Source organism: Peromyscus leucopus, chromosome 17, assembly GCF_004664715.2.
Source record: "Peromyscus leucopus breed LL Stock chromosome 17, UCI_PerLeu_2.1, whole genome shotgun sequence".
In the NCBI taxonomy this organism is placed as follows: domain Eukaryota; kingdom Metazoa; phylum Chordata; class Mammalia; order Rodentia; family Cricetidae; genus Peromyscus; species Peromyscus leucopus.
The window spans coordinates 54,534,624-54,785,273 of record NC_051077.1 but is presented as its reverse complement, the minus strand read 5'-3'; the positions used below and the strand labels follow the sequence as shown (position 1 = coordinate 54,785,273).

At 57.5% G+C, this 250,650-nt stretch overlaps 13 protein-coding genes and 1 long non-coding RNA gene across 30 annotated transcripts; 6 read left to right on the top strand and 8 right to left on the bottom strand.

Moving 5' to 3' along the window:
- The first annotated feature begins 13,980 nt into the window (after window positions 1-13,980).
- Window positions 13,981-22,162, top strand: LOC114682847 (cartilage oligomeric matrix protein). Its single transcript, XM_028856903.2, is given in 20 exon segments — window positions 13,981-14,226; window positions 14,228-14,294; window positions 14,539-14,624; window positions 14,863-14,914; window positions 15,294-15,463; window positions 16,223-16,360; window positions 16,513-16,587; window positions 16,673-16,831; window positions 16,914-17,018; window positions 17,118-17,225; window positions 17,578-17,737; window positions 18,268-18,386; window positions 18,549-18,601; window positions 18,684-18,865; window positions 18,994-19,172; window positions 19,261-19,309; window positions 19,710-19,906; window positions 20,810-20,982; window positions 21,763-21,902; window positions 21,982-22,162. Coding segments are annotated over 20 exon segments (2,490 nt in total). The 5' UTR covers window positions 13,981-13,995; the 3' UTR covers window positions 22,029-22,162.
- A 264-nt stretch (window positions 22,163-22,426) lies between these two features.
- Window positions 22,427-78,949, bottom strand: Crtc1 (CREB regulated transcription coactivator 1). 5 transcript variants are annotated; one of them, XM_028856902.2, is made up of 15 exons: window positions 78,790-78,949; window positions 49,462-49,578; window positions 46,455-46,592; window positions 45,594-45,655; window positions 43,712-43,806; window positions 42,004-42,089; window positions 39,919-39,959; window positions 39,470-39,678; window positions 33,930-34,063; window positions 32,862-33,005; window positions 32,703-32,753; window positions 30,917-31,018; window positions 28,429-28,515; window positions 27,874-28,054; window positions 22,427-26,600 (listed from the first exon to the last, which is right to left on the bottom strand). In XM_028856902.2, the coding sequence occupies exons 1-15, from the start codon at window positions 78,913-78,915 to the stop codon at window positions 26,389-26,391; spliced, it is 1,785 nt and encodes a 594-aa protein (XP_028712735.1). In that variant the 5' UTR covers window positions 78,916-78,949; the 3' UTR covers window positions 22,427-26,388. The 5 variants fall into 5 exon arrangements, with proteins under 5 accessions (XP_028712735.1, XP_028712733.1, XP_037067754.1 ...); XM_028856900.2 differs by having other exon boundaries at window positions 32,703-33,005; XM_037211859.1 differs by lacking the exon at window positions 32,862-33,005.
- A 14,074-nt stretch (window positions 78,950-93,023) lies between these two features.
- On the bottom strand, window positions 93,024-118,040 carry Klhl26 (kelch like family member 26). Of its 2 annotated transcripts, none has more exons than XM_028856939.2 (3): window positions 117,914-118,040; window positions 97,331-97,513; window positions 93,024-95,326 (listed from the first exon to the last, which is right to left on the bottom strand). In XM_028856939.2, exons 1-3 carry the CDS (start codon window positions 117,967-117,969, stop codon window positions 93,745-93,747), a joined length of 1,821 nt encoding a protein of 606 aa, XP_028712772.1. In that variant the 5' UTR covers window positions 117,970-118,040; the 3' UTR covers window positions 93,024-93,744. The 2 variants fall into 2 exon arrangements, with proteins under 2 accessions (XP_028712772.1, XP_028712771.1); XM_028856938.2 differs by lacking the exon at window positions 117,914-118,040 and adding an exon at window positions 117,688-117,884.
- A 5,446-nt stretch (window positions 118,041-123,486) lies between these two features.
- Window positions 123,487-126,793, bottom strand: Tmem59l (transmembrane protein 59 like). Its single transcript, XM_028856973.2, has 8 exons — window positions 126,561-126,793; window positions 125,692-125,836; window positions 125,514-125,611; window positions 125,219-125,371; window positions 124,689-124,791; window positions 124,345-124,459; window positions 124,146-124,263; window positions 123,487-124,027 (listed from the first exon to the last, which is right to left on the bottom strand). Exons 1-8 carry the CDS (start codon window positions 126,714-126,716, stop codon window positions 123,899-123,901), a joined length of 1,017 nt encoding a protein of 338 aa, XP_028712806.1. The 5' UTR covers window positions 126,717-126,793; the 3' UTR covers window positions 123,487-123,898.
- Window positions 126,751-128,825, bottom strand: LOC119089183 (translation initiation factor IF-2-like). Its single transcript, XM_037211557.1, has 3 exons — window positions 128,535-128,825; window positions 127,368-127,797; window positions 126,751-126,982 (listed from the first exon to the last, which is right to left on the bottom strand). The coding sequence occupies exons 1-3, from the start codon at window positions 128,823-128,825 to the stop codon at window positions 126,777-126,779; spliced, it is 927 nt and encodes a 308-aa protein (XP_037067452.1). The 3' UTR covers window positions 126,751-126,776.
- Window positions 128,826-132,132: 3,307 nt separating this feature from the next.
- Window positions 132,133-144,016, top strand: Crlf1 (cytokine receptor like factor 1). Of its 2 annotated transcripts, none has more exons than XM_028856968.2 (9): window positions 132,133-132,422; window positions 137,707-137,988; window positions 138,224-138,353; window positions 138,490-138,659; window positions 140,870-141,027; window positions 141,096-141,264; window positions 143,210-143,397; window positions 143,495-143,537; window positions 143,745-144,016. In XM_028856968.2, the coding sequence occupies exons 1-9, from the start codon at window positions 132,299-132,301 to the stop codon at window positions 143,756-143,758; spliced, it is 1,278 nt and encodes a 425-aa protein (XP_028712801.1). In that variant the 5' UTR covers window positions 132,133-132,298; the 3' UTR covers window positions 143,759-144,016. The 2 variants fall into 2 exon arrangements, with proteins under 2 accessions (XP_028712801.1, XP_028712800.1); XM_028856967.2 differs by having other exon boundaries at window positions 143,490-143,537.
- A 193-nt stretch (window positions 144,017-144,209) lies between these two features.
- On the bottom strand, window positions 144,210-146,611 carry Rex1bd (required for excision 1-B domain containing). The gene is made up of 5 exons (XM_028856969.2): window positions 146,501-146,611; window positions 146,336-146,418; window positions 145,662-145,866; window positions 144,887-144,966; window positions 144,210-144,429 (listed from the first exon to the last, which is right to left on the bottom strand). The coding sequence occupies exons 1-5, from the start codon at window positions 146,570-146,572 to the stop codon at window positions 144,357-144,359; spliced, it is 513 nt and encodes a 170-aa protein (XP_028712802.1). The 5' UTR covers window positions 146,573-146,611; the 3' UTR covers window positions 144,210-144,356.
- Window positions 146,612-148,084: 1,473 nt separating this feature from the next.
- On the bottom strand, window positions 148,085-150,142 carry Uba52 (ubiquitin A-52 residue ribosomal protein fusion product 1). The gene is made up of 4 exons (XM_028856974.2): window positions 150,038-150,142; window positions 149,404-149,514; window positions 149,169-149,255; window positions 148,085-148,350 (listed from the first exon to the last, which is right to left on the bottom strand). Exons 2-4 carry the CDS (start codon window positions 149,504-149,506, stop codon window positions 148,154-148,156), a joined length of 387 nt encoding a protein of 128 aa, XP_028712807.1. The 5' UTR covers window positions 149,507-149,514; window positions 150,038-150,142; the 3' UTR covers window positions 148,085-148,153.
- A 2,234-nt stretch (window positions 150,143-152,376) lies between these two features.
- On the bottom strand, window positions 152,377-162,987 carry Kxd1 (KxDL motif containing 1). 2 transcript variants are annotated; one of them, XM_028856963.2, is made up of 6 exons: window positions 162,900-162,926; window positions 160,546-160,823; window positions 158,306-158,430; window positions 156,687-156,839; window positions 154,008-154,054; window positions 152,377-153,114 (listed from the first exon to the last, which is right to left on the bottom strand). In XM_028856963.2, exons 3-6 carry the CDS (start codon window positions 158,404-158,406, stop codon window positions 152,882-152,884), a joined length of 534 nt encoding a protein of 177 aa, XP_028712796.1. In that variant the 5' UTR covers window positions 158,407-158,430; window positions 160,546-160,823; window positions 162,900-162,926; the 3' UTR covers window positions 152,377-152,881. The 2 variants fall into 2 exon arrangements, with proteins under 2 accessions (XP_028712796.1, XP_028712795.1); XM_028856962.2 differs by lacking the exon at window positions 160,546-160,823 and having other exon boundaries at window positions 162,900-162,987.
- A 53-nt stretch (window positions 162,988-163,040) lies between these two features.
- Window positions 163,041-163,667, top strand: LOC119089241. The gene is made up of 2 exons (XR_005093121.1): window positions 163,041-163,129; window positions 163,290-163,667. It is a non-coding gene; the product is annotated as an uncharacterized LOC119089241 (long non-coding RNA).
- A 1,597-nt stretch (window positions 163,668-165,264) lies between these two features.
- Window positions 165,265-172,942, top strand: Fkbp8 (FKBP prolyl isomerase 8). Of its 4 annotated transcripts, none has more exons than XM_028856936.2 (9): window positions 165,265-165,363; window positions 166,753-167,066; window positions 168,432-168,601; window positions 168,679-168,767; window positions 169,008-169,225; window positions 170,014-170,186; window positions 171,812-171,889; window positions 172,150-172,281; window positions 172,502-172,942. In XM_028856936.2, exons 2-9 carry the CDS (start codon window positions 166,778-166,780, stop codon window positions 172,586-172,588), a joined length of 1,236 nt encoding a protein of 411 aa, XP_028712769.1. In that variant the 5' UTR covers window positions 165,265-165,363; window positions 166,753-166,777; the 3' UTR covers window positions 172,589-172,942. The 4 variants fall into 4 exon arrangements, with proteins under 4 accessions (XP_028712769.1, XP_028712766.1, XP_028712768.1 ...); XM_028856933.2 differs by having other exon boundaries at window positions 169,005-169,225; XM_028856935.2 differs by lacking the exon at window positions 165,265-165,363 and adding an exon at window positions 165,491-165,559 and having other exon boundaries at window positions 169,005-169,225.
- Window positions 172,943-177,621: 4,679 nt separating this feature from the next.
- Ell (elongation factor for RNA polymerase II) lies at window positions 177,622-224,814 on the top strand. The gene is made up of 12 exons (XM_028856925.2): window positions 177,622-177,777; window positions 208,897-208,944; window positions 215,588-215,709; window positions 215,834-215,997; window positions 217,577-217,842; window positions 219,549-219,673; window positions 220,612-220,699; window positions 220,915-221,410; window positions 222,711-222,771; window positions 222,882-223,053; window positions 223,341-223,385; window positions 223,480-224,814. Exons 1-12 carry the CDS (start codon window positions 177,643-177,645, stop codon window positions 223,594-223,596), a joined length of 1,839 nt encoding a protein of 612 aa, XP_028712758.1. The 5' UTR covers window positions 177,622-177,642; the 3' UTR covers window positions 223,597-224,814.
- A 1,364-nt stretch (window positions 224,815-226,178) lies between these two features.
- Isyna1 (inositol-3-phosphate synthase 1) lies at window positions 226,179-229,023 on the top strand. The gene is made up of 11 exons (XM_028856941.2): window positions 226,179-226,289; window positions 226,366-226,494; window positions 226,569-226,730; window positions 226,914-227,046; window positions 227,139-227,332; window positions 227,471-227,620; window positions 227,697-227,912; window positions 228,020-228,184; window positions 228,258-228,371; window positions 228,457-228,674; window positions 228,756-229,023. Exons 2-11 carry the CDS (start codon window positions 226,375-226,377, stop codon window positions 228,958-228,960), a joined length of 1,677 nt encoding a protein of 558 aa, XP_028712774.1. The 5' UTR covers window positions 226,179-226,289; window positions 226,366-226,374; the 3' UTR covers window positions 228,961-229,023.
- Window positions 229,024-229,239: 216 nt separating this feature from the next.
- Window positions 229,240-239,716, bottom strand: Ssbp4 (single stranded DNA binding protein 4). Of its 7 annotated transcripts, none has more exons than XM_037211854.1 (17): window positions 239,552-239,716; window positions 234,903-234,975; window positions 234,766-234,827; window positions 234,591-234,675; window positions 233,025-233,111; window positions 231,575-231,634; window positions 231,425-231,494; window positions 231,278-231,348; window positions 231,130-231,200; window positions 230,890-230,953; window positions 230,767-230,802; window positions 230,630-230,684; window positions 230,476-230,546; window positions 230,313-230,391; window positions 229,994-230,022; window positions 229,807-229,914; window positions 229,386-229,559 (listed from the first exon to the last, which is right to left on the bottom strand). In XM_037211854.1, exons 1-17 carry the CDS (start codon window positions 239,605-239,607, stop codon window positions 229,530-229,532), a joined length of 1,107 nt encoding a protein of 368 aa, XP_037067749.1. In that variant the 5' UTR covers window positions 239,608-239,716; the 3' UTR covers window positions 229,386-229,529. The 7 variants fall into 7 exon arrangements, with proteins under 7 accessions (XP_037067746.1, XP_037067747.1, XP_037067749.1 ...); XM_028856944.2 differs by having other exon boundaries at window positions 230,890-230,935; window positions 239,552-239,607; XM_037211851.1 differs by having other exon boundaries at window positions 229,240-229,559; window positions 229,691-229,914; window positions 230,313-230,546; window positions 230,890-230,935; window positions 239,552-239,607.
- Window positions 239,717-250,650: the final 10,934 nt, after the last annotated feature.

Sequence of the window (250,650 nt, the reverse complement as noted above, 5' to 3'; positions counted from 1 at the left end):
CCTCAGACTTCCTCAAGTCAGGAAAGATCCGTGATGAAGTGCCGGAAGGCTGGGACTGGGGCTCAGCCTGTAGTGCAGTTGTAGAGTGCTTGTAGCTGAGTAGGAAGAGTACTTGTAGCTCAGTTGTAGAGTGCTTGTAGCTGAGTAGGAAGAGTACTTGTAGCTCAGTTGTAGAGTGCTTGTAGCTGAGTAGGAAGAGTACGGTTTTGCCCGCGGTCCGCTCGGCTGCCACGCTGCCTCAGCCATCACAGACAGTTCCAATGGCCCCACGGGAGTCCCCACGATCCACACGAAGGAAGAGAAGATTTGGCCTCTTTTCTACATGGTTCTGCACCAATGAAGCCCCCTCCCCCAGCAGACAGCTGTGGAGCCAAAGCCCCGCTCTGGGATGCCCTGGAGAACATCTTCGGAGGCTGATCTTCCCGGCTGGCCGGAACTGCCCACACACCTGGTGCTCATTCTGGAGGGAGCCCAGCCAGGTCTGTAATTCCACACTGATTCACGGGCCATGCCTGCAGCTTTGGATGGAGGACCAGGAAACTGGAAGGAACAAGCTTGGAGAATTGGTGAGACAGGAGGAGGGAGCCATATGGACAGATCTGTCCCCTGGTGGGGAACCTCAGCACAGGGGCATGTTTAAAATGACACTTTTTTTATTGTTGAGGTGAGGAGCGCTCGCCACATCACATGTGGGCGTCAGAGACCACTTGCAGGGGTCAGTTCTTCCCTCCCACCATGTGCATCAAACTCGAGTCAGCTGCATGCAGCCAGTCAGCTGCAGCGGTCCTGCTGCGCCTGCCTCCAGAGGCATTGAAGTTGTGTGTGTGTGTGTGTGTGTGTGTGTGTGTGTGTGTGTGTGTGTGACGATGTGCAGCGCAGCTTTCCCTTCCCCCTCTCCTGAGACAGGGTTTCTCTGTAGCTTTGTGCCTTTCCTGGAACCCACTCTGTAGCCAGGCTGGCCTCGAACTCACAGAGTGCTGGGATTAAAGGCATGCACCACCACCACCCGGCCGTATTTGTCTTTCTGAGTCTGGGTTACTTCACTCAGGATGATATTTTCTAGTTCCATCTATTTGCCTGCAAATTTCATGCTGTCATTGTTTTTCTCTGCTGAGTAGTACTCCATTGTGTGTATGTAACACATTTCTTTATCTATTCTTCAGTTGACGGGCATCTAGGTTGTTTCCAGGTTCTGGCTATTACGAATAATATAGCAAGTATTCTTACCCACTCCTCACCTCTGCAGCCTCTGGAATGGATTTTTAATGACACCAGACAGTGGTGGCCTGGAATCTGGAGGCAGGTTCCTCCAGAGCACTCTAAGTCAATGTGTTTTAGTTACTTCAGTGTACGTGCATGTGGAGACCAGGACTCAACCTCAGGAATCGAGCCTCTTAAAGACTTTTTACCTATTTGTGCACGTGAGTGCAGTGCCCTCAGAGTCCAGAAGAGGGCATCAGATCCCCAAGAGCTGGAGTTACGCAGGGGTGACCTGAGCCGCACCTGTGTGGGGAAGTGCTCTGAGATCTCATGGGTCCCACCTTGAGTTTTGAGTCCAGGTCTCTCTGGGAATCTGAGCCACCAATTTACCTAGACTGTTTGGCCAGCCAGGCGATGAGAGCCTCCCCTCCAGCGGCGAGGGCACAGGCATGTGCCACCATGCCCAGCTTTTTATGAGGGTGCTTGGGGACTGAGCTCAGGTCCTCTCCCTATGTGGCAGACACTTTAAGCCCCACATAGTCCAAGCAGCTCCTCCTCCTCCTCCTCCTCCTCCTCCTCCTCCTCCTCCTCCTCGAAGGGACTGGACCACTAACAGAACCACTTAGAGAAGGAAGGTGTGAGGTGTAAATGAGGAGTGTCTCCCATAGGCTTGTGTCTGTGGACAGCTGGTCCCGGTTGGTGGTGCTGTTTGGAGAGGTTATGGAACTTTTTTCTTTTTTTTTTTTTTCAAGACAGGCTGTAACCCTGTGAAGCCCTGGCTGTCCTGGAACTCACTCTGTAGACCAGGCTGGCCTCGAACTCACAGAGACCCACCTGCCTCTGCGTTCTGAGTGCTAGGATTAAAGGTGTGCACCACCACCGCCTGGCTGCCGAGTTCTCTTGTCGTGTGGTGGTGTTAAGGGTTAAACCCAAAGCCTCACAAAGGCAGGCACATGGCCCTGTCCCAAGCCATGCTCCCCCCTCCCCCACACTGCCCGGAGCTCTCTAACTAGGGATGGGGACTGGTCACCAGCCCTCAGGGATCCCTTCTATTTCCTGAGCTCTGGCATTCCTGGGGTTCACCACCAAGCCCTGCTTCTGTGGGTGCTTTGGGATCCAAACTCAGGTCTTCTCCCCAGCCCCCACCTTTTTCTTGTGATCAGGTCTCATTGCACATGAGGCCCAGGTTAGCCTAGAGCTCCGAGTCTGCCTGCCTCATTCTCCAGATGGCCTCTGTGACAGTCAGGGTGTCACCCCCCAGCTCCAGGCTAGTCTCCTCCTTAGAAAACCTAGATAATCCAAAAAAAAAAAAAAAAAAAAAAAAAAAAAAGCCGGGCGGTGGTGGCGCACGCCTTTAATCCCAGCACTCGGGAGGCAGAGCCAGGTGGATCTCTGTGAGTTCGAGGCCAGCCTGGTCTACAGAGTGAGTTCCAGGACAGGCGCAAAGCTACACAGAGAAACCCTGTCTCGAAAAACCAAAAAAAAAAAAAAAAAAAGAAAACCTAGATAATAACCATCTTGGCTGCATAATATTCCAAATGTACCAATGCACTGAACTGTAGCTAAAGTGGCTAGCCTGGCAATTATATGTGTGTGTGTGTGTGTGTGTGTGTGTGTGTGTGTGTGTGTGATATTATATAATATATATATTACAATAGTTTAAAAAAGTTTTAAAACCCTGGTGAACATGAACTAGCATTGGACTAGTGAACAGCAGGCCCAGTGCTCAATTCCAATACCACACTCATACATGCACGCACGCACGCACGCACGCACGCACGCACGCACGCACGAACACACAACTCCACTTACAGATCTATGGCCAGGCATGGTGGCACATACTTGTAATTCCAGCCTACAGCAGCCAGAGCCAAGAGATCCCAATTTCAGACCGGTCCAGGCTTCACATAGAGCCTGTGCAACAGCGAAAACACAGAGAAGACCAGCAAGAGAGTTCAGCGCGGAAGCTGCTTGCTGCCAAGTCCAGCCATCTGAGCTCGGTCACCAGGACGGTGTGTGTGTGTGTGTGTGTGTGTGTGTGTGTGTGTGTGTGTGTGTGTGACTCCTGCACACTGTCCTCTGACCTCCACGCACTCACTGTGACACACGTGCACCCCGAAAAACAAATACATCCATGATGAGAGGAAGGAAAAAGGGGGGCGGCTCGTGTGCCTCCAGTCCTGGCGTGGAACTTGACTCACTGGGCATCCCTGATGGCCAGGCTCCATCTGCTGGCAGTGTGGCCTCTCGGCAATGGCTTGTCTCCGTGTCTTGCTTGTGAATAGGGTTCAAGTGGCCCTGACACCCCACATCACGCAGTGTACTGACCACTCGCTGTACAGAGCAGGGGTCCTTGGGGGCGTGCTTGGGCACACGTGGTTGTGTCTGTTCTAACAGTTCACTTGGTACTCAAATAGGAAAGGGAAGCCCTAAGGGCTGCAGAGAGGGCTCAGCGGTTAAGAGCACGGGCTGCTCTTCCAGAGGACCCAGGTTCAATTCCCAGCACCCACCCAGCCGCTCACGACCACCTGTAGTGGGATCTGATGCCCTCTTCTGGCTGCAGGGACAGCTGCAGACAGAACACTTACACATTTAAAAGAAAGAGAGAGAGAGGGAGGGAGGGGAGGAAGGGGAGGGACGGAGGGAGGGAGGGAGGGAAGGAGGGAGGAAAAAGGAAGGCCTTACTGACCACACTGAGGGCAAGGTCTCATGTCTCCATCTTGGACTCTCTCTGTCTGTCTGTCTGTCTGTCTCTCTATCCCTTTTTGTTTCTTCCTTTTTTATTAATTCTTTTGCTTTTTGTTTGTTTCTTTTGTTTTTCGAGACAGGGTCTCACTAGGTAGCCCTGGCTATCCTGGATCTCACTCTGTAGACCAGGCTGGCCTCGAACTCACAGAGATCTGCCTGGCTCTGCTTATAAGTGCTGGGGTTAAAGGCGTGCGCCGCCGCTGCCGCCGCCGCCGCCACCACCACCACCCCCCAGCCTTTTAAATTAAATTTGAAAGATTTATTTATTTTAATTTACGTGTATGTACATTTTGCCTGCATGTGAGTCTGTACACCATGTGTGTGCAGTGCCAGAAGAGGCCAGAAGAGGGAGTCGGACCCCTAGGAACTGGAGTTACAGGTGGTTGGGAGCCACCATTAGCTGCTCGGAACTGAACCCAAGAGCAGCCAGCTTTTCAGCCCCCTTTGGTTTTTTTTTTCTGTCCCTGCCTCTCTGTCTCTCTCTCTCTCTCTCTGTGTCTTTCTCTCTCAGTCCTGCTGTATTCCAGGTAAACTGAGGTGCGGTCTAGTCTTGGTGATCTAACCCACTCTCCATGCGCAGCTCCAGCCTTGCTCTTCGGGCTGTTCTGGAAGTTCTAGGCATCCTCCTCCTACTCCAATTTCCAAGTCTGGAAAAATAGCACTTTTCTCCTGAACCGAGAGGGCTCCCTGGAGCGCAGATGCAGCCATGGCCAACAGTGCCTCCTCCCAGTCGCTTGTGGCTTCCTCCCAAGAACTTCTGCATCCTAGCCGGGCGGTGGTGGCGCACGCCTATAATCCCAGCACTTGTGAGGCGGATCTCTGTGAGTTCGAGGCCAGCCTGGTCTACAGAATGAGATCCAGGACATGTACCGAAACTACACAGAGAAACCCTGTCTCAAAAAAAAAAAAAAAAAAAAAAAAAAAAAAAAAAAAAAAAAAGAACCTCTGCATCCTCGCGGAGGGAGGTGTCCTCACTGAGTGCAGCCAGGATGCACCTTGGAGACTCTCCCGTCCTAGAAATAGCAGCTGGCTGTGGGTCTCCTTACTCAAAGCAGCCTGTTGTCCGCCGGGTCACACCCAGCTGCCCGAGGGCTTTAAGAACTGCTCTGAGAAGCTTTGAACAGGATGGTAGGCAGCTGGGGGGCCAGCTGCACTTAAAAAGCCACTGTGGCTTTACTGGAGACGTGCTGGGGTGTCGGGAGCTGGCTTTGGGCTCGGCCTCAAAGCCCCACTTTCACAGAGGCTGGAGGCTGCCTTCCAGGGTGGCCAGGGTACACCCTGCAGAAGGAAGGCATGCCCTGGGCTCCTTCTCCTCCAGGCCACCGCTGGCAGGTATCTTTAGACGGAATTTCACTGCAGACGGTGAAAGGGAAGGAAATTATATACCATGTCTCTGCCAGTCTGAGGCGGCCCTCGCTGCTGCCAGTTTGAGTGGAGATGGCTGTGGGCTGTGTGTGTCTGCTGCTTTTGAGACAGGGTCTCGTGTAGCCCGGCTGCATATTTACTGTGTAGCTGAAGTGACCGTGAACTTCCAGAGCCTCTCTTGCCTCTACCTCCCAAGTGCTAGGATGGAAGATGACCAAGGCCATGCTTCCTACTGGGACAGCACACAAGGTGCGTCAGCAGTGGGGGCCGGACCAGTGTTTGTTGAATGAATAAACAATTCCAAACGCATCAGCAGCAGCTTGTCTGTTTCTCTCAGCCGCTTCCCAGTCAGGGCAATTTAGGGGTGGATTGGATGGGATTAGAAAGACAGGCTCTGAGGGCGGGTCAGGTCCCAGTGTTTGGCAGGGAAGGCCAGTGTGACCAGGCCTTTCCACTCTCTGGTCTGACTCCGGGCCCCTGACGGCCATAAAATCACCCTGCTTAGACTGGCAACATTTTCCTTTAATATGTTCCTGAAGGCTCTGGCAGAACCTGGAGGAAAATTCCAAAGTAACAAGGAGAGAACTCTTTTACGTCCTTGGGGATCAGTAGGGGTGGGACCCGGGGGGCACCCCGCAGCCCCGCCAGGAGGCCCTGAGATTCCCGGGACAGTGGCTGTCTGCCCATTGTCTGGTAGAGGGACAGACAGACCTCCCTGATGTCTGTGATGTGGGGATGGCGGGCAGCCTGTCACCTCGCCACAGGAATTCATATAAAACTGCGTCAAGGTGTTTCCACCAGGCACGCAAGGGGGCCTGGACCGTGTTACTTGTCTTCCCACACTCTTCCATCGATCCCTGTTGCCGGAGAAAAAGCTGACTCCACCTTCTCAGCTCCCAATCTCGCCCAGTCCAGAAACACTGCCTTCTCTCTCGCCTCCACATCTCCCCACACTGGACCCGCGCTCAGCATGGCCTGGGGGCCGACTCTTGCTCTTCCTCGTGTCCAGACTCCAGCAGCTGCCTGGGCACCCCCAGCCCATCGCAACTCTAACCTGTCTGGGTTATGATCCTGGAGTGTGGCTGGGGGAAGCGGAAGAGGGTAGATGCTTTTCAAACTGTGTCGTAGGGTCAGGCAAGTCACGTGGTCCCTGAGAAGACACTGACACAGCCCTCCCTGCTCTATTAGGTTGGCACCATCTAAACCACATCTAAGTCAAGACCTGTACAACAGAAGGAACCATGGAAGCAGGGAGGAAGAACTTTCTAGAAAGAGATGGTCAGGAAGTGCCAGTGGGTGGCTGGCAGAGATCAGCTCAGAGGAGGCCTTACAGGAGGCGCTGCCGTGAGGGGGATGTGTGAACAGGGGAGAAACATGGCCTAATTTATCTTTTTCTGGTCTTGAACCCTGGCCATCTTCCTGTGTTTTCCTCCCAGGTGCTGGCGTTATGGTCCCTCGTCTTCCAGCTGGGACCAGGTGGGGCCATGGGGAGAACAAAGAGGAAGGTGTCTCAGGCACCTCCTGGATCTTGGGGCCAGCACTGAGGCTGTCAGGGTTCTCGATTGAAAAGAACACATTGGGGGAGGGAATGCTGAGGGCCCATAAACGCAGCGCCCCCGGGCTGAGCCACAGGCCTGTCTGAGCTGCAGGTCTGAGCTGAGTCAACCCAGCCCTGGATGGCCCAGCGAGCCTCGTGGATGAAGAACAGCTGCTGTGGCTGGGCCGGGATGGGGTCCATTGTGGCGAGGTGGCAGAGGCCTGCCAAGCTGACCTCTGACCTTAGTGCCGAAGGGAAGAGGCCTGTGTTTTCCTCATCCTGGATGCTGTGGCTGGACGCCAGGATCAGGTCCAAAATCCAGATGTGGCACTGGCTGAGCCCCTTGGGGCCATGTGGTAAGGTGGGCCGGGCCAGGAAGGTCAGGCGTCTGTGTGGTGCTGGCAGCGGCCGCGTGAGCATAAGGGGGCAGGACAGTTAAGTCAGCCAAGGTTAGAAACATACCGTTGCTAGGCTACGCTGTGGCACACTGAGGCACCAACCCCAGCACCCAACCAAGGAAAACAGGCCTGCCTGAGTGGAGACTCCCCGTGGGGATGTTCCTAGGCTCTGGGGTGGGAGGGCAGTGGTGAGGAGGGCCAGCGGCTTAGGACCAAGCTTCAGGCACAACATCTTGGGGCTCTGGAAGGGAAGCTGTGTGTTTACCCAGGATCTCACCACGCAGTGTAGGCTGCCCCACACAGTAAATTTTTCTTTAAGATTTATTTGTTTATTATGTACACAGAAGAGGGCACCAGATCTCATTACAGATGGTTGTGAGCCACCATGTGGGTGCTGGGAATTGAACTCAGGACCTCTGGAAGAGCAGTCAGTGCCCTTAACCTCTGAGCCATCTCTCCAGCCCTCACAGTAAATTTTGAAGTTGAATGCACTATAGTTTTTAAAATAATAAGGAAATTATATGGAACTCATAATCAAGCTCATCTCTCTGACTGCTCTGCCCTGGACAAATGTCTTGTCCTCTCTCGGCTTCCATTTGCACACTGCCACCCTGGGCCCTGCGGCATCGTGACGGGCACAGTCTTGATGTCCCCTGTGATCTGATGAGGCTTCACATACCCATTCCAGCCTTTGGGAGCTCCGGGTGAGGGAGAGGAGCATCACTTGAACACTGTTGGAAGCTGTGATGGCGTGAGGAGGACATGGACGCCAGAGCCTGGCGCCCCTGCTGACCGCCGGCGTGAGGAGGACATGGACGCCAGAGCCTGGCGCCCCTGCTGACCGCCGGCGTGAGGAGGACATGGACGCCAGAGCCTGGCGCGCCTGCTGACCGCCGGCGTGAGGAGGACATGGACGCCAGAGCCTGGCACCTCTGCTGACCGCCGGCGTTGGAAACAACATGCTGAGGCCACGCTGAGGCGCCCAGGCAGGATGTTCCCCGGTACTCATTACGGTTGCCTGGTACCCAGTGCGGGTCAAGAAGGGGGGCCCAGGCCAGACCTGGAGCTGTGCCCAGTGAAGCCTTGCTGTGGCCGAGACGGTCACCTCTCCACAGGGCCAGCTGCAGGCGGAGGCAACCAGCCCAGGTTGGTATCTGCCTGGATCACTAGCTAAAATGACTGAGCCCCCAAAGGCCACATCACTGAAGCTGGCCCAGGTGAGGGGTGACGGCATGTGTCTGATCCTCCCCTGCTCTCGCCACACCCCTGCTCTACCCATCCACCCACCACGCATGTGCTCACCACCCCACACACCTTCATCTCCTCCTGGGACCATCGTGATCCTGGTGACGCGTAGGGTTGTGCTGGGCCTTGCCGAGAGTGTAGTGAAGGCCCCCAGATGACAGCGGCAGTGAGAACAAGCCATTTGGAGGTGACTGTGTCCACAGTCACAACCAGGTGATGCCAGGGGGCAGGCTGTGAAGGCCTTCGGAGCCCAAGCCTGGCTCCCATGACCACCCCTCCCCTCCCCTGCCCCACCGCCATCCTTCCATAAATGGGTAGCCACTCACCTGCCTCAGATGCATGGACTAGGCTCACCACAGGGCCTTGGCATCTGCAGTGCCCTGGCTCGGGGCTCTCAGGGTACCTGCTCACCTGTGAGGGTTTGGGCTTTCTCGGCCCTGCGTAGTGTCCTTGGGCCACAACCCCCATGTCCACGGTCTCATGCTCGCACCCTGGGCCGTCCACACGGCGGCTCTGCCAGCTGACATTTATTTGACACCTTGCTGCCCAGCCCCACGGCGGCTTCTCTTCCCCAGGCCTGGGCCTCTGCCCGGCGACGGTGGCAGCGTAAACACAGCGGTCTTCTGCTCCATTCATCACTGGGGGAACAAGGGCCCCACTGTGCAGGCCTTGAGGCCGGCTGTGATGTGCAGCAGGGGCCTGAGGCCTCTCTTCTGACTCCACACCCACTGACGCCAGCTACAAAAACCCGGGTAGACCTTCTCCTGTGTCTTTAGCATGGGGCCGGGTAGCTTCGCTCTCTGAGCATCCAGTGACTACGGGAGGAGGCAAGGTGGGATGCCATCTTGGGGACAGGCCTCGGGGAGCGGTTTGACCTCAAGCTCCTGATCCTCCCCTCTTCCCTGCCCAGGGCTGGGGTGACAGCCCAGGTCACCTGGAAGGTGCCATCCTCCTGCCTCCACCTCCTCAGTGCTGGGAGAGCAGGCAAGCTCCACCACGCCTGGCTTATGTGTGCAGGGGATGGAGCCCAGGGCTTTGTGCATGCTAGGCCAGCACTGCACCAACTGAGCCACAAACACTCTGTCAACTGAGCCACAAGCACTCTGTCAACTGAGCAGCAAGCACTGCACCCACTGAGTCACAAGCACTGCACCAACTGAGCCACAAGCACTGCACCAACTGAGCAACAAGCACTCTGTCAACTGAGCCACAAGCACTCTGTCAACTGAGCCACAAGCACTGCACCCACTGAGTCACAAGCACTGCACCCACTGAGCAACAAGCACTGCACCCACTGAGTCACAAGCACTGCATCCACTGAGCAACAAGCACTGCATCCACTGAGCAACAAGCACTGCATCCACTGAACCACAGACCGAACCATTAGAACTGTATTTTAATTTTTATTTTAGTTTTTCACCCCCTCCTCTCCCAGACGGGGTTTCTCTGTGTAGCCCTGGCTGTCCTGGAACTCACTCTGTAGACCAGGCTGGCCTTGAACTCAGAGATCCGCCTGCCTCTGCCTCCCGAGTGCTGGGATTAAAGGCGTGCGCCACCCCTCGGCTTTATTTTAGTTTTTTTAGGTAAGAGCTCTGGTAGCCAAGGCTGTCCTGGAACTCCATCTGTAACCCAGGCTGGTCTCTTTACGTATCCCAGGATGGTCTTGAGCTCCTGGTCTTCCTCCTTGTACTTCCTGAGCTCTGCAGTGGTCGTGAGCCCCGAGCTTTCTCAGTTTGGTTTTCTGAGGCAGCGACTCCCTCTGTAGCTGGTTTGGCCTGGAGCTGCATCCTCCTGCCTCAGCCTCCCCTGCACGGGGACCACAGACCTGTGCCACCGTTCTGGACCATACAATTTATTTTCTAATATTTTTCTCTGTGAAGTTTGTTTTGTTTTTGTTTGTTTGTTTTCGAGACAGGGTTTCTCTGTGTAGCTTTGCGCCTTTCCTGGAACTTGCTTTGTAGCCCAGGTTGGCCTTGAACTCACAGAGATCCGCCTGCCTCTGCCTCCCGAGTGCTGGGATTAAAGGCGTGCGCCAGCACTGCCCGGCCTCTGTGAAGTTTGTGTGAGTGTGAAACACAGAGAACTACCTGAATGGATGTTTGATTCTCACATTGATCCTAAAATGTGGGGCTCTTTCTTGTACTCATTTGTGTGCACATGTGAATGTTGAGTGTGTGTGCGTGCATGTGCAGTCTGTATATGTGAGTGTGTGCGCGCGTGCGCGCACGCGCACACGCATCTCTGTGTGCGTGTAAGCGTGTTCGTGTGTGTATACATGCGTGTGTATACATGCGTGTGGAGTTCTGCAGATGGACCTGAGACGCTGAGGCGGCACTTGTGGTGAAAGCCCCCAGATCCCTGGCTTCCTGGCCGTACTTCACCCTCATTAGTAAGCGGCCGAGCCTGAGGTGGGAGAGGCCTCACCCCCACCCAAAGGCTCCTTCGCTGTGGGAGGGAGGGACTAAGTGGAGGCTTCACTCACCCTCCCGGAAAGCCGCACAAAGAGGTTGTGGTAGGAGTCTCAGACCTGGGTTCTGACCGAATGTCTCTGGAACATTCCAATCTGTTCCTAGTGAAGTTCAAGCCTCTTGAATCAATTCTTTGAGATGTAAAAATGTAGACTACAATTTGAAATATGGTAAGAAAGAAAGAGAATCCCTGGTGGTGGTGATGCACGCCTTTAGTCCCTGAACTTGGGCGGCAGAGGCAGGCGGATCTCTGTGAGTTCCATGACCAGCCTGGGCTACAGATCGAGTTCCAGGACAGCCAGAGCGACACAGGGAAACCTTGTCTCAAAAAAAATCAAAATCCAGGTGAGGGCCAGTGAGATGGCTCAGAAGGTAAAGACGCTCGCCTGGTGTCCTGGGTTCCACTCTGACCTCTACACACACAGAGCGGTGCACAAAATAATGTAACTGATTGAAAAGTATATATCTGTGTGTGATCAATACTAACGGTGCTTGAGCCTTGTGGCCAACTTCTGGATGTTTGGCTTGCTCAATAAAACTGTAGTTAGTGTTGTCTTTGATCTGAGGGGAGTCTGGGGTGAAAAGGATGGGAAAGGGGTGGAGTCTGCTGAAGGCCCAGGCAGTCACATGCCTCAGACACCAGCTCCTGACCTCTGGTCCTTATTTATGGAGCACAGATCTGGCCGGGCTGTGGGACGGCCAAGTGACCCTCCTCGTTGCCTTGATGGATTCCCCAGACCCAACCTGTGGTTGGGCAGCCGACATACTTCCCCCTTGGGCGGCGGCAGGCAGCTGGCGCCACACGTCTCCTGGCCCAGCAGGCGTCAATCAGAAAGGGCCCCTGGGGCTCCATCAGCAAGCCCCACCTGGCCCTGATCCTGGAACCACTCAGCCTGGATGTCGGGAAGGGCGATTGGCCCGGACTCATGAGTTCCAGAATATCACAGCTATTGCCTGGCTGGGGCTAGAGCCCAGTCTGGATTCATGAGGAAAGGGCTGTGCGTGTGTGTGTGTGTGTGTGTGTGTGTGTGTGTGTATAGGGTTGTGGGTTTGGTTGTTTTTTTTTTTGTGTGTGTGTATGGGATGGTAGTGGGGATTGTGGGGTGTGTGTATCTAGCTCCCCACTCTGGGTGTGGGGCATCAGCTGACTTATCTCTCCTTAAAGGAAAATATACTCTGGCTGGGTACAGCAGAGCCTGCAGGCTACCCCAGCACTTTGGAAGTAGAAGAAGAAGGACCAGAAGTTCAAGGACATCCTTGGGCATAGTAAATTGGAAGCTAGCCTGGGCTACAGGAGACTCTGTCTCAAGAATACAAAACCAACTAAACTAACAAAACATCGAAAGCAGAAACCATTTGAAACATTGTGTAAACTCAAGGTTACAGACCCAGGCTAGCCCACTAAGAATCCCCACAGGCTGATACCCGAGCTAGCCCACTAAGAATCCCCACAGGCTGTCTCTCCCATCCCAACAGTGACTGGAAGGGTGGAGGAGAGACACACGCAGCAGGTATAGGGCCCAGGAAGACACCTACAGAGTGAAGCCGGGTGGTTAGGGTTAGACCAGCTGCCTGGGAGAGGGTCCCTGCCAGACGGAAGCCAGCAGGCAGGAGTGAGCCCAGGCTGCCTTCGGAGCTCTTACCCTTCCCTCAGTCCTGCCTCGTCTCCCCTAAGGGCCTGGCTGTGGCCGTGGCCGCGGCTGTGGCTGTGCCCGTGGCCGTGGCCGCGGCTGTGGCTGTGCCCGTGGCCGTGGCCGCGTGGTCCTGAGCCCCAGCCCCGTGTCTGGTGTCTGGCTTGCTCAGGCTCCCGTTGCAGGGCCGTGTGCGGCTGTGGTGGAGGCCGGAGGCCCCACAGGTCTACCCTGCCCTGGTGGTTTCTTGAGAATTCCGGCGCTGCTCGGCAGGAGCGGCCCCCAGCTGTGCTGGGAGCCAAAGGAAACAGAGGTGGGCCAGCCGGGCAGGGAGCGCTTGGGGATCGGCTTCTCGGAGCGGTCGCCTCCAGACTCCCTCACCCTCTGTGCGTCCTTACTGCCTTCCAAAGACAACTTGGGCCCCAAGACATTGGCACCGCCCTTTGCTGGCCTCGATCTGACACTCCAGCGACTTCTACCCAGCAGCCCACGTGCCTCTGGGTGATGGTGTAGCCTAGGCTGCCTCCGACAGGCTGGGGACTGTTGTCTTCCTGTGTCCCCACGAGCAGTCTAGCAGGGAACTTCACCCATGTGTAACACATGTATATACCCAGAGAGCTAGACACACATCCCCCAATGCCCCGCACTGGAGCCACCTCAAGGTTTCTCCCCCACTGATCTAAGGCCCTTTTCATTCTCTTTGTCCCCGGGCCGCCTTCTCCAGGCAGCCCTCCATCATTTCTTATTGGAACAACAGCTCTTCCTGGGATTCAGCCTTGGCTTACAGTGGCCCCAGGTGGGTCAGTTCCCCTCCCGAGGACCCCAGGTTCTCTGTAACAGATGAGCCGTGAATCCTGGGAGGCCAGGCTAACAGCCCAGAGTGTGGCTGGCCCAGAAAAGGAGATTTTTCAGTTCCCAGCCGTTTTTATTTTTATGACAGGCTGTCTCCCCAGCAGCTGGGGAGCAAAGCTGGGTGCAGCCCACTGAGAACAGAAACCCAGGGAAGCAGAGGTCCCTTCCCCTCCCCCATATCCAGCATCTCCAATGTTTCCTCGACAGTGCAAAGGGGGAAACTGAGGCACGGGCACCCTTTACTGGGGATTCTTTCTCTGGAGGTGCTGGGGCTGGAATCCAGGACTTTTTACCCTCACAGTGCCCTGCAGACCCGAGCTGAGCCCCCCGCCCCCAGCGGATCCGGGCTTAGCCAAACCCACAGCACCTGCTGACCCGGGCGTAGCCACGCCCACAGGCACCTTTGCGGGGTTCTGAAATGTGGAGAGAGTGTGGGAGCCAGAGTGGATGGGTTCGGACCTTCCGAGCACTTGTGACTTTGTTTCTCCAGCGTTATCCGCGAGGGTCCGATACAGGCACCCAATGGGAACGGGAGTGCGACGGGGAGCCCCATGGACTCCCTGCGGCTCACCCCCTCTCTCCTGAGACCCCACCTTGTCCTGAGCAGCCGCGGGTCATCCCGCGGGGCCGTGGGGCGCGGTCCTGAATGCAGAGCCCGGCCTGTTTACCTTGTGGCGGGCTCTGGGCAGGGCCGCGGGGGCCGTCCCCGGCCGGGCGCGCGAATAAATAGGGCGCGGGCTGGAGGGCGCAGACAGCAGCCGCAGCTCCGCCGCCATGGGCCTCGCCGCTTGCGTTCTAGTGCTCGCCCTGGCTGCCATGCGCGCGACCGGACAGGGCCAGATCCCGCTGGGTAAAGCCGCTTAGTAGGGGACGTGGGTGGGCAGGGGGCCCCTCGGTTCCCTCTAGGCTCCCGATTCCCGCTCCTCGGAGCTTGGGGTCCGTTCTCCACACATGCACTGGGCTGAGAAATCAGGCGGCGGGTGGAGCTGGAGCAGCGGGGTGGGCTTGGAGAGCCCCGGAGGCAGTGATGGGTGATGGTTGGCGAAGGGTGATGGGGTGGCTGGGCCGCCCATCAGTGGCCCCTGCGGACGCAGGTGGAGACCTGGCCCCGCAGATGCTGCGAGAACTCCAGGAGACCAACGCGGCGCTGCAGGACGTGAGGGAACTGTTGCGACAGCAGGTAAGGGAACAGAGAGGAGACAGCGCGGGACCGAGAGACAGCGCGACAACAGAGTAGAAACAGGGCGCGGGACAGAGCGCGGGGACCCGACGCACAGGGTCTGGAAGGGGCTCGTGCAAGGGGGGATGGAAAAGGGGTAGTTGTGGGCACCGGCTTCCCAAGGAGAGGGTCGTGGGAGGAGGAGGGGGACAGCGGGGGGGCGCACAGGGGAGCGTCCCGCTGACCTGCTCTCCCGCAGGTCAAGGAGATCACATTCCTGAAGAATACGGTGATGGAGTGTGACGCGTGCGGTGAGCACAGCCGGGACCCGAGGGCCGGAGGAGGGGTGGGAAAACGGCGAAAAGGAGGAAAAAGGGCTGGGGAAGAGGCTGGCGGGGGCGGGAGTGAACGGCGACGGCGCGGACTGGACGCCGGAGAGAAGGCCAGTGAGATGCGAGCCGACCCTGGACAGCGTGGAGCTAGAGGCCCGCGCAGCGGCAGGGCGCACGCGCGACCATGCCCCGCCCCCGTGCACTAAAAAGAGCGCTCTCGAGGGGCGTGGTCATGAACGGCTCCACCCTGGGCGGGGCAAGCCAGTGTCCTGGTGGGCGCGGCCGCGAGGCTCCTCCCCTGGGTGTGGTTCCGAGAGGCTCCTCCCCCGATCTCGGTCTAATTGCTTGGTTTCTAAAGGGATGCAACCCGCTCGCACCCCCGGCCTGAGCGTGCGGCCAGTGCCACTCTGCGCACCAGGCTCCTGCTTCCCCGGCGTGGTCTGCACGGAGACGAGGAACGGCGCGCGCTGCGGCTCCTGCCCTCCTGGCTACACCGGCAACGGCTCGCACTGCACCGACGTTAATGAGGTGCGCGGGCTACCCACACCCCCGCCGTCCTGACGCTACCTGGGCAAACCCCACCACAAGCTCCCTCCTTCCCGACAACTCCCTTATCCACCGAGGGTGCCCTCCCGCCCCTAACCGGAGGCGCAAATCCAGAAGATCTCACATTAACCGGCGGAGCCCCACCCAGGCCAACTCCACCCTTGTCCCAGACGCCCCCCCTGACCACGCCTTCTGCTCCTACTGACGCCCACCCGGACCACCCTTTGGACGCTGAGGGTGGCTCTCCCCAGCCATCTTCCTCACCACTGGGGCCCGACCACTCCTCTACTTTGGAAAGCCGCCCTCCTCGCCGCCGCACCTGCACGTCCCGTCGGCCACTTCCTCCCTCAGCTGGGGATGCCCGTCCCCCAAGTTCATTTCCTCACCCCTAAGGGGTCACAACCCCATGTCCATCAAGGCAAAGTCGTCTGCGACCCTTGGGATCTCCATCCCATGTGACACCCTACTCCCAAGAGCTGCCTGATGGCCCTGGCTGTGAACCGTTCTGGTCTGGTGGCGCACGCCTTTAGTCCCCAGCTCCCAGGAGGCAGAGGCAGGCCGATCTCTTTGAGTTCAAGGCCAGCCTGGTCTACATGGTGTGTTCCAGGGCAGCCAGTACTATACAGTGAGACGCTGTCTCCAATAAAACAAACAAACCCATGTCCAAATCCGGGAAGCCCCAAGGTGTGGCTCTCGAGGTCCAGCTTGGGGCCCCCAATCTTACGTGCTCCTTCCTCACAGTGCACCGCTCACCCCTGTTTCCCGCGCGTGCGGTGCGTCAATACCAGCCCTGGCTTTCGCTGCGAAGCCTGTCCGCCTGGGTACAGCGGCCCCACCCACGAGGGCGTGGGGCTGGCCTTCGCCAAGACCAACAAACAGGTAAGGGGGGCATAAGCCTGACGTTTATGTCAGGAGGGAATGGAAAGCATTTTGTCCAGAAAACTCGGTCATGAAGTCGGGGTGGAGACTCGGGTTGCAAAGAGACGTCGTCCAGGTGAAACCTGTTGTCTGACCGCGTCTCCGTCCGCCAGGCTTGCACGGATATTAACGAGTGTGAGACCGGGCAGCACAATTGCGTTCCAAATTCCTTGTGCGTCAACACCCGGGTAAGGAAGGCAGGGACGGGACGATGAGAACGGCGCGGGTGAGGCGCGGGTGGGTGCCCCGTTGACGGACCGCGCCTGCGCACAGGGATCCTTCCAGTGCGGCCCCTGCCAGCCCGGCTTCGTGGGTGACCAGACGTCAGGCTGCCAGCGGCGAGGGCAGCGCTTCTGCCCGGACGGGTCCCCCAGCCCGTGCCATGAGAAAGCGGACTGTGTCCTGGAGCGCGACGGCTCGAGGTCGTGCGTGGTGAGTGCGGGCGCACAGGTCGTGGAGGAGGGGTCCCGGGGCTCGGGCGTGCGTGGACATTAATGCCGCCTCCCCTGCGCAGTGTGCAGTCGGCTGGGCCGGCAACGGGCTCCTGTGCGGCCGCGATACAGACCTAGACGGCTTCCCGGACGAGAAGCTGCGCTGCTCGGAGCGCCAGTGCCGCAAGGTGGGCGTGACCTGGGGGGCGTGACCTGGGCGGGCGTGACCTGGGGGCGTGGCGGGGCCGGATAGACACGCCTCCTCACCCCGCGTACCTGCTCCCCAGGATAACTGCGTGACGGTGCCCAACTCGGGGCAGGAGGATGTGGACCGCGACGGCATCGGAGATGCTTGCGACCCAGACGCGGATGGAGATGGAATCCCCAACGAGCAAGTAAGGCTATGGGAGGGTTCATGGGTGGCGCGTGGTGGCGGCTCCATCTCCAAGCTCTAGCTGGTTGTCCAGCCTCGGGTGGAGGGGCGGGACCTCCTTGGAGACGCGCTGGTCTGGGAAGTGTTATTTTTAAATTTATTACATTTATCTATTTATTTGTGTGTGTGCTCTCGTCAGTGTGACACCGTGTGTGGGGGTCAAACGGCTGCTGGCAGGAATCGGTTGTCTCCTTACACTGTAGGCTCCGGGGAAAGGGAACAAAAGCTATCAGATCAGCCTTTACTCTGCCAGCCAACAGGGAAGCGATCTGAACCCCCCATCCCGACCCGGCTTCACTTGCCCGGTCTTCTAGGACAACTGTCCGCTGGTTCGAAACCCAGACCAGCGCAACTCAGACAGCGATAAGTGGGGGGACGCCTGTGACAACTGCCGGTCCCAGAAGAACGATGACCAGAAAGATACAGACCGGGATGGCCAGGGCGATGCCTGCGATGACGACATCGATGGCGACCGTGAGCTGGGGAGTGGGGACATCTTCCAGTGGAGGGCTTGAAGGCTTGGAAGATGAATGGTGACCCGTCCAGCTGAGGGCAGGGAGAGAGGAGGGCCCGGTAACGCAAAGATCTCCCTGTCCACTTCAGGGAGATGCGTTGGCTTCTCAGGAACCCAGTTTAGTATCCTCGGCCGGCTTCACAGCGGGGGATGGCCTTGAGCAGAGTCTCACTGTGTAGCCCTGGCTGTCCTAGAACTCACTATATAGACCAGGCCGGCCTTGAACTTTAGAGTGCCAGGGCGAACAGCATCTTTATTACATTTTAATTTGTCCGTTCTGTGTGCACGTGTGTGCGCACGCGTGGGGAGGCCAGAGGGGAACCTGCTCTGCAGGAGTGCGGTCTCTCTCACCACGTGGGGCCCAGGGGCCAAACTCAGGCCAGCAGCCGCTTGGCCGTCTGCTCCGTCCCAGGCCGGATCTGTGCTGTTCCGACACCATCCTAGCCTGACCCTCCTTTGGACCCTGCCTTATTTCCCCGATTTGTCCCAGGAATCAGAAATGTAGCTGACAACTGTCCCCGGGTGCCCAACCCTGACCAGAGGGACAGCGACAGGGACGGTGTTGGGGACGCCTGTGATAACTGCCCCCAGAAGGAAAACCCGGACCAGGTGGGCCATTTCCTGTGTGAGCCACAGCTCGGGGGCCACCATGGATCCTGCCGAGGGCAACCTGGGGGTGGAAGTTCTTGCGGGGAGGACCTGGCTTGTGGACTTGGGGGTGGGGACAGCTTCTGAGTCTCAGCCTTGACTGTGACCCCTGACCCACTCCAGAGGGATGTGGATCACGACTTCGTGGGCGATGCCTGTGACAGCGACCAAGACCAGTAAGGAGCCCGTGCGACGGAGGCGGCCGAGGGGTGCATGACACCCTCTCCCAGGGTCCATCGTCCCACCTCTTCACTCTAGGGACGGGGACGGACACCAGGACTCCCGGGACAACTGCCCCGCAGTGCCCAACAGCGCCCAGCAGGACTCGGACCGCGATGGCAAGGGCGATGCCTGTGATGACGACGATGACAATGACGGAGTCCCCGACAGCCGGGACAACTGCCGCCTGGTGCCCAACCCGGGCCAGGAGGACAAAGACGGTAAGGGTGGTGAGGGCGTGGCCATCACCGGTGTGCGGTCTGGTGTGGGCGTGGCCAGCAGCTGGCCTAGGCTCTTGGGAGGAGCCTGAGCTGAGCCCACAGTGGCAGCGTGTCCCACCTCCTTTCAGGGGATGGCGTGGGTGATGCGTGTCAGGGCGACTTTGACGCCGACAAGGTCGTAGACAAGATCGACGTGTGCCCCGAGAACGCCGAGGTCACGCTCACCGACTTCAGGGCTTTCCAGACGGTGGTGCTGGACCCCGAGGGTGATGCGCAGATCGATCCCAACTGGGTGGTGCTCAATCAGGTGCGGCCAGGACCGGGGTGGCGGTTTAAGGGAGCCCAGGTGCCCCTCGGCCGACTGAGACCCTTCCTTGTTCCTCCGACCTCCCCAGGGAATGGAGATCGTGCAGACCATGAACAGCGACCCTGGCCTAGCTGTGGGTGAGGCGGGGCGGGGCTACAGAGCGGGACCTGTCAGCCTAGTTCGGGAAGGGTGGGGAAGAGGGGGGGCGGAGAGGTGAGGACAAATGGCAGGCTGCTGGTGTGGCGGCCATAGGTGGGTGTGGCCGTGGAGGGGCAGGGGGTGGGTGGTCTGGACCCGAGAAGGGTGGGGTTGTGTGACTGTGGGTAGGGCCTTGGGGCCATGGCCTTGTGAGTGGCCATGGGAGGCGGGGCCCTTGAGAGCTAGTGGGATTTGGGTGTGTTTTGGGATGTGGCCAACGGTATGTTGTTTAGGGAGTGGGGTTGGTAGCGAACGGCCTCTGGAGGGACTGGGTCTGGGTCGGGGTGTCCAGAGCAAGCCGGTTTCGGGAGGGCCCCATCCTTCTCCCCCCTTCTACAGGTTACACAGCCTTCAATGGCGTAGACTTCGAGGGCACATTCCACGTGAACACGGCCACTGATGATGACTATGCTGGCTTCATCTTCGGCTACCAAGACAGCTCGAGTTTCTACGTGGTCATGTGGAAACAGATGGAGCAGACCTACTGGCAGGCCAACCCCTTCCGGGCGGTGGCTGAGCCAGGGATCCAGCTCAAGGTGCTCGGCTGTACCCTCTGTGCACTACACACACCATACTCTCCCAACGTCACCACCAAAGCCGCCATAGCCGTCCAACATTGTCACCAGCCTCTTTCTCCCTCACCCATCCCCATCACCCACCCCACTCCCAACCATTGCCACAGGCTCAAATCTTCCCACCAGCCCATAAATACTCTCCCCCGGGAGGGCTGGGGCCGATGCCTCCTCGTTGAGGTGCCTGCCACACAAGCCTGGGGAATGGAGTTTGGATCCCCCAGAACCCACTTAAATGCTGGGTCTACATGGCGGCCCCTGTAATTCCAGCCTTGAGAGGTAGAGACGGGAACCCTAAGGCAGCCAGAGATAGCTGGCTGGTGAGACTAGCCACACGGGGAGCCCCGGGCTTCATCGACAGACCCTGCCTTATAGAACAGGTGGGAAACTGTTGAGGGTGAATCTGACAGCCAGCAACTTCCAGGCTTCACTTGCAAGTGCATACACACCCACACGCATGCAGAAACATGCATACATGGGGGAGTGAAAAATTAAAGATAGAACCTGTCTCAAAAAAAAAAAAAAAAAAAAAGAAGAAGAAGAAAATGTCCTCCCTTAGGACCACCTCACATCGCATTGGGCTCCCAAACCGGTCACAGAGCCCTAAATTCCCCTGGTCACTGCGCATCCTCCTACAGACACCACAGCAGGCCGCAGTTCTCTAGATCCCAGCTTATCCCAGCAGGCACTGCAGCCTACAGGCCACCAGACCCGTAGATCCCCTAAGGTGGCCCTGCGCATGGCCACCCACGAGTCCTCACTTGGTCTGCCCTCCCACGAGGACCTTCTGTATATTCCACCACCCCTAACCCCCACCGGCTCCATCGGACGGGGCTCTGATCCTCTTCCTCCCCTGGCCTGCGGCAGGCTGTCAAGTCCTCCACGGGTCCTGGGGAACAGCTCCGGAATGCACTGTGGCACACGGGGGACACCACGTCCCAAGTGCGGCTGCTGTGGAAGGATCCTCGCAACGTGGGCTGGAAGGATAAGACATCCTACCGCTGGTTCCTGCAGCACCGACCTCAAGTGGGCTACATCAGGTGGGGATGCCCTGCGGGTGGTGAGCCGCCCTGGGGATGGCCTGCACTGACTGCTGCAGCCGCCCTGGGGATGCCCTGCATTGACTGCTGCAGCCGCCCTGGGGATGGCCTGCATTGCTGCTGCAGCCGCCCTGGGGATGGCCTGCACTGACTGCTGCAGCCGCCCTGGGGATGCCCTGCACTGACTGCTGCAGCCGCCCTGGGGATGGCCTGCATTGCTGCTGCAGCCGCCCTGGGGATGGCCTGCATTGACTGCTGCAGCCGCCCTGGGGATGCCCTGCACTGACTGCTGCAGCCGCCCTGGGGATGGCCTGCATTGACTGCTGCAGCCGCCCTGGGGATGGCCTGCATTGACTGCTGCAGCCGCCCTGGGGATGGCCTGCATTGACTGCTGCAGCCGCCCTGGGGATGGCCTGCATTGACTGCTGCAGCCGCCCTGGGGATGGCCTGCATTGCTGCTGCAGCCGCCCTGGGGATGCCCTGCATTGCTGTTGCAGCCGCCCTGGGGATGCCCTGCATTGCTGCTGCAGCCGCCCTGGGGATGCCCTGCATTGCTGCTGGCTTCATTTACAGAACAGCATGGGCCTCTGGGCAGATGGTCCTGATTAGAAGTGATAGGACCCCAACACCTGTGTACAGGGCACCTGACACACATTCTCACAGAGGGAAACTGAGGCAGGTTCCCCTGCCCCCCTGCTGTGACACTACCCCTATTTCAAGTGTGAACCAGCGATGAAGGGGCTGAGCAGGGGGACCCCACCTCACTGGTCCCACTTACAGGGTGCGGTTCTACGAGGGTCCCGAGCTAGTGGCTGACAGCAACGTGGTGCTGGACACGGCCATGCGTGGTGGCCGCCTGGGCGTCTTCTGCTTCTCCCAAGAGAACATCATCTGGGCTAACCTGCGCTACCGCTGTAATGGTGAGCTAGGTAGGGGCAGTGGGCAGGACCTGGAAGGCTCTAGAAGGCATTCTCTCACCTGTTGCCTCCTAATCTGCAGACACAATCCCTGAGGACTATGAGAGTCACCGGCTGCGGAGGGCCTAGGGACCTCAAGTGTGGCACTGCTGACTGATGGGCTGTGGCAGCCTGAGCTACGGGTGTCTGGGTCTGGCATCCCTCTGGAGGGGTGTCTGGCCTGGAGAGGAGAGGCTAATAAAGTATGAATGTGGGGGACTGGCTGGCTCTGGTCTCTGCTGCAGGGGTCTGTGTGAATGGGCCTCAGGAGGTCCGGCTCTGTGCTGTAGTCATCCAGACCGCAGGGGCATGCAACTCACTACGGATGCTGACACCCCTGGAGCAGTCCAGGCTATGATCAGATGGGAACCCCAAGTTTGAGGAGCCCCACAGTCACTGTGGGGTGTGTGCAGGGGGCTCAGGCCTCTGTGGGGCACAGACAGAGGAGGACAAGGCATCCAGGACGGGAGAGGAAGCGAGGGAGAGACCCAGACGAAAACCTTGGGTTTATTACGTTTCATTACAAAGGGCGCAAAATACAAAGAAGCAACTGCGCCGGGCAGGCGGCCGTGCGCGCCCTGAGCAGCCTGACCCCCACCTGCGGGTCCACGGGAACAGTCCACGGACACCCGCAGCAGCGGAGTGCACATGCTGGGGGCAGAGCCAGCTTGGGCACAGGGAGGGGGTGGGACCAACCATTTGCATATATCAGAGGGGCTGCCCAGCCCATGGCATTCTGCTTCCTGCTAGGGGGTAAGACAGGGCCCGAGGACCAGAGCTGGCCTCTGGATTGAAGGCCACAGCTTCGTCCTCATGTCCCCCATGTGATCAGAACTGTTTGGCCAGCTGGGGTGGATTAGGCTGAACCACGGTCACGCTGGGGCTCTGGAGCCCCAGGGAAAGGCCGTGTGCAGAAGGGGGGCAGCTGGCACCGTCATGGGGCCCTGGCATTGTCCGCACCCTGCCCAGAGGGTTGGGCCCCTGAGCCCAGCAAGGTTGAGAAAGCAATGGAAGGGAAACTGAGGCTCAGGGGACCCCTTGCACCCAGGCTTGAGAGGGTACAGGTCCCTCCATCTTCTGCCCTGATCGGGAGACGTGGCTATGACCAATGGGGTGGTGAAATTTGTGCCACACTGAGGGCCATGCCTGAGACAGGAATGATCAGGGTCTCCAAGTCACCCACCAGGAGATCCCTGAAGGAAGTGGGGACCTCAGGAGCCAAGGAGAAAGAGATATAAAAAGGACAGGTACCACCACACTTGGGCAGGCCTTGGGGTCTGTGAAAGACTACATCTCCCTCCAGCAGTCAAGACCGCACAGGGCAGACTCTGCACCATGGTGTCCTCACCTGGACACCTCTTGAGGGACAAGAGCCAGGCCTAGGGCAGAACTATACCACTGACCTGACCCCAGGCCTGTGCCACATGGCCCTGGCAGGACCCTGATCCCACCAGCCCCCTCCACCTGCGGGTCTCCTGGGCATGGAAATCTTAGGGAAAGTGGAAAACTCAGGATGCAGTGAACCAACTCCAAGCCCACAGTGACAGGGACAGCGGCCGCACCGGCACAGGGTGGCCACCCCACACCTGTCTGCTCTTGTCCTGGTGCCAGGGCTGTGGTTCTGACGCCAGGCTTAGTGGGATGGCTGCCAGCCATCCTTGCATGCTGTGTGGTGGCATGTGGGTCTCGCTAGGGGGCCCCCCTGTATAAGAGTCTTCCAAAGAGCTGAAGTTAGGCTAAGTATGCAATCAACTGTAGAATCCTCCCCGGCACAGAACAGCCACTGGACAGTTGCCGAGAAGAAACAGGACAGAGCCATTTCTTAGGACCCAGCTGGGCTGGGTCCAGCTGCATCCTCGGTCTGGAGGCCTTTGGGTGGGTAACCACTGCCCCAGAGGGCTTAAAAGGGCAAGGTAAACAGACATCTGAGCTCAGTGCTATCAAGATGCCCCGCTCTCGTTTCTGAACTGGGGAAATGGGTCAGAAAGCCGCAGGACTGAGGCTCGGCTGAAGACGGTGGCACATGGGTTAGGTTAGGGGAGGAGGGCCAGGGTTGGCTCACAAATCTGACCTCCCAAGGGCCAGTCGTCCAAACCTGTCCTGAGAAAGCATGGATGTGGGCAGAGGGTCTATGTACATGTGGTTGCTCCCAGCACAGCTCAATGGGTCACAGTATGTGCATGTCACCAGCAGGGGTCCCCATGGTCTTGAGCTGTCATCTTGGGATGTCTTGGCAATACTAGGCAGGTGACTGACATCTAGAAAACAAAGATCACCCCCCAGGAGTGCCCCTGACACCGAGCCTCTAGGCCCAGAGTAGGGAAGAGTGAGCCCTTCCAGATCATGCAGGCACCTGATCACCCCTGGCCCTGGCTGGCCTGTGAGGACTAGTGAGATCCCCACACCTGCCTGAGATGCTGTGGCAAGGACCCCATCACCTCATCAGAGAACTTGGCAAAGAACTGAGTCACATCAACACAGCCACATTGCCCTCCTGGCTGCAGGGCATTGAAAACTGGGCCATAAGCTTGGGGGGGGTGTCATGGGGCCATGTCCCTTCTGCCCCAGCTCACCGAAAACTTGGAAGGCCAGTGACCAGTTACTGGAAGCAGGGGCCTTGCCTGAGAAGCAGGTTCTCTGCCTTGCTAAGGCCAGATGTTCAGGCTTCTACAACTTGGAGAGAACCAGACTCCAAGCATGTGTATTTCTGTCTTGGTTTTTTTAGACAGAGTCTCATGTAGCTCAGGCAAGCCTCCACCTCTCAGGTGCTGGGGTAACAGATGTGTACTACCATGCATGTTTCCTAATGACGATGATGGTGATGGTGGTGGTGGTGATGTCCGCACTATTCCCTCCAAGGCCACAGCACAGTGACAGAAAGGCCTGAGACCTGGACAGAGCACTGCTATGTCCCCAAGTGCAGGGGACAGAGGGCACGGTGATGGAAGGGCAGCAGCGTTCTCATGCAGGCAGCCACACTGGGGCTCGGGAAGGACACACAGCTCCTGCACCCCCCAAGCCCCCAGCACAGGCAGCGGGCAACATCACTGAGAAAGAGTCAAGCAAGAGGGTGGCCCTGGCAGACGGAGGCATGTGACCGTGTCAAGCTGTGGCTTAGGGTGGTGGGGATCAGAGCCTCCAGGCCGAAAGTGGCCCACAAAAGACAAGCCAGGTCCACGGCCCCATCACAGGGAGCCTTAGCATAGAGACATGGCCACCAGCCACCTGCTGAGGCCTGGCTGGCACCTTGGGGATGCCCAGAGGGAGTGGGTTCTCCAGAGGCCCCCAATGAAAGCCAAGGCCTGTTCCTAGAAGTCTGCTCTGCAGCTCTTCCAGACACGTCCAGTCACCAGGACCTCACACCCGGCTCCTCCTTGCCCACCCAGCTCTTTGGAGCTGAGACTGAGTGCAGGTGGGTGACGTCTGGACGTGCAGCCCGGCAGCCCGGCTTGTAAGTGCTTCAGGCTACAGTTCCAGTTAGCTTTCAAAAAAAAAAAAAAAAAAAAGACCACGGTGGGACTGGGGCTAACATGCGTCCGGGCCAGAGAGGGGAGGGTCAGCCACCAAATGCCAACACAAACTCGAGGAAAAGCAGACCCACAGGGCTGCTGCCTCCCGAGCCCCAGATCCTAAGTAGTAGTAGGGACCAATCATGGGGCTGGGAAGGATGAAAATGGGCAGGTGACCTGTGACCCTCCATCTGTCCTGTACCGCCATATTGGGCATTGCCTGGCGGTGGGCCAAGGGTGCTTGAGAGAGGGTTGAGGAGGGGGCACCGGCTGCTTCCCTGGGCTCTGTCCACACCACATTCGGCCATAGGTCGATTGTCACGCTCTGAGAGCGCTCAGGAATATAAAAGGCAGCCATCCAAATAGTGTTTATTCTGCTCCGGGTCTGTCCCTTTGCTCTGCTGTCTTAGCCTGGGCACGGTGGGCATGCGTGACCTGACCAGGGCTGGGGGCGACGGCAGGAGGGACAGGGATAAAGGAAGGCAGTGACAGCTGAGAACAGTCGGACGGACGCGCACCTCAGCCTCTGGGGTGCTCCCACGCTCACGCCCCAGCCCCTCTCCTGCAGTATGTCTGGGGGTGAGCGACACCTTGGGTGTCTTGGAAGTGGACCACCGACGAGGGCTCTCACGTCCCCGGCGAGGGGCCAGGGAGCGAGCGTGGGCAAAGTCCAGGGGGCCAGGCACTCGTGGCCTCTGTGGTCAGCCTGGCCCCAGGTGGACGGATGGACGGACAGATAGCCGGCCTGGGACACAGTGGCCTCGTGCCAGGCTTCATGGGAGGTGAACAACCAGGGTAGCGGCTGGCAGGGGGTGCTGGGCAGCATTGCAAGCTCAGAACCACAAGCTTGGCCGTTGGCAAAGGAGGACGGAACATTACCGTCCCCAGGTTTGGACGGCGCCGTCGGGGACTGACCAGCGGCGGGTGGCAGGCATGGCCACTCACAGGCGGTCCATTCGGAAGGTGTCCTCGGTGGCAGGGTCGGCTAGGACCATGTCAGGGTCATTCAACATATGAAGTCCATCCAGGGTCAGAGGGTCGATCTTCAGCTCGTCCAGTGGGAACTGATGGTCCGAGTCAAAGCTAACGTCACTGACTCCTGCCAGTGTGCTGCTCAGTTCCTTAGAGAGGCTGGGGGGGGACTCTCCTGTCACTGTGGGTGGGGACAAATGACAAGGCTCAGCCTTGGCTCCAGGGAACCAGACCCCAGGCCATTACCCCTCCCACCGATGTGAGGAGCAGTGGGGTGGGGGAGCCCACCCCGGGACAGCTCTGCAGGGGGGCGTCAGGGCATCTAGGGTGCTCTGAGCAATGTGACGAGGTAGCCGCTGGCAGTGGGTACACAGAACACGGGCTCGTCTCGGCCCCGAGTACAGGGTGAGACCAGACACCTACAAAGCCACATGCTCGGTGGCAGATGGCAGTGTGGCCTGAAGGACACACCCTCCTGACGCGGGGTACGAGGTGCATGGGTGGGTCATGAACTCATGGGCACTCCCTATGAGGACCCAGCTCCTTTCATTGTCAGGGAGGTGCCAGGCCGGTTCCCAGGCCTGGAGAGGAGACTCACAGCCATCCTTTGCAGGCTATTGGGTCTATTAGAGGTGTGGGATGCTAACCACAGAGCCACACTACAAGACACAGAGGTCCTGAAAATAAAGCCTCTCCTGTGGGGGTGCCGCACTGTGGGGGTGCCGCACTGTGGGGGGGCCGCACTGTGGGGTGCCGCACTGTGGGGGGGCCGCACTGTGGGGTGCCGCACTGTGGGGGGGCCGCACTGTGGGGTGCTGCAGTGCCCACGGGAGGAGGGGACACTACCCCCAACAGAACTAGATCATACAGAAAGCAACCCCTTCTTCCGGGATTCGAAGAAAAAGGGAGGTGGGCAGGGAGGCTTGAGGGGGGCAGTCATGGGGAAGCCGGGTTCTGGGCTGGATGGAGTGAGGTGTGGCCACACTGCCCTGCAACATAGAAAGGCCTGTCTCCTAGATATGGCTGTGGGCATCTGCCAGCAAAAGACAGAGAGCGCTGGGTTGAAGTGTGAGCAGCTTGGTCCTAACGGAGGGCTCGAGATGCTTATCCCGCGTGTGGCGACTCTCCCTGGCTGAAGATGAGGACAGGAATTCGTGAAAAAAGACTGGATTCCAGAGCCCAGTGTGAGGAGGGCTGGGGAGAGGGGTACAGAGTGGACTGTGGGGAGACGTCTGTGGGCAACAGTCCTGCATGTGGTGAGATGGTTGAGGGGGATAGATTAGCGTGGGGGGGGGTGACTGGAGGTGGGGACAGAGTCCGGTATGAGGAGACCCTGAGGGGTTTGCAGCGGGGTGCAGGGACCCAGCCTCAGCCCTGTCACCTGTCAGGCAGGGTGGTCTGTGAGGATACTCTTCATGCCCCCCAGGCTCCAGGCCTCCTGGAGTCAGCCTCACCCGTGAGGATGATGTTGGGGATTCCGCCATGGCCTGTGTAGCTGAGCTGCTGCGGGTCCTGCAGGCCTCCGTGGCTCCCGCTCAGGCCCATCATGGCAGCCTGGGAGTAGTTGAGTGTGGAGCCCGGGCTGTACAGGCTGCTGGAGCTGATGGCATTCTCCATCATGTTGAACTGCTCCAGCTAGGAAGGGACCCGGAAGGCCATGAGGACAATGAACGGGGACACTTCCTCCCACCCCGGAAGCCATTCCTCACACCCATGGCTGGCCCCGCTGGCAAGATGATGGATGGATGATGGATGGGCAAATGAAACTTGAGGCCACCACCAAATCCTCCCAGGCTTCACCCTCCAGCACAGCCCCACCGTGGCGCGGAGCCCGAGGCCTGCCTTCCTCCTCTGTGCCCTCAAACTCCCATCTGCAGGCTGCACAGAGGTCAAGCCACCCTCGCGGGGCCTCTGCGGTGGGCAGAGCAGTGAAGTCTCGGATTGTACACGGGTCCCCGTGAGGCCTGCTCCTATGGTGGTGTGGCCCACAGGCCTGGGCACCCGCTCACCTGGCGGGACAGAGCATTGGCCTGCCTGGCTGTCATCTGCTGCTCATAGTACGCGTCCCCAAACACGCTGCCCAGGGTGGACGTGTGCTGTGGACAGAAAAGAGGCCTGCTGTGGTTGCAGCCTGAGACCCAGGTTGGGACGGGGGCCTCTGTGCTGGGGCTCATGAAGCCCATGCTTCCCACAGCCCAGCTGGACGGGACGAGACCCCTGGGGCTTCCCAGAGCGCTGGCATTTATCTTGGGATTCTTAGAGGGCACGCCCCAATGCTGGGGCTATTGTTCCTTCCCACACCCACTCCCAGGGGGCCTCTGATGCTTCCCAAAGCACTGCCCTACTCCCCTGCCCCAGCCTGGGTATAGGAAACATCACTTTCTTCACAGGGGAGGTACTGGCTAATCCTGAAGCTGAGGACAGGCAGATGTGCGTGCTCTGTCTGGGATGTAGTATGTTTCTGGGGAGACAGGGCACCAGATACCCTCTAGACGGCACAGTGCACAGGACAGACAAGTCACTGCCTAGGGCTGCCTGCCAGTGAGACCCTGGGCTCTTGGGGGCACACCCCATCACACTTGCCTTTAGCCAAGGCAAGCCAGGCTTTCAGGAACAGGCAGAAGGACAGGGCTCTGTAGGAGCCATGGGAAAGGCAGAGGGAGCTCTGGAGGCTGCACCCAGGACATGCCCTGGAGCGGGTGGGACATGGACAAAACGGCACGGATGGCCACAAAGGTGGCTAAGTCACACCCAAGGCACCCTAATAGTTCCAGCTAGAGTTATAGCTACCACAGGCCCGACAGGTCACTGAAGATGGAGACCCATTTTCTCCTCTGTGACAGAGTGGCCCAAGGCCACCAGACCCCAGGCACCTCCTGAATGGGTGTGCAGTGCAGATGCCCAGTGAGATTCTAGGTGTCCATGGGCTGCCAATGCAGCTTCATTTAGGCTGAGCTCAGGATCCGGTTCCTCTCACATCAGAACCTGCTGCCCGAGACCCCACAGCCTCAGCAGCAGCTGAAGGTTTCATTCAAGGGGGGACAGGGCTGTTTTGGGGTGCTGGGGGTGCTTCTGAGATTGGTGACTGATTCTGTCTCAGAGCCTAAACTCAGGGTTGCTCAGGGATGGGGCGTGAATTCTAGCAGAGGACCAGGTCTGGCTGCAGACACGACACCATTCTCAGAGGGACAGAGCAGGTATGAGAGGAGATGTCTAAGGAAACCCAATAGGAAGCCAGCTGTGGTCTCACCCAGGCACCTCTGGGTTCTGGAAGAATCTTGTGCATCTGCAATCTCCCATTGGGGTAAAATACCCTAAGAGTCCTGTCGTCACCAGCAAGAGATACCTGTTTTTCACATCAGCAAATGACAAATGCCAGACCCACAGGCTGAACGAGACAGGATGAGCTGCCTGCCCAGACTACGACAACCTGCTTCCCTTTGGGACAAACAACATCCCATAATTGTTCAGAGAAGTATGTGATGGGGTGTGGACTCCTACTTGCCTCTGTGTGTCCCCGGAGCTCCAGAGCTCAGTGTGAGTGGACTGAGAGGTGTTGACATTAGGTGGACTCCAGGTGATGAAGCAGGTGGATGGCCACCATCGGGGACCTCATACCTCCTCCCTGTGCCCCAGAAGCAGGCTGCCTGGCACTCCTGCCTGGCACTCCTGCCTGGCACTCCTGGCTCTAGCCTGGAAGGAACCTATCGCCTCTTACTAGGGTTGAGGACAGACTTCAGGACCTGGGGCATTACAAAGGCCCATACAAGTCTCTGCCTGGTGACATTTTAGGGTGGGGTGGTCCCAGGATGGTGAGCCCCTGAAGATCCGCACAGAATGTGGGCCCGGTGAGACTGAGCCCCACTCGACCCCTGAGTTGAGTATGGACACCAGGGCAGGGAGTGAGGGGGGGACACTTTCTGAGGCTGACCTGGGCCAAGCCAGAGGTACACACTGTGCACTGGGAAGGCATTCAGGAAGGACTCAGAGTCTGAGGCCACTTGGGCGCTACAGTGAATGAGGGGACAGCCTGGGCTACGTAAGACCCTGTCTCAAAAGCACAGCCCAAATAAAACAAAGCCCACATCAGCCAAGTGAGGTCACATACAGTCTGCTGTTTCAACAACTGGACTAGGGGTGGAGGCAGAGGCAGGGCAGCCACCACAGACCGTCTGGTCACCTCGGCTGTGCTCTGATAGGCTACCCCTTGACCTTCACGGACCTTGAGGCTTCCGGCTCCAGGGGCTTCTGAGCCACACTGTGGGGCTGTTCTGGCATCCTGAGAAACTTTGACGGGTAGCTCTGGGGCTGGGGTTACCAGTGTGACTAACTTGCGTGCCCATCCTGTCTTGCCCCTAGGCACAGGTGGCCTGCTCAGTGGGCGCCCAGCCCTGGGCTGATGGCGAGGACAGATGGCATGGAGTGGGTGACACCACAGGACAGCACTAGACACATGGGACAAGTGACGCGTGGCAGGGCCCAGGGAGGGGCCCTTACTTGCGGGGAACTTCCAGGGGAGAAGCCTTGATTGGAGACTGGAGAGGTGGGCGACTGGGTGGCCGGTGAACCCGCGCCTGTGCGGTACTGCAGAGCCGGTGCCTGTGAGGACAGACGGGTCAGCGTCCGCCGACTCCTGTGCGGGCCACGAGCCCCAGCCCGACGCCTGGACCCTCCTGAGAATCCTCTGAGGAGGAGCTGGCTGATGCAGCTTCTCAAGGCCACATGGAGGGCTGCATGGCCCCACGGGAGCCCACAGCAGGGACTCCTGCCTGGTGCACAACCCTGACCCTGTCAGAGCCAAAAGCACTGGGCACAGCATTCCTAGACACACTTGCACGCCCGCCTGACACACTTGCACGCCCGCCTGACACACTTGCACGCCCGCCTGACACACTTGCACGCCCGCCTGACACACTTGCACGCCCGCCTGACACACTTGCACGCCCGCCTGACACACTTGCACACCCGCCTGACACACTTGCACGCCCGCCTGACACACTTGCACACCCGCCTGACACACTTGCACACCCGCCTGACACACCTGCCCATTCACACTGTAATCCACTCTCCTATTAAGCACATCACATACAATGCCACTCACCTGACCACCCCACACACAAAACGCCCACAAACACACTTGCACACACCACAGCATGCACCACTTACATGAACATATACATGTGTGCATATCCATGGACACAGCCATCTTCATACGCCCACAGGTTTCAGCATGCACTGACACTATGCTTGCATACCTAGACACACGTGTACAGACACACACTACACGCCTGCTGCACGCACCCTGTGGGTGTGCTGGAATTCACACATGTTCACACTCATTCAACCCCCCACCCCATACACTGGGCAGGACCAGCAGCTTCACAGGCCTCTGCCCCACCCCCTCAGCCCCTGGGTCCGCAGCGAACACACGGCACGGTCCCCTCAGGAGCAGCCTGCACCCTGACACCTGACAGCGACCACCTCCTTGCCTGCTCAGGGCATTACCAAGGCCCAGCTGCTCAGAGGCAGGCTGTGCAGGGCAGGGCCTGAACTCTGACCCCACTCCAGCCCGGAGGCTGCGTGTACCACACGGTATCCCGAGCTGTCACTCTGGCCTCTCGCACAGCCTCCCCAGAGTACTGAGTGGCCCTGTGTGAGCAGGCTGGGGTGGGGTCTAGGGAGGGGCACCCCATCAGCAGCATGTGGGTGAAGGAGGAGTACAGGGAATCCACTGTCCCTGGGGTGGGGGCCAGGCCCTGCTGATTCTCTGTGTGTAGCTGGAGCATGGCGCCACCCCCAGGCCCTGAGCGGGCACTTCCACCGGGGCCCCCTTGGCAGGTTCCCTCTGAGGCTCAGAGCCGCTTGGCGGCATGGCCTCCTAGCTGCTGGCTCGGTCACCTGATCACCACCTTCAGGTCAGCAGCCTAGGCCGAAATGGAAAAACGGGGAAAGCTCAGTGTTCCCAAACGGGTCCTCCCATGTAGCCGAACAGAGATGGGACCTGCCACCCCTGTATTTAGCAAGGCATAGAGGTCAGGGGTTAAAGGGTCCAGCCTAGGCCCTGCCTCCTCAACCTGAATCTGCATCCCACGCGTCTCCCTCCAGCCTGCGCCTCACAGTGCAACCCACTCCCCTGACTTCAGCGAGAGGGCGGCTGCGAGTGGGATATTCTTGAGAGAAGCCTGGGACCAGCGACCCTGTCTGCGCCTCCCTTTCTCCAGTACGCGCTTCGACAGTGCCAGCCGGAGCCCCACGGAGTGCCCCGGGACCCCCTCAGGCTTACCGAGGTGGCGTCGATCCCCATGGGTGGCTGGCCGGGGTTCTCTGCAGAGGACTGGGGAAGAGTGGACGGTACAGTGACGGAGAGAGGTGGCAGCTGGGGCCCCCGCGTCAGGCTGGCACTGGGCAGCAGCGGCCCACCCTGGGGGAGGCCCACAGACACCTGCGGGGGCGGCGGCTGCTGCTGGGACACAGGCGGAGACGGAGGCGGTGGCTGGGGCTGTGGGGGAGGCTGCTGGGAGCCAGCCTGGGTGAAGAAGGCAAAGGGCAGCTGCTGCTCCAGGGACAGAGCATCCATGGCCACGGCCTGCAGCAGAAGAAAAGGATGAGGCGGCGGCGGCGGCGGCGCTGGGCCCTCAGTGCCGGTAGCGGCAGGGGAGGAAGTCTGTGGGTCTGATCCCAGCCTGCTCTCCCTTGATCAGGAGGCCACACTCCGTGAGGACAGACCTTACCCCAGCAGGAAATGACAGAATCTCTAACAGGGCATACAAAATAAATACAGAGAGACCCTGGGCAGAGGTGCACACCTGTCCTCCAGCACTCGGGAGGCTAGGCAGGAGTATGGGGCCGGCCTACGCTGCGGTCTCTGCCTGCTCACCCTGATGCCTGCTGATAGACCACTAATGTAGCCAGGAGGGGATGTGGGAGAGGGGAGCAGAGGGCGGTGAGTTCAAGGTCATTCTCCGCTCCTCAGTGCTGCACAAACCTTGTCTTAAAAACAAAATACTCCAAAATAAGTATAAAACACTGCTTTATGCCTGGTGGTGTCGCACGCCTTTAATCCCAGCACTCGGGAGGCAGAACCAGGTCGATCTCTGTGAGTTCGAGGCCAGCCTGGGCTACAGAGTGAGATCCAGGACAGCCAGAGCTTCCCAGTGAGACCCTGTCTCGAAAAACCCAAAACCAAAACCAACCACCAAACAGACACAGTTTCTGTCTCAATTTGTTGATAAACAATACACACAGGGCCGGCCGGAGAGGTGGCTAGGAGCTGAGAATGCTGGTTGCTCATGCAGAGAACCTGGGTCCGGTTCCCAGAATCAGTTCCCCTCTAACTCCAGTCCAAGGAACCTGACACCTCTGGTCTCCAAGGGAACCTGCACGCACATGGTGCACATCCACTCACTCAAGCGCGCACGCACACACACACAAATAAATACAACAAGGTCCAGATCCCACAGGCCGGGGGAAGGAAGGGCTGGTGGACTTCCCACCCACCTCGCCCTCGCACCTGAGTGATGGGTGACAGCGGGGACAGGGTGGGTGACACCTGCTGGGCCTGCTGCCGCCTGGCCTCTGTGCTCAGGGACAGGGGGCTGATGACTGCTGGCCGGTGCTGCGGAGAAGAGCTGGGGGTGTTCATACCTGAAAAGAAGAGGGGGGCTAAGGAGAGGCGGCCACACGGGCACAGCCCAGCTGCTCAGAGAGAAGCAAACGGGCGCTGCCTGTGGCCAAACCCAGGACGGGGCTCTGAGGACAGCTGTCCCATCAGTGACCGCCCTGGGTCCCCCAGCCCAGCAGTCTACTTTCTTCTGTTGTGTCTCACAGCCCCAGCCAATCAGCACTGCCCCATGTAACCAACCAGAGCCTGTCGTGGGCTTGGACATTACCCCTGGAGGTGCCGCCCATCATTGGTCGAGGGGAGTTATCGGCCACAGAAGCCTAGGCCTGCCGACCTCTGGTGACAGGGACAGTGGAGGTGTGTCCTTACTCAGCCTTTATGATGTCTCCTGGTTTAGAAGATAATGTCCTTCCCTACTGGCACATATATTGATTTATTAAGATTTACTTAATGTGTGTGAATGTTTTGCCCAAATGTATGTCTGTGCACCATGTGTGTGCTCGTTGACAGTGGAGGACAAAGAGGGCATCAGATCCGCTGGACCTGGAGTTACGGATGGCTGTGAGCCACCACGTGGGCCTGGGAACTAAACCTGGTCCATGCGAGAGCAGCCACTGCTCTTAATCACTGAGCCAACGCCATATGTGTGTGTGTGTGTGTGTGTGTGTGTGTGTGTGTGTGTGTGTGTGTGTGTGTGTGTGTATGTATGTATTTGTTTGGTTTTTCAAGACAGGGTTTCTCTGTGTGTGTAGCCTTGGCTATCCTGGAACTCTCTTCATAGACAGGCTGGCCTCAAATTCACAAAGATCCACCTGCTTCTGCCTCTCAAATGCTGGGATTAAAGGTGTGTGCACCACTGCTTGGACCCTTTTTATATTTTTATTTATTCTTTTTTTTTTTTTTTGATTTTTCGAGACAGGGTTTCTCTGTGTAGCTTTGCACCTTTCCTGGAACTCACTCTGTAGCCCAGGCTGGCCTTGAACTCACACTGGCTCTGCCTCCCGAGTGCTGGGATTAAAGACGTGCGCCGCCGCCACCACTGCCCGGCTCTTTATTCTTTCGGACAGGGTTTTGTGTAGCTCAGGCCGGCTGTGTCGTGAGAACGACCTTGAACTCCTGAGCCTCGTGCTAAGGGGACAGGCACGAGCCACCGTGCCCAGTTTTTGCCGTTCTAAGGACTGACCCAGGGACTCTGCACGGTAGGCAGGCAGGCACTCTGTCAGCTGAGCTGCAAGCAGCGCACCAAATGAGCTTCCCGCTGCCAAGGCGTCACTTGTTTCACACAGGGCTATCCTGGAACTCACTAGGTAGCCCAGGCTGACTCCGGCCCCAGCGCAATCATCCTCCCTGTCTCCCAGTGCCAGGATCCCGGGCCTGTGCCGCCATGGTCCTCTCTCTTTTTGCTTGTCTCAGGCAACTCCATCCCGAGGGTTTCTGCAACACCAGGGCCCTCCACAAGCATGTTCTTTCCCGCCAAGGCACCTCTTAACAACCTAGTGACCTTCATCCGCATCCTCCTCTGGCACCTTCAGGATGGCGGAGCTCCTCCCACTCCCCACCAAGGCTGCCTGAACTGAAACCAGACTCCTTCTCACTCCCCAGGCCTGCCCTGACGTGACATGCCCACACCCGCCAGGGCCTCTGCAGGCCCTGCTGCCCCAGCCCTCACCCTCCCCTCCCCTCCCCCTCCCAGGACTCTGATCCCTGAATTCTGAGGCGATGAGGGACCTGGGTGAGATCAAGGGCACAGGGCAGAGAGGGGGCAAGCTGCCTCATCCTGGGCGCCAAGCCAAGCAGGCAACAGGCCCTTCTGATGACAGGGGAGCCCCGAGGGCCCGCACTGACACCTCCCTCTCCCATGTTCCCGCAGACGGCTTCCTCATCAGCAGCCAGCAGATGTTAGCAGCGCCCTCAGGTGGTGCCAGTGAGGTGCCAGGGAGGGTGCCAGCATAGGGAGGACTTGGCACCGTCAGACCATCAGAGCCAGGTGGGAGTGCCCGAGTCACCAGAGGATCTGGGACCTGCCTGCCCCGGCACCGATCCGCCTTATTCCTGGAGTTGGGAATACACCTAGCGTTCCCAGGGAAGATGAAGTGAGAGGCCTCTGTGCCGGGGCAGGCACCTGTGAGGCGGCTGCACTTCTCAGATCCTGCTGGGCTCTGCTCCTACCGAGCACTGGGGTGGGTGGGGTGGCTCTCCTGCTGGGGGCAGAGCTGGGGCGCTGTCTGGGAGGGAGCACTCAGAGCTTCCTCGAGGCCAGGACTCTGGGCTGCAGCCTGGCTTCTGGGTGACAGGCACCTGTCAGGGCTGCTGAGATACAGAGCACATATGGGCCAGTGAGGACACATGCCAGAGGTCGGAGCTCTGTAGGAAGTGGAGGTAGGGACTGGAGAGACGGCTCAATGCTTCAGAGCACTGGCTGCTCTTGTAGAGGACCCAGGTTCTGATCCCAGCACCCACATGGGCTCACAGCCATCTGTAACTCTAGTCCCAGGGGACCCTACAGCCTCTTCTGACCCCAAGGGCACCAGGCACAGACCCGGTGCACAGACACGCAGACACTCACACACATAAATCTAAAAATAATCAAAAAAATAAGTCCATGTGGAAGGCTGGGACTTGGCTGGGGCTCGGTTGGTACAGGCTGGCTTGCCCAGGATGCACAAGAGCCTGTTCTGGTCCCCAATGCCACATACACCGGACAGAGTGGTGCATGCCTGTCACCCCACACTTGGGAGATGGAGGCAGGAGGATTAGAGGTTGGAGATTATGCCTGACTATACAGCAGGTTATAGCCCAGCCTGGGCTGTATGAGACCTTGTCAACAACAAAATGAGCGGGAGTGAGGTGGGGCTGGAGAGATGGCTCAGTGGTTAAGAACACTTGCTGCTCTTGTAGAGAACCCAAGACCTTCTTCCAGCTTCAGCAGGCACCACACACACACACACACACACACACACACACGAGCGGAAGTGGGACATATGGCAATCTTTCTTTTTCTTTCTTTCCTTCTTTCTTTCTTGTTTTTCTTTTTTTCTTTTTCTTTTTTTTTTTTTTTTGGTTTTTCGAGACAGGGTTTCTCTGTGTAGCTTTGCGCCTTTCCTGGAACTCACTTGGTAGCCCAGGCTAGCCTCGAACTCACAGAGATACATCTGGTTTTGTCTCCCAAGTGCTGGGATTAAAGGCATACTTCATCATACCTGGCCTCCCTGGATTAATTTTTAAACATGGATTCAAAGTAAGTAATAAGCATGAGTACACACACACACACACACACACACACACACACACACACACACACACTGTGGGCCGCAGGAATCACTCTGCCAGCTGCTGTGTTTAGCCCTGGCCCTCTGATCATGAACACAAGGGCATTTTTAATCCTTGCCTAAGCACCACCACACCCAGAGAGGCCAGATGGGCAGGCAAATCACCCGGGCACCCTGCTGGTGGGTCCCTCTGCCCAGCCTGGATCACCTATGGAGCAGAGCCAGCTGGAGGGATGTCTGGACAGGGGAGGGCAGGGCAGGCTGGCCAGGTGGCAGTGGCCTGGCCCTGGCATGTAAGCCCTGTTGGAGGGGCCCTGCAGGCCTCTTGAGTTTAGCCAGCCTCCTGTGTACTGGCCTGCAGACAAGGTGGGCGGCGGCGGGGGGGCGGGGGGGGGCACAGTCCCCCAGCCCCTTTCCCTTAACAGGCTCTGCCTATGGTGGGGACTGTCTATGTGCCAGGGTCTGGCTCAACCTAAAAGGTGCCCAGAAAATGAAGTCCCCGGCGAAGGAGAGTGGCTGGCTTGTAACCACACGTGGCACAGATTAATTTCTAGGGTAGGGTGCCTAGGATGACGGCGGGCCATCAACAGTGTCACCCAGCTCTCTCTTGTGCTCGCTTACACTGTAACTACAGCTGGAGGAGAAGGCTAGAGCAGGAGGCAGAGAGAGGAGCAAGGTTCGGACTCGCAGCCTCTGTGCAGGGCTGAGGCCCCCGGCTTCGAGACCCTCCCTGTGCCCGGGGCCTCGTAGCTGAGCACTGACAGGCACGTGACCGGGCTGTGAGGACTCACAGCCTGCACTGATGGTCAGTTCTCGTGTTCTGGCCCCACCTGCTCACCCGGAAGCCTCGGGAAGGGGCTGGGGCGGTGGTGTGTGCGGCACAGTGGTAAAGAGCTGCCTGAGCACGTGTGGACGAGCCCACTTCCGTCTTTAGCATCGATGGAGCAGACACGAGCCCTCGTTTTCAATCCCAGGAAATAACCCCTCAGGCACAGTGGCCCCATCCCACCTGCCACCCCCTCCCTCGCTGTGCTCCCATCAGTGGGAGGCATGGAGGTCTGGTCTCGGCTCCACCGGCCCGGCCCGGTCACGGTGCTCTTCAGCAGCTCTTTACCCCGGGTGATGAGCCCACTGCGACCCGCGCACCCCCATCCTCAGTGTGCCCCACCATCTGTCCTAACCCACGTGGCCACCCACAGCACTAACAGCTTGGGGCTTGCTGTACGCCCTCGGGGACACAGGCCCACACCAAGGGGCTGAAGAAGAGGGGGAGGTGCCAGCTGGGACAGCGTGCGCGAGGGATCAGGACAGGGAGGTGCCGCGCCCAGGCAGCCTGTGCAGAGGCCCTGGAGGGAACAGGTGGACTGCGATGTCAGGGCTGGGAGACGGTCAGAAGAGGGAGCGCGGGACTCCGCTCTCGTGAGCGCGGGACTCCGCTCTCGTGGGGCAGGCACAAGGCTGGGGGAGGAGGAGCTGAGCAGGGTCAGGGCGAGCATCACGGCGGGCTGATGGTCAGGCTTTTAACAAGTAGGGGATAAAAATAAAGAGGACACAGCCACAGTAGCCCCGAAAAGCAGTGTTGGGTCAAACTGGGAGCCAGAGATGGGCAAGGAAGAGCTGGGGCATGGAACAGGCCAAGGGGAGAAATAAGCTTTTCAAAGGTGAGGGTGGCCCGGAGCATGGCCCAGTGGTTAAGGGCACAGGCTGCTCTTATATAGGATCCAGGTTCAGCTCCCAGCATGCACACAATCACCTGTAACTCCAGATCCAAGGAGCCAGCGCCCTCTTCTGTCCTCAGAAAGTACTGTGTACACAAGTGCACACTGACACGTGGGCAAAACATTCATACACATGAAATATTTTTTAATTAAAAAAAAAAGGGAGCTTGGAAGGACCAAGCCAAAGTCTCACTAGCAAACGAAGTCAAAGGCTTTGGGTTCCCTCCTGCTCCCAGACCTTCCCTGAAGCTGGGCGCTACACGGCACAGCCCTAAAGCCACCCTCGACTCATGGAGGCAACGCTAGCTTCCTACCCCAGGACCTTTGCACAGGCTGTGCCCTGTGTGGCTCTGTGGACGGGTGTATCCCCTCAGACACAGTCCCATGAACTCTTCACTCCAGCACATGCTGCTGCGGGGTGTGGGCGGCATGGGAACCTTACCCTGACCTGCGCCGCTGACGCCCAGATGTGCCAGACTGCCGGTGCTGCTAGAGCTGGTGAGAGCGGGGAAGGCGGGCTCCTCGGGGTCCAGCGGCGTCGGGAGTGGGGAGGGAAAGTGGGTGTTGGTGAGGTCAGGCAGGGAGCCCCCTGTGTTGTGGGTAGCGGGGATCAGGGCTGACGTGCTCTCCTGCTCTGCAGATGGGAAGATGCTGGTGGGGGGGGGCAGATGCAGACAGGACGTGAGGTCTGGGACAGTGACTGGCTGGCCAGCCGCGCCACCCTAGGACAACTGCGGTGAGACAGGAGGGGACTGAGGGGATCGGTGGGCACAAAACAACACCCCTGGGTGAGATGTGAACATGACAGGGCCCCAGGTGGGAGGACAGCTGTCCACAGGGACAGGGGCCAGGACATCCTGGGTACAGGAGGTGTGGGGGGCCCAGACTTACTTGATTCCGGGAACCTCGCAGGACTTGGGCCTGGAACCCGTCTGAAAGAGAGCAGAGCAGTTGGTGGGTGGCAGGCGTGGCCGCCTGTGTGCTGAGCTCAGTGCCCTTCTGCTATTCCCGTCTCCTGCCCAGGATCAGCAGCCATACAGGGGTGGCTTGGAGAAGCCCAGGGCAGAGCCAGGAGCTATAAGGAGGGGCCTTCCCAAACCCTCTCCAGATCCTGTAGCTGCCCTGTGGGTAGTCACGGCCAGGGGCTTTGCTGAAGCCCCAAGCCCAGATCTAGGCTGCGGCACTGGGGACTCCTGGTTGCCCATGGGCTCTGAGATCCTGATCCCCTGGGGGTCAGTGCTGCAGGCTGGAGCTCACACCAGAGGATGCAGGGCAGGCAGACAGCAGCTGCGGGCTTCCCTGAGGGTGACTTGTGACCAGCAGATTCGGTGTATTATGGGACTCTGGCTGGGGAAGGTTTGGAAAAGCTTTCTGGGGCAGCAATATGGCTCAGCCAATCAAAGAGCTTGCCACATAGGATGATAGTCTGAGTTGGATCCCTAGGACTCCCAGGGCAGAAGAGACCGGACTCCTGAATTTGTCCTCTTTCCTCCTCACGCATGCCAGATACACATACAAGCGCACACACACACACACACACACACTCACGTACACTATATATTTAAAAAATGTAACTAAAAAAAAAAAAAAAAAAGACAAGCGATCCATGGACTCGGAGGCCCTAAGGTCTCTGAACATGTATCCATCCTTTTAAAAAGTATTTCTATGTTGGCAAACCGTCTTGTAGCCCAGGATGGTTGCAAACCGTCTTGTAGCCCAGGATGGTTGCAAGCCCCTGCTCCTGCTGCCTCAGCCTCGGGTTGCTGAGATGAGGTGAGCATCAGATCACACAGGATCAGCTGTGCACAGGCCGCACCCACCCTGCTTCCAAGCTGAGCCAACAAGAGTTTAGAGCCATTTAGATGGACAGAAATTCTTTTCTTTTTGTTTATTTTGGTTTTGGTTTGAGACAAGGTTTCTCTGTGTAGCTCTGGCTGTTCTAAGACTCTCTATGTAGACCAGGCTGGCCTCGAATTCATAAGAGATCCACCTGATCCTGGAGGCAGTGGTGGCGCTCACCTTTAATCCCAGCACTCGGGAGGCAGAGCCAGGCGGATCTCTGGGAGTTTGAGGCCAGCCTGGTCTACAGAGGGAGATCCAGGACAGGCACCAAAAGTACACAGAGAAACCTTGTCTCGAAAAACCAAAAAAGAGATCCACCTGCCTCTGATTCCTTGCTGGGATTAAAAGTGTGCACCACCAGCCCTTCAGTGTTGGGGGTGGAACCCATATATGCTGGGCAAACCTGCTACCTGAGTCACACCACTGGCCTCCCTTTTATTTTGAAAGGAAAAGACGAATTTACTTTTTATTGTGTATTTTGCCTGCATGTATGAATGTGTACAGGTGTGTGCCTGGTGCTCAGGAAGTCAGAAGAGGGCACTGGTCTCTTGGAGCTCAACACAGATGATTGTAAGTCACCTTGTGGGTGCTGGGAACCAGACCTGGGTCCTCGGCAAGAGTCGCTGAGCCACATGCCCAGCTCTACCTTCCCCTTTTAAACGGCATTTATTCCTTATTTGTGTGTGCATGGGGAGGGGTCTGCGCACGCTTGTGCTATTACAGGCACGCGGAGGTCAGAGGACAACTTGAGAGAGTTGGTCCCCCCCTTCCACCACGTGGCTCCTAGGGCTGGAACCAGGTCCCCAGGCTTGGTGGCTCACCAGGCCTGCTTTTTCTTGGTGTTCTGAAGCAAGGCCTTGCTCTATAGCTCCTGCCTCGGCCTGGGCACAGTGTGCCGGGGTCCCAGCTGAGACGAGTGTCTGTCCTCTTCACCACTGTGACCAGCCATAGACAACACTTCTTTGAGCTGTTTCTAGGCAGTTTGACAGGCCTGCTGTGGATGTCAAAGCTCGGGTTCCGGTCAAGCTGAGCAAGGGTCCCACCCTGGGGGAGATGGAGCCACCTCAACACGCCACCTCGTCATCTGTTTCGGGCTGGCTTTGGGAGAAGCTTGGCCCACCCAGCGGCTCTCACCTTCTTTGAGTCCCATGACTGCTTAGCAAGGGTCTTGTCCGTCTCGGACCTCGTCTCCTCCATGCCTGGGACGGTGAGCAGCAAGACTGGGTGTTGGGGGAGAGAAGAGTCAGGAAGCCGTGACTACACAGCCCAGCGACCCCAGGGCCACGCGGCCTGCACGGCCCTGACAGCAAGCTTGGGAGGTTTACTGAAGCTGTGAGAGAGGCTTCATCACCAGGAAACCCTGCACAAGGGCTCTCAGCTGGCGGCCTGCGCACAAGAGCCAAGATGGCGGCAGGACCCCACCCCAAGCTGGCCGGGGCCCTGGAAGCCCTGACTTGAAGGTCATCGGAGAAGCTGAGACTCACTGAGGCTCACCGCTCCCCGGTCTGCACCCAGCGGCTGGGCCAGGCTCGGGTCCCCCACACTTGACCACAGGTTCTGACCCCATTGCTGATGCTACCTGGGATTTAAGTGGTCTGCCTAGACGGGGTGTGCTTGAGGATGAGCAGAGATGTCAGAAGGGACCTCAGGCTAGACCAATGGGTGCGACTGGAGAGCTTCGAGGGGCCTGGGGGGACGAGGGCCGGGGGACGAGGGGATGGACATGGTTGATGTGCCTGAAGCCTGCCTTAGTCACAGTGAGGGTGTCTTTCTCCAATGCTGGGGACGGACCTGGGCCCCAGCGCTCAGCAAATGCTCCGTGGCCACACTCTGCCCTGTTTTCTGCCTCTTGCTGGGTTCAAGTCTTCCCTTGTGACTTACAGGGCCAGAAGGAGCAAAGGTAGATGGGAAAGAACTTCATGGAAAGCAGGTCAGGGGGTGCCAGGAGGCAGCCAGGGGACCCTGTACTGCCTTGGTCCCTCTCAGAGCACAGGACGTGGGTCCTTCCACGTCACAGAACCCCACCGAGGCTCCTGAGAGGGCATGAGACTGTCATGTGTACCCCATTTAAGGAGACCACAGGTTTCAGAACAGCCTGGACTGTTCTCCCCGCCCCGCCCCTGCAGACAGGGTCTTTAACTTGCAGCCTTGGGTGCCTGCCAGCAACCTTCCCCCAGGGTGAGTCTTAACCAGCAGAGGCTCCCTGGGACCCCGGGACCTGCCCCCCACAGGCCCTCTCAGCACCTGGGCCTCAGATACAAGGGAGGTGATTTCCCTGGCTTTGGTGTCCAAGGCCCTGTCAGGCCTGGCATGGGTTTGCTGCACCTAGCCTCACAGCCCACACTTCTGTCTCTTCAGACAAGAGCTGTCGGGGCCCACGCGGGAGCCCAGGACCGGGGCACAGCCTCAGCTCAGGGCTGTGTGATGGCAGCAGGGGGAGGAGACGGCCCTTTTCTCACACAGGTTACCCAGCTGGGCCCAAGGGAGGGGCGCAGACGGTTCCGGGCAGGAGACCTGGGGGTCCTGGATCAAGCGGTACCTGAAGCTAGCTACAGTCTATCCTCCACTCCTGTGGGGGTTAATAGACCTTCTCTGTATGTGCTTGCCAACTGGCCCAGGATACAGCCAGTGCTCATCGCCCAGCGATGGTTCTACCTACAAAAACGTACGCATCCTTCAACACCCAACTCCAGCACCACCACCCCGCCACCCCGCCCCTGGGGCAAGACTCCCCGAGAACATTTGCCCTACTCTGAGTCTCTAAATATTAGTCCCCCACAGTCTGGTGACCTCACGGACACGGGGGCCACCCGAGGCTGGGTTGCCTGGGTCCCTGACATACCTCTCTTCTGGTGTGCATCCTGGGACCCGCCTGTGAAGGATTCTGCCTGCGTGGGTGCCATTGTGCTCTGGTGCAGGGCGGAGTCAGAGTTGGTCCTGGGGACAGAGAGACGGTAACAGTCAGGCTCAGCCTTGATCTATCCAAGTTAGATACAGCCTTAGTCCCTACAAGGGTCCCGGACCTGCCCCATGGGCAGCCTGTGTGGGTCATTCCATCGCTAGCTGTGTGGGCTCAGCTTAGTGCTCTGACTTCTCTGTGATCAATTTTATTATGGGTAAAATGGAATGAAAATAGCCTAGGCTTTTCTACAGGGTCTCATGTAGCCCAGGCTGGCCTCAACTCACTGTATAGCTGAACTTGGACCTCTGCTGGTTCTGTCTCCACCTCCAGAGCGCTGTGGTAACATGCGCATGGTGTGCCATGCACGTGGAAGTCAGGAGACAGTCTGTGGAAGCTCTCCTTTCCTGCCTTCTGTGGCACAGGGTCTTTCCGTGTTCGCTGACGAGCATGCCAGGCTGCTCCACACCCCATCTCACTGCATTGTGTGCCAGGATTACAGATGTGTGCTGCTGTGTCTGACTCCATGTGGGTTACAGGATGTGAACTCAGGGCCGTGTGTTTGGCACAGTTTCCCAAAGAACCTGCCACTCGGCTTTCCATGCCTTTTTTTTTTTCTTTCTTTCTAAAGAATTGTGATTTTTTTTGTTTTTGTTTTTGGCTTTTCGAGACAGGGTTTCTCTGTGTTGTTTTGGTGCCTGCCCTGGAACTCACTCTGTAGCCCAGGCTGGCCTCGAACTCACAGAGATCCGCCTGGCTCTTCCTCCTGAGTGCTGGGATTAAAGGCGTGCGCCACCATCACCCAGCAAGAATTGTGATATTTTTAAAGATTTATTTATTTATTTATTGTGTACGGGTGTTCTGCCTGCGTGTGCCTATGCACCACGTGAGTGCTGGTGTCCATGGAGGACAGAAGAGGGGTTCAGATCCCCAGGAACTGTAGTTAGAGATGGCTGTGAACCACCATGTAGGTGCTGGAATCAACCTGGGCCCTCTGGAAGAATCGTCTGCGCTCGTACCTACGGAACCATCTCTCCAGCGCAGTTTTATGTGGGGCTGAGGATGGAACCCAGACTCCGTGTGCGCTAAGTGAATACTCTACCAACTGAGCACCAAGCACTCCCTCCGGCCTGGCCCAGCTTCGTCTGTTTTAACTGTGTGTTAGCCAGGGATGGTAATCCATACGCGTGGTCCCAACAACGGTGAAGACAGAAGGATTGCTTGAGCCCAGGAGTGTGAGGCCTGCCTGAGGAGCACAGTGAGAAACCATGTTTGAAAAGCCTGGGCCAGCCAGAGAGCGCGGAAGACAGTAGTGCTTGCTGCCGAGTCTGATGTCCTAAGGTGTCAGCCCAGGACCACGTGGTAGAGGGGAACTGCTCAAAGTGACCTCTGACCTCCACCTGTGGCACACATGCTCTCCCCGCCAAAGCCAGGTGTGATAGCGTACATCTTTAATCCCAGCACTTGGGAGGCTGAGGCAGGTGGATCTCTGTGAGTTCCAGGCCAGTCTGGTCTACAGAGTGAGTTCCAGGACAGCCAGGACGACACAGGGAGACTCTGTCTCAAAAAATCCAACAAACAAAAAGAAATATGGAAAAAGAGAAAGAGAGGGAAGAAAGGAGGAGAGAGGAGCAGCCGGGACGGGAACTGGCTTTGGAGGCTCCTGAAGTCATGCTCTCCATATTTCAGAGACCGTTCACTTCGGGAACCCTTTAGAAGCACCTGGCTCCCTCGGTCACTTTCCAGGCACCGTGCCCTGCGTCTCCACACAACTGTAACAAACATCTCCTGTTTCCTCCCAGAGGCAGGTGGCCCTGGCACTGACCTCCTCCAGCTGGTGTCCGCAGGAGGCGAGAGGTACACGGTGCCGTAGGGGCAGCTGTCGGCGTGTACGGGTTAAGGGAACCTCGATGACATGGCCACAGCACAGGAGGCCACAGCACAGGCTGCTGGGAGCTGCTGGGCGGGGCCTGGGCTCCCTGCTTGTGGCTGGCCTGCAGACAGCTGGCCAGGAGGGCAAGGGGTGTTTCCTGTCTGGCTGGAAGCAGCTGCTGGTGCAAGGGCTCCCGAGGGGGCCAGACCCATTCACCTACAACTCAGCACCACCTCCAAACCATTCCAAGACGAGGCCTGGGCCTCACACGGGGCCCAGATGCCTCAGGGAAGCCAAATTCAAGTGACCTCTTCAACTGAGGCGGCTCCCTGCACCAAAGGCTCAGAAGCAAGGAGCAAGGGGCAGATGACAGCTCCACTGCGCAGTTGGGGGTGGGGACGAGAGCGACCTAAGGCCACTCTGTGATGGGGACCTCGCTGAGGCAGCCAAGTGAGGAGGAGGACCCTGGCAGGTGTCCACCCTCCAAACAACAGTCCGGCAGTATGTGTGGGGTCACTGTTGTGTCCATCTGGGCCTGGCTCTGTCTGTGGCCTCAACTAGAAGTCTCTACTTCCTGCAGCCCTTGAAAGGCTGCACTCCTTTCCCGATCACCCCTTGTGGCCCTGTCCGCTGTGGTCTGGAGTCACACTCTCCTTAACTCTTTCCTTTGTCCCACTGACCCCACCTCTGACTCAGCACACTGGCTCTCTCCAGGCTGCCCCCCAGATTTCCCCGATCTGGTGTCCAGAGGCAACAGTGTGGACCTGTGTCCCTGTCCCCTCCCTGTCCCCACACCCTCCGCAGAAAGGATATCTGTCGTCCGTGCTTGTCAACTGACAAGGGCCGGCGGTGGGGGGAGCCAAGTCTGCCCCGCTCACGATACACTCTGTCCACAAGCCCATGATGTCGTGTAGTCCGACTCGTGTCCAGGCCTGAGGACTGAAATGGTGTCTGGAGAGAAGGATGGGCCAGGAAAGGGAGTTCAGAAAGGATAGGGAAGACACAAACCCAGGTTACTGGCTGAAGCCTGAGGTTCCCCATCTCTACCCTCGGGGACCCTTGAGCTACGGACACACTCAGACTCCACTCCACAGACTGCTCTGGCAGCCCGCGCTCCAGCTGAACCATGGGCTAGGGTGCAAAAGCCGGCAGGGCTGTCCCAGGAAGGGCAGGAGGCACGTAGTACAGCCTGCATGTCAGGGCCAGACAGGGCGGTACGAGCTCTGCCTGGGTGCCAAGGATAGCTCTCCCCAGCTGGCCAGGTGCAGACAGGCCTCCACCCTTTCTCGCAGGCCTGGCCTGCCTCCTGTCCCCACCTACGTCATCTCTGGAGGGGCCTGCCAAGAGAGGCCCCCGGGGCTTCAAGCCCAGAGCTGCTGCGGGGCCCACCTGGCCCAGCACTTGCTCCCAAGAGGATCGAGGCAGAGCCCAGAACTGCTCTGGATTGAGCAGTGGCCCTCTCTCCTACCCCTCCCGCTCCCACCCCCAGCATCTCAGCCAGGCGCCACTAGGAGCCAAGTACAGGCGCCTTCCGGGGCCGTGGCCTGGCTGGCTGGGGCTGCTTACCCACACCTGGGCTGGCACAAGACTCCAGGCGAGCCTTGGAGTCCCCAAGGCTGCCAGGAGCCTGTCACCATGTTAGGGTGAACTCAGATACCTGTGCCAGCCCAGGACATGTCTTGCCCCATGTCTGCCGGGTCACCTGGGCCCTTCTATCCCCAGGCAGAAAGCAAAAGCCATTCTGATATTCAAACAGGCTTCCTGTCGGCAGTGGCTGGAAGGGACTGGCTACTTCCTTCTCTGTGTCTGCCTTCAGGGCACTGCCAACTCTCTTTGTGACTCAGAAAAAGCCCTTGGTGGTTTGAGACTTTTCTATACCTTTCCCCATGAAAAGGCAGTGAGCCCCAAAGATGGCCATGAACCTCACCACCAGGGCCTGGGGAAAGAAGGGGCCAGTCATCTCTCTGAGACATCTATAAGCCCCAAGGGGAAACTGAGGCAGCTGGTGCCCATCTCTCCAGGCCAAGAATGCCCCCACACATCAGGCCCCTCCCAGCTCTCTGCCCCATTAGCAACCAAGACACACAGGCCACTAGCCCTCTGGACCCCACCCAGCCTTCCAACCCCACCCACTTCTCCAGGCCCCTCCTAGCTCTACAGACCCATTTGGTTTTTTGTTTTGTTTTGTTTTGTTTTGTTCTTTTGTTGTTGTTTTTTTCAAGACAGGGTTTCTCTGTGTAGCTTTGTGCCTTTCCTGGAACTCGCTTGGTAGCTCAGGCTGGCCTGGAACTCACAGAGATCTGTCTGGCTCTGCTTCCCGAGTGCTGGAATTAAAGGCGTGCGCCACCACCACCTGGCTACAAACCCATTTGGGATCCAGCACTTGGGCATGTGCATGCTTTGGGGCTTGGACCATGCAGCTTGGGTCACACGCTTGGACTCTGCTGCAACAGAACCCAGGATATGTGCATGTGGCATCTGCCCAAGAAGGACCCCAAGAGTCCTGGGAGACTTTGAGCGGCGTCCATACACACTTCCCAAGATGGAGGCGCTGAGCAGATTCGCTTCGGGTAAAGGGATGGAGGGGGGACCTACCTGAGAGCCACAGAAACAGCTATGGGGCACCCAGTGCCCACATATGGGTCAAGGTCTTTTTTTCTTTTTTTCTGAGACAGGGTTTCTCTGTGTAGCTTTGCGCCTTTCCTGGATCTCACTCTGTAGCCCAGGCTGTCCTCGAACTCACAGAGATCCACCCGCCTCTGCCTTCCGAGTGCTGGGACTAAAGGTGTGCGCCACCGCCGCCTGGCATGGGTCAAGGTCTTACAGACTGGTGCTGGGCAAGGACAGCCTCAGTCTGGGGCTCAGTTACCAGAGACACTGAGCTGTGGCCAGGGCTACCCCCAAAAGTCCACTGCACTGAAAATGCAAAGAATCTGAACTGTCCCGTGGGCACGTGTGCCTCAGGCACATGTGGGCCCAGTACGGTTCCTTGGGCCCTGGGCCTGAGAAGTCCATGGTGGGGACCATGCAGGGCTAAGTGAAGGGTGGAGGGAGGAGGGGCTGGAAGGAAGATAAATGGAGGTCACCGCCCCAGGAAGTGGTGACTTCAGTACACCTAGCCCCAGGACTCCAGTGAGGTCCCTCAGGACCAAGCTCACAGCACACCCAGGCACACAGGCCGCCCACCCCAGCAGCCACACTGCCACGCGGTAAGGGAGGAGCCTGCCAGCTCTTGGGGACATGGTTGTTCTCAGACCCTTGGTAGCACTGTGTCTGAGGACTGGGGGCCCTGTCTGCACCCCGCCTTGCACTTCTGAAGACTGGGGTCTGGGGAGAAGACGCTAGCCCTTATCTACGTTATTCTGACAGCGGCCGTGGCCTGAGGGAGCCACGCGGGGTGTGCAGATCTGCCAAGAACTGTCTGCAGACAAGTGGGGTCAGGCGGCGGGGCTTCCTTCTGAGAGCTGCAGGCCGGGGAGGCGGCGGCCGAGCCAAGCCCCCGAGGCCCTGAGCTCTTCCCGAGGCCTCAGAGGCTGCTGGCAGGTGCAGCGGCTGCTGAGTGCTGTGAGCAGCCGTGTGGGGGCGTGGGGGGGGGCTGCCTCCAGGAGTCTGTGGAGCTCAGGGAACCTGGCTAGGCCGCCCCTCCTCCACCAAGCCCTGGGATATAAGAGAAGTGGGAGGAAAACCGCTCAGCCTGTGGGCCACTCGGCTGTCTCTGGAGTACGTGGCTGACGTGGGGCCCAGAATGGGACAAAGTTGGGACAGGAAGACTTGGGAGTGTCACCTAGGAGAGAGAAGTGCAGGAAGGCAGGAGGCTCACCTGGAAGGAGAAATCCATGCTGCCACTTCCAATCTGGTTCACGTTGGGCAGGGACCCGCCATAGTACTGGCCGCGGCTGGGGCCCAGCTGCAGGTACTGCGACTTCTGCAGTTGAAGCTGGAGAAGCAAAGCCACCGGCTGTCACCATGCAGGAGGGGACACGTTCTCTGAGAGCCCCACAGAGTGTCCAGACACCCACGGGTGGGGTTGCGGGACTAAGATTCTGGAACGGGCAGAGCCTGGCCTGCATGGCCCCCGAGTGGACAGCACACCCTGGAGAGGCTCCCGACCACGGACTTACGGAGCCGGCCGCCGGGTTCACTCTGCGGGAGACCTGGGGAAGCCTGGCCAGAAACCGTAAATATGCTGGCCGCCGAGAAGCCCCTTTCAATAGTGGGAAACTGGCTACTGACGTAATATGTGTCCAATTCCCACAGGACCGGGGGCTGTCTGAGGAAACAGGCACAGCCACTCATCCGAGTGGAATGGCTGCTGGTCCCCAGCCCTGCTTAGGAGTGGGAAGATGTTCTCTGGGAACTGTAGGGACAATGGCCCATCTCCCTCAGTGACCACGGTCCTCAGTGTCTGAACGCAGTGGCCAGGCACACAGGAGAGCGCCATTAGCTCTGGCTGGGCCTGTGGTTGCTAGGGTCCCACACTGTGTACACAACAGGGCCGGTTCTCCCAAATCCCGCCCCTCTCCCACGCCAGCCCTTGCTTCCTGGGGAGGCCTCGGCCATTGGAGGGGAAGCAGAACGCCAACCGGCTGCATGCCAACAGCCAAGCACCTCGCCCAGGTAAACAGCTGTTTCCTGTGGGCCTCAGTGGAGGCCAGAGGAGGATGAAGGGGCCTGGTTCTTAGGTCCTCTGCTGGGTCTGTCCAAGGAGGTCTCCGTGTCCTCAGTGGGGGCCAGCCGGTCCCACCCACAGCTCCCCACTGAGCCCCTCCCAACAGCTCTGCAGTATGGAAAGGGGCAGGCAAGATGGCTAGGCAAGAAAAGGTGTCTGCTGCTAAGCCTGAGGACGTGAGTTCAATCCTTAGTCCCGGGGAGAGCTGACTCCCACAAGTTGCCCCCTGACCTCCATCCACACAAGTGAGAGTAATTCAAAATATGAAACAAGCCAGAACAGGTGTGCCTCCTGGAGAGACGCCAAGGTGGCTCCTATCGCCCACCTTGTCTGGGGCTGTATCTCTCCAGGTCTCCTTAGGTCCTTATCTCTCCATAGGTCCTACCTGTCTCAGCCTCAGTTTCCCACCTCCTAGCATGAACCCCACAGATGGGTCCCCTGTGGTGACAGGAAGAGCACCGCACAGTACACGTGTGTCCACGGATGCTGGACAGGGCTGGACAGAACCACATCAGGACCACTGTGTTTACAGCTATATCTGGGAACAAAGGAAGCCTGGCATTTGGGGAAGAAACTCAGAACTGGGTCTGATGGGTCGGATACTCGGGGCTCCGCCCACCCTGCACAAGCCTTGCTCTCCTGCGACGCCAGAGCTCACCCACAGGCCTTGCAGTCGCTGCTCTATCTAGGCTGGTGTGGTGGGGCTTCACCACCCCTGGGGCGGTTTCTCACACACACACACACACACACACACACACACACACACACACACACACACACACACGCTGCGCAGGAAACAGGTCTAGCCTGTGTCCCTTGTCCCCAGGTGACCTGGAGGCCTCCAGCACATTCTCCCTGACAGAGTACCATTGAGGCAGGGTATGGGGTACGTACCTGTTATTCTAGCACTCAGCAGGCTGAGGCAGGAAGGACAGGAGAGCAAAGCCAGTATCTTAAGGGTTTCTATTGCTGCGATGAAGAATTATGACCAAAAAGCAAGCTGGGAAGGAAAGAGTTTATTTGGCTTATACTTCCACAGCACTGTTCATCACTGAAGGAAGTCAGGACAGGAGCTCACACACACACACACAGGGCAGGCACCTCCAGGCAGGAGCTGATGCAGAGGCCATGGAGGGGTGCGGCTTACTGGCTTGCTCAGCTTCTTTCTTACAGAACCCAGGACCACCAGCCCAGGAACGGCACCTCTCATCAATCACTAATTAAGAAAATGCCCCATAGGCTTACCTACAGCCCAATCTTTTTTTTTTTTTTTTTTTGTTTTGTTTTGTTTTTTCGAGACAGGGTTTCTCTGTGTAGCTTTGCGCCTTTCCTGGAGCTCACTTGGTAGCCCAGGCTGGCCTTGAACTCACAGAGATCCGCCTGGCTCTGCCTCCTGAGTGCTGGGATTAAAGGTGTGCGCCACCACCGCCCGGCACCTCCAGCCCAATCTTAGGGAGGCATTTTATCAGCCGAAGTTCCCGCCTCTCAGGTGACTCTAGGTTGTGTCAAGTTGACGCACACCAGCCAGGACCGCCCATCTCAACTTCATGGGACCCAGCACAGTTATCTGAAGCAGGAAACTCGAAGGCGACTCAACAGAGCAGCGGGGGATTTCTTTGTTGGTTTAAACTCCACGGGGAAAGCCTGGCAGTGTGAATGTGAACAGCGGGCGAAGGCTGAGGCTTGTCCTTGGCAGTGGGAAGCTCCCCCGGCTCCCCTCAGAGCAGCAGCCTGACAGCAATGTGCTGAGCTACCTAGGAGCTGGGGAATGACCACCAATGGGCCAGTCATGCAACAAAGAACTCGAAACACAGGTGTCAGTCACGAGAGACTGCAGATGATGTGCCCTCCAAGTCCTATCAGGATTTGATATCAACAGCTGTTCATCTAATTCTACCACGACACTCATGATTAAGTCTCGGTCTCTGAGACAAGGATGCAAAGGAGTACGCCCCACAGTTAGCCATACGAGCTCTGAATTCCCAGAATGCACTTCTGCTGGAAGGAATTTATGCTAGGTTTTTATGTAGAAGACAAGTACTCAGACACAGTCAGGAGCTGGATTAAGTTTCCATCAGCCACTGGCTATGGAGACCTGTTTAAAAAGCGAAAGAGAGGGGCCGGAGCGGCCATGCCCGCAAGACGGCTTGGCAGGTATGGACGGCTCAGGACCAAGTCTGACCAAGTCTAGCGACCTGAGCTTGATCCCCACAATTCACGTGGTGAAGGAAGGAGCTGGCTCCCCTCATCCTCTGACCTCCACGTGTGTGCCATGGCATGCTCTCACACACAACAGATAGATGGACGGACGGACAGACAGACAGGGGTGTTTTTTTGGGGGGGAGGGGGAGGTGTTTGAGACAGAGTTTCTCTGTGTAGCCTTGGCTGTCCTGGATCTCGCTCTGTAGACCAGGCTGGCCTCGAACTCACAGAAATCTAGCTGCTTCTGCCTCCCGAGTGCTGGGATTAAAGGTGTGCGCCACCGCCCTACATAGTATTTAAGGAGTATCACCATGTCATCAGCCCGACCAGCTGGACACTGGACACTGAAGTCAGCCATGCTGGTGGCCACTCAGTCGGCAAGACTGACCTCCAACAAGAGCCCAGATGCTCTGGCAGCATGGCTGTGCTGGCATGGTGCGGGCAGGATGACCATGCCCGTGGGCTAAGGGGATGTCCTGAAAGGCCTGCCCCATGCCTCCTGGGCCGTCCACCCTGCACTTTCTGGTTGAAATCCTGTCCTTGGGCTAAAATAAGCTACAACTGTAAGTCAGAGAGCTTCCAGAGAGTTCTGAGTCTTTAGTACACTGTCGTGACAAGAGGGCGTGACCCGTAAGGCCCTTCAACTGCTGCTGTGACCTTTTCCTGCGGCCAAACCGCACACCCTACCCCTGTCACACTGCTTCCTGAGGACACAGAGCTTGTCGCCAGAGCCATGCCGGCCCAGTATCTGCTGATGAACCACAAACACAAGGATGATGAGCATGGGAATGAGTGAATGAGTTCATGAATGAATGACCGTGAGTGAGTGAGCAAGTGAGTGGGCACAGGCATGAATGAATGAGAGCGAGGAATGAAAGGGGCACACATGAACAGAAGAACGACTAATGAGTCTGCCGCTCTCCCTGGGGCTGCCCACACAGGACAGTCCCCCCGCCCCTCTGAAGCCACACTGCATCTACAGCAGTGGTTCTCAACCTGTGGGTCACATACCAGGTAGCCTGCTCATCGGTGTTTACAGTTCAGTTCGTAACAGCAGCAAAGTTAGTTATGAAGTAGCGACACAATACTTTTATGGCTGAGGGTCGCGGTATTGAAGGAATGTGGCATTAGGAAGGCTGAGACGCGTCAATCTCAAGTTAAACCCCTTGTCCCTGACCCCAGGCTAAGCTGGTCACCGTGACAAGCAGGTGCATGTGGACACTGGTCCTTGAGGGACCTCCCAGGAGATACAGTAACTCCCACTGCCCTGGGCAGAGCTCAGGGCTCAGGCCTGTCGGATGCCTCGCTTTCCCACCCTCACAGCTGCCCGCAGGGGTCCCACCGCAGCATTCCTACTCAGGGCCTGTGGGTCGGGCCCAGGGCCCAAGTCTACAAACAGCCCTGCCCAAGATTCCGAGAGCCCACCTTGGTGGAGGTAGGCAGGCACCCCCACATGCGCTTGAGCCTCCCGAGTGCTGACATTACAGGTGTGTGAGAAAAACAGGGGGCACAGCTGGAGGCCCAAACGCCACTCTCCGCCGGGCACCATCCAAACCCTCAGCACTGGCCTGGTCACAGCCCCTGTGTGCAGTCGCGTGGCCCCGGCCACCCTTGGCCACGGGCTGGTCTGTACTCCTGGATCCTGAACCTGCCACAGTGAGTTCCTGAGAACTGGTGGCTGCTGTATTCAGAACCAGACTGTGAGCAGAGCCTGCAAGTGGGGTCTCACTTCCTGCCTGCTGGCTGCAGCCTTGGATCCTTCCAGAACGTCAGTCTCTGTCCATGCTGACCCTTCCAAGCAGTGCCTGACCATGGCTGTCGGGTGGAAGGTGTCCTTCCATACCTTTTGCTGCTGTTCTGTGATTAGGGGGACAGGCTGGCCCCACAAAGTTGACGGGTAGAGGAGCACCCTGCCGCACACTGCAGTCATGCTGGACATGTCTCCGCAGACATGGCTTCTGAAGGGGTGATAGCTAGACAGGGCACCTCTGGGTGTTCCCTGAGCCCCTCCACCCCAGGGCAATCCCAGGTGAACATGATAAGGCTGTGTTAGAATTCTGGAGCTGTCCACCAGCCACAAGTTGTGTGGCTGAAAGCCATGGGCATCCCTTGCCTCCACCCCCTGGAGGGTCCTTCCTGCCTCCTACACACTCTAGGCAGCCTGGGACCTGGGCCCATAGCTCCAGTGTCTACACATCCGTCTGTGGCACGCTGTGGCCTTCGATGGCCTAGCCTCAGGCCATGCCTGCCTCTCTTCCACTCACACAGCACAGCTCTCGGTATCTGTGGGTCTCACATTCAAAAGGCCCCAGACAAAAAGATCACTGCATCTTTCCCACAGACTCTTATGATTCCCTAAATGCCACTGTGGCAATTCCCACGACTTGGTGGAGTCAGGTGTTCCAACTCCTGTGGAGAAGTTTCCAGAAAGATTAGCAGAGACTTCAACACCACCTCAGTGACCTGAGTACTCCTGGAATATCTGTGTCCACGGAGCCCCTGGCATCCCCACAGATACCAAGGAGTGATTTGGACTTGACTTTCACCTTAATCAAGGGTGAGCTCACCTTGAGACTCTTTTTAAAAACATGTATTTTAGCTGGGTAGCGGTGTCGCATGCCTATAATGCCAGCACTCGGGAGGCAGAGGCAGGCAGATCTCTGAGTTCGAGGTCAGCCTGGGCTACAGAGTGAGTTCCAGGACAGCCGAGGGTACCCAGAGAAACCCTGTTAACAAGACCAAAACCGAGTATTTATTTTTAATTACATTCACTTGTGCACATGTTCAGACGTCAGAAGGGGACACTGGATCCCGGAGCCTGAAGGACTCTAGTTCTCTGAGAACAGCACTCACACTCCTGACCCCTGAGCCAGCTCTCTGGCTCCAGAGCGTGAGTTGGAGAGACACGCTCTCAGGACAGCGCTCTACTCCTCTGATGGACGAGTCAAGCCTGGGGAAAGATAGGGCCTGCCTAGCTAGGAGGTGGCCAAGCAGGAGAGGGCTGTCCTGTGGACTGGGGTCCAGGCCCCTCCAGGAACCAGGGGCTGACGTCCCTCCCACTGCAGATGGAGCACCTCCCCAGGTGGGTGGCTCAGTGGAGGTCCCTGCTGGTCTCTCCTGGGGTGTGCTGGCCAGGGCATCATAGAAAAGCCACGCTGGACTTGTGTGGGGCGCTATGGGTACCTCCTGGGGATGGGAAAGGACCTGGCAGTTTCCCTGAAAGTCCTGGGCAACCCCCACAGCCATTAGCCCCTCCCAGCCTCACTGTTCAGGAGCGGCCTTGGGCAGGACAGGACTGCCTGCAGTCACCATGGCAACAGGCTGGCCTTGTAAGGAGATTAAGGGGAACAGGCCACCTGACGCTGGGGCTCTGTCCTGTGCAGGGACTATGGTGAAAAGGAACAGGGAGAGGGAGGAGAGGGATGCATGCTCTGTGCGTGCCTCAGTTTCCCCTCACTTGTCTGACCCTCTGCTCTCCCCAACCTCGTAGCCCCTCTACCAGACAAGCCAGTTCCAGCTGCCTCAGGGCCTTTATTTGGCTACCAGCGAGGGAACCGGAACTCCACGGGGTCCTCTCTCCCTTCCTCAGTTCACCATGTGAGCCGCCTCTACCAGGCTGTCTTCTGACATTCTGCCACCTCCACGGTGACCAGGAGCAGAGCCTGGGAGGAGTGGGGCTTGGACATGCTTGAGGACGGACCAGAAGGGCAGCTTCCCTCTACTCATGGCTGAAATGAGGAGAGAGGCTCAGAGACTAACCGTGGCCTTCCCAGTGCTCGGGCAGCAAGCTCCCCGGTGGAGGCCGAGAGCGAGCACAGAGGCCCAGGGGTCCACATGCGGGCCCTGCAGCCTGGTAGCACAGTTACAGAAGGCCAAGGGCGGGGACCCTGGAAGAGGGCCACCGTCCAGTGTTCCCTAAGAGGGAGAGCTGGCCTCCCTGGATTCTGCAAGCACCCCAGAAGCCAGCAAGCTCAGGGAAGGCCTCGAGGAGCTACTAAAGAGCAGGAAGGAAGGACAGGCACAGCGGCCCCGGGCGGGGGCCTCAGAGAGCGCCAGCCACCATGAGGGGAACGGAACCCACACTGCACCGGCAGAGCCCGGGCTCCTCCCTACCACACAGGACACCGCCGCCTCCCTGCCCAGGCTGCCCCAGCCCAGTCAGCCACCCACAGCTCCAAGCTCTCTCTAGGAGCCATCTGCTCCCTGCAGCTTAGTCCTCAGATTCTAACGGGCAGACGGTTGTGCCATCACGGTCCCCCACAGAGATCCCAGCTCACCCCAGCCCCGATGGAGCAGAACCAGGTCCCAGGCAAGGCGCTCAGGCTCAGGCGAGGACCAGCTAGCTCCAAATAAACCTCTAGCAGTGGGAAGGGAGCGCTCCAGGGCAGGAAGAGGGGGACAAGAGCTGTCACCTTTCACAACCCACTCCCCCCAATTCCCCTCCGAGTCCTGTCAGAGGTGGAGAGGAGGCCTGTGCTCCCTAGGTTACAGCAACAAGAATTTGGAACACCTCAGGTGTGTGTGTCCCCCCCCCCCGCCCCCCGCTGGGCTGGGAGCCAGACCTCAAGCATGGCGACTGAACTGAAGCCGGGGCTACCCGTCATGATCAGCTCCACGTGTGCTCTACCCGAGCTGCACCCCGCCTCCCACGAGCTCCACTCCCTCGAGGGTCTAAAGGAAAGTACCCCAGGTTCTCCTTACCTGCCCCCCACTCCCTGACAGACCCTCACCTTAGCACAGTCCAGGGATCTAGGTCTCTAGAGGCTTAGCTGTGGCAGTGATGGAAGACTCTGGGAGCGGGTGCCACACCTGCAGGGACAGCCTGGTGCAATTGGGGGACGATGTGGGGCTCTGGGTGGCCGATCCTGGGTGGGGGCGCTGTGTCTCAGCCCGCCTGCACTGAGGCCGGCCCCTCCCCACCCTGGTATCCCCAACTCTGCTTCCCATCTCTCTAGATGTTCTGGACATTTCTCAGCCCCACAGCTGTGCGAGATGCGGCCTTTCACGTCTGGCTTCTGTCATGTCCCGTCTGTCTGCGATCCATCTGGCCCACGGCATGCCCCTGGATGGGCACACCACATCGCTGTTTATTTATTCCTCAGATGATTGACACTTGGCATATTTTTCCATCTTTCGGTGGTTGGGAATCTGTGAACACAGTGTGCAAGTGTGCAATGGAGCCCTGGCCTTCAAGTCCCAGTGCACACCTGGGGGGTGGGGGGTGGCTGCTGGCAGCGCTGGGCTTCACGGGCTGTGGTGTCTTCCCTGACAGCTGCGAGTGTCACACCCCCACACGCTCGGAGCTTCCAGCCTCACCTCCTCCCCAACACTTGTTCCTTTTTGGGTCTCTTTGTTTTTGCAGCACTGGGGGTGGAACCCAAGGCTAGAAAGCAGCTCACTATGCAAGGGCTCTGCCCCGACAGGGTCTCAGACTCAGAGCAATCCCCCCGCTGCAGCCTTGGACACGGGCTACAAGTGTGCACCACCATGATCAACTTTAATCTTTATGATTTTTATTTAAACATTTTTAAAAATGCGTGGGTGTGGGTTTGTGCACATACACAGAGGAGCCCCCGGGGCAGAGGTTTCGGATACCGAGACAGGGTCTCATGTAGCCCAGACTGGTCCTGAGGGTGGCGTGACAGGAGCGTCACTACCCAGAGCGTCACTACCCAGCTAATGTGTGCTTCTGATTGTAAAGGAACCAAAGGTTCTAACTCTTACATTTGGACTCTTTTTTAATGTTTTTTTAATTTATTTTATTTTTGAGACAGGGTCTCACTATGTAGCCCTGGCTATCCTGGAACTCACTCTGTAGACCAGGCTGGCCTCAAACTCACAGAGCTCCACCTGGCTCTGCCTCCCCGGTGCTGGGATTAAAGGCGTGTACCTTTATGCCCAGCACATTTGGGTTCATGTCTGTCCCTGCTGTGATGTTGCCAGGGTCCTGCTGGGCACCGAGCTGAGCTGGCACGCTGACAGCCTCCTGCCTACAGGAGGGAAGGATGCCCAGGTTGAGGGAATGGCCGGAGGAGGACACGGGCGTGTGTGGAGATTCCAGGCTGAGTCACGTTGGCCCCGGGTGGGCCTCCAGCCTCCCCAGCCCCAGCCCACTGTAAACACAGACTCAGTACACAGCACGGTGGAGCCTCGGAATGCCTTTAATCAGGCTCCGAAGCCGCTGCCAAATTTCCAGACCCGGGAATGAGCGGGTCTGTGGCGGGCGGCGCCAGCTGTCTCTCCAGACGGTGGTGGAGGTTGGACACAGGCACTTGGGCCCAGAGCTGTGACGGGTCCCTTGGGGTCTGCGCAGCACAGCTGGTTCTGGGGGCCTCCTCCTTCCACAGGGGACCCCGTCCTCCCCACTGGCCCAGCGCCCACTCCTGAGTGAGGCCTCACAAAGGGAAGAGACACTGCTGAGTTCCCAGTTTGCAAGTGGGGAAACTGAGGCACCAAGAGGCCACAGGTTGACTGAGGTCAGAAAAGGGCCTCTGTTACAAGCCAGGCTGTCTCATGGGTCAATGGGGGTGTCAATGGGATAGAGTGCTGTTTCTTGGTGATAGAGTGCTGTATCTCAGTGATAGAGTGCTGTATCTCAGTGATAGAGTGCTGTATCTCAGTGACAGAGTGCTGTATCTCGGTGATAGAGTGCTGTATCTCGGTGATAGAGTGCTGTATCTTGGTGATAGAGTGCTGTATCTTGGTGGATAGAGTGCTGTATCTTGGTGGATAGAGTGCTTGCCAAGCATGCATAAAGCCCTGGGTTCTACTCCCAGAGCCACATAAACCAGGTGTGGTGGAACAAGCTTGTAAGTCAGGAGATGGAGGCAGAAGGGCCAGGAAGTTTGAGGTGAGCCAGGGCTCTGTGAGACGCTTCCTCAAAGAACAAACAATTGGGAAGTCTGGAGCATCACACACCTGCATGATCAGGTGGAGCCCTGAGGTGAGCGGCTGGACCAGCTGCCACCTCCTCCCCAGGTGGCTTGGCTGGGACATGCCAGGCTGGTAACTATGGAAGCTTTCTGGGTTTAGGTACCATGCTTGATCACACACCCACCTACTGTGAGAGCCACAGGAGGCCTGTGGTGGGAGGGGTCACATAGGGTGGGCAGCTCACGGTGAGTGGCCTGCACTACACAAGAACTGTGCCCTGCCAAGAAAATCAGCTGCATTAAAAACTAGATTCTCTGCAGAGTCGTTAGAGATCTGAAAAATGAGGCCTTGACTCATTTTTTTTTAGGACAGGGATGTGCCAGAAGCCAAGGGATGGCAGGATGGCCGGAGCCAAAGGAAGCCACAGCAAGAGCAGAAAGAGGACTGAGTCCTGTCCTGCCTGCCCGAGTCCATACTCCTGTGACACTGAACCTCAGCTCTGATGTGGGGCTCAGCAAAGGCTCAGAGCACAGCGGGGGGGAGGGGGCGTCAGCACCCCGAGTCTGGGCCACAGGCAGCAGCGGACTCTCAAAGTGGGTCTTGGAAACGACAGGAGATCACGGCCATAGGGACCAACATGTCAAGCGCAGAGCTAAGTGAGAGGAGGCCAAGCGAGTGAAGAGGCCGTCACAGGACGACAGATCACGGGGACCCTGGGGGATGCACTAGGAAGAGGGGAGGGCAGAGGGGAGCAAGAACAGAGTAGAGAGTGAGGCGTTGTCCGGAGGGAGGGGCGTTGGCCTAGCCGGGCCAGCTCCCATGGGTGGTCAGCACAGAGGGGCCGGGATGGTGGTGCGAGACCCAGACCTTAACAGTACCAGGGGTGGAGAGGGCCTGGAGGCCAAACGGCGGGTTCCCCAGTCTGTGGACCAGGGAGCTGCAACCCACCAGACCTAGGGAACTGAGGCTCCCAACTACAGGTTTCTGTGTGCGTGTGTGTGTCTGTGTGTGTGTGTGTGTGTGTGTGTATGTGTGTGTCTGTGTGTGTGTGTGCGTGTGTATGTGTGTGTCTGTGTGCGTGTGTGTGTCTGTGTGTGTGTCTGTGTGTGTGTCTGTATGTGTGTGTGTCTGTGTGTGTGTCTGTGTGTGTGGTCTGTGTGTGTGTGTCTGTGTGTGTGTGTCTGTGTGTGTCTGTGTGTGTGTGTCTGTGTCTGTGTGTGTGTGTCTGTGTGTATGTGTGTCTGTGTGTGTGTGTGTCTGTATGTGTGTGTGTCTGTGTGTGTGTGTGTGTGTGTGTGTGTGTGTGTGTGTGTGTGGTGTATAGGTTAGAGGTCACCTTGAGTTTAATTCCTCAAGAGACACTCACCTTATTTTGGGGAAGAGCATTTCTCACAGGCCTGGAATGGCCAGAGGTGAGGCTGGCCAGCTGGTAACCCTGGAGAGCCTCGTGTCTCTGCTTCCCGGCTCTGGGACTGCAAGCACGTACCACTACACCCGGCTTTTTTTTTTTTTTTTTTTTTTTTTTTTTGGTTTTTCGAGACAGGGTTTCTCTGTGTAGCTTTGCGCCTTTCCTGGAACTCACTTGGTAGCCCAGGTTGGCCTCGAACTCACAGAGATCCGCCTGCCTCTGCCTCCCGAGTGCTGGGATTAAAGGCGTGCACCACCACCGCCCGTACACCCGGCTTTTTGTGGGATGTTTTCCTTTTTATTTACGTGATATCTATACACACCAACGGAGACTGCCTCGGTGCACACGGGGTGAGGGGATAACCAGCGGGAACCAGTTGTTTCCTTCCCTTCCCCATGCAGTGCTCAGGGACTCAACTCAGGTCGCCAGGCTTTACCAGCCAGCCTCCTCACTGGCAGCACCAGCTCGTCACCTGTTCTGAGCATCACACTCAGGTCCCCATGCTAGTGTGGCAAGCACCTCACTTACTGAGCCCCCCCCCCCCGCCCCGCACACACCCCGCATTTGAGGCAGGGTCTTATGAAGTCCAGGCTGGCCTGGAACCCTCTTAAATCTATATCCATGTGCTGGGATCAGGCATTTGTCATGGTATCTGGCAAGGTGGCTGCTTTGGGAAGCAACTTGGTCCTAGGGCCTGAGACCTTGGATACTTTAAACCCTCAGGGACACTGCACGGCATGGCTGCTAACTGAGCTGTGGAAGAATCAGCTTTCAGGTAAGATTGAAACAGTTCTCTGCCTCAGAGAACAGCAAGTGTAGGGCTCTAGGGTGCCCATGCTAGTATCCGCCCCCCCACCAATGAAAAACTGCAGTCAGGCCTGGTAAGGCACACCTGTCGCCCCAGCACTCAGGAGGTGTAGGCAGGAGAATTAGGAGTTCAAGGTCAGTTTGGGCTACATGAGATTTTGTTTCAAAAATTCCTAAACTACTGTCTCTTGTTAGACATGAGCTTCCGGTAGACCTGGCACCTCCACACCAGTATCACATCCCAGGTCCCCTGCAGCCCTTCTGTGACAATTGTCCCTAAGCGGCAACAGTCAAGATTCATACCACAGCCACACTGCCTGCCACCCAAGGGTCCCTGAGGTAGCCACAACCCTCAGGCCTCAGTCTCCTTACTGTCCCTCTGCCTCAGCACATGGGACATGCTCTGGGTCCTCGGGAAGCCATCCTGGGAACTGGACCCACTGCAGACTCACATGGGGGCCTGCATCACCCCTGGGCACACCCGAAACTCAGGAACACAGAGGACGTGGGTCAGAGGATGTGGCTGAGAGGAAGTGGGCGGGCAGCCAGCCACTCTGGAGATGCAGACTTTTCTAAAAGGTCTCTGTGGAGGTTGAGGGACACGGAGGGCCTAGTTATGGCCAGGCCGAGCAGGAGGCAGCTGGGCATCAGCTGGATATGGGACAACAGACTTGTCTGTGTCCAGGAAAATGGCAGCCTCGTCTTCACGGCTGGGCCTCGTCCCTGATGGGCTTTGCCTCTAGAACCTGCTGCCAAGAGGACCAAGGACAGAGCTGCTGCTGACCCAAACAAGCCTTTCTGTGGACATGTGTGGACTCAGGCCAGCAGAGTGTGGGCACAGGTCTACATTATGTGTAGTTCCTTGTAGTAACTTATCCCCCGGTCAGTTTTGAGCATGAGGCAGAGTCACAGGGTCACACATCTTCCTCTGTCCATTCCCACAGTTTTATACATTATTTTTCATTTATTTATTTGTTTAATGGGGCGCATGTGCCAAGAACCATGTGGAAGCCACAGGAAACCATGGAGGAGTCAGCTCTCTCCCTGTGGGTCCTGGGGACCACACTCAGGCTGCCAGTCTCGGTGGCATGGCCTTCCTGGCTGAGCCCTCTTGATAAAGCCCCTACCCTATTTTTTGAGACAGGGCCCCTCACACCGGCCTGAGGCTCCCTAATTAGACTAAGTGGGCTGGCCAGCAAGCTCCAGGGACCCTGTCGACCCCACCTCCCCAGTGCTAGGACCACACACATGTGCCATCTTGCTTGGCTCTGACCTGGTGCCATGGACTACAGCCAGGTCCTCACGCCTGCACTGTGAGCACTCGCCAGCAGAGCCATGTCCCAGCTCCCCACATACCTTTCTCTTCTTGAAACAGAGCCTCACTGTGCAGCCCAGGTGCCTCGGCCTCCTGAGAGCTGGCAGGGCAGACACACGCATGTCCAGCCTTTACTCTCATTTCCAGGCCTCTGACAATCTGGGGCATAAACGTGAGGCTCTAGTCCCAAACAAATGGTCACTCGGTAGGCAATGCCTCACAGACGCCTGTCTCACCTTCCAGAGTTCCAGCCAAGAACCGGAGCTGCCACAGGACCCAGAGACAGGCTGTACTGCACCCTCCAAGGTCCAGGGCCCTGGAGTTCTGGCACCCAGGCCCTGTGTGTGTGCGCGTGGGAATAATAAGGCTTGCCTGAGAGGGTGTGTGCATGAAGGAGATGGGTGGTATGAGGAAAGACACACATCTCCAACTACAGGGGGCCAGGACTGAAGCCAGGGCTACCGGGGCCTTGGCAGCATGCCTGTGGGTCACTGTGTTCTAGAAATAGCATGTTCCAGTCGGGAGAGGCGGCACATGTCACCTCCGTACTTGGGAGGTGGAGGAAAAGACCTGGAGTTTAAGTTCATATTCTTGGCTGCAGGGTAAGTTCAAGGGCAGCCTGGGCTACATGGGGAAAAAACCAGAATACAAACAAGAGTTAAAACTGTGGGCACAGTCAGGTGTGGTGGCGCTCGCCTTTAATCTCAGCACTCAGGCAGAGGCAGGGGATCTCTGTGAGTTCCCAGCCAGCCTGGTCTACACAGTGAGAGTCTGTCTAACAAAACAAAAACTAAAACTAGCACCCTCACCTGCATGAGCAGAGCAGGACGAGGACAGAGGGACCTCTGAACACGAGAAAAGATGGAGGCGGCAGGCAGTGTCACAGTGCAGACAGAGGAACGCAGCCCTGCCGGCCCAGGGCACTGGTAGCCAGCAGGGGCAGCAAGGAGCCTCCTGGCCTCTGGAGCAAACAAGGCCGCTGGCCCGTGCTAAAGGACTTGCCCCGTGGGTCTCAGTCCCCGGGTTAGCTTCCAAAGCCTCAGCAGGACTGCAAGTCTATTTGAACACATGCCTGTGAGTGTGAGTGTGAGTGTGCATCTGAATGCGCAGAAACATGTGCTTGCATGTGAGAGCACGCACACATGGATGTGTAGGAGTGTGCACACGCGTGTTACACGGAGTGAAGGGAGAACAAATGCCAGCTGCACTGCTCTGTGCTGCAGCTCCTGTGTCCCTGCGCCTCAGGGAGGCACACCTGTTAGCAGCTCAACTTCAAATCCCACCTCAAAAGAACAGCAGGAACCACCAATGGGGTAGGGGCTGCCTCAGGCTGGACCACCTCAGGAAGACCAGGCTGGACCACCTCAGGAAGACCCACAGGCTGGGATGAAGATGTGCACCACCACGCCCAGATGCAGGTGGGGAAGTGATGGCCTTTTCCAACCCTGGCAACACAAGGGATGGCTTTGGAAAGTGGCCCCCACGCTGCCATGCCACCTTGCTGGGGTCATGGCTAAAACTGGCCTGCTGCTCCCCAGGGCCTCCCTGAGGGGCAATGGGGCCACAGGGAGATAAAGCAAAGTTGAGGTGGCCTCATTACCATGGCCCAAAATAACTAGAATGTTCCACATTTCAGGATGCTCAGCCATTACATAAGAACTCACGGTTAAGGGCGGGGCTGCGACCCAGGCCCGCCCAGGCCCATCTAGCACCCCATAGGAACCTCACACTCAGACTTCCACAAGCCCCGGGCATCTGTGTGCTCCAGATGTCAGGACCTGGCTGGGTGGGATCTCACCTGCCTCCCCTCAACAGCACACCCAAGCCAGCAGCCCTGGGGTGCTCATAGGAGGAAGGTGGAACCAGCGTCCACACTGGGCAGAGGCAAGCAAAAGCGCCCACACCCTGAGCCTACCCACACCCGAGCCTACCCACACCCGAGCCTACCCACACCCGAGCCTACCCACACCCGAGCCTACCCACACCCGAGCCTACCCACACCCGAGCCTACCCACACCCGAGCCTACCCACACCTGAGCCTGCCCACACCTGAGCCTACCCACACCTGAGCCTACCCACACCTGAGCCTGCCCACACCTGAGCCTACCCACACCTGAGCCTACCCACACCTGAGCCTACCCACACCTGAGCCTACCCACACCCGAGCTTTCTTTGAGCTCCCAAGATGATTTAAGTATTTGGTCCTAGCCTGTGACATCTTGGCATCCAGCTGTCTACACAACCTTTTTCTAGGCCTGCCCTGGACAGACCATCCCACACTGTCCCCTCTGCAGCGGCCTGCTCCAACCCTGCTGGGCAGACCATCCCACACTGTCCCCTCTGCAGTGGCCTGCTCCATCCCTGCTGGGCAGACAATCCCATACTGTCCCCTCTGCAGTGGCCTGCTCCATCCCTGCTGGGCAGACAATCCCATACTGTCCCCTCTGCAGCGGCCTGCTCCAACCCTGCTGGGCAGACCATCCCACACTGTCCCCTCTGCAGTGGCCTGCTCCAACCCTGCTGGGCAGACCATCCCACACTGTCCCCTCTGCAGTGGCCTGCTCCAACCCTGCTGGGCAGACCATCCCACACTGTCCCCTCTGCAGCGGCCTGCTCCAACCCTGCTGGGCAGACCATCCCACACTGTCCCCTCTGCAGTGGCCTGCTCCAACCCTGCTGGGCAGACCATCCCACACTGTCCCCTCTGCAGTGGCCTGCTCCATCCCTGCTGGGCAGACCGTCCCATACTGTCCCCTCTGCAGTGGCCTGCTCCATCCCTGCTGGGCAGACCGTCCCACACTGTCCCCTCTGCAGCGGCCTGCTCCACTGCATTGCACAGCTCAAACGCCCTTGCTCTCCCCCCCCTTTTTTAACCACACCAGTAGGTTTCTGTTCTATTTAAAATAAAGTCAACTTGCTTAGAACTCCACAAATAAACTACAAAACCACAGTATGACCCAGCACTCCATTCACGGGGACAGGCCCAGTGAGAGGGAGAAGACATGCAAACACATATTCGTGGTACCATGGCAAAAGAGAGAAAACCCAGTTTCCAGCGGCAACGTGTGACTAGGGATAGACTGCGGTGTGGGAATATTGCTCAGCCCTGAAAAGGGATGAGGCTCTAACACACCACAAGGACAGACCTTGAAAACATGCCACTGCGTGTCAGAAGCCAAAGAATAAGACCACATCATGTGTGAGCCCAAGGATGCAAAACATGGACTCAAACCTACTGAGCAGGGCAGCAGGCCAGGGGCTGCCATGGGCGGGAGGGGAACCGGGCGACTGCTAATGGTGAAAAGCTCTCCTTTTAGAGGCATGGACGGTTCTAGAACTAGGTATAAGTTAACAGTTACACTGCAGGATAAACGCATTCAATGCCACAGAAATAGGCTAGGGAGGCTTTATCGAAATTAGTAAATAGGAAAGTGGAATTCAAACCCAGCCCTGCCCTGGGGCTGATGAAACCAAATGTCTACTACAATGAGAGCTGGAGGTACAACTCATACAGAGCCAGCCCCTGCCTAGAATCCCCAGTGAGGGGCTGGGGGCGTGGCTCAGGGGTGGAGCCCCGCCTAGAATCCCCCAATGAGGGGCTGGGGGCGTGGTCAGGGGTGGAGCCCCGCCTAGGATCCCCAGTGAGGGCTGGGGGCGTGGTCAGGGGTGGAGCCCCGCCTAGGATCCCCAGTGAGGGGCTGGGGGCGTGGCTCAGGGGTGGAGCCCCGCCTAGAATCCCCAGTGAGGGGCTGGGGGCGTGGCTCAGGGGTGGAGCCCCGCCTAGAATCCCCCAATGAGGGGCTGGGGGCGTGGTCAGGGGTGGAGCCCCGCCTAGGATCCCCAGTGAGGGCTGGGGGCGTGGTCAGGGGTGGAGCCCCGCCTAGGATCCCCAGTGAGGGGCTGGGGGCGTGGCTCAGGGGTGGAGCCCCGCCTAGAATCCCCAGTGAGGGGCTGGGGGCGTGGTCAGGGGTGGAGCCCCGCCTAGAATCCCCAGTGAGGGGCTGGGGGCGTGGTCAGGGGTGGAGCTCTGCCTAGAATCCCCAGTGAGGACTGGGGATCAAACTCATGTCACGGTCTTCTAGGAATGGAAGCGATGGTCTCCCTGTGCCCTGGGCTGTCACAGCTGAGGTGACCCCGCAGTTGCAGACTCAGATCAGCTCTAGCCAGAGCCAAGGCCCAGAGGGATACGACCCCCACCCAGAGACATCTCTAGCTCTCCCTCACGGGCTGGCCATTTGGGACAGAACGGCAAGAGTGAGGGCTAGCGTGTGGGCCCAGCTCAGGCTCCGGCAGGGGTCGCCCCAGCAGCAAGGGCCAAGCAGATGGATCTGCAGAGGCTCTGGGGAGGGTCCAGAACAGAGCCAGGCCTGGCCAAGGGATTTCTCGGGAGCTGGGGATGCCTGCCACCAAACTGTCACCAACCTCAGGAACCATGCAAAGGTAGGAGAGCCGACTCCACCCGAACACCACAGCACAGTGCCTCCTGCACAGACTGAATTAAGTCAGCGTGTCAGGGCCGGGGGCCTGTCTGGAGCCCCATGGAGGGAGCAGTTTGCATGTCCAGGGTCTCCTGGGCACCCTGCAGCAGCCTCCTTCATTCTTCAGGCCAGGCAGGGAGTGGAGGAACACAGAGCCCCTAGCAGGGAACAGAGCAAGCTGCAGCGGGCAGTGCTGTGCAGCGGGCAGTGCTGTGCAGCGGGCAGTGCTGTGCAGTGGGCAGTGCAGCGGGCAGTGCAGTGGGCAGTGCAGTGGGCAGTGAGCACAGTGCGCAGTGAAGCGCAGTGGGCAGGGCAGTGCTGAGCAGGGCAGGCAGGTGGAAGGAGTGCTACTGAGGAGCTAAAGAGAGACACCCAGCAAACAGCCTGGGCAAATGGCCTGGGGTCACAGGGTCAGTTGCTGGTGGAGGGGCCAGGCCACTGTGAGCAAGGAGTGGGTGGCAGCCTGTGCCGGACCTCCGAGCCAGAGAGGCTCACCAGATGAAACCCTGACCAGGCCTCGGCAGGGACAGAGTCGGTAAAATGTGGACAAATGGAGGTTCCCGGGCACGAGGAGGCCTGCACAGGGTGGAAAGGATATGGGGACCCATCTTTCCCAGTTTTGCAGCCTCCATGTGCCCCAGTATCTCTCAGTCCCTCTCACCCCACACAGGAACTCCCTGTTCTCCAACAGCAATACCTCCCTGTCCACACCCAGGCCCTAAGCTGGTCCCGAAGGGCCTGGACTACCCTATTCTGCCCCTGCCTGTTCTCTGTGACAGCAGATCAGACCTGCTACGGACTAGCCATCCCCACAGCATGATGAATGAGTGTCAACATGGTGGATGGCACATCCTTTATGTTTTAAGTATCACAGACATGTGATCCCAGCTACCCTCTGAATTCTACATGTGTGGCCTGACCCTGTTTGTAGGATATTATTTCAAGGTGTGTTACTTTTGTTTATGCTCTGGAACATTTGTTTAATGATGCAAAGATGTGTTTGATGAAATAAAATCCACCTGCAGTCAGGAGGCTGCGTCAGCAACTAGCTGACAGGAAGTGGTATGGAGGAGCCAGGTGAAGAAGGGTCTTTAAGGAGGGGTGAGAAGTTGGGGGGGGCACACAGCCAGCTACATAGTAAGAGTAAGATTTATAGAAGCAAGAGAACAGGAAAAGCCCAGAGGCCAAAGGTAGACGGGATAAATTAAGTAAAGCTGGCAAGAAACAAGCCAAGCTAAGGCTGGGCACTCATAATTAAGAATAAGCCTCCATGTGCGAGTTATTTGGGAGCTGGGTGGTGGATCCCCCCAAAAGAGCAAAATCAATATGACCCCAGCAAATAAACATTTAAAAAAAGGTTTAAAAAGTTAATAAGAACATGGTGGTGCAAATCTTGGGAGGCAGAGGCCGGCAGATACAGTTTGAGTCTGAGTTTGAGACCAGTATGGTCTACACAGACCAGTGGTTCCCAACCTTCCTGATGCTGCGGCCTTTTAATACAGCTCCTCAAGTTGTGGCGACCCCCAACCATAAAGTTATTTTTGTTGCTACTTCACAACTGTGATTTTGCTACTGTTACGGATCATAATGTAAGTGTCTGTGTTCTGAGTCTTAGGTGACCCCTGTAAAAGGGTTGTTCGACCCCAAAGGGGTCACCACTCACATGCTGAGAACTACTGATGGCGTTCCAGGCCAGCCAAAGTTACACAGGGAGGCCGCGAATTAAGAAAATAAAAAACCACCAGCCAATGTTGAACCAACAGGATAGAATGCTCCAGAAACAAGCCCTCATGGAACGGTCACGTAACTACTGACACCAGCACCAAGACACTGGGTGGGGAAGAGCAGCCTTTGTGCGAAGGGCCCCGGGAAAAGCGCATTTTCACAGAGACAGGAATCGGGACAGCTCAGAATCCACACTCCGAGACCGGAGGTAGAAGCCAGAACCAAGCCCAGCTCTGTCTCAGAAACCGCAGACCTCTGAGGCAGGCAGCCTGGCCAGTGTCTCGGGAACGCGGGAGCCATGCAGGCTTGGCAGCCATTTCTTGGATACGACGCCAAGCTCAAGCCGTGGAAGAAAACAAACAAAACAACAACCAAGAGCTGGACTTGGTCAAAACTAAAAACATTCATGCATCTAAAGGCGCCATGGACGGGGTGAGAGGCATGCTCCTACAGAATGGCTTGCAGCGGTCCTCTGATTAGAATTAACCCACAGGCCATGGGTGCCTTGGGCAAGCACTGGGGAGCAGGGAGGACCTGGGACCCTCTCAAAATCGTGGTGCGAGAGTGGTACAGCAGACCATCTCAGCGCGGGCTGTGCTGGAGCAGGCCAGTGACGTGGACTGAAGCAAGAGGATTGCCCCAAGTTCCGGGCCAGCCTGGGCTACAGAGCTGAGACCCTGTCTCACGGAGCTGACTCCAGCAGCTAAGACACTCCGGGGTCTAAGGTCAGCATTGGCTATACAGACTCTGCCTTGAAACAAACAAAAACCAAACTGAACTGCGGGGCCTGCCCAGTGGACAGGGCCCTAACCTCTGCAAGAAGTGCAGCTTCTGTGTCCATTTCCAGCCCTTCCCAGAGAGGAAACTGGGGCCCAGATGGGAACGAGACCTCCTCCTCCACTAGGGCTGTTGGACTATTTAGTAGGCTATATGCCTGGGGTGGGGTGGTGGCAGAAATCCTGAGTGTGCCCAGGCAGGCACCTTCCCAGGCCATCCCACGGTATGCATCTATTTGCAAGGTTACCACTTGGCCTAGAAGTCATGCAAGTCACCAGGGCTGTGCATCCAACTCTACTGCTTGTCACCACCCACCTGCCACACCCTGAGAACAGCTCAGGGTGTCCCTGAACTACAGACCTCCAACCATGGGTGACAGGACCTCTCTCACTAGAAAAGCCCGAATCTGTACCCAACAGGAAACACTCTTTCAGGGTTACCAGCGGCCCCCAGTCAATACACACTGCATATCCACTGCGTGCCTGCTGAATACACCACACACCTGCTAAGTGCCAACTGAGTATAGATGCCCCTGTTCAAGTACGCCACACACCTGCTGAGTACAGCCTGTGCCTGCTGAATTTCGTCTGGATACCACGCACCTGCTGAGTGTCCCCAGATGCCTGCCAGCAGCACAGTGTGTCACAGCCAGCTGCTGAGATGCACTGGCACTGAACTCTCTGCACGATGGTAGACAGAGGCCATGCAACCCAGTCTTACCTCTCCAAAGAGGGTGCAGAGCTGAAGAGCGCAGGAGGCAGTCCACCACGCCTACAGCTAATGCTGCACACCCTCTTCCTAGGAGGACGAGTCTGGCCCCACCTCGTTTCCTCTTAGCAGTCCTAATGTTGACTCTGCATCTGTGGCCCATAAGGCTCACAGTGGCTTCCTCATTTGTCCAGCAAGGGCCACAGGGCCACACCTGGCTGGCACCCATTCAGCAAGGGATACACAGCCAGAGCTGGCTGGGACAGGCACCCACCTAAACAGGCTGCGCTAGATGGGCAGTACAAGAGGAGTGACCGGCGGCTGTCCCCAGCCACAGCTGTCCATAAGCTCCAGGACAGACCTCCCCCACCCCACACAGCTGCCGGGAACCCACTGACCTGTCACTGCCTTGGCCTTCCTCAAGCTTTGCGCCCTTTCCTGCTACTAGGGAACACCCAGGGAAAGACATCCCCTGAGAAGTGTCCTAGAAGGCTTCACATCCAGTGTGGATGGAGGCAGATGTGAGGACGTGTAGGTTCTAAGCACCATGCCTCACAACAGATGAGTACGTGATGGGGCGATGTCCTGTGTTGGAAGGCCAGGAACACGAGCAAGAGGCTCAGAAGCCACATGACCCCTCACCTGAGCAGCACAGATGTGTGCAGGACTCCTCCCTGGGGATTGCCATCAACACAGGAGCACCTGCAACTCCACGCCAGCCAGCCCACTGCCTTTCCTGTAGTCCTCCGCGGCTCCCAGTCCCGCCCCTGCTCCCTCCCTCCCAGTCACTCTCCCCAGCCTCTACTCGGAAAGCCCTTTCCTCTGGACACTGTTCGGGCAGACTGGCACACCTGCTGCGGCCTGATGGCTGCCATGCTCCCAGACTGCAGGACACGATAGAGATCACTCGGGCACTGACTGCATCAGTCTGGCTTGCCCAACTCATGCTCTGCGGCATGCGTCTGGGTCTCCTGCAGTCATAGCCGCTGCCCACCCTGTACACACAATCCAGATACTCAGGGCCAAACCTCCTCCCTCCAGTTGTGATGCACACCTCTGAGGCAGGCTTAGCTTAGTGAGCTCTCCTGGAGTAGCCAGTGGGGGTCTGCCATGCTGCCAAGGCTAGCCTGGAACCACAACCCCCCTGCCTCAGCCTCAGTAGTGAGCTGGGCAGGGGCGCACTGATGGTTGCTTGGTTAGTCTCAATATGTAACCAAAGCTGAGCTCAGAGTTGCATCAGTCTTCCGGCCTCTGCTCCCTGCACGCTGGGATTGCAGCTCTGAATCACCACACTTGGTGCTGGGCTTGGTCCGTGTGCCGCACACATGTGTGTCCATGGCACACGGAGGCCACAGGTCGACGGCCCGTGTTTCCTCAACTGCTCCCATCTTGTTTCTCTTGAGATGAACTCCCAGTAACCCGGAGCTACTGGCCGGGCAGCACCAGGAGTCCTCCCTTCTCTGCCCCCCTGTGCTGGGGTCACAGACGTCCGGCATGGACCCAGCTTCCTCTGCGGACTCTGTGATCAATCTCGGGTCTTTAATCTTACACGCTAGCACTTCACCAATGAAATCACCTCCCCAGCTCTCGGTCTCAGAGCCTGGGCCGACTCAGACTTCATAAGTAGCCAGGATGGACGTCTTGATCTCCCTGCCTCCCCTTCCCAAGGGCAGGGATGGCAGTGTGCCCACCAAGTGACTGGCGGCTGTGGCACTTCCTCAGCAGGCACCAGGTCCCACTGTCTCCCTGGCTGCACCCCACCTCTATGTCCACATGAGGTCAAGCTGAAACCAGAAAGCCACTGGCACAGATAGTAATTCACCCAGCATAACCCACTTAAGTCCAACGAGCCCCAAACAAGGGATCCGAGGGACCATGATTGGGAACCAGGAGATGCCAAGGCAGGAGTCAAGGTAAGTACTGCACTTTGACCCTGGGGAATTATGACAGGGAAAGACATTACCCCTGTCCCGCAGAGCTTACACAGAATCCCTGCCTGGTGCAGTGCAACTGTCCCAGGGCCACCAGCCAGTTGCTCCCCAGCGGAGGGTTCAACTCCCTTTTCCACTTGGGTGAGCCAGGCCCAGGTCCCTTGTCAGTGCCCACACCACTGCATGCCCCACCTCCAAACACCGACAGCTGGTCACAGTGCCCACACCACTGCATGCCCCACCTCCAAACACAGACAGCTGGTCACAGTGCCCACACCACTGCATGCCCCACCTCCAAACACCGACAGATGGTCACAGTGCCCACACCACTGCATGCCCCACGAAGTGCAGTTTCTGTCACCAAAACAGAAATGCAGGGGTGGTGGTGTGGCTCCATTGCAGAGCCCTGCAGCACACAGGGGGCCCCACGTTCCATCACCAGCACTGCCTGCAGGACCACCCAGTGTCACCTGCTGCCTGCGGCGTGAACAGAGGCACCAGGGTCAGCCCTCTGAGAGCCTCTTGCGCTGGGCCACCTCCTGGACTAACCCAGGCACACATTCTGTGCACCCAAAGGTGGACACGCTCTGTGGAAATAAGAGGTGTAGGCCAAGCTCCATATCATGGTGTCATGGCCAGCACCAGAACTGGGACAAGGAATGACTGGCTGCAAATGCAGCCTCTGCCTCCTGGGGCAGGAGGAACACAGACTTGGATTTAGAAACAAGTCAACATCAGGGGATCCTAGGCAGGGCTCCACCGTGAGCCACGCCCTCAGCCCCTCACTGGGGATTCTAGGCGGGGCTCCACCCTGACCATGCCCCCAGCCCCCTCACTGGGGATTCTAGGCGGGGCTCCACCCTGACCACGCCCCCGCCCCTCACTGGGGATTCTAGGCGGGGCTTCACCCCTGAGCTACACTGCCCTTTTGCTTGTTTGCTTTGACACATGGTCTGGCCACACAGTCCATAACCAGCTTTACTTTTTTCTGTTTCTTTGCGCTGTATGTTTGGGGAGGGGTGTGTGAATGCCTGTGTGTGTGTGTGTGTGTGTGTGTGTGTGTGTGTGTGTGTGTGTGTTTTAAAGGGAAAGACATAAATTGCAGAAGTTGGTGTTTTCTTTCTACCATGTGCTGGCTACAATTTCTATCAACCAACAGAAACCAGAGTTGTTTTGGAAAAGGGAACCTCAGTTGAGAAAATGACCCCACTAGATTGGCCTTGGTGCGTTTTCTTGACTGATGATTGATGTGGCAGAGCCCAGCTTGCTGTGTACAGCGCAACCCCTGGGCTGTGGTCCTGGGTGCTGTAAGAAAGCAGCTGTGCAAGCCATGAGGAGCCAGTGAGCAGCATCCTCCATGGCCTCTGCATCAGCCCCTGCCTCCAGGTTCCTGCCCCCCTCTCCTTTAACTGGAATAATCCCCTGCCTCCCCAAGTTGATTTTGGTTGTGGTGTCTTACTACAGTAGAAACGCTAAGACATGAGCTGGAGAGATGGCTCAGAGGTTAAGAGCACTGACTGTTCTTCCAGAGGACCTGAGTTCAATTCCCAACAACCACATGGTGGCTCACAACCATCTACAAGGAGATCTGGTGCCCTCTTCTGGCCTGCAGGGATACATGATGACAGAACACTGTATACATAATAAGTAAATAAATCTTTAAAAAGAAAAGAAAAAAAGAAACCCTAAGACACAACAGGTCGGTCCCAGTACCAAACTCAGGTCATCAGACTTGGCAGCTCTTTTCCCACTGGAACATATCATATCACCACCCTCACATTGTCTTTAAATTCTGGGGTCTAGGGCTGGAGAGATGGCTCAGTGGTTAAGAGCACTTGCTGTTCTTACAGCACCCACATGGAGGTTCACAACTATCCGTAACTCCAGTTTCAAGTGATCTGATTCTGTCTTCTGTCTACTTGGGAGCTAAGCATTCACATGGCGCATATACACACGTAGGCAAACACTGATATACATAAAATTAAATAAATAATAACTATTTTTTAAGTGACCAAGGGGCCAGGTGTTGTGGCGCACACCTTTAATCCCAGTACCGGGGAGACAGAGGCAGGTGGATCTCTGAGTCTGAGGCCAGCCTGGACTACAGAGCAAGTTCTACACCAGCCAGGGATACATAGTGAGACCCTGTCTCAGAAAAACAAAAACACAAAACACAAGTGAGCACAGTGGCTTGGAAGATGGGTCAGCAGCAACAGCACCGCTGGGCGAGCACAAGGCTGAGGTTGAATCCTTGGAACTCACATAAAAAGCTGGGTACCCCAGCACTTGAGGCAGAGGCAGGCAGATCTCTGTGAGTTCCAGGACAGCCAGGGATACACAGAGAAACCCTGTCTCGGAAAATAAAAACAAACAAACAAACAAAAAAACTAAGAAAGTAACAGAGCTGTAATTGACAGGAGGCCTGTCTTCCAGATCCCCGGGGACAAAGGTCTGCCACCGCAGTGTCACAGAACCAGTGCCTGCTGGATGCTCCAGGCGGGCATTCTCCAGGAGGCTGCTGACGCTGCCCCTCTCCTTGTTTTCACATGGCTGCATCTCCACATCCTGTTTCCTGTAGAGTCTGATCTCTATTTTACTTAGACTTTTTGGAGACAGGGTCTCATGTAGCTGAGGCTGGCTTTGAACTCCTGACCCTTCCACCTCAGCCTCCTGAGTGCTGGATGCAAAGTGCATGCGACCATACCCAGCCACCTCTGTTTTTAGAAGGTGGCAGTGACCCCACGAATCCCATCTACAGAGACCTTTCACCAAGAAAGGTCTCTCTGCCAGGTCCTGGAGCTGAGCAGAGACAGACAGATGGCTTTCACAGGCCACCATCCAGATGCTATGGGGGTGCACCCCACTCCCTGGAGGAGCCTCTAGAGAGGGGGGCAGTAATGAGGGTGTCACTCCCATCCTCCTGACAGCAGTGGGGTATTTCCTCTGCAAAGGTCACAGATGGTAGCCCTGGTAGCCGGCGGCAAAGGAGAAAGTGCCAAAGGGCCAGCGAGATGGCTCAGCGGGTGGAAGGTGATTGCTGCCAAGCCTGACGAACCAGGTTCAATGTTCAGGACTCACATGAGAGAAGGCAGGAACCAACTCCAGCAAGCTGTCCACTGTTCTCTGATCTCCACACATGTGCACGTGCGCGCGCACGCACACACACACACACACACACACACACACACACACAGTGAGTAACAAATGTTCCAGGCCCTATTCTCAGCAAAGCCACCCCTGTCACACATAAAGGCCAGAAAGCCACCCCTCAGCCCAGGCAGGGCCATCCCGTCTTACTGTTTCTGTGGAGACAGGGCCTCGCTGCGGTCCAGCTGGCCTCAATACTGCTCTCTAGGCTCTCATGATTCAGCCTCCACAGCATCTGGGACGACAGACGCGTGCCACCACACCTAGCTGACAAAGGACACTCTGTGGCCCATGGCCTGTGGCCTAAGAGACCCAGTTATACCAGGAAGCCAGTGTCCCAAGCCAATGGCGAGCAAGCAGCCCGAACCCCACCCCACCCCACCCCACCGGCTGCCCGCCTCCCTGCTCGGCCACCAGCCCCTCTCCGCACGTTCCACATTGGCAGTCTCCAGTGGCCCGCCATCTTCCTAAGACACAGAGATCAGGACGCAGCACGGATACCTGTGTCCAGGGTACAGTTCCCAGGGGGCGGAGAGGTGAGGATCCCCACACGTCTAGGACAACAGACAGAGTACTCCAGTGCCACCCCACAGCATGGGGTCGCAAAGGTGCAGGTACAAGCTGGTGGACCCCAGATGTCCAGAAACTATTAAAGGAGCCCGAGAGACAGCTCGGCCGGTGACGGAGCTTGCCGCCAAGCCTAACGACCCGCTGTGACCCTGGGACCCACGTGGTGGACAGAGAAGCAGTCCAAGCTGTAGTCTGACCTCACAGCCCCAACTCTCAAAATAAATCAAAACGTAATTTCTTTTTCAAAAAATGGTAAATTTTGTCTTTTTTTTTTGTGTGTGTGTGGATGTGGTTGTGTGTACACATGTGTGTAGAGACTACAGGCCAGCCTCAGGCACTATTCTTTAGGAGCCTTCACACTGTTCTTTTTTCTTTTCTTTTTTTTTTTTTTTTTTTCAGAGCTGAGAACTGAACCCAGGGCCTTGCGCTTACCACTAAGCTAAGTCCCCAACCCCTTGTTTTTCAAGACAGGGTTTCTCTGTGTAGCTCTGGCTGTCCTGGAACTCTCTGTAGACCAGGCTGGCTGGTGGGCCCTGACATCGCCTGACTGCCTCCACAGGCTGCCAGTGTGGGCACATGCTTCTTACTGGGGGTCAAAATCCAGTCCTCACACTTTTCCAAGACATATCCTTAGCAACCCCTTTTACCTTTTTTTTTTTTTAAGATTTGTTTTGCTGTCTTTGAAAGGTCTCAAATTCACAGCGATCCCCCTGCCTCAACCCCCAGACTGCTGAGAGACAGGCGTGTGCTATCACACCCCACCTGCTATGTATATTTTGAACTTATGAACTTAGGCCACTTTCGGGACGCCGCACGCGCAGAGGTCAGAGGACAAGTCTGCGGGTCGGTTCTCCCTCAGGCTTGGCGGAAAGCGCCTTTCCCTACTGTGTTAGCTCAGGGGGGAACAAAGCACGGACAAGCGCTACGGGATGACTGAGAAAACTCAATCCTGGGCATGGAGGCCGGGCTGCGGATGGGGCGGCCGCCTGCGGCACAGCTGGAGGACGGTGTGTGGCCGCAGGACTCCAGAGGTGAACTACAGTGAGTGCCGCAGGCCACACACACCACACTTCTCCACGCCACTCCAGCCAAGCTCTAAATCCTTTCCCGACAGGCATGGTGGCACGCGGGGAGTGGAGGGAGGCAGGAACACCAAGACTTCACCCTCAGCAACTCAGTGAGTCCAGGGCTAGCCTTTGCTACATAAGACCCTGCCTCAGCAGTCTTTTCCACAATCATTCATTCCCAATTCCTGGAAGAAACCAGACTTTCATCGAAACGTCAGCCATGGAACTCTCTGTTCTGGTTACAGTGCAAACATTTGACACCAACTGTATGCAGACACCTACTATTTGCTGTAAACAAGAAGAGCCTCAGCTGCCCTGAACTGTGACACAGGGTGACACACGGGTGGCACACTTTTTGTTTGTCCATTCATTCACCAACCACGACTTTCTCTATGTGTGAGGGAGAACATGAGTCCCCCTCCATCACACAGGGGACTGGGTCTGCTGAGTCAGAAAATGGCATATCCCAACACACATTTCATCTGTGAGGCCACAGTCTCGGAGAAACAAGACACTGGTTATAAACTCACCAAAGGCTCCAGCTGACCTGTCCCTGGCAGGTCACCTGGGAAGCAGGAAGTGGGTCTCAGAAACCAGGAACATGGGTGTCTGCAACCTAGGCCCAAGAGTGTGCAGAACATGCCATACGGCGAGGTCCCTGCCGCCCACGCTAAGCATCATCATGTCCTTGACCCCGGAGGAACGTCCCACACCACACACTTGACATGGAAGGGTCAGGCACCAGGCACTCCACTGTGGCCAGGAACCCAGCAGGACCAGCCAAGCGGCCCAGCCACCCGGGGCAGTCACACCTTCCATCCAGGCCAGCTGTCCCCTGTCATGAATGTCCCCATCACCTGGTCCCCAGCACAGAGGCCGCACAGGAACCCAGCAGGGGCCTCCATGCTGATTCCAAACCTCTGGGGACCCCATGGAGGGTCACTTAGCTATCCAAGAGGAACAACCTCTGCTTCATGGCAGAAGTAGGAATACCCAAGGCGCCGAGGTGACAAGTTACAGCGCCCCCTCCTCGGGTACACAATGGGTGACAACGACCTCCTCGGGTAGCAACAGTGCCCCTTACTCTCACAAGTAGGCATGAAGGGGAACAACCGTCCCCTCGGGCAGCAAGGATGGAGCCACCTGTCCCCGCAGGTAGCAATGATGGAGACGGACGTCCCCGAGGTAGCAATGATGGAGTCCCTGTCCCATCGGGTGGCAATGGGGGTGACACGTGTCCGTCCTGGTGGCTGCGGAGCGGGCGCAGTCCCCGCGGGCAGCGGTGGTGGGCGACACCCGTCCCCTCGGGCGGCCGCGGCGGGGCCACCTGTCCAGCCCCGGGAGCACCGGCTGTCGGCCGCGCCGCTCCGCACCGGCTGGCGGCGTGGGGACACCTGCGGCGGCCGCAGCCCCGCCCCCGCGCCTCTCCCTCCTCCCCGCCCTCCTCCCGTCCCCTCCCCCGCGCTCTCACCCGTGCGGCCCGCGTCAGGCTCAGGTCCTTCATGACCTCCTCGAAGGCCGCCGTCTCCTCCGCTTGCTTCTGGTTGTGCAGTGCGATCTTCTCGCTAAATTTCCGCGGATTGTTCGAAGTCGCCATCTTCTCGCCGCCGCCTCCTCCTCCTCCTCCTCCACCTCTTCACCCCCCCCCCACTCGCGGGCGCCACTGCGCAGGCGCCGGCCGGGCCCACGGCTGGGGAGCAATGCGCAGATGCAAACGCGGCCCGGAGCATGGCGCAGGCGCACTGGCGCGGCGCGCGGCGCGGGGGTGAGACGCATGCGCGCACCTAGGCAGCGCGTTGGGAAGCCGGGGGAGGGGGGCGTGGCTACGCACGCGCCCTGCGGCGCGCGGTCGGCTGCACGGCGCGGGCCTGCGTGCGGGTCCTGTGCCTTCCCCGGGTGGCGGGAGCGGCGGAGGCGGCGGCACGGACGCAGGCGGCACTGGCGCCCGCATTCACGGGGCTCCAGCTGTCACCGAGCAGTTATGGAGCGCCCGCCGTACCCCGGGGCACCGGCGCGAACCCGCAGCCGTGGTCCCTGGCCACTGGGGCTCACGGCCGGGGACGGGCGCAGGAGGCCCGAGGTGCCGCTTCTGGGCATAGCCTGGCTCGGCACACAGAAGCCGGGGCCGGTCCCCAGCAACACACACACGCAGTTACCATAATAAAGTTTCAGACCTAGAGAAATGTGCCGCGCCGTCTAAGAACAGCGACCCTGCTGGGTGTGATGGCGCAGGATGCTGGAGCCAGGGGATCCGGAGTTCAAGCCATCCTTAGCTGCAGAGTTCAGTCAGCCCGGGACACGGGACGGAGACTCGGCGGTGAAGGGCACCTGCCGCCCTAGTGAGGGACCCGGCTTTGGATCCCAGCACGCAGGTGGAGCAGCTCACGAGCCCGTGCAGCTCCGGTTCTCGGGCATCCAACGCCCTCTTCTGCCTCGGCGGGCGAGCGCGCGCGCACACCGATGCATAAGTGAAGTTTACTTTTAATTTAGAAATATTAGAGCCATGCTCCTCTCTGAACGGAGGAGGTGTGGATGGGGGTGTGTAGACGAGAGGAGGGCAGGGAACAGGAGGAGAGGGGATACTGTTCGGTATCTAAAATAAATGAAAAATGTTAATTTAAAAAAAAAATGAGCTAGGGAGATGGCTCCATGGGTACAAGCATGGGAACCTGAGTCTGAATCCCCAGCATACAAATAAAAGCCAGGCATGGCCATGCATGTCTGTGACCTGGGTGTTAGGGAGGTGAAGTCAAGTCATTGTAGCTGAAAGATGAGCTCCATGTGCAGTGAGAGACCCTGCCTCAAAGGAATAGGTAGACGGGAATGGAGAAAGACACCCAACACCTTCCTCTGGCATACACACAGCAGTAAGTCATGGAAGCTGGGCACAGGGATACACATGTCATCCGAGCACATAGGAGGCTGAGGCAGGAGGATCAGGAGTTCAAAGTCATCCTCGCTACAATAGAGAATTCAAGGCCAGGCTGAGGGACTGTCTCAAGAAGTCAAAAGAAGTAAAAAAAAAAAAAAAAAAAAAAAGAGCCGGGCAGTGGCACGCCTTTAATCCCAGCACTCGGGAGGCAGAGGCAGGTGGATCTCTGTGAGTTCGAGGCCAGTCTGATATACAGAGTGAGTTCCAGGAAAGGCGCAAAGTGACACAGAGAAACCCTGTCTTGAAAAACCAAAAAAAGAAAAGAAAAAAAAAAAGAAGGAAGGAAGAAAAGAGATCAGTGATCAGACAGATCCAAGAGCAGTATCATGGGGAGAGCTTGCTGCAGCACCAGTGCTAGGGAGTTGCAGGCTTTTGTGAGGCTCACTCCATGCCCCAGAGCATGAACCCCAGGGTCATCTTTAACGCCTTTCCAGTCTCACTCCATATTGCAGGTCCCCTCAGCCAGACACTTCACCGGGTGCCTGGAGTCTGCAGCGCCCCTGACTCCTTGCTGTGTGCGTCCAGCCCAGTCTTGTCAAAGCTGTCTGCTTTTCCATGAGAGCTCACAGGAGGGCCAGGAACCCAGCCTTGGTCAGGAATAAAAGGGGGAGCTGAGTCTCCAGGGGCAGAGGTGGCCAGGAAGCAGTCAAGCTGAGAGCAACAGCTAGCTGTCTCCAGTCACACAGAGGGGTCCTCGTGCCCAGTGTGGAGTTCACACCCCAGGGTTGGCGGCAGGATGGATCGGGGAGGCAGAAGGCTAGGACCTCCTCTTTGGCAAGAGTGACACGAGAGGGCAGACCCACGTTTGGCAGACTTTCCAGTGGGCAGCAAGTGCCACATAATACAACAGGTGGTAGATGAAGGCCAGGTGGCTGGAGAGGACGGATGCACAGGAGGTGGGGGAGAGGACAGACTGGGAGGTGTTTTGGTTTTTGAAACAGGGTATGGTGCAGCCCAGGCTGGCCTTGAACCTGTGGAAAACGTCCTGTGTATCTTCTTGAGTGCTTGGAAGCACTAAACCAACACACCCAGCCTTTCTTCTCCCAGATAGGGTCTCATGTAGCCCAGGCTAGCCTCAAACTCCCTATACAGCTGGAAATGACTTTGAACTTCTGATCCTCCTGCCTCAGACTTTCAAGCCCATGGGTCACCACAGTTCTGAGCACTTTCTGAGGTGTGTGTGAGTGTGTGTGTGTGTGTGTGTGTGTGTGTGCATGTGCATGTACAGGCGCCCGTGCATGGGAAGGAAGGCACATGCATCTATAGAGGTCTGAGATTCACTCCTGAAACTTAGTTACTGTAGGAAATGGAACACACACTCCCGTGAACCTCAGCGTCCTCCTTGGTCACTCCCACCTTCATTTTAGCGTCATGGCCTCTCACTGAGCCCAGAGATTGCTTGCTGACTGGGCAGCAAGTCCCAAGAATCCTCCAGTCTCCACCTCCCTTGTGCTGGGATTACTGATGCACCCTACCGTGACAGACATTTCCTGTGAATGCTGGGGATTGGATCTCAGGTCAGGCTTGCAAGGCTGACCCTTCATTCATGGAGAGGCGCCCACATCCCCAACCTGCCTGACTTGTGCCGGCACCTCATTTCAAGGTTGCTGTAAGTCTGCAGTCTTTATACCTGTGATACCAGCACTGAGGAGCCTGAGGCATGATGACGAAAGCCAGCCTGGGCTGCATAGCAAGACCCTCCTCAAAAATGAAAATCAGGGGCTGGAGAGGTGGCTCAGAGGTTAAGAGCACTGACTGTTCTTCCAGAGGACCCGAGTTCAATTCCCAGCACCCACATGGCAGCTCACAACCATCTGTAACTCCAGTTCCAGGGGACCCCAGACATACATGAAGGTAAACAGGAATGCACATAAAATAAGTAAATAAATTATTTTTTAAAAAATTAAAAACAAGGGGCTGGCGAGATGGCTCAGTGTTTACGAGCACTCTCTGCTGTTCCAAAGGTCCTGAGTTCAATTCCCAGCACCCACATGGCAACTCACAACTGCCTGATGCCCTCTTCTGATGTGCAGATATATATGCAAAGTACCCATATAAATGAATGAATAAATAAGTAAATCTTGAAAAAAATTAAAAACAAAGTTTAAAAAAATGAAAATCAAGGGGGTGGAGGAAGGGCTATCTCCAGCAAGTCTTTGCTGGTCTCCCAAATGACTCCAGTTCTGTTCCCAGCTCCCACAGGAGGAACTCGTGACACCTGTATCTCCGTCCCCCTAGGGATCAACTCCTCCTAAGTCACCTGCACTCTCATTCCCACACACAAAAAAGGAGAGAGGAAGGGGGACGTAGAACGGGACAAACATCACACACAGGTCTGCAGTGCAGAGGGTGACTGTGAAAGACACCGCACAGAGGAGGATGGAGCCTTGAGGTGCCTAGACTGTGGGGGTCTATCCTGCATCCAGTGCTCAGGCTAGGGAACCAGGCCTTGCACACGAGGCCACTGTGTACCCCCACACCTTTGCTTAGTCCATCTTTTCCATCTGGCACTGCCTGAGACCACCATTTCTATACACGAGGCCACGGCGGGGGCGGGGTCCTGGCAGACACGGGGCCGCGGCTGGCTAGGACTGGGCCCTGACTACAGTCTCAGCCTCCTTCACACGTGGCTTCAGAAGGCTTTAGCGAACTTTAACACGGGTTGGTTAAATACCAGCTGACTCTAAGCTCAGATCTCAAGGGCGCCCCTCACAGCCACAAGCAAACGGAGGGCAGAGGGCTGGAAGGGCACAGAGGTCAGCAAGTTACAGCTCGGGGCTGCGTTCTGCACACCCCGCTCACCCCACAGCCTCCCTGCAGCTGGATCTTTTCTGACTCCAGGTGGTGGAAGAGCCAGCCTGCTTACCGGGCAGTGGCTTGACCATGACCTAAGCGCTCCTGATCCACTGACCAACCCCTCAGGCCTGACGGAGGTGACGTGGAGAGAATCAACAGAGGGTCCCTCCTCCTTTTCCCCTCAAAGGAAATTGCAGGGTGTGGTGGCACACACCTGTCACCCAGCACTGGGGACACTGAGGTGGGAGGACTAAGACTTCCGGGGCGGGGCCCAGAGAGGTGGCTCAGTAGATGGTGTGTTGGTTTGACTAAGAATGGCCCCCGAATGGCCAGGCGGTGGTGGTGCACGCCTTTAATCCCAGCACTCGGGAGGCAGAGCCAGGTGGATCTCTGTGAGTTCAAGGCCAGCCTGGTATACAGAGTGAGGTCCAGGACAGACACCAAAACTGTCTCGGGAAAAAAAAAAAAAAAAAAAGAATGGCCCCAAAGATGTGGTGGCGCTCACCTTCAATCTTAGCACTCTAGAGGCAGAGGCAGGCGGTCTCTCTGAGTTTGAGGCCAGCAGAGCAAGTGTTCCAGGACAGCCAGGGTTACACAGAGTAATCCCATCTCAAAACAAACAACAACAACAAAAAAGGCCCCACAGCTCATACAGTCAAATGCAAGTGTCACTATTTGATAGAGCAGAAGGTTGGTTAGGCGGAAGTGTGTCGCTGCAGGGAAGGGCTGTGATGGTCTATGCTCAAACTATGCCTAGCTCAGTTCACTTCCTGCAGATAAAGATGCAGGACTCTCAGTTCCTTCTCCAGCACCATGTCTGCCTGCACGCCACCAAGTCCGGTGTGAGGATAATGGACTAAACCTGTGAACTGTAAATATCTTCAGGTAACAGAACGGCAACTAAGGCAGCAGGAAAGGCACAAGGCCCAGGTTCAATTCCCACACAGCCTCTCACAACCATCTGCAGCTCCAGTTCCAGAGGATCCAGCGCCTCCTTCTGGCCTCCTTGTGTATTGCACACACATTCACCAAGGCATACAGAAATAGTAAATTATTAATGACTATTCTTTTTTTTTTTTTTCTAGAGCTAAGGACCGAACCCAGGGCCTTGTGCTTGCTAGGCAAGCACTCTACCACTGAGCTAAATCCCCGACCCCAAATAACTATTCTTTAAAAAAAAAAAAAACAAAAAACAGGAGCTGGGAACTGGCTTGTGGGTAAACATGCTCGCTGTACAAGCATCAGGACTGAGTCTGGATCCCACACACATGTAAAAAGCTGGGTGTGCTGTACCCCAACACTGGGGAGCAGAGACAGGTGGATTCTGGGAGTTCACTGGCCAGTCAGCCTGGCTACATGGTGAAAGATTGTCTCAAGAAAATAAGGATGAGAGGGTGGAATATTCCAGATGTTATATTCTGCCCTGGTCTCTACATGCTCGTAAATAGACGCAAAACACTTGCATGGATGCAACACACACACACTCACAGACATACACTCTCACATACATACATGCTCACACACTCACACACACAACACTCTCAGTCACACAGACTCACACACACAATGCTCTCACTCACACACACAATGCTCTCACTCACACACACACATTCACACACACAGTGCTCTCACTCACACACTCACACACACATTCACACACACAATGCTCTCACTCACACACATTCACACACATAATGCTCTCACTCACACACACAAACGCTCTCACTCACACTCACACACACAATGCTCTCACTCACACACACTCACACACACAATGCTCTCACTCACACACACACACAATGCTCTCACTCACACACTCACACACACAATGCTCTCACTCACACACAATGCTCTCACTCATACAGACTCACACACTCACACACACAATGCTCTCACTCACACACAATGCTCTCACTCACACACACAATGCTCTCACTCATACAGACTCACACACTCACACATACAATGCTCTCACTCACACACACTCACACACACAATGCTCTCACACACACAATGCTCTCACTCATACAGACTCACACACTCACACATACAATGCTCTCACTCACACACACTCACACACACAATGCTCTCACTCACACACACTCACACACACAATGCTCTCACTCACACACTCACACACTCACACACACAATGCTCTCACTCACACACACAATGCTCTCACTCACACACACACTCACACACACAATGCTCTCACTCACACACACATTCACACACACACTCACACACATTCACACACACAATGCTCTCACTCACACACACAATGCTCTCACTCACACACACAATGCTCTCACTCACACACACACAATGCTCTCACTCACACACACAATGCTCTCACTCACACACTCACATACACAATGCTCTCACTCACACACACACAATGCTCTCACTCACACACACAATGCTCTCACTCACACACACAATGCTCTCACTCACACACACAATGCTCTCACTCACACACACACAATGCTCTCACTCACACACACAATGCTCTCACTCACACACACACTCACACACACAATGCTCTCACTCACACACACAATGCTCTCACTCACACACTCACACACACAATGCTCTCACTCACACACACAATGCTCTCACTCACACACACAATGCTCTCACTCACACACACAATGCTCTCACTCACACACACACAATGCTCTCACTCACACACACAATGCTCTCACTCACACACACACTCACACACACAATGCTCTCACTCACACACACAATGCTCTCACTCACACACTCACACACACAATGCTCTCACTCACACACACAATGCTCTCACTCACACACACAATCTTCACACACACACAATGCTCTCACTCACACACACAATGCTCTCACTCACACACACACTCACACACACAATGCTCTCACTCACACACACAATGCTCTCACTCACACACTCACACACACAATGCTCTCACACACACAATGCTCTCACTCACACACACAATGCTCTCACTCACACACACAATGCTCTCACTCACACACACAACACTCTCACTCACACACTCACACACACAATGCTCTCACTCACACACACAATACTCTCACTCACACACACAATGCTCTCACTCACACACACACAATGCTCTCACTCATACAGACTCACACACTCACACACACAATGCTCTCACTCACACACACAATGCTCTCACTCACACACACAATGCTCTCACTCACACACAATGCTCTCACTCACACACTCACACACACAATGCTCTCACACACACAATGCTCTCACTCACACACACAATGCTCTCACTCACACACACACAATGCTCTCACACACACACACTCACACACACAACGCTCTCACTCTCACACACTCACATCACTGTCATCATCATCAATGTACAGCAAAGTAAGCTGACCTTGCGCTGTAAACCAGGGCAGATGGAAGCCGCCATCAAGCCTGAGTCGCCCCCAGCCACGAGGCCTCAAGATCTCAGCCTGGCGGGGTCTTCTATCTGCGATCCTCTCTGGATCTTTCTCTCCTTCAAGGTTTCAGCTCATACATGTCTGCTAGCTAATACAATACATGCTACCTGTAGGCATGAAAACAGGTTTGCTGAGTGACTTTCTGCTTAGGGAACTCCTATTCATCCCCCAAAGCCTACTGCAAAAGGCTCCCTCTTGCAGGCATCTCTTTCTTTCCTTCTTTCTTTCTTTCTTTCTTTCTTTCTTTCTTTCTTTCTTTCTTTCTTTCTTTCTTTCTTTCTTTCTTTCTTTCTTTCTTTGTTTTTGTTTTTGTTTTTGTTTTTTGAGACAGGGTTTCTCTGTGTAGCTTTGGTGCCTGTCCTGAATCTCTCTCTGTAGACCAGGCTGGCCTTGAACTCACAGAGATCCGCCTGGCACTGCCTCCTGAGCGCTGGGACTAAAGGCGAGCGCCACCACCACCGGCTGCAGACATCCCTTTCTGATTCCCAAGCAGAAGTGAGCGTGCCTTGCCACACTGCCTGTCTCCGGACAACTCTCTGGGAGAGAATGGCCAGATGCTAAAGGACACTACCTGAGATGCAGCGCACACCTGAGAAGCCCCTCACCCAAGCTTCTTGGACCCAGCTGCTGTGGGATGTTCTGTATGCTGTGAAGTGTTGCTCTGATGGGTCGACCGGTCAGTAGCCAGGCAGGAAGTATAGGCGGGGTAAACAGATGAGGAGAATTCTGGGAATAGAAAGGCTGAATCAAGATGCTGCCAGCCATCACCATGAGAAGCAAGATGTAAAGATATGGGTAAGCCACGAGCCATGTGGCAAAGTATAGATTTATAGAAATGGGTTAATTTAAGATGTAAGGTCTAGCTAGTGAGAAGCCTGAGCCAATAGGCCATATAGTTTTAATTAATATAAACCTCTGTGTGTTTACTTGGGTCTGAATGGCTGTGGGACCGCGGGGCCACCGGGCGGGAACACAGAAAAGTTGTATGTGTGATGTGTGTGTGTATGTGTTTGTGTGATGTGTGTGTGTGTATGTGTGTGTGCAGCTGGGTAGCCCCAGGTTTCCCCCCAGTACTGCAAATAACCAAAGGGTGGCCCTGGAGTCCATCTGGATGGCACAGTCAGGTGAGGTCCCAGGTCGTGTCTACCCACCCTGCACTTGAGCCAGGAACCAGCAAGATGGCAGGCACAAAAAGGTTTGAAGCCTAGTGCGATCCTGAGTTCAGACCCCAAGACCCACATGGTGGGACCGAGGGAACGCTCCTGCAAGCTGTCCTCTGACCTCATGCATGCGCGCGCATGCACTCACATAATATATAAAAACCTTTAAAGAAGCAAGGGGCTGGGGAGAGAGCGGTTAAGAGCACTGGCTGCTCTTGCAGAGGACCCGAGTTCAATTTCCGGCACACACATGGCAGCTACACTGACCTGGCTTTTCCTGGCTGCCCAGCATCCAGGTCTCTGTTCCCATTTAGGAAGCTCGTCCATGTGAAAAGAAGTCCCTATGTCGATGGTGGGGGTCCTCCTATTGGTTCCCATTCTCCACCTGTGCCTGTACCCACAGCCTTGGCGTTGGGATACTGTGGTTCTTTCTTTTCAGGGAGAAATGTCCACTGGTCATGTTGGCCTTGGCTTTGTGCTGTGCACAGGGAAGATGCAGCTACACAGCAGCCTCCTAGCGAGACCTCAGCAGCTGAACACGGTTCCCCGTGGCCTTGGACACCTGTGCGGCGGGAATGGAGTCTTGGCTTGCTGCTGGCCTCAGAAGTGTGCAAGACAGGAACACAGAGCGCTGCCAGTCAATAGCCTCACAGCCAGAAACAGACTGCAGCCTCATCAGCCTGGATGACACACTCAATGCCCACTCACCCATAGGAGAACCATGTGTTAACAATTCGTGCAGGGCTGTTTCTTAGGTGTTCTGTTTTGTTTTTGAGACAGGGTCTCACTCTGTAACCCCAGTTGTCCTGGAATGCTCTCTTACTACTTTTTTGGGGGAATGGGGGCTACTGAGACAGGTTTCTCTGTGTACCCCTGGCTGTCCTGAACTCACTCTGTAGACCAGGCTGGCCTCAAACTCAGAGATCTGTCTGCTGGGATTAAAGTCATGGGCCACCACGCCCTGCTGGGAATGATCTCTTGAAGTCCAGGCTGGCCTTGAACTCAGAGATCTGCCTGCTTCTGGGGGTTAAAGGGGTGTGCCACCACACCTAGCTATGGGGTTCTTTCTTCCTTTCTTTTCTTTTGGTTTTTCAAGACAGGGTTTCTCTCTGTAGCATTGGAGCCTGTTCTGGATCTCACTATGTAGCCCAGGCTGGCCTCAAACTCACAGAGATCCACCTCCCTCTGCCTCCCAAGTGCTGGGATTAAAGGGGTGGGCTGCCACCACCCAGCTGGGTCTTTTTCTTATGTAGTAGTAGCTGACTAATTCACAGATGCGCTGCCTCTCCTGTAAGCAGAAACATAGGCAGAGGATATGGACTGGGCATGGTGGTCTCAATGAGAATGGCCACCAGTTGGCGGAAGTGGGGAGGATGACGTGGTGCAGACTTGTTGGAGGAGGCATGTCACTGGTTGGCTGTGAGCTTTCAAAAGCCCGCTCCGTTCCCGTGTGCTCTCTACCTGGTGGTGGTTGTCTCACCGTGTGGCTTCTCAGCTGCTGCTCCAGCGCCATGGCTGCTGCGGCAGCGGGGCTGCCGGCCAGGATGCCCACGGACTCACCTCTGGACCTGCAAAGCCCAGTGGACTCTCCCTTAAGGTGCCTTGGTCACGGTGTCAGACACTTCATAACAGACACTGGAGCACCAGTTGAGGGCTCTCCTACTCAACGAGGTGGAACAGGGCTGGCAAGATGGCTCCATGGGTAAAGGCGCTTGCCACCAAGCATTATGACCTAAGTTCGGTCCCTGGGTCCCACGGGTGGAAGAAGACAACCAGCTCCTGACGGTTGTCCTCTGATGTGGTGTGCAGTGACAAGGTAAGTGCCCTCAGCATCCAGGACTATGACGTCCCCTCCGCTCAGCGTCTGGCACCTCACCCCCTTGCTTCTTCTTAGCCCGAACTCAGGCCCCTGGCCACTTCTGGAAGCTGCTGCACATCTCCCTTTGTAGCCCAGGCTGGGTTAGACTTGCAGCCCTCACGTCTCAGCTCTAGGCTGCTGGGATGATAAGTGTGTACCACCACGCCCAGTTTTGTGTGCACGGGTGTTACCTCACAACTGAATGCCGGGCCTCACACATGCTAGGGGAGCACTCTCGTGGAGCTACGTGCCCGTCCGTCACATGCACATTACGTGTACGTGTACAAGTAGAGGCAGGAGAATGAGCGTGCTGCTCTATGATGGACCCTGGAGCTGGGGTCTCCGCCCGCCACAGCACTGGGGTTACAGACGCTCCAGTTTCTTTGTGGGTGCTACGATCTGAACTCATGGCACTCTTAGCTGCTGTGCCATGTTCTGTTTGGTGTGCATGTGCTTGGCGTGTGTGCACACCATGGAACACACACGGAGGTCAAAGGGCAAGCCGCAGGTGTCAGTTCTGCCCCTCACACGTGGGTCTGGGGGGTGAATTCTAGCCATCTTGCTGGCCCCTAATTTTGAATTGTTTGGTTTCAGCTATTCAAAAATCTGTCTGCTGCGTCTTAAGTAGCATTTTGAATAACAAGGAGTCTGAGGTCCAAGGTCCAGGATGGGATGATGGATTGTGACTTTAAGGGTTTAGGAGGCAGGGATGTCTCCATGATCCACTTACCTTGCTCATCACAGCCACAAGATGGCTGCAGAAGCTCCTGGCATCCTGTCCACAGAGGAAGCAGCCAGTGAGGGAGGGGGCAGCAAAGCCTCCCTCTTGTCCAAAGAAACTTCCGACCCCTTGGAGCTTGCTGGCCAGAGCTGGGAGCTGTGCCCGGATTGAAAACAACCGCATCCATCAGCAGTGCCAAGAACGGTGCGGACCGAATCTTAAATCAACCCCTGCGGCTGGGCACATGGCTGCTGGCAGCGTATCAGAGTTCAGCTGGTGAGGAGGGGGCTGTGGCTGCTGGGTCAGCCCCGGGGAACCCTGGAAGGCAAGCTTAGCAGGGGCCCTGCCTGGACGGGAGTGCCACAAACGCTGGGGCTGGAATGCTGATCGGCACTCACCTCTCTTGTGTAGGGGCATCTTCTGGCCAGGTCCCCCTGGGCTAGGTCCCAGGCTGCTGAGACTCGCAGCCAGGTGCTGCCAGCACTGGGAGAGCCCAGGGGAGCTGAGCCGTGAGAACTTTCAAGCTGGAGCTGACTTCTGGAAAGCAGAGCCAGGGGCGGGCTTCCAAGCTGGCCAGGTCCAGGCAGATTCCCACCTCACACGGCTCCCTGGAGGCCCCCTTGGCCTGACTCACTGCGAGGCCCTAGAAGTCACACTTGGCCTGTCTCTCGGGCCTGCAAACCGCCTTCCCCTGAGAGGGCAGTTTCCCACAGCCAGAGCCCAGGTGTGGAGGGAGGCGCCTGAGGACCTTGGCCAGGCCTCTAGAAGAAGCAGGAAGCAGCCCAGTGCCCCTAGGTTCCAGGCGATTCAGATCCCTAAGACTTTAAGATAAAAGGCAGAGAGGCCAGGGCAGGGCTGCTACCGACCTGCAAGAGGGCATCTGCCAGATGCTGGAGCTGGCTTCTGTGTATGGGACGGGATAGAAACCAGGGGCTCACACATACTAGGTCTGCCCTTTGCCACTGAGCCACGCCCCCAGCCCCTCACTGGGGATTCTAGGCGGGGCTCCACCCTGACCACGCCCCCAGCCCCTCACTGGGGATTCTAGGCGGGGCTCCACCCCTGACCACGCCCCCAGCCCCTCACTGGGGATTCTAGGCAGGGGCTCCACCCTGACCACGCCCCCAGCCCCTCACTGGGGATTCTAGGCGGGGCTCCACCCTGACCACGCCCCCAGCCCTTCACTGGGGATCCTAGGCGGGGCTGCACCCTGACCACGCCCCCAGCCCCTCACTGGGGATCCTAGGCGGGGCTGCACCCCCCCCCAGACCTACCTCTGGCCTGGTGGGCTTCCCTTAACCATACATGAAAGCATGTGTGTGTCTGAAGTGGTGCAGACGGAAGCACAGGGGTGGGCATGTCCGGCTTGATTGTGTAAGCTTATGAGTTGCTGTGTGTCCTTGCATTCAGGTGTGTGTGTGTGTGTGTGTGTGTGTGTGTGTGTGTGTGTGTGCATATGCAGTGCAAAGGCGTGTTTCCTTTTCTTGGAAGGACACAGACATCCACTGACTGAACATGCAAGGCAGCTTCTGCTAATTAAAAACAGCCTTTTCATGTTTAAAGTTTACAATACGAAAAATAATTTTCCTTTCTTTAGGGAGGTGGAGTGGGCGCCAAGGAAGGGGCAGGGCCCCCAAGAACATTCCATAAACTGGCTCAGATGGATCTGCACAACCCCCTGGTTAGATACAGCAGTGCCTACCCCCCACCCCCCACCCCCGGCAGGCGTCCCTGCCAGTTCATTGGGGACAAGATGTTGTGAGGTGTTATGTGATCTGGGGAACTGGTGGCTGGCAGACACTTCACCCTGCCCTCTGCAGGGCTGTGCTTCTCAATGGAGGTACTCTCTCTGGGGGAAGCTCAGGTTGTGGGGAGCTAGAATGTCTTGGTGGGTTCCGTTGGGATGCCCTTGCCGGCCTTGGCTCCTCCCTTCCACACATCAGCTCTTGTTTTAGTAGCTACTGCCTGAGCCTTGCTGAGACAATGGTCCAGGCAGTAGGGCAGAGACCTTGGGGTGAGGTGGAGGTGGAGACAGGCCCCGCTGACGCCCCGTCACGGCCTCTGAGGCTTGTCTCCAGTGGGGTGTGCAGCTCAACAGGGAGAGAAGCTTCTGGGGGCTGCAGCTACCTGGAGGTCCCTCGCTACCCGCCCCCATCCTCTTCCAGACTGCTCAGCTCTGGCATCCTGCAGCCCCAAAGCCAGAGGCCAGGCAGGCTGCAGGTATCAGCACAGGTGGGCTCCATCCTCCCACCAGAGTCTTTATTAAAGAAAAGGACTGATCAGCAGAGGCCCACAGCAAAGGAGCGGGCAGTTACTCATGCGGTGAGGGGGTCACACAAAGGTGACATCCCTCTGTCTGTGAGCAGCACAAGACACTTGAAATCGCCAGAGAACAAGTCTTATTGGAAGGCAGTGAGGCTGGCTTCCTTCAGCAATGAAAGTGAAACAAAACACGAAGGTTGAGACTTCAGCGTTTAAACACAAAACAAAACACGGATGACAGCCCAGCGGCCACCCGGGGCTCGTGGCCACAGCATCCCCTCCCACCGCAGGGTCTAGGACCCCTGGGTGGGTCAGACATGGGAGACGGGCCATTCATTCTCCCCCACAGCCTCAGGCTGTACTTGGAGTCAGACAAGGCCACCCCACCTGATAGAGTGGGCTTTTGTGTTTCCTGTTTTGGCTTTTGTGGGTTTTGTTCTGGGACAGGATCTCTCTCTCTCTCTCTCTCTCTCTCTCTCTCTCTCTCTCTCTCTCTCTCTCTCTCTCTCTCTGTGTGTGTGTGTGTGTGTGTGTGTGGCCCTGGCTGGCCTAGAACCTGCAATAATTCTCCCATCTCAGCCTCCCGAGCACTGGAACAAGCCACTACCCTCACTTGGCTGTCTTCTTATAAAGGTGGGTGGGACACAAAGGATGCTGGCTTCCCGATTGGCCGGAGAGCCTCGTGGGGATGCTCCTGGAGTGCGCATGTCAAGCAAGGCCGGGGTGAAGACATGTCTCTGCATCTGCCCACCTGTCAGGGTGCCTCTGGGACGCCCTCTGGCTCTTGCCTCCTGAATGGTTGCCCAGGTACCAGGAGAGTTGATTTACACTCTTGATTGTGTGCTGTGGTGCCATGGTGCCCCATGGATCAGAGAGCAATTTCAAGAAGTCAGTTTCTCTTTCTGCCTGGTGGGTCCCGAGACAGAACTCTGTTGTCAGGCTTGGGGCAGTACCTTTACACACGAGGGAGCTAGAATGTTAACCACCCGGAACACAGGGAGGGCGGTTTCACTGGGACTTGGATATTTTGTGTCCACAAGCTCTTTTCTGAGTGTCTGGTCAGGATGGAGGGAAATGGAGGCTGAGCCACCCCGGACAGCAGAGACGCACATTGGGCAGCCGCTGCCGTGGGGACCAAACCTCTGCGACCAGACATCTCTGCTGGCTCAGGGGTGAGACGTGGGGAGCCCGGGGCTGGGGGTGTCTAACACTGGCGGCCGGGATCAGAGCTACCTCCCGTGGCCAGCGCGGGGCAGCAGGACGGCGGCGCAGGCGATGCCGGCGAAGGACTCCGGGAAGTGCAGGTCTCTCTCCCACTCATCCGTCTCGGTGTTGTACACTTGCACAATGCCGGTGACATTGTTCAGCCTCCAGTTGTAACCGCCCACGATGTAGATCTTCCTCTCCAGCAGGCAGCAGCCGGCCTCCGACTGGCCAGCGCGCATAGGGGCCACGCTGGTCCACTGATCGGCATCAGGCACGTAGTACTCCACCGCCAGGACATCGAAGCAGCGGTCCACATGGTCCATGCGGCCGCCCAGGGCGTAGATGCGCCCAGCGGCGCCCAGCATAGCGTGCAGCACGCGAGGCTCACGCATGGGCGCCCTGGGCTCCCAACGGTCGGCTGCAGGATCGTAGCACTGCAGCGCCTTCTTGTCCTCGGCGGAGACACCATAGCCGCCTGAGATGTAGAGGCGACCAGCGGCCGCGGCGCCCGCGTGGCCCCAGGTGCGGCGCTTGAGCGGGCAGGCGAAGTCCCAGCTGTCCCGGCGCGGGCAGTAGCGCTCCACGGAAGCCAGGCTGCCTGCACGATTGCGGCCACCGGTGGCGTACAGCAGCCCGCCGAGTGCTGTGAGCTGGAACTGCACGCGGCTCTCATGCAGCGCCCTAAGCCGCAGCCAGCGGTTGCGCTGCGGGTCGTACCGGTAGCAGGCATCCACAGCGCCCTCGCCGCTGCGGTGCTGAAGATGCTGGCCACCTGCCACGTACACGAAGTTATCCAGCACAGCCACGCCCGCGTGGCTGCAGCCCAGCTCCATCTCCGTGAGCTCTCGGAAGTGGCGGGCCCCAGGCTCAGGCAGCTGGAACACCTTGCTGCTGACCGCTCGGTCACTGTCGGTATAGGGTGTGCCTCCGAAGGCCACCAGGGATGCTACATCCGAGCGCACAGCTGTGCGTGGCGACTGCATGTCATGCTGGCGACAGGGCAGCACGTGGTAGCTGAAGGCCTCCAGCAGATATTGGCGGCACAGGGCGTCGTCCAGCATGACATCTAGCGTCTGCACACTGTCCACCAGCTCGGCAGGCTGCATGAGCGGGAAGCGCACGTGGCGCAGCACGAGGCTGGCACGGGCACGACGGGAGGGGTCGTGCTGCAGCCAGCGCACGGCAGCGCGGAACAGGTCAATCTCAGCACAGCTCTGCAGACGGTTGCTCTGCAGGAAGAAGACAAGGCGCTCAAGTGGCAGGCGCAGGAAGTCCTCCTCGGCCGCAATCTGCAGGAAGTGGCGGAATGTGAAGGCGTCCACCGACTCACGCAGGGAGGCCAGGCTGAAGGTGGTAGCCATCTGGCCAATGTGCAGGCACGTCTCCACGCTCATGGCGGCTTTCAGAAAGTCCTCACACAGCTCCACCACTGGCAGCATCTGCAGGAACACAGCGGCACCCAACACGTCCTGCACGCAGTCCAGGTCCAGCGTCACCTCGGCGCTGTAGGCAAAGTCAATGATGTGGCGCAGGCCTCGCGCAGACACACCCTGCAGCTGGATGACTGCCTGGCTGGCTTCGCGCATGCCGCCGGTGAACATGGCCCTGGAGGTGGCAACACACCCGTGAGCAGGTCTGTCAGTGCCCAAGCCGTGCTCTGTCCTCACCCCGGCCTCTCTGACCCTGTGCAGCCGCAGGGGCCAGCCATTACTGCTGGCACCTCTGCATGGGGCCCTGCAGACGCCAAGGCTGACCCGTGGGTCTCTTGAAGAGACACAGTTGTGCACAGATGTGCAGGTCCTGCTGCCTTGAGCTCCAGAGACAGGACCAGCCTGTGCTTCCCACCACTAGCAGAATCCAGCACCCACATCCCCAGGCTGCAGCCTGTGAAGAAGAGATCACAGGCCTGCCCTGTCCCCGAGCCTGTTACAAAGGCTCCAAGAGGTGCCTGCCCAGCAGTAAGTGCCCATTACTGCTGTCTTCAGGGACAAGTGCCAGAGACCTCACTCGGGCCCACACATGGCCCAGAATCAGCTCAGTCCTCAGCCTGTGTGCGAGCCCTGCTAGGAGTCTCTGGAGCCGTGTGGCAGCTGGTGAGGGATGCAGACCCACACACGGGGCTCTGGGGAGGCTTGGGGTTAAGTCTCAGCTTCCAGCAGGAAGAAGGAGAGGGCTGGCTTGTGCTCAAAGGGTCTGTGGGACCCCCGGGTGACAGTCCTGTCATCCCAGAGCAGCCCTCACAACTGTGGGCAGGCTTTCCTGACACTGCCAGAGAGGGAGGGCCCCCCCGGGACCCCCCCATCATCAAAGACGATGCCCATGCACAGTGGTACAAGCTTCCTGCAGCCTGGGCTCAGGTCACACCAGGAGGGACACCACGGGTGCCATGCAGGGGCTGCCACCTAATGGCATCGTTCTGGGGTCAGTATCCAGGGCCTCCCTGCCTGTCCCTCAAGAGTCCTCACCAGCCCTTGGACACTTCAGTGAGAAAAGAGGCCAGACCAGTTGACAGGATGGAGTTTTGCCTTTTAAGGCCTCATGGGCTACACTGCCAGAGCGGGGGTGCCTTTAAAAGGCAGTGCTGGCTGGGCCGCCCACCCGCCCCAAATCCAGAGTAAAAATAGCACCGATGCCCCGGTTGGCTTGGCTGCAGCAGCTCCCCAGAATGGCCTCACTGAGCCCCAGGGAGGGCAGCTGGGCCTAGAGGGACATGTGGCCCAATACACACACCTGGGTGGCGGTGGACCTGGAAGACCTGGTCCTCTTAGAATGGGGGTCACAGCTGGGGAGAAGGAGACAGCACAGGTCTGTAAGGGCAGCCATTGCTGCCCCCACCCCTGCTGGAGGGCACCCCTAACCAGCCAGCTCCACTGGCCTTGTTTTGACGCCCATGTGTCAACGCGGGCCGAGGAGTGGGAAACAGGAGGAGAGCTTGGGCTCAAAGAACTCCCAACACCGCAGGCTCCACACTCCCTCAGCTGTGTGCTTTAGTGATGTGGAGGGGCCATCACGGCGGCAAGGGGTCGTTGTTACTTTGTCCTTCGTGGGCACAGTGCCTGCCTGGGCACAGGAGGAGGTAGAAGCAGAGGATCAGGAGTTCACAGACATCCTGGGCTACATTGTGGGTGTGAGGCTAGCCTGGGCTACATGAGATCGTCTCAAGAGAGAAAAGGGGGTGAGGGGCAGGCAAGCCTGCAGGATGGCTCAGTGGTTAAGGCACTTGCTGGTAAACCTGACAACTGAGTTTGGTCCCCAGGATCCACACAGTGACAGGAAAGACCTGGTGCCTACACAACGTCCTCCACCCTCCACGCTCCCCAGGGCTCATGTGTGACTCACTCACCATTGCACACACATACGCACAGACATATGAAGATGAATAAAAATGTAGAAACAGAGGAAGTGCTTACCCAGTACACATGAGGACTGAAAAATAAAAGAAACTTAGAAAGAAATCATGGGCCAGGTGTGCTGGCATGCCTGCCGCCTCAACGCCAGAGGACGGGGGCACTGTGCAGCGGAGGCTGATCCACACTACATAGTAAAACACTGTCTCTAACACAGGGAGGGGGCAGAAGTGTGAACTCAAGTTCCCAGGGCCGGACTTACCTAAAGTAGTCACTGCAGGCCGCCAGGACCACCTTGTGCGCGTGGAAGGCTTCGCTGTTGACAGTGAGGACCACGTCGAGCAGCTGGCCCTGTGCACGGAGGGCAGCCAGGCCCTGCAGGAGGCCAGTGCTGTGGCCAGCCGCAGAGAAGGTGCACTTGAGGGTCCCGTTCCGGTCGGCCAGGCTGCAGGGACAGCAGGGGAGACAGGACTCAGAAACCTCCAAGTGGGGTCACACGCACAGTGACATGGAGGACACTTGGAACTGTAATCCTGAGTGACAGAAGCACACAGCCACAACAGACAACTTCACACAGAGGAGGGTGCAGGGTAGCCAGCACAGGAGGTAGAAGGGGAAGAGGGTCTCCTTGTGGAGGGATGGAGAAGCCTGTGCCACACAGGAACTACAAGACTGTCTACCTGAAAAAGGACTGCCCTGGGGCGTGGCTCAGGGTGGAGCCCTGCTTAGGATCCCGCAATGAGGGGCTGGGGCGTGGCTCAGGGTGGAGCCCCGCCTAGAATCCCCAGTGAGGGGCTGGGGGCGTGGTCAGGGTGGAGCCCCGCCTAGAATCCCCCAGTGAGGGCTGGGGGCGCGGTCAGGGTGGAGCCCCGCCTAGAATCCCCAGTGAGGGGCTGGGGCAGTGGTCAGGGGTGGAGCCCCGCCTAGGATCCCCAGTGAGGGGCTGGGGGCGTGGTCAGGGTGGAGCCCGCCTAGAATCCCCCAGTGAGGGGCTGGGGGCGTGGTCAGGGTGGAGCCCCTGCCTAGAATCCCCAGTGAGGGGCTGGGGGCGTGGTCAGGGGTGGAGCCCCGCCTAGAATCCCCAGTGAGGGGCTGGGGGCGTGGTCAGGGTGGAGCCCCGCCTAGAATCCCCAGTGAGGGGCTGGGGGTGTGGCTCAGGGTGGAGCCCCGGCCTAGAACCCCAGTAAGGGCCTATACACATTTCATCCCAGCACTCTGGAATGGAAATAGGCGGATCAGGACTAAGTTATTTCATAAACACAAATAGGTGGAGTGTGATGGCACACACCTTTAGTCCCAACATTGGGGAAGCAGAGGCAGATGGATCTCTGTGAGTTCAAGGCCAGCCTGGTCTACAGAGCAAGTTCAGGACAGCAAAGGCCACACAGTGAGACTGTCTAAAACAAAGCAAAGAAAGCCAAAAGACGAGCATGCCCTCAAGCCCATCTATAATGCAAATCTTAAAAAGGCCTTTTAATAAAAACCCAGAGCCAGAAATTGGGGTAAACACTGAAAGATTAGAGAGACAAAGGAACAAGCCACCTCTAACCTCTAGCACTCCTCAGTCGAGAGGCTTTGGATCCTGTTTCCTCACGCCTTATGGACCTTTCTCTGCCCTGCCATATTACTTCCTGGGGTTACAGGTGTGTGTGCTTCCTGAGCAAACACATGAGATCTCAATCATGGGATTAAAGGTGTGTGCCACCACTGTCTGGCTCTGCTTCTGTCCTAGACTGAGTCAATCTCATGTGGTCCAGGGTGACTTTGAACTCACAGAAATCCAGACTGATCTCTGCCTCTCGAGTGCTAGGATTAAAGGTGTGTGCCACCACTGCCTGGCATCTATGTTTAATCTAGTGGCTTGTTCTGTTCTCTGATCTTCAGGTAAACTTTATTAGGGTACACGATATATCACCACACTCATCAGTGGTCTGTCCTCATTTCCTTGACTCAGTTTACCCCGTCTAGCCCCCAGCAGCCCCTCTGCTGTTCCCTTCAGACACCCCTTGCTGAAGCTCTGTACATAATACCCGCCCCCAGAACACAGGAGGGGCAGTGCGCTGAGGGCCTCCATCAAGCCTCCCCAGCCCATACCCTCCCTCTTCCCCTCCCCCTGCTGAGTTCTTGTTCGTCCTCCTCCCCCTCTCCACCATCCACCCTTTGGGACCTGCCCTTCCATTCTTGGGCCAGGAATGTGGGGCACTGGACTTTCCAAGAAATGAAGAGGAGGGAAGGTTCTGGGACCCCAACCCACCAGTCCCCAAATATGGAGCTTTCAGAACTGGATCCTGCTCCAGCTGCACAGAGCACCCTGACTCCCGAGACCCCTGGCCAGTTGCCCAATGTGGTGGCCCTTAGAGACCCTTAGGCGGAGGATCGGAGGCACTTCAGGGCAGGCACTGCCAATGTTGATAAGGTGGTGGTGCCCAGACCCAGCATAAGGGTCTGTGGTGTGGTGAGATACAGGCTGCCCTGGAGAGGAAGCCATGAGTCCTTATGGTGGCAGGAAAGCCCAGGATCAGCGCTTAAAGCCAAAGTCTTGGGGACTGGCCAACAATGTAGGGTGCCTGGCTGCTGAGGTTTGCGGGGGAAGGCGTCCAGGTAGACCCAAGACTCTGGCTTGTCATGCGGTCTCTCCTGGACCAGGTGGAGGGTGCCAATCACAGCACCTACCTCTGTCTTCTTTGAGCACAGTGACACTCTGGCTAGGTTACTGTGGCAGTCTGAGCCCCTTCTCTGATTCCCAAACCCCAACAAACCTGGGACTCAGGGCCACCCTCACCAGGCCAGTTCCAGGGCTTTCTGTGGCTTGGTCTCCAGAGTCTTGGGATGCTTAGGCTCCTGACGACATGGTTCATGAGCCTACAAGGGTCTGGGGAAACTGAGGCACTCAGTGGATATATAGTCTGTACAAGGCCAAAGATTGTCAAAGCACACATGCCTAGCCTCCTGTCCCAGCTGCAGATGGGGCCGTGGCATTGAGAGCTGAGGGACAGGAACTAACCTAGAGCTGTGTGGAGGCTGCAGCTGACACACCTGTGCCTGCCCCGAGGGAAACAATGAGGCTTCTGGGGTCGGTGTCTGTGTCCATGGAGCCCTGAGCTCCAGGCTTGCCTGAGCCTGTCTGATCCAGTGCCGTGGAGGCCTGGGTCAGGGCAGAAGCCATAGACCAAACCAGGCTCAGATGTCACTGTGGGGAGGTGACAGCCTGTGTGACCCTGTGTACCCTCCTTCTTGGAAGATAGAGGTGCATCTCCCTCCTGGGGGAGGGGAGCTCACAGGGTTCTGAGGCAGGAGGATTGCTGCAAGTTTAAGGCCATCCTGAGCTGAGTAAGAGCCTGTTTCAATGAAACAAAGCAAGAGGCCAGCACGATGGTTCAACACGGGAAAATGCCAAGCGCCGCAGACATGGAGGTCAGACTCGTGTGAGCTCTCCTCGGACCTCAACACATGGGTAGTCATTCCCCCAAATAAATAAACGTAATAAATAACAAGGCACCGGAGACTCACAGGCTGGCTACCCCTGGAGTAGCAGTGCCCCCCTGCAGGGACCCCCCTCCACATCTTGAGGGCTGGCACGCACACCTTCTTCCACTGTGGTCCCGAGTCAGCCATGGCTGCAGGCTAGCCTGAGCCAGCTTCGAGGGCCACCAACGCCAAGTGACCCCTGAGGCAGGGCAGCGTCAGCCCTGCCAGGGCACCTGGACCTGTGCCAGGGTGGACTGGGCCAGACCCAGGAGCCGGTGGCCCGGGTCCTCTTCTTACCCTGCACCATTCATTTAGTCGTCTGCTCACTCGTGACCCTGCCTTGTGATATCACAGGCTTTAGGAGGAGCAGCGGGACAGGACACCTGTGTCCACCTAGATGAAAGGTCTGGGAGGGGCCACAGTGCAGCTGTTCATCCAGCTGGCGGGGAGCTAGCATTCATAAGGATAGGTGGGACAGGCAACATGGCACAGTAGGTAAAGGTGCTTGTGGCCAAGCCTGGCAACCTGAGTTCAGTCTCTGAGCCTCACATGGTGGAGAGAGAGAACTGACTCCCACGGGCTGTCTTCTGACCTCCAGTCACTGTGGCACAAGCCCACCCTCAAACACAGATAAGTACAATAATAATAATTCCTAAAAGACCAGGGGACATATAAAGTATGTGGCAAGAGACCTCTGACACATCGGATCAGCTTTTCTCAGCTGTCAAGGGAGCAAGGTCCTCTGGAGTCACCATGCAGCGCCACAGCCCACAGATCCTCCTGGGAAGGGACAAAAAGAGAGGAGCAAAGAATTCCACAGTCACCTAGGGACTTCTCCTTAGTTCAGGGAGGTTTGGGACAGGAGAGTTTGTACCAGGTGTAATGCACCAAGGGGAGCATGCATGCTTTGGACACTGAGCTACTATGATTCTCAATATGTAAAAAGTATCATGAAAATAATATAAAGCCTGCATCCTGATGAATGGTGCTTGGGGCTGGAGCAATAGCTCAATGCTCAAGTACTGGCAAGTCTTGCAGACCCAAGTTCAGTTCTCAGCACCCACCCTAAGTGGGTCACAACTAACCACCTGTAACTCCAGCCCAAGGGGATCCTATACTTTCTTTTTGCCTCCACAGGTACCTCTATTCATGTGGCACATGCTCACACAGACCCACACGTATATTATGTACATAAATAAAAACTGAAAGTGCAGGGCTGGAGAGATGGCTCAGGGCTAACAGTGCTCACTGCTCTTGTAGAGGACACAGGTTCAGTTCCCAGCACCACATGGAGGCTCACAACCATCTGTAACTCAGTCCTAGGTGATCTGACGCCCTCTTCTGGACTTCACAGGCGCTGCACACATGTGGTCTACAGACTTTCAAGCATGCAAAATACATATGTCAATAAATAAACGAGTAAGTAAATAAACAAAGGATGATGCAGAGGCTGGAGCTGAGGGTTAACAGGAAGGGAAGCAGAGCCCTGAGACCTGAGAGGACACTCGGTGCTAGCAGGAGCTCGAGCCTCAGCGGCGCCATGCTGAGCCTTCCCCCCTGGAAAGGGCTGTCACTTGGAACCTGAGGAATGGAACCTGCAACCCCATGAACAACAAAACACACAGATCCTTATGTTCCTATATCACGATGCACCTCTGTGGAACCTGTCACCCCAACCCTACACCTAGTGAAATCTACATGCCGTGCATGTGACCGTCATCGTGCATTATGTGAGGAATGACAAGGAAGGGGAGGTCACTGCTGCCTGGCTTCCACAGTGCCCAAGGTGCCAGAGGTCACAGGGAACAAAGCCGTCAACAGCCTCCTCCCCAGGGCTGGACCCTGCACTATACTGACCTGCCAGCAAGAAGCAAGTCACTGGAACACTGGCGGCTGCCGGTCCAGGGCTCAACAACGCTCTGACTGGACGTGTGGCTGGTCTACGGAAGGTAACGAGGCAAGTCCAGTCGGTCTACAGTCAAAGGGGTTTATTCTGGGCTAACTCACAACAAGCAAAGGGGGCCGGTCGCAGGATCCAGGAGGGGTGGGGCGCGGTCTAGTGAGGTTCTCTGACCTCCCCTTCCTCCGCAGCACCAGCATCCAGGACCACAAGGTAGCCAAGAGAGGGAGCATGTACGTATTCCAGGTCTTAAGGGGTCCCCCCTTGGCCATTGTCTGAGGGAGGCAGGTACCTAGCAGTTTCCTGCTGCCTACCAGGGGCGGTGCTTCAGGGGCACGCACAGACAACCTGCCTGCACTGGGCCATCTTTGCTGGTGCCCTGTGCGGCTGAGGGCCCTACCATGGTGGTCTTGGTAAACAGACATGCTGTCAAGCTGCCTGCAGGACACCGCTTCTCTCCACTCTCTGGATTAACACTGTTTAGTCACGGCCACCAAAGCTGGGCAGCAGTTAACGCAGAAGCTTGGTCAAAGTGCAGAGACTAAGTGACTGGGCGCTCGCCTGGAGAGGACATCTACCCCACACTCTCTAGACTCAGAAAACACTGTGGAAGCAGAGCAGAGGGAATGTGAGAGCTGGCGGACTGGGAAGACTGGGAAGCGCTCTCCCCTGCTTACGGCTGCATAAGAGCAAGAGTATGCCAACAGGCTCAGCCAGCATTCCAGCAGGCAGCAGCAACACACACACACACACACACACACACACACCACACACACACCACACATACCTGTACACACACACACACACACACACACCACACACACCTGTACACACACACACACACACACACCACACACACCTGCACACACATACACACACACCACACACACACACACACACACACACACGACACACACCTGCACACACACACACACCACACACACACACACACACAGACACACACACCACACACACCTGCACACACACACACACACACAACACACACACACACACACACACACACACACACACACACGACACAAAGCAGGTAGTGGGTGGAGAAGTTGGGGGCTGCATAGGATCACAAGTATGAAATTACCAAAGATGAAATAAAGGGGTTTTTAAAAAATGAAAGGCCTGTGTGTGTAGTGTGGACCGATTTTCCTTCCAACACTGTCCACCTGTGGTTGCTTGCCTGAGGACAGAAGCAGGAGAGCGGGGAGGCTCTTGGGGTCCTTGTCACAGGTGGCCAGTGCCACATCCTCGGGTGGCAGGGAGGTGCTCAGGGCACAACCAGTATGAGCCAATCCACATTCTCACTGGTGAGGGCAGCCCGAGAGTGCCAAGGAGCCAGACGGTACTGCCCCAGGGAGGAAGAATGACCCAGGGCCTCTGTTTCCCAGAGTCCTCTGCTGTTACCTTCCTTGGGAACAAAAAAAAAAGGTGTGTGGGGGGGGACCCAGAGGTGAGATGGCTGGACAGGTGGGATCTCTTGCCACCAGCCCTGACAAGCTGACAATCCCCAGGACACACAGCACAGAGATGACCCCACAGGCTGTCCTCTGACTTCTAGAAGCAGCCAGTGTCATGTGTGCACACGCACACGCAGAGGCAGGATGAGAAAGTAAATGTGATTAATTGTTTTAAATGGGGACCCAGAGAGGTGACCAGAGTTTAGGTCCCCCAAGGAAATGGGTGGCCTGGGCCTCGAAGGCAGAGGTAGCAGACATGGCCAGTAGTACCTCTGATCTTCTGGTCTCTGCAGCTGGTGGCCTGAGCTGAGCTCCTGTCCCCTGGGCATTAGCAAGTCCCTGACACGACCACTCTGTCCTGGAGAACCTCCCTGTGGTGCACACACATACAGCTCAGCCGGAGCAGGGGTGGACACGAGGGCTGTCTTGCCTGGGCTGACTGAGGTCACCTCGGCCAGCACCAGGACCAGCACTGGGAGGCGGGAGGACCCATTACTCAGAACAATTCTAGACAGTGGGCGGCCACATGGTGGGCCCCCCTGAGCCAGTCTGAATCTCCAGACAGCCACTCTAGTCATGGTGGCCGGCCCATGAGTCATCAGAGCCAGTGCGTCAGCAACCCCGGACCGGACAGTCTCCAGAGGCCACTCACCACCCACCCTGGCTACACCTCAGCCTCACATTCCATCTCAGGCCTGGCCCAGGCCCAGCCACCCTGCCATCCTGCCGCCTCCACGTTCCCCAGCACTGCCCAAGGTCCCCAGGCAGGGTCCAGGCCCGTGCTGGACACAGGCACACACCCAGGCCATCCAAGATGTTTGAAGGCCTGAGTTGGTGCATGGGACCCAGGTGTGGGGCTCTTGCTGGAGGCCCAGCCCCCGCTCTTCGGGGTTCTCGGGACATCCCGTCAGAGCAGGCAGCTACAGGAAGAGCACACAAGCCCTGCCACACCAGCTGTGGGGGGCTACACTAGTGACTGGAGCCTTGAGGGGCACTGGGAGCTGACGAGGGACATGGGCCCCAGACCCTACCCAGCCGATGGCCTTGTCCTCGAGCCCAGCTTTCCAAACCCAGAATCATTCTTCTCAGAACGTCCAAAACCAGGCAAGAACAAGAAGGAATTTCATGGAAACATTTCTTTGGGGTTTAGTAAAATCCGTTCCCACCCCCACGCAGAGTGCAGCCCGCCGCCTCACACACCCTGTTCTGACGCCGCTCCCTGCTCCCCCAGCCTGGCTACTTCTCCTTCCAAAGCAATTTCACTTTTATTGTCCATGTGGCTCGCTGGAGCAGACGCGGCCGGCCGGCTGGCTCGTGCCCCAGCTGCACGCCGCCCCACCCTTGGTCCCCGACATGCAAGTGGGGGACAGAGCTTCAGGACACAGTGTGATGCCAGGCTGGCCACCTCAGATCAGCAACAGGGCCCCGGAACATCTTCAAGACCATTCCCAGAGAGCCTGGACGGGCGGGGATGCGGCAGGAGACAGTGGCCTGTCAATAGATAGGGTTGTCAGAGACCCTGAAAAAGAGGGGAGCTTGGGTACAGGCTATGTGGGAGCATGGTGGCCTAGGGCTTCATCTCCCTAGGTCCTCAGCTCACTGGGACCACCTCTCTGTCCTCTCCGACCATCCTCAGACCCTTGCACAGAGCAGGTACCAGGCTTCCCCAGGGCCCTGTGACTCCCCATGAGCTAGCAAATGTCCTTCCTGTAAAATAAGGAAACTGCCCGGGGATGGGGGTGGCGGGTGTGGAGTGGCGAAGTCTTTAATCCCAGCACTCGGGAGGCAGAGGCAGGCGGATCTCTGTGAGTTCAATGTCAGCCTGGTCTACAGAGTGAGATCCAGGACAGCCAAGGCTACACAGAGAAACCCAGTCTTGAAAAACAAAACTAATAATAATAAATATAATAGGGAAACTGAGGTACAGGGACCTCCCCTAGCTTTGGGTACCTCATCTTCCTATCCACACAGCATTGTCTTCCCACCAGCATCCCAGTGGTTCTGGCCCTGACTACCAAGGCAGAGGGTGTAGGGCTCCGGGGTCCAGCACACCCACCCTGTCCTGTTGCCATGGTTACCCAATGTTGCTCAGCTCTGGGCACACACTCGGGATCAACTCGCTGTGCTCTGGCACTAGGCAGGCGGCCAGCGGCCCCACTCTCACTCACGTCAGCAAGCCCTCCCCTGGGACTCTCCATGGCTCAGGGCCCACAGCCTGCCCCCTCCTCCTGCAGTGGCCGACCTCTTTTCTGGGGCTCACCTCTAATGGGAAGGGGGAGGCAAGGCACCTGCTGTAGGCTTGCTCCAGGCTGGCCTGTGAGAAAAGAAAGCCAAAACTTGGGAGGAGCAAGCAGGAGCCCTTTAAAAGACCAGGCTGGGCTCTCCCTACCACCAGGCTCCCCAACATCTTCTCCACAGAGGCACTGTGTCTGGGCTGCACCTGAAGACTACCCTGGGGGAGCTGGGGGGGTGAGAAAGGGCTGCCTGGGTCTCCCTGGGAAGACAGCCCAAGAAGCAGAGGCTGCCTGTGTCTCTCTGGAGGGGGGGGCACTTCCTGAAGGAACCAGCACCAGATCCCCCAAAGACTCCTGGGAAGTAAGGGTTGCTGTTCCCTAGCAGGCAAAGGTGAGCCCAGCAGCCTTGCCCAGCACCAGCATACAGTCCTCCTGGTCAGGGGGCGCCAGAGCCCCTTGCTCCCTGGGAAATGGGTGGGCGGGGGAAGTTGGAGAGCACTGGCTTGTAAGGTGGGATTCCAGGAAAGGTGTGCTAGAGGGGGAGGAGGCAGGAGAACAGGCTACGCTGCATGTCCATTTCTCGGGGGTCACGACCCACCCCCACCCCCACCGCCGGCCCCCAACCAGACTGGGGCCATCTGAGGTTCTGGCCTCATGGCTCATGCCAAGCCCCACACTGGCCCAACTGTGGGGCTGGAGACCAGCAAGGAGGAGCCACGCTCTAGAAAGAGGTCCCAGGAGGAGAGTAACATGACACCTTCCTGAGCAGTGCCACATCCTCTGTCCACAGTTTATGTTATCTGGACTCACAGCTGGACCACAGTTCTGGGTGTCACCCTGAGAATGCCCTCCACACAGGGCCACACACACTCTACAGGCTGTGAGTGGTAACGTGCAGTCCTGACTCTGGCTTGCTTGCTGCCTGGGAACTTTGGACATGAAACACTTTGTGGCACAGAGACTCACAGTTGCCCAAGACCACACATCAAACACAGGACTCCTTACAGTCGGGCCCTAGCGCCCCACAGCGCCAACAGGCAGGTGAAGGGCATCACGGAGAGGCAGCTGGGAGGTCTCAGGCTCCAGGGCTAGCTGGAGCTAAGCCAAAGCCCAGCTGAGCTAAGGCACAGAGCTCAGGAGCCAGAGGGGGCAGAGCACCCAAGCTGCACCCCAGAGGGGATGCAATGGGCCCCACTACGTACCCCATCGCCTCATGAGGAATGGAGGTCCCCTGCAGATGAGGGGAGAGCCTGCCAGCTGCCATGGGAGACTCCAGGCCCTGCCTGCCCGTCTCCCCTGCTCCCTGCTCCCCTCAGAATTTCCTCTATTTGCTCCTAGCCTGGCCCCCATGGCTAAAATGGGGGCTCTGGGGGGCCGGCCAGAGGAGTCTTTCTCCTGCTAATCCTGGTATTCTCCCACAGAGAAGGAGCTCAGCCATGTGAGCCCCGTGGACAGTGGGCAGCAGGTCAGATGGCTGCAGAGGTGAGGGGGTGGAGGGTGGGTGGGTGAGGGTCAGTGAAGGAGCGCTTAGGTAGTGAGCACTCAGAAATGTGTGTTCCTGTTTCTAAGCACAGCCTCTACACACTCACACATGTGCAGGTGGTCAGCTCCCCTACCATGACCCCCATCACCCTGCGCTCCCAGCAGCTTACAGTGAACCCCACTATCCTACCTCCATATATAGTCTGTCTCTGGTCTCCCTCACAGCCCAGAGAGATGCCTGTGCCAAGGTCCAGGCAAAGGGCAGGTGAGGCGCAGTCTTGGAGCCTCTCCCCCTGACATGAGTGGCCTTAGCCCTCACAAGGTCCCACTTCCGGTGGAAGACAGCGGTGAGCCAGGTGTCGTTGGTAGCACCATGGGGCACATAGGTACACGCTAGGTACACGCGAGGCCACCTAGGCCACCCCAGCCTGCAAAGTCCCAGAGCCTCAGGCCAGAATCATCCTGGCAGCCCAGCCCAGGACCCTGATTACAGTCCAGCAGCAAATCTCTCCATTTTGCAGATGTCTAAACCAGCTCTTTCCCATTCAACTTCCTCTCTTACACATTTTCCTGTGGTGGGGACCCCAGTTCTCTGCCCATGCAGGGGGATCTGGTACACCCACTCCTTGCTTGGCCAACCAGAGCCTCCTGGAGCCCTGGCCACCAAGACTGGTGAGAAGATGAAAGAGTGGCCTGCCTGAGCCAATCAGAACCTTCCCCAGGACTGATGGGTTTCTTTCTTTCTTCCTTTTTTTTTTTTTTTTTTTTTTTTTTGTTGTTGTTGTTGTTTTTGTTTTGTTTTTTGAGACAGGGCTTCTCTGCGTAGCCCTGGCTGTCCCGGAACTTGCTCTGTAGACCAGGCTGGCCTCAAATTCAGAGATCAGCTTGCCTCTGCCTCTTGAGTGCTGGGATTAAAGGCCCATGCCGCCACCACCAGCCGGCATTCCCTGGCCTTCTTAGGCCCCTTCCGGTGGAAGTTCTCTTCCCCTGTGGAGTTACCAGGTTGGAGGGTGTGCAAGCCTAAGCCACCGGCTGGGGAGAGGGAACACAGATTGAGATTCTCCCAGTGTGTGCCTGTGTCTGTTCATATACACGCGCCATGGCATGCATGTGGAAGTCAGTGTCCCCTTCCACCGCCAAGACCCCAGGAGAACACGATGGCAGGGCCACTGAACCTACCCACCGACCAGGCGGCTGTCTTGAGACGGTCCTACTATGTAGTCCAATATGGCCTGGAACTCAGACATCAGGTACCCTGCTCCGCCGCTCCCCGCCAGTTTCCTGAGACAGGGTCTCCTGCTGAACCTAGAGGCAGACTGGCGATTAGCCAGCACCAGGGTCCTCTTGTCATGCCGGGCGGCCAAGCTGATGGCAAGTGGGCAGCGACCACGCCAGGACACCTCCATCCACCCTGGCCCCCGAGAAGCCTCGGAAAGCTCACCAAGCTGCCAACACCACCATGCCTTCCTTCCCAGAGTGTTGAAGGCTGATGGGCAAGGGGTGGAACCCACGCGGCAGGTAGTTCCTGTGTGTGTGTCCCAGGTCACTCTACCACCATTGGCACCTGCTATGGACAGGAGACAGGGTGTGGCCAGCAGCCTTCCCCCAATGCAGCACGCAGCAGATGCTGAGGTGGGTGGAGGGGCTGTGTGTGGCCTCACGGGACACCTGTCACCTGGCAGCTGACCTACCCAGCCCAGTTCTGACCATCCGGGTAGCGGAAGATTCTGGGACATCCCTAGTCTCCGCTCCTGCATTCTGCTTTCAAGCCGGGCTCAAATTCTCCCGTCCCTTAGAGAACAGACTCCGGATATCCAGCCCAGACACCCCGCCCGGTTCCTGGCTTTGACCCCTGTGGAATTTCATGGCTGTGGTGTCAGAAAATATCCCCAGCCTCGATCCTTGAGTGAACCCCCCCCACACACACACTAGGCCCCTTAAAAGCCAGAAAGTCACACCCTGCAGGCTGAGAGAGCTCAATTTCAGAAGCACTCACCCTACAGAAGAAATTAAAGCTCCCGCTGCTCCTGGGCACAGTGGACAATCGTCCCCATCAGGGGACTCCCAGGGTCGGGAAGCCGTGCTGGGAGGGGTGGTGTAGAAAGGGCCAGGCCGGGGTTAACAAGTGTTAAGAGAGCCAGCCCGCCAGTCCGCACAGCTGCAGGCAGCTACTAGGGCAGGAGCCCCGTCTGGGGACCCGGAGGCCCCACCTCCCCTGCAGGCAGCTGGACCGCTCGGCAGGCCGCCTTCACTTCCCTGCGCAAGAGCGCTCTTCCCACTGATCCCCTGAACCCTGTTCCCAAATAAAGAGTGACGGCTCTTGACCCACTGGCATGGAGGGCTGTGTATCTGGCAGGCGGCCCTCAGCATCTATGCTGGATGCCGAGGTCCTGGCCTCACGTCACATGCTCTAGAGGACATAAGATGTGACCGACCGGGCAGATTAGGGATACAGAGGCCGTCATCAGCTAAGGGCAAGGAAGAGGTCCTGTTGTGAGGAGCTGGGAGGCTCAGCAGGGGTCAGGCAGGTGTGTAGTCTTAGGAAGGTTTTCTGGTCCAAGCTGGAGACAATGATTTATAATCAGGCCAAGGGCTTGCGCAGGACAGCCGGTAAGTGAAGACGCACCAGCTGGGGCTCCGCCCGCGGTGGCTACTAACTTCTTTTGCATGGAATGACAGTCTTAGGGCTGGAAAAAGTCACGCTGGCCCCCAGGTCCACTGAGCAGAGAGAGCCCCAGGGGCCTTTCTGGAAGAGACAAGATTGTGAGCCCAGGCCCCATGCCACCTCTGTCTATGAGACCCTTGCAGATGGCACAGCTGTTCCAGGCCACAGCGTCTCAGCCTCCCACACACCCACGGCCCATCTTCATCCTCCAGCCCCCAGCCCTCAGCTGCATGGAAACCCAAGAGCCTAGAGCCCCAACCCTGCTCAGTGCCCTATACCAGTGGCCCCTGAGCCCACTCTGCCCCAGGCCCAGAGGCCTTCAAACACAGGAGGGTCTGAGTGGACCTGCTCTGCTTCCTTTCTCCTCCGCCCACACCTGGTCTCCAGGCACACAGCCGGCCAGGGTCGCCACCACAGGTCGGGCGGGTATCAGCTGACTGAGAAGCCGGGTATGCTGAGAGCAGTTTCCCAATGTCACCCATGCCCAGCCCAGGGCCCCACAGTCCTGAACTGTCTCTCTCCATGGTCACCCCCTCTTCTCAGGTGGAGTTTCCCAATGTCACCCATGCCCAGCCCAGGGCCCCACAGTCCTGAACTGTCTCTCTTCATGGTCACCCCCTCTTCTCAGGTGGAGTTTCCCAATGTCACCCATGCCCAGCCCAGGGCCCCACAGTCCCTGAACTGTCTCTCTCCATGGTCACCCTCTCTTCTCAGGTGCGGAAAAACTGACCAGGGTAAGGAAGGGGCCGCAAACCACCAGGGTTTCCATGCCAACAGGGCACCGGCCTCACTAACAAAACCTTTCTCAGGCCAGGCATGGAGGCCGATGCCTTCAGTCCTGGCACTTAAGAGGCAGGCAGATCTCTGAGTTCAAGGCCAGTCTGGTCTCCTTAGAAGCCCTGGCCTTGGTAGGGATGACTGAGAAAACATTTAGACAAGCCTGGCTCACTGAGCTATGACAAGCCTTCTGGCTACCCCTTCCCATGTCCCTGTCCTCCAAATGAGGCCAGAGGCCAAGTGGCAGGCCTCTCATGGCCACGTGACACCCCTATCTTTACAGCCCTGGTGGCTCAGACCTCAACTCCCTGAGGAGGAGCTGGCGAGGCTCGACCTGGGAGGAGGTCTCTGAACAAGTCCTCTTTGTTCCGGGCCAGGCTCTGGCCTCCTCTCTGCCTGCCACCGACGTGGTGGCCATGCTGTCCACTGCGCTTCAACTCAGACATCATGACAAGCTCCGCCACGCAACAGGGTTTGTTGCTCCCAAGAGACAAGGAAAGAGAAGCCAGGCTCTCCTTCTCCAGTCAAGAGCGAAGTCAGAACAAACAAGTTACATAATGGAGGGGCAGTGTGGGTAGCGTGGTCTTGAGCTGTGTCAACATGACACGGTGGGGAACACAGATGTCACCCCCAACATGGCCAGCTGACACCAGCCTTGCTGGGAAGATGAGGGCATGGCCTGACAGGCTGAGAACTGCTCCGTAGATGGTGGCACAGTCAAGGCCAGTGTCCCTGCTCCTGGGGAGTTCAAACTGTCTCTCCAGAAAGACCTGACTCCATGGAGGGATGTGGCCAGGCTGCAAGTTGGAGACATGAGGTACATCACACTCTGTCCCAGAGCAGACACTGGCCACTCACAAGGCCTTGGAGAGGACAATCACCAAATCACATCAGGTAGCGACTGTCACTAGTTACCACACGAACACCGCCCACCACTGTGCACAGAGCCCCAGCGTACGCACACAGCCCCACTGGTCTACAACACCCATGACGGGCTCCAATCCAGCGACAGACTAAACAGCCTGAAGCCACAGCCGGGAGCAGGACAGGGGCCGTCGTGTGTCCCCCCCCAGCCGAGACCACAGTGTTCTTTCGATGGAGCGTCCACGGCAGGCGGGGCTTCTGAGAAGGAACGCGTGTCAGGCAGAGCCTGGCACGGTGTTCCCGCAGCTCTGCTGCCCTGCCCTTGTCACGGTGCTGGGGGTGACACTGTGAGATGCCCGCCAGGGCCGAGCAGACGGTGTCCACAGCTCTCCTGCCCTGCCCTTGTCACGGTGCTGGGGGCGACACTGTGAGATGGCCACCAGCGCCGAGCAGGCGGTGTCCACAGCCCTTGCACAACAGGCCAAACATCTCTGCTTATGAAGTCCTAGACACAGGGTGCTGGCTTAGTTTAGCTCATTTCTAGTTTTGCTACTGAGTATAGCACCCTCTAGCACTGAGCAGCACTGAGCAGCACCCCAGTCCGTTCTCTGCCCCTTCCCTTTTCTGTCTCACTCTGCGGCTCAGGAACCTGGAACTCACAATGGAGCACAGGCTGACCTCAATCTTCCGAATGCTGAAATTCCAGGTGTCACAACAGTATCGCTCTCAGCTGAGATCCTGTTAGAAACCATGACAACCACCGCAAAACTGTTAGAAACAATGACAACCACCGCAAAACTGTTAGAAACAATGACAACCACCGCAAAACCGAGCAGCCATCCACCAGGTGGCGACAACATAAATAAAACGGTGATTAGCCACAGGCTGGAATATTATTTGATGATGAAAAGGGAAGAAACTCTGATCTGTGCCACAATGTAAATGCACTTGAAATAGGAAGCCAGCTAAAATGAGCCAGACAGAAGAGATGACATTTTAAGATGGATGACGTTTCTAGGTATGGGGGCACACACCCTTGATCTGAGCTACAGTAAGGGTTCTAGTATACAGCCAGGACAACACAGGGAAACCCTGTCCCAAACAAAACAAGCCAGGCAGTGGTGGTGCACTCCTTTAATCTCAGCACTTGGGAGGCAGTGGAAGGTGGATCTCTGAGTTCGAGGCCAGCCTGGTCTGAGAGCAAGTTCCAGGACAGCCAGGGCTACACAAAGAAACCTTGTCTTGAAACAAACAAACAAACAAACAAAAACAAAACAAAACACCAAGACTGGAAACAGAAGCTAACAGATCATGGTTCTATGCCAGCCTGGGCTATATCAGCAGCACCATGTTAAGAGAGATGGAGGAGGAAGGGATGGAGGAAAGGAAAGAGAGGGAAGAGAGGGGAGGAGGGAAAAGGAGGGGAGGAATTTTGCACCTCGCACAATCCCATTGCTGTGTAACGTGCAGACAGGAAGCAGGGCTGCCAGCCTGGAGAGGAGACCAGTGGGGTAGACACCCTTGCAGTCTCTGTGTGGATACGCTACACATCACAGAACTGTCACTGATAAGGGTAGATTTTATGTTACACAAGTTTTACCTCAACCATCACCACCCAGCCAGAAGATAAAAACCTAGCCAGGTTTGGTGGCACACACCTGTAATCCCAAGACCACAGAGATGGAGGCAGGGGAAAAGGAATTTAAGTCCAGCCCCAGCTACATTTCAAGTGTGAGGGCAACCTGAGCTACATGACACTGTCTGAAAAGAAAAAAAGAAACAAACAAACAAAACAAAAACCAGGGGACCGTGAAGATAGATGGCTTGGTCAGAACAATGCCTGCCACACACGCACAAGTTTGGATGGCCAGTGCCCGTACTGAAAGACAAACAAAAGCCAGCCAGGCATAGAGACGCATGCCTGGAACTCCAGCATCGGGAGAGAAGTCAGGTGGATCCCATTACCAGGACAGCAAGCCCAGGCTCAGTGACAGATCCCGTCCAGAACAACACAAAACCCTCTCCAGACAATTGCCAAAGTGGGGAGGGGGACAGAGGAGGACACTTGACACTGACCTCTGACCTGGCATGCACACATATACTACACATTCACAGATAAGCAACTAAATAAAGAAATGCCATGGAGATGGTTCAGTAGGTAAAGGCGCTTGCTGCCAAGCCTGACGGCGTGGGAGAACTGCCATCAGCAGTTCTAGCTGTGACCCCACGTGCAAAGACGGGGGACACGCCCACTGCAGCAGCGGCGGTCTGACTTTCTGCCTTGACCCATCTCGAACCGTCTGGAGAGGTCACAGATGTGTCGGGGAAGCACGCTCGTTTGGTTGGATGGACTGCCTGCCACAGGACCCTTGCTGTGGCTGCAGAGGACTGCTGTCCGCTCTGCCCACAGGAGCTCCTCTCCGAGTGACTGCAGACTCATGACTTGCCAAAGCACTGAGAACAAGAGATGCTGAGTTCTCAGCCCTAAGTGGGACATCTATATCACCCTCCCAAGGCTTGGGGAACATCATGGCAAGGTGGAAGAATCCAAGAGCCGGAGCTGGAGAGATGGCTCAGTGGTTAACAACCCCGGCTGCTCTTCCAGAGGACCTGACACCTCTTATGATCTCTAAGGCACTTCGCACATGGCGGGTGGAGCGCGCAGACATGCGTGCAGGCAAAGCACCCGTCGGCAGGTCAGCCCTGTGCACTCCTGAAATCACAGCAGCTGTCATCATAGACAAGCCTGGCCTGTCAACTTCCAGGCTCACCAGGCCCACCCCTCCCTGAGCACACAGACCCAGTGCAGGTTCTGAGGGAGGAGGGAGGGACGTTTTCATCAGAGGTATAGATACAAGCAAGGGGCCCATGGTCCTGTAAACAACCTAGTGAAGCGCAAGGATGGGAGGGGGCAGGGTGCAAGGACAGGTGAACGGGACGAATCCCACACACAACGAAAACACCATAGTGAAGTCCATGACTCACAATTAACAAGCACTAATTAAAGCATTTTTTTCAAATAGAAAAGAGGGGCAGTGAGCTGGCCCAAGGGAGAAGGTGCTCATCCTGCGGGCCTGACCAGCCTGCGTTTGAGCCCATGATAAACACACAAATAAGATTTAAAGTTAGCATAGGCGGTGGTGGCGCACGCCTTTAGTTCCAGCACTCAGGAGGCAGAGGCAGGAGGATCTCTGTGAGTTCCAAGGCCAGCCTAGTCTACAAAGCAAGTTCCAGAACAGCCAGACTTTTACACAGAGAAACCCTGTCTCAAAAAACAAAAAACAATTAAAAAAGATTACTAAAGTTACTAAAAATAATAAAAAACATAGATTTGGGGGTTGGATGCATACATTAATAAATTAAAGTAAATAAACTGCTCACTTTGAAAAATATAAACTGCTCATTTAAAAAGAGTAAAATAGGGGGCTGGAGAGAAGCTCAGTGAGGCACCAGCTGCTCGTGCAGAGGACCCGGGTTCAATTCCCAGCCGCCACATGGTGGCTCACAGCCATCCTTACCTCCAGTTACAGAGGGTCCAGCTCCCTCTTCTGGCTTCCAAGGACACCAGGCATGCGCACGGTGCACAGGCATAAAGGCAGGCAAGACACTCACATAAATAAATCTCAAAATCACAACTAATGAACAATAACTGGAAGAAGTGACGTAGGCTAGGTGAGGTGTGCACGTTATCCCAGTGCTCTTGAAGGCAAGAGATCAGTGGTTCAAAGCCAGCCTGTGCTAAATAGCAAATGTCAGGCCAGTGAGGACTACAAAATGAAACCCTGACTCAAACAATAACAAAATAAAAGCCAAAGCTGGAGCCAGCTCAGGAGTTTAGATCACACACTGTTCTTCTAAAAGACCCAAGTTCAGTTCCCAGCACCCACAATGGGTAGTTCACAACAACAGTTCCTCCTCAGGCTCCCTCTTCTGGCCTCCACAGGCACCCACACACACATGGCATCTCTCTCTCTCTCTCTCTCTCTCTCTCTCTCTCTCTCTCTCTCTCTCTCTCACACACACACACACACACACACACACACACACACACACAGATACACATGAATGAATTATAAAAACACATCTTTAAAAAATCTTCACCCCAGGGATCTTTTCTGGTCCCTAAATCCCCGCATCATTCCCCAGTGTCTCCACGCTTCCCACGACAGGTCTCCAGTCCCCACCGATCTCTCACTCCCCAGAGGCTGACACTCTCCTGGTTGCAGATGTCCTCTGACCTCACACTGAAGCTTCCCGGTGCCGATCAGCACCTCTGGGAACAGGCAGGGTCTACGCCTTCTCTTGGTGGCAGGGCTTCCCCAGTCAGCACTAATGCCCAACTCATGTCCACAGGCCACCAGGCCTTTCCCTGCCCAGAGCCTCCACGTGAGGACCAACTTTATCCATTGTCACACAGAGCAGCACTCTTGACACCTTCACACTCACAAGCTGGCGAGAGCCTGAATTTCCTCCTTGGCCTTCCAAGGGTGGTGGCTGTCCTTAGGCAGGGGTGCCTGGCTCTGGGTCAGTGTGAGAATGTTAGGTGTGAGCACTCCCTAAGTCAGGCGCTCTTTCCCCTCAGACCCAGATCAGTTCACAAATGTGTATAAACACCTGCTGTGTACTGCAGCAGCAGGTTTGCAAGTTCAAGGCCGGTGGGCGTCACACAGTGAAACACTGTCTCAAAAAAATGGGGGTGAGATGGCCGGGCGGTGGTGGCGCACGCCTTTAATCCCAGCACTCGGGAGGCAGAGTCAGGTGGATCTCTGTGAGTTCGAGGCCAGCCTGGGCTACCAAGTGAGTTCCAGGAAAGGCGCAAAGCTACACAGAGAAACCCTGTCTCCAAAAAACAAAAAAAACAAACAAACAAACAAAAAAATGGGGGTGAGAGAGGACTTAGTGGTAGACCGCAGCTAGCATGCACCACAGGACAGGGATGTTGATGAACTGTCACCTGGTGGAGTCCCCACCTAGCATGCACTGACACTTTGGGTTGAAGCAGTATGGTCAACAATTTGAGGTTATCCTCAGCTACACAGCAACTTTGAAACCCAGCCTGGGCTACATGACTCCTTGTCTTGGAAAACCAAATAAAGTAAATATTTAAAAACATCTGTCACCGGGCGGTGGTGGCCCAAGCCTTTAATCCCAGCACTTGGGAGGCAGAGCCAGGTTCGAGGCCAGCCTGGGCTACAGAGCGAGATCCAGGACAGCCACAAGACTACACAGAGAAACCCTGTCTAGAAAAAAAACAAAAACAAAAACAAATCTGTCCTCTTTATGAAAATTCCAGGGTTCAAAGAACCCACCTCAGGAGCTGACCAGGGAAAAGGGTGACCCCATTTGACCAAAGGGGTGAATGTGGCCCCAGTATCTGAGGGCAAGATCTCCCATCCAATCCTTTAGCCTGAGGGGACGGGATCTAAAAAGACTTTATGCCCTCAAGACCCTCTCTCACAGTGCTCCAACTCCCCAAACACACCCCATTTCTCACAACCCTGCGACTCCCTGGCCATCAGGACAGGTGGCCTCACTGTCCCCTCCAGACACGCCCGAGACCCTTATGCACCTACCAGGCCCCTAGACAGTTTTCTGCTAACCAGGACCTGTTGAGGTCTCCTAGTGGCTGCATGTCTCCCCAGGCATCCCCAGGCCCCAGGTGACTGGCCAATTGTCCCCCTCCAGACATGCCCGGGCCTCTCACTCCCTGCCAGGCCCCTAGACAGCTTCCTGTCCATCAAGGCCTGCGGAGGTCACCTGCCGGTCCCCGGAGTCCTCGCACAGCCTCCCACGTCATCTTCCCAGGCCCCCTTCAGCCTCCGGCTCCACATCTCCCAGGAAGCCCGGCCTCAGCCGCTTTCAGGCCCGCGCGCTTGCTCAGGACGGTGGCAGCCGGGGTCCTGGAACGCTCACGTCCCGGCGGTCCCAGGTCGGCGCCCCGCCCCCGCCGAGACGTGCGCGCCCACGGAGGCGCGAGGCTCACCTGCTCGGGCGCTCGGGACTCTGGCCAGAGCCACTGCCGCCACCGGACTCCGCCATCTTCCGCCGCGCGCCCGAGCGACAGGGCCGCGCGCCGACCCAGAGACCGAGGCCGGGGCAGCGGGCGGGGCCTGCTGAGGACGAGGGAGGGGCTGGGCGAGTGGGCGGGTCTCGGGGCGGGGCTTCGGGTGGGGCGGGCCTGCGGAGAGTAGGGGCGGAGTCAGGGAGAGCCACGGGCAGGGTCTAAGGAAGGTATGGGGGGAAGGGTATGAGGGGCGGGCCTGAAGAGAACGGGGCGGGACCTGAGGCGGTGGGCGGGATTGGGAGGCGGAGCCTGTGGGAGAGGTGGAGTTTAGGAACTGGGAGAGGTGCAGGTGGAGCCGTGGCAAGGCCTAGAGGGTGGACCTGGAGAGGGCGGGGCCCGGCGGGAAGAGGCCGGTAGAGGACAGGACCTGTGCGAGGAAGGGGCGGGGTCTTGGGGGCGGGGCCTGAGGTGGGCTGGGGCGGGGCTTGGTCTGGGGAAGGAAAGGTTGGATGGCCTATGCCGCAAATGGAGCCCCGTTACCTCCCAACATAGCCAAGGTGAGGGCGGCCTGGGGGGCGTGCCTGGGGAGGTAGAGCTGTGCTGGACCAGGAGAGTGAAGGTGTGGCTCCGGCCCTGGGCGAGAGAAGGAGCCCAAGATGATGACGGGAAGGGTCTGGTCTGAGGAGGCCGTGGTCATCGGATGGGTGGGGCTTAGGTCGTGCCCGGCAAGGCAAAAGGAAAGATGGGGTCTTTTCCTTCTTTCTTCCTTCCTTTTTTTCTTTCCTTTTTATCTATTTATTTATTTACTTTGGTTTTTGAGATAGGGTTTCTCTGTGTAGCTTTGTGCCTTTCCTGGATCTCGCTCTGTAGCCCAGGCTGGCCTCGAACTCACAGAGATCCGCCTGCTTCTGCCTCCCGAGTGCTGGGATTAAAGGCGTGCACCACCGCCGCCCGGGGAAGATTGGGTAATAAGAACTGTAATAAGAGCTGTAATAAGAACGGGGGTGTGTCTGGCTCGGGAGGAAGGCGGGGTCGACGATAAGAGGGATCGGGACTTGGTCGGGTGGCAGGGGGCGTGGCTAATAATAATGAGGGGGAGGGTCTGGAGCTTGCAAGGAGGGGCGGGGTTGGGGAGGGGCTTTGGTGTGAGGGGCGGACCCTAGCCTAAGAGGTGTGTATCCAGGCATGAAGGGCGGGGCACGCAAGGTGTGAGCAAGGCAATTCACAGATGTGGGCGTTGCTGAGGACAGGTAGGGGCATGTTGGTTCAGACTGCACACCCTGATGAGAGAGGGTACCAAAGCCCTGAGTTTACAGAACCTTTCTCCAGCACCTTGCCCTGAGCCGTATCCCTTTGCCAGCCTGAACACATCCCTCTGACTTCCAATCCTATGCTCCAACTCTCTCAGTACACGGCACACTCAGAACCTCCACCCTCAGGCCCCAACATCACTCTCAATCCCCATCCCTTCTCCTGTGTCTGCCGCATTCCCCAGCTCCCACTGCCCCAAACCCCTGCCACAGAGATGCGTTCCGGCCTGTGTCTCCCAGGCTGGCCTGCAACTGAACCCTCGGGTCTCACCCTGCTGAGGACTAGACTGACAGCTGTGCATCACACCTGGCTGGCTTTCCTTTTTATTGTTGTTCTGTCTTCCTTTCTGCTTCTCTCCCTTCCGTGTCCTGTTTCGGGCTCTGTGGAGCACGTAACTGTCTCAGAAAGACTGGACTACAAGACCAGCCTGCCCTGGAAGGATATAGACTGCCAGGACCTCAAGCCTTTCGCTCATTTATTCTTTAGTCTTCTGGCGACCCATTATGAAACCCCAGGCAGAGGCCAGGCAGAGGCCTTTAATCACGGCACCAAGCAGGCGGGGCACAGGCCATCCGTTATTATGAAGCCAGCCTTGTCAACACAGTGAGTTCCAGCCAGTCATCGAGGAAGGGCAACTCCTTCGGGTAAAAGCAAACACTACCAACACAGGGTTCACACCTGCCACCCCAGCACTCAGGAGTTCAGGTCAACCTACCTACACAGCCACTCAAGGCCAGCCTGGGCTACCTACACAGCCACTCAAGGCCAGCCTGGGCTACCTATGGTTCAAGCAAACGAAACAAAGTGTGATCAAACAGAATGGCACATGGTAGGTGCTCAGACACTGGGTGAACTGACGGCAGCCATTGCTGTGTAAACAATGAATGTGTTCACGTAGCAGCCTCTGCAGTCCCCTGCTCTGGGGATGCACCCTTGTCCACTGAAGATCAGCTTTGAGAATTTTGCTTCTAGCTGTGCGGTGTGCGAGCTCAACCCCACTGGCAAAGAGGCCCATAGCTTGCACACGCTCCACACATGCTGCCCCAGACAATGGTGTCCATATGTGCGCACACTTCACACTCATCCAGATTCAACCCACATGTCAGACACACAGCCACAGCCTAGAGGCAAGCAAGACAGCCTGGGGACAGTGCCTGTGTCACTCCCAGGCAGTAGGCTCTGGGTGCCTCAGTGGCTTCAGGGTCACAAGGTAGAGGACCAGCCAGTGCAAAGGTCACAGATGGGTGTGAGCCACCATGTGGGTGCTGGGAACGAGCATGGACCCTCTGCAAGAGCAGCCAGCACTCTTGACCTCGGAGCACTGAGCCATTGAAGTCTCTGCCCTTCGTTTTCTTCCTTCCTTTTTGTTTTGTTTTACGGAAGCTCTGGGCTGCTTTGGTGGCGCACACCTACCATTCCAGCATTGGAGTCTGAGGCACCAGTTCAACCTCGAGGCCAGCCTGGGTTACGCAGCTTCTCTCCAAGAAAGATAAAAGGGTGAGTGGGACAGGAAGACCGCGCCGCTGCAGGTGAGCGTGCCTTCTACCAAGCCCAACAACCCGAGTTTGATCTTTGGGACACACATGGCAGGAAAGGACTCCTGAAAATCGTCCTCTGCCCTCTACACACACTGTGACATGTGCCCCCATTCCTCAACATGGATGGATGGATGGGTGGATGGATGGATGGATGGATGGATGGATGGATGGGTGGGTGGGTGGGTGGGTGGGTGGGTGGGTGGGTGGATGGATGGATGGATGGATGGATGAATGGATGGGTGGGTGGGTGGATGGGTGGATGGGTGGATGGATGGATGGGTGGGTGGATGGATGGGTGGATGGGTGGATGGGTGGATGGATGGGTGGATGGGTGGATGGGTGGATGGAGGCAAAAGAGTGCACTTTGGGGGGTGGGCCCATCCTGGTCCACTTTGACATTATCTGGATCTGGATATTTACACTGACAAACCCACTTCCAAGTGAAGCCACACTCTGAGCTTCCACTGGGAAGGTAATCAAGGACACCATTCCACTCGTTCTAAGGAATTAGCTGGTGGCGGTCATAGTTTTATTTATTTGTGTGTGTGCACGCAGGTGTGGGTGCCTGCCACAACGGACATGTGGAAGTCAGTCAGCTCTCCTTTTCTACCACGTGGGCTCCAGGGACCAGTCAGATTTAGGCTTGGTGACAAGTGCGTTTATCCACTGAGAAATCTTCGCAGGCCCTTAAGTGTTTTTTGTTTTTGTACCAAAAGATACAAATGCCACAAATTGAAAACTTCTCAAAGGCCCATCAACAGATGAACTGGTAAGCACGGAATCATACAACAGCACCAGACATGATGAAGTTCCAAAGCATTGTGGAAGAGTCCAGAATGTTCCGGGGGGGACATGAGGTGGAAGGGCACAGTCTGGTGTCAGGAAGGGCTCAAGGGATAGGAATGCAACGAGGGAAAAAATGAAGAGAGCCCCTCTTCACCCAGCAGACCTCCAGGGACGCAGCCAGGCGCACAGGGGTTTGAGGACAGGCTGTGCGTCCATCCGCGTGACACTGAAAACAGCCCTCTGCTGATCCATGGAGGCAGCCAGGGGAGGAGCTGCCTGGGGAATTGGTGGGAGCTGAATTGCAAAGATCTCTAGGAATTTTCTGGACGACATGGCAAGACTATTTACAAAAACTCATCTGCTGGGTGGCTGCAAGGACGCAAGTCCTGTCACGGGGACTGACTCCTTTGCTGGGGTAGTTGTGTGAGCAGCCCTGGCCCATGTGCCCAAGCCATCTCAACACCGCAGAAAGGGGAAGCAAGCTCATCTATTTTGTATTGTTTCACTTCCTTCCTTTATTGTGTGTGCTCGTGGGGAATGTTCATGTGTGTTCACATGTGTGTGCGCGTGTGCACATGTGTGTGGAAGGCAGGGATCAGCCTGAGTGTCACTCCTCAGACATCCACTATTTTGTTTGTTTGTTTTTAAGAAGGGGGCTAACAGCTACTGTTTTGAATTTAAATACCCTCACCTCCGACTAAAACCCTGTCCTTGAGTTCCGGAATGTTTGTGAAATATATTATAATGGAAAATATAAATCCATGGCGTGCATACTGGTCAGTGACAAAGGCCACTCCCAATGGTAAGAACCGCACAAAGGCAGCAGGTGCTTTAGCTGGGTCAAGGACAGCCCAAAGACACGCCGCCATCCCTGCTGTATCGAGAGTAGAAGATATTCTAGAATGTTCCAGAACATTCGAATATTTTGGGAACATTGTAGAAAAGCCCAGAATGTTCCAGTAATTCCAGGTGGACATGATGTAGAAGGTCACAAAAGGTGCCAGAAAAAGCTCAGGGAAAGCAAGGGGGCCGCGGTGGCTTCAGTGGGAAGTGGGCGAGGCGGAGCAGAGAGCGTGTCGACAAAGATGTATGGTGAGCGGCTTCCTCAGTGTGTGGGACACAGCTGCGCTCGACGCCCAGTGTGTCGCATCTGGCAGGGGGACCATTTATTATACCAGTCATCACACAGTGAACAGCAACTGCTTAATTGTCAACAAGATAAAAACTGTAGTTGAGACATTTTGACACAGGTTGTGGGCCAGAGCTGGGAGGCTCGGGAGAGTCCTTCAGGCCAGGGGTGCACAGGGAGCAGCCCTTGTGGGGGCCAGGAGGCAGCTTTGGTGGGAACCTGACCTTGGCCATGTGTTTCCTCCAGGAGGAGGCCACGAGTCCCTGTGTTTCCCTTACAGTGTCCAGGGTGTCCACGTTGCGGGTCTGCTGTGCCCCAAAGCTCCCTTCTTACCTAGCCCTGGCAACACAGCTACACCCCCACCTCCCCGCCGGCCGCTCTGTCCCCAGGAAACTAGGATGCTGGTTCCCATGGCAACCCCCTGCTACCCGGACACATGGGTGTTCCTGCAGCTTGCCATGAGCCAGCCAGACACCTATTACCACTTGATCTGCATGCCACACCAGATGACGAAGAACAGAACCTTGGGGACAACTAGGGAAACTGAGGCCTCAAGGACTGCATCAGGGTTGGATGTCAGCCATGTAGTCAAACGGCCTTTTCTCTCCTGACATTCTGGTAGAACCAGTGGCTAGACACCGGCAAGGAAACCGAGTTCTTCATGGGGTGGAGCCCCTGCTTAGGATGCCCCCAGTGAGGGGCTGGGGGCGTGGCTGGAGCTTCCTCTAGTCTCCCTGCTCAACCCACTTCCCTAGGGCGGGCACAGACTGAAGCAGGCTCAACCACCCTATCTTTTTTATTCACTTTATTTAAAGATTTACTCCTCCTCATCCCCTCCCAGCAGGGAGTCCCCATCCCTCCCTTTTGTAGGGCTGGGTCACCAGAGATAAAGGGAAAGAGCCTGAGCAGAGGGGAACCCGAGTCCTCAGACCCCAAGTGAGGACACACAGAAAGAAAAAGGCGACAGACCATGTTCATAGCCAGAGCGTGTGAGAAAAGCCAAAAAGCCAGCCCCAGAGAAAGCAGACAGTGGAGCGGAGAGGCCAGTCAGGCCCCTCTGTCTCAAGGGGGCGGAAAGATGTGCGGCAAGCGAGGGAAGCAGGACTGGGGGGGAGACAGGGCCAAGGCTGGTCCCCACCCTGACCTTGAACTTCAGGGTGCAGAGTGAACGAGTATGGAGGGGCCCCTGCAGGCCAAAGATTACAGCGTGGTCAAATCTAGCTTCAACTTGTAGGGCGGGGGGCTGTCCTCATAGGCAGGTGGCGGCGTCGGGTACAAAGGCCAGGCTGACTCCATCAGGAGACCCTTATGCTGCTCTGCAGTCAGAGGCTGTAGGAATCGGGGCAAAAGACCCTCATTTGGCTCACCAGGGCAAGCAGGAGCCCCCGGCCGGCAGCCCTGGACTTCCTGCCCCACCCCAAGACTCTAGCCACAAGGTGCTACTCACCTGGAACCTGAGGTGCTGGCCCGGTGTGCTGACCAGGGTACAGCAACCCAGCCACAGCATGACCAGGACGGAGAGGAAGAGACAGGAGAACAAGACCCACCGCGGCAGCCCGGAACGCCTGTCTCAAGGGCAGGCAGGGCTCAGCGGTCTGCAGCCTCATCCAGCAGCACCCAGCCCAGCCCAGCCCACGGGCACCCACCGGGACATGCAGCTGAAGAAGTCATTCTCTTCTTGGTCCTCAGACTCCACCTTGGCCTTGCTGGGCTTCACTCGGGTCTTAGCTCTCCTCACTTTGTCCAAGGGGCCTAGGGGATCTGGAAGGTGGGGGGGCAACTTAGCCCCCCCCCACCTCAGCTAAGAGGGCAACCTGGTGAGAAGTGGGAACGAAGGCCAGGACGTGGGCAGGAGGAGAGGAGGAGATGTAGGGCCAGAGTGGAGGTGCAAGGGATCCTGGGAGATGAACTACAGAACATGGAGATTGCCCATGAATCCTGGGAGACCGTGGAGCCCAGGATACTGGTCATGGAATTGTAGCAATCTTACCCATGTGCAATTCCAGGCCCTCCGGGTGGGACCCCCTCCAGGTCACCTCTACTCGCTGAAGACGACTCCCTTGGACGGCAAAGTTCTCTACCACAGGTTGGGTCTGAGCAGGGAATGAGATGTCACAGAAAGACCCAACTGGGTTAGAGTTCCTTGTTTGGGTGTCCAGGTAGCCCTAGGTCTCCTAGGGGTCAAGCTGGAGAACAATGCCCCACAGACTAAAGCCCTCTGATAACCCAGGAATAGGAAGATACCCAGGCCAAGGACACAATTACAGATGGGCTAAAATGGTCACGGGACACAACCAATGTGAACCCCTATTCAGATAAAACCCCAAATGGAGAGCAGGTAAGATGTCTCAATGAAGAAGGGTGCTGGCTGCCACGCCCATGACAGAGTTCTGTCACTGGGGTCTACGTGAATGAACCGGTGAGAACAGGGTCCCAGATGTCACCTTGCCTGAAGCTTCTCACCAGGACTTCACATGCCACGAGGAGACCACTGGGTGGTTCATCTTTCCCAGCTCTCACCTGGAAGACCACCACCTTCCGGTTGTCTGTCTGAAGGGAGTATGTCCAGGTGGAGGACACGAAGCCCTGGGCGGAACTCATGAGGCCGTTGCACAGGGTGGAGAGTAAGCTCAGCAGAGACAGAGGCCCCCGGGGCAGCTCCGGGGCTGTTCTCTGGGAAGGGGAGGCCCAGGGCAGAAATATCAACAAACCCATGCTGGGACACTGGGCCCCGGGGAGTTAGACTAACAGTCTAACCAAGACCCTGCCCTCCCTCGAGGGGTTAGCTGGGCGCTCTGAGCCCCTCCAGGGTTACCTTCTGCTCCGGCCGGGTCTCGGGTTCGGGGGTCTGGCCCCAGCACCCCTCACTGCAGGACCGCTGCTCCGCTGCCTTCCCGTAGGCCTCGGTGCAGGCTGTGGCCAAATGATGGAGTCACTGGGGCTGCTTCCCGGGCACCGCTGCCGCAGCCCCAGGTGCCCGGCCCCAGACTCACCTGCTTCACATTCCATCTCCGTGGCATTGGTCCCTGAGCTCCTGGCCACGAAGCGGCAGATGGAGAAAAGCCGACAGCCACGCTCACAAGCACTGGTGAGGACCGCCTTGTTCTTCAGGGACTCTGGGGGGCCCTCCTGCTCACGCTGGGAAGGGAGACAGGGACTCAGGCCAAGGACCTCGGGGAAGAAGACTGGGGTCCCCTAAGAGTCCAGGAGACTGAAGTGAAGTTGTGGGGAGGTAGGATCATCATGGGGAGGGCTTTCTAAGCAGACTGGAGAGTGAAGGCCCCGGTAGAAGGAGGAGTGGACCCCAGAAATCCCCAAAGTGGAGGCTGGCAGGGAGGGCTTCTTAGAGAAAGGCAGAGAGCGTGTACTTCCCCACGACGAGGGGGGGGGAGCTACAAGGCTTCTTAGGAGCAGGTCTCAGCCTCCCTTTGGCATGTCCCCCCCCACACACACACACGCACGCACACACACACACTGCGTCCATCCCAGGTGTCAATTCAGCCCTCCCTGGAAGGAAGGACATTCTGAGACACCCCTCCCCCCTTCAAGTCACCCCCATTGCAGGCACCCCGCTCCTCCCCGTCCTGAAGAGCCTCCATCCACAATCCTCGACACTTCTAGGGCTCTCGCCTATCCAAGGGTCCCGCATCCCTTCCCTACTTAAGGGACCCCCACCCCAGGTGTCCTAGCAAGGACCTCCCCCACGCCCGCGGTTCCCCCATCCAGACCCTTCCCCCTTCCAGGGACCCTACTCTCCAGCACCAGCATCCTAAGGATTCGCATCCCCTCCCCCACCCGAGGGCCCGCCACTCAGGCCCCTCCCCGTTCCCAGGAACCGCTCTCCCGGGCACCCGTCTCTTACCTGAACGGGTGGCGAGACAGAGTGGCTCTGGCGACACCGCTGCTGGCACCTCTGCGTGTCCCCGAGCTGCGGGGCAAAGGGGTCGCGCGCGGGCGCTGGGGCGGCCTGCGACGCCAGCAGCAGCAGCAGCAGCAGCGGCAACGCTACCGCAGCCATGGCCGAGCGTGCGCAGCGCGGCCCGAGTGCGGGCGTCGGGATGCGGGACCGGGGTTGACGTCACTGAGCGAGGCAGCCTGGGAAGGGGGGGGCTGCGGCGAGCGGGGCTGGCAGGTGAATCCCCGGCCCGGCCCGGGACACCTTGATGCTCATGGCTGTGCGCCTCTGCCCGGACTTGGACCTGCCGACCGTGGATACCAAGGAGGGCCTGGTCAGATGCCGTAACACGGCCACTCGGGGATGGAGGCAGAGAACAGACAGGATCCCTAATCAAGGAATTAAAAAGCAAAACAAAATAAAACAAAAGAAAGAAAGAGGGAAACAGAGCGAGGAGGAGGAGGAAGGGGAGCAGGAGGATGGATGGGCTGAAGGCCCAGGAAGATGATGGAGGAGGGACAGAAAGAGAAGGGGACCAGGACTGAAAGATGGGGGAGGAGGGGCAACATGAGGTGGTGGAGGACCAGGAGGAGGAGGGGTAGGACAAAGACTCTGGAATGGAGGGAAAGGAGGCTGGAAGGAGAAGGGAGGCCAGGAGGACGACAGGGCTGGAGCCAGAGTGGATCTGGAGCTTCAGAGGGCGCGGGACCCCCCTCCCCACGACCACCAGCCACAGTCTGCGGCTTCTGGGACACAAGACTCTTGGAGAGATACCTTCCCGGCAGCGGCCTCTTCCAGGAAGTCCTCGGGGACCTTCAAGGCGCAGCACTAGGGTGGCCTCCGTCCATTCCAGCGCAGAAAAAGGCCTGAGGGAACCCAGTGTCTCCCTGGGACTAGGGGACCCCCACCACCCCAGTAAGCAAGGCCTCTGGGCCGCTCGCTTTTCCAATTTGATGGGAAAACCTGAGGCAAACAGGGATACTGTTCCGTCTGGGGTTCGGAGGTCTCCCCAGCTTTCTCCAGGAGCCGAGGCGGGGGCTCTGAGCCCCACTGGCCTGCTTGGCACAGGTGCCAGCGTCCCGGGAGCCCCGTCGCCCCGCCCCAGCAGACAAGGAGGCCGCTTGAAGGGTCGCCGGGTCACAGGGAGCCGCAGGTTCCGGCCGGGAGGAGGGGCTGGCGCGCCCCGGTCCCCGCCGGCCGCTCGCTTTCATCTCGGCGGCCCCGGCCGGCCCCCACGTGGCTTAATCAGGCGCGGCTGTGCCTGGCGGACCTGAACATCTGGATCCCGGCGCGGCCCCTCCCCCGCCCCTCCCCCGCCGGGCCTCCCTCCCATCGGCGCCCCCCTGGCAGTCCCTGCGCACTGGGACCCCAACTGGCTCTCTAAGTCGTACGCCCTGGCGCATGCCCATCATCCCAGCTCCAGGAAAGGCTGAGGCAGGAGGATCGCCGCGAGGTCAAGGCCAGTCTGGGCTACGAAGTGAATTATAAGTCAGCCTGGCCCACAGAGTGAGACCCTGGCTCAATAAACCAAACACGAAGCCTGTTTCCCCAATTTACAGGTGGGAAACCTGGCATGCGGACGCCTGGGCAGAGCCGGAATTCAAGTTCACACTTGTCATTTGCAGAGTCCCGGGCACTTAACCCTTCCGCAATTACGGTCCTTCCTTCATTTCAAACAAACACTGCTTTCAACAAAGATTTTCTTGCCACGACTATTTTCTCTCCTTGCAAAAGCCCTATAGGGTAGGGCTGCCCCCTTCCAAATTAGGTCATTGGAACTCGGGAAGGCACGGGGGACGGGCCTCGGTGACAGGATTCAGGGGAGGAGAGGCTGCCAAGGTGGACAGGATGGGGGCTCAAGAGAAGCCGGGCCTGAAAATTTCAACAAGGAAGGCTGAGGCAGGAGGATGGCCAAACATCTGAAGCCAGCTTGGGCTTTACGGGGGGTGGGGGGCGTCGATAAACGTGCAAAAGAGCATCCGTACTTTTTGCAAAAGGAGAAACTGAGGCATGAGGGGTTGGGTCGCAGTCTGGAGCGCCCCAGGGCTGTTGGTTCCAGCTCCCTCCCCCTTTCCGCTCCTCGAAGCCGCAGGGGGAAGCGGAAGAGGACTTGACCCCGGCCCCCCAGGTGAGCCCGGGCGCCCCTCCCGGCGTTCCCGGGGGAGCTGGTCCAGGTGAGGGGCGGGCGGCCGGCGGGCGGCCGGGGTCGGATTTCAGGAAATCCGCCGACATTCCTCCGGGGCTTAAGAGGGAAAGTTGACTCGCCGCCGCCCCGCGTCTACCCCCCCACTTCCTACCCCCCGGGGCGGCGCGGCCGGGGGCGGGGGGCGCTGTCCGCGTGAATCAGCGTACTCCCAGCGTCCGGGAAGCAGCTACCCGGGTCAGGGCGGGCCGCAGACAAGCGCCCTTTGTCCCTGGCCGCCCTCAGCACGACCCTACTGACCCCCACCCCCAAGCCGAGTCCAGCCCGGCAAGGCTGGGTGGCGCCGCGCTTTGCTGACGTGGAGGAAGCTGTGAGAAGAGGGTGCGATTCCCCCCCAAACAGCCGATCATCTGGGACGCAGCACCAGTCTCTTGAGGGTGCAGAGAAACAGGGAGCCCAGGCTTGGTGGCCCCAGAGCACACAAGCCCGGGCCGGGACCTCCCACATCCATCTCCAGTACTTAAGTTGCGGCACACTATAAGATTGAGGTGTGGCATCTCCACTGTCTAGGCTGAGGCACCAGGGTGGGGAGAGGGCCTGGGGCACCCACAGGCCCCAACCAGGCAATCAGACCTTCACTACCCCATTACCCAGAGGGGTGGCGACCCTGGAGGAATGGTCGGGTCACAGGGAAGGTCGTGGCTCTGTCCTGCGCAGACAGGCTTCGGTTTCCACTGGTCCTGTCGCTGTACCTCAAGTCGTGAGTGGTTTTCATCTGGTAACCCAAGGCTGCTGGGATCTGCCTGATTTAAACCTGCTCTACTCTCTCCAGGGGACCCCTGGGCAAAGAGTTCAGGAGCAGTAAAGAGCCCTTCCGGCCACCCCTTCTCACATTCCCAGCCACATTCAACGACTTAGGTCAATATTTGTCAGAAGGTACACCAAGAGTACCCTCCTTTCCTGAGCAAAGAGAGGGCTGAACCAGGGAGGACAGAGTTAATTCCATGGGAGCATGAGGACAGGGAATGAGTGGTGCACCTTATGGTCAATTCCCTTGGCCCAAAGGACAGAGGTCAAAGACCAGAAAGGGATGTCTGCCAGCTTGGGTCACACAGCAAAATGGGGTGTGCTTGGCCTACTCCAAACCCTGGGAAACATCACTTGCTGGGTCTGTTTCCTGGCTCCTTGGAGGGTCAGGATTCCTTCATGACTTTTTTCTTTTTGTGAGTATTTTTTGAACTTTTCAGGCCCTCAATGGCCCAGCATGGAGTCTAGGGCCCTCAGGTATTGAGGACGTACACAGTTAGGTGCTGTGGGGCAGGCGCTCTGATGCGAAGACAGTGAAAGTGAAGAGGTCTCGGGGACCCAGAAAAGCCACTCACGGTGGCAGCCTTTGAGAGGTCCTCCCAGAATCACAGCCAAAGGGCTAGGGCCCCTAAAGCAACGAGCCGGACATTTGCCCAAACAGCCAGCAGGCTGGACTGTGGGATGGCAGGGCAGAGCTGGCTCGGCTTCTTTCAAAGCCCCCTCTGCCTGTGGTTAAAACAAAGGAAGGGGCCCTGGAGGAGGACGAAAGGCCCGGACCAAGCCTGGGGAGGGGGCTCCATCTCAGAATGGGGGTGTGTTTTGGAACCAGGGCCAACAGGATTGCTGATGGATTGTCCGTGTGGGAAGAGGGGGAAGCATTCATTCACGCAACTCCCAGGTCGCTGCCTGCAGCACCTGGGTACATGGGGGAAGCTAGCCCTTTCCACCGGGGACTGGGGGAGGAGGAGCATTGAGGAAAAAATGAAATAAAGATCTTTGCTGCAGAAGCCTCCCAGGAGCCGGGGTCCCCACCTCCCTACCTATGGAGTGGAGCAGGCGCTGGGGGGGAGGGGCAGCGATGACCCTGGAAATGTGGCCAAGACCCACCACCTCCACGTGACCCTCTAGGCCACCTGGCCACATTTCTGGGCGAGGACCTGCAGGCCAGTGGGCCACTTCTGCGCTCTTCTATTCTCGCCAGAGATAAGGTTGGTTGGTTGGTTTTGGACATTTCTTCCCATGTAAATTTTATAATTGTCCCCAAATTATCCACTGTGTAAAAGAAGAAACTGAGGTACAAGAGGCCTGGTTTGCCACCAGCAAAATGGCAGTGGCTTCTTCGGTTTGTATTTCCCTCCTTTGTCGTTTGAGGCTGTCTGGGGGGCCTCTAAGGCAGTCGCCACTGGGTGGGAAGAAGAGTGGAGCCCTTCACTTTCGGGGGGCTGTGGCTGGGCGCGGTTACCCAGTCTGGGGGTGAGACCACCCGGGAACTCTATTTCAAGAGCCCCCTCGCCACAGAGACCTTGCAGGCCAGAGACCTCCTTTCCCTTCGTGGGCATCCGGATAGGGTGGAGACGAAGAGATTCAGGAGATGAGGTGCCAGGGCTGGGCTGGCCCGGGAGGGTTCCCTAAAACCCCAAACTGTGGCCAACAAAAATAACCCAGAGAAAGAATTAGGCGCTCAAACGGAGATAACTATGCGTCGCTCGAGGCTGCCCGCGTTACCTGAAGTTGGCGGGCGGCGGCTGTTGCAGCGATTACTCACCGCGTGGCGCACCCCACCCGCGGGCCGCTGAGTGGATTTTTCCGTGGGGGGATGTGAAGAAGTCTAGGAAGAACTCCTTTGCACCGATGCCCTCCTGGGAACTAGGAATGCGGGGTTCAGTCCCGTTCCCCAAGGGACACACCTCTCCCAAGTGCCCACACATAGGGGTTCCCTACGCACGCTACCGGACATCCCCAAACCTAGCACACACAGGACAGACGAGGAGTGGGACGGGAGGCTGGGGACTTGGTGCCTTCTGACTTTTATTTTCTCCTGCGCGGGCAGAGGCTGAGCACCGAGGATGAAAGAGAGAACGGAATGAATACAGGGTGGGGACCGGTAGGACCCGCGCGCCCAGGGCTTGGGATTCAGGGACAACTTTCAAAGCCTGTGCGAAAGAAGAGGGACTGAAAGGGAGGATGGATGGGTTCAGGGACTGCTGGGTGTGTAGAGGGCACACGAATCCTACAGGGTATAGGCCCCCCCCATAAGAGGGGCAGCGCGGGGAAGGCGGATAGGAAGGATTGGGGTAGACAGGGGGTGGGGGGACACTGGAAAGGCACCAGGGCTGCGAGCTAGGGACCGCTGCGGAGTTAGGGGCACACGGTCCCAGCCTGGAACGGGCGGGGCCGGAGAGGGAGGTCCCATGAGCGGGTGGGGAAGGAGTGGGGGGCTTCACGCAGGAGGATGGGGTGCTCTAGGATGGTGGCGGGGCGGAGGCCGGCCGGGTGGGGCGCGCGGTGCCCGCGGGCGGTGGGAAGGCCGGTGCGGGGCCCGCGATTCCCCCCCCCAGGGGCCGGGCCGGGGGCGGGGCCGGGCGGGGCGAGCGGCGCATTAGCGCCTTGTCAATTTCGGCTGCTCAGACTTGCTCCGGCCTTCGTAGTCCGCGCCCAGCGACCTGCGGACAGCCCCGAACCCTAATCTGCACCCCGCAGAGCCTCCCCTGCCCCATCCCGGCGTTGCAGTCACCGCCCGCTGCGCGCCACCCCCATGCCCGCCGGTCGCCCGGGCCCCGCCGCCCAATCTGCGCGGCGGCCGCCGAGGCCGCTGTCCTCGCTGTGGTCGCCTCTGTTGCTCTGTGTCCTCGGGGTGCCTCGGGGCGGATCGGGAGCCCGTGAGTACCATGCGCCCTGCTCCCCACCTCCCCTGGGAAGCCAGGATCGGGCGCCCCGGGGGGCAGCCGCGGGGGAGGGAAGAGGGGGCGCGAGCGCCACCTGGACAGCCCGGGAACAAAGGAAGGCGGCCCTCGGGGCGCCCTCACCTGCGGGGCGCACGGTGCCACCACCCAGTGGCCCAAGAATACCCGGTATGTGCCCGAGGCCTTCTTACCTGGGTCGCCTTTGCGAGGCCGTCCCGCCAGGCTCGTTTTGAGGGACATCGTAGTGTCCCGGAACCCTCTTCAGGGTGCTGGGACGGCTCGGGGAGCACACGTCTGCGTCCTGGATCACAGAGCTTAAGGGACGCCTCACGGGCCGGGGGCGCACGCTTGGGTGCTTTGGGTTGGGTGCTGGCACGGAGTGGGGTCCCCTCCCCCATGAAGTGATGAGCCCCGCAGGGAGGGTGGGGCTGTATCGGGGCCCCCCTGCTCTGACCGCCTGGCGTGCGGCCCAGGGGGGTCCCCCGGGACGTGCCTCTCCGCGGGGCCGACGCCGCCCCCTCCCCCCCTGCAGCGGACCCCACGCTTTGGGATCCTCGAAGTCCCCTCCACCGGTGGGGCTCCCAACCAGCCTCATTCAGGCTGCGCTGGGTTGGAAGCCTCCAGCAACTGAAATCTCGATGAGAAGGAGCGAGAGCCAGCGTGTCGGGGCACCGCGGGCCCAGACTTCATTGTGTAAGGGGCACCCAATGGGGTTCAGCTGCCGAGAGAACCCCACTGTCCCTGGAGGAACTCCTGGCCTTGGGCCCCATCACCCAACGCTTACCCTCCTCCCCCCTCCCCGCCAGGATACGGTCTCTACATCCAGACCCTCTCTGGGACACACCCAAAGACACACACAAAAGAGTCCCACTGGCTTGTGTCCCGTCACCCTGCCCTCCGACGCGCGCTGCAGCCCAGATGCGTATTCGCACACCATCGCGGCGCTCGCATTCCATCCTCGACACACACACACACACACACACACACACACACACACACGCACGCACGCACGCACGCACTCGTGGTCCCACATTCATTCCACAGGGGAGGCAACACTTGGGGCATGCGTTTGGCCGAGCGCGCTGGACCACTTTCTTCCTCTCTGGACTCTGAGGACACAGGCCACCCCTCTGGGGCACCCCGCTGCGCTGCTGCTGCTCCGGGGCTGGTAGCCTGGGATGTTTGGCTGTGGACACCCCCCCCCCCCAATAACGGATCCACACTGTAGCTTGCCCAAGGCTTCTGGGCAGGTGATGGGGTGACAACCCGGGACCTTCCTAGGGAGCTGGTGTCCCTGCCAGGTCGTGGGTAGTCTTTGAATGCCACCAATAGCGCTAAGCTTTGTTTCTGGGCGGGCTGCAGAGCAACAGGCGAAGGTGGCGGGGTGGGGGTGGGGGTGGCGCGCGTGTTTTTTCCTTTAAGGGGGAGAGAAATTAAATAAGAACTTCTCACACCTCTGCAATCTGTTTGTACTTACGGTGTGCCTTAACACCTGACCGGCCGGCCGGTGGGTCGTAAAAGTGTGTGCAGGTACCAGCGGGACAGGACATGGAGACCCCTGGGGGCCGGCTGGGATGGAGGCCACCTTCCCGCTGGCCTTTCAGGGAATCTCACACTTTTCCCTTTTAAAACACATGGTGTTCTTTTTAATAACGGCAGCAACTCCGTCCGCATTGGGAAAGGGGAAAGACGCTTGTTTAGGCCCCAGCTTTGTGAGGGAAAGGAGGGGAAGAGGGGAGGAAGGAGGGTGTCTCCCTCTCCAGGGTTAGGGGGCTGCAGCCGGCTGTGCCTCCGCCAAGCTTGGCATGTGTGCGCCCCAGTCCCCGATGGCCTTGGCCCATTGTTCGTGGAAGCCAAGGAGTAGGCTGGAGTCCTCTTGCCCCAGTGCTCCAGGGTGCCAGGCCCATGCTTCACCCCTGTGCTCAGACTGGAGACGTCCTCCCTGCTTTATGGAGGATCTGGGAAGGGGATGCCAGGTGTCCCGAGTACTGCTGGGGGGCTGCACCCAGTTGTCCTGAGGAGAAACTTGGGCAGTCCTGTCCAGGCTGGCTTGGCCTTGGTCTTCGTCCCCCCCCCCGTCCCCCCCCCCCCGCCCCGAAGGGCAGCTGCAGCTGCCGGCGAATCCAGGCCAGCGGGTGTGGTAAAAGGGCAGTACCCCCGCCAGGACCCCCCAGAGAGTCCCCTTCCTGGCCAGACAAAGGCCAGGGAGGAACAGAGGGGTGTGAGCATCGCCCCGGAGTGCAGACCGTGGGGTCCCGGGTCGGGGCAGTGCCTCCCACCCTGCAGAGGGGGGCGCCCGGGCAGGAAGCAGTGGGTGGGCCAGGGTAGAGACGCTGGCACGTCCCAGTTCATGCCGAAGGAATTCTGAATTAGCGGGCGGCTGGCTGCCTGGGACCTCCGGGGCGGCCCCCTGGCCCCCGCCTCCTCCGCTCTGGCCTGCTCCATCGGCTCCTTCGCACGGACGCCGAGACCTCCGCCGAGCCCTGGGCCAAGCCCCAAACGCAACTGTGATCACAGCAAGACCCGCCTCCTCCCAAGGCCAAGTTTGCCCGGGAGAAATCCTGCACAGCCGGGCCGTGTCACCCATGTGGGGCATGAGGGACCGTCCAGGGCTTCAGTTTGGCTTGCCAGGAGCCTGGGGGTGGGGGGGGGTAGTGATGGTGGTCAGGGCAGCCCCTCTTCTCCCAGCCACTTGGGGAACCCTTTTTAAAAACCCAAGTCTCCTCCCCTCTGCCACCCCCTCTGCTAACCCTTGCCCTCACTTCTGCCCCAGGGCCTTTGCACACACAGGCCTCCTTGCCAACTGTGGCTACTGACTCACCTGCCTTTGCCTCTTGCTTACTTCACTCTGGTCCCAGGGCCTCAAGCACACAAGGCTACAGTCCCAACTGTATTTTTTTCTTCTTTTCCTCCTTCCTCCCCTCTCTCTTTTCTATTTCTGTGACTTATTTTTTTTTTTTGGGGGGGGTCTTTCGAGACAGGGTTTCTCTGTGTAGCCCTGGCTGTCTCAGAACTCGCTCTGTAGACCAGGCTGGCCTTGAACTCAGAGATCCTCCTGCCTCTGCCTCTCCAGTGTTGGGATTAAAGGCGTGCGCCACCACATCCAGCAAGGAAAAGCATTTTGTTGTATCTTCATTCCCATGGTGACCTCGGTACCTGGCACACTGTAGGCTCTGAATGAGTGAATGAATGAATGAATGAGTCTTCCTACCCTGGGTGAAGAAAGTCTCGGAGAAGTGAATGGAGTTGGGATTCCAGACAAGTTGGGAACATCTGAGGCCCGGGACCGCCTGGCTTATCAGCCTTAGGGGGCTCCCTGTGAAACTTCCCTCCCACCTCCAACCATCCTGTGTGGCTGATATCGGGATGGCCACTGGCCAGGAGGGGAAACTGAGTCAGAAGGGCTTGGAATATGCTCCCCTTCCCATCCCTGAGGCTTTGGTGTCCCCCTGAAGTCCCAGCCTGTGAGTAGGATAGCTATGGGCCACCTTAATGGAGGGCGGGCAGGCAGAGAGACTGGTGTTCCCAGGGTTGGTCACAGCATGGTTGAGGTCGCTTCCTTAGTGGCATCACGGTGGCCCTGGGGAGTCAGTCCTCTCTCTACCCCGTGGATGGGGAAGAGGGAAGATGGAGTCAGAGGGTACTTGGGGGTGGGGTTGGGCCAGCTCTGGTGACAGCGAGAGTGAGACCCGAGTCAGGTACAGAGACACGTGCCCGGCTAGGGCTTTCCTGTCTAGATGCGCCCACGTTCTCGTGGCACAAATGTGAGAGTTAGAGTGTCAGAGAAAGGAGGAGGAGGAAGCTGGAAAGCCAGGCCAAGTCTGGGTGTTCATGTGTGATCCCAGGACTCTGGAGACTGAGGCAGGGGGATGAGGAGGGTGGCAAGTTTCAAGACAGCCTACTGTGCCTAGTGAGACCTTGTCTCCAAAAGAAAGGAGAAAAAAAAGTCTTCCGGGCTGGTGAGATGGCTCACAGGGTAAAGGCTTTGCCTCCTGCCGTGAGTTCCATCAGTGGGGCCATGGTGGGGGGGAGGACCAACCCCAGCCAGCTGACTTCCACAGTGCGTTATGGTACACACAGGGGGTTGCAATAAATTAACAGAAAAGACTTACTTAGATCTGAGTAGGCATTTATGACTAACTTTTTAAAAATTTATTTATTTTTTGTGTTTTCATGTGGCATGGAGGTTCTTCCTCTTCTTCTTCCTCTTCTTCTTCTTCTTCTTCTTCTTCTTCTTCTTCTCCTTCTTCTTCTTCTTCTTCTTTTTTTTGTCTTTCAAGACAGAGTCTCTCTGTGTAGCCTTGGCTATCCTGGAACTCAGTCTGTAGATCAGGCTAGCCTCAAACTCAGAGATCTGTCTGCCACCTCCCAAGTGCTGGGATTAAAGGTGTGCACCACCACTGCCCTGCAGAAGCGCACACCTTTAACCCCAGCACTCGGAGGCAGAGGCAGACGGATGGCCTGTGAGTTCAAGTCCAGTTTGCTCTACATAGTGAGTTCCAGTGTCAGGCCAGCCAAGGATATATAGTGAGACCCAGTTCTCCTTACCTTCCCTGCAAAAAATCACAAAATGTATTTTGTGCTTGTGTATATACATGTATATCACAGCATGTAAAAGCCAGAGGACCACTTGTGGGAGTCGGTTCTCTTTCCTCTACAATGTAAGTCCTAGACTCAGGTCCTCAGGCTTAGCAGCAATCACCTCTACCCACTGAGCCATCCACTGGCCACTGATTAGTTCCTGGTTGTTGTTTTTTCGAGACAGGGTTTCTCTGTGTAGCTTTGGCACCTTTCCTGGAACTCACTCTGTAGTCCAGGCTGGCCTCGAACTCACAGAGATCCGCCTGGCTCTGCCTCCCAAGTGCTGGGATTAAAGGCATGAGCCACCACCGCCCGGCTCTTGGTTGATTCTTGAGATAGGGTGTCCTGTAGCTCTCATGGGCACAAACTCACTGTGCACCCAAAGTTATCTTGAACTTCTGACTCCCCTGCCTCCACCTCCAAGAGCTGCAGTGATGGACAATCGGTGCCTCTCCTGGCTGGGACTGGGAAGGTGCTGGGCTGTGGCATCTCGCTGGCTTTGGCCTTGACTCCATTGCCTTGGCTGCAATGGGTACTTAAGCCTCATTGGTTCTGTTTATCTGTAAAATGGGTGGCAGTTAGCACCTCCTCAAGACTTCCCGATCCCTGGATGTCCTAGAGGCTTAGGGGATTGTGGGGTTCCATCCCATACCTGACAAGCCTCTCTCTTTGACCCTAGACACAGCTGTGATCAGCCCCCAGGACCCCACGCTTCTCATAGGCTCCTCTCTGCAAGCTACCTGCTCCATACACGGAGACACGCCCGGGACCACCGCCGAGGGCCTCTACTGGACCCTCAATGGGCGCCGCCTGCCCTCAGAGTTATCCCACTTACTCAACACCTCCACCCTGGCCCTGGCCCTGGCCAACCTCAACGGATCCAGGCAGCAGTCGGGGGACAACCTGGTGTGTCATGCCCGGGATGGCAGCATTCTGGCTGGCTCCTGCCTCTACGTTGGCCGTAAGTGGGGCCCCAGGACACCCAGGGCCAGGACTTTGGGAGAAATGGCAAGTTTGGAGAGGAGAGTATGGGCCCTCTGTTACGGGGCAGAGCCACAGGCAGGCTGGGTTGGAAGTCAGCGTGCATGCTGCATGGTCACACCCTGGACAGGCACTGTAGCTCTGGGGACAGCTGGGACTCCGCTCTTCCGTGTGTACCCAGCTGCTTCTGAAAAGCTGTAACCTTTCCCTCACAGTTCCCCCTGAGAAGCCTTTCAACATTAGCTGCTGGTCCCGGAACATGAAGGACCTCACTTGCCGCTGGACCCCGGGTGCACATGGGGAGACATTCTTACACACCAACTACTCCCTCAAGTACAAGCTGAGGTTGGTGCCCAGCCCAGTCTTGCTGTGTGACTTCAGGCAGATACTTGCCCTCTCTGGTCAAATGTGTTCCAGTGGAAGCCCTGAGGCTGCAGAAACTAGGTCTAAGGACTAAAAGGGGACTCTCCTGCCTCCACAGGTGGTATGGTCAGGACAATACATGTGAGGAGTACCACACTGTGGGCCCTCACTCCTGCCACATACCCAAAGACCTGGCCCTCTTCACTCCCTATGAGATCTGGGTGGAAGCCACCAATCGTCTGGGCTCAGCTCGATCTGATGTGCTCACATTGGATGTCCTGGACGTGGGTGAGCCCCCAGTGTCCACCCGGTTTTCTGCCCCAGACCCAAGAAGGTCCTTCCCCTGGAGCTTGTTGATTCTTCTAGGGATCTGACCCCAGCCATGGTAGTTGCAAGACGGCGGGTGTCCACAACTTCCCCCCAAGACAGTCACGATCCCCCCACTCTTCAGAAAACACCTGGCCTTATTACTCTCCCCTCAGCAGCCCAGGTGTTCAGGAGGGGGTCCTGGGGGATCCAGGAGAGGGCGCCCAGGTCGGGAGGCGCCCCAGGAAGCCGAGGCCTGGAGCTGGGGGGTGAGGGTGGGAGGCAGGAAGTGGATGATCCCTGAGCAGAATTGGGCCTAATCTAATTAGGGTGTTCCCAGCCCAGAGCAGCCTGGGCCACTTAACCCTTTCAGAGCCTCGCTGAGGACTCCGGGAGAGATCAGCTTGTACTCTCTCCACGGTCCCGCGGAAGGTCCTGGGTGCTCCTGGCTTGTTCCCACACCCCTAGTCCACTTGTCTCTTCTTGGCATCCTGATGAGCCATCTGACCCTCAACTGTGCCCCGTGGCTGGCAGAGCTGCCCCGTGCAAGCTCTTGGCAATGTGCAGGGCAACAGAAGTGGACGTGAGGTGGGGTACCTATGGATGGAGCCGGACTGCAGCCTGGGGTGGGCTGAAATACGGTAACCCTTGTCATCCTGGTGCTCAGGAGCCCAGGCAGGAAGGTCACAATTGCCGAGGTCAGCCTGGGCTACGTAGTGAGACCCTGGCTCAAAACATAGACAATAGCTTTAGCCGTCAGCCCGCGACTTGATATTTGGAGTGGGACTCAGGGCCTCACAGGTGCAGGGTGATGCTCACAGGTGCAGGGTGATGCTCACAGGTGCAGGGTGATGCTCACAGGTGCAGGGTGATGCTCACAGGTGCTGGGTGATGCTCACAGGTGCTGGGTGATGCTCACAGGTGCAGGGTGATGCTCACAGGTGCAGGGTGATGCTCACAGGTGCAGGGTGATGCTCACAGGTGCAGGGTGATGCTCACAGGTGCAGGGTGATGCTCACAGGTGCAGGGTGATGCTCACAGGTGCTGGGTGATGCTCACAGGTGCAGGGTGATGCTCACAGGTGCAGGGTGATGCTCACAGGTGCTGGGTGATGCTCACAGGTGCTGGGTGATGCTCACAGGTGCAGGGTGATGCTCACAGGTGCTGGGTGATACAGGTGCAGGGTGATGCTCACAGGTGCAGGGTGATGCTCACAGGTGCAGGGTGATGCTCACAGGTGCAGGGTGATACAGGTGCAGGGTGATGCTCACAGGTGCTGGGTGATGCTCACAGGTGCAGGGTGATGCTCACAGGTGCTGGGTGATGCTCACAGGTGCTGGGTGATGCTCACAGGTGCAGGGTGATGCTCACAGGTGCAGGGTGATGCTCACAGGTGCAGGGTGATGCTCACAGGTGCAGGGTGATGCTCACAGGTGCAGGGTGATGCTCACAGGTGCAGGGTGATGCTCACAGGTGCTGGGTGATGCTCACAGGTGCAGGGTGATGCTCACAGGTGCAGGGTGATGCTCACAGGTGCAGGGTGATGCTCACAGGTGCAGGGTGATGCTCACAGGTGCTGGGTGATACAGGTGCAGGGTGATGCTCACAGGTGCTGGGTGATGCTCACAGGTGCAGGGTGATGCTCACAGGTGCAGGGTGATGCTCACAGGTGCAGGGTGATGCTCACAGGTGCTGGGTGATGCACACTTCTGTTTAGTGAGACCTCTGCTGGACAGGTTGCTGCTCTGTGCCCCTGAGGATAGGATTGTGTGTCTTCCATCAGAGATGGCAACGGTGTTATCAGCTCACTTTAACCGCTGCTGACTGTTTCTGGAATATTAAGTGACAGTGGTCTACCAGGCCTGGGTGAATAGACAGCAGGTCCGGGGGCGGGGGCGGGGGCGGTCTGGCAAATGCAGGCAGGCGTCCCAGGAGCCACTGCAGCCTGGATCACACCACTGGGAGGATCTGTCTCCACACAGTTCTCACCAAGCCTTGTCCTCAGGGCTGGGCGTGGTGGCCCACGCTTTAATCCCAGTATTTGGGGAGGCAGAGGCAGAAGGATCTCTGTGAGTTCGAGGCCAGCCTGATCCGCATAGCCAGCTCCAGGCCAGCCAGGACTACACAGTGAGGCCTTTTCTCAAAAACAACAAAAGAGACATCTCCAGTGACCAGGCCTGCTCCACCCTCAGTGACCACGGACCCCCCACCCGACGTGCACGTGAGCCGTGTTGGGGGCCTGGAGGACCAGCTGAGCGTCCGCTGGGTCTCACCACCTGCTCTCAAGGACTTCCTCTTCCAAGCCAAGTACCAGATCCGCTACCGAGTGGAGGACAGCGTGGACTGGAAGGTGCCCGTCCCGCCCCGGACCCGCCCCTGGCCCCGCCCCCCGCATCTGACCCCTCCCTCACCGTGCAGGTGGTGGATGACGTCAGCAACCAGACCTCCTGCCGCCTAGCGGGCCTGAAGCCCGGCACTGTGTATTTTGTCCAAGTGCGTTGTAACCCATTCGGGATCTACGGATCGAAAAAGGCGGGAATCTGGAGCGAGTGGAGCCACCCCACCGCTGCCTCCACCCCTCGAAGTGGTGAGCACCTCTCCAGGGCCGGCTGGCCCCATGGGAACCCCATTCCAGCCTGTCTCTCTCTCTTTTTCTTTTTGAGACAGGATCTCAGGTAGCCCAGGTGGCCTTGAACTCACTATGTAGCCAAGGATGACCTCGAACTCCTGTTCTCCTGTCTCTGCTTCCAGACAGGGTGCTGGGCGGACAGGCAACCGCCACCACAGTCGTGAGGCTAGCCATGCCACACGTGTGGCTCCGGACTCATTTAGCCTGTCATTTGGATTGGCGAGGGGTGGGAAGCAACAATGTGACCTATTGTAAGAAAACTGAGAACAGGCTGTTTTCACCCAGATCTAGAGTCTCCAGAAAAGCTAGCTTTATATAAACTAGAACATCACAGACAGTTATTGCATGGTGCCCGGCAGAGGGTCCCACACTGAGACCGTCGCCTTGTGTCTTCCACGTGGGCTCTGCTGCTAGCCACCCCCCCCCCCCGCCTTGATCTAAGGTAGCCTCGGCTGCCTTAACATTTGGGATCTCCTCGCCTCAGCTTCCTGAGTGCTCAGAAACCAGGCAGGAGCCCCCACTTTTGAGTCCCTTTCTCAAGATGGGAGGGCTCGAGGTTCCTTCTGAGCTCCCCGACATGCATTCCCGCCCATGAAACATGTTGCCTGAAATGCCTGACCTCAGTTTCCCTATCTGTCCAAGGCTAGTGCCCCCCTTTGGTATTTGCAGGCAGTTGAGGAGGCCCCCATTCCCTAGCCCCTTCCATCGGCCCCCCAAGAGGGAAAGAATGCTTTTTCTCTCATGAGGACACGGAAACTGAACTCACACAGACACACACGCTCAGTTTGGTGATGATGAGATAATGGGGAAACTGAGTCCCGGAGGGAGTCCTAGAGGAAGAGAGGGTCAGAACCAGCTCTTGCAAGCTCTCCAGCCCCCATCCGGGCCCCTCCAGGTTCTGGGCTGGGCGGGAGGGAACGCAGTCGGGAGGGGCCGGAGCCTTGGAGCCTTGGCCCTCGCTCGTGCCCAGCACCTGCGATTCTTGCACGGGAGCCAGGAGGCGGCTGCGTCCGCCCGGGAGACTGGGGAGGCCGGGGGTAGGGTGCGGGGGAGGCAGGCAGGGGCTGTGGGGGCCGAGGCCGTGCCAGGGCCTGTCAGCGAGTCCCCAGTTTTATTTATGACGTGAAGCCGATGTCCTTATCCGCTGGCCTGCTGGGGGACGGCTGCGCCTGGGGGTTGGACCCGGGGCCGGCCTCCACCTGGCCCTCCCAGCCCACTCCGCGTCACACCCGATCGGTTTCTCAGGCTTATCTTGGGGACCTGCCCCCTGAGCTGTGCTTGCCGCCTCCCTCGGTGTCTGTCACCCGCTTTCCCAGAGCCTTTCCTTTTTTACACTTTCGTAAAATTAACTCCTGAGATGACTCGTTTTGGTCTGGCGTGTGTGCTTCGTGAGCCTGCGTGCCACAGCACACACGTGGAGGTCAGAGGAGCACTTCTGTGAGCAGGCTTCTCCCACCGTGTGGGGCCAGCGCCCCCGCCCCGTCTCCCTCTCTGGCTCTCCCTCTCCCTGGAAAGTCGCAGGTAACCCAGACTGGCTTTGACCTCGCAGCGATCCTGCCTCAGACTGCCAGTGCTGGGTGACAAGCTTGTGCCACCGTGCCGGGGGAGGGACCCTCTCTCCCGGGGACTGGGGGCGCAGCCCGGGCTCGGCCTTCCCGCTCTGTCTGGTCCCGCCTAGTTCCCATTGTTTCCTTCCTTTCCGACCGAATACCCGGTTTTGCCCCCCACTAACTTGGTCCTCCTTGCCCGTCTCCATCGCCATCCCGCTGGGTGACGCCCGGGTCCACACCTGACACCCTCTCCAACCTCCCCGCCGCCGCAGGTCTGGGGTGGGAGGCCGCGGTTCCGCCCGCGTGCGCCCCCTGCCGGCCGCGCCCCGACCCTGCTGCTCCACTCTCTTTAGAGCGCCCGGGCCCGGGCGGCGGGGTGTGCGAGCCGCGGGGCGGCGAGCCCAGCTCGGGCCCGGTGCGGCGCGAGCTCAAGCAGTTCCTCGGCTGGCTCAAGAAGCACGCGTACTGCTCGAACCTCAGCTTCCGCCTGTACGACCAGTGGCGTGCCTGGATGCAGAAGTCACACAAGACTCGAAACCAGGTAGGAACGTGGGGGAGGCTCGCGCGGGGGTGCGGGGGTGGAGGAGGGGCACCGGGGGGCAGCCTCCACGACACTGCACTCTTCTTTCCAAGCACAGGACGAGGGCATCCTGCCCTCGGGCAGACGGGGCGCGGCGAGAGGTAAGAGGGTCCTGGTGCGCGTGGCCTGGGGCAGTCTGCAAGACCCCTTCCCACCCTCAGGCTGCCCAAATGGGAGTCTCCTCTCATCCCTTCTTAGCATGTATGAGCACCTACTGCATACCAGCCTCAGGCCAAGCACTTGACTGCATGATCAACCAAGGTGCGGAGAGGGACCCAGGCTTAGTGTGGTCCCTTTTCTGCTCTCAGGCCCTGCCGGATAAACTCTAAGAACAAGCCATCCTCCTGCCCCTTGCAGACCCGGAGGCTCGGCCCAGCTCCTCCGTACTCGCTCCGTGGGGACCGGAGAAGCGTCACCAGGGGCTGGGGCGAGCACAGTGAGCTCCCGCAGCCACAGATCTGGTCCGCACGAGGGTCAGCCTTGGGTGTACCCCAGTGTGGATACGGCTGCAGTCATGACTTTGGTGACCCAGGGTCCTCCAGGAGTCTCCTTAAATAAAAGGGTTGTTCGGGTCCTCTGATGGCGTGTTGGAGGCCTGTGTGGTCTGGGGGATCGGAACATCCTCCACCCCAAAAACCAGTCCTGTTTTCCAGGACACTAGACTACCTGTCCTCAGCTCCTCAGGGGGAAGCAAGTCTTCCACCTGCGGACTGTCCCCCGGGGAGAGCCCCCCAATCGCCGGACTCCACACCCCAAGAGACAGAGCTGATGGGAACGCTGCAGAGGGAGAATTCTTTATTTTGTGAGGCGCGCTGGAGGGCAGCCCGGCGGGGCACGACCTCAGCCAGCTGGCGGTCAGGGCTGGGCTGGACGCCATGGGCCTCTTTTCCCATCTTCCTCTGGTCCCTTGGGAGCCGCCCTCACTCTGCAGATTCGGCATCAAACCTGAGTTCCTGCAGAACCTCGCTGATCGCCTCCATGGTTTTAATTACCCTACAAGAGCGGATGGAAACTATAAATAAAACCCAGATGGGGTGAATTAGCTGAGCCGCACGGCTAGCAGGGAGGGGGACCATGGCAAGCCCTGGGCCCTCCCGCCTGCCGCCAAACCTCAGGCGCGGCCTGGGAGCATGCCTGGGAGGCAGGGTGGCTTGGGGGGTCACAGGGGGCTCCTGGGAAAGGCCGCGGTGGGGGGAGGGGCGCTTGGAGACCCGCGATAGAACTGCAGGGGCTCACACAGGGGAGCAAGCGTGCCTCTGGCCATGTCCACACTCCTGAGAGCAGCGGAAACTGCAGGCGACATGATGATGCACATCCTGGGAAGCATGCAGCTAAGAACGCCAGTGTGCAAATCAGAGCGCCCTCTTCCACGGGGCGGGTCAGCGCTGTGCTAACCATGGCCACGTGGTGCCAATCTGAGGTGTTGGGCTCAGGGGCCCACAGGGCTCACTTTATTTTCAGCTGGCGCAACTTTTCAGGGTCCTCCTGTCCTGACACTCCTGGTGTCCCCATCACCTGCAGCAGCGCCACCTGGAGGAGCAAATGGGCGTCACAAGGCAAAAGCCACATTGCCCTTTCTCAGCGGATCAAGACAGAGAAGGCAGACCAGGAGTAGAACCTCGGGGAGTGGAGCTTGAGTGTGTGTGTGTGTGTGGGGGGTCGCTTTTAGGGCTCTCCTGTGGAAGGGCAGTAGAGAATATGGACACAGCTCGGAAAAGCCAGGGATGGGTGGCAGGCGTGGCCCCCAGCCCAGAGTCAGAGCAGGGCGTTATAATCCCAGGATGGTAATAAATCTGGAACTCAAGGCAGGGTTTGGGGTTCTGTACTATGAATTCTAGACCGAAGAGCGATGTGGGCGTGGCTGCCGGTGGGCGAACCCTTCCCTAGGATTGGCTGTAGGGGAAGGGGAGGTGGAGTCTTGGGATCTGGGTCAAGGGACCTAGGAAGCTGCGCGTCTGTTTCAGGATGTTTGTGGAGGATGTAGCTTGTGGGTCCCAACAGTGATAACCCAGGGGTAGAGAGAGCCACAGTGTTGAGGCCACGGGGCTCTTGGGAGGGCTCTCCAGAGGGACTGGAATAATGAAGCAGAACCTGGGAGGGAACTGGAGGCAGACAGCGGGACAGGGCCCAAACGCACCGAGGTGGAGCAGAAAGTAGTGGTCGGGGTGGCCGGGAATGGGCTGTGGCCCACGCCCCACCCTGAAGAGGAGAGGCGGCAGTCTTACTGTGGCCAGGCGCGTCTGTTCCAGCTCCTGCAGACTGCGCACGTGGCGAGCGAGCATCAGCTGCGCGCGAGGCCCCGCGAGTTCCGCTTCCACCGCCAGTACCTCCCGCGAGGCGGCGGCGAAGACCTGGGTCACCTCGTGCACGACGCTCCGATAGCGCGGGAAGCCGTGGTGCTGGCCACTGCGCAGGTACTGGCGGTGAGCTCTGCGGTGGGGGGGAGGAAGCTGAGCCCGTGCCCTGGCTCACAGACCTCGCTCCCTGCTCCAGCCCTGGAGACCCACCAGCTTGACCGACCGGAGAGGGGCCAGGGCGGCCCCACCTCTGCGCTCGGAGAAGACCGGGGCTCCGGCCGCGGGTCACGCCCCTCGGGGCCACACCCCCGTCTCCGGCCACAGCCCCAGCTCCACCCAGCTCCTCCAGGTGGACGGTTTCTTCCGAGTTTTCAGAGCCGCCACCCACGGCTCTGCCCTGCCCGTCCGAGACCACGCCTCAGAGTACCCGGGACCAGGTCTCCGCGGCCTCCCGGCTCCTCCAACCACGCCCACAACCGGGTCCTTTTAGCCCCGCCCCTAGCCCTGCCAGCTCCGTCGCCGCAGGCCCCAGCCGAGCGGCGACCCGGGCCCCACCCGGGCCAGCTCCCCCAGGCCCCGCCCCGTGCAGCCCGCCGGCTCACTGGTCCAGGCGGCGGAAGGCCTGCGCGCGTTCATTCTGCAGCTGCTGGATCCTCCGTACCAACGTGGCGATCGGGGCGTCTCTCTGTGGGGGTGTGGGGCCATGAAGCCGGACCCCTGAGCCCACCCCGCCGCCCCACGCCCGTCCTGCCCACGCCAGGGCTCACCCAGGCCCACGGCGGCTCCGCAGATCCGGGGGCGTCCGCAGTAGTCGGCACCTCTGCCGTGGCGGTGAGCATGACTGCGCAATGCGGCGGCGCTTGGGAATGGCCGCAGCGCTCCCTGCCGGCCGGGAGGCCCACGCCCGTCGCGTGCACCTGGCTGCCTTTGAATTCTACTCTAGTTGGTTCCAGGACTCTGCATCTGCCGATGCTCGCGACACTCGTAGGTCAAATAGGGTCACAATCGTAGTATAAGGTCACAGGAGTTCCCCAATGTATCTCGGCACGAGTGATGGTAACGCAGTATAGCTGGGGGCTAGACCGATGTCTCAGCGCCTGAGCACGGGGTGCTTTTGCAGGACGGGACGAATGCCAGCACCCACACACGAATAACTAAAATCCCAGGGGATCCAGTGCCCTCTTGATTTCATGGGGTATCAAGCAATCACGCAGTGCACACAAAACATTCAGATAATCCTTCAGAATATAGCTGGACCTTCTGTGAACTGGATCTGTGCGAAGGCTCCGGGGCAGAGGCGGCACCAGCTCTGGCTGATGGTGGACACACTGACTGCAGGTTCTCCTGGCACACCACGTTCAAACTGCACAACCCTTCAAATGCAGAGTTGAGCTGCATACCTGACTTCACATCAATGAAGATGTGGAAGATGGAAACCCTTGCCCCCTTACGACTACAAAGTCAGGCTGGAGATGGCTGAGGTTGAGAGCACTGACTGTCCTTCCAGAGTCCTGAGTTCAATTCCCAGCAACCACATGGTGGCTCACAACCATCTGTAATGAGATCTGGTGCCCTCTTCTGGCCTGCATAATAATTTATTTTTTCCCCTTGAGACAGGGTTTCTCTGTGTAGCTTTGCGCCTTTCCTGGAACTCACTTGGTAGCCTAGGCTGGCCTCAAACTGGGATTAAAGGTGTGCGCCACCATCACCCAGCAATAAATACATCTTAAGAAAAAAAAAAAAAGACTACAAAGTCAGTGATTCTCACATGTTCATGTGCAACAAAAACTCAAAGATGGATCAACTAGCTTCAGGACCATATAACCATGGTGTGCACTGCAGCATGGGCCTGTGATCCCGAAGTCCAGGAGGGGAAGCCCCAGGGCTGTGTGTGTGTGTCTGACATAAGGCTGATCTCTGGATCAGCAGCCAAAACCTGCACCTGGAACTGGCCTATGGACACTGGGTTGCGTGAGCTGCCTCCACACAAACCACCGACCCACCCCGACTGTGTGAGTGCAAGGTCACTTGGACATGACGGGGACAGTGGGGCCCAGGCGTGTCTCCTTTGCTGCTTCCACACACTAGTGGCAAAACAGAACCTCCCCGTGGCAGCACTGTGGGCCCCACCTTTAACCCACTGGTCCACCTTCCTAGCACCTTCCTTCCAGATCTGAGCAGCCGTTCAGATGTGCAGATGGGAACCACGTGCTACCAGCGGGGTGCGGTAGTGGCACATGCCTGTGGCTGGCAGGTTGCAGGGCAGCCTGGTCTACATGGTAAGATCCCCTTCCCACTGGGAACATGCCTCCCAGCCCATCCCCGAACAGAAGAGCCACTGAAGACACCAGTTACTGCTCCAGTCGATGGAAGGGGACTTTATTTGGTCCCGGGGTCATGGGCCAGGTACGGCCCCAGCTTTATTTGACCTTCTTCTTGGGGCGCAGGTTGTTGGTGTGGCCGCACTTCTTCTTGCGGCAGTTGACCGCACGGGGGTGCAGGCGTGCATAGCACTTGCGGCAGATCATCTTGTCACAGTTGTACTTCTGGGCGAGCTGACGAAGGGACGGCTCGATGATGCCACCACGCAGGCGCAGCACCAGGTGCAAGGTGGACTCTGGGAGGAGGACAGAAACTGAGCCCCTGCCCCAGCATCTCGGGGAAGACCCCAGGGAGAAACTCAAGAGGCTTCCCTTAAAGGACTGAAACCAAGTTCATCTACTTTTGCAATGTACTGAGGCCTGAAGAGGGAGCTAAACACCAATGCGGGAGGCAGCTGGGGGCCACCGCACAGTGCTGGGAGCATTCAGGTCCTGTGGGAACACAGGTCAAAAACAAAACAAAAAAACCAAACACGAAAAGTGTCTAGCTGTGGCCAGCCTGATCCGGCGAGGTCCTGCCCCACGGACAGACCCTGAAAGCATCCAAGTACTGTGACATCTCCGCAGTCCCACAGGGCCTTTTCCTTCCAGGCTGCGTCCTGCTGACACACCCCAGTGCTAGGCAGGCAGAGGCTCAACAGGGGCAAGGGAAAAACGAAAAGCTGCCATGTGACCCAGCACTCAGGGGGATCTGGAGTTCAAGGCTGGGACTCTGCAGAGAAACCCTGCCTCAAACAAACGGGGGGGGGGGGCTGGCGGTGGCACGCAAACACCCAAACCCAAAGATCTGACCACCTCAAAAGTGAACAGGCATTACGGCTCACACCTGCAACCCCAGCTCTTGGCGCAACACTGCGGGGCCAGCCTGGGCTAAAGCTGATATAGCTCAAAAGGAGTAAAGGCCTGGCAAGTAAAGACACTCCACACACGGGTGGAAGGTAACTGACTCCTCACGTCCACCCACGGCGGCCACACACACCCGTGGCAAATGAAGAGGGACAGGCCATACCACTGCCAGGCGACTGGAGCACCACTTCCGGGGCCCACCCCTTACCTTTCTGGATGTTGTAGTCCGACAGGGTACGGCCGTCCTCCAGCTGCTTGCCGGCAAATATCAGCCTCTGCTGGTCTGGTGGGATGCCTGCGCACAGGAGAAACCAGGCTGGCGGCAGCTCCTCCCTGCGGGAGCTGGGACCCCCCCAATCACTCAGAGGAAACCAAACTTCGGACGCTGACCCCCGCAGAGCCGGGCCAGCCCCCGTCAACGCCGCCCCCGCAGCCCAGCCCACCTTCCTTGTCTTGGATCTTGGCCTTGACATTCTCGATGGTGTCACTGGGCTCGACCTCAAGAGTGATGGTCTTGCCCGTCAGGGTCTTCACAAAGATCTGCATGGCGGCGTCTGCTCGGCAGAGGAGGAGGCCCACGCGTTAGATGCGCTCTGCGTGGGTCTCTGCCCGAGCGCGCCCAGTGCCCGCCTCCCACTCCCGGGGGCTGGTGTTTCCCGTGCCCTCCGGAAGACCCCGCGCCACCGTGGGCTCGGTACCCCGCGCGAGCACCCCGCTCCGGAAGCGCCGCCCGTCCTGCACCTCCGGGACCGCGCACACACACTGTCTGCTCGACGCGGCCGGCGGGGCCCGGTGTGCGCGACCGGACCCGGTGTGCGCGGCCGCCCGGCCCCGCCGGGACCCAGGCAGCCCCGCCGGGACCCAGGCAGCCCCGCGGCGCAGGCCGGCCGAGCCCCGCCGCCACCCGGAACCAATCACGCAGCCGCGCGGACGGGCCGGGCGCCGGTCCTGAGCCTGGGGCCCCCGGGCTGCGCCGCCCGCGAGCCAGCACACGCCCGCGCCGGCCCCCGCCGGCCCCCGCCGGCCCCCGCCGGCCCCCGCCGCCACCAGCCCGCCAGCGACGCGGCCGCCACCAACCTGCTCGGCCGCCTCGTTGAAGAGAAAGAGGACGGCGGAACCGGAAACCCCCGAGTCTCCTCTCAGAGCGCCTGCGCACTGAGCACGCTGCGCGTCGACGTCACAATCCACGCCGCACGTCGTTCCCGCCCCAGGCTTCGTCCGGCGCCATGTTGGGTGCTGGCAAGAGAAGCCGAACAGCGGCTGGGACTGTCGGGAGCCGCACCCGGGTGGAGCTGCGCCTGCAGGCGTGAGTGACGGGCGCCCCTGCGCCTCCCGAGGCCGCCTTCCCCGTTCCTTAGCCGGTCCGGACACGTTTCTGTTTCTTTTAGGAGGCGTGGCTGCCGTGGTGGCGCTCGCCTTTAGTTCTGGCAGATGGGAGTTCGAGGCCAGCCAGTGCTCCATTGGGAGCGTCTGTCTCAAAAACCAAACAAAAACAATACAACCACCAGACCCTGGAGAGAGGGGACTTAAATTTCCCGTGAGCTTGGGGGTGTGGATCATCTTGTTTCTCGATGTTCCCCAGGGCATCAGGCCGACAGCAAACGGAAGCGGAACTATCTGGGAAGATACCCCCCCCCCTTTAAATCTATCTCCCCCATACAATATCTTCTGATCAGGACTTCGCCTCCCCCGGGTCCTCCCAGATTCTCCCCACCTCCCTACCACACAAACCGACACCCTTCTTCTCTCCCAGAAAGCAGACATATAGAATAAAATAAAAACCAGAACAGGACAAAACAAACATTAAGAAATAAAACAGTTCGAGGCAGCCTGGTCTACAGAACAAATTCCAAGACAAGCTCCAAAGCTACACAGAGAAACCCTGTCTCTAAAAAACAAAAAGCACAAGAAACAGAGACACACGTTCATACACAGAGATCCCATAAAAACACAGAGTTGGAAACCATAATATACAACTAAAAGGCAAAAATTCCCAGACAAAATGTAAAACAAAAGCCTCCAAAATCACCATTGAGTTCACTGAGGTGACCGGCCCTTGGAGTATGGTTTGCATGCCTAGAAAGACTCCGTTAAGAGGAGACAAAGTTTTCACTTGTGAGTGGTTATCAACTGGAGGTGGCGTCTGGCCTAGGGATGGGGGGCAAGTGTCCACGCCCCGTCGTCACTGAGACCCGGCCGGACAGCCCTGCGCAGGCCCATGTGCTGGGCCAGTCTGAGTTCATGTGCGCCGGCCACGCTGTGTTTGGAGACCTTGGTCCCTTGGTGTCCTCCATCCCCTCGGATTTTTACCCTGCTCCTGCCTCCTCTCCTGAAGGGTTCCCTGAGCTCTAAGGGGCGGATTTGATGGAGACAGCCCATTTGGGACTGAGAGTCCCAAGGTCTCTCACTTTGCGCTCTGTCCAGCTGTGGGTGTGTCTTCCCATCTGCTGCAGGAGGGAGCGTCTCTGATGGTGGCTGAGCAGACACTGACCTGATTCCCAGTCTGGTAGAGTAGCTCCTGGGAAGATTTTTTTTTTTTTTGGGGGGGGGGTTGAGACAGGGTTTCTCTGTGTAGTTTTGGTGCCTGTCCTAGACCTCACTCTGTAGACCAGGCTGTCCTCGAACTCACAGAGATCCTGTAAGTGTTGGGATTAAAGGTGTGCGCCCCCACCGCCCGGCGGGAAGATAATTTTAATGACTCAGAAGTATCTATGGTAATTTGTTTTTCCTACTAGTAAGTGCACCCCGTGTGCATGCAGTGTCTGCAGGGGCCAGAAGAGGGCGCTGGAACCAACTGCGGTTCAGGGCGGCCAGCCTGGCGGTTTTTCTGTCTTCAGTGCTGGAGCTGCCCCTAGCAGGGACCTGGTGCCTGCTTGTCAGGGGCTCTGCAACCAGGGTATTATGTTCTGGAAGACTATCATTTAAAAGTGCTCCAGGGAGCTGGGTGGTGGTGATGCACACCTTTAATCCCAGCACTCGGGAGGCGGAGGCAGGCGGATCTCTGTGAGTTCAAGGCCAGCCTGGGCTACAGAGTGAGATCCAGGACAGGACCAAAGCTACACAGAGGAACCCTGTCTGGAAAAACAAACAAAGAACCGCATGGCACGTGGTGGCATCTGCAATGCTACTCGCTGTGTCGAAATAGCCATCCATCGGAACCAGCTTTCCAGAGGCCGCCAGGCCAGCAGCTGTCCTAGCCAGGGACAGTGATGTCTCAGAGGTGGTCTCAGAAAGGCTTGGCCCCGGCTTGCCCTCCGACCTCATGGGGGCGGGGTGCCTCTGGCACAGCCCTGTTTTGGTAGTTCACAGGGTTGGGTGTTGGGGCAGCCCCCTCCAGCAGGGCCCCCTGGTGACACCAGAATCTGCCCATGCTCTGGGGTGTGAGCCCCAAACAGACGCAAGCCACAGCAGCAGAGTTCCCTTTCAATAAGTCTTTACTGGTAACTTCCCAACAACATCTGTAAACATCGATACAAAAATATTCCATTCAGCTCCCAGAGACGCCTGCTGGACCTGTGAGAAACAGCTCCCCACAGTCAAGGCTGCCTCTGTCTTGAACCTTCTACCTCTCCCAGAATTCAACACGACAGGAAAAAAGTACTCCACAGAGGGCAGGGAGACCGGAGTTAAGTCAGCAGCTGCCAGCAAGTTGAGACAAGCTCAGACCTGCAGGCACCTTCTTCCTCCAGGGGTCTGGGGGCTTTAGACGTACTGTTCAAAGCTGGCCCAGGCTGAGCTCAAGGACACCCGTAGCCAGCTCCACTGCCCCAGCTGGGGTGCATGTCCTGGCATGGGGAAGTCCTGCTCTTAGGAGGGGCAGGAATTAGGGACCCTGCCTATGACAGAATGCAGCAGCAAAGCTGACTGACCCCAGGAGGACCAATGCTGCCCTGAGCCTTTCTGGGACGGCGGGAAGGGGGGCTATTCTCCATGTGTCTCTTCCTCGTCGTCTGTCTGGCTGTGGCCATTGATGGCAGGGGAACCGGGTCGAATATGTGACAGGTCCTCAAAGCCAGGACTGAGAGATGGCGAGACAGTGTCAGGGCTGGTATCACAGGAGCCTGTGCTCTGCTCCGAGGTGGCGATGGTCGTGGTGATACTGGGTGGAATGGGGTCTTCATCTTCGTCCTCTAGGAATGAACCCTCCGGGATGTCTGGGGAAGGAACCCCCATGCTGGTCAAGTCACGGATCCAGGCTTTCCTGTAAGGGTGGCCCTGAAAACTCTTTCTCACCCATGGGGGCATGACTCAGCCCATTTTACAGAGGAGGAAACTGAGGCCTGGGCAGGTGAGTGAGGCTGACTCAGAATGAGCATGCCCATTTGTCATTCAGTATGGGAGACTGAGGCAGGAGGAATACAAAGAATTTGAGGCCAGCCAGGACTACACAGTGAGAGCCTACCTGAAAACTTAAAAATTGAGACAAAAACAACAAATGGCCAAGTCAGGCTGGGTTTGGCTCCATGTGCAGCAGCAAGGCATCCCCGGGCCGGGTACCACACCTGCCCTGCTTCATCTTAGCGCTCTCTGGTGGAGGCAGGAGGGTCAGGAGCTCAGGGTCATCTCTAGCTACATGAAGAATCTGAGGCCAGCTTGGGCTACATGAGACCATGTCTCAAAAACACAAAGCAAACAAAAGAAACCCCAGGAATCCACCTATCACTGGGGTGGAGACAGGCCCACTCAGCAGATGAGGTGACCTCAGAAACCCTTTGCCTTGCTGGGGTCCCAGTGATGTGACAGCCACAGACGTGAGAACTTGGTTCTTCTAGCCCTTCTGGCCCCAGCTCACTCACACCCCAGACAGTATCGCGTCCCTCCGGTGCGAGTCTGTTTCCCCTTTGTGAAATGGGATGTTCGGTCCCCACCTCACAGGTGCCTGGGGTGAGAGCCCGGCTGACAGGGCCCTGGGTTGAAGACGAGAGAGCTGTCACCATCTACCTCCCACTGCCGAGGTATCTCCACCCACCACCCATGGGAGCCAGTGCTCGAGGAAGGTGCTGGCAGCAGCGGGGGTGGGGTGGGGGGTGGAGGGGGGCACACTTACGACTGAAGGCCTCCGGGTGCTGCCGGGCCAGCTTTCCCTTCAGTGTCCTGTGGGGAGGGGACAGAGAGGGATGAGCACAGCGGGACCTGGCTGGACCCTGGGCACTGCCTGCCTCTTACAGCCTGGGAACTTGTCTCCTGCTGTGCCGTGCCCACCATGCCTGTCTGTAGGCTTGGTTTTAGCACCATCCTGGGGGGGGGTGCTGGGATCATGACAGGAGGTGGCCACCACCTTGCTGCTTTTTGTACCTCATTCTTTCTCCTCTGGCTCCCAGGTGTTGGGGTCAGAGTTCTACATTGGGCCTTCCTCAGTCCACCCTGTCTGTTCAGACAGTGCCTCCGTGGACAAGGAGCTGGGTATCAGCTGGGCTGCCCGGCCAGCAAGCCCCAGCCCTCACCTGCCTCACCTCCCCAGCACGAGGGTGACAGACGTCAGCCACTGTGCTGACGTTTCTCCGCAACTCAGTTTATCTTTAACTCGTGTGTGTGTGTGTGTGTGTGTGTGTGTGTGTGCGCGCGTGCGCGCGCGCGCGCGCATGTACATGCGTGTGTGCGTGTAGGTGTGCATGCGCGTGTGTGCATGTGCGTGCGTGTGCGTGTGCGTGTGTGTGTGTGTGTGTAGGGTATGCACACGAGCAGATCCCCAAGGCTGACTCCAGTTCTCTGGAGCCACCTGACATGGCAGGAGAACCAACCCCAGTCCTCTACAAGAACAACGCACACTCTTCACCACTGTGCCAGCCCCCAGCCTCTGCGCCTGACTTTTTCATGTGTTCTGAGGATTTGAACTCAGGTCCTCACAATTGCTCAGCAAGTACAAAGTCTGGCTGTGTAGCTCAGGCTGGCCCTGAACTCACCATGTAGCCCCAGGACCCTCCTGTCTCCCCCTCCTGTGTGCCGTCACCCCAGCTGGCTTTATTACCTTAGGAACTGAACTGGCTGCTGGCTGTCCTGCCCTGACGCCCTGCACTTTACACAGCCTCCACCCTGACCGCAGCCACAAGCACACAGCCGAGTCACAGCCCATGACGCGCTGGACCCTGTCTCCTTTCTGCGGGGCTACAACACATGCTGCTGACCAGCAACTCCTGGGGCTCACAGGGTTCTTGCCTACTCCCCAAACTACCCGCAGAGTCAGCTGGCATTATGAGCCAGATGTGTGCTCAGAGGAGAGCTTAGGAGCCGAGAGTGGCAGGGCATCTCAGCACTAGGGAGGTGGGGAGGCTGGAGGACAAGGAGTCCAGGGTCATCCTTGTCTATATGGCAAATCTGAAGTCAGCCTGAGCTACAAGAGACCCTGTCTCAAACAATATCAAGACTATAATAAAATAATAAAAAGAGGCCAGGCATGGTCGCGCACACCTTTAATCCCAGCACCTGATTGGCAGAGGCAGGCGGATCTCTGTGAGTTCTAAGACAGCCTGGTCTATAGAGTGAACCCCAGGACAGCCAGAGCTATCTCGTAAGACACTGCCTCAAAAGCAAAAAACAATATTAAAGAATACTAATAAAAAGAATTAAAGCCGGGCAGTGGTGGCGCACGCCTTTAATCCCAACACTTGGGAGGCAGAGGCAGGTGGATCTCTGAGTTCAAAGCTAGCCTGGGGAGCTGGAGAGATGGCTCAGAGGTTAAGAACACTGGCTTCTCTTCCAGAGGTCATGAGTTCAATTCCCAGCAACCACATGGTGGCTCACAACCATCTGTAATGAGATCTTGTGTGTAAGCAGAACACTGTATACATAATAAATCTTAAAAAAAAAAAAAAAAAAAAAAGCTAGCCTGGTCTACAGAGGGAGTTTCAGAATTTGAAAACACTGATCTAGAACACCTAGATCTAGACTTCGAGGGAGATCTTATTTTGTCCCCTTGGCTCCAACGAGGCTCCCCAGGCTTGAGCTGATGGGAAGGTGCATCTGTGGTCTAGATCCCCGTGGCTCTAGCTGTCCTGGGTCTGGCACCACAGCAGTGATGGGTGAGGTACGCCTGGAGACCTGAGAGTCACGGACATGGACGTCATGATCCGGGAGCCTGCGCCACTGTGGGAAGAAGCAAACTGACCCTGACTGGCCTCTCTCCAGGGCAGACCCAGGGCCTCGTGCTCTGCTGGCCGCTCAGCCCGCCTTCAGAACCGGAGGACCTGGCCTAAGCACCCGACTGTCACCCTCCTGCCTCTACTGTCAGGTCCCGCGTGTGGCAGACGCCAAATAAAAGGGAGATCCACTGCTTCCAGTTCACTCCCTCAGAGGTCAGACCGCCCCGTCAAACACCGGGAATAGCCAGGGCTGGAGAGGGCAGAGGGCAGGCTCCTGGAGGGGAGAACGGGAAGAGGAGGGGCGGGGGGAGGAGGAGAGGGAAGGGAAGGGGCCTTGGAAAAGAGGGACCCAGACACGGGCTTCGGAGAAGCGAGAACCCTGAAGGAAGGGGGGCTGCAGAAGGAGGGGTGTTAGAGGGCCTGGGGGGGGCGTGGGTCCAGCAGGCCTCAAGGGAGAGGGTGTGGCTTCAGAAGGGACTGACAGTCCCCGGGTCAGGCATCTCAAGAACGGGGTGGCAGACCAGGGGAGGGGTTTGGAGAAGATGCGCTGTAAGACAGGGCGTGGTCTCAGGACAGAGGAAGAAGAGGCCAAGAAGATGCTGGGGCCGCTGGCTGGGGGCCACAGGGGAGCTGGGGGGTGGGGCCACCTGATCCTGCGGAAGATGCTGTCCAGGTCCCTCTTCATGTCCACCAGGGTGCGAGTGTGGTGCATGAAGCGCTCGCTCATCTGCTGCAGCCGCACGCTGGACAGGTTGTTGAAGTTCAGAAGCATCTCGTTGGTTTTCTCAAAGCGGTCCAGCCTAGGTGGGGAGAGGGTGAGGGCCCTGCGTGAGGCCTGGAGCCTTAGCCCGAGCAGAGCCCTGGGAGGAGGGTCACAGCCTCTTCGTTCGTTACAGAGATGCGGCCTGAGGGTTCCGTCTGCTGCACTGGTCACCAACTCCTACTCACTTCTGTCGCAGCCTGAATCTGGCACGGAGTTTGTGTGTGCAGGAGTTGCTTCTGACAGGCTCCTGCCACACCCGGCAGTGGCCCACTCTACGTCTCTGTGTTTGTTTGCTTTGTTGTTGCTGTTGTTTTTTGAAACACGGTTTCTCTGTAGCCCTGGCTATCCTGGAACCCACTATATAGTTCAGGCTGGCCTCAAAAGATCTGCTGCCTGCCTCTGAGTGCTGGGATTAAAGGCGTGGGCCACCACCGCCCGGCCCACTCCATGTTCTAAGCTGACCTCAAACAAACTGCCTCTACAGAAGTCCTGGGAGTACAAGCGTGTGCCATACATCCAGCTAAAAGACTGACATGTTTATTATTATTATTATTATTATTATTATTATTATTATTATTTATTATTATTATTATTATTGCAAGCATGTGCCACTACATCCAGCTAAAAGACTGACATGTTTATTATTATTATTTGCTGCCCTTTTCTTAAGTTTTGGGGTTTTCTCTTTGTTTTGGTTTTTGAGAGAGTCTCACTATGCAGCCTTGGCTGCCCTGGAACTGAGAGTGTAGGGGTTTAAAGGTGTGTATCACACGCTAGGCCCATACTATTTTTTTATTATATGTATGGGTGTTTTGCCTTTGGGCATGTCTGTGCACCATGTGCACACAGCGCCGTGGAGACCAGAAGAGCGCCCAGGCCCCGGGACCTGAATCTCAGCTGTGAGCTGCTGGGACAGAGCCTTGGCCCTCCTCCAGAGTGCAGGCCAGCATGGTGTCGCACACCTTTAATCCCAGCACTCGGGAGGCAGAGGCGGGAGGATCTCTGTGAGTTCAAGGCCAGCCTGGTCTACAGAATGAGTTCCAGGACATATTGAGACCCTGTCTCAAAAAATAACTAAGCAAATAATACGAGGTGGAGAGCCCCAGGGGCAGACAGCAGCCACCAGCCTCTGGCCTCCACTGGGAGGGCCACCCGCTAGAAGGGACCTGAGGCCTCTGCGTGACTGGCAAAGCAAGCCACCAAGTGGCACCGCAGCCCTGTACCTGCCTCTCTCCCCGAGCCTAGGGGAGACCAGGGTGAGGTTGTTCAAGCGAGAGAGGAAAGCGCCCTAGGCAGGCACCCTGCACACCGCACAGGACCGGGCTCCTTTGCCTGGGGACAGGAGCTCCCTGGCCGCCGCCGAGCCACGCAAAGCTACAGGACCCAGTGCCAAAGCCTGGTCTTCAGGCCAGGAAGGAACTGGCTCTGGAGCCAGGAACTAATTTTCTTTAATTTATCACAACTTGGGGGGGGTCCTTCCCACGCTGCCCACGGCCTGCTCACATGTTCTTCTGGGCCAGGATGATGGCGTTGACATCATCGGCATTCACCATGCTGAGGAAGCGGCCACAGAAGACCCTCGAGGCCGAGTCCGGGGGGTCCATCTCTTTCTCCTCCACCTCTGATGCCTGAAACGACCAGACCAGGACATGAAGTCAGCGCTCGGCTTGGCGAGAATGTCAAGAGCAAATCATGGCCAAAAATAGGCACCACCCCAGCCTCAGAATACTTAGGCTGGGAACTCGGGGTGTTTAGGGGCCTAACAGATCCATCCTTAGAAACACATGAGCCAGAAGAGCTGAGCATGGCAGCACACCTGTGACTCCAGGAAGCTGAGGCAGGAGGATGGAGAGTCATGAGCTACCCAGGGCACGAGTGAGTCACTCTCTGCCGTGCATAGCTCGTGCTGGCCTAAGAACCTGAACTTGTCACATGCACAGGCTGGGCAACGCCATTTCTCCCTTCAGTGTCCTTGCTAGACTCCACACGGCTGTCACCCCACCTCCTGTCAAGATCTGCTCCTGTGTGGCTTTAGGTTAGGGTTTTGTATCTGGTTTCTGTGGGACATGCATGGGTGCCACAGCACTCATGTGACGGTACGGGACAAACTGCAGACGCTGCTCCTCCCCCGGACATAGAAGCCAGAGGTGACGGATGCCCTGGAGCTGAGCTACAGGCAGCCACGGACAACGGTCAGAACTCAGGTCCTCTTCAGTGCAGCAAGTGTTCTGAGCCGCCTCTCCGGTCCCCGTCTCCCATTGTTTGACAGGGTCTCTCACTGGCCCAGAACTTTTTTTTTTTTAAGATTTATTTATTTCTTTATTATGTATACAGCATATATGACTGCAGGCCAGAAGAGGGCGCCAGATCTCATTACGGATGGTTGTGAGCCACCATGTGGTTGCTGGGAATTGAACTCAGGTCCTCTGGAAGAGCAGTCAGTGCTCTTAACCTCTGAGCCATCTCTCCAGCCCCTGGCCCAGAACTTTACCATAGAGGCTAGGGCAGCAAGCTTACATGCTTCCAGGGATCTGCCTATACCTGATTCCATCTCACCATCACTGAGCCCCAGCTTTGTGTTTGGTTTCTGGGTATGAACCTGGGTCCTTAAGTCTATTATCACCTGCATTATTGCAGAGTGCACCACCTTCCTTGAAGACAGGGTCTCACTATGTAGCCTTGGGTGTCCTGGAATGCCCTAAGTAGACCAGGCTGTTCTCAGACTCACAGAGATCTGCCTGCCTCTGCTTCCTCAGTGCTGGGATCAAGACTGTGTGCCACCAAGACCCATCTCTTGGGCTTCTGAGGCAGCTTCTCTCGTGGCTGTGGGGGCTTCTGATTACTGAAGAGCTGAAGACAACCTTCAATTCCTGAGTGCTGGGACGGCATCTCAAGGGCCAGCTGGTCTCCATGGTGAGGGACAACAAACATGAAAAAGACCTGCGAAGTCCTGAGGCTGACCTCTGTGTGTGCACTGTGGGACATGCACACCCATATTCCAAACCAAAGTTTCCAAATTCAGCTCTAAACTTGGTTTGGGGGCCAGCAAGATGACTCAGGGGTAAGCACGATGCCTTGAGTTTAAACCCAGTGACCATCATGGTGGAAACAACTCCCAAAAGTTGCCCTCTGACCTCCACATGCATGCCAGCACATACATGTACTCATGCACACACAAGCTCATGAAATGCACACATAAAATGTATAAAAACCAGGCTGAGCGGGGCACAGCAACAGAGCACACCTTCGACCCCAGCACTCGGGTCGGAGAGGCAGGTGGATCTCTGAGTTCAAGGACAGCCAGGGAAACTGTGGCTCAAACAAGCAAGTAAGCAAACACCACACCACACACACAGGCCTGGTGGCTTGCACTGGCCACCCCAGCACTCAGATGACTGAGGCAGGGTTACTTCAAGCTCTAGGCCATCCTAGACAACAGCAAAGTGAGCTCCAAGCCAGCCTGGGCTACTCTGTGAGACCTGTCCTCAAAAATGAAACAAAATATTCAGCTCTGAAGCTACTACAATTTTTTTTTCCAGCAACTTAAAGCCAAGGATTCTAGGCACAAGCAATCTGCCAGCCTGGCACCTGCATGGCTTGGGGTCCTCAGCATCTGGCAGGCAGGTGATGGTCCCTGCTGTGCCCGGGTGAGCAGAGCTCCCCAGACCAGCTCAAAAAGGGAAATCACAGCACCACCCCGTCTCTGATGTTCAGGAAAAACCCAGGAACCTGACAAGACAGACCTGACTGAGAGAAGCCAACTCCGCACTGGGCAAGTTTCACACACGGGAGCCCGGCCGGGCTTGGTGACGCAGGCAGGAGGATCAGGAATTCAAGGCCAATCTCAGCTACCTGGATGAAGGCCGAGAGGGGCTACAGAGCGAGGCCCTGACCAAATTGGTTCTGTGTGGTGATATCTTCTTTTCCAGTACACAGTCTGGGGCAGGAGAACTGGCATGAATTTAGGGGAGCCTGGACTACACAGTGAGTTTCAGGTCAGCTCAGGCTACAGCGTGAGACCCTGTCGCAAAAAAAAAAAAAAAAAAAAAGTGGCAGCTGGGTGGTGGTGGCGCACACCTTTAAGCCCAGCACTTGGGGGGCAGAGGCAAGCAGATCCACGTGAGTTCAAGCCCAGCCTAGTCTATAGAGCGAGTTCCAGGGCAGCCAAGATCAAGATTACACTGAGAAACCCTGTCTTGAAAAAACAAACAAAATAAAAAATGGTGGGGGGCAGCCAGGCACGGTGGCACGCACCTTTAATTCCACCACTTGGGGCCAGAGGCAGGGGAGAATGAATGGTGGGGAGGAGGCTGGGGTGTAAAGTGCTAGGATGGGAACTTGATGACCTGCCTTGGGGTCCCCAGAGCTTGTGTACGGTGAGACACAGTTGTGGTGCCTCCACCTGCAACCCCAGCGCCTTTCCGGGGACAGGAGGCAGAGACAAGGAAGTAGCCGGAAGCCTCAAGGCCAGCTAGCCTGGCACACAGAAAGGTGAACGGGAGGTGCCGTCTCAAACACAGCAGAAGGCAAGCAGCGAGGCACACCAAAAGACAAAAGCCATACAGATTTAAGCCAGGTGTGGGAGCAGAGGCCAGCCTGATGTATAGAGAGTTCCAGGACAGACAGGGGTACATATAGAAATCCTGTCTCGGGGGTTTAAAAAAAAAGAAACCAGCTATGGGCAGGACATGGTCCCTTCCATCCAGGATCACACAGTCCAGTCGCCCAAGGTCATCAAGCATCACCTTGAGCAAAAGGCAGACACATGGTGGTCGACCCCAGCACGTGGGGAGAGGAGGAGCAAGGCAGGATTCAACGTTCAAGACCAGCACCCTGGGCAACACAGGAAGACCCCGTTTAGGAGGAAGCTGGCCAGTGACATGGCTGTGTCTAAAAGGTGCTTGCCGTCAAGCCAGGACTCCAGTTCAAGCCTTGGGACACATGGTAGAAAGAAAACCAACTCCTGCAGGTTGTCCCCTGACCCCAAGACATGAAGGTGCATGCCCCATCCCCCCAAATAAATAGAATGTGAACATTTCTTGAATGTAAATATTTTTTAAGGAAAAAAAAAAAAAGACTTGTGGTTAAAGGGTGGAGTCAAACGGGTTAATGGCATCCGTCAGATGCAGAGTTTTGACTCGAGATTTTGTTCTAGATCACACTATTAGTCTTGGACTGGGGCTGAAATGGTAGCACGCAGAGCGCCAGCTTGGGCTATACCTACTGAATCTAGGCCACCCTAAGATGCATGAAAGTCTGTCTTAAAACACAGGCCTGGCGCGACAGTTCAGGCTGTCATCCCCGACTCAGGCGGCTACAGGACTGTTGTAAATTCAAGGTTAATCTGGGCTACACAGTGAGTCCCAGACCAGCTTGGGATACATAGGGCTGTCTCAAAAAATAAAACACGCGTTGCGAATGCCCGTGTTCAGCGCTAAGGACGGCAGAAGAGCAAAGTTCAAGGTCACCCTTTGCTTTCTGAGCTCCAGGCCAGCCTGGGACAAATGAGACCCTGACTCAGAGCGACAATACAGGCCAGGCGTGGCGACTCCAGGCTTGTGAATGCAAGCGCGCCCCCAGGAGCTGAGGGCCAGCCTGGCACGGTCTCAAAGCTAAGTCTACCGACTTTCCCCTGGTACTGGGGTGGCCGAAGCAGGAGGATTGCCAGGAACGGGAGGCTGATTTGGGCTCAAGAAACACCAAACCTCCCCCAAACGCAAGGCTCGGCGGAAGGGCTCTGCGCCTCGAGGGCGCAAGCAGGGGACACGGCAGCGTCGCGCCCGAGTCCCGACCGACGCCCGAACCCGGGAGGGGAGAAAACAAAAACAAGAGAAGCCACACCGGATAAGGCGGGGCTCAACGTGCACTGAGGCCCCGCCCCCTCGGGGGAAACTGAGGCACGGGCGCACTCCGAGCCGCTCACACCACTCGGGTTCCCATCCGGGTCCGCCCGCGCCGCGCCGCGCAGCCCGGGAAACTGAGGCCGGCTCGGCCGCAGAGCCAGGCTGGGCCTCCTTCCCGCGGCGGCACGGCCCGCCGCCTCCCGCCACCCCGCGACCCCGCCCCGGCCCGGCCCCGGCGACGCCGGCCTCGGCACCTGCACATCTGGAGGCCGGTCTCGCGCTTCCGGGATGGCGCCCGCGCCACTACGTCATCACGCAACACCCGCGCGCGACCTCCGTCAAGGCGCCGACGACCGTGCGTGACCTCGGAAGCAGGAAGGGGTTGGACCAATACGTCAAGAGTGACCAATCACAGGGCGGCCGATGCGCATGCGCAGTGTTCCAAACCTGGCTTCCTAAGCAACCTGGAAGCAGGCCGTTAAATGTAATATTTTTACTGATCCTTTTAAAATTTTGCACGTGTATATAATGTATTTTGAGCTTATTTGCCCCCACTGTTCCCTTTAGCCCCAGGACCACCCTCACCACTAGCTTTATTTTTAATTTTTTAGATTTATTTAATGTTTTAAGTGTTCTGCCTGCAGATATGTATGAGCAGCATGTGAATGATTGGTGCCTATGACGTCCGGAAGAGGGAGTCGGCTTCCCTGGAACTGAATGGTTGTGCGTCTCCGTGTGGGTGCTAGGACCCAAACCATGTTCTCTGCAAGAACAAGAAGCGCTCTTAACCACCGAGCCAACTTCCAGCACCATGCAGTCCAGGCTGTCTTCCAACTTTTCATGTGGCCGAGGTTACCCTTAAGCTCCTGGTCTTCCTGCCTCTACTTCCTGGTATGACAGATGTATGGCCACTATGTGTGACCTTCAGGTTTTTGAGATAGCTCTAGCCCAGGCTGCCCTGGTGCTCACTGTTGTGAGAAACAACCTCCACGCTAATAAAGAGACTAGCTAGTGAAAGAGAAGCATTTTCTGTTTTGTTGTTCTTAGAGACAGGGTTTCTCTGTGTAGCCCTGGCTGTCCTGGAACTCGCTCTGTAGACCAGGCTGGCCTCGAACTCACAGAGATCCGCCTGGCTCTGCCTCCCGAGTGCTGGGATTAAAGATGTGTGCCACCACCGCCCGGCTAAAGTAGTTTTGAAAGTCCTGATCACGAGAAACCTCTGGCTTTTTCCCACAGAGTTACAGTCTTTGTATACTTTTAGCATTGCTCCTTTAAATTCCCCATTCTCTTCAGGGGACTCAAAATTTCATCAAATGAATGTTCTGGGGCTTGAGCCTGACTATCCCTTCTCCGATGGCGGGCATGGGTCATAAAGCATAGTACCTGCAACTTTCCATACATCTTGAGTTTGGAGACAAGTAGACAGAAGCTGCCAGCTTGGGGCAAGAGGGGCCCAGCACTTCATGCTCAGTTTGACTCTGGGATGGATTGTAAGCATACTTGACACTGAAAATGCACCAGAACAAATTATCTCTTACACTATGGATAGAGAGCTGGCCTTGAGCTCATGGCCATCCTCCAGCCCCAGCCTCCCAGGTGCTGGGAGTGAAGGCTTGCAACACTGTATCTAGTTTCTGGATACTTCCCAAGTTCAAGTACCACAAGATGTCCCGTGAGGCGGGGGACACCTGGAGACAGCTTTCTCCAGCAACCTGATTTTGTTTTTGTTTTAATTGTTGAATAAAAATACTATTATTGTATGTATTTGCTTTGCCTGCATATATGTACCATGTATGTGTCTGGTGCCTGTGGAAGTCCGAAGAGGTGAGATCCTTGGGAACTGTCACTTTCTCTTCAGCTCCAAGCAGCTTGATTCTTCTGTTTGCTGTTTAGAAAGAATCCTGATTTTCGTTGCTCTATTTGTATGGATGTGCACTAACCCTGAAGGTCTGCACCCCATCCTCAGGTGTCTGAAAGACACACTCCAGAGTGGTGAATACCAAATGTGAAAGCTGCTCGTTTCTACAGGACGGCACATTTTCCCAGTTTTCAGCAGCTCTAGCGGCCTTAGAGCCGGGTGTGGTCGCGCACACCTGGGATCCACTACTGGCGAGGCTAAGGCAGGATATCACCACAAACTTAAGGCCAGCCTGGGCTATATATGTAGTGAGACTTTCCCATCTCAAAAAGAAAATAAGAGGGTGGTGGTAGCACAGACCTTTGTGAGTTCAAGGAAAGAGGGAGAGGGGGGCGAGGGGGAGAGGGGAAATAAAATAATTAGTAAAATTGAGAAAAGTAAACACTTTTTAAATTGCTGTTTCCCAGAGAGCTCCCAAACTGGCCGCTCACGAGCTGTGTTCATTGCTTGTGTCTAATTCCTATGTGAGCAGGATGAAGCCGACCCGAGTTCGGAGTCGCGCCAGGCCATGCGGCCACCCTCCTACAGAGGCCGGGCCGGAGCGCTCCCACCGCGCACCTAACACCCGCAGCCTTCCGCCCCTTTAAGAACAGCTAGCGGAGCCCGGCAGGAAGGAGGCGGCATCCAGGGCGCGAGACGGATGTGCTCACCAGCCAATAGGCGCGGCGGCCGCGGCGTGAACAGCCAATGGGCGTGCCGGGGGCGGGGCGGCGCTTCCGAAGCTGCTTCCCGAGGCGCGGCGGCCGCGGCTGGGGGCGGGGAGGGGGCGCAGGACCCCAAGCGGGGTCCCCGAGCCGCAGGCACGTGTGGCGGGGCGCAGCGCGGAAGCCGAGGCTGGCGCCGGGGCTTCGCAGGGCTGCAGGGGCCGGGGCCTCCCGGGGCGGCGGGGTCGGCCGGGCGCGGGGCGGCGTGGGGGTGCGGGGCGCGCGGGGCATTGTGGGGGCTCGGGGCGGGAGGGTCTCCGGTCGGGGCCGGATCCCGGAAGGAGCCCCACAGGTGAGGGTCGCAGGGCGGGGACGCGGGGCCCCGGAGAAGGCCCGAGGACGTGGGGCGCTGCGGCCGGGTGGGGGGCTCCGCGCCGAGGCCTGGGGCCGGGGAGACGCTGCGGGCTTCCGCCCGGGGTCCCCGCTACTCTGGCTTGTGTTAGTCCGATGCGTTCCGCGCTGGGCTCCCGAGTGCCCGGGTAGCTCAGGCTGGCCCTGAACCCCAGGCCCTCTGCCCGCACCCCCCAGAGCCGGGGTGACAGGCGCGCACTGCCACACCAGGGGCGTGGGGTGCAGAGCCAGCAGCCCTGCTGGGAGCCAACGACTTAGAGCCCTAGCGTACGGCTCGGATTCCTTGAGATGGGGTTTCACGTAGTCCATGGATTTCATGGCCCCGAGTTCCTCATCACCCTGCCTCCGCCTCCCAAGTGCTGGGATGACAGGCCTTGGCTGGTGCCTGGCTTCTGTGGTGCTGGGGTAGAACCCCGGGTTGTGTGCTTGGAAGACCAAGTGCCCTATGGCTGACCTACCTCCCCGGTGCCGACATCAGGCTGCAAACAGGCTTGATGACAGAGGCAGGTTGGAGCCAGGGTCCTTACTGTTGGGAGACCTCGGTATCTTCAGGGTACAGAGCAAGAGACATCCAGTATCTGGCACTGATCCTTTCGTGCTGGATTGGAGCAGACAAGGTAGCCAGAGGCAAGAACCTCTAAAAGATTCACCTCTCTCAAGTGACCTAAAAGCTATCAAAATGGCTCTTCCAAGGCCTCGGGGAATGTCCCCACCGCCCCAGTAACCTTAGCAGCTTTTCTCTTGTTAGTCAGTCCAATAACCTTACTTTTCAGTCTTGGCCCCACTGTAAGCTTGCTGTGTGACCTTGACCAAGTGGCTTTGCCTCTCTGGGCCTGTTCAGTCTGTTTTCGTGTAAGCTAGGGTTTCCCTACTTTTGGGGTGTTTATAAAGATACGTGGTAATTAGTTTTAATAACAGCTAACCCAGCTGCAGCCTGTGGCTCAGAACTTGAGGTCTATGTTTGTTCTTTCAATAAGCCAGGTTGGTAGGACGCCCAATGTATAGATGATGAATGCAAGCCTGGTGTTGCTGAGACGCATGAGGGATCCCAGCTGTAGGGAACTGGAGCTGAGGGAATTAAAGGGGCTGCCTAGATGGGGTTGTCACCGGAGTGCTTGGCCATCTGTCCCCTAGGGTTAGTTCCTGATCCCCCGGCAGCATGGCGTCCTGGGCCGAGCCCTCTGAGCCCGCTGCCCGGCCGCCTGCGGGGGTCCCACCACTGGAGGACTTTGAGGTGCTTGATGGGGTAGAAGATGCAGAGGGGGAGGAGGAGGAAGAAGAGGAAGAGGAGGAAGATGACCTAAGTGGGCTGCCACCACTGGAGGATATGGGGCAGCTGACAGTGGAGGAGGCTGAGCAGCCCGGAGCCCTGGCTCGGGAGTTCCTGGCCGCCACGGAACCTGAGCCAGCCCCAGCCCCAGCCCCCGAAGAGTGGCTGGACATCCTGGGTAAGTGTGGACAGAGCACAGGGCCGGGGCCACTTTGACCCAGGGACTTCTCTCTCCTGAGCTTCGTTTCCCCTTCTCTGTGGGCTTGAAGTAACATTAGGACATCACTGGCTGGTTTTTATTTATTTATTTTGAAATGAGTGTACTGTGAAGCCCAGGCTGGCCTTGATCTTTGGATCCTCCTGTCTCAGTCTCGGCCTCTTCAGTGCTGGTCTCACAGGCCTGTGCTTTGTGGCTGGCTTCCCAGACTGCTTGAGACAGACGTGCTTCTGAACTCTGTTCATTGGCTCACACTTTGGCATGCACACACAATTTGTAACAGGTTGCTTTTTACCTCCACTGCTGGTAACAGCGGCTCAGAGGGGCTGAGTCACCTTCCTGGAGCCACACAGCCTTTGCACTGGGTGCCAGCAGCTCCAAACCAACTCCCACTGCATCTTTCCTAAGCATTTGTCTAGACATGTGACAGGTTCTGAAAACTGTGCCACCGCTCAGCAGAGGTGTCCGGTTCTGTTCCACCTTCACTGGCTTCATAGCGTTTATTTTTCTCTCCTAAAGTGCCGTCTCAGGAGAGTGCCATCAGGAATTCTGTTTTGAGGAGGACTTTTTTTTTTTAATTGTATGAGTGGTGCTAGGGAATGGAACCCAGAGCCCCCTGCATGCCCGGCAAAGACTCTGCCCCTGGGGTTTACACCCAGCCCCTCGCTGTAGGAGTCAAGGAAGGAGTTCTTAAAATGCAGACCAGCAGGAGCTAGAGAGATGATTCAGTGATGAAGAGCACTGGCCTCTCTTCTGGAGGACCCTAGGTCAATTCCCAGCACCCACATGGCTGTTAAGTGACTAACTCCAATTTTGGGCATCTGACACCCCTCACCTGGACTCTGCCAGCACTGTGCTCATGTAGTGCACAAACATAAATGCAGACAAATGCCCGTACACATGAAATTAACAAAACAGGTCTTAAAAATAAAAACCCGCCGGGCGGTGGTGGCGCACGCCTTTAATCCCAGCACTCGGGAGGCAGAGCCAGGAGGATCTCTGTGAGTTCGAGGCCAGCCTGGGCTACCAAGTGAGTTCCAGGAAAGGCGCAAAGCTACACAGAGAAACCCTGTCTCGAAAAACCAAAAAAAAAAAAAAAAAAAAAATAAAAACCCTGCACAGCCATGTTGGCCAGGCATCCCTAATGCTGTCCTGTCAGGGCACAGCCTAGTGAGAGCGCAGTGTAAATTGTACAAGGTCTTGATTCTACCCCCTGTCACTAAAACAGCAACAGCATGGGAGGTGGCTGCTCCTGAAGGGTGGCCTGATAGAGCAGAGACCCATGTCTGGCCACCAGATCACAGGCTCACATCCCGGCCCCTGCAGGGAATGGATTGCTGCGGAAGAAGACGCTGGTCCCCGGCCCGCCAGGCTCTAGCCGCCCACTCAAGGGCCAGGTGGTGACCGTGCACCTGCACATGTCCCTGGAAAACGGCACCCGCGTACAGGAAGAGCCTGAACTGGCCTTCACGCTGGGAGACTGCGATGTTATCCAGGTGGGAGCTGGGTGGGCAGGTGGGCAGCACCTCACAGGACCTGGGTTCATGTTGACACTCACTGACCTGTCCTCTAGGCCCTGGACCTCAGTGTCCCGCTCATGGATGTGGGCGAGACAGCCATGGTCACCGCTGACTCCAAGTACTGCTACGGTCCCCAAGGCAGGTGAGAGGTGGGCTGCACATGCAACCGTCCCTACCATCCTTCCCATTTCATAGAAAGGGAAACTGAGGTTTGGGCTGGCCAAGTCACAAGGCCCAAGTGTCTTGTATCAGATTGCTACGGGTAATTGACATGGGGCACCCCAGGGACCCGATTCCTGGCCTTCCTGCCAGGGAGGGTGCGGTGGTGGGTGCAGCCTGGTTGTCAGGTCTGAGTGTCTCCCATTGGTCACCTCCCCAGCAGGAGCCCGTACATCCCCCCCCACGCAGCCCTGTGCCTGGAAGTCACCCTGAAGACGGCAGAGGATGGACCCGACCTGGAGATGCTGAGTGGGCAGGAGCGTGTGGCTCTGGCCAACCGCAAGCGGGAGTGTGGCAATGCCCACTACCAGCGTGCTGACTTTGTGCTGGCTGCCAACTCCTATGACCTGGCCATCAAGGCCATCACCTCCAGCGCCAAAGGTGACCGGCCAGCTGGGATGTGTGTGTGCATGTGGAAGTCAGAGGATAACTTAGGGAGGCAGCTGTGTCCTCCCACATGGTAGGGACTCAAACTCTGTTCCTGAAGCTTTGCAGCCAGCACCTTTACCAGCTGAGCCATCTGGCGAGCCTATAGGGTGGCCAGACTTCTGCACTGTCATTGGGGCCATAGAACGTTCTAGAACATTCCAGAATATAGAGAGATTCCCTGTCATCCCTAGCCTTCAGGTCAGTGGCTCTTTACAGGCTTATGGTGACCAGACACAGTGGTGGTACACATGATCAGAAGCTAAGGCAGGAGGATGACAATTTGTACACTATGTAGCAGGACCCTGCCTTTGGGGCGTGTGTGTGTGTGTGTGCGCGCGCGCGCGCGCGCGTGTGTGTGCGCGTGCGTGCACTTACAGTTCAGGTCAGAGGTGGACACCTGGGGTTGCCCCTGCTCACCTTTTCTGACAGTCTGTCATTGAACTTGGAGCTCGGTGAGAGAGGTGGTCATCCGCCTCTGCTCGTGCTGAGATTACAGACATGCATATTCACTTGGCTCATAAGTAAGCCCTGGGATGGTACCTTCATGCTTACACACAGCCTCAGTGGCATGTTCTGTCAGCTCAGCGTCACGGTGGACGGCAGAGTGAGTTGGAAGCCGTCCTGAACCACTTGAGACCCTGTCTATGATGTAAGGACGCGGGTGGCCTGCTCAGGGCTCTGGTGGTGTAGACCCCAGGGGAGGAGGGCGGGGCTCCCTCAGCGTGACCACTCCCCTACAGTGGACATGACCTGTGAGGAAGAGGAGCAGCTGCTGCAGCTGAAGGTCAAGTGTCTGAACAACCTTGCGGCGTCGCAGCTGAAGCTGGACCACTACCGCGCAGCGCTGCGCTCCTGCAGCCAGGTGCTGGAGCACCAGCCGGACAACATCAAGGCGCTGTTCCGCAAAGGCAAGGTGTGCTGCGCCCGTGCCGGCCCACAGTGTGCGTGATGTTCTGTGACTGCCCTCTGCCGGCCCACAGTGTGCGTGATGCTCTGTGACTGCCCGTGCCGGCCCACAGTGTGCGTGATGTTCTGTGACTGCCCTCTGCCGGCCCACAGTGTGCGTGATGCTCTGTGACTGCCCTCTGCCGGCCCACAGTGTGCGTGATGCTCTGTGACTGCCCGTGCCGGCCCACAGTGTGCGTGATGCTCTGTGACTGCCCGTGCCGGCCCACAGCGTGCGTGATGCTCTGTGACTGCCGTCTGCCGGCCCAGTGTGCGTGATGCTCGGTGACTGCCCGTGCCGGCCCACAGTGTGCGTGATGCTCGGTGACTGCCCGTGCCGGCCCACAGTGTGCGTGATGCTCTGTGACTGCCCTCTGCCGGCCCACAGTGTGCGTGATGCTCGGTGACTGCCCGTGCCGGCCCAGTGTGCGTGATGCTCTGACTGCCCGTGCCGGCCCACAGTGTGCGTGATGCTCTGTGACTGCCGGCTGCCGGCCCACAGTGTGCGTGATGCTCTGTGACTGCCCTCTGCCGGCCCACAGTGTGCGTGATGCTCGGTGACTGCCGTCTGCCGGCCCACAGTGTGCGTGATGCTCGGTGACTGCCGTCTGCCGGCCCACAGTGTGCGTGATGCTCTGTGACTGCCGTCTGCCGGCCCACAGTATGCGTGATGCTCTGTGACTGCCCGTGCCGGCCCACAGTGTGCGTGATGCTCGGTGACTGCCGTTTGCCGGCCCACAGTGTGCGTGATGCTCTGTGACTGCCCTCTGCCGGCCCACAGTGTGCGTGATGCTCCGTGACTGCCGGCTCCCCAGAGGGAAGACGGGCTTCCTCGTGGCCTTGGCGCCCTGAGCCCTGAGGCTTTCCCCGGGAGCTGTTTCTCCTGTCCAGACACCACAGATGGCACTGTAGCCGGTGTGGCCAGTGTGGTTCTTCTCTCCAGGCTGGGCTGGAGACGGGGACTCAGCCTCTCCTCCCCACTAATGTCAGGCCAGCTCCTCAGCACAGGCTGTCCCTCTGCCTGGCTTGTTTGGGTCCCAGTGCAGCTGGTTCTGTTCTGTGATGGTGTTGAGGATACAACCCAGGGCCTCCCACAGGAAGGTGAGGCAGCCACGTTGGGTGTCTGAGAAACTGCCCAGCTGTTGTCGTCTAGGAGCCTGAGTGTAGACACCAGGCCCCGTGGATCTGGGGCCAGGGAGAAACCCACCCACAGCCAAAGCCTAAGGAAGGATTGTAGCCAGGCATGGCAGCAAAGGCCAGTAGTCCCAACACTCAGGAGACTGAGGCAGGAGGATTGTCACAAGATCCAGCCATCTGGACCGCAGCAGAAATCCAGAAAGGTGGCTGGTTATTGGGACTGCTCCATCAGGGGAGCTGCCGTCAGATCCAGTGGGGTGCATAGGGCTGTGTGGTACCGAGTGACCCGAGGCCTGCTCTGAGGGTGCCTGTCCCCAAGTCCCCTGCCCCAGGCCAGCGGTGATGCCAGCGCCAGGGTGTGCCTCACCTTGATCAGCCTCCGCACCCTCCGCACCAGGCCAGGCTGGGGAGAGCGGAACTCCGGGTGGACACGGAGTAGGTGTCCCTCTCCCATAGGTGCTGGCTCAGCAAGGCGAATATAGCGAGGCCATCCCCATCCTGAGGGCTGCCCTGAAGCTGGAGCCTTCCAACAAGGTAAGCAGAACTCTGGTGGGCCTGTCTGGTAAGTCCTCCTAGTTGTCTGCCTCTAGTTGTTGTTGCCATTCTTATCTTGTGGCTTGTGTAGGGTGGGGCAGCAGCTCCCATTTTGTTAGGGCTGATGGGAGCAGGGTAGAACTCCCGAGTCCCGGGCCCCCACACCTGACAAACCTGGGAACCAGAAGGGAACAGTAGTGATGACAGACAGGTCTGCTGCCTCCCGCACGTGTTCACCCACTCCCGCCCACCTTCCACAGACGATCCACGCGGAGCTCTCAAAGCTGGTAAAGAAGCGAGCTGCACAGAGGAGCACAGAGACTGCCCTGTACCGAAAGATGCTGGGCAACCCCAGCCGGCTGCCTGCCAAGTGCCCGGGCAAGGGGGCCTGGGTGAGCCTGGGTGTGGCTGGGCTGGGGCGGAAGTGGGGACCCTGAAGCTGCAGGGCTCATGGTGAGGGTTGGAGGCTCCGAGGAAGAAAATGCTCTGCAGGAGTGGGCTTTGGTTGGGGTTTGGGGGTGTGTGTAGGAGTCTCTTCGGCGTGGTCAGACCCTGGCGAGGAGGCCTGTGTGGATCATGGTGCAGCCAGCTTTACCCTCCCTTTATCCACAGTCCATCCCATGGAAATGGCTGTTTGGGGCGACTGCTGTGGCCTTGGGGGGCGTGGCTCTCTCTGTGGTCATTGCTGCCAGGAACTGACTGCCCCCTGCGCACCTGGACCCCGACCTGTGCTCCCCAACTCCCCCAGGCCCCCTGTCCACTGCCCTCCCTGGCCAAACCGCCTCCTCTGGGTTGGGGGGCAAGGTTGAGGGTCACGCACCTCAACAACCAGGAAGGACTAAGGCCCTGAAGGGGGTGTGGGGTGCAGCCCAGAGGGAGGGGCCCTGGTCCTCCAGACCCAGTTGTCTGTCCCACACCCCTGCCCTGGGGGGGGGTCAGGCCTGGGTTTCCCCCTCTTAGCAGGCCTGGGGCGGCCCTTACTACTAGTCCTGCCCATCTGCCCTCCTGTCCAGGCCCCACCCCACAGTGAATGAAATAAAGCCTCACCCCGCACCCACTGCTTCCGGAGCCTCCTTCTGCTGAGGCTGGACCAGGGAGGGCTGAGTCACGGTAGAGCCAGACCCAGCACCACAGCTGCCCCAGGAGGCCTGCGGACCCCAGGCCGCGCCCGCGCAGCCGCGCTCCGGAGGACTGTGCCAGCCCTACTTTGTGCTTTAATTTTGTGCTGATTTTCTGCCTGAAATTGGGTCCTTTTGGGGTCGTGTGGATTCTGGGGTCACTTATTTGGTGGGTGTTGGTCTTGATTGTATGAGGCATTGGTTCTACAAGGAAGAGGTGGGGACCTTGGCAGTCCTGGTCTTGGGGGAGGTCGGGTGGGTCGGCGGATGTTGAGGTTTGACCCAGGCAGGGGTTATGGTGACCTGAGCAGGGTCCTGTGTCTGGGGAGAAGGAAGACTGGTTCAGGGCAGTACTGTGCTTCACAGCAGTGACTGCCAGCTCCGCACACCTTACAGCCGAGCCCAGAGCTGATGGAGGAGGGGCCGGCAGGAGAGCTAGGCCCTGCAGGCTGGCCTGTAGCACTGGCCTGTGTTTCTTCCTGCCTCTGGGAAGAAGGCCACCATCTAGACTGCCCCGTCCCCAAACCTGTGACCTCACACACCTGCCCTGGCCAGAAGTGGGTAATGATCCGTGTGAGTGCCTGGCTGTTGGGGTCTGTATTTTAAGGTAGGGTCTCCTGAGCTGAGGCTGACCTCCAGCTCCTCATCCTCCTGCACCCACCTCAAGGGTTGGGACGTCAGATGTATCAGGGGTGTGACATACCTGGAACTTTAAAAAATGTCCAGAGGTGCTGGGGATGACACTACAGACCTGATTCCCAAAACCTCTCAGGAATTCAGAGAGGAAGAGCTTTCCCCTGGGTTCCATGGCCGCTGTCCGCAGCTCTCCAGAGCCCCGGCTCCCCTTGCCCTTCCTCTCCCAACCCTCCGGCCGACTCCAGGATTCACCTGCCAGCCTTGGGGATGAGTGTCTGGGCAGCCTTGTGCCTGCCGCCCAGAGCTGTTCTGACCTCGGCTAGAGTGCTGGTTTACGAGGCCCACGGAAAGAAGACGCGGAGGCACTCTAAGGATGACTTTAGCCTTTCCAGCTGCGGGGGACCAGTCTCTGGTGAACTGACTCACTGTTGATTGCGGGGACCTCCTCCAGCCCAGTTCTGCCTAGGCTTCGCATCTTTAGCAAACTCTCGGACGAGATTGACATGTTTCAAACAGAAGGTGCCCGAAACGAAAGGTAGCAGCCACACAGGGCAGACTAAAGCCGGGTGCTAACCCTCCCCGGTCAGAGCAGCTGCAGGAGCACAGACAGGCAGATCTGCTGGGGAGGGCGCAGAGTGGTCACACCCACACCCTCCTGGGGCCTCCGCTCACCAGAACCTGCACTGGTCTTGCCTCCCCTAGATACTCAAGTCCCACATTCCCCCATAAAACGCACCCATACACATCCTCCTGTATGCTCCTGCCTGGAGACAGGGTTTCTCTGTGCAACAGCCCTGGCTGTCCTGGATCTTGCTCTGTAGTGCAGGCTGGCCTCGAACTCACAGAGATCCGCCTGCCTCTGCCTCCCGAGTGCTGGGATTAAAGGCGTGCGCCACCACCGCCCAACCTCTACATGCTTTTTTTAAGCTTAGAGACCAGGTCTAGGCTGACCTTGGTACTGACTGCTGGGCTCTGGCGAGCCTCCTGCCTCAGTCTCCTGGGCAGCTGGGACCACAAACTTGCTGTCATGTCTGGCTTACTTAGCAGCTCTGGGAACCCAAGGTCTCATTACTTTGTATTAAACTGTGTGTTGGGGTTGGGGGTGTGCAGTGGTACATATCACTTCCTCCTTATGGGTCCTAGGGATTGAACTCAGGTCATTGGTGGCAAGTGGCTTTGCCCACTGAGCCATCTTGCCAGTTCAAAGTATTCTAGGGATGGATGGACCATGCTCCTAGCCCCTCACTGGGGCATCCTGGGCTGTGACAGCTAGCTTCCTTTGGAGGCTGGGTAGAAATAAAGTAAGATCCAGTGGTGAGACCCGCCAGTCATCCCAAGTCAGACTCTGAGACCAGAGGATTCTGAGTTCATGGTTACCCTCAGCTCTGTGGTAAGTGCCAGTCCAGCCTGGATCTTGAGACTATACCTCAAAACAAGGGGCTGGAACATCGGCTTAGTGGCATGGGGGTTCACAACCCCTGTAACTCTAGTTCCAGATCTGATACCCTCTTGTGGTCTGGAGAGCATCAGGGACGGACGTGGTGCACAGACACAAACACTCATACTTAGAAAAATAACCAAGAAGTGGGTGGTGACTCACACCTACCCTCTCAGTATGGGAAGACCAAGGCTGTCTCAAAGCATTTCCTGAACATTTCCAGGAAAATAGCCAGACATCTCCTGGAGTCTGTGAAGCAGGCAGGTCAAACAGGCACCAGCTAGGACCCCTCCCCCATAATAATATGTATAATAATCTTACACTGGGTGTGGTGGCACGAGAGTTTAATCCCAGCAGCGCAGAGGCAGAGGCAAGCAAAGCTGGTTTGAAGCCAGCTTGCTGTACATGGTGAGTTCCAGGCCGGTCAGGGCTACATAGTGAGAACCCTTAAAGGTTATATACATATATATATAGATAGATATATATTATAATGTATGTATATATTTCTGGTTTTTTGCAAGACAGGGTTTCTCTGTGTAGCTCTAGCTGTCCTGGAACTCACTCCGTAGAACTCACAGAGATCCTCCTCCTTCTGCCTCTGGAAATCTGTTGGGATTAAAGCCATGTACCCCCACCCCCTCGCCCCGGGCAAAAGATTTTTTTAGAGTCACTGTGTAGGAGTTTGACACATCCCAGCAATTCACAGTCTATTAAAAACTGTCCACAGGTGAGCAGTGAGCATCCACGGTGGGCAAGTATCGGCTGTTGATTACAGGCTCCAGAATACTGTGTGGTCCTCAGAGGCCTCTGGATGTGTGGCCGCACTACGAAATGCCCACGAGGACACGCAGATCAGAGACGCCAGTGACAGGGAAGGGTCAGGGAAAACTGCAGATGGGGACCAGGCTTGTTTTTACCAGGAAGGAATGTTCTGGAGTGGCCCGTGGTGGTGATTGCGCAACACTGAGGACGTGCAGAATGTCGCGTTAGTGTTTTTGGGAAGCGAGCCGTGGCGTGTGGGAGTTTTACCCTGTTACTGATCATTCAGCATCAGAGACGCTCAGCACACCGGCCCTGTGTGCATCGGGGCGGCCTCCGGGGCTGGGATCCCCACTAGTGGACCCCGGGGCCCCCGCGTACCTCGTCTGCGTGACCACGCCCCAAGCCCCGCCTTTCAATAGGCCCACCTCCCTCCTGCTGCGCTCAGGCCCCGCCCACCTCCCGCGGGGTCTGCGCAGACTTCACCTAAAGGGAAAAACAGCATAAATATGAGTGAGAGACCTGAGGGGAGGGGCTAGCGCGTCCACGTGGTCCAGGCTCATGAATAATGCATGAGGGCGTGGCCTGAGGGGCAGGCCTGTGGGGGCGGGGCTGGGGAGAGGCCGGCTCCAGGGTCGTGGGAAGGTGGACCGTCCGCGGCTTATGAATATGTATCGTGCAGGGGCGGAGACGGAGGGGACGTGGGGGCGTGGCCGGCCGGCCGGCAAACTGTTGGGGGTTGGCTTTCGAGATGCGACCTGCCGATTCCGGAATAACCCAGCCTGTCTGAGGGGCTGAGGCTGTTAAAGGCGGGCCTCAGCAGTCTGAGGGCCTGGCAACCTGCGTGCCGCACGCGCGGTGAACGCGGGACGGGCTCCCCGGCGCGGGGGCGTGGCGGGCCGTGCAGCGGGCGGGCCGTGCAGCGGGCGGGCCGGCGGTCGTCCGGGAAACCGCCGTGCAGAGGGGCGAATACCTACCTCACGAATAGTGCCCCAGCCCGGCCGCGGGCGCGGGAGGACCCTAGGGGCGGGGCCGAGCGCGTAGGGCTTGGGTGAGCGTCGCCTCAGTGACGCAGGGCTCGGCGGCGGCTGGGGCGTGGCAGTGAACTGGAGTGGGCGTGGCTAAGTGCGTAGTGCTTTTTTAACTTCTGTGTGGGCGGGGTCTCTGCAGGCCGGAGGCGTGGCCATCCCGGAACGCGTCCACAGGTTTCCCTCGGAGAGGGCGGGCTGCCTGGGCGGTGAGGGGCGTGGCTTCCTGGCCGGTAACCGTGAACAAGCTGGTCTCCGCGTGACGAGCGTGACGAGCGCGTCGGGGAGCGTAACCAGCCTCTCAGAAATAGCACAGCTCTGCGGCGGGTTGCGCGGCTGAGGGGCTTTGTCGGAGTTGGGCATGAGGGCGGGCTTCGAGCGCCTGGGGGCGTGGCTGTGAGCGCCTGGGGCGTGGCTGTGAGCGCCGGGGGCGTGGCTGCGAGCGCCTGGGGCGTGGCCAGCCCGTCCCGGGAGATGCCGGTGGGCCGCCGAGACCAGCCTCGCGAGACCTGTGGGGCGGGGCCAGTGCGTAGCGGTTCGTGCGGGCGCGTTCGGGGGGCGCGCGGGAAAGGCGTGGCTAAAGCCGCGGGACTCGCGGTCTCGGGGCCCGAGGGCGTGGCCGCTCGTCCGCCCGCTCCGCCGGGGCGCGCGTGGAGGGGGCGTGGCTGCGCGGGCCTCATGAATAATGCAGCGCGTCGGAGGGCGGCGGGGAGGGGCGGGGCCGGCGCGCGGGCGCCGTCGCCGAGGAGGGGGCGGGGGAGAGATGGTTACAAGATGGCGGCGCTGAAGGAGGCTCGGAGCTACGGGCTGTCGTGCGGGCGCGTGAGCGACGGCAGCAGGGTGTCGGTGTTCCACGTGAAGCTCACCGACAGCGCCTTGAAGGCTTTCGAGAGCTACCGGGCCCACCAGGTGAGCGGCGCGGCGTCCCGGCGGGCGGGCTGCGCCGGGGGCACCTGTGGGGGGCATAGGCCGCGTCCGCACCTGGCACACCTTGGCCGGCCCCGCCGACATCTCTCAGGTTGGACCTACCCTTCCGGCTTTTTATAAAACAGGCCTTCCTGCGTAGCCCAGGTTGGCCCTGAACTGACGGTCATCCTCCTGCCTCAGCCTCTTCAGTGCTGGGATGACAGACGTGCTTGGAACCATAGACAGGAGCTTACGGGTTGACCCCAGATCCTGGACCTCAGGGCATTCCGTCCCCGGACCCGTCCTTTTTCGTGGACTGAGCTGCCGACGGTGGCCGTGGCGGCCTCCTCCGGGTCGGCGCCCCGCACGGCCCACCCTTTCGAGGCCTTTGGTACTGCTCCTGGTTTGGGGATGGCGTTGGGGACCCCGGCTGTGTCCCTCCCCCCGGGCACACCTGGATGCGCCACCCACGCCTTGGCACCAGCCCGGTCCGCCGGGGCCGAAGTTGGAGGTGTCCATGGGAAGTGACCGGGGTGTCGGATGTGTCTCGGGACGTGTGTTTGCCTGCGCTGGCGCAGGGGGTGTTGACGCGGTCGAGGGAGCAGAGTAACTAGGAAGGAATGTGGTTTCTTCCTGCCCGGGACATGCGCAGGACCATTGGCCGAGCTAGGAATTCCTTCCCCAGTCAGCGTCTGGGGAGCCTACCTCTTCCCGCCTGTCTCTCCATCACTTCCCTGAGCCACTTCCTGCCTGTGCTGGGGCCTCAGTCTCCTCCTTTCTAGGACAGGATTGAAGCTCTTTGGGAAAAGATTAGTTCTTCCCTTGTCGGGTGCCACATCATGAGGCGGAAAGCAACCCTGCAGATGAGGAGGACGGGGTGGCAGGGACTTGGGTGGTAGCCACTGTGTGACGGCCCAGCCACTCTTCCTGGTTAGGATTCCAACCTGGAGTCTTTCCCCTTGGGCCATTTCTACTAGTCCTGGAGGATCAGGACTTTTTCCAGAAACGGCTGGACCAGAGCATGAGTCACCACGTCAGGTGGACTTGGTACCTGGTGGCAGCGGCGGCGGCCTGGCCTGCTGCCACACCACCTTCTCCCCAGCAGCACTGTCATACTGTTATTTTTAATTCCGGGTGTGTGTTACATCCCTAATCAAGCTTGGTTTTCCTCGTGTGAGGACGCTTGTGGAGCTGCAGGCCGCCATGCACGCACCCCAAGGAAGCCAGCCATGCCTGCCCCATGGTGACTGACCACGAGGGAGCCTGGCTGCCAGCATTCAGTTTTGGGGCAGTCCAACCCTGTGTTTATCTGGAAAGCTGACACGGCACTTAAGTGGCACCGCGACTTTGAAGTTTAATCTCTTGTCAGCATCGGATCCTCATTCTATGTTAGGTTGGTCTCAAACTCATGACTCTCTAAGTGCCAAGGTGGCAGACAGGCACACACCACTAGTCCAGCTTCAGAGATACGTTGTTTGCTTAGTTTTTCAAGACGGGGCTTCTTTGTGTAGCCCTGGCAGTCCTGGAACTCACTCTGTAGACCAGGCTGGCCTCAAACTCATAGATATCCACCTGCCTCTGCCTCCTGAGTGTTGGGATTCGCTGTGAATCACTGCCACTGCCACCGCCACCACCAGGCTCCAAGCTCTGGCTGGCTGTTTGTTTGTTTGGTTTTTTGTGTATTTTTTTTCTGTTGTTTTGGGGTTTTTGTTTGTTTCCTTTTTTTTTTTCCGAGACAAGGTTACTCTGTGTAGCTTTGCGCCTTTCCTGGATCTCACTCTGTAGACCAGGCTGGCCTCGAACTCACAGAGATCCACCTGCCTCTGCCTCCCGAGTGCTGGGATTAAAGGTGTGTGCCACTACCGCCCTGCTCTGGCTGTGTGTTTTTAAGTCTTCACTATGTAGTCCTGGTTTGTCTGGAATTTGTCAGGTAGGCCAGGCTGGCTTCCACCTCACAAGGTCTACCTGCCTTTGCTTCCAGAGAGCTGAGACTAAAGGTGTGTGCTTCCACGCGTGGCTCGGATTTAATCTTACCTCTGTGCAGGAAGGGGCAGGTTTGGGACGGTGGTCAGGAGGGACTTGGAGAAACTTTGGTGACTACAGAGGTACTGGTCAACAACTGACGCTCAGAGAGCCAGCACCATTTCTGTTCTTCCTGCTTTGAGTTATGCCCCATTAAAAGCCACCTGCGCAGGTCGGTTACTCTGGCTTTTCCAGCCGCCGGGTCTTGAGCCTGCTGGGCAGTTGCTCACCGTTGAGCTGTACCACCAGTTCTCTTATTTTTAAAGACATGGTCCTATTCTGTAGCCCAAGCTGGCTGTGAACTCAGGACTCTCCTGCCTTGGCTTTCCCGGGTTGGCTTGACAGTTGTGCCTTAGCACAATCCTATATTTTATTTTGAATTGCCAGGAGCTTTTCTTAACTTCAGGGACTTGAAGGAACTAGCTGTGGAACGGCTGTGTGTGGCCTAGGGAAGGAGCTGGGTATGTTTCAGTAGAGGGCTGCGAAATGTGTGGTAGCCTGTACTGGAACAGAAGACCATGCCAGTTCAAGGCACAGCCACAGGGACCACCAGAGTCCATCCTACCTGGGACTTGGGGCTTTTTCTCTTGGAATGTAAAAAAAGAAACAAACAAAAACACAGGCAAACTGCCTGGGGTCCCAGGGCTGGGTAGGATGAGGTAGGAGAATTAGGAGCTCAAGGCCAGCCTGGGCTAAACAAACTTTAAAAAGTTCCCAAGCCAAACTGGTGCTGATGTGGCACTTCTATGTGTGTTGGGGCGCAGTGGGTGTGGCTTTAGAAAAGATAAGGAAATGTGGTCTTCTCATCCTTCCAGAACAGCTGTTGGCTACCGAGAGGCTACTGAGAGGCACGTCCCTGACAGCCATGAGATTCCATTGTAGTTCATCCGTGTTGGCTAGGTGGGCTCGGTGGCCGCATGCGCCCACCCTGTCCTTGGTGGAAAGAGAGGTCAGGGAAAATTGAGGGTTCCAGCAGGGTCCACATAGCAGAGCCTTGAGAGCCTATGGGCTAGTAAGGACCTGACCCCTCCAGACCCTTCTTGGGTTTGCAGACTTCCACTCCCACTTGAGCCCCAGCTTCTACTGAGAGTGCTTTGGCCTGCATTCTGCTCTGCCCTGTCTCTGGGCAGCTGTCACTTGCCTGTAGGAGGCCACTTTCTGGGCCCATCCTGCACTGTCCTCCCAAGAAATAACACCCTCCCCTGTCAGCATAGGGTGGGCCTGTGGTCCCAGAGGCGCTGAGATGTACCCCCCTCATGTTACACCTAATGTTCTAGAATCCTCTAGAGTTGGCAGAGATGGGCAAGGGAGATCCACCAGGGTAGATGTCAGTAAGAAGTGAAGTAGGGCTGGGCGGCAGCGCACGCCTTTAATCCCAGCACTCGGGAGGCAGAGCCAGGCGGATCTCTGTGAGTTCAAGGCCAGCCTGGTCTACAGAGTGAGTTCCATGACAGGCAACAAAACTACACAGAGAAACCCTGTCTCGGAAAACCAAAAAAAAAAAAAAAAAAAAAAAAAGGAAGGAAGGAAAGAAGAAGAAGGAAAGAGGAGGAGGAGGAAGAAGTAGTGAAGAAGGCTCTGATGGTCAGACAAGGCTTCGAAGGGCATTGGGGGCCTGGCTCACTGTGCTGCACCATGGAAAAAGCTGAGTGTGGGGCGAGAGGAGCCCCAGCTAAGCCTGCACCTTCCTGGCGTGGTTCACTTATCCCTGGGGACTCCAGCCTTTTGGAATTACCAGGACACTGCCCTGAACAGAGTGGGCTAGTGTTCCTTGAGGTACACCATGGACAGAGGGGTCTTTCCCAGGCTTCCTTTCCATGCACAGGGGCCTCAGGCCAGTCTGCCAGTGTCCCTAGAGTACACTCAGTGACTGAGGGACCGTCCCACCTCACTGGCATGTCTGTGCTGTGCCCTGTTTTCAGAAGAAGCTGGAGTGTGACAGGATCACCTCCTCTTGGGATCACCTCTTGCTTGCCTGTGCCATCCATTCCAGTCAGCCCCATCGGGGAGCAGGTCCAGTTTTCAGGTGAGGTCACAGGTGGTGGCTCTAGAGGCTGAGTCACCTCTCAGAACCTCTAAGCAGGGAGGTGGCTCCGGAGCCAGGCATCAAGGCCTCAGAGGGCTGTGGCTCTGCCAGGCAGGTGCAGCATGCTGGTGTGGGCATCAGAGTGTGGCGGCCTTGTGCCTTTGGCCTGCTGGGGCGTGGCTTCCCCGTGTGTGTCTCCAGGGAGGTGCTGGATGGTGCTGACCTGAGTACTCCGAAAACTAGAGCAAGAGGGAAGCAGCCTGGAGATGGAGTCTTCAGGGGCTGACGGTTGTGTGTGCCGAGGACTCAGCACCTCCCTGGCCACTGTGACCCTTGATTGTGCTTCCGGCTGCCTGACTGTGGCCACGGTGACGGCGTGTAAACAGCAGGCACTCGGAACCCACCCCTCTGTTGACTCATCTGCAGGCCAGAGTTCATCACCCTGCAAGCAGTTTTGACAGCACACCGGGATTGTGACATCCTGGCGGCCTTGAGGGAGGAACTACCCAGCGTGGAAAACAAGGCTGCTTTTCCTACTCACCCAAGCCAGGCCCACGGGAGACCCTGGATGGGGCGATCAGGGCACACACTGGACTCCTGCTGGTTGACCTGGGTGTTCTTGAGTCTCATGAGTGGATTTGTGTCAGCTCTGCAGTCCCATGGGTCCCTGGGAGTGTCTCAAGTGGCCTCACACTAGTGTGTAGGAGCCACAGCAGGTAGATGCTCTGTCTGCTCTCATTCTATTTCCTCTTAGACAGGTGTCATGTAGCACAGGCTGGCCCTCTCTGCTTCCCAAGTGCTTGGGGGACAGGTGTTGGCCACCACACCCAGTTGTGTCACAGTTCAATAAAAGAAAAGCTGGTGTCCAAGTAGGCCATCCTGAGGAGACTGTCCTCCAGTGTCACAGCCTGTGCTCTGATGCATCCTGCAGGCAGGAGGCTCCCTGCTGAGAAACCAGGCCCAAGGGTTTGGGGTGGGGGCAGGCACCCCATGACCCCCAGAGTCCCTTTTTGTTTGTTTTTAGCACATGGGAAACATTGTCTCCTTTTTACTGTGTGCACAGCTGGCACGGAGGAGCCCCACAGAAGACAGCTGTGACTGCGCCTGCAGCCTGGGGGCATCCCCTTCCTCTCCACCCTACCACCCCACTCCTGGAGACAGGGTCTCTCTGTGTAACCCTGGCTGGCCTGGAGCTCGCTCTGAAGACCAGGCTGGCCTGGAACTCACGGAGATCTGCCTGCCTCTGCCTCCCGAGTGCTGGGATTAAAGGCATGCGCCACCACAGACTCTTGATGGTCAGACATGCATGCGATTGTGTCTCTTTCTTCCCTGGTTGTAGACAGTTTGTTGTCCCTGAAACCTTAAAGCCTGTGTGGGTGGCCACCCCTGAGCTGCACTCCAGCCAAGCTTTCCTGGCCGGTCTGTTTTTTTTTGTTTGTTTGTTTTAATTTTTATTTTGTGTGAATGGATGTTTTTATCGATATACCACTTTCATGCCTGGTGCCAGATCGCCTGGAACTGGAGTTACAGATGGTTGTGGGTCACCGTGAGGGTGTTGGGAACTGAACCTGAGCCCTCCGCAAGGGCAACTGGTGCTCTCAACTGCTGAGCCATCTGTCCAGTCCCTCAGTTTTTCTTTGTAACTGGGGATGGGACCCCGGTATAGAGCGTGCTAGGAAGATAGTGACGATTGAGTGCCCCAGCCTCCCTGCGGCACTGTGTGCCTTGGTCAAACGTGTGCTGGGTGTGGTGTGTGACCCTGGGAAGGCCTGCTGTGGGGAGCTTGAGGGCTGGCGTCCTGGTGTGCTTTCCTGTGCACACCAGTGCTCTGGGTGAAGGTGCGCTAGGGAAGGTCCGAGAAGTCAGCACTCGGGTCACTGGTGCGGTCCAGGAGCGGTATGCTGAGCAGGGGGAGGCAAGCTGGAGGCAGTGAGGCCCAGAGGAGGCCAGAAGCTCTGGGCCTTGGCTGGCATGGCATCCCAGGAGCAGGCAGAGGACAAATGCATGAGGCAGGTCTAAGGAGGAGGGTTCTCACTTAGGGCCAGACTGGCCCAGGATGCTGCCTTCCCTGCCTCACCCCTTGGTGGTGGGATGATAGGTGTGTGCCATGACGACCCGCTCTTCTTTTCCCTCCCTCCCTCCCTCATTCCCTTCTCTCTTTCCCTTCCTCACTCTTCTCTCTCTGTCCCCATGGTTTTTGTTCTCTTGGCCACTTCCATTTGTTCTCTCTTTATAGAGATGACACCCCAGGGCCTGGGCTCTACCAGGCAGGTGACGACATGGAGTAGTTAGTACCCTGGCCACGTGTGTGCGTGCATGTCAGAGGACAGCTTGTAGGAGCTGGCTTTCTCCTTCCACCACACGGGTCCTGAGGATTGAACTCAGGGTGTCAGGTGCCATTACCCATAGTCATCTGGTGAGCACCATGTCTGCAGTTTGAAGGTGGTTTGAATGGGTGTGGCATTTTGGAAATAGCCTGTCCCTCCAGGTTTTCAAGTGACTCAGCATCAGATGTTAGAGTCAGCAGCGCATTGCATGATTGTTTACTGGCCCAGTGGCAGTCAGATGCAGGAGGTGCTGAGGCCCGGGCTGGGGGCAGGGGCTCCATCACTTGGGCAAGTGTGACTGGAAATGCAGAGAAGGTGGCTGGAAGGTCTCAGTGACTCGTGGCCACACCTCCAGCTGAGTGTGGCAGCAGGCTTTGTAGTGTGCCGCCTTGGAGCCATGCAGCCCAGCTAAGACTCTTGAGAGGTGTGGATGCAGTTCTGAAGGTCTAGTAGCCCTTCTGGTCATCTTTTGCATGGAGGACCAAGCTTAGTGTGGGGATGCCACTCTTTTATTCATTCATTCATTCATTCATTCATTCATTCTCTCTGTCTCTGTCTCTCTTGTGAGACAGGGTTTCTCTATGTAGCCTTGGCTGTCCTAGAACTCACTCTGTAGACCAGGCTGGCCTGGAACTCACAGAGATCCGCCTGCCTCTGCCTCCCGAGTGCTGAGATTAAAGGCGTGTGACATGGCCACCCAGCTGGGGATGCCACTCTTAATATGTTCTGCTGAATTCTTCCCCAGTGACTGTCCTACACGCTTGGAGAGGGTGTGACCAAGCCACGTCCCCCTCAAAAAGCCAAGGGACAGTCACTGGTTGTGGTTCTTCAAGGCCACTGTGCCACCCTGGGTCCTGGTGTCTTGGGGCAGTGGATGGTGCCTGTCTTACTTTAATACAGACATGGCCCCTCCCTTATTAGCCCTCTGAAAGCTGGATGGCCAGTGCCGTGCCTCCCGTGCCATGCCGCCATGCCGCCGTGCCTGTGTGGCTCCCTCTGGGTAGGCTGCAGATCACAAGAAACGGCCCGAGACGGTGAGAGGCCCGGTGCTGTTTTCACCCTGGCCATCTTGCTGGGTTTTGTTTGTGTGTTTTCAGAAAGGGGCTCTCTACAAAGCCCAGGCTGTCCTAGAACTTATTATTAGACCAGGATATCCTTGAACTCATAGAGAACCCCTTGCCTCTACCTCCTGAGTGCTGGACCTGCACCACTGCGCATGCCCAGCCTATCCTCCAGTGTGTGTGTGCTCCCCTCACTCCAGCGCCGTGAAGAGTGAAGGTGTGCCGTTGTGATGACTCCCTGCAGTTTTCCCTTTAGATTTATCTTTATTTATTCATTTTGGTATCTTCAAGACAAAGTTTCTCTGTGTAGTCCTGGCCATCCTGAAACTCACCATGTAGACCAGGCTGGCCCAGAACTCACAGAGATCCACCTGCCTCTGCCTCCCAAGTGCTGGGATTAAAGGTGTGCGACACCACGGTTGGCTAGATTTGTCTTTATTTGTAATTAAGTGAGGGTGTGTGTGTGGCGGTCAGAGGTCAGAGGTCAGTACTGGAGTCCCCTCCCACCTTCATGTAGTCTTAGGAGCAGACTCAGATGGTCAGCCTTGAAGCAAGCACCTTTACCACTGGAGACCGGCTTGGGCTGTTGATTCAGAAGGGCCAAGTGACAGGAAGGTCCTAGTGGCCTCCTGGCTTAGTGACATGGTGTGACCACTGCCCGTTGTTGGAAAGGCTTCCAAGCCGGTACCCTTGGGATACAGGATGAAGAGGCTTGAGGAGAGCCTTGGTGGTCCTTAACCCATGGAGGGGAGGAGGGTCTCCGTCCTCACTGCTCCCCAGCCTCACAGCAGCAGGGCTCTGGCAGTGTCCCACGCTTGATGTCAGATCCAGCTCTGCTAGCCCCTTGACTAGAGGTCGGCCGTGGCCTCAGGCATGGTGCTGGCCTTGCCTGGCACTGTGAAAGAGAAAGGTGGCCTGTGGGGAACTGAGATTTCTCCTGGCTGGAGCAGCACCAAGGCCATGAAGCCAGGAGCTGCCCTCTAGGGATGTTGAACAGGTGGGGCAGCCTTGGCTACCAGGCCTTCTTGTCTCCTTGCCTGTGTGTCGTCCCTTCGCCATGCTCTCCCTCCTAGACTGGTCTCATGTCGCTGGCTGGAGGTGAGTGGGAAGGAGGGGAGGAGGGAGGGTGTCTGGTATCGAATTCATGGGCTGTGGGGGGAAGCCCTGACCTCCAGCAGGGGTGTGTGTACTCAGGTGCACATGGGTGGCATGACTGCCTGCCCTGCAAACACCAGATCTGTGGGCTGAGGGGGCCCTCACCTGCCCTTCCTAGTGGAGTGCCAGCCTTCAGGCCCGGGTAACTCAAGGTCTCCTTCCCTCCCTCTTCTCTCTGTCTGTCTCTGTCTCTCCCATGCTCCCCACTTCTCTCTCACAAATTGGTTCATTTTTTTGAAGTAGGGTCTCTACGTAGTTTTGGCTGTGTTTGTCGCCAGGCTTACACATCAAGTGTCACTGTCTGCTGAGCCAACTTTGTGGCCCCTCTCTCGTGGTTGTTTTGTTTGTTTTTGTTTGGTTTCTTGAGACAGGGTCTCTCTGTGTAGCCCTGGCTGTCCTGGATCTCACTTTGTAGACCAGGCTGGCCTCGAACTCAGAGATCCACCTGCCTCTGCCTCCTGGGAGCTGGGATTAAAGGCGTGAGCCACCATATCCAGCTTCTCTCTTAGTTTTTTAAGGTAGGGTTTCTCTATGTAGCCCAGACTGCCCAAACACTTGAGGTCCTCCTGCCGCAGTGCTGGGTCACAGCTGTGCCACCTCCACACCACCCCCGCTCCTTCCTTCTTGTTCTTAAACAGTGGTTTTTCAGGGAAATTACGCTTCCTGCTATGGACCTCGTGGTCTCCCCACATCCGGGCGTGACTTCAGGCCCAGCAAGGCTCTGAGATGATGAGGACACTGTCACATCCACAGTCAGTCCCGAGGCTAGAAGGTAGGCAGGACCGTCAGGAGAGGACCCCAGGTGTTCCCTGCCCTCAGCTTCTGAAGGCTTGTCCCCAGGATTCTGATGGTCCAGGACTTATGTCCTTATGTGGCTTGCCTGGTTTTCCAGAGGGTCCTTACAGCCTCCGTTGTCACAGCTGTGAGGGGGACGATCCTTTTTGGTGTCCTGTGCTGCTCTTGGCTCAGTAGATGGAGAGGACACTGTCCCTGTGATTGCCCTAAACCAAGCCAAGGGTCCCGTCCAGGCTGCCCTGTCCTTGTAGATAATGTTTTAGCGTGACATCATGTGAGACGACAGGCTGTTAAGCTGAGAGTGTTGGCCCTGCCCTCCCATGTAGCCACCCCGCCCCCACCCCCACCCATGCCCCAGCGGTGGTTTCAGGGTTGTACTGAGACTGGGGAGAGAGTCCCATGGCTCTGGTGTTGTCCTGTCAGGGGATGTCCATCGACATCACATCGTCCCCATGGGTGACATTGGGTTTCCCCAGGGTGCTTCCTGGGGACGCCTGTAGCCCAGGACCTCCACAGATCCACAGGACACCTGCTTGCAGAGGGACTTGGGGGACACCTGGGTGTCCATGAGCTGGCTGACACATTTGCTGTTTAAAGGCCATGCATCCCTGCCCTGGCCCCTGGTGGGCTGGAGCCTTGCAGCGCGAGGGAAGGGAGCGTAGCATCTGGTCTGTTGCCTCACTCTGGGCGCTGACTGCAGCCCTCCTCTCTCCCCACCAGCCCAGTGGCTGCTGCCTCCATAGCAGAGGTTTAGCGGTCCGCATGGCGGCTGTCCTGCGGCAGGGCCAGCAGACGGGGACAGCTGGGGTGAGTGTATGTCTGTGGGAGCTGGACTCGAGAAGGCTTTCCCATGTGCGTCCTCATGTCTCCAGGGGGCCAGCATTCAGGGTGGTGTGACTGGTGGAGATCTCCCTGGGAGCTGTCTGAGGGCAGGGCAGACTGCAGCTAGAAGAGCGTGTTCCTTCCTGGGCTCTATTTCTGGAGTTGGCCTGAGGCACCCACCGCTTGTTCCAGGGAAATGTGCTTGGCTCAGGACATTTGATGTGGGGAAGGGACAGTGGGGGCTTGCGCCAGTCTGCCACAGGGGGTCCAGGGCGTTCACCCCTCCCCCAATTGACAAGGCTTCTCTGTTGGTGGCTGTCCACAGGTAGGAAGCCTGCTGTGCTGAGCAGGCTGGGAGTTGAGGTCTGGCCCTCCCTGCTGTCTTCCTCCTGCTTTCTCCCTTTTTCATAGCATCTCCCCCAGGGAGGATGCTCTGTTTCCTCTCAGCTAGGAAGGTCAGGCTCCATCCTTACAGAACAGGGGTCTCCAGAGCCTGGCATGATTGACAGGGCCCTAGCCACTACTGTTGTAGCTTCATGAGGTGGGCGCAGCTCCTGTCCTCAAGGAGTGGTACTGCCCAGGGGCTTGATTGGATGATTGTCTGTCCTGGGACCCCAGATGTCCCCACCCTCCCTTTTCCTTCCCAGCTCCTCTATTGTGTGAGTACACTAAAATCCTGGCTACCTTAGGAGGTGACAGGAACGCCAGTGAGGATAGCTGTGGCGCCCGGAGGCTCAGGAGCTCAGGAGAGCTGCAGGTGTGCCCAACCCCTGCCATACGCCTTACCCCAGGGTCAGGGCATGTGGTACTTTAGAGTGAGGTGGCCTACAGCAGGGAGCCCGAGGGGACTCGCATATCACCTGCAGGCCAGGTACTTTATCTAAGGTGTGGCCACACCAGGGCAACAGACTGGCATGTACCAGTAGAAGCTGCCTGCCCCCATGCATCTGTGACCCATATCTGGAAGGTAGACTAGGATGAGAGCCAGGGCCAGACCCCAGACCTCAGTCCGCATGCTGGAGTCCCCACATGTGGACCTTGGGTGTCCTAGAAGCCGAAGGATGGCTTGGTGGGAACACAGCTCAGTCACTGAGAGGCCTTTGCGAGGTGGCAACAGGAATCATATTTGCAGCTCTCCTGGGCCGTAGTCCTGATCTGCCCTGTGAGACTACCCCTCTGCTTGTGCTTGACAGGCAGCCGGGGGCAGCCAGGTACCTTTGCTCTGAAGCCCAGGTCCCTGGCCTCCCTTGGGAGGCAGATGGACACCATGGCTGACTCCAGGAAGGAGGTGATTGGGGTATGAGCTGGCAAGGCTGCACTGTCTGGACCTGAGAAGGTGTGGCCATTCCATGGTTCAACAGTCCCACCTTCCAGAGGAGGTGCTTCTAGCCACTTCAGTCCCTCTGTCTCTGCTGTCCTGTGACAGCTCTGGCCCTTAGCCACTTGTGGTCAAGCAGGAGGCTAAAATGGTGTGTTTGTGCTAGCGAAGGTGACGAGGTAGTCATAGTGCCCATCGGGACTGCCCACAGGCTTGCCCCACTTTTCTCAGGATGAGCGTCTGAATACAGGGGAAGCCCTAGGATGGAAGGGTGGGGCGTGGGGCTCATAGGCCAGGTCAGGACTGACCCGTACCTGGTCCCTGTATTACCTAACTGCACACCAGAGCATTGGATGAGAAGTGTTCAGTGCTTAAAATGGAAGGAAACACTAGAAGGCACAGACGTCACCACAGTCGTGGCCTGGCAGAGTCAGGGGCACTGCCCTTTGCTTCCAACTGGAAGGTGGCTCTTGGCTTTAGTCCTCACAGAGGCAGAGGCACTCTGTGAGTTCAAGCCAGCCTAGTCTACATAGTGAGTTCCAGGCCAGGCAGGGGTACGAAGTCAGCTGCTGTCTCTAAGAATATATATGTATGTATACATGGGGCGGGGGCACACATGCCACAGCGTCTTTACCGGGCAAAGGACTATGGAGCCACTTGGTCCTCCCCTTCCACCTTTGTGTGGGGTCTGGAGGCTGAACTTGTGTTCTGGCTTGTGTCACAAGCACTTTACACATTGAACTGTCTTTTGGACCTCATTTGTTAATTTTTTGAGACAAGGTCTCACTTTGCAGTCCAGGCAGCAGTTTGTGGGATCCCTCGGCCTCAGTCTGCCCTGTGCTGGGATCCCATGTATGTCTACCACGTACACACAGTGGACGGGCTTCCTTTGGCCTGGGTTAGGGTTCCCTTTGGAGACAGGAGAACTTCCCGGTGGGGATCAGGTTGCTGTTGCCCCCAGTGGATCTGGCCATCTGACGGTCCCTCTCCTGGTGCACCCCCAGTGGATCTGATCATCTGACTGCCCCTCTCCTGGTGCACCCCCAGTGGATCTGACCATCTGACGGTCCCTCTCCTGGTGCACCCCCAGTGGATCTGACCATCTGACGGTCCCTCTCCTGGTGCACCCCCAGTGGATCTGACCATCTGACGGTCCCTCTCCTGGTGCACCCCCAGTGGATCTGACCATCTGACTGCCCCTCTCCTGGTGTACCCCCAGTGGATCTGACCATCTGACTGCCCCTCTCCTGGTGCGCCCCCAGTGGATCTGATCATCTGACTGCCCCTCTCCTGGTGTACCCCCAGTGGATCTGACCATCTGACTGCCCCTCTCCTGGTGTACCCCCAGTGGATCTGACCATCTGACTGCCCCTCTCCTGGTGCGCCCCCAGTGGATCTGATCATCTGACGGTCCCTCTCCTGGTGCACCCCCAGGGCTTTCTCTCCTTCACCCCGGTTCCTCTTGTCCAGACGCCCAGTGGGACCTCTCTGGCTCCAGTTTGTCTCCAGTGGCTTCTGTGCGTCTCTCACTCACGCTGGCTGCACTTGTTGCTTCCCATCATGGCTTCAGGTGACCCCGCACCCTGCTTCTGTTGTGTCAGCTTGCTGGGTGGTGGCATGGCCACTATTCTGAAAAGCTGGCTCTGCCTGCCCATGCTGGACAAGTGGCCTCCCTGCCCTTGAGTCTGGCTACTTGGTGTGCAGCTTGTTAGGACTTGAAGAGCTGGCAGAGCAGTGGAACTGTGCTTGCTGCCCTTACCCTGAGCTCTGTGTGCCTCCCAGGCGTGCACTGATCTCAGTCTGTGTCTGCTGCTCTGGGTGATACAGGGTCAAAGCCCAAGTAGCTTCCTTTATGGCCTTGCCCAGCATCTTGCTGGGTGATTTTTAGGTCATGAGACAGTTTTGGGAAAAGCCAGCCCACTCTTCCTGTCTTTGTTGGGGCCTGTCTCATCAGCGGCCCGATGGGGATTTTAGTTTGCCCAGCACTTTTCCTCCTGGTCCTTGCCCCTTTGGTCACACTGTGACCTTGGCTGGAGAGCAGCAGGTGGGTGACACATGGGATTCTTTGTTACTGGGTTTTCTTTTTTTTAATTCATTTTTATTTTGTGTGCATTGGTGTTTTGCCTGCATGTATGTCTGTGTGAAGGTATTTGATCCCCTGGAACTGAAGTTATAGACAGTTGTGAGCTGTCATGTGCTGGGAATTGAACCCAGGTCCTCTGGAAGAGTAGACAGTGCTCTCTCAACCGCTGAGCCACCTCTCCAGCCCTCTTGTTTTGACTACATAGCTTTGTTGTCCTTGACCTCACTATGTAGACCAGCAGGCTGGCCTTGAACTCACAGAGATTGACCTGCTTCTGCCTTCCAAGTGCTGTACAATGGAATTCTGAGGCTGCAGGAGGCAAGCCTGTCACCACAGTCCCATGCAAGGTTGTAGATTCTCTTCCTGACTTGGGCTATCTGCAGGACTGGCCTAGGTCCCTTTATCAAAGTAGGTCTTGTTTTGTTTGAAGATTTTAAAGGAGCATTCAGTAAAGCGAGGCAGAAGCTAAAGGGAGCTAAGACTCTGTGTGTGCTGTTTGTGTCTGCATGTGTGTACACAACGCTGGCGTGTATATTGTGTTTTGTGTGCAGCTGGAGCTGTTGCACACACTGTTTCCACAAGAGAGTTAGGTTTCTACCTCCCTATGACAAAGCCCAGAGAAGCTGAATATCTTACTAAGGTCACAGAGTAAAACGGGCCCACCCATGTTGGACGGAACGTTCTAAGCTCAGCTGCTTCCAGGGCCCTTGTGTGTTCCAGGTTGAGTGAGGCAGGGTTCCTGGATGTGTGTGCTTCTTGTTCTCCTGCAGCCGCCCCGGAGCACCAGGACAGGGACCTCTTAGTTGTCCTGTGCACCTGAGTTCCCAGTCCTGGCCTTGGCCATTGTGCCCAGGGTGGGGGGAGAAGCTCTGCCCCATTAGAGCTGACTGAAACCCGCCCTGGTCCTGGTGGGCCCTGCTTCCCCACAGAGGTCTTCTTCCCAGCACTCAGTGGTGTACAGTGTGGAGCACAGGTGCCCGCCCTCCCAGGGTCTGCCCACCCCAGACCTTCTCTCTGAGAAACAGATAGATCATCCTGGCTGGTTCCGAGAGTTCCTATGGAGAATTAGACCTTTAATAACTTCAAATAACTGCCTTTGTTTATTTAAAGGCAGTCAGATAAAGGCCAGGCTTGCCTTGGACTCTAGCTGAACATGACCTTGAGCTCCTGATCTTCCTGTCTGATCCCTGAGTGGTGGGTGTGCAGTCTCTCTGTTTTTGTGGTGCTGGAAGCCAGGGCCACACATGCTGGGTGAGCACCGGCCCACCCAGCGGCAGTCTCAGCTCCCCAACCCTTCAGAGCAGTGTTCATCTCTCAGCGCAGAGTGGACTGTTGGAGACATCTTTCTCTTACCTGCACAGCACGTACGCCTGTGTTCACGGGCATTGTAACAGGGTCCAGTTCACAGTACCGTCTGTCACCAACAAAACACCTACCATTTTGACTTTCTTTTGAGGGAATACCAGCCAGCATAATAGGGAACCCTTGAAGCAGGAGGAAGCAGGGCTGGCCTGTACCCCTCAATATCTGCCCTTAGTGACCCACTTCTTCCACCAGATTCTTCTTCCTAAATACACACACACACACACACACACACACACACACAACAGTGCCCCTGGCTGGGGAAGAGTATGCCCACACATGAGCCTGTGGGAACCATTCATGTTCATATGAAGTGATCTGGGTGCTCACAGTCCCAATCCCTACAGTTGCAAAGGTTTCAACATTGTTTAAAAGTCCAGAGTCTCTGCTGAGTCTCTGTGAAGTCCAACCAGTTACAGACATGCAGTCATGCCTGTTGTTCTGGAAGATCAAGAGTTCAAGGTCATCTGTAACTATAGTCAGTCTGGCCTACATGAGACCTTGTTTCAAAAAACAAAAAACCTTCAAGTCACATGTTCCTGACATACAGTGGCACAGAGCAACCCCTCCCCCCCAAAAAGAGGTATAGGCATGGCTAAAACACAGTGAGGCATGGGAAACTGGGATCTCTGGGTATCTGAAGCTCACAGCAGCGCCCTCTGGGCTCTGAAGGCTTGGGCAGCCCCATGGCCTGTTGTGGTGAGCGGAACCTTTGTTTTGGGCTCACCCTGCTCTGTGCCCACAGCTTTCCTCACTGGGCACATGTGTGAGTTTGCTTTCTGTTGTTTTGATAAAACACTGACCAAAAGCAACTTGAGGAAAGGATTTATTCCAGCTTGTAGTTATAGTCCAGCATCAAGGAAAGTCAGAATAGGAACTCATGATAGGAGCTGAAACAGAGGCCGTGGAGGAATGCTGCTTACTGGCTTGCTCAGCCTGCTTTCTTACACAGCCCGGGACCACCGCTGGCACTGCCCACATGAATCATTAATCAAGAGAATGCCATGCCTCCAGACTTGCCTGCAGGCCAGTCTGATGGAGGTGATTCTTCATATGACATTCCCTTCTCCAGATTGTTCTACCTTATGTCACATTGACAAAAAAAAAAAAACCTAACCAGCACAGTGTCCCGTGTTCCTGGCTATCCTGGCATCCAGGTGTCTGCGTTGTACCTGAGGCTTCACCTTCCTAGCCTTGTGCCTCTCAGGGGCCTTCATGCAGCCTGCAGCCTGGGTACACATTACCTAACTCACACACTTTTCTTCTGGAACCTTGGTTCGAGCTTCCATGACCCCACCACCGTTGCATGCTGCCTGCCTGTGAATCCAAACCAGCACCTCAGGGCCTTGGGACTGTGCCTGCTCAGCTGAACCTGGAGGACATGTCCCCAGGCAGCCATGCCTGTCACAGCAGAGCATCCTTGCAGGTGGTCTTTTGAGAATCTCAAAGGAATGCTTTCCAGAAGGGTTCTCTATCCCCTCGGGCATGTTTGAGAGGGGGGGGGCTGGCCTCGGGGCACTTTCCTGTTGTGTTGGAGTCAAGGCCGTGCCAGACTCTCTGAGCTCTGAGCAGTTATGGTCTGTCCCTCTGTGCTTTGTGCAAAGCCACCTCGTCCACTTTAAATTTGCTCTTTACCGCTCCAGACTGCGTTGTCCACATTTCCTGTTCCGTTCTCTGCTCTCTACTTGCAGTCTGACGAAGAGCGGTGATGAGTGACCATCCTGTAGCCTGGTGTTCTGCTCTGAAATTTCCTCTGCCAGTTTATTTCATTTGGTTTGTTTGCTGAGTTAGGGTCTGTCTCCTTGTGCAGCTCTGGCTGGTGTGGCGCTCACTGTGTAGACCAGGCTGGGTTTACAGGGTGAACTGCTCTGCCCAGCTTATTTTGTTGGTTTTGGGTGCACCCTCCCTGAAGGCCTGGTTACAGACAGGATGCAGCCAGATTCATTGCCAGAGAACAACCTGAGCTGGCAATGGGAGCTGCTCGCTCATCCTTTGGCACATGCTCCACAGGCTCCCTTCTCTAGCCTTCCTGAGCCAGCCACTGCAGTAGTTACTCTGCTGTCACTGAGGCAGGACACCCACGGACAGGAACGGAACAGTGCTCTGTTTTGGCTCTTGAGTCTCATGACTGAAGAGATTTGGTGTGTGCTGGCAGGAGGTGTGTGGCCGGTCACACTGTGACAACAGATGAAAAACACAGCTCAGGCTACAAGTGGGGCCAGGCTACAGAAAAGCCTGTCTGTCCCTAGTTCCCCCTTCCCACCTAGGTCCCACCTTAGTGTCTCCTCCTCCTTTGGACACAGTGACACCATAGGGACAGGGTGTCCAAACACCGAGCCTGAAGGCCCAGCATGTCCAACCAGGCATGTGTGCATTTGTTTCTCTAAGATCTGATGAATGCAGAGTCCCAAAGCCACCAGTGCAGAGGTGCAGATTTCCGCATACCCAAGGACATCTTTGTTTTCCCACTTTTTTTTTCTTTTGGTTTTTTCTAGACAGGGTTTTTCTGTGTAGCTTTGTGCCTGTCCTGGATCTCGCTCTGTAGCCCAGGCTGGCCTCGAACTCACAGAGATCCGCCTGGCTCTGCCTCCCAAGTGCTGGGATTAAAGGCGTTCGCCACAGCTGCCTGGCTTGGTTTTCCCACTTTTTGACACATGCCTTTAATCCCAGCACTCACAAGGTTTGGAGCCCACACGGTCAGCACTGCTCAGGGAGCACTATCTGGGAACAGAACAGAGGAGGACACCTTTTATGGGGCCCTCCGTCCTGCAGAGGCAGGCGCTCCCTTGCTGTGTGCTGCCCACCAGCTTGAGAGGGGCAGGGAGAGCAGAGCCAGGCTGCCCTCTAACTGGCGCTATAGCCAAGGCCTTCCTTGAGTTGCTGATCCTCCTACCTCCGCCTCCTGAGTGAAGGGACTTTAGGTGTGTGCCCCCATGCCTCATGTGACTGCAGCAGGGCTCCTGTGTGTGGACACCTGCACCCCCAGGGCAGTACAGGGGAGGTAGCATCTGCCATTGGTCTTAATGAGATGTCACCTTTGGCAGACACTACACATGGTGGTGCTGGGAGCTCCCTGTCACCACATCCTCACGGCACCTGGCAGTGTTAGTAGCTCACAGTTATGCCGTGACTTCTCGCCATCAAGGGCAGAAACTTGGTGTCACAGACCACCACAGTGAGTCCACCTCCTGCCTGCTAGCACCTGGACTGCCCTCGTGGCCAAGGGCACAGTGTTCAGCAAAGCTGCTTCCTGCCCTTGACCTCAAGCTAGGAAGATGGCTACTGCCATAGGAAGGAGGAAGTGTGCCTGGCTGTTCCAGGCCTGGTCTCTGCAGGTCTCACTGTCGTGGGCACTGAAGGGTGCTTCTGCCCTGCTGAACTGTCTGAGCCTCAGTCCCCGGAGCATGGAGCACATGGAGTATTGATGAGGACTGCCTCCCCCAGTAGACTTTGCTCGGCTCTGCTGTTTGTCCTTACCCTTGGCAGCTCCTCCCACACCCAGTTCTCCCTTGAGGGGCCTGTGTCACCCAGGCATCTGCTTGTGGACAGGTACCAGGCTCATGGGGACCATCCTGGAACTGGTGTTTTCACAAGGCCCTGCCCTCCCCTGGCTGCCACTGTGTATGTCAAGATCTTTTCCACAGCCAGAATGGCCGAGAAGAATCCAGTTGGAGGCTCAGTGCAGTGGGCTGCTCCTTTCTGTCTCAGTGCTAGGGAACTGCTGGGAGGTGAGCTGCGTGCAGTGTGGGCTCAGGGCAGGACTGGATTCTGGCGCTTGTGGTCACCTCCTTCTTCAAAGACCCCTGAGAAAGCAAGTAGGTGTGTCTGTGCACAGACAGTCTCTCTGTGTGTGTGTGCGCGTGTGTGCATGCATGTGCAGCCATGTGTGGAATGGGGATAGGAGGGGGGCCGTGAGTGTTCTGATGGCAGGTTTGTGTCTGAGGTGGCACATAGAGGGCGGGCTGTGTCCTCCCTGGCCCATTGCACCCGGTGACTAGGGGTCAGAGGACACCAGGGCTGCACGTGTGATCAATGTCATTGTGTGCCTCTGCTTAGCCAGACCTAGGGTCCATGTTAGTTGAAGGATCACAAATATTAGGATGGGTTTGTGTCATTTGTGCCTACCCTACCTGCTGTCTATGGGATAGTGTGATGGTGCAAGGTTGCCAGCAGACTGGGAGTCAGCCAGGTAGACAGCTGTAAGGAGGAATCCAAATGGGGGCGTGGGCCTCCCAGAGCACCAGCATGGGCACCTCAGGGTTACAAGGCCAGACTAGCCACTGTCCAGGCATTTGGGCTGAGATGACAGATATCCTGGAGAAGTGTCCTTTTGAGGACATCTGGAAAGCTGTTGGAGGAGGCTGGAGCCTGGTTTGTGGGGCCAGAAGCTGAGATCTGAGGTCGTGGAGGCTTGAGCCATATGGAGGCTTGGGCACACAGGCTGACAGGCGTGCATTCCCTCACTCTCCTCGGTAATCTCCTGACCCAATAAAACTGTTGAGAAACTTCCCCAAAGTGACTGTTTCCTGGGAGGTCGGCACCGCGGCAGAGCTCTGAGCAGAGGGGCTCAGCTGCCTCCGCCTCATGCTTATCTTGTCGCCTTGAAGATCAGCCGATTTGTCTCGAGGCAAATAATAAATGGTGGCAGAAAGAAAGCTGAGGAGTCTGGGCTGCAGTCCCAGCCATCCCCATGGCTGGCCACCACAGACAGCTTCGCCAGTGCTGGTGTCACAGGGGCAGGTGTCACCGCGCCACCGAGAGCCTGCCGTGCTTCCTGTTCGAGTGGGGCCTGCTTGCCCGAGCTGGCTTGGGTCAGACCGCAGCCTTTGTTAGGAGGGCCGCTGGGCGCAGCTGCCCCAGCGAGCGAGCGAGCGAGCGAGCGAGCATTTTTGCTCCCTCTCTGAATCCCACACCCATTCTGAGCAGACCATGGCAGCACGACCTGTCAGTGTGTGTCTCCTGCACTCAGGCTTCTTCGTGGGCCCTGCTGTGCTCCAGTGTGCTTGGCTCTCTGTGCTGGGGTCAGTTATCTTCCTGAAGAGATGCCAGTAGACAGATGCTGGACATCAGCCTCTGCACAGACTGTCCAGAGATGAGAGTATGTCACCCTGAGATAGGACGCATGGGTGTCCGTAAGCCAGGGCGGTTCCTCTGATACAGTCCCTCCCCACTGACGTAACTGCTCATGCAGGCTCTGCCGCACAGTGTGGGGACAGGGGGCAAAGTCCCTCGCAAGGGAGAGAGGCAGCAGCAGCTGGAGTGGAGCCTGTCAGACGGCACAGGCCCGTGAGTCTGAGCAGGTGGCTGGAGAGCAACGGTCATGCCTTCATTTGACAGGGCCTTCTGGGCCTGAGGACCCTGAAGACCTGGGGCAGGCAGGGGTAGAAGGGTGAACAAGGTGAGGCCTTGGGTTGGCCCAGGGAAGTCCAGGGCTGTAGTGGAGTGTGCAGGCCTGCTGGGAGGCGGTGTGTTGTTTAGCAAAGTTCTGGAGTTGCATGCAGGTCATGCGTGGGGCTGAGTTGCAACATCGGGTGAGATCAAATGGCGTGGTGGCCAGGCCGGGGTTGTTCAGGGATAACAGAACTTGCTGTCCTGTGAGGCTGGGTCCCTACACCCTCATCCAGCGCGCGTCTTCTCTGTGCTTGTCCTGTGGTTGAGATTGGGGGTGGGCCTTTCAATTTAAGGGGGTGCGAAGTGCCTTGATTGTGGCTGCTGATTTGGTTGTGGTTTCCTCAGAGAGCTCATCAGGGCAGCCCAGGGACTGCCCTGACACCCTGCAGGAGTGGGTGGGACAGGCCAGCGTATCTGCTCTATATGCTTTGGTGGCAGAGCTGGGTAATGTCCTGGCTGTGACATCAATGGGGTCAGTGGGCAGGAAGCATGGCTGCCTAAGAAAGCTGCTCTGGAGGTGGGCGCAACCACTGAAGGGAGTTGGGTAGATGATTATTTGAGAGATTGTTATAAAACTTGGCTTTTTGGCAGTGTGGTGGCGCATGCAGGTGGATCTCTGTGAGATCCAGGACAGCCAGGACCACATAGTGAGACCCTGTGTCAAAAAAAGAGCAAAAACCTAATAAACTATGCAACAACAACAAAATACTAATAAAGCACAACTTTTCCAAAAAAAAAAAAATGGGGTTTGTTTTGTTTGTTTGTTGTTTTTAAAGAATAGCTGGTAATAGTGGCATATGCCTTTCATCTCAGGGAGTTGGAGGCAGGTGAATCAGGAGTTTGAGGCCAGCCTGGGCTACCTGAGACTCTTTAGAAATTCAAGAAGGAAAGTCAGGACATCCAGAGCAGGAGCCACCCACACAGGATAACTGCCCTAGAGCCAAAGGACAGGCCCCAGGCCCACTTGGGCAGTGGGTACAGCACTTACGCTCTTGGTGCTGCCTTAGTGCCCCAGAGACAAACGCCCCTTCCTGGCGGTAATGTAGGAAAGGAGGGCTGGAGGTGATGGGCACACTGTCATCCCGGCGAGGTGGGGTGGGGGGACCCACCATGATTAAGTAGCAAAACTCTTGACTTTAAAAACAAAGAAGAGAGCTGGGCATGGTGTCGCACCACTCAGGAGGCAGAGGCTGGGGGATCTCTGAGCTCAAGCCAGTCTGGTGAGTGACAGAGTGAGTTCCGGTACGGCCAGAACTACACAGTGAAACCCTGTCTCAAAAAACAACAAAACAAAAAGGGAAAAAGACAAGCTAGACACACCTGTCTCCTTGGCACTTTAGACACAGAGGCAGGAGGATTGCAGAACACTGGGGGCTGGCCTGGTGTAGGTGGTGAGTTCCAGGTCCGTAAGACTTTACAGAGCTAACAGACTGCAGCACCCAGCTGTGGGGCTCTGGTCTCCATCCAGCACCACATACCCAGGCACGGGGGGCAGAAGACCAACAGTCCTGGGTCATTCCCAGCTACATAGTAAGTTTGAGGTAAGCCAGGAATGTGTGAGAAAATTTAGCTGGGTAGTGGTGGTGCACACCTTTAATCCCAGCATCCAGGAAGCAGTGGCCGGCAGACCTCTGAGTTTGAGGACAGCCAGGACTACACAGAGAAAGACTGTCTCAAGGAAACCAACAAATGGAAAAAAAAAAAAAAAAAAAAAAAAAATCTAGTGTCCCTGTAGGAGACAGACAAGAAGAGGGAGTGGAGGAGATCAAAGTGACAGTCACATGGAAGGATGCTAGGTGGGGCCGCCTCTGCCTCAGCTCGGTGACACTGACCCAGGAGGACAGGTTTGATGTTTGGAGCTTCCAGGTCAGAGGCATTTGTTACACAGCCACAGATCCCATGAACTGTGAGGCCCTGTGGACACTTGAGAAAAGACACATTCACAGGGACAGGAAATGTGTGTGAGGGGGCTTGACAGCAGTTCTCTGGTTCCACTGCCCAGGGCTGCAGTAGGGGAGTGGTCCCTGCTGGGTGGTGTCTTCAGTTACAGCCTTGAAGAGGCAGCAGATCTCTGAGTTCGAGGACAGCCAGGGCTACACAGAGAAGCCCTGTCTGGAAACCAACAAGAGACTTCCTTGCGATGTCGTGTTGTGAGCTTGCTGGGTCTCTCTGAGTTAGACAGACACACTTGCTGTGGGCCACTAAGTGCTGTCTGCCTGCCCTGTGGGACCTGCTCCGTGACAGTGAGAGCCACAGCTGTGGGCCTGCTTCCCAAGCTCCGGTCCTCACAGGGAGGCACCATTCCCAGCAGGGTCCATAGCCTTGGCGACCACACTCATCCTGCCAGGAAGCCAAGGGAGAATTCCTTAGCAGCATTTCCCAACAGGCTGGACTTTACTGGAAAGGGGTGGCTGCCAGGAGGTCTCTGGCTAGGGCTCAGCCCCAGCAGCCCTCCCTCTCCTGCCTGCAAGCCTCTGAGAAGACAGCCTGTGGCCTGGCGCCCCAGGAGTGCTGGAAGAAGGGATCCACACCCTCCTTTCCCTGATCTTCTGTCCTGGATGGGGAGTAGGATGTGGATGGGGGGGTACACTGCTCAGCAGGGTTGACATACAAACTGTGAAGTTCCTGGCTCCAGAAGAGGGCACAGCTTCACCCAGCTCACCTTGTCTGGCTCTAGATGGGACATATCTGGTCTTTGCAGCCTTGAGACCAGTGTCTCAGACACTGGTCTCAAGGCCCTGCTCTTCCAGACTCGGGGTGCTGCCACAACATAATTGTCGAGCTGGAACCATGTCTTCATAGCCACCAAATTGAATTGGGGTGCATATGCCTTTCAAAGGCATGACAGGGTTTAGACCACGTTGGCCTCAGAGATCTGCCTGCCTCTGCCTCCTGAGTACTGGGATTAAAGGTGTGTGTCACCACTGCCCGGCAGCAACTTTTTTTAAATTTTAAATATTTGTTTATTTTGTTTTTTTTATTATTCTTTTAAAGATTTATTTATTTATTATGTACATAGAAGAGGGCACCAGATCTCATTACAGATGGTTGTGAGCCACCATATGGGTGCTGGGAATTGAACTCAGGACCTCTGGAAGAACAGTCAGTGCCCTTAACCTCTGAGCCATCTCTCCAGCCCTATTATTTTGTTTTTCGAGGGTTTCTCTGTGTAACAGTCTTGGCTGTCCTGCAACTCTCTCTGTAGCCCAGGCTGGCCTTGACTTTCTTGAGATCCGCCCGCCTCTGCCTCCCAAGTGCTGGGATTAAAGGCGTGCGCCACCACTGCTGGCTGTCTGTTGTGTGTTAGGTGCCTGGGGAGGGTTCAGGTTCCCCGGAGCTACAGGCACTGGCAGCTGCCTTGTGTGGACGCTGAGAACCGAACTCCATCCAACAGAGCAGTAAATGCTCTCAATCAGAGAGCCAGCTCCCGGCCCCTTGTTTCTTCTTCCCCTTAGAACGATGCTGTATGGTGCTTTTGCCTGCATGTTTGTCTGTCTGTCTGCACCATGTACACACGTGATTCAGGCAGAGGCCAGAAAAGGGTGTTGGGACCCCACGAACTGGAGTTAGAGACAGTTGTGAGCTGCCATGTGGGTGCTGGGAACTGAACCCGGGTCCTCTGAGCAGCCTGTGGCATTTCTCTAGTCCTGCCCTTCATTTGTTTTTGAGGCAGTTTTATGTAGCCCAGGCTGGCTTCTAACTCACTGTAGGCAAAGATAACCTGATCTCTTGCCTTCAGTTCTCAAATGCTGGAATTACAGGTGTGCGCCACCATACACAGTTTGTGGGGTCCTGGGAATGGAATCCAGGGTCTCATGCGTGCTAGGTGAGTCCCCTACTCATTGAGCCCCAGCCTCTTGCCTGTCCTCCCTCACCCTCCCTTCTTTTTGAATCAGGGTCTCTCTTGTGGTCTACACTTTCTGTGGCAGCCATCAGGAAGCCTGGGCACTAACACTCTGTCCTTTTGCTCAGTGAAAGAGTCCCAGTCTGTCTTCCCCTGAAATTCCCAAGGTGGGTCAAGATGCTAGCTTCCCTCTGGACTGCCTGGGTACTGAGTATGAGCACCTTCCTCACCCTGACCCCGCAGTACTGGATATGGTGTCAGTGGAGCCTCAGCCACACTCTGTAAAGTGTCCCCTTGCCTTACAGATTGCATAAACACTTCCTGTTGCTCTCTGGAGATGGAGAGAGGATCCCAGGCCCTATGTCCCGATGTTTGTCTTTGTGTCGAGCTGCCCAGGCCCAGTGACCATGACACTCATCTCACTGCCCCACAGGATCTGAAGCCAACTGGCTCTCAGCCTCTTGACAGTGTGGACCATGTGGTGCTGTCAGCCAGACACAGTGGCCCTGCCAATACTCTGGCTCACAGCTGTGTCCTCTGCCAGAAGCGTGACTTCAGCAAGCTTCAGGAGTGACACACGTCCCCAGAGTATGACTATTGCAGCTGCCTGCCAACAACACATAGTCAGGCTTGTTAACCTGATAGGACCAGGTTGGGTGTCACCTCCAACCTACCCTAGGGATGGTGATGTGACCCCCTTAGCCACATAGGTTCTCCAGCACCCACCAGGGCCCTTCAGGCCACTAGAGACCTCCCGCATGTACTAGGGGCCAGTCTAGAAGTTGCTGAGATCTCACAAAGTGTCACACCTGCTGTCACCTGGCCCATGGGACTTACTTTCTTGCTGTAGAGGTGGCACCATGAACTAGGACCCTGATGACAGCAGCAGATGGAAAAGCAACCCTGGACTGCAGAAGGGCAGGTCCCTGCCAGAATAGACAACTGTCTTACACTTCCATACCATTGTTCACTCACACACGGCAGGAACCTGAGGCAGGAGCTGATGCAGAGGCCATGCGACTTACTGGCTTGCTCCTCATAGCTTGCTCAGCCTGCTTTCTTACGGGACCCAGGACCACCAGCCCAGGGATGTCACCACCCACAATGGGCTGGGCCCTCCCCTATCAATCACTAAGAAAATGCCCTACAGGTTTGCCTACAGCCCAGTCTCATGGGACATGTCCTCAACTGAGGTTCCTTCTTTTCAATGATCCCAGCTTGTGTCAAGTCAGCATAAAGCTAGCACAGTTGACCCTTGTCAGCTTAACACACAAACACATCACTGTTAAACCATAACCTTTCCTTGCTTGTTTTTCCCCAAAATCACACGTTAATTTCAACGTTACAACATAAACATTCCAAATTTTAAAAGTCCCACATCTTTAAAACTTCAGTTTCTTTAAAATAGCCAATCTCTTTTAAAATTCAAAGTCTCACAACTGTGGGCCCCTGTAAAATCAGAACTAAATACTTTCTTACTTCAGGAGGGAGAACCAGTGAGTACACAGTCACAGTCAAATCAAACAACCCTACTGTGCACATAACTCAGTATCCAGCCAGGCACTGGTGCGCACGCCTTCAATCCCAGCACACAGAGGCAGAGGCAGGTGGATCTCTGTGAGTTCAAGGCCAGCCTGGGCTACAGAGTGAGTTTTAGGATAGTCAAGGCTACACAAAGAAACTCTGTCTCAACAAACAACAAAAATTAAAAAACAACAATAACTCAGTATCCATTGTCTGGGATCCACTCAAGATCTTCTGGGCTCCTCCAAGGGGTGTGGGTCTCTTCTGTGACTCTGCTCCGATGCTCTGTGCACACAGTTGTCTCCCGGGCTTAGGCCACTTCACTCCACTGCTACTGCTGTTTCTGGTGACCGCCCCATGGTGCCGTCATCTCCACAGTGCTGGGGTCGGCCGCCCCATGGTGCCGTCATCATCTCCACAGTGCTGGGGTCTTCTACTAGAGCTGCTCTGAACTTGGACCAACAGCCTCATTGGCTCTCCATGACTTTCCATGTCTTCAGAACCAGGACGACTTGGGTGACTCTTACACTACCAAGTTTGGCTACAAACAGGAAGTACAACATTGGCCACTTCTGGAACACAACTTCTGTGTGCTCATCCTGGGAAACACTTACCAGAAGATTTCACTCAAATGACGCCCGTCTCTTCAGCCCCAGCTGAGCAGTGTCCACTGACCCGGCGAAGCAACAGTTTTACTTAGTTCTGTTCTCTGGTTGATCACAGCTGATTCTTCAGCTCCAGCTGATCAGACACCTTGGCTTGTTCACACAAAAGGCCTGGTAGAGCCATTGCTTCCCCCTGAAACTTGACAAGGCAGGCCTCCGTCGTCTGCATCGCTCTCAACATTCTTACATTCCAGGCTCCCCCAGGACAGCTCACGGAGCTCTCCACACCCAGTGGCCTTTCTGGCCCCAAATCCCAAAGTTCTTCCACAATTCTCCCAAAAACGTGGTCAGGTCTCTCAGCAATACTCACTGTCCTGATACCAATTTCTGTTGGTTAAGGTTACTACTATTGCTGTGATGGAACATCGTGACCAAAAGCAACTTGGGGAAGAAAGCTGATTTGTCTTATACTTCCACATCACTGTTCATCATTGAAGGTGGGGACCAGTGCCAATCTCTAGCTCCTGGACCAGAAGGAAGCCCAGTTCCCACCCCTGCCTCCATCCCATTTACCATGTCCTCAGGTGGTGCCTGCCCCACCCTCCACAGCCCCATGTTTCGGTGGCCACTTCCTGTCCACCACTCCCCTGCCCCTGCTAACACGTTCTTCCTGCTTTTTTTTTTTTTTCACAACAAACCTGAGTGTCCCCTTCCACCCTCACCCTGTGACGTTACTGTACATTCATTTAGGGACATGTCCCAGTCGTCAGCCATTTTCATGGGGTGGGGTCGTGACACTTCTCTCTGGGCGTTGTTCCAACCCCTGCCCGCCCCTCTTGGAGGTAAACGTGAGATCCCATGATGGAGCTCCCCACCTCTTCTCCACTCACCTCCCAGGTTTGGTGGCCACAGCATCTCCTTGCCTCTTGTGTGGATACTCTCTTCCAGTCCCTCGCCGACCCATTGGCTAAGAGAAGCCACCACCCAAAGACCCATCCCGATCTTTGATTGGGGACCTGAATGCAGTGTGGGTGTCTTCTGAGTGTAGCGGAGGCCTGCAAGGATCCCTGCTCTGGGTCTTCTGTCTCGCTAGGACCTGTTGGGAACCAGGGCTGCTGTGCTGTGCTGTCCCCGTAGTTGCCAGTGGGAGGCATGCTGGGTCCCGACAGGGCTGCCTTTGTGCTCATCACCTGCTCACTTGCCGTGAGCGTTGTGTGCTTGGTGCCTTGTTGCTAGGGTGGTCACTGTGTGCAGGTGGACAGCCTCATGGGTCTCCCCTGGCCTGTGACCCTCTGAGACCCAGCCCTTGCAATGCCTCTCTCAGAGCTCAGCATGCACACGTTAGCGGGAGTCCTGTGCCTCTTCAGGATGGTCCTGAGTGATGCGTTAGTGGAGGGGAGGTGCCAGCTGTAACAGCCACAGCACCCTGCTTTAGGGTGGCAAGACCATGTTACTTCTATGTTTGGTTTGATTTGAGACAAGGTATCATGTAGCCCAGGCTAGTCTCAAACTTGCTGAGTAGTTGGAATGACCTTGAATTCTGACCTCTTGCCTTTGCTTCTCAAGTGCTATGTTTACAGGTGTGCACCACCATGCCTGAGTCCAGATTGCTTCTTTCTCAAGCCTAGAATAGCTGTTGGCGCCACATCACCTGCCTGAACTGCAGACCCAGGGCTGTGGTCTGGTACAGAGCCCCCAGGTCCTGCCGCCCACAGGCTTGCCTTCTCCTGCCGTCAGCTGGCACCCATCGCTCACTGACCAGATCGGGGTAGGGCTGGTGCTGGAGCCGGTTGGTGCTCTCAGCAGCCGGAACCTCAGAGGGCTGTGTCCCCTCTGACTGAAACCAGCCCAGGGGGCAGGGCTTCTACAGGGTCCAGACTGTAGTCCTTTCTACACCTGGCTGAAAGAGTGAGACTTCATTCCAGAAGGTTCTTGGATGTGCCAGGTGGATCTGTATGGGGGGGGGCACACTAAATGGAGTGTGTGTGCTGGACCCTGATTACAACAGAGCCTCCAGACCAGAGGGTTGCTAGGAGTGGTAGGAGTGAGTGGTTTAGAGCATAGGACACCTTTGGAGAAACCTAACTCTTCAGGCTTCTCCAGGCCTTTGAGTCTGTGCTGTGCTGTGTGAAGAGCTTGGATGTGAGGCACCCTCTGTCCTTCACATGGCCTGACTGCCCTGTCCCAGGTCAGAGGGGCCAGAGGTGGCAGCCACAGCCAGCTAGGCTTCTAGGTCCCTCCACTAGACCACCTGCTGGGCTCGTGGCAGGCACTAGCAGGGTAGCTCACCCTGGTCACCTGTCTCCCCCACACCGACTCAGCCATGGACCTCCAGCTGTCGAATGGGTCAAGGCTGTCATGAACAGCTGTGGTCCTTGGTTTGTTGTGGAACACTGAGCGACACTCATTTATTCATCTCTGTGGGTTCACTGTGACCTTGTGACGGGTGTGGGTCTTGGCACTCTGCCCAGAGGCTGTTGACTTTGGAGGCAAGGTCTTGTCCTGCAACGCAGACTGACCTGGGATTCACCATCCTCCTGCCTCAACCTCCCAACTGATGGCGCACCACCATGCGCAGCTCTTTGCAGGTTTCCGTGCCTTCCACAGCCCTTCGGTTTGGGTGGGTTGTTCAGGTGGCTGCTGGGCGGAGCCTGTCCTCCGAGCCAATGGCTGCTTGTTGACAGGACGGGCCCAGCCTGTATGGCTAGGAGCCCAGGTTTGTGACTGCAGCCAGGTCACATGGGGACAGCCACTTGGGGTCAGCCTTCCCAGGTCTCAGGAAGGCTGAGTTGGGCATCCCTGTCCCTGTGCTCTGAGACAGCTGTAGGAGAATGAGCAGCCAGGGAGTCTACAGAGCAGGGGGAGTGCCCGTGGCCGTAAGGCCACTCTCAGAGCTGGCACCTTGGGCTGCCACCCCCAAGACTCCATGCATGTCGTGGAGGATGTGTCCTTGTCCCGGCCCTCAGAAGTCTGGTGGCATGGGTGATCCCCGTGTTGTGCTTCTGTCCAGCCTCTGGAGAGCTTGGCCCTGGTGGTCGGTGCGGCCAGGCTGCACTTGCTGTTCCTCTTCCTGAGCCCCTTCTAGGCCTCAGGCTCAGTGCCACAGTGACTGATGGTTCAGCCAGCAGGGCCACCTGACCTGTCTCCTTTGCTCCAAGTGGTTCTGTGTCTTGCAAAAGCTTCCTTTAACCTGTCTTTTCATTTATGGTAAGATACAGCTCCAGTGACAGTCCATGTGTATAAATCTTGAAAAAAGAAAGTGGAAGGATAATGAGTGGGACTTCCCCTTGCTCTGTGGCCCCCTAATCCACAGAGACATCCACACAGGCAGGCAGTGCACAGAGGTGGCTCCCATACTGTCTGGCTGGTGAGGGATATTGTTTTTTTTATTTTTTAGTCAGGGTCTCACATAGCCCAGGCTGGCCTCAAACTTTCTGTATAGCCAAAGATGGCTCCAGGCACTGCCTCTTCCTCCTGTGAGCTGGGATTCACTCATGCAGCATGTGGCCATTGGACCCGAGGCCATGTCCAGCTCACATTCTGCTTCTGGATGGCTCCACCAGTTGCTAGCCCTTTAAATCTCAACAGTGTGAGCTTTGGCTGTAAATTCTCCCACTGTCCTTGGTGTGGCACACCGAAGTGTGTGGTGGGGCCAGGACTGGCTCAGGGACAAGTGTGCACCTGGTGTGCCCAGCATCACACAGGACCAACCCCCACCACCCTGTACAGCATGTTCAGACGCCGTTTGGTCCTGTGAGGGGGGTGGGTTGTCTTCTCTGCGTCTGTCATTTGTTGTCCCTGAGGACACGCCACCACTCACTGGGTAGGAGACTGGGTTGTGGTGTGGCTGTGACTCTTGCAGGGCCTCACGTGTGCCTAGCACAGTGGCCTCATGTACGCTGCCTCTCGTACGTGGTCCTGCGTGAAGAGGGGGTGTGGGGTGTTCTGGGATAGGGCTGAGCAGCTGGCCTGCTGTGAGGGGCTGACCCTCTGGAACATGTCTGGAGAGCAAAGACAAAGGGGCCCTCGCTACCTCCATCCTGGGTCCAACTGGGTGCCATTTGTAGGGCCACAGGCTGCTTCACCCTGTCTCTCCTGCCGTGCCAGCTGGTGGTATTGGCTCTGGCTCTGCCCAGTGTGCAGGCCCCCTTGTCCCCTCAAGGCCTGCCCTGCACTGGGAGGCATTGGCGCTGCAGCTGTGTATCACCTCCATGTCCAGTGGAGAAGCGGAGGGGGCAGGAGCCTGTGGACAGCAGCATCTTTGAGAGAAGGTGGCCTGGACCCAGTGAGTTCAGGAGCAGATTGGAGGCTGAGCGATGTGGTCAGCCTGCTCTGGGCGGGAGCCCTTCAGTGCAGGTTTCCTGTAGAAGCTGCTGCATGACGCGGTGTCCGGAGGACTGGACAGGGGTCCCCACCCCAACAGCAGGAGGTGTGTGTAATGTGCACCTCAGTTGGGCTCATGGTTTGAAGGATCCTGCAACTGGTAGTGTTCTGGGCCTGGGGACTGGGTGATCTGCTCCACAGAGGCCACAGCGTTTTGAGCTGTACCCTCCTCCTCTCCTAGGGAGTAGGCCTGTAATAGCATCCGAGGCTCCTGACCCCTCCCTGTTGCTGGCTGCCCATGTCTCCAGGCTCTGCTTCTGTGACTTTGACTCTGGCGGTTGGAACTCCTACTGACCCTTCAAAACCCTTTGTGTCTCTGAATGAGCTTTGTGCTCTGGCCCTGTGTGGCTGGAAGGGTGTGTGCTTTCTGTCCATTGAAGCTTTCCCTTTTTGTTGTCTTGTAGGATTCTGTGTCACTGAGACCATCCATCCGATTTGAAGGAAGCCAAGGAGTGAGTGTTTCCTGTCCTGACACACACATGGGCTATGGGAGAGGGCGGCGGGCACAGGCTGGCCCCTGCCTGTCCACGTGTGGGTGGCCCCAAACTGGAGCAGGGTGGTCATCTCACAGTGAGCCTGGGGGTGCCCTCTCATGGGCGGATGCCATTCCTGCCCCCAGGGAGGGCATGTGTGCGGTATTCAGATAGGAATGCCTCCATGACGGTTCCTCCACCCCAACCACCTTGTGGTTCTGGGGAGGGAGCCAGACAAGTGCTTCACCACTCAGCTGCGTCTTGAGGCCTCTGTCTTAGTCCCTGTCCTGTGGCTGTGGGGAGACACCACAGCTAAGACCCTCCTGGAGTACACTGAAGGGGGGCTGGCCACAGTTCCAGAAGGTTGGTTCATCGTAGCCCAGAGCACAGCGTCCCAGGCAGACGTGGTTCTGAGAAGTGAGAGTTGTGCTCTCTGGTCTGTACGCAGAGAGACTCTAGGCCTGGCGTGGGCTTTTGACACCCTAGTGACACACTTCCGCCCACAAGGCCACACCTCCTAATCCTTCTAACGCTGTCGGACAGGGCCTTCCCTGGTGACTAAGCATCACATAGATGAGCCTGTGGGTCATCCTGCTCAAGCCTCCACCACCAGCTCCCGAATGACGACGCAGAGACTTAGTATTAATTGTGAAGGCTTGGCCTTTAGCGTAGGCTTGTCGCTAACTAGCTCTTATAACTTTTTTTCCCCCGAGACAGAGTTTCTCTGTGTAGCTTTGCGCCTTTCCTGGAACTCACTTGGTAGTCCAGGCTGACCTCGAACTCACAGAGATCCACCTGGCTCTGCCTCCCGAGTGCTGGGATTAAAGGCGTGCGCTGCCACCACCACCCGGCTAGCTCTTATAACTTAACCCATATTTTTAATCAGTCTACATTCTACCATATGGCCTTTACCTCTGTCCCCTTCTGTGTGTCTCTCTTGCACCTAGATTCATCTCCTACTTCCTCTCTCCCTGCCCAGAAGTCCCGCCTATACCTCTTGCCTAGCTGATGGCCATTCAGCTCTTTATTATAGCAATCCCAGCAATATATCTTCACATAGTGTACAAATATCCCACAACATTTCCCCCTTTTTTCTAAATAAAAAGGAAAGGTTTTAACTCTTAACATAGTAAAACTATATACAGTGAGAACAATTATCAGGTAAGAGTTACATTTACAATATCTGGTCCATTGGTATATGGCAAATTCAGATAAAATACTGTATTATCTTTCCTATCTTAGTGAGTCCAAAGTTTTATACCTAAATCATTCTCTATCATAACTTGTATTACCATCCTAAAAATATCTTTTTAGACCTTAAAACATCTTTATAGATAAACAACTTAAGCTTTTTTGTTTCTCAACCTTATAAACTTTACATCTCTAATGTAAGTTTCTTTTCTGAATTTGGTAACAAGGAAAACTCTAAAGCCCTAACTATCTGGTCTTCAACTCCATCAGAGACCTGAGAAGGATATACTATTACCCGAGTAAGCAGGAAGTGCAGAGCAAGCAACTTCCAAAACTAAGAGACGACAGAGACATCTGGCTGCCTGGACAGTCACCCAAGGTTCCTCTGCAACGTTGGGGCATCCTACAGGCCTAGAATATCTGACAGACATTTCTGTGAAGCAGGGATTTTGAAGGACTGTCCTGCCTTGTCTTGACAAAGCTCTGCAGTCACATTCTTTTGTGTCCTGCTTGTCTAATATGGACAGCATGCTGTCTGCAATCAAGGCAAGGAGAGTTTCTTGCCCAGTGGCTAACTTTTTCACAATAAAGGCAAACTCCATATGGAGGTTCTTCAATGCCCATCATTCTTTCTTGAAGTAGATTGGTGCTGCCAGGAGCAGACGCATCTTACAGTTATGAAAAGCCTTATGTTATTAAAACATCTTAAATGCCATATTCTGAAGGTCTCTGAAATGTTTGAAGATCATCTATCTATCTTAAATATATTTCTGTTTGACCTTGAAAAAATACCTAACATGGCCACAAATTTGATTGTTAGTGACTAACTACTAACCTGTATTTCTTAATTATCTTGAATAGTTTGTAAAAATAACTCTGGAAGCCGGGCGGTGGTGGCACACGCCTTTAATCCCAGCACTCGGGAAGCAGAGGCAGGCGGATCTCTGTGAGTTCAAGGCCAGCCTGGGCTACCAAGTGAGTCCCAGGAAAGGCGCAAAGCTACACAGAGAAACCCCGTCTCGGGGAAAAAAAACCAACAAAAAAAACGCTGGAGGACTAGAAATTTCCATTACATTGTTAAATGAGCTGCATAGGTACAATACCTTAAACAAGAATAGAAACAAACATATATACAATATAACAAAAATAACTTGAAGTTTGTGTCAATATACAGAAATCCATACCATTGTAAAATATTTGAGATTAATAGTTACTTTTTAGTTTAAAGTAGATTCAGTACTCCAGCCCTTTCTCCTATTATTCCTATATCCCCCTTTTTCCCTTTCAGAAAGAGATCCTTGAATCTAACCTCTCTTGCTTAGTTTCCTCCCTTTCCATATCCAGTAACAACCTTCAACCAACCCCCCAAACAATGACAAACATCCATAATCCATTGAACAACTAAAAACCATTCACCCCACCTCTAGAGAATGTGGATGTTGTGTTATCTAGACTTTTTCCTGTTAGTCTTGGGAAAACTAGCTGTATCATTGGTTGTCCAGTCTCTGTGTGATAGGAAAGTGCAGGGCTTATCTGCAGTCCTGGCTGGAGTAGTCTGTGAGACTGGACCATCTCAGCTAGGAGCTTTGAAGTTGTTCTGGATGCAGGATTTTAAAGAAAATGCGATAGAGGCATTCTGAGAGGCTGGATCACCTAGGCTATTTGTCTTTATTGGTGTTTGGTCCTTTTTCTGAAAACACACAAACTTTTAAAGGTAAGATATATATCTGCGTTAACACTAGTATGGAATGTGCAGTGTGCACAAGTCAGTTAAAGATGATTTTTTTGTTCTATGTTTGAACAGGTGAAAGGCACCTGTTGTTAACTTCATAAGTCTACTGTATACCCAAACCTCTGTCCTTGCGTAGGAAAGGATGGCAGGTACTGATGAGTCGTGGGGACTCGGTAGCCCGTAGATTGATCATGTCTCCTCCAGTGTCAGAGCTGTTCCCACATCACCCGCTCTGCAGTCTTTCTTGGTTTCCTTTTTCATGTCTGTAACCAAGATTTCTGGAGGTCTCCCCCAGTCAGAGCTGGTCTTCATTAATTTTGAAGAGAACCATAACATTTGTTTCCTGTGGAAACGAAGGCATAACCTCTCCCCCAGTGCAGCATATTTTCTGACTTGCATTCTGAAGTTAAGACATTCTTTTAAAATACATAGGTTGGTTTAATTTAGCAGTTTCCATAACCCAATATCTCTCAGCAGCTATTGCTTTTTGTACATTAGCTTTTTGTACATTTGAAAAAATTCAAAGTTGACAAAACACCATACAGGATCCAGACGCCCTGTGCGTTTCCCATCTTTACGTGCTATATTCTTTTTAGATTACTTTATTCTTTCTTTAAGGACTTTTTATTATTTCAAAATTGTTTTCTCTATGACTGTCTATACCCATTTTTACTGTACTTATTTAGAGATTTTCTCAGTCTGGACCGCTTTACTGTGCCCCCTGCGGCCTTCTCTGACCCCGTGAGCCAAGCCTTAAGCCTGCTGCATGGGTTGGTCCCTAGCCCAGCCTGACGCCCGCAGCAGCACCTGGAGCAGACTTCACCTGCCCCAGCCCTGAGAATTGCTGAGCCAGCATTGCCTCTGCTGAGCACGTGGGCTGCTAAGTGCTTGCTGTGGCGGCCGCTGCACTCATTGGGTTACCAGGAAGCCATCTCCATTTTCTGTTGTTGTTTTTAAGATTTCTCAAGCCCTATGTAGAAATGCAGCCCAGAAGTTGGGCACCACATGTAATGAGTCTTCTTTGTCCCACCAGCCAGCTCCCGAATAACGATGCAGAGACTTATTATTAATTATGAAGGCTTGGTCTTTAGCGTAGGCTTGTTGCTAACTAGTTCTTATAACTTAACCCATATTTTTATCAGTCTACATTCTACCATATGACTTTTACCTCTGTCCCCTTCTGTGTGTCTCTCTTGCACCTAGATTCATCTCCTACTTCCTCTCTCCCTGCCCAGAAGTCCCGCCTATACCTCTTGCCTAGCTGTTGGCCATTCAGCTCTTTATTATAGCAATCCCAGCAATATATCTTCACATAGTGTACAAATATCCCACAACATCTTTTTCCCCCCTTAATTTTCCTGCATGTCTGTCTGTCTGTCTGTGCACTAAATGCTCAGTGCCCGCTGAGATAGGAGAACTTTGCGTGCCCTGGGACTGGTGGTTGAGAGCCACCATGTAAGTGCTGGAGTCTGAACCCAGGTCCTGTGAAAGTGCTCTTAAGACTCAAGCAATCTCTCTAGCCCCTACTTTTTACTTTTATTTTGAGACAACATCTAGCTACATTACCCAGAATTGGTCTTATACTGAGAATCCTCCTGCCTCATCCTACTGAGTAGCTGGTGTGGCCAGCCTGTGCCCTGGTCTTCTCCTTATATCTCTGTGTTTTTGGAGCCTTTCCTGGAACTCACTCTGTAGACCAGGCTGGCCTTGAACTCGCAGAGATCCGCCTGCCTCTGCCTCCCGAGTCCTGGGATCAAAGGCGTGCACCACCACCGCCTGGCCCTTTATGTTGTTTTAAACTGAGAAAACATTGCTCAAGACATTTCTCAGCTGTTAGCCTGCCACCCAACTTAGTTCCTGTGGAAGACCCTTCCCCTCACAGATCATCTTGAGCCAGGACTACAGGGAGAGCTAAGCAGGCTTGGGGTGATGCCAGTGCCCCTGGTAGCTGTGCCTCAGACAAGCAGGGTGGCTCCCAGGTCTCGGTCCTCAGGCACTGTAGAGTGGGTTCACCCACCTCACTAGGCTCTGTGCCTGCAGATGCTGAACGTAGGCCACTGCACACCTCAGACAACCTAGAGCCAAGCTGAGACCTCCCTAGAAGGTCCAAGTGCCAGCTGCACCCTCTGCCATCTGAGACGTCAGCAGGCTCTGAGCTGCACACTGGGCATCACCCTGGGCAACCGAAGCATTCACCGAGGCAGATCCAGCCCCCTGGACCTTTGACCCCTGGCCTCATGCCCTGCACTGGCTCTGAGTAGCTTCCCTGCCCATCACTTTCACCCTGGCCAAGATGACATGGCTCCAGCCCTGTCTTCCCTGTCCCCGGGTGCAGAGCTCCCTGCTCGCCTCTCTCTGCAGGCGCAGTCAGAACCCCAGCACTGAGTAGCACATGGGACCCACATGGGACCCTTCCGTGGTCTGTGTACTACAGGACCATGAGCTCAGGCTGCCATCCCTGTGTGAGGGCATGTACAAGGAGCCCGGCTGTCACTGGCTGTGACTCAGGGCTTGTGCCAAGGAATAGACATTCCTAAGCTAGGAATACGTGTTGAGGACAGGTGGCATGGAGTCTCCACATACTGGGCCCATTCAGAAATCCCTTGCAGTTCCCTGAGCCTACAGCCAGGTAGCTGCTTCCTGTCGCCATTCAGTAGAGAGCAAAAGCCACAGCTGGGACCTTGGCAGATGCTGAGTCTTGGCGGCATTGCCTTCATGACTCCTTGCAGTGTGTGTGAGGAGTGTAAGTGTGTGTATGCATATGTGTGAGTGTTGTGCATGCACACCTCACACCCAGGGTGAGTTGTGAGAGGCAGGCCAGGGTTTGACGTCTTAGATGCCTAGGTGCAGGCCACTCTGTCCCTCTTTGGACCTGATGAAAACATTCTGGGCCTGGAGCTAGGTGGGTACAATACTGGTCTGCAGCATTCCTGAGGCTCTGAGTTCGTCCCCAGTTGCCAAGCAAACCAGGTGTGGTGCACACCTGTCATCCCAGCCCTGAGGAAGTGGAGGCAGGACAGTGAGAAATTCAAGGTCAGCCTGGGCCACATTGTGAATTTGAGATTGGGCTAGGCTAGAGACCCTGTCTCCAAAAACAAACACATTTGAGCTGGGCAGTGGTGGTGACACATGCCTTTAGTCCCAGCACTCCAGAGGTCAGAGGCGGGTGGATGTTGGTGAGTTCAAGGCCAGCCTGGTCTACATAGTGAGGTCTAGGATAACCAGAGCTGTTTCATAGAGGAACTGTGTCTCAATAAAAACCACACACAAAACAAAAACCCACATCTGCATTAAGGCAGACACAGGCAATGGGGCCTTTTAGGTTTGGTTGCTGAGCCAGGCAGGGCCATAGGATGGAATGCACACCGTGTCTGTCTGCAGACCCGTGCTGGCAGGAGTGCAGGCCGTCCTGTTGGCTGCTGTGGCAGCTGGGTGCATCTTAACCTTCATGGATGCCCCAGGTCAGGGCAACCCCATTGACAGGTGGGGAACCTGAGTGACACCCAGAGGTCAGGGTGTCAAGAGTGTGGGACTGAGTTGCCACCCTTCATGCCAGGAGGTCCCATGGAGGAAGACGCTTCCATGTCCTGCTGTGCAGGCTGCACATTGGCGGCATTGCATGGTGTCTGGGGGGTGACTGCTGCCTTGGGCTGCAGCCTCCGCATGCCAAGGACCACAGCAGCACCCCTCTCCCCACAGCACATCTCCATCCCCCAGCCTGACTGCCCTGAGGAGGCACGGGCCTTCTCCTTCTACCTCTCCAACATCGGCCGAGACGGCCCTCAGGGCAGCTTTGACTGCATCCAGCAGTATGTCTCCAGGTAAGGCCCTCAGGCCCGGGACCCCACAACTGCCACAGCTAGACTGAGCCTCTTCTGCAGTCCCCGGGCTGCATGGCATGGCTCAGATGGCACCCCAGTGGTGGCACTTGCCCTTGTTCTGCAGCCATGGGGATGTACACCTGGACTGCCTGGGCAGCATCCAGGACAAGGTCACTGTGTGCGCCACTGATGACTCCTACCAGAAGGCCCGACAGAGCCTGGCACAGGCGGAGGAGGAGACTCGGAGCCGGAGTGCCATCGTCATCAAGGCTGGAGGCCGCTACGTGGGTGAGTGGCCGGCAGCATGCCATGCCCACAGGTCCACGTCGGAGGGTGCAGGAGGGTAGGGGCTGTGGCTGCAGGGACCCTGGGTCAGCCACCCTCCCCCAGTCTGTGCCCCTGGGGACCTTCATCAGAGACGTGCAGGGCTAGGGTAGGTCAAGGCCCTACTTGGTTCTCCAGCTGTCCCCAGCCACCCCTCCAAAGGGCACTGTGGCCACAGATGCGGACTGCGAGGTGGGGGAGCTTGGCCTCATGAGCGATCCAGCAGTGAACGGGCCAGCGCCAGGCATCACCAGGGCGGAAGGAAGGAAGGGCCTCTGCTTGCTGTGCGATGGTTTTCATTTGTGTAGTAATGTGTGTGTTCCTGATGCACAGTGCAGCCTGCTCGGCCTGTGTGACGTCACTCCCCGGGTGTCAGTTGGTGTGCTCTTCCCAGGGAGACTGTTTCTCGGGAGCTCGGCCTCCGTAGGTGCTTGTAGTGCTTGGAGCCGGGCTGAGGGCTTGTGGGCTTTGCTGTCCACTGTAGCACATGTGGTGAGTTCGAGGCCAGTCTGGTCCACGTGGGGAGGTGGAGAGAAGGCTCCGCTGAGGACCCAGGTTTGGTTCCAGGTGGTCCAGCGCCCTCTGCTGGCCCCTGCACATAAGGGCTCAGACATGCACCCAGGCAAAACACTACATGTAAAAACAAGTACATCTCTGAAAAATAAGAGCTGGAATTCCGCATTGCCTCTCCCCAACCCCACACACTTGCAGTGGGGCAGCTTTGGGGAGGGCTTCAGTCGGGCGAGCGCTGCTGGACTTTGTCCTCTGTGCTGTCCCTGGTGACAGAGGCACTCTCAAGGTCAAGATGGGGTCTGCATGCATGTAAATGAATCTGTGGTCCTGTGGACACGGTGTGGTTGTCAACCTCATCTTGTCACACCTTGTTATAGTACCACGGGGACTTCTGAGACAGGCACTATTTAACCAGTGGGCACACCTGTCATCTCAGCACCCAGGAGGCTGAGGCAGGAGGATGGTGAGTCGATAGCCTGGCCTACATAGTGAGACCCTGTCTCCATACCAGACTGAACCAGATTGTGAAGGAAGTTCTCCTGGCTGAAGGCTTCTAGGGGCTGGGTTTGCTCAGGATGGCTTTCTGATGCCTGCACCTGCCACGAAGTACTGGGTGAGGCCGCAGTTCAGCCTCAGGCACCCAGGTCTCTGCTGCAGCTGCTGGGGCAGCCTAGGGACCGTGACCATACTGCCTTTAAAGCTGCAGAAGCAAGCAGAGTTGGGCTTGGGGCTCCTGCAGGGCCCCTGTGCCCGCAGGCTAGGGCTCCGATTTCCCATATCCCGTGGTGGTTGGCTTTCCTAATTCCACAGGCTGGGACATGTCATCCCCAGTGCCTTCTGTCTCTGGGCTGTGGCAAGATGCGTACACGCTCAGTTGCACAGTCTCTTCCCCACCTCTCTTCTGTTGCCTGCTGCTTGCTCTGCTGTGCTGTGGACCCTGATGCTGTTCCTGAGTGTTAAACCTGCTGCACCCTCTGTGGCAGGGTGTATGGCTGCCCACTGCACCCTGACACCCAAGCTCTCATTGCAGGCAAAAAGGTTCAGTTCCGGAAGCCAGCACCAGGGGCAGCCGATGCGGTGCCCTCCCGGAAGCGGGCCACCCCCATCAACCTGGCAAGTGCCATCAGAAAGAGCGGTGGGAGCGGAGCCAGCAGTGTGGTACAGAGGCCCTTCCGAGACCGGGTGCTGCACCTCCTGGCCCTGAGGCCCTACAGGAAGGCCGAGCTGCTGCTGCGGCTGCAGAAGGATGGGCTGACGCAGGCGGACAAGGACACCCTGGACAGCCTGCTGCAGCAGGTGGGTACAGACCAGCCTGACCACGCGTGCAGTGAGCATTGGGAAGACAGTTCTCCAGGCTTCCTGACTCCAAGGTGGTCTCAGGCCCAGCCTCCTGGAGCCATGGACATGTCCTCAGTGCTTTCCTAGCAGGCAGTACCCACGGACCTGTATGGTGTGGGAGCACAGTTTTGGCAAGCAGCCGCTGCCTGGAGACCTGCTCAGAGCTGTGTCTGTGACCGCTGTTGCCCTGACTGTTGACACCGGGGCTCTGCCTTCCTGCTGCTCCCACCCACGACACTTCCTGGGGCTCTGCAGGGCGAGCCCTGGTGCTGACTTCAGCCACTAGCCAGGGTGACGAGGTTGCTCAGCGGGGAAAGGAGCTTGCTCTCTGGTGATGCAGTCTGCTAACTTGAGTCCAGTCACAGCGTTTCCCACCCGAGCCACTGAAAAACACAGTCAAGGGCTGGAGAGACGGCTCAGTGGTCAGGAGCACTGACTGCTCTTGCAGAGGACACAGGTTCCGTTCCCAGCACCCATGTGTTGGTTCACAACTGGAACTCCAGTTTCAGGGGATCTGACACCCTCTTCTGGTCCCCATCGGCACCAGGCATGCACATGGTGCAGACACACACATTTGGGCAAAATGCCCACACATATAAAATTAAAAAAATAATAAATTTGACAGCACCAGCCAGGCCTTGGGGAACAGCATAGAGGTGGGTTGGGGTTGACCTCGCCCTGTGCTCTGGGTATCAGCACACTGTCAGGAGTCTCACAGAAGGCTCTGGAGTCAGGAGAGACCATGGAGTGCACACAGGTGCAGCATGTGGTTCCCAGGCCTCTCTCATGTAACCAGCCCTGTCAACTGCACTTGGAACGGATGGTGTGTCTGTGGGGTAGCAGAATCCCACAGGTTTGAGAATGGTCCTTTACAGCCTTCCCAGGTCAGCAGAGGCCCTGAGCTCTGCAGTGAGGAGCCTTTAACACAAGCAGGGCAGTCCAGGTGGGTAGACAGACCAAGGAAGCCACAAGGCTGCCCTAGGGCGGGATGCTGGCAGTAGTAGATGGCCAGACCACATGCCATCATGGAAATGTGTCCATGCTGTGGAGAAGCTGTGAGTGAAGGGCATGGCAGTGCACCATTTAAATCTCCGTGCCATCATGAAGTGACCATCACTCAGCCAGGAAAAGGCCCTGCCAGCTTGGCATGCTGGCACACCTGTGATCCTGATCCCAGCATCCAGAGACAAGCAATTGTAAGTTCAGGGCCAGTCTGGGCTACAAGGCAAGGCTATATTATATCTCCAAATCCCAAAACCCATTCCTCTCAAATGGCAGCAGAACTCCGAGTACTTAGAGGTTATGGTCTTGGGACAGCTGAGTGGCTGGTGTGTGCATGTGCCTCACTCTGTAGCCCAGCAAGGCTGGCACAGACGTGGCCTTGGCCCCTCGAGGCCCCTCTGATGAGATACCCTGAGCCTCAGCTAACAGACAGCCTGGGGTGAGCGAGAGAGAACTGGCTTGTGAGGGACTGTGGGTGTATGGATGGCGTGCTGTCCCTCATCCAAAAGACAGTGTCAACCTTGTGTGTGACCGGTGGTCAAGCACAGGGAGGCTGAGGTGGCCTAGCGTGGGACACAGGTGCCATCCGCATGCATGTCCCTGTAGAGTCCCCAAGCGTTCCCCACCCCAGACTTGCTCAGTGACAACTGGATATCGTGCAGGTGGCCAGTGTAAACCCCAAAGACGGCACGTGCACTCTGAGGGACTGCATGTACAAAGATGTCCAGAAGGACTGGCCCGGCTACTCTGAGGGCGACCAGCAGCTGCTGAAGCGGGTGCTTATGCGGTAAGGTCCTGTGTGGACGTGGGTGGCAGCGGCCCCACCTCCAGCCCCAGCCTGACAGATGGCTCTCGATCATAGCCGTCCCCAACAGTGCAGGCTCCTCCGGGCCGGGGTGTCCCATCCATGTCCCCATGGCTTCTAATGAGCCTCTGGGGCCCTCCGAGTACACGAGGCAGACTCCTGAGAGTGGCACAATGATTAAATGCTTCCCCTGGGCACCGGTGCTGGGAGTAGAGCAGCTAATTGGTTCTTGAGTGATTTCTCACCGAGAGATTGCTATCGATTCCTCAAGTTAGGGACACCAGCTCACTCTGGCTGGCCTCGAACTCACAGAGCTCCGCCTGCCTCTGCCTCCCAAGTGCTGGGATTAAAGGTGTGTGCCACCACCACCCGGCTTCTTTTCTTTTCTTTTTTTTTAGCCAGGGTCTGAACTCATGGCATGGCATGCTGTCCCTCACCCACATGCATGTCTTAACTCCTGACCTGCCTCCTGTCTCTGCCTCCACTAGTGCTGCGCTGAGAAGCGTCGCCCCGTTGGCAGGGGTCCCCTGCACCCAGGTGCTGAAGGTCCACACTGGGCCTCTTACCGGTCCACAGGCAAGGGTGTGCTTCACCTGTGTGAGTGGACCGGTCATCACTTCTCATCCCGTGATGAGTGATGAGCCATTGGGTGCTCGGTACCAGGTCAGGCTGGGAGTGAGGGTGATAGCTTGTGCAAAGCAGGACCACACACAAGGTCACAGCTAACACAGGATGGCCTTTGTGCCAGCGGGGCCCCAGGTGCCGACTGCCCACACCTCCCTGGGGACCCAGATTGGCTCAGCTGGGCACCTGTCCTGCATGCAGCCCAGCTCTGGTCTGGGAATCTGGCCCTCGGTGTAGCCGTGGTCCCCAGGGCACAGTGGCAGTGACACTATGGTGCCTCTACCACTCCTGTACAGGAAGCTGTGCCAGCCGCAGAGTGCCATCTCCGACTCCACTGCCTCCAGCCCACCCCGGGAGCATGGGCGCGCAGCCTCCCCCTCTCAGGTACCTGCCTGGGGATAGAGGAGTGGGGTCTTCATTGGTACCCACAGCCCTGGGTGTCAGTGTCCACCCTCCCGTGCCCACAGCCATGTATCTGCAGAAGGCCTGTGAGTGGAGGGACCGCCTTCCGCCTGTGTGGCCAGCTGTGTGCGGGCGCCCCCGTGTGGCCACAGCAGGCCCTGACGGTGGTTACTGGTTCTTCTCTGGTCACTTTTCAGAAACGGCCACAGTCCACAGACTTCATTGACCCCCTGGCCAGCAAGAAGCCCCGGATCTCACACTTCACACAGCGAGCACAGCCTACCCTCAATGGCAAACTGGGCACCCCCAATGGCCATGAGACCGTGCTGCCCACCCTGGGGCCCACCCCCACGGACACCTTCAGTTCTAGCCATCTGCCCCCACGGCTGGAGCCCCCACGGACCCACGACCCCCTGGCTGATGTCAGTAATGACCTGGGCCACAGTGCCCAGGACTACAAGCACCAGGAGGCCGCCCCCGCCCCAGCCTCTCACCTCGGTCTGCCCCTGCTGACGGACTTGACCCAGTCTGAGCGACCTGCTGGCTCCTCACACAGTCACAGCCGACCCAAGAAGAAGTCCAAGAAGCACAAGGACAGAGAGCGGCCCCCTGAGGACAGGCCCCCTGAGGACAGGCCCCCTGCTCCACAGCCCGACGCCCCTGCCGCCCCTGCCCTGCTCCCAGACACCCCAGGTCAGTACCGTCCGGTTGTTTGTCTGAGCCCTGGGGTGTGGGGTGTGAGGACACCACTGGAGTCAGGACCTGGGCCACGGTTTGTGGCCACCAGCCTGCTCAGTGCTTGGAGCGCGGGGCTGAAGCACCCGGGCCAGGTTACCATGGGAAGCAGCGTCTGGGAGCGCTGATGCCCTGGGCCAGTGAAGAGAGCGGCTGTACCTGGGGGCAATGGCTGCTGGGACAGGAGGACCCCGGGGAGTGAGGCAGAGGCACCTGTGTCTGTGGTCCTTGAGAGGAGGCCGCTGAACCACTGCCACGCCTGCTGACGGTGCTCTCGGGGCCAGAGGCCGCTGCTGGCTCTGCCTGATGGGGATGACAGACAGGGCGTACTGTCCTGACCAGAAACAAACTCAGAAGCCAGACGCAGTGCACACCCCTCTGCAACAGAGCCTCCCCGTGAGGACCAGATGGTCACCTGGCCCATGTGCTTAGGCAGGATGTTGTGGCTGCACAGGACACTCTCCTTTTCCCTCCTTCCATTGAGGCCTAGCCCTTGGGATGACTCTGCTCATGTTCAGGGGCCTCAGCAGAGACCTTCGGTGTACCCCTGCTCCGCCATCTCTGTGCCTGTGGATCCGCTGTCAGCCGGGTCAGCTCCCTGGTCAAGTGTCCAGGGTCTCCCGCTCAGTCGGCCCTGAAGCCGCCACAGTGCTTAGGCTGAGAGCATCTGATTGAATGGGGTGTGTGGGGACCTTGAGCTGCTGGCCCAGGGAAGCAGCGAGTGTACCCTGTCATCCCAGCCATGGAGGGTAGCCCAGGCTACCTGCAGATGAAACCTGCAATAAATGAATTAAATGGCTGGAACGAGGTGCTCTGCCTGGCAGGCAACTCCTGCCCAGGTACTGCCTGCACCTTGCTCTCCCCTTCTAGATCCCACCGGCTCCCGGCGGTAGGTTTGGTCGGGAGTGCCTTGTGGAGGACCCGCTCCTGACCAGCCCAGCCCACAGTGTGTGCTGTGCAAAGGACTGGGGTCTGATGGGTCTCCGTGAAGGCTAGTGCCAGCATGGTTCACGGCTGTGCCGTCAGAGACAGCATCTGCCCTGTGGTCTGCATGGCCAGGTTTGCCTCCAGCCAGTGCAGATGCCCCCACTGCCAGCCACTGTGCAGAGACCGCGTGAGAGGGGCGTGTCTGGGCTATGTGGCCGTAGCCTGGACAGTGGGTTCCCACTGGCCCACTGCTAGTGCCCAGACGTGTGGCCATCACGCATGGCTTGCACCCCCGCCCTGGCCCTGGACTAAGGGTGCATTGCTCATGCAGGTCTGAATGGAGCCTGTGCCAGTGTCCCCACGGCCACGTCAGAGACCCCGGACTATTTGCTGTGAGTATCCACCTAGGCTGTGCCCCCGTCCAGACCCTGCCTGAGCCGGGTGCTGCTGCCCACTGTGCCCACTGTGCCCGTGAGCCCCAGCTGCCCTTCTCGTCCCTCAGGAAATACCCTGCCATCTCCTCATCGGAGCAGCGTCAGAGCTACAAGAATGACTTCAACGCCGAATACAACGAGTACCGGAGCCTGCACGCGCGCATCGAGCAGATCACGCGCAGGTTCACGCAGCTCGATGAACAGCTCAGGCAGCTGAGCCAGGGCTCCGAGGAATATGAGGTAGCGCTAGCCATCCAGAGCCGGCAGCGACCGGGGTCAGGGTGTGTGACCTGGGCTGGGTCCCAGCCTCAGGAGGTCTTGTAGCGCACACGGGTTTCTGGGGCACCCACTTCCTATGTGTCTCCCCCGCCATGTCCCCTGCACCCTTGGAAGAATTGCAGCAGGGTCACCCACCTCCTGTGGCTGTCCCTGCCTGCCTGTCTCGTTGGTCACTTCCAGAGAGGGCTGACATTTGCAGCTTTCCCTGGTGGGACGTAATTAAATTAGTTCTTGGTGTTTCCCCCCAGACAACCCGTGGGCAGATTCTTCAGGAATACCGGAAAATCAAAAAGGTGCGTGAGGCAGAGTGGGCGCTGAGTGGGAAGCCCGCACACCTGGCGGGTGCTGGCTGGGTGGGCGTCTCACCCGCGCCTTGGTTCCCTGCAGACCAACACCAACTACAGCCGGGAGAAGCGGCGCTGCGAGTACCTGCACCGCAAGCTGGCCCACATCAAGCGGCTCATCGCCGAGTACGACCAGCGGCAGCTGCAGGCCTGGCCCTAGCGCACCAGCCGCACTCGCCAGGGAGGGCTCCGCCTGCCTTTTCTAGTTTTCTATGAACTTGGCCCTTTGGCGGCCACAGAGACTGTCTATTTTTGTACCTTTTCTACTCTGTGCCTCCAGGGTTAGAGGCTCCAGGGAGAGTGAGTGGGCAGCGCCGGGTCCGGCCACCTTCAGATCCCCGCTGGCAAGGTCACCGCAGCTCCCGGCTGTGCCTGAAGCCCTCCGTGGTGGCCTCGGCAGCGTACGGTCCTCAGCCCCACACACCTGCTCTTCATGTCCCATGGAGGCTGCGTTGGGCCCTGCTGCCGGCCTCGCTCCATCCCTCCGTCCCTCGTGGGTCCTGGGGTCCTCTCTGGCAGGGGGACTGAGGGTGGTGCCTTGCTCGCCTTCTCCAGGGCGCAGGCCTGTGGCCCCCAATTGCTGCTTTCTTACTGTGCCTCGTCTTCTCATACCCCAAATCCTAGGGGCCATCAGTGTGCGTGCGTACGTTTGTGTGTGCGTGTGTGTGCGTGCGTGTGTGTGCGTGCGTGTGTGTGCGTGCGTGCGTGCGTGCGTGCGTGTGTGTGTGTGTGTGTGTGTGTGTACGCGCGTGTGGGTTCTGAGCTGTGCACATTCGGAAGGAAGCTATGGTGGGCATGTGCTGGGGGCTGCAGGGTCCCTGCACCCACAGCTGCAGAACAGGGAGAGCAGGAAACTCTAACACAGATGTCTGTTTTTCTAAACCTTGGGGGTGTCTGGATGGCTTCCAAAGAGCCTGGCTACCAGGAGGCACCTGCCTGGTCCAGCCCTACCCTGCTCAGCTCTCTGCTTTTCCTTGGGACCCCTGGGGTCCTCAGACCCTACCGGAACCATCCCTTCATGTTTGATCAGCTGTTGGTTTCTCAGTGGGGCAGGGCGAGATTCCCTGCACAGTGCATGTCTGTTTTGTCCTGTTGTCTTGAGATTTATGGAGGGAGTGCAGGGCCAGGCTCCAGGGCTGTGGGTGCTGGCAGTTTAGAGATGGTCTAACTTATTGGTGGTCTCCGCCTTCGGACTCGACAGTGGATAGTCTACTTTGAGCCATGGAGTTGGTGTTTACAGTCTTCACTTTTGCCAAAACGTTACAGTTGACAGGAGAGGCGGTGCCTCCTGGGGACCCTTTCTCAGAACCTGTCTTTTGTACACTAAGCAGGTGAACCGCCGACTTTTAAAGTCTATAATAAATTTGATGGAATCGAACCCTCTTGTGCTTTGTGTATGTCACTGCAGGATGCGGGGTGGCCCTGGGTGAGAACTTGGCCCCCTGCGGTCAGGCAGGCTGGGGTGGTCAGGCACTATGGCAGACTTGGTACAAACAGGGTGGGCTCTCCCGCAGCACCAAGGCCTGCTTTAAAAACAGCGGCTCGCAGCAAGGGGCAGCCAGCACTCAACAGAGGCGGTGGAGTGAGCGCTGGGCATGGCCACCGTCGGCCTGGGCTCCCGGCAGACCGCAGAGGCCGGGTTTGCACCGGGCAGTCTGTGAGCATGTTTGTTTTCAAAGGGAAGGGCCGGGGTCAGTCGGCCTCCAGGCCTTGGCCAGACTTCTGAGAGTTCTGAGGCGGCTGAGGAGGCGGAAGGAGAGCCAGGCGGCGCCCTGCGGGCCGCTGTGTACCCACCACCTGGGAACAGCCTGGCCGTGCTCTTCACGCCGCCATCCCGGGGGCCCTTGTTCCGCACACCTCCCAGACAAAGCGGTCCCTGGCCACAGCCGCCTCCCCCAGGAGGTCCAGGCCTGGGGGACTCTCGGCCCCAGTCCTCCTGTCTGTCCATCACCCTCCCAGATGCTGGGACGGTAGGCAGTATCATCACCTAAGTCACCCCAAGAGGACAGGACAGGAGCAGCGGTCTGGGTCCCCGCCCATGGGTCCCTGCTTGCATCTGAGCTCCTCTGCGGGGCTTTTCTTTAGGGGATGCCGGGGAATAAGCCTGTAGTTCGTTCCCGCTTCCCAATCTCCTGTGCGTACATCAAAACCCTCTCCAACAGGGAGTCCTGCCTGGCTCTCCTCACCGGGATGTGCTCAGCCCCCTCTCTGCCCCTTCATATTGCGACTGACTCGGGTTATCTGAAACGACAATCTTGACGCCTGCCTACAAAGCGCAGTCCCTCTCCCTCGGGCAGACATTGCGGACGATCCACCTTTTTGGCCCAGCTCCAGCAGTGGAAAGTTTCCGCTAGGAGGAGGCAGCTTGTTTTGGAAAGTTCTGGAGGTGCCGCCCCCGCCTGCCCGCCGGGTTCCCACGTTCCTTATCGCCGAGCCTGTCGAGGGGGAGGCCGCGCTGGCCTGGCCGCTGTCCCCTCCCCTTGGCCTGGCCACGCAGGCTGGCGCGCAGGCCTGGGGGGCTGGGGGCAGGCAGGGCGGCCGGTGCGCAGCCCAGCTCCGCCGGGACCCCCGAGGCCCCTCACCCAGCTAGGCCCCGCCTCCCTGACGGTGGCTGCCGCCCATTGGCTGCCGGGTGGTCCCGGTGCAACGTGGTTGCGCAGCCAGCCAATGCGCACGGCGCTCGCGCCCAAGGCTGCTTCCGGCCGCTGGGTCCGCAGCACCTCGAACCCTGGGCTGCTCGTCACGCCCAGCGGGGGGCGTGGCCGGGGCGTGGTCTCGGCGCTTTTCTCCGCTGCCCGCGCGCCCCGGGGCCCCACGCTGTCCGCCTCCGTAGTCCGGTCCGACTCGGAGCCGGTGAGTGCGGTCCTGGCCTAGGGCGGAGGGTGGGCTGCCGGGCGGAGGGCCCGCCCTCACCGGCTCTGGCCCGCAGCTCGCCGCGATGGAGCCCGCCGCCGAGATCCTGGTGGACAGCCCGGACGTCGTCTACAGCGCCGAGGCCATCGAGGCTCGCTACGAGTACCGGACGACGCGCGTCAGCCGCGAGGGCGGCGTGCTGCGGGTGCGCGCGGGGCGTGGGCGGCGGCGGACCCCCGGAGCCCGGGGCCCCGCGGCTCACTCCCCGCCCGTCCTTAGGTGCAGCCCACGGCTACGCGCTTCACCTTCCGCACCGCCCGGCAGGTGCCCCGGCTCGGGGTCATGCTGGTCGGCTGGGGCGGGAACAACGGCTCCACGCTCACCGCGGCCGTGCTGGCCAACCGGCTGCGCCTGACCTGGCCCACGCGCACGGGTCGCAAGGTGGGGGCCCGGGCGGCGGAGCGGGGGGGGGGACGAGGCGGGGAGGGGCCCGGGGGCGGGGCCGTGAGGTGTGGGTGACGTCATGCCAGGTCTGGGCCAGCGGAGGGGGCGTGGCCTCTGGGCTCGCGGGTCCCCGCGCCGCGCCCCTCCCTGCTCACCACCCTGCGCCTCCCGTCCCCCCAGGAAGCGAACTATTACGGCTCGCTGACCCAGGCGGGCACCGTGAACCTGGGTCTGGACGGGGACGGCCGCGAGGTGTTTGTGCCCTTCAGCGCGCTGCTGCCCATGGTGGCCCCCAACGACCTGGTGTTTGACGGTGGGCGGGCGGGACCTCGGGGTGGGATGGGGGGAGGCGTGGGGAGGCCCAGGGTGGAGGATGGGTCCAGAGCGAGGGTCCCCACCCCCCAGGCTGGGATATCTCGTCACTGAACCTGGCCGAGGCGATGCGGCGCGCGCAGGTCCTGGACTGCGGCCTGCAGGAGCAGCTGTGGCCGCACATGGAGAGCCTGCGCCCGCGGCCCTCCGTCTACATCCCCGAGTTCATCGCTGCCAACCAGACAGCACGTGCGGACAACCTCATCCCTGGCACACGCGCGCAGCAGGTGGAGGCCTCGACCGCTTCCCGGCCCACTGCCCCATACTGGCCTGTGGTCCTCCCTCCCCGTCCCGCGTAATGGGCGGCCCAAGCCTGGGGCGGGGGGCTTGGACGGTGCCACCCACTCTCCCCCATCCTTTCCCAGCTGGAGCAGATCCGAAAGGACATTCGAGACTTCCGGTCCAGCGCGGGCTTGGACAAGGTCATTGTGCTGTGGACCGCCAACACGGAGCGTTTCTGCGAGGTGGTCGCAGGTCGCAACGACACAGCCGAGAACTTGCTGCGCACTATCCAGGTGGGCGCACGCCCAGAATGCCGGGAGCCGCGGCCAGGCCAGAGGGAGCCTGGGCTGACTGCCTCTCTGCCCTCAGCTTGGCCTGGAGGTGTCGCCGTCCACACTTTTTGCTGTGGCCAGCATCCTGGAGGGCTGCGCCTTCCTCAACGGGTCCCCACAGAACACACTGGTGCCCGGCGCCCTGGAGCTGGCTTCCCAGCGCCACGTGTTCGTGGGTGGGGATGATTTCAAGTCCGGTCAGACCAAGGTCAAGTCCGTTCTGGTGGATTTCCTCATCGGCTCTGGCCTCAAGGTACCTGGGGGCTTCATGAGGGGCCAGAAGGGGGCCGGAAACCTGGGTTGGTGAGGGTGCTGCCGAGCCGGGCGCCCGCATCGGTCCTGACTCCGTTGACCGCACAGACCATGTCCATCGTGAGCTACAACCACCTGGGCAACAACGACGGGCAGAACCTGTCGGCCCCGCAGCAGTTCCGCTCCAAGGAGGTGTCCAAGAGCAGCGTGGTGGACGACATGGTCCAGAGCAACCGCGTGCTCTACGCACCCGGAGAGGAGCCAGACCACTGCGTAGGTGGGGGTGCGGGCGGGCAGGGCCTGGGCGCGGTGCCGTGGGGCCGAGCGACCTGCCGAACCTCCACAGGTGGTGATCAAATACGTGCCCTACGTGGGCGACAGCAAGCGCGCCCTGGACGAGTACACCTCGGAGCTGATGCTGGGTGGGACCAACACCCTGGTGCTCCACAACACCTGTGAGGTGCGGGGGGCGGGCTCGGGGGCGGGGGGCGGGGCGGGTGTTGACGCGCCGGACCCGGGTCACAGCGCCCACCGACCCCCACCAGGACTCGCTCCTGGCGGCGCCCATCATGCTGGACCTAGTGCTGCTCACTGAGCTCTGTCAGCGCGTGAACTTCTGCACCGACCTGGACCCCGAGCCTCAGGGCTTCCACCCGGTGCTGTCCCTGCTCAGCTTCCTCTTCAAGGCACCGCTGGTGCCCCCGGGCAGCCCCGTGGTGAACGCGCTCTTCCGTCAGCGCAGCTGCATCGAGAACATTCTCAGGTGCGCCTGCTGGTGGGCAGGACCCAGGGCCGGCAGGCAGGGCAGTCGTGGGGCCCCGCTGAGTCCACGCTCTCCCCACAGGGCCTGTGTGGGGCTCCCGCCCCAGAACCACATGCTCTTAGAGCACAAGATGGAGCGCCCAGGCCCGGCCCTCAAGCCGGGAGAGACGGCAGCCGCCAGCCCACTGCCACACAAGAAAGAGTCCACACCCGCTGCCACCAACGGCTGCACCGGTGATGCCAACGGGCATGCCCAGGCACCGGCTCCAGAGGTGTCCACTGCTTAAATCGAGCGATCCTTTCACCCCCAACCCTCCTCTCCTGATGAAATAAAGGGTCCCCATCAGGCAGGCCTCCTTGCGGCTTTTTACAGAGTTTCAGTGCGTAGCCCTGGCTAGCCTAGGATTTGGTGTGTAGACCAGGCTGGCCTCGAACTCAACCCATCCACTTGCCTCTGCCCCAGAGCTGGGGTTCAAGGCCTGCGCCACCAGCCTGGCCCCTGTGCTGACGCCTCAGCTTCACGGGACTGAGGCCAAAGCCAGTGGTCAAGTGAGGGAAACCAGCCATACCAAAAGACAAAACCAAGTGTGTTTATTGGCAGCCCCCCTCCATCCCCAAGCCCTGTGACAGCACATAGGTCCGAAGGTCTCTGAGGTCCTTGCGCGTCTGTGTGCGTGCGTGTGTGTGCGCGCGCGTGATGTGTGTGCGTGTGGTGTGTGTGTGTGTGTGTTTAGAAAATGAGAAAGTCCTTCGTGGGGGCCCTGCTGGCCGTCCAGGCTGGGCTGGCCAGGAGTCCGGGTAGCAGAGGCGCGACCCGAGACCTCACCAGCAGGACGCTGGGCTCGGGCCAGGGCTATCACACGCTCATGGTCATGCCGGGGGAGTACTGCAGAGAGAGGGCGGCGCGCGGAGGGAGCGCGGCTCAGCTCCGGCCGAGGCTGTGGCCCGCCCTCCCGGGGACAGGGGGAGCCCGGGGAGGGTGGGGAGGAGGGGAAGGGGCCGCGGCCGCCCCCCCACCTGGCCCGCCGCGGTCACGGTCTTGCTCTGGCCCCGCGGCCGCCCCGCCGGGGTCTGCCCGCCAGGCCCCTCCGGCCCGCCGCGGCCGCGGGTGGGGAGTCGACGCAGGCGCTTACGCTTTCGCTCGGGAACGGATGCAGGAAGGTCCCGGCGGCCGCCATCTCGCTGTCGTCGCGCGGGGTCCCCGGGGCGTTGCTCAGGCCGCCCACGGCGCCGGGGGAGTTCTGGGGGCGGCGCCGGTCAGCGCGTGGGGCCCCCGCCCCAGACCCCCTGCCTCCACCCACCCAGCGTGCGCGACCTCACCTTCGGCAGCCCGTCCATGTCGCCCGAGCCTGCGGAGAGACGAGGGGCTCAGGCGCCGGGGCGGAGCTCAGGGACGGGGTAACCCGGGACCTCTCGTTCCCCAGGCTAGCCCGGGGGCGATGGAGGGCGCAGGCGTTGCGCCCAGGGGCCACCCGAGAGCTTGGGGACAGGGGTCTCCCAGTCGCCCCTCCCGTGGCGTGGAGATCGGGGCACTAGCGGGGCTAGGCGCCGGCGACCAGGGACCCTGGCAGCCTCCTGCCCCGGCGCCGGGGGTCACGGTGCCCGCGACGGAGCCGCTAGGTGGCGCCCGGCCACTCACCCAGGGATCCGTTCACGTGGTGCGGCTCCATCGCGCTCATAGAGGCCATTGGGCCCTCGGGGCCGGGGCCGAGCGGGAACTGCGGGCACAGGGCAGCGTGGGGCTCGGGCCGGCCGCCCCCCGCGGGGTCCCCGTCGGGTGAGGCGCACCGGCCCCCACTCACGTTAGCCCTGCCGGCGCCCGGCCCGATGGAGTTCATGATGGTATACATGCTCTCGCTGGAGTTGGTGGAGTCTGGGGGCGAGAGCAGGGGCCGCGTGGGTGGGTGGGTGCGTGCAGTGGGGACCCTGGCCCACTCCAACCCACGGGAGCCTTACCTCCAGGGCTGGGCATGATGGGCGTTCCGGGGGCCCCGCCCCCTCCGGCGGGTCCCTGCACGGAGACAGGGGGACTGTGAGACGGGGCTCGTCCGGCCTGCACCCTGCAGCTCCCACGCGCACCCGCAGCGACTCACCGTGTAGCTGCCAGGAGACGAGGAAGCGTAGGGGATCTGGGGACAGGCAGGGACAGCTGTGAGGTCAGGGGCAGGCAGCTGGCCCGAGCCCTCCTTCCCCAGCTCACCCTGCCTGCCACTCACCGAGTTACCGCTGGGACTGGCCCACGGGCCACGCACCCCCGGACCCCTGCAAGAGAGGGGGGCGCTGCAGCAGCCCAGGCGCCCAGGGCCCAGCAACCCGTCATTCCCTAGGGCTAAGTGACACTCTTGGCCTCAGTTTCCCCTCCAGACAGTGGAATAAACAATGCCCAAGTTGTCCCTGAATACACGGCCTGCCTCTAGGTGGGCGACCTCGAGCCTGAGGGTACCCCAGGGCCTTACATGTTCATGGACGGCAGGACCTGGCTGGTGGCAAGGGAACTGGGTGGGGGCCGCATGCCGGCTCCATAGCCCTGTCGAGGAAAGGGTGAGTCAGAAGGAACCCAGGGCGTGGCCCTTCTGTCCCACGACGGGTTGGGCCGCCCCTTACCTGGGGCCCAACACTGGCCATGCCCCTCGGGGGCGTCACCCTCTGCATCGGGGCTCCCAGGCTGGGGTGCCCTGGGCAGACATAAGGAAGAGGCTCAGGCTTGGGCATTCCCAGTCCGGGCACCAGCAGCGGGGGTCTGTTACTCACCCTGGGTGCGTGGGGAGGGGTCCATGGCACCGGGGATGAGGGGCTGGGAGCCAGGGAGGCCCACGGGAGGCTGCGGAGGGGGGCGTGACACTGAGCTGGAGGCCACGCCCCCACCCAGGTCCTGTCCCCCCCCACCCCACCCTCTCTCACCTGGCCTGGCATCCTTAGGGCGGGCCGGGCAGCCCCCGGGAACCGTGCAGACATGAAGGGCTGGAAGAGGTGGGTTGGGGTCAGCACCCCCATGTCGTGCTTCCCTAAAGAAACCCCGTTCTTACTGTGCCTGGGGGCAGGGCAGGCGCTGGGGCCTCCAACCTGGCTAGTCCCCTGCCTCAGAGCCAGGCTGCAGACCACAGGCAGTTGGCACAGCTGCAGAAGGGGTTCACCAGCGTGTGCGCCCACCTGACTGCGGGGTTCACCAACGTGTGCGCCCACCTGACTGCGGGGTTCACCTGACTGCAGGGTTCACCAGCGTGTGCGCCCACCTGACTGCAGGGTTCACCAGCGTGTGCGCCCACCTGACTGCAGGGTTCACCAACGTGTGTGCCCACCTGACTGCGGGGTTCACCTGACTGCAGGGTTCACCAGCGTGTGCGCCCACCTGACTGCGGGGTTCACCAGCGTGTGGGCCCCACCTGACTGCGGGGTTCACCAGCGTGTGCGCCCACCTGACTGCGGGGTTCACCAGCGTGTGCGCCCACCTGACTGCGGGGTTCACCTGACTGCGGGGTTCACCTGACTGCGGGGTTCACCTGACGCGTGTGGCCCCACGTGACTGCGGGGTTCACCTGACTGCGGGGTTCACCAGCGTGTGCGCCCACCTGGCTGCGGGGTTCACCAGCGTGTGCGCCCACCTGACTGCGGGGTTCACCAGCGTGTGCGCCCACCTGACTGCGGGGTTCACCTGACTGCGGGGTTCACCTGACGCGTGTGGCCCCACGTGACTGCGGGGTTCACCTGACTGCGGGGTTCACCTGACTGCGGGGTTCACCAGCGTGTGGGCCCCACCTGACTACGGGGTTCACCTGACTGCGGGGTTCACCAGCGTGTGGCCCCACGTGACTGCGGGGTTCACCTGACTGCGGGGTTCACCAGCGTGTGCGCCCACCTGACTGCGGGGTTCACCAGCGTGTGCGCCCACCTGGCTGCGGGGTTCACCAGCGTGTGCGCCCACCTGGCTGCGGGGTTCACCAGCGTGTGCGCCCACCTGGCTGCGGGGTTCACCTGACTGCGGGGTTCACCAGCGTGTGCGCCCACCTGGCTGCGGGGTTCACCAGCGTGTGCGCCCACCTGGCTGCGGGGTTCACCAGCGTGTGCGCCCACCTGGCTGCGGGGTTCACCTGACTGCGGGGTTCACCAGCGTGTGGCCCGACCTGGCTGCGGGGTTCACCTGACTGCGGGGTTCACCTGACTGCGGGGTTCACCAGCGTGTGCGCCCACCTGGCTGCGGGGTTCACCTCTGGGGCACAGACGCATGTCTGTCGCTGGCGATGTCAGGGTGCATACATGTTCACACCCACTGTGGTGACAGCCCTTCCACGGAACTCTAGCCCGCGGCTCGCCCTACCTCAACTGCGGGGACAAGAGGCCCGGGGAGCCCTACCTGAAAGAAGCCTGGCGCCATCGGACCGGGCCCCATGGCGTCATTGGGGGCCATGGCGCCCATCACAGGGTTGGGGGCCGCCGCACTCTGCAAGGACACAGACACGGGAGGACGGGGTCAGCGCCCTCCGCGGTGACTTTCTGGACAGCCTGGGGACAGCTGTCGTGCGGCCCAGCGGGTGTCAGTCAGGACCAGAGGGGGGCTGCGTGGACCGGCACCCCAGACTCCTGCGGCCCCCCCTCTCCCGGCGCAGGGCGGCCTCGGAAGGCGCACACCCCGGCCGTGCAGCCCGTGCTTGCCCCAGGCTGTCCCGCGCGCCAGCCCTCCGGGAGGCAGGGGCAGTACTCGGGCAGGGCCAGGGTCCCCAACCCTCCTTAGGTGGACAAGGGCCAGGCTTGACAGGCCCAGAGCGGGGGTGGGGGGCCGACGGGCCACTTCCGCTGCCTGATTCCACTCTGGCGACCAAAGTGCCGGAAGCAGGAGGGGAGAGAGGCCCCAAGTCCGGGAAGGCTGACCTCAGGATGGCCCTTTCCGCTGACAGGTGGAGACCTTCCCGGGGGTCCCCAGGACCGCACCGGCCAGCACAGCAACGCCTGGCCATAGCTGAGCCAGGTCTCTGGTCTAGGCCCCCATGACAAACGACAGCATCCCACAGACTCGCAAGGACCCCCAAAGTCATTGCAATCGCGGGTGATTTAGGGGTTGCCATGACCAAAGCTCCCCAGGGTTCCTCGGTGCAGACCAGCCGGGTACTGCGGGACAGCAGCCTGATCGGGAACCCCACCCCCCGCCCCCGTCAATCATCCCACAGCGGCGACGACGCCCGCCCGCGTTACCATGACGACGGGCAGGGGCGCGCTAGCGTTTCCAGGAGACGCCAAGGTCGGGGCCGCAGCCGCGGGGCGCCAAAGACCAGTCTGCTCTGGCCCCGCCCTCCGACGCCCACGCTGCTATGGCAACCGGCGCCTAGGGACTGCGGAGCGGAGGCGAGGGCTGCCTACTGTGCCAAAGGGAAACTGAGGCCGGGGACTTGGCCTTTAACCTCAACACTCCAGGGGCGGAGGCAGAGAGATCTCTGAGTTCGAAGCCAGCATGAGCTACAGAGGATTCCGGGATAACAGGATTATTTTGTGAGACCCTGTCTCAAACAAAAAACGAAACAAAACATTCCAGGAGCTGAAGAGGCGGCTCAGCCGTTAGAAGACTGGGTTGCTCTGGCAGAGGCCCCAGGTTCGGTTCCCAGCCCCCCGCGGCAGTCCCCAGTAACTCAGTTCCAGGCACCTGACGCCCTCTCCTGACCCCACAGGCGCCAGGCACGCACTCGGTGTGCAGACAGACTTGCAGGCTTTAAAACATTCATACGCATGAAATAAAAGTATTTTTAAAAATAACGGAGAGGGGCGTGGTGGCGCACGCCTTTTAAGGCCTGCACTCGGGAGGCAGAGGCAGGCGGGTCTGAGGTCAAGGCCAGCCTGGGCTACAGAGGGAGATCCGGGACAGCCAGGGCAACGACACAGGGAAACAAAACAAAAGAAGTGGCCCAGATGCCCGAGCCCTGGGACTCACATAGTCCTGGAAGACTTTGGCCTCGCTGGAGTGTTCGCAGGCCTCTCTGCGGTCTGGGGCTGCGCAGTAAAGGTCCCAGAAGACACTGCGGGCAGCGGAGGGAGCGAGGTGACCCCACACCCCCACACTCCCGCTTCCCCCGCCTGCTCTCGTCTCGTCTCACGCAGGCACATACCACCACCAGGAATGCAGGAAACCGGGGGGCTCGCCCAGCGTGATGTTCTTCTCCCAGCGGATCTACGGGAGAGGCCGAGTGAGGGGCAGGTCCCCGAGAGGGGCGGCGCGGGGCGGCCTGGCAGGGTGGACACTCACCTCGGACAGGAAGGTCTGTGCCGACTTCTGGGCCCCCACATGCAGCAGGTATTCGTAGACATACAGCGCGAGCCTGCAGGCAGGGTGGGAGGTGGTGCAGGGTTGTTCAGCAGAGGGCACCCCCGGCAGAGCCCAACACAAGGCCACCATCAGGCTCCCCTGCCCCATACCAGATCCTCAGCACCGCCAATCACAGGACACAGCTTCAGTGACCTGTGGCAGCCAACTCCTATAGATCCATCAACACCCCACTAAAGGCCCCTCCCAAGGGCCCCATCCTCATCCTTAGTACCCAGTGATAACCGTAACTTTCCTTTCCCGTAGCATACTCAAGGAGACAGTAACGGCGACTCTGGGGGGGGTAGGGAGAGGTGAGGCAGAGGCGTGGCTGACAGAAGGCAGGGCCGGCAGTGCCACATCCCCGCCACGGGGCCACGGCCACGGCCTGCCTCTCACCTGCTGGGACTCTCTTGCTCCGTGGGCCACACGGCGGGTCAGGTCAGCCCACCCAGCCTTCCTTCCCTGGCAGCTCCCATCCCCAGGCCGCCCGCCTGCTGGGCACTGCCCCTGGCTCACGTATATGTTCTCTGGTGTCGCCACAGGGGCATGAGGATAAAGGGACGTGCTGGGAGCTGGAGAGACTGCGGGGCTCCAGGGGCCTCCCCAGATGTCCTCACCCTCCGCGGCCGAGGGCCTCATCCTAAAATAATCCGCCTGACTCAGGCCCTGCTCTCCCTCTGGCTTTCCTCTCCACCCTCACATCCCAGCACGGCCCCCATCTCATGTCTGTCCCAGGACACGCTTGGGAACAAATGCAGGGCCCTGCACCCCCAGCCTGGCCCCGGGGCTCTGCCCTTCACCTTGATATTCTTTCTTCACCCATCTATCCGCCCATCTGTCCACCTGCCCACCCACTCACCCCTCCCTCCATCCATTTGTCCCCCCGTCTGTCCACTGGTCTGTCCTGGTGCAGCGGCACACCGGCCACCCTCCTAGGGTCCATGCTGTTCTCTCAGACACACACGAGCAGACCGAGCTGGCCCAAGATGAGGGCTGGGCTTGCAACTTGTACCATGTGAGCTGCGGGATGGCAGCGTGGCCAGGGTGCCATGCCAGCCCAATCCCCCTCCTGACAGCCGAGGAGCTGTGGCCACCAGAGACTGAGCCGGGCCCCGACAGGATGAGGCAGCTCGGGGATACCCGGATGCTCGCTCCTGACTACTGTGACGTCATTCTCCACCACAGCCTGCCCGTCGGTGGCCTGACCCTGTGGGGCCCCCAGAGCCTCCGCCGGCTCCTTCTCTCGTGCTGCGCCCCCCCCCCCAGCCACCTGCTCCCTGGAAGCTCCCCCACATCCAAAGGGGGCCTCAGGAATTGGGTGTCGCGGGTGAGAGGCTCTCACCAGCACCCCAATCACAAGGCTAGTACAACAGGGAGACCCCATGGACCCCGCCACTAGGGTCTCCAGGGTGCTCCACCGTCCCCTCCCCCACCGCGTCTGCCCTGGAGCGGCCGCTCGGCCCTCGGCGACCACCTGCCTCCCACCCCAAGGCCTCGGCCTAGGCTGTGCCTCCCACCTCCAGCGTCTAGTCTGAGGTGTTCCTGCCCCACTCGACTCTGCCCAGGCCCCACTACTGTCTCTTCAGGTTGGGGGAGGGCCCGGCCACAGGTCCTGAGACCCGCACGGCACCGGCACCGGCACCGTCCCGGCTCAGCCCAGCCCCTCAGCTCCCCAATTCCCTTGCAGCAGAAAGCAAGGCCAGGACAAAGCTCAGCGCCCTTCCTGCTACAAGGGCTGAGGCCTGGAGCGCAGGCCTGGCCTGTGCGGCGTGGACGGCTTCACGTTAGCTGGTTCCCAGGGCCCAACACCACTGCCATGGCCACCATAATCACGGGGGTCCTGTAAAGGTCACCCCACCAGCACCCCTCAGACAGGCTGCTGGGAGCCGACATAACACTCCAGTCATCGTCTAACCCGTCCCCAGGTCATCATGCCAAGGTCTTCAGTGACCCTGTCACCCACAGCACGTCGTCACCTGTGTCACGAGGAAGGTGGCTGTCCTGTGTCGTCACCCTGAAGGCTGTTCAGAGAAGCCACCTCAGCTGCTGGGCAGCACCAGATGGACACGTGCCCATGGCCAATGCTTACACACTTCACCTACACAGGGTCCCCGCAGCCAGGCAGACGCCACCCGCCCTGGAGCTGGCTGCCCGCGCTCAGACGTACAGGCTCTAGTTGCTGAGGGGACAGAGGACAGGGCACAAGCAGGCCCGGAAGGTGGAGGCCACAAACAGGTGAGTCCAGGGTACAGATGGGGTGACCCTCACCCCACTCCTCAGAAGAGAAAAATCAGGGCTGGGCCAGTCAGTGACTGAGACACGAGTTGGAAGTCCTGACCTCTGAAAGGTCAGCCATCCACAGCGCGGTAAGTAAACTGAGGCAGGGCCACCTGCCGACCCTCTCTCTGAGGATCCCACAGGACAGATGGACGACCGTACACAGCCACGTGCTGAGAAGAGGCCTGGTTCCCGGGGCCTCACCTACCAGGACCGGCTCCACACAGGCCCCACCCACCCACCCACCCCAGCTCCACACAGCCCCCCCCATCCCAGCTCCACACAGGCCCCCTGCCCACCCCAGCTCCACACAGGCCCCCCCCCCGCCCACCCCAGCTCCACACAGCCCCCCCCCGCCCACCCCAGCTCCACACAGGCCCCCCCCCACCCATCCCAGCTCCCACACAGGCCCCCCCCGCCCCCCCCAGCTCCACACAGGCCCCCCCCCGCCCATCCCAGCTCCCACACAGGCCCCCCCCGCCCACCCCAGCTCCACACAGGCCCCCCCCCGCCCATCCCAGCTCCACACAGCCTCTCCCCCCCCCCCCCCCCCCCCCCCCCCCCCCCCCCCCCCCCCCCCGCCCATCCCAGCTCCCCGGCTTTGGCTTCAGCCATCCCAAGCCTGGTTGGCCTCTTTGCTGTTCTCTGCGAGGCCCGCAGCCCAGATTCACTGTTTTTTCAGACGGCCTTGCTAAGCAGGTGAGCTTGGATGGGAGATCCTCCTGCCTCAGCCTTCTGTATGCACTTTCAAAAACACAAGCCTCCCTGTGGTCCACACTCAACTTGAGGATTTCTGCTAATCCGCAGCCCAGCCGCAGCTCCCTGCCTGCTACCCCAGGGCCTTTGCACACACTGAGCCTGCCGGCCACCATATCCCCCCCACCTCACCCCCCACCCCCCTGGTCCCCCTCCAGCCTACCTTGAGGGCCCTTGCTTTCTGAATGCGCGTGTCCTCTCACACAGACCCCCCACCCCCGCCTCATCACCTCCCCAGCTTACACAGGACTACTGACTGTGTGAACTAGTCCCCAGGCTGGGCACTCCCCAGGTGTGGGGACCCAGGCTGACAGCCCTCCCACGTGGGCACTGATGCCAGGATGGGCCACTGAGTTTACTGAGCCACAAATGAGGCCTGAGGGGGCAGCCTTACGTGGCACCCGCAGTGACCAGACTTCTCTGTGCAGGGTGACCTGTCCCATAACCAGGACTGTGCCGGGCAGCACAGCCTCTGGGTGGCCAGCCATGTTCCCACGCAGGCCTCTGCACACTCACTCACCCCCAGTGTGAGTGCTGGACCCCAGCACACTTCAAGTGTTCGAATCTTCACCCGCTCCCCTGCATGGGCACCCAGGGAAGGAAAGCCAGCCCAGGTGGGTGCCCACTGGAAGCTTGTCCCCCTGGGCCACTGTGTGTCCAACACAGGGCACTGAGAGCCAGAACCACCCTGGCCCACCCGGGGCTGCCGGGTGCCGGAGGCTGCACCCTTCCCTCCTGCCCTGTGCCCACGCCTTTGCCCACAAGTGACGGTGGAGTTCCGCTCAGGTCACACATGCCCGTGCCAATCTCACGCTCTCCAACACCTCCCGTGGCCCTGGGGTCCCTCGACCTCCGGGAATCTGCAGCCACAGCGAACCCTACGAGTCCCGTTTCAAACCTCCAGCTTGGGGCTTGCATGCACGGGACTCCTGCAGCTCCCCACGAGCCCCATGGTCTCCCAGGCCGCCCCCAGTGCTCACGCCTGTCAGGTCTGTGTGACCCCAGAACCATCGAGGTCTCGCACCCCTCAGATGCTGTGCCTGCCGGGGCGTCCTGTGACCGCTCTCATGCACGTCCTGCTCTCCCGCTACACCATGGACTCCGTAGAGCTCAGTCCTCCGACCCCGCACCCCATCCACGGCCGTGTGATCCCAGCTGCCCTTTGGGGGCCTGTCTGACCCCTTGATCTCCTGTCCCCTCAAGTGTCCTGAGACCCCAGGCCCCCTCGGCTCTCCCACGCTGCCATGCCCTCTGTGTCTCACGTGACCCTGAGCCCCTGGAACTCGAGTGCCCCAATATATCCGGTCCTTTGTGTCTCCCGTGACCCCAAGAGAGCCTCAGGTCTCGCACGCCCACCATCACCCACCCTGGAGGTCTCGCATGACACCACGAGCCCCTTGACCTCGTGTGTACCCCTGAAATCGCGCTCCATTCTGATCTCCAGCAACTCCACGAGCCCTCTGGATCTCGTGTGTCCCCCTGAAATCCCGCACCCTCCTGGTCTCGCGTGACACCACGGCCCCCGGTCCTGCGTGGCCCCCGCGCCGCGCACTCACTTCTCGCGCGCCTGGCCGTCCGAGGGCGCGCAGCCCTTGCCCGCTTTGCCGTACATGCTCCGCACCTGTCAGGCGCGCGTGGCCATCGCTGCCCGCGCCCCGGGCCCCGCAGCCATGTCCGCGCGGGAGCTGCGGCCGCGGGTGGGTTCTAGCAGCGCTGCCCTCCGCGGGCTGTTCCGGGAAGCGCGCCACCGCCGCCGCGCGCCACCGCCGCTCTTAAAGCGGCAACGGCGGGCGCGCGGGTGGGCCCAGCGCTGGGAGCGCGCACGCGCAGAGCCGCGGGGGCGGCACTGCCCACCACCAGGTTGCGCGCGACTTAGCAGCGGCTGCTGTGCCTCTCGCGGACACCCACGCGGGAGACACGCTCTAGAGCTGCCATGCCTGAAAATCGGGAAGCCGAGGCAGGAGGATGACTGCGAGTTCCAGGCCCACCAAGGCTGTGGAGCGAGACTCCCAGTTGCACAGATTCGCGGGGCTGTGGGTATCTCGGCCTCGACTCGGGACATGCACCGGTCTCCTGACCTCAGAGTGCATGCGTCCACGACGTCCTGCACCTCGGACACACGCGGCGAGCCCACGTGCAGCGCGGCCAGCTGTGAGGAGTTCCATCTCTTTCTTTTGAGAGGGTTTCATCGTTCAGGCTGGCCTCGAACTAACCAAGCCGCAGAGGACGCGACCTTGAACTTCTGATCCTGCCTCAGCCTCCTGCTGCTGAGATGACGGGCGTGCTCTGGTTAGCCTGGGTGGCGTGCTGTGGATGGAACCCGGGGCTCTGTGCGTGCCAGCGCTGGACCAGCTGAGCCCCAGGCCGACCACAGTTTGTGTTTCTCTGAGTTCGATGCCAGCCTGTTCTACACAGCGAGTTACGGGACAAAAGGATGCATAGTGAGACCCCGTCTCAGAAGTCGGATCCAAACAAAACAATGTCTCGTGTAGCCCAGGCTGTCCTCCAACTCCCCGTGTCACTAAGGCTATCACTGAACTGGTGATCCTCCTGCCTCCACCTCTGGAGTACCCGAGTGGCACGCGTGCTCGCTGGGCCGAGGGCGTGCTTCCCCCTCCGCTCGCGCGCACGCGCACATGCATAGCACGCGGGCACCGTGAGCGCACGTGTGGTCGTGGCACATGGGAGTCAGGCGGCGTGCAGGCGAATGCTCGCTGTCCCTGCAAGTGTCCCCGGCTGGGCAGTGACGGTTTTGGGGGGGACAAGTAGGAGATTGCCCCAAGTGTGTCTTCAGCTCCTGGAACCTTGCACGGCGCAGTCATGGGCGCAGGTTTCCTGTTGGACGTGGGGGGGGGGGGCAGAGTAACAGCCTGCAGGTCACCGTGGCTCTGTGTCGTGCGCGGTGTCCCGGATGCAGGCCGATCCCCTTGCCCGGGCCTCCCCGCCCCCACCCTGGCCGGCGGGCGGGAAGCCGAGACGTGGAGGTTCCAGGAGCGCAGGAAAGGCTGCCCGGGCGCGCCCCGCCTCCTCCCCCAGGGCTCAGCTGGGCGGACGCCGGCCTTTCCCATTTCCTGCCAGGCCCGCCGCCCCCTCCCCCAGCTTCCTCTCCCCGCCGCGGGGCTGGCGACTGTTGGGTGCCTGCAAGGCCGTCGGGGAGCCTGGGCCCCCGAGGACAGCAGAGCTTTGCAGCCTCTGCTCCTGGCGAGGTACAAAGAGGGTGCGAGTGCCCGGATGGACAGGTTCCGTCCACCGTCATCGGTGTCCCCAAGGCCCAGCGCTGCCCAGGCGCCCGGTGTCCCCTTCCTCAGCCCCGGATCTTGGAATAAGTGTCTTCACCCACCCCCGGAGCCATGTATTGAGCGCCTGCTGTCTACCGGGCTCTGGGGACCCAGTGGGGACACTTTGCGACGACTCCTGGAGCGGAGAGTCCGCTGCGGAAAACTGGCGACACGAGCTGGGCAGAGGGAGGGGGACCGGCGGCGGCGAGGCCTGCGGGGCTCCCGGAGGAGGGCGGAGGCGGACGCAGGAAGGAGGGAGCGGCGAGGCGGGGGCGCCCGCAGACCTGCAGGCAGCCGGGGAGGCTCCGCGGGCGGGAGCCGCTGCGCCGTCGTCATGGCAACCGCGGCGCTCCCAAACACAGCGCGCAGAGTCGGGGGAGCGGAGCGCGCAGGACACACACACCCAGGTCGGGCCTGGCCAGGGGCCCGCCCAAGTGGGAGGCAGGAAGGACGGGAAGGAGAGCTCAGGGGTCACCGCCAGTGCAGCGGCCCTGGGGTGCCGGAGGCCGCGGAGCAGGGAGAGGCGTGAGGACCGAGCCGCGGCCCGGCCGTCCGCACGGGTGGGCGAGAGGCTGGTGCTGGGCTTGGAAAACCGTTCCCTAGGGCCGGCGAGATGGCTCAGCCGGTAAAGGCGCTTGCCACCAAGCTTGGTGACCCGAGTTCAACCCCCGGGACCCATATGGTGGGACGTGCTGACTAGTCCTGTGACTTCCACGCGCACACTGGCACCTGTGCTCACACACAGACACAGGACGTAAGTATACGTCAAATAAAGCGACTCCCTTAAGTAGCGACGCGGCGACGGGCGGCGGGCGTTGGAAGCCCGGACCAGATCGCCTGCTTCGCCGAGCGGGCCAGGCTCTGCACACCAGACCCTGCTCCCCAAAGCACGCGGAGGGCCTGGCCCGCGAGCCTGGCTCCCAGGAGAGACGGACCCAGGGGGCTAAATCTCGTTCCTTTCCCTGAACCTCCTGCCCGCGGCAGCCGGGTCCGGCGGAAGAGCGGGCTCCGCCGCGACCCCGTGTGGAGGGCAGCGGCACTGCAGGGCGCTCCTCCCTCCTCCCCCTGCCTCCTCCTCCGGCGCCCTGTCCCCCAGCCTTCCCCGCCCCCTCTAGATTTCCACAAGCGCCTTGGTTGTCGCTATAACTGACAGCTGGTGCACCCCACGCCCGGGCCACAGCGCAGGGGAGCGGAACCGTGTGGACCCCGCGCCCGCACCCGCCGGCCACAGCCCCGCCCAGCTGTGCGTAGGAGGCGGCACAGCTGGAGCGCGGCTGTACTCGGAGACGGTTTCCTCTCCGCAGCTGTAATTATGGGTAATTTTCTAAGTGCAACACAAAAATTAAAACCCAAACACCACCGGGAAGGGCGCAGCCGCGGCTGCTGCACGCGATGAGCTGGGGCTGCAGTGGGCTTGGGCCTGGGGCAGAGGGAGGACGGAGACCTAGGGCGGCCTGTCCATCAGCCTCTCGGGGATCGAAGTACTGTGGACAGGAACCTGTGTGGGCCGCGGTGTGGCCCCGTTCAGGTGCCCAGCGGCCCCTCAGCCCTCTCGGAGCCACTGGGTCAGGCCCCGGCCAGCGAGCGGCGGGGGAGGACGCCGAAGGGGTCGCCCTGGCCAGACCGCAGCCCAGCGGGCAGGCTTCTCCTGGGGCTCCCACTGCGGGGCAGGGAGACCCTCCTGATGTGAGCTGCTCCACTGCAAGACCGACCCCGGCGTCCGTTCCACCTGACCTCGGATCCTCACTTCAGCCCCAGGCACAGGGCTTCACTGCTGAGCTGGGTCCTCCCGGCAGTGTTGGTACAGTTTGTTCTGGGAGGAAAAGGCGGGGGTCATAGTGACAAAGCAACCTGCCTGAGGATGCACAGCAGGGGCCGGACACCGGATGCTCCTTTAGGGGAGTGTTGGTAATGCATGCCCCCTTCACATCCTCTCATTTCGTGTGAGAGCCTCAACAAGTATTTGCTGGGCAGAACCAGCACCGCTTCTCTCCTGAGCCCCGAGGGGCCTGGGTTTCCTCAAGACGGTCGGGTTTCCTGCTCCCTCAAAACAGCTGTGGTTCCAGATGCGGCCAAGCGAGGGCAGTAGAGAAAGGCGCGGACCGCCAAAGGGACCCTTGGCCTCGCGCATGCGCCCACGTGGGCTTCCAAACAGACATTTACATATTTATGCCAAACTGAGAGGTTGCTTAGGTCTCTGGAATGCGCCATCTCCTACCTCAGGTTATAAGAGCTGGGATCGCAAGCCAGCCAGCGCCACCAACCTGGCTTAATTAGGTGTCTTCGGAGGCTGGAGAGATGCCTCAGTGGTTAAGAGCGCTGGCTGTTTTTATAGAGGACCTGGGTTCAAGTCACCACCCACCCGTGATGGCTCATAACTGTTGTTAATTCCAAAGACGGGAGGAGAAAGACCACTGACCCAGACCATCATAGCCAAATTAATTAAAGCAATGAATTAAAACAAGATTTCTATTCCTGTGCACAGGCTGCCTCCCCCTCAGGCGGGGTTGCAGAGGTCAGCGCTGGATGTGTGGAAGACAAAGTTCTTACAGCTCAGGGGTGGGGGACATGATCCCCATCCTGGAACAGGCAGTACAGATCCGTTTGTAGTTAAGGTTACAGGTGGGGCACAGGGCAATCCTTGAGAAACAGGTTTAATTATAAGCAGGAATGGGCCTACTTTGTCTTTCCCATAAGATGGATTTTAAGCCCAAGATGGAGGCAGGCCGCTCTTCATTCCTCACATCTCTTACATGACAGGGACTTGGCATTCTTTATCTGAGGGACTTGGGGGACACAAAATTTGTAATGCAGCAAAAGATGCAGTGCTCATCCATAATTATACCTGTTTGCTTAGCATAGACAGAACAAACATTTTAAGGCCATATAATCTTGGAATGCCAATGAGCTCTACATGTGGCCATGCAGTCCCCTTTGCCAGGGAGTTGCCTTGCAGCTAATATTCCAGCCCTTTGTTGAGGACAAGGTAACATATTCTCGCTGGAATCAGGATGCTGTTGTCAGGACCCAGGAAGGCTGGAATGTTAGTCAAAGGCCGGGAAGGGATGGGGGCGATGGAGCATTCGTCAGAAGCATCTGGTAACCAACCCAGTTGAAGAGACAGGGACCAATCCCATCAGCTTTCAGCAATCCCAGCGCTCTCCAGTTTTGCAGGACTACCTGGGGCGAGCATGGCATAGATCACCTTCGGAGCAGTTCATAGTCCTCAGCGGATTCTGGATGGTGTCTGTCAGCCAAGGGGAACTCTGCAGGGCCAGAAGGTAAAGCTAAAGAATCTAGAGGAAAATCTTACACTCAGAGCTTCCCCTCGAGAGGAGGTGGTAGGCAGAGAAGCTTGGGGTCTTGATTGAGTGCTTACCTGGTTGCTGTGAGGGGTGGATCCAAGTCTGAGGACTCTCTCCACTCCCTGAAGCTTACATTACCATTGTAATTTGTATTGAAATCCAGAATAGCTCACAGGTGTCTGTAAACAGCTGGAGTAGACTTACACCCATGAGTCGTATCAAAACCTATGGCTTTGGGTTAAAAAGTATGAACAATGTTTTCTCTGTCCAGAGGGCTGGATACAGATTGGACAGAGATGTTATAGCATGAAGAGAAGTATCTTTAGGTCTATATTTAGAAGACAACCAGAAACTTAAATCTTGAGCTTGTGACTGGTAATAGTGGTTAGTGTCGCCACTTTATCAGAACTCCATTGAGTACCAGGAACTGGCTCTGTAGCCCAGGCTGGCCTCAACTCAGAGATCCACCTGACTCTGCCTCCTGAGTGCCTGTGCCACCACCACCCAGCTAAGTTTGAATTTTTGAAATCTTGACATAACAATAGCATAGAGTAATTTGTGTTTATATACCTTAAATTATTTTTAGAGCCTTGTAATTTATTTAGATTTTTATATCAGATGTTTTTAACTTAAATTATTTTTAGATCTCTATAATTTATATAAACTTTAAAGTCTTCTACCCGATTATTTATGTTAGACAGATATAAATGGTTGATTGCTGAGAACATCATTGCAAAACAAGTTCCTTTAAACAATAAAAGTTATGCCGAAACTTGTTTATCCTTCCACATGAAGCCTGTTAGTAAAGCAAGCCTGTGTAAGAGTTTGCCTTTTTTTTTTTTTTTTGGTTTTTCGAGACAGGGTTTCTCTGTGTAGTTTTGCGCCTTTCCTGGAGCTCACTTGGTAGCCCAGACTGGCCTCGAACTCACAGAGATCCGCCTGGCTCTGCCTCCCGAGTGCTGGGATTAAAGGCGTGCGCCACCAACGCCCGGCCATGAGTTTGCCTTTTTATCGGGTGACCTAATAGATCTAGAAAGGTAAGGCCTGGTTTTTGTTTGTTTGTTTGTTTTTTGTTTTGTTTTGTTTCTTTTTTTCCCGTTTTTCGAGACAGGGTTTCTCTATGTAGCTTTGGAACCTTTCCTGGATCTCACTCTGTAGACCAGGCTGGCTTTGAACTCACAGAGATCCGCCTGCCTCTGCCTCCCAAGTGCTGAGATTAAAGGCGTGTGCCACCATATGAAATGCATAGACCAGGCAGCTGCTGCTAAGTTGATGAAGCCAGAGTTAGTCATCAACAACATCAGAGATCTTAGAAGCATCAATTAAATGTTAGACTTACCCAATACCTAGATGGTTGCACTAGGCTCTGGTGGTCTCAGTGGCTTCCTTGGGGACAGTAGTGGTAAGTCCTCAGCTGTCATACAGGACAGCATTAACTCTTCAGCTGCTGCACAGGACAGCATAGGCCTTTGGTTGCCAAACCCGGGCCTGAGAGATGTTCCTGTAGAGAAGGAACTTGGACTGACCTTACTGTGAAAAAGCAGAATAGAGCAATCACTCCAACAGGGTCCACAGTTTGTGCAGGGACTGGGCGGCAGGCAAGGCATGGGGCAATTCTGCCCAGTGGTTAGCATCGCCACAGTCCAGGTGCGGTCATTGTGCCCTGTCTGTCTTCTTTGGAGACGTAGGGATGCTGCCAGGAGCTGGGACCTCTGTCTGTCATAGTCAGCTTTTTCCATTAAACACTTTAAATGCCACATTCAGCAGATCTTTGAAAAGTTGAGAATTATCTATAAGTGTACCTGATTTCAAACAAACCTTGTTTTTTAGTAACTTGTTGTAGGTTCAACCTTGAGAACATATTATAGGAGAATACATAAAGCTTGTCTCCCCACTCCCGGAAATGAATTACATTTTTAAAAAGTTTGATCATTTATAAGGTGACTATTACCCTGCATGTCGTCTTAATCACCTTTAACAGTTTATAATAAGCGAGTCGCTTATATAAGATTAGGATTTTATTCCCATTAAGTTTAGCCTGAAAATTACTACAAGTCTTTTTTTTGGGGGGGGGGTGTGGGAAGGGGATGGTTTTCAATTTTTCTGTGAAGCCCTGGCTATCCTAGAACTTGCTCTGTAGAACAGGCTGGCCTCAAACTCACAGAGATCCGCCTGCCTCTGCCTTCTAAGTGCTGGGATTAAAGGTGTGTGCCACCACCACGCAGCTGAAAATTACAATTCTTGAGTTGAAGTTCTTTTAGTATGAGTATAAAACTTTAAATCTTAAATACAGCCCATAGGGAGACTGGCAACTTTATTTTCCTAGTCCTTACATAGTACACCATTGCAGAATAACAGCCACGAGCTAGGTAGGATTTCCAGGCGGAGAGGACGCTGGGCAGAGAAGGCAGAGACTCCAGCAGACAGAGCAAGTGGCATGGGCAGTATGGAGATGAGGTGAAGCCATGAGACAGATAAATGTTGATAGAAATGGGCTAAGTTATAAGAGCTAGTTAGAAACAAGCCTAAGCAACAGCCAATCTTTCATAATTAAATGTCCCTATGTTATTTTTTTCTGAGCTGGCATCCCAAAGAAAAGCCCTCTACATATGTACATATATGTCACCCAACATGGGCACCAGATGAAGCATTTATCTGATTATTCTTTGTCAATATAAACTCAGGAGTCCGAGAAAATGATGAGAGAAGTGGTGGAGAAGCAACCAATGATCTCTCTCTCCCCCCCTTTCCCCCCTCTCCCCCCCCCCAATTAATTCCTGTGTCTACCTGTCCCCAATGTAAGTGTTACCGCTCTGGAGGGAAAGTCTCCTGGCTGTCCGTACCCACAGCGCTGTTCTGGAGGGGGATGGTTTCCCTCTCAGGAATGTAGCAGCTCTGCTCCTGCTCCAGTGGACGTTGTTACTTCTCTGCCCTGCTCCATTCTGGCAAAAGAAGGTCATTACCCAAATATCATTCAAGAGACTTATTAGGAGGGAAGAATCCAGGAGAGTGCCTGCCTCTGCCAGGGTGGACAAAGGCAGATGCCAACTGAACAGGCACGGGTTTATACAGAGCTTCTTAGGGGCAGAGCTTTTCCAGGGTTAAGATTTTCAGGGTTAGCCAAACTCAGAGATTGGCCAGATTTCATGCTCATGAATTGATTGGTTTTCCTGCTCAATTGGTCAGGGGCAGAGAGTTTCTTTGGCTGGCCCTTTTACCCTATACTCAGTCCTCCAAAACCTCTATGGATAATTTTGGTCAGCTCGTAGCTAGCTCTGCCCTCTGATTCAAAGCAAATTTTATCAACAGTCTTGGGAACATCAGAATGCTATCAAAATATCACACAACAGAAGAATGCACACAGATAAGCAAAACATAGACACAGCAGAGTAACATTCAGAGTTTCGCCGTTTGATCAAAGAAATTTTCTTAACAAATAGGAGGCTTATTTTCCATTGCCTCCCAACATAAGCCCAGTGCCAGGAACCCACTGGAGGCTTCTTTTATTTTTTTAAAGATTTATTTATTTATTATGTATACAGTGTTCTGTCTGCATGTGTCCCTGCAAGCCAGAAGAGGGCACCAGATCTCATTACAGATGGTTGTGAGCCACCATATGGGGGCTGGGAATTGAACTCAGGACCTCTGGAAGAACAGCCAGTGTTCTTAACCTCTGAGCCATCTCTCCAGCTCACACTGGAGGCAGAGGCAGGTGGATCTCTGTGAATTCAAGGCCAGCTTGGCCTACAGAGCAAGTTCAGGACAACCAGGGCTACACAGAGAAACCCTGTCTCGAAAAACCAAAATAAATAAATAGAAGCTTCCATGACTTACCACCGGAGGAGGCCTCCCAAAGAAAGAAGAAGATGGTTGCTATTTTCCTTGTTTTGATGTGGCTGTTCACCTAGGCAGTCTGACAAGCTGAAGGCATGCCTCGGGAATTTGGAATATCCCCATGGTATGCAACCCCTGAGTAGCAGCTCCTTAGTCCCAGAGGGCCAGAGGTAAGGGTTTGGCTTCTGACCTCCTGAATTTGGGCTGTTGTCTTGATCTCTCTGGGGCCTCTAAATGTTAATCCCAAAGATGTGCCGAGAAAGACCACTAACCTAGATCATCATGACCAAATTAATTAAAACTTGCTCTGTAGACCAGGCTGGCTTCAAACTCAGAGATTTGCCTGCCTCGTCCTCCGGCATATGCCAACACTGTCTGGCTTAAAGCAAGATTTTTATTCCTGTACACAGGCTGCCTCCCTCTAAGGTGGGGTTGCAAAGGTCAGCACTGGATGTGTGGAAGACAAAGCTCTTATAGCTCAGAGGAAGTTCTGGGGATGTCTTTCTGTGCACTGTGAATATATGTTGTTCCAAATGGTTAATACGCTGCTTTGGTCTATGGCAAGACAGTTTACAGGCAGGCAGGAAATCTAAGCAGAGAGGAAAGAGACAGGTGGGGAGAGGAGACACCAGCTGACCCATAACTCCACAGCCACATGGCAACAAACAAATGAATAGAAATGGGTTAATTTAAGGCGAAAGAGCTACCTAACAAAAGCCTGAGCCATAGGCCATACAGTTCGTAATTAATATAAGCCTCTGTGTGTTTACTTGGGACTGAGCGGCTGCCAGCCAGGCCTGACACAGGAAAACTTGCAACTACAGGTAAGGGGTTTCTAATTGGGGGAAACAGGTGGGGTTACAGGAGCAGAAGATGAACAAAACAAGTTAGCCCTCCTGAAGCAAAGATGATAGTTGTAACAAGGTAGCCGTAGGTGCTCATATAGGCCTTTGAAACAGAGGTCGGGTTGCAAGATGGGTAAATAACATTTAGAAACAAAGACACAATTTCCATCCTGGAACAGGCAGTACAGAACCATTTGTAGTTAAGGTTACAAGTGGGGCATAGGGCAGTCCTTGAGAAACAAATTTAATCATAGACAGGAACGAGCCTAGTTTGTCTTTACTCTGATGACTTTAAGCCCAAGTTGGAGGCAGGCTGGTTCTTCCCTCTCTGTAATTCCAGTTCCAGGGCATCCAGCAGCTTCACACAGACTTACGTGCAAGCAAAACACCAGTGCACACGAAATAAAATCAGCTGTTTACTGGCAGAGCACACCGCAGCCCATCGGTGGAGAGTTGGCTGCATCTGGAAGGTGCTCAGTAAATGCCGGTTCTTTCCAGACACAGCACGATCTAGGGCTGGGGCGTGGCTTAGGGAAATTGCTTGCCCAGCGTGACCAGGCCCTGGATTCCACCCCAGCGCACACACTTGTAACCTGTTAACTAAAGTTGGTGGGGCGCACCTACATCCCACATTTTGCTGACTGACTGGTCAGAATTTCAGTGATTGCAGACAGTGGAATGTAGCAGGTCTGGAGTTTAATTATCCTAAGCTACAACAGCCCGTAAATGTCAATGTCCCTTCTGTGTGTGACTGACAGAGACGGTTCAGCCATTAAAACCAGTTGCTGATCTCAAGAGGAACGGAGTTCTGTTCCAACCTCCAGTGGCTCACGATGGCGGGAAACTGGGGGCTTCCCAGTGCTCACACATGCACTCACCCTCTCACACACATACATTAAAAAAAACCTTTTTGAAAGGCTGAGGGCCACGGAAGCCTGTAATAATCGTGAAAGGCTTTGTTTTCCCAGGGACAGGAACACTTGGCAAACTTCTGGATCCAGGCAGCAGCATCATGGCCTCTGCTCAGATGTGCTCAGACCTTCTCTGTAGTTACAGAAACTAAAAAGTCAGTCAAGCAGCCCGGGCCTCAGTTTCTGTAGCAGACTTTCTTGGATTGCCACCATGACACGGAGACTTATTATTAATTATAAATACTCAGCCTTAGCTTGGGCTTGTTTCTAGCTAGGTTTTTTTTTTTTTTTTTTTTACTTAAATTAACCCATTTCTATTAATCTATGTGCTGCCACAAGGCTCGCTTGCCTCACCTGTGTACTGTCCATCCTGCTTTCCTTCTTCCTCTGTGTTTGTCTGTCTGGATCCCCTTTTCTCTCTGCCTGCCAGCCCCCCGCCTATCGCTTCTCTGCTTAGCTCTTGGCCACTCAGCTTTTCATTC

Coding starts and splice junctions, on each gene's coding strand:
- Crtc1 (XM_028856900.2), bottom strand. CDS start 78,915: ATGGCGACTTCGAACAATCCGCGGAAATTTAGCGAGAAGATCGCACTG. Junction 39,679..39,918: donor TGCGAGGTTCCCGGAATCAA/GTAAGTCTGGGC, acceptor CCCCCCCACCAG/CATCTTCCCATCTGCAGAGC. Junction 26,601..27,873: donor CCCCAACATCATCCTCACGG/GTGAGGCTGACT, acceptor CCCCACCCACAG/TGACAGGAGAGTCCCCCCCC.
- Klhl26 (XM_028856938.2), bottom strand. CDS start 117,761: ATGTGGAGCCGGAGGCTGAAGGGGGCCTGGGAAGATGACGTGGGAGGC. Junction 97,514..117,687: donor AGGACTCCGGGGACCGGCAG/GTGACCTCCGCA, acceptor CTGTCCCTGCAG/CCTGGCCGACCGGAACGGGA. Junction 95,327..97,330: donor GCCTGCAGTGACTACTTTAG/GTAAGTCCGGCC, acceptor TGCCACCTCCAG/GGCCATGTTCACCGGCGGCA.
- Tmem59l (XM_028856973.2), bottom strand. CDS start 126,716: ATGGCTGCGGTAGCGTTGCCGCTGCTGCTGCTGCTGCTGCTGGCGTCG. Junction 125,372..125,513: donor AGACCCGGCCGGAGCAGAAG/GTAACCCTGGAG, acceptor TCCCCTTCCCAG/AGAACAGCCCCGGAGCTGCC. Junction 124,460..124,688: donor GGGCCTGGAATTGCACATGG/GTAAGATTGCTA, acceptor CCCACCTTCCAG/ATCCCCTAGGCCCCTTGGAC.
- LOC119089183 (XM_037211557.1), bottom strand. CDS start 128,825: ATGTCGGCGGATTTCCTGAAATCCGACCCCGGCCGCCCGCCGGCCGCC. Junction 127,798..128,534: donor ATCGACGCCCCCCACCCCCC/GTAAAGCCCAAG, acceptor CCGAGATGAAAG/CGAGCGGCCGGCGGGGACCG. Junction 126,983..127,367: donor AAGAGGCCGCTGCCGGGAAG/GTATCTCTCCAA, acceptor TTCCTTGATTAG/GGATCCTGTCTGTTCTCTGC.
- Crlf1 (XM_028856967.2), top strand. CDS start 132,299: ATGCCCGCCGGTCGCCCGGGCCCCGCCGCCCAATCTGCGCGGCGGCCG. Junction 141,265..143,209: donor TGCCTCCACCCCTCGAAGTG/GTGAGCACCTCT, acceptor CACTCTCTTTAG/AGCGCCCGGGCCCGGGCGGC. Junction 143,398..143,489: donor CACACAAGACTCGAAACCAG/GTAGGAACGTGG, acceptor CTTCTTTCCAAG/CACAGGACGAGGGCATCCTG.
- Rex1bd (XM_028856969.2), bottom strand. CDS start 146,572: ATGCTCACCGCCACGGCAGAGGTGCCGACTACTGCGGACGCCCCCGGA. Junction 145,867..146,335: donor GCCTTCCGCCGCCTGGACCA/GTGAGCCGGCGG, acceptor CCCCCACCGCAG/AGCTCACCGCCAGTACCTGC. Junction 144,430..144,886: donor TTGCGCCAGCTGAAAATAAA/GTGAGCCCTGTG, acceptor CCGCTCTTGTAG/GGTAATTAAAACCATGGAGG.
- Uba52 (XM_028856974.2), bottom strand. CDS start 149,506: ATGCAGATCTTTGTGAAGACCCTGACGGGCAAGACCATCACTCTTGAG. Junction 149,256..149,403: donor CAAGATCCAAGACAAGGAAG/GTGGGCTGGGCT, acceptor TCCTGTGCGCAG/GCATCCCACCAGACCAGCAG. Junction 148,351..149,168: donor GGACTACAACATCCAGAAAG/GTAAGGGGTGGG, acceptor TCCTCCTCCCAG/AGTCCACCTTGCACCTGGTG.
- Kxd1 (XM_028856962.2), bottom strand. CDS start 158,406: ATGGACCCCCCGGACTCGGCCTCGAGGGTCTTCTGTGGCCGCTTCCTC. Junction 156,840..158,305: donor ATCCTGGCCCAGAAGAACAT/GTGAGCAGGCCG, acceptor CTCCCCACCTAG/GCTGGACCGCTTTGAGAAAA. Junction 154,055..156,686: donor AGCATCTTCCGCAGGATCAG/GTGGCCCCACCC, acceptor CCCTCCCCACAG/GACACTGAAGGGAAAGCTGG.
- Fkbp8 (XM_028856933.2), top strand. CDS start 166,778: ATGGCGTCCTGGGCCGAGCCCTCTGAGCCCGCTGCCCGGCCGCCTGCG. Junction 167,067..168,431: donor AGAGTGGCTGGACATCCTGG/GTAAGTGTGGAC, acceptor CGGCCCCTGCAG/GGAATGGATTGCTGCGGAAG. Junction 170,187..171,811: donor CGCTGTTCCGCAAAGGCAAG/GTGTGCTGCGCC, acceptor CCTCTCCCATAG/GTGCTGGCTCAGCAAGGCGA.
- Ell (XM_028856925.2), top strand. CDS start 177,643: ATGGCGGCGCTGAAGGAGGCTCGGAGCTACGGGCTGTCGTGCGGGCGC. Junction 208,945..215,587: donor GATTTGAAGGAAGCCAAGGA/GTGAGTGTTTCC, acceptor CTCTCCCCACAG/CACATCTCCATCCCCCAGCC. Junction 215,710..215,833: donor ATCCAGCAGTATGTCTCCAG/GTAAGGCCCTCA, acceptor CTTGTTCTGCAG/CCATGGGGATGTACACCTGG.
- Isyna1 (XM_028856941.2), top strand. CDS start 226,375: ATGGAGCCCGCCGCCGAGATCCTGGTGGACAGCCCGGACGTCGTCTAC. Junction 227,047..227,138: donor CAACGACCTGGTGTTTGACG/GTGGGCGGGCGG, acceptor CCCACCCCCCAG/GCTGGGATATCTCGTCACTG. Junction 228,372..228,456: donor TGCTCCACAACACCTGTGAG/GTGCGGGGGGCG, acceptor GACCCCCACCAG/GACTCGCTCCTGGCGGCGCC.
- Ssbp4 (XM_037211851.1), bottom strand. CDS start 239,607: ATGTACGGCAAAGCGGGCAAGGGCTGCGCGCCCTCGGACGGCCAGGCG. Junction 234,828..234,902: donor CACAGACCTTCCTGTCCGAG/GTGAGTGTCCAC, acceptor CCTCTCCCGTAG/ATCCGCTGGGAGAAGAACAT. Junction 229,915..229,993: donor ACATGGACGGGCTGCCGAAG/GTGAGGTCGCGC, acceptor CGCCGCCCCCAG/AACTCCCCCGGCGCCGTGGG.